The sequence below is a fragment of the Gorilla gorilla genome, chromosome 12, assembly GCF_029281585.2.
Source record: "Gorilla gorilla gorilla isolate KB3781 chromosome 12, NHGRI_mGorGor1-v2.1_pri, whole genome shotgun sequence".
Lineage (NCBI taxonomy): Eukaryota > Metazoa > Chordata > Mammalia > Primates > Hominidae > Gorilla > Gorilla gorilla.
Genome location: NC_073236.2, coordinates 68,068,804 through 68,317,199, shown reverse-complemented (window position 1 = coordinate 68,317,199; position 248,396 = coordinate 68,068,804). Strand labels below are relative to the sequence as shown.

At 49.2% G+C, this 248,396-nt stretch overlaps 1 protein-coding gene across 16 annotated transcripts; it reads left to right on the top strand.

Annotated features, from left to right (window-relative positions):
- The first annotated feature begins 12,836 nt into the window (after window positions 1-12,836).
- On the top strand, window positions 12,837-243,867 carry DYSF (dysferlin). 16 transcript variants are annotated; one of them, XM_055378076.2, is made up of 58 exons: window positions 12,837-13,434; window positions 40,944-40,999; window positions 41,935-42,026; window positions 63,238-63,343; window positions 71,828-71,942; window positions 73,335-73,427; window positions 73,811-74,016; window positions 75,714-75,842; window positions 76,271-76,333; window positions 77,050-77,100; window positions 80,242-80,272; window positions 80,853-80,968; window positions 86,275-86,401; window positions 88,343-88,446; window positions 95,067-95,135; window positions 95,314-95,357; window positions 99,199-99,281; window positions 107,759-107,800; window positions 109,449-109,564; window positions 110,015-110,128; window positions 111,411-111,588; window positions 112,207-112,331; window positions 114,366-114,472; window positions 120,184-120,376; window positions 122,489-122,644; window positions 126,382-126,513; window positions 126,603-126,769; window positions 128,238-128,352; window positions 128,647-128,752; window positions 129,018-129,160; window positions 132,236-132,409; window positions 147,620-147,713; window positions 148,239-148,316; window positions 156,583-156,764; window positions 158,721-158,861; window positions 159,518-159,547; window positions 160,797-160,826; window positions 166,593-166,634; window positions 169,269-169,370; window positions 169,489-169,650; window positions 170,665-170,830; window positions 171,372-171,448; window positions 178,348-178,410; window positions 201,203-201,301; window positions 213,651-213,779; window positions 216,368-216,523; window positions 218,050-218,141; window positions 221,838-222,008; window positions 222,732-222,874; window positions 224,951-225,090; window positions 226,329-226,417; window positions 226,691-226,786; window positions 227,184-227,325; window positions 231,763-231,862; window positions 236,152-236,330; window positions 238,101-238,210; window positions 239,629-239,776; window positions 243,558-243,861. In XM_055378076.2, the coding sequence occupies exons 1-58, from the start codon at window positions 13,347-13,349 to the stop codon at window positions 243,594-243,596; spliced, it is 6,441 nt and encodes a 2,146-aa protein (XP_055234051.2). In that variant the 5' UTR covers window positions 12,837-13,346; the 3' UTR covers window positions 243,597-243,861. The 16 variants fall into 16 exon arrangements, with proteins under 16 accessions (XP_055234051.2, XP_004029450.5, XP_004029445.5 ...); XM_055378077.2 differs by lacking the exons at window positions 12,837-13,434; window positions 166,593-166,634 and adding an exon at window positions 25,963-26,262 and having other exon boundaries at window positions 243,558-243,867; XM_004029401.5 differs by lacking the exons at window positions 73,335-73,427; window positions 166,593-166,634 and having other exon boundaries at window positions 243,558-243,867.
- The last annotated feature ends 4,529 nt before the right edge of the window (window positions 243,868-248,396 follow it).

Here is a 248,396-nt window from a genome sequence, read left to right as displayed (position 1 = left end):
AGCAGGTCCTTCAAAAACAATAAAATTGATAAATCTCCAACAAGATTGACTAAAAAAATACCCAGACCACTAATATGAATGAAATAGAAAATATCACAACAGATCCTGCAGCCATGAGAGCAATAGTAAAGGAGTACTGTGAACAACTCTACTCAAATATAACTAGGAAGAAATGGACAAATTCCTCAAAAATCAGAAGGTACTAAAACTTGGCCAAGATGAAATAGAGAACTTGAATAATTCTGAAACCATTAAAGATGCTGAACTTGTAATGAAAACATCCTTGAAAGAGATACCTCCAAGTCCTGATGGTTTCACTGGAGAATTTTGCTAAACATTCAAAAGAAGAATTGATTTTGTACAACCTCTTCCAAAGAAAATAGAAGAGGGAACACTTCTCAACTCTTTTTTTTTTTTTTTTTTGGAGACAGAGTCTCACTCTGTCACCTAGGCTGGAGTGCACGATCTCAGCTCACTGCAACCTCTGCCTCCTGGGTTCAAGCGATTCTCTTGCCTCAGCCTCCCGAGTAGCTGGGATTACATTTTATGAGGAACTTATTTCAGGCATGCAGGGCTGGTTCAATACTGGAAAGTCCATTTAATAAACTATCAATAGGCTAAAGAAGAAAAAACATGATTGTATCAATTCATTTAGAAAAGGCATTTGATATAAAAATCAACACATTCATCAATATTCTCAGTAGATCATAAAAAAGGAACTTCCTCAGTTTTATAAAAAGGATCTACAGAAAAAAAATCTGGCATCGTACTTAATGTTTAAAGTCTGTGTTCCCTCTAAAATTAGGAACAATGAAAGGATGTTCATTCCTGCCATCGTTAGGCAACAAACTTAGTACTGCAGTTTTCCAGCCACTGCAATTCTAGGCAAGAAAAAGAAAAGGCATATAGATGAGAAATTTAATGAAACTATCTCTATTTGCAGATACATGACTGTCTACCCAGAAAACTTCAAGGAATGTGTAATAAAACTTTTAGAATCAATGAGTAAGGTTGAAGGACACAAGATCAACAGACAACAGTCATTTATGTTTTCTGTGTACTGACAGCAAACAAGTAGAAACCAAAATAACAAATGAAGTACATTTACATTTACACCAAAGAAAATTATTTAGGTATAAATGTACCAAAACATTTGTAGGATCTATATGATGAAAATTATAAAAGACTGATGAAAGAAATTAAAGGAAACCTAAATAAGGTAATTTATCATGTTCATGGATTGGAAGACTCAACATAATATCGATGTTAGTTCTCCCTAAGTTGTTCTATTGGTTTAAGGCAATTTCTACCAAAATCCAATCAAAATTTTTTGTAGGAACAGACAATCTTATTCTAAAGTTTATATGGAAAAGGAAAGATTATGCAAATAGCTAAAACAGTTTTGAAAAAGAAGAATAAAACCGAAGGAATCCCTTTCTGATGCAAATGCTTACTACATAGGTCCTGTAATCAAGAGCGTGCTGTATTGGCAGAGAGAAGGAAACATACATTGATGGAATAGCATAGAAAACCTGGAAATAAATCTACACAAATCACCTAGTTATTTACACAGAAGCAAAAGCAATTCAGCAGATGAGGAGAGCCTTTTCAGTAAATTGTGCTGGAACGATTAGACATCCATCAGCCGAAAATGTACCTTGATCTAAACCTCACACCTTATATTAAAACTAAAAAACTCAAAATTATATATTTAAAATTATAAAAACTCAAGGGACCATAGGTTTAAAGGTAAAACATAACACTATAAAACTTACAGAAAAGAAGAGAAATTCTTCAGGGCCTAAGATTGGGCAAAGAGTACTTAGACTTGACATCAAAAGCACAATTTATAAGAGGAAAAACGGATAAATCTGATTTCATCAGAATTTTTGTTCTGTGAAAAATTATAGACTAATAGGAAATATTTGCAAATCACAAATCCAACAAAGGCTTTTACCTAGAATACATAAAGAAGTCTCAAAAATTAACGTTTAAAAATGATCCAATTAGAAAATCAGCAAAAGATATTTCACTAAAGAGGATATACAGATAAACAACACCTGAAAAAAATGTCCAATATCAGTAGCTGTTAGATGTAAATTAAAACCACAATGCGATAACACTACACATCTATAAGGATGGCTAACATGAAAAATAGTGATAACACCAAGTGCTGAAAAGGATGAAGTTGAAACTAGATCACTCATACAATGCTGATGAGATTGTAAAATGGTGCAGCCAGTCTGGCAAGTAACCATATGACCAAGCACTTACACACTTGAAGATTTATCCCATAGAAATAGAGACTTATTTTCACATAGGATGTATACAAGAATGTTTACATAAGTGTTCATAGCAGCTTTATTCATAGTAGTTTCAAACTGGAAACTATCCACATATCCTTTTCAATGTGTGAATGGTTAAGCAAACTGTGGGTACATCCATACCATGAAATACTATCTAACAGGTTTTGTTTGTTTGTTTGTTTTTAAGGAAAGCTATTGGCCAGTATTGATAACATGCAACAACTTGACCCTCAAATTATGTTGAGTGAAAAAAGCTCATATCAAAATGATAAATGCCACATGATTTCATTTATGTATCATTCATTAAATAACAAAGATGAAGAACAGATTACTTAATGCCAGGTATTTGGAATGAGAGGATCATAAAAGGGTACTAGTAGGGAATCTTGTGATAGTGAAGTATCTTGATGATGATGGTGATTATGCAAAGCTGCACATGACAAAATTACATAGAGCCATATACATGAAAATTAGTGCATGTGTAACTGGTGAAATCTAAAGAAGTTTTATGAATTGTACGAATGCTATCTGTTGATTTGGATATTGTACTATAGTTGTTTAAGATCTTAGTCTTGGGAGAGGATGGAGATAGGAAGCACAGGGCTTCCCTGTATACTTCTTTGCAACCTGCTATGAATCTATAATTATTTCAAAAGAAAAAGTTAAAATAATTAGATTCTGGGATTGGGTTGGTCATATATTCAAGGAGTGCATCGATAACCTCTTTGCCAGGGGTGAGTGGGACATAGTAATCTGTGATATGCAGTGTCATCACAGTTATTCAGATTATTGATCTGTGATATGCAGTGTCATCACAGTTATTCAGATTATTGCCAATGGCATCATGGAATGAAGTGCAGGTAGAGGACAAGGCATTGGGAGATGAAGTGTCTGAGGCACTTAAGTCAGTATGACAACAATAATGATGATTAAAACTGAGGCCACCTGTTTCTTATAGCCCTCTTGAGCATATTTTGGGAATAGGAGAAATAAAAGTTAAGAGCATACAGTTAAGACAGGCACGGAGAACCAGAAGGCCTCCATGGTAGCTTTGAAGGAGTCCCTTATCTCTTGGAATCACAGAGCAGGTAAGGGTGAGGAGCCTCTGGTAGACACATTCTTCTACCACCTACCGGTAACAGGTTGACTATATTCAGTCTCTTGTCATGGAGGGTACAATGCTTTGTCCTCACGGGATATATTATGGATATGGATTTGCCTTTCCTGAACTCAGGGCTTCTGATGGCACACTGTAGATTTTATGGATGGATTTCTCCATCACCATGGAATACCATCCAACTTCATTTTAACAAGGAGATGCATTTTTTTGGTAAATGGGCATGTAGGCAATGGGCCCATGCGTGCAGACTTGACAAATTTTACCATACGGTCCATCACCCAGAAGCAGCTGGCTTTTTAGGTGGAATGACCTGCTAAAGACTGGTTATGGCACAAGTTGGAGACAGCATTGTTGCGGGAAGTCAGGGACCCTGAACCGAGGAACCAGCTGGAGCCACAGCAGAGGAACATAAATTGTGAAGATTTCATGGACATTTATCAGTTCCCAAAATTAATACTTTTATAATTTCTTAAACCTGTCTTTACTACAGTCTCTGAACATAAATTGTGAAGATTTCATGGACATTTATCAGTTACCAAATAATAGTCTTATAATTTCCTATGCCTGTCTTTACTTTAATCTCCTAATCCTGTTACCTTCGTAAGCTGAGAATGTATGTCACCTCAGGACCACTATTGTACAAATTGACTGTAGAATGTGTGTTTGAGCAATATGAAATCTGATTGTAAAACATGGGTGTTTGAACAATATGAAATCAGTGCACCTTGAAAAGAAACAGAATAACAGCGATTTTAAGGAACAAGGGAAGACAACCATAAGGTCTGCTGACTGCCTGTGGGGTCGGGCAGAATAGAGCAGTATTTTTCTTCTTGCAGAGAGCCTATAAATGTGTGTGCAAGTAGGAGAGATATCGCTAAATTCTTCTCCTAGCAAGGAATACTAAATATCAAGACCCTAGGAAAAAAATTGCATTCTTGGGGGGGAGGTGTATAAATGGCCGCTCTGGAAGTGTCTGTCTTACGCAGTTGAGAAAAGGACTGAAATACGCCCTGGTCTCCTGCAGTACCCTCAGGCTTATTAGGGTGGGGAAAAAAATCCCGCCCTGGTGAATTTGAGGTCAGACCGGTTCTCTGCTCTCGAACCCTGTTTGCTGTTGTTTAAGATGTTTATCAAGACAATACATGCACAGCCCAACATAGACCCTCATCAGTAATTCTAATTTTGCCCTTGTCTTGTGATCTTTGCTTTGCCCTTTGCCTTGTGATCTTTATTGGCCTCAGAAGCACGTGAACTTTGGTCTCCTTTTTTGCCCTTTGAAGCATGTGATCTTTGTGACCTAATCCCTGTTCGTACACCCCTTCTCGTTTTGAAATCCCTAATAAAAACTTGCTGGTTTTGCGGCTCAGGGGGCATCATGGTCCTAGCGATATGTGATGTCACCCCCAGAGGCCCAGCTGTAAAATACCTCTCTTTGTACTCTTTCTCTTTATTTCTCAGCTGGTCAACACTTAGGGAAAATAGAACCTACGTTGAAATATTGGAGGCAGGTTCCCCCGATACAGCATCCTAAGAAATGTAGCTGTTATCCTATGGAAACTTTATGTGCCTTAAAACAGAGGCCAACATGTGGTGCTAGCTCTCCCATGGCTAGAACTTAAGGGTTTAGGAACCAAGAAGTAGAGGTGAGAGTGCCCCCTCTCCCTATTAGACCTACTGACCCACTTGTAGGATTTTAGTTCCCATCTCTGTGATCTTGGCCTCAGTGTTTTTGGAAGCCCAAGTGCCCAAGAGAGGAATTCATATACCAGGAAATAAGAACGTGACTCTAATGAACTGGGAGCTGAGACTGCCCTCTCACCTTTCGGAGTTCCTCATGCCAATAAACCAATAGGAAAAGGATCACTGTGCCTAATGGGAATGATCTGTTTACCAGGGGGAAATTGAATTGCTGCTACACAGTGGGGACAGAAGAACTGTTCAGAACCCAGGAAATTCATGGGAGCGCCCCTTAGGTCTCTCCTGCCCGATAGTCCTGGTCAATGGAAAACTGACAATCCAGTAAAGATAATCCCAACAAGGACTCCAGTCTGCCTAGCCTTCATGCTGGCAGAGGGTGAGAGAAACATAAGTGGAAAGATTTAACTCAGATTCCCAACATAGGCCTTGCCACCAGCTACAGAAGTGGAGACTACAGCAGCCTTGTGTGGTGATTGTTGTTTTTAATCTCGTTCCCCTCCATTTTATGCTGGATGACACAAACTCAGGATGCTCTGACAAGTACCCACCCTAAAACTACTGAGGAGGGTTGAATATGGGTAAAGATTGACCTCAGAGCCTAGGCTATAGGCTTGAAGGGGATCACACTGGAGGGGAAGGTATTCTTAAATGTCAGGGATGTCAGTAGGATCTGATTTCTGGATCAGACGACTGGGTAATGATTGGGCAAGGGAGCACGGCTACTGTGAAGGACTGGCTGAGTATGAAAGACTGTACCTGCTTTATCCGGTAGTCTCAGCAGGACCTTTATAAAGCTCAGTTCTGTTTTTCTCAAGCGGAATAATGAAGAACCTCAAGAAGTGTTCCTCAGCTGGCCCTATAAAAAGAAAGCTCTTAGGAAGGCCAGGGATTTGCTAATGTCAAGGAATTAAGTGGGTTCCCTGAGTTCTGGGGAGCCTGGTTAATAGGGCATGTTGTGGAAAGATAGAGCCCCACCAAAGTTGCAGGATTTGAGCCTTGAAAACTGTACATGGCTCTGGCAGCATTCATCCCAAAGATGATTATACCCAGGTTTCCTTCTGCATCTGCTTCTCCAACAAGTTCTTCCTTGTTGGTCAGGATTAGGTTCTAAGAGATCCCTTCTCTCAGTTCATCTTCTTAGAGATGGAATTGTCCCTAAAATAAGTCGACATTACCAGATGCATTTCTTTGAGCTAATGTAACTTCCCCAAATGTCCAGAGAGTGGAAGTGTCTCACCACCTCAGCTTGCCCATGCACCTCCATTGATCATACTCTTCAGATTATCTCTCCTTTCATCCTCAACTAGAGCCTATCTTGCATGAGTCTTGGTAAGGATTTCCATGCAGGCATATGTCTTCTTGATCTGCAGAACTGTCTTCTCCCTGATAGTAACTCTTCTTTGAACAAGAAGTATCTTTCACCATTTCAATACCTCTGTTGTTCAAACCTCAAATGATTCCAACATTTTATAGATATCAGAGATCATAAACATTATTTGTGGCTTCATTTCTAAAGTTTTAATCCTATGAAATACTAGTCACACATTCCAATAATAGTAATATTAGCTAATATTTAGCACCATAATGTATGTAAAGCATTTCTTTTATGAGGCAGGTATTTCTATAGTTCTCATATTACAGATAAAGAAACCAAGCCGTGAAGGTAAGATCACTTGCCCAAGGCCATACGGCTAGTAGGTAAAGAAAGCTAAGATGTGAATCCAGGTAGTCTGACTCTAGCGTCATCCTTTTACACTACTGTCATTGTTCTTGTCTTGTCCTACTGGTCTTACAGTTCTTAGCTGAATATTATCTTTCCCACTGTCTTCCCCCTGCCAGTTAAAGCCAGTTTCACTTAAAGCCAGTTTTCAGACAGTCTTCTCAATCATTGTGAAATGTACTCAATCCAAATTCAAGAGTGTATTCATCTGGCATTTTAGGTTATGATCCAAAGAGCCAAAGTCTGTTCTTTGACACAACCTAAGTCAGTGGTTCCTGGTTTTTGGTCTGCATAAAAATAAGAGAACTTTTAAAAGCCAGATTCCTGGGCCATTCCCAGAGATTTTGATTGAGTAGGTCTGGGAGTGGAGAGGGACCCAGATGTCTCCATTTTTTACAAGAAGAATCTGATGCAGGAGATGTTTAGATTGATAGTACTTTAAGAAACACTAGGCCAGTCACAGTGGCTCACATCTGTAATCCGAGCACTTGAGAGGCTGAGGCAGGATTGCTTGAGCCCAGGAGTTCAAGACCAGCCTGGGCAACATGGCAAAACACTGTCTATAAAAAACAACAACAAAACACATAAGTCAAATATTCACTTCTCTTGGTGCCCCTTTTCCAAAGTCCTGGCCATCAGCCAAGGGGGAAACAAAGTGAGACATTTGTTGCCCTCTTAACTCCTAAAGATGTTCTTTAGGCCTTTTCTGGTGATGTCTTCCCATGAATCAACAGGAGTCCTTTGGTGTATGAGCTTCAGAAAGCTTTCTGACCCCTCTCTGCCCTGAGACATGCAATAGGGACACCCAAACCTGCTCCTTTTGCCTGCATCAGCTCTGCCTGTGCCTTCATTTTGCACCCTAGCCAGGAACCAGCCATCAGCAGCACCTGACTCTTCTCACTGCTGGGGCCTATAACAGGTTTCCTCACATTTGCTAGGATTGCTGCATCCTGGGATGTTGTGGCCTCTTCCAGAAGATGAGATAACCCCACTTTGGAAAGAAGTTGAACTCCTGTTCTGTTCCTCACTCTTATCACCCTGGTTTGGATCTCCCTCACTTCTCAGAGGCCTTCTATGTGTGTATTACTCAGGGTTCTCCAGAGAAACAACCAATAGGAGGTGTGTGTGTAGAGAGAGAGTAAAATGGAGTAGAAACAGAGAGTAAATAAATATCTGTTACGAGATTTGACTCATGCTATTATGGAAGCCAAGAAGTCCTACAATATGCCATCTTCATGTTGGAGAATCAGAAAAGACCACACGTTGGGAATGGAGGTGGGGGGGGGGCGGGCCACCAGGAGCTCAGCTGTGATGTCCGAGAGCAGGAGATGAATGTCCAGCTCAAAAAGAAAGAGTGGCTCTTCTAACAATCGCTGTGTGTGGAGGCTTTCCTTCGTGCTGTCTAGAGACTCCTCACCCTCTGGACTAAATCCAAAAGGAGGACTGTGCACACAGACTGACCTGTTCACATTAGTCCCAGAGCTGCGCTCTTGCAGCTCAGCAGATAGGCTGCTCTTCACTCCCTGCTCAAGAGGAGTGAGGGCTTTCAGAAGCCCCTGCACCTTCATGCTGAGCTCACTCCTTCCCATTGTATCAGCAGCCATGCCTGAAGAAAAAATAGTTTCTATTTATTGAGTGTTTACTGTTTATTATGGTAGATTCTTGGGAAATTGAAACTCTCTGACACTATCATTAGTTTTTCTTCTTAGGGGAAGCAGATGAAATGACCAGGCTGTTACCAGGGTCTATGGTTCTTAGCAAGCTTTGCAAAGATCTGTGGTTTTTACAGAAGACAGAGAACATAGAAATAATGTAGTGTGTTCACATTACCTCTTTGGCGAAAAACCTGTTGTTGTTTTTTTTCTATTTTCTGTTGGAAAATAGTATCAAACTTGTCCCTTAGTTTCTCAGTGAAATTGGAGAGCCACCTCCCTCCCTTTCGTTTCTGTCCTGAAACAGTAAAGTAGTAAAAGTGGCCTGAAAACCAGCCCTCTTTAACAGTGGTTGGTTGTGTTGACAAAGCCTTGGTGTACTCGTTTCCTGTGGCTGCTCTAACCAATTGTCACAACCATGGTGGCTTAAAAACAACAAATTTATTCTCACAGTTTTGGAGACCAGAAATTCAAGATCAAAGTGTCATCAGGGCCACAAGAACTTGTTCTTTTATAGCAAGAAACAGAACTGTGCTTCATGCTCAGGAGTTGGATGTTGCAGTGAGCTATTTTGCCACCACACTCCAGCCTGGGTGACAGAGGGAGACTGTCTCTAAAAAAATTAAAAATAAAAAGAATTGCACTTCAAGTTAACCTAAGTAAAATGTGCAGCGACTCACTATAAAGACACTGGGCATGTTGGTCTGGATCCCTGGCTGCTAGCTACAGCAGCCAAGCCTGGATATCTGAAGCAAGAGAGGATTTCAGAAGAGCTTTGGGGGCTAACAGAATGGAGGGAGGTTGGAGAACTTGGCTTTGGTTATGGACAGGACTCGCACAGCAGGTGCCCTACCTGGTCATTTGCTGTCACACGGCAGCTGCCATGTCTGACTTCCTGAAGCTCAAGAACTTGTTTCAAGTCTTGGGAGAGAGCATCCAACTGTCTGAGCCTAGGCCACACTGCCCAGTGACACAGAGAGGGAGGCCCTATCTCTGAAGCTTCCAGAAAAAAGGCAGGCACTTCTGCCCACCAAGAGGGGTGGGAAAAGGATGTTTTAGGAAGAGGGAGATTAAAAGCTGGAAGCCAAAAATGGCAAATATCCACCACAAGGACTATCTCAGCACTCACAGGCAGGGAGACTTGAGGAATGAGAGCCAGAAACAACAACCAGAAGGGTCTCTTTCTGGATCTTGTTTTCCCCACCTCACCCGCTACACATGATCTCTTTTTCTCTGACTGCGAAACTTTCTCCACCTCATGTGCGGGGCCCCTTCTGAGCCTCCCATTTTATTCATCTCAGCTCCAGCCACACAGAAGCTAGCTTCTCTCAGTCCCAATTCCACGTTTTTGGGAGAGAGAATGTGATTGATTCAGGTTGGGTAGTCTCAGAGAAAGTGGTTCTTTTAAATAGAGAAGATACCCCAAACGTCCTACAATTTGGGGGCAGACATGCTCACTAGAGGTTTATTTCTGCACAGACTGGGCTGTGCAGAAAAAGTTTGAAGACAGCCTTCTGTATGAATAAAGTAGTGAAGTTGTGAGGAAGGTGTTTAACCTATACAGAAAACTGGCTCTTTTCTTTTTTTTTTTTTTTTTTTTTTCCTGAGACGGAGTCTTGCTCTGTCGCCCAGGCTGGAGTGCAGTGGCATGATCTCGGCTCACTGCAAGCTCCACCTCCCAGGTTCACACCATTCTCCTGGCTCAGCCTCCCGAGTAGCTGGGACTACAGGCGCCTGCCACCACAGGGTTTCACCATGTTAGCCAGGATGGTCTCGATCTCTTGACCTTGTGATCCACCCATCTCGGCCTCCCAAAGTGCTGGGATTACAGGCATGAGCCACTGCACCCAGCCAAACTGGCTCTTTTCAAATCACTGTAGCCACACCATATTTGCAAGCAGCTAGCCGCTTCTTAGGTCCAATTTTAGCTCTGCCACAGAGCAGGTTCATGTTACTTTATACATCTGAATAGAGCCAAACTGTACTTCTTTAAAAATAGACCATAATTTGGGCTTTCCCTACATCAACAGGGCCTCCTGCCCTTCTTCCCAAAGCAATTAAATTTTACTCCCTCCTTGCTGTCTTTCTGTAAAATTTGAATCTGAAAAATGCTTGCCACAGACAAGGTACCAATAAATGTTGGTAAATGAATGAATGAATGAGTCAATCAATCAGTTGCTACATCCAAGCCAAAACTGTTTTTTCCAGCAACACATAATGGCCAAGTTCTGTAGTGGGAAACTCGATTGCTTCACCTGCTCTTGCAGAATTTCCTTTCTTCCTCCTAGCTTTGCCTTACTTTGCGCCATCCCCCTTTTCACAACCTTGGTCCAAGTCACCATCAACTCTCACTCTGACCCTCTGCTGTAGCTTTTAACTCTTCACTTCCACTCTGATCCCTTGCACTGTATTCTCCAAAGGCAGCCCAAGGGAGCTTTTGAGAAGTAAATCAGATCCTGCCACTCCTCTGGACTTAGCAGGCCTCAGGCAGCTTCCCCCAGGCCCTGCATGGTGCCCTCCAGCCTGCCTGCCCCATCCCACAACCCCTTAATCTACACTCCTCTCCTCCCATGGCCTTGACAGAGTGCTTCCTTCTTTCTCTCTGGAATACTCTCTTCCTTGCCCCCACCTCAGTCCTGCCCAGTGAACTCCTAGCTGGCCTTCAGATCTCATCTCAAATAGCTCTTACTGTCCTGGGCACGCGATGAGGACTCCCTGCTCTCTGTTCTCACACTCCCACATTTTCTGTCTTTTATGGCACTTACATATTTGTAATGGTATGTGACTGACGTGATTATTCCATAAGTGTCAGTTTCCCTCACTGAAGTGGAAGCTCTTTGAGGTTAGGGACTCTACTTGTTTGCTAGGGCTGTCATAGCAAAATACTGCAGACTGGGGGGCTTAAATAACAAACATTTATTTCTCACACTTCTGGAGGCTGGAAGTCCAAGATCAAGGTGTAGTCAGCAGGCTTGGTTTCTTCTGAGGCCTCTCTTCTTGGCTTGCAGATGGCCGCCTTTTCCCTGTGTCCTTCACATGGCCTTTTCTCTGTGTGCATGCATCCCTGGTTTGTCTGTATCTAAATTTCCTCTTTTTATAAGGGCACTGGTCAGATTGGATGACCCTAATGACCTCACTTTAACTTGTTCACCTCTTTAAAGGTGCTATCTCTAAGTAGAATCACATTCCAAGGTACTGGAAGTTGCCTTTCACATAGAAATTGCGAGAGGACCTAATTCAGCCCATAACACAGACTGTGTCACTTGTGCCCACCACTGTGTCCCCCAGCCAGGACAGTGCCTGACTTATTTTAGGACTTGATACACTCCCATTAAATGAATGATTGCATTTCAGCTCCCCCCTTCCTCTTCCTCTTCCTCTCCCCGCCCCCCACCATACGTTGTGCTAAAGGCAAAGAAAAGAAGACATAGATCACTACAGAAGGACCCTAAGTGACCACAGGAAATGTTTGCTACCCTAATCTTGAAATCACAGACCTTTTTGGGGAGTGTTGCTCTCTTCTAGTATCTCCCTATGGGGAAAAAATCAGCCACCTGTCAGCGGCCAGCCCATCCTGCCCTGGGTGTGTCTACTGCCCCCAGGAGCTGCTGTGGGAGTTTTGCTGACAGCTGCACACCCATCCAACTGGCCCTCTTTAGAAGGTGAGTCAACAGGCTGCCGGGAGTGTGGATCTACATATCTGCAGGAAGGCAGTTTAGCAATAGGTACTAGAACCTAAAAAAAAGTCATATCCTGTGACCTTACAATCTAATCTGAAGAACTGGGTGGGGGGAGGGGGAGGGCTAAGATGAGTTTATATCTTTTTTATTAAAAAGAAACTCCCTTTCTCACTATTATAATAGAATCTGGGGAGAGCCTAAATGTGAAACGAGAAAGTTTGTGAATCTAGTACATTCATATGACAGACAATTATATAGCTATTGAAAATAGTGTTTATGAATAATTTTTTAATGATGTAAGATGTTACATGAAAACATGGGACACAGACTGCATTCTACACTCAGATATATAATAAATACTGCAATTTACATGTGTATATACATTCAGAGGAGAAAGCCTGGGCTGCCAAATACCCAAATGTTAATACACTATTTTTTCAGAACCAGAGATTTCTTTCTTTATGCTTTTTGTTTTAAAATGGCATGTGTTGCTTTTAAAGCCAGAAAAAGGGGGCAAAGTTTTTAAGGCAGCTGCCTTGCTTGTCAATGAAATTCTCAACTCCAGGCTTCTCTTAGGGAAAGAGCCTCCCCAGGATCCCCCGTCCTACCCCGGGCGGTCGGGTTGAGTTCTGGAGAGACTGCTCCAATCCCCGAGGCGGAAGGAGGCAACCGACTTGGCGCAGCACTCAGCCAGGGGGTAGAAGCTCAGGGGAGGAGCCGAGCCTTTCTCCTGTCCAAGAGCGAGATCTGGGCTACGCCGGGCGCCCGGAGCCCTAGTCCAGCCCCCGGCCATCGCGGCCACCGCCCAGCCAGGTGCAAAATGCCGTGTCATTGGGAGACTCCGCAGCCGGAGCATTAGATTACAGCTCGACGGAGCTCGGGAAGGGCGGCGGGGGTGGAAGATGAGCAGAAGCCCCTGTTCTCGGAACGCCGGCTGACAAGCGGGGTGAGCGCAGCCGGGGCGGGGACCCAGCCTAGCCCACTGGAGCAGCCGGGGGTGGCCCGTTCCCCTTTAAGAGCAACCGCTCTAAGCCAGGAGCCAGAGATCCGAGCCGGCCTCGCCCAGCCAGCCCTCTCCAGCGAGGGGACCCACAAGCGGCGCCTCGGCCCTCCCGACCTTTCCGAGCCCTCTTTGCGCCCTGGGCGCACGGGGCCCTACACGCGCCAGGCATGCTGAGGGTCTTCATCCTCTATGCCGAGAACGTCCACACACCCGACACCGACATCAGCGATGCCTACTGCTCCGCGGTGTTTGCAGGTAGGAGGGGCCGACCACCTTCGCCGGGGGTCGGGGTGGGGTAGAGGAGGGGACGCCGCGGCTCTCAACCCTGGAGAACACCTAGAGCTGAGAGACAGGAGACTTTCTGGCCCCGCCAGACTGACGTTGAGTGTTGCAACGACACAGGTCTGCAGAGGGCGACTCAGAGGGAAACTGAGGCTGGAAGGAGAGAGGTGTCTGAATGGCGCTTCTCCTGGAAGCTTCAGCCCAGGTTGGTACTGAGGTAGGCCAGGAAGGTGGGCATCTCTCCTCTCACCTTTTCGGGATCTCTGAAAAGAGGTCTTTCTGCGTTGCCGGCGGCGAAGCGCTGTACTGCAGGGCTCTCCTCCTTCTCCCCTGAAGGCCTGGTCCCAGGCCTATTTATAACCCAGCTCTCTTCCCGCCCCGATCTGCGCCTGGCTGCTTTCCTGGCCCTTTGCTCTCTCTCAGAGGCTGGCCTGGCAGGCTGGCAGCCACTGGAGGCGAAGGCACCCTACCCTTGCTTTGGGCACAGGATGGGGGAAATTTAGCAGCTGGGCACAGTTGTCACAGCACCAACCTTTACAGACTTTCTCTGCCCCCAACCCCTGCCCCCAACGGACCAGTGGGTGGAGGGACGGGGGTCGTATCTGCTTTCTATCATCAGAGTGAGGCCTCCTTGAGCAGGGAAGCCACTCCCCTATCAGATTGGGACCTCCCATAGGAGGGCCTTCATAGAGTTATGACTTGACTTTTCCTCCAGGAGCTGAGGGCTGGGCCCTGGCTGCTCTCCAGGAACCCTTCAGGACCAAGATCTACGCAGCTGGGTCTTTGGGCTTGGAACCATACTGGGGGAGAAGAACTAGGGGGAAAGAGTGTGAACCTCCCACCCAGCCTGTGGGTTTTCCTCTCAGCCTCCACTACCTGCCACTCCCCTTCTCCCCAGAGATCTGACTTCTAACTACATCCCAGACTTCCAGAAATCATAGCATTAGTTGGTTTCTGGCCATTCAGCACAGTTTCACAAGCTCCTGGATACACCTGTTCACAGACACCATCTGCACATATGATCCCAGGCACATGCACACCCTGGAGCGTGTGGGACACCTGTGATGTTCCAAGGAATAAAAGCTCCGAAAGCACAGGCCCGTGTCCAGCTCAGCATGAGCAAGGGATCATGTCATGAGTACCTTCTCTTGGGTGTGAGATTCAGGGCTTCTGGATTTGTTGGACCAGAGCAGAGCTTGAGGAGGAGTTGGTGAATGGTCCTGAGGCCTGGAAAGCAGTGTACACCAAGAGTGGGGACCAAGGGGGTGGCTGTGGCACACCAGCTGTGCTTTTTTTCCTAACGTGCTGCTTTGATCTGCTCTCAATCAGTTTCCCACGTGGCCTCCGGAAATGAGCTTTATCCAGGTGTTTCCAGCAGGGAGGACATGGGAGTCTTTCATGCTTCCTCTCTGCATCCTCAGCTCTGGGCAGGCCAGGTCAGTGGCCCTGTTCAGCAGCCTGGCTGAGGGCTCTGGGCTCCTGGTGCACAACTCCAGGGGGCACCATTCATACTGTAGCCCCTTGGCAGAGGGGAGGGAGGACAGGCACTCTGTGGGTGAAGCAGCCTCCTCCCACCCCAGCACCTCTTCCCCATTTATAGCCCCTGAACCTGGGGGCTGAGTAGGCTTTGTGAATGGTGCTCTCCCCAGGTGCACAAATGTACACTCAGCTGCAGCAGCCCCTGCTGTCAGGGGCTTTGTTTCTGGCTTCCACTCAGCCTGAACCAGATTTTCTTCCACCTTCCCTGACCACATGCCCCCTCTGCACCCCCATACACTCAATACACTAGGCTTCTACCTCATGGTCCCTCACCCAGGCTAGGCTCAGACCTCTGGTTGGAGAAAGGAAAGAATGAATAATAAATGGCAGGCACTTTCTAACCCCAGAAGTGCAGGAAGTGCTGCTGGTGTGGCTTTTCTTTAGTTATTTCAGCCCCAAGGGCCTGTGTGTGGAGCAGCTCCCCCCATCCTGCATCCTCCCATTTACACATCCCTGGCTGAATCCTCTCCCCACCCCCACCTGCTTTTTGCCTGCTGCCTGGCTCTTCGGGGTAGGCTCCCCCTTTCCAGGGCCCAGAGCACACAGCTCACCTTGGGGAAAGGAAGTACATTTTCTGTGCCAATCCGTCATGAGCCCCTGAGCCTAGGAAGAGACTGGCTGGAGCCCCCACCCCTGGTAATCACTGAAACCGCCAGGCAGTCCTGGGGAATGCAGTCCCTCCCCTCCCCCAGCCCCTGGCCACATTTCACCTCCTGCATTAGCCAAGCTCCTAACCCATGTCCAAATTTGGCCTCCCTGTGACATTCAGGCCTGCTCGCTCTCCTTCTCCCTGGCAGGGTCAGCTTGGTGAATGATTACACAGAAGACTTCAGTCTCAGGGATGCAGCTCAAAGCAAAACACCAGTCTGGGAAGCCTTCCCTCCCCAGCTGGGCTGGGTCTGCTCTTCCCAGACTCTATCTGTTGTCCCATAAAGCCCCTCCTTTCATTACATGATTATAATACCCTGTAGCCACACTTCACAGCCCCTTTGTCCATGTATACATTCATTGCAAGCTCACAGAAGCTTTGTGAGGTAGAGGGCAAAGATATTATCCCCCCTTAAAGACAAGGATATTGGCCCAGAGAAGTGAAGGAGCCTGGCCAAGGTCACATAGTGGCCACAGCGTCCCCACCCCCAACCCCTCATCAGTGCCCTCTGTTGTTCTCAGTATCCTTGGCGCATGAATAAGAAAGTGCTCTGGAGAGCATACCATGTGCTGCCCACACCCAGGGCACCAGGGCACTCGGACCTGAGCCAGCCAGGGAGGGTGGTGCCTGGGGTCCCCAGCAAGAAGCTGAGTCAGAGTAGGGGGAGTGCAGGGCTGCAGGAGCATGGTGTGAAACAATTGACCAAAAGATGGAGGATTCTGGGGTTTCAAATGCGTGTTCCTCACAAACAGAGGGAATGGACATTTGCTAAGCACAAAAGCATACCACTGTCAGATGGTGTTTCTTGAAAATCCCACCAACAGTCCTATGAAAGAGATCTATTTAACTGACACCATGCTTATTTTAAGGCAGATACTGTTCTAACTAGAACATTAATATAAGCTACATCAAGACCCAGTTATAATTTGTACCAGGTCCTTATATGTAGACATATACACCTCAATCCTCTTAGCAAGCATATGTGGTAGCAACTGTCATCACTCCCATTCTACAGATAAGGAAACTGAGGCATGAAGAGGTTAAGTAAGTTGTCTGAGGTTATACACTGGTAAGTAGTGGGGTTATGATTCGAGTCTAAGTATCTGGCTCCTGAGCCCCCACAATATCCCCAGCTTTAACCACTCTGCTATCTACCTCTGGCTTTAGCTTGGATTTACCAAAGACAAGCAAGAAAAGGTGGAGGGGCAGGACCTGAACCCAGGCCTGGCTGAGACCCTGATGCCCCCCTCGGTCTGCACCTTGACTCCTCTCATCACGTGCATGGTCCTTACTGCTGCTTGCTCACCCAAGCACAGACATCCTCAGCGCTTATGTTCTGGTCTTGCAGATGCTTTCTTATCTCAGGGGGTCCTTGCTCTCTGCCTCACCCTCTCTATATCTGATAGGACCAATCAGTCACCAGTTGATGCAGGACGCTCCCTCCAGGCAGTGCTCTCGTTCCAGGCAAGCTCACAGCTCTGACAGGACTATGGTGGCTGCCTAGGGTCTGATAAGCCAAGGCCAGGGCAATGGTCACATGGCACTGAGGTGGGCAACCTGTGGTGGGTATGGCAGGTGCTCCGGGACTTCCAGGGAGGGGGTCATGTAACTGTAGATCTCAAGCTTAGCCAGTCTAGGAGAAACTAAAAGTTGGGCGGGGGGCTCAGAAGAGCGGCTAGCTGGCAGCCTGAGTCACAGTCCAGTGGGATAACAGCATCGAACAAGAGGGAGAGAAGGACTGCCTGCATCTTGAACTCGGGATCCCAGGTCTGCCACTTTTCAAGCTATGTGGCTTTGGGCAAGTTACTTAACCACTCTGTGTCAGTCAGTATCCTTATCTGTAAAGTGTTGATAACAATAGCTTGTACCTGCTTTGGATGAATCATTCTGGAGAGTTTATGTGTTAGTCCATATAAAGCACTTCGAACAGCCAGGCAAGCAATAAATGTTAACTATAATAATTATTACATATAATTTTACATAAAATTATTATAATCATTACTATTAACATATATTGTACATGTACTAAGAAATAATTGTACACATCCACAAAGGCTTTCAATGTCTTTTTTGCTTGGTGAATTCTATCCTCAGCTTTGTTTCTCCATCCACTGTCCTGCCAGGCTGGACACAACAGGCCAAGTGGTGGTTGGCCGTCTGTCTGCCCCCAGGGACACTGGGCCTGTCTTCTCTGGCTGCCCCTCCTAGAGCAGTCCCTTCTGAGGCGAAGTCATTTGGCCACCTGCCTGATGGCTGGCAGTGGCCCTCACTGGGGTACTTTCTCTTTCTGGGAACAAGTATTCCTCTGGTGACTCCCTAGCAGCCCACAAACCTCTTCAGTCCCTCTCCCCAGGCCAAACTCACTTTCTTTCTCTACTTCCTGCATGCTAGTCTCTTTCCAGATTGGTCCACTAGCGTGGGATGTTAGCAGAGAGAGCGTTCACATCTACTGTGGATGTGCTGTGCCCCAAGCACTGTGCTGGAGTTGCTAGTGTTTTGTTTAATCCTCCCAACACCGCTGCAAACTGTCCTCATTCTTTTGATTTCACAGAAGTGGAAACAGACACTGAAAGGTCCAATCACATGCCTCAGGTCACACCACTAGGAAAGGGTGGCCTGGGACAGAAGCCCAGGACTGTCTGATTGTTTCCGCTATGGACGATTTCTCCCCTGACAGGCCCTAATCATGGCTGTAGTCAGAACCAGGACTGCATGTGGGTTCTACCCTCTTGCTGGATACACAGGTCCCCTGTCAATTCCACCTGGTGGACTGGGATATCCGCCGGACACATATTCTTAAATGAATGTGAAGGGAGAGGGAAGAAGGCCTCATCTATACTTCGGGAAGCCTTTGGACATTGGCAAATATGCCCTGAAGGAGTCCTGTCAACTCATGTAGAATGTTCCTCTAAAGGTCAGTGTCACTGAGCAGAGAGGCAAGGTTTGTTTGCCTCCTGGGCACCCCATGTTTAAGTCTTGGGAAACACAAAGGACCAGCTAACATTAGGAGGGCCAGAGGAGAACTGGCCCAACTCCAGCAGCAAGAGAGGATTAGAAGCATGCCTTCCTCGATGGTCAGGAAGGTAGGGCCACAAATAAGTAGTGACAGGTGTCACAAACTCATGCACTTCCAGAAACGTGGCAGGTGGACTAAGATCAAGCTGGAGGGGAAATCATATGTGCATACCGGGAGTGAGCTGAGGGGGGACACCTGGTCTACAGGTGCCAGACGGTCAGTGTTAGGTGGAAAATCTAGGCCCAGGTGCCACATTCTCTGATTTTTTTCAAGAGAAGCTGTAAATCCAGATTTATACGGAAAAATCTTCTAATGTTTAAGGTACAATTTTGTTATAAAACATTGTACTGATTAAAGACAACATGTCTGTGGGCTGGATGTGTCCCGGAGAACACCAGTGACCGCTTCTGAGACACAGTATTTCATTCAATCCTGGAGACCTTGGGCCTGGGCTCTTTGGAGGGCAGAGAGCCAGTGTCTCTCCCTTGGGCTCATCAGGCAGCACCTGTCATCGGTGACTACAGGATGGAGTGAGCGGGAGAGCTTTAGTCCCCTTCCCCCTTAGCTCTGTCAGCCCCGAAACACTGCCATAAGCATGAAACCCAGTTTCCAAACGGGCCCCTCAAGCCCTTCCTTCCAGGCTATGGCTCCTAAGCTGGCCCCATCACCTTTACAGTGGGGCTGGAGTAGCCTGGGGTCCCGAGGAGCTGCCCTCACCTGAAACCTCAGGTGGGATGCAGATCTAGCTATTTGTAAACAAGCCCTAACTAACATTGGTGTAAGCATGATGGTCTCTCCACTCACATGATAGTTGAATGTAGACAGTCCTGACTCGTAAGACTCTGACCCACAGGCTGTCCAGGACCCCAGCTCCTCCTGTTTTATTGCTCTGTTATCCCCAGAAGTTCCCTTTGACAACGTGGTCCGTGATGGCGCACGCCTCTGTCTGTATTCCAGCCAGAGGGGAAAGGGGGCCGGGGAGGTGTGCCGCTTCCCTTTAAGGACATATCCAGGCAGTTACATACAGCCCTTCTGCTCATATTCTGTTGGTCATCAATTAGTCTCCTGGCTACATTCAGCTATGAGGGAGGCTGGGAAATGTTTTTATTTGGGTGACCATGTACCCAAGTAAAGTGCTATGGAAAATTTCTGTGGATGAAGGAGAGAACATATACTGGGAGGTGGAGGTCAGGTCTCAGCCAGACTCTCCATTAGAACTTAATTCCTGATAATGTCCCCTCGGGAGGAAGCCCTATTGAGTTACTAGGCCTCAGTATGAAGTCTGCAAGGGAACAGTCAGTTATCTGATTAGGGAGAAGTCCAGGTCAGTGAACATCAGCCAGACTAGGAAGTTGGAGGATGGGATGAAAAGGAGGCCTCAGGAAGTGTCCAGGGGTCAGATCACCAGCAGTTGCTTTTCTGATTTGCAGAACAGATGTGGGGAGACCCTTTTCCTTGGACGCAAGCCAAGGGAAGGCAGAAGTCCCTTGGAATGTTCCTATGGAAATATTAGTTATGCCCACTACAGATTTCCATTTCCTGTGGTGACTCTGAAGGACTGGAGCTGGGGTAGGGTGGGGTATGATAGGGGCAAAAGCAAAGCCAGGAATCATTGTGATAGACAGAAAAAAAAAAAAAAAAAAAAAAGAAAAAGAAAAAGAAAAAAAAGCTTTGTAATATCCAAAAATCTCTCTAGGGGGCAGTACTATCCCCTTTGAGAACCACTGGCTGAACTCACCAGTGGGCAGAACCCACACCCGGGAGCCACGTGCAGTGTCCACTATACCAATGCCAGGCCAGTCCTGTACTACACGCTGGGAATACCTGGGTCACTAAGACAGACTTGATCTCTCCCCTCGTTGACCAACTCCACAGTCTAGCTAGACACGAAACGGGTGACTACGCTAATAGTTATTCCTGACCATTGTGATGCGTGCTAAGAAGGAAAAGCGCTGCTGTGCAGTCATTTGCCAGAGGGACCCGTCTAGACCCCGGGATATCAGGGACTGCTTTCCTGGAGAGGTGATCTTTAAGCTGAGGCCTGAAGTATGAATAGGTGGTTCTGCAAAGAAAGAGAAGAAGGCAGCTGGAGGCAGAGAGAACAGTGGACCTCAGAGCTGAGAGGGAGCTTGGCATATTCTAGAAACTGACGAGGCACCAGAGCTAGAGCTAGGAGAGCGAGAGGTGGAATGGCCTTGCCCTTTGGCCCAAGGAAATGAATCTGGGCTTTATCCCAAGAGCACAGGAGGCCTTTGGATAAACCTCCCAAGAGGTTTTTGCAGGAGATTGACCTGATCATATTTAAGATCACCTGGCTGCAGTGTGGATAATGGGCCAGGCATAGCCAGAGTGATGATGTGATGAGGCGACTGACCAGCTAGGAGGCACCTGCAGTGGCCTGGGCAGGAGAGGGTGGTGGTAAGACTTGGTGGAGTCACTTGGATGCTGTGGGCACACAGATGGTACCAAAGTCACAGGGGTCAGTAAGGATGAATTAGGGTGCAAGCAACTGAAATCCTGGCTCAAATAGACTTAAATGAGCAGAGAGGCAAGGTTTGTTTGCCTCCTGGGCACCCCATGTTTAAGCCTTGGGAAAATCAATTTATTAAATGATAAATAGTCTTAAGGGGATTAGCTCACTTAACTGGTGTCCAGAGACCCAGTGAGCTCTGGGCATATAGACTATACAACTCTGTCACAGGATCCTAAGGGTGTTGCTTTTTCCAGCTGGAAACCTTTGTGGCTGGTAGCACCTTTGCCTGAATTTTGCTTGGGCCCACTGGGCTCCTTCTGCCCACTCAGCCTGGCAGGCTGTGCTCAGTTCGCAGTACCAGCCCTGATCCCACGCCTGCCAAGGGTGAGCCAGGCACTGAACAGCAAGGGGTGTGTGAGCGAGTGCAGGGTCCAGCCACTGCGTACAGCCAGGCATGCCAGCTGTGGTGGGGCAGGCAGCTCCAGGTGCCAGTACAGGTGCTGGCTCTGTGCCAGGCTGCGGCTGGGCCAGGCATACTGGAAGGGGCTTCCACTGTGGCTACCGGGGAACGTGGTGGTGCCCAGAAGCTTAGAGGCACCAGGAACTGCAGAGCCCCAAAGAGGGTGTCACAGCCATGTCACCTCTAGGTCTGGGCTCCCCGAAGGGCTGAAGCTTTATCTCTTGTTCTCGTTGCCTGCAACATGGCGAGCAGGGTTGGGGTGGGGGTCGGGCTGTTTCAGCCTTGTTTGTGTTACAGCTCTTTCAGTCCTGCTGTTTGGTGGGTCCTGGGTCCTTGTCCTATGTCCAGGAAGAATAGGTACACAGACAACTGGATGGTGAGCAAGGTGGAGAGAGCTTCACTGAGTGACAGAACAGCTCTCAGGAAACCCGAAGTGGGTAGTTCCTTTCTGCAGGCAGGTCCTCCTGATAAGTGTCTAGCTCTCAGCAGAGAGGAGACCCACATAGGGTAGCTCGTCACTGCAGGCAGGTCTTCCCGACAAGTGAAGGAGACCTGACCTGGAGTGGGTAGTTCCTTCCTGTACCTGGTAGTCCCAACATCTGTCTGAGTCTAGCTGAGTCCTGGGATTTTATGGGCTCAGAAGGGAGGAAGTGTGTGCTGTTTGGTCCATGGGTGACCAGGAGCGGGCTGGGGGAAAAAGCACCATAAGTTCTCACTCTGGGCTGAGGACTCCACCTGGAACTGGCAGTCCAGCCCCCAGGCTTCAGGCCATCCCTGGCTTGTAGGTGGGGTTTCACTGAGGACCCACCCCTTTCTGCCCAGGAGCCTGTCTGCCTCCTGCTGCCATCAACATGTCATCTAGGGCACCTAGGCTGTTCATGCAGAGGGATGCTTGCAGTTCCAGGTGGAGCTACCCCTCAGCTTCCCTCCTGAGCTTGTCAGTGCTCAAAGTCTGGAGGGGGTTGAGGCAGCAGGGGGCTGGCATCTCAGTGCCACCACAAGTGTGCACACACCTGGCTGGGTTGCAACAGCATGTGGGCTTGGACACAACTTTGCTCCACCCTGGAGTGGGTGACTGGAGTGGGGAGAGGCCAGAGATAGGGAGAAGGCACTTCTGAGCCTGCAAGCTTCCTGGGCCCCAGAGAGTGCAGAGATGCCTGGATCTGGGGCTGCAGCCAAACGGCTGCAGCTGTGCCTGGGAGCTTGGGGCTCCCACCCCACCAACTTGGTAGGGGGTGGGGCTCCCACCTGTTCCCAGCCCCCACTGGCTCTGCAGAGTGCACAACACTGGCCAGACTCTCCACTGCAGCCCGCATCTTGGCAGTGGCCACTCCAGATGGGCCGCTGCTGCCAGCAACTCCGTAGTATCATCCTGTACCCAGGCAGGCTCCATGTTTCTCTCTGATCTGCAGTCCATGATGTCTGCTATGTCCTCAACTGGTCAGCAATTGGATCTGCAAGCTTCCTTATGCACACGAAGCAGGAGAGGGAGTTGGGCTTCTCTATTCATGGCATATAAATCTGTCTTTCCAGGGGAACAACTTAGGACACATACCTCTAGCTAGACCAATAGCCATTGCCAAGAAATATGCTCAGATAGAGTGGGATCCATCCTGGAGCTGGGGCTGCATAACTGAACAGTCAGGTTCTGCTAGAAGGGAATGGGGTCTGGATGGATGTTGAGGGAATCAAATGTCCGCCTCATCTTGAGGGGAGAAGAGAAGGGTAGAGCTGGGAGGAAGCAGCAAGGGTCCAAGCAGCTAGAGAAGGCGCCGTGATGAGAACAGGCTCACACTCTCCTCTCTTTCCTTTTCCCCACTCCCATGCTCATCCTAGCTCTGTCCTTTACCGACCTTCCACTTCTTGGGAGCTGTAGATGTGGTTGCCACCCTCTGTGGTCTCTACCCCTTGACTGGAAGCTCCCTGAGGGCAGGGATGTGACTTATTCCCAGCAAGTCAGAGGTGATGGGTGAATGTTTATTATTTCAGTCCATCATTTAGAAAGAATTTATGGAGACCATGCTTTGCACCAAGTGCTGTTTCAGGCACTGAGGAAACAGCAGTGGACAAAACAGACAAAAACCCCTTCCTCCTTGGAGCAGACATTCTGATGGGGAAGACAGAAAACAATTAAGACACATATGCTATACAGTGATTGGTGCTAGAGAAGAAGCCTGAAAGGGAGATGAAAGAGGGAAAGTTGTGGTTTTCAGTTGTGTGGCTGGGTTGGTCTCATTGTTGTGGTTTTCAGTTGTGTGGCTGGGTTGGTCTCATTGGAGTTGATATCTGAAGGAAGGGAAGACATGCCAGCCAGAGGGAACAGCTGACAGAGACCCTGGGGAGGCGCTGGTCTGGCCTGTCTGGGGAACAGCTGGAAGGCTAGCATGGGTCCTGGGGAGGTCAGCGAGGTCAGCCAGGGCTTTCAAGGTCACGTAAGGCCTTTGAGTTTTGCACTGAGTGAGATGGGAGCCAATGGAAAACTTTGAGTAGAACCAGGTCATGAGAATTGGATTGAGGATAGACCATGGGGACAAGGGCAGAGCCGGAGATGCGTTGGGAGTCCATGGATTCGATTAAATGACTCAGGCAAGGGATGACAGGCTTCCACTGGGGGCAGTTACAATGGAGATGGTGAGATATGGTGGGATTTTGGACATATTTTGAAGGAGAGTGGGAGGGGATTTGCAGTTTTGGTGACCTGCTGGGGTTGAAGGTGTCACTGGGTGGGTTCAAGAGAGAATGGAGGAGGGAGATTGGAGACAGAAAGTATGGAGAGCTCCTTCAAAGGGCATTGTTGTGAAAAGAGAGAAATGACCAGTAGCTGAAGGGGATGTGGGGTCAAGGGTGTGCTTTCTTGAGAGCAATAACATCATGCTTGTGTGCCGATGGGATGATCCGGTAAACAGGGGAACTTGGTAAGGCAAGAGAGCGAGAGAATCACTGCAGGCTCACCACTGAATGGGCGAGAGGGGATGGGGTCTATGCCCAAGTGTCCAGTTGTTCCCAGTGGGGAGTACGGGTGATTCATTTGTAGGAACAGGAGAGAACTCACAGGATTTGGGCACAGATGCCGAGGGCGGGCGTTAGAAGGAGACTGGGGACCTGAAGAAGTTCTCTGCTCCTTAAACAGGAAGCAAACTGAGAGTGAGGTTGGGCGATAGGGGCATCCGGGAGACAGGGAGACAAGACATATAGTATGATTGCCCCCAGCAGTGAGGGCTCGCTTGAGTTAAGGGTCATGACTACAAAAGGCACCACTCAGGCGGGCTGTGTTACTCTCCAACACATCACTGGTTGGGGGCAGGTGTGGAGGAGGCGGAGTTGGATTCGCCAGGGTTATGGCTTAGCCCTGTGAGAATGCTGTATCCCTCAAAATAAGAGAGGGGAAAGGGAGTTGAGATTTTGCGCAGCAGTGCATTTAGGCTGAGTGAGCAGGTTGGTTAGTGAGGACTTGGGCGGTGGGAAGACGGACAGTGCCCTGACCGGGGCTAGGTGCTGGAGTGCTGGGGGATAGAAGTGCGAAGCCAGGGCCCCTGTGTCAAGAAGTTCATACGCTGGAAAGGAACCAGACATAATAAGCGAAACGACTGTCACTGTTCACGGCTTACACCTTGAACAGCTTTCCCACTGTGGAGACTAGGGAGTGTAGAGATTGTTGGGGATGGGGGACTTGCAGGGGACAGAATGGGCCGCAGCTGGACCCTAGTTCTCCAGGGAACGCAGTATGATTTGAATACAGATCTCTGCCTCCAGAGATGAGTGACTCGACACCGCTGCGGAGAAGGCTCCGAGGAGGGTTGGTGGGGACTCGAGCCTCGGAGTCTCTCCCGACCCGGGGGTCCCAGCAAACCAGAACGGCCACCTAGACAGCCTGCGGAAGGGAGAGGACCGGCTCCCGGGCGCAGATCATGGGGCAGGTGGAGAGAGGCGAGAGGCAATGAGGCGGGGGGCTCGGGGTGCACGGCACGCTCTGCACACTCCCCCTTCAGCGCTCACTCAGACTTGGTTTCCCCGAAGACACACTCTCGTCCCCGCCGCTGATCGCCCACTCCTTCCGCCTGCACTCCTGCCTCCTTCTCACCCTTTCGTCGAGCGCACAGGGCGGCTGCCAAGTCGGCACCGGTGCGCACCGGGCCCGGGATCCCTGGCTGGTGTGGAGCCTTGGTCACCGGAGGCCCCCGCGGAGCAGGCCCCACGGCGCCTTGTGCGCTCTCGGAGGCCGAGCTGCGCGCCCGCGTCAGCGGCGCCTCGTTCCTGGCCGGGAGCTGGGACCCGCGGAGCTAGGGACCAGTACCCCCGCAGGCGCCCGTCTGACCCCTGTCCCTCCCCGCCCGCCGCGGGCAGGGCGGATCTGGGTAGGGGCCGGAGGGGGAGGGTCCGCCCAGCGGGTGTCCGGTGTCCTCCCTGCAGCCTCTCCCAGGCATTGGTCACTTCTCCGCGGAGGAGCAGCGAAGGCGACAGCTCTCTTGGCGCGGCTGCCTGGGAGCCGGGCGCTTGCTGGGTGGGTGCTCGGGCCCGGCGCTCCCTCTCCCGCCCTGACTGCGCGCCTGTGTGCCGCCGGGGCTGCCCAGCCATGCTGTGCTGCCTGCTGGTGAGGGCCAGCAACCTCCCCAGTGCGAAGAAGGACCGGCGCAGCGACCCTGTCGCAAGCCTGACTTTCCGAGGTGAGAGCCCCTTGGCTGCCGCGCCCATGCTCGGGTGCTACCCGACTCTCGGCGCTCACTGGCGGGTCTGAAGCCCCTGCTCCGGAGCTAACCCTAGTCCAGGCCACAGTTTCTCCCTTTGTCAGCAGGGACGGAAATCCCAGCCCCGACTTCTGCAGGGGGGCGATGAGGAATAAGCAGAGCACAATAAATGCCACAGGGCTTTGAAAAATTGGAAAAGCGAAAGTGCCGTAGGTCAGGGGTTATCACTTTTCTAAGACTGACACCCAGAGGAAATAAAGTCCGAGCTTTTACTGGGTAGTGAGGATAAGGGTAAGCTGGAAGATGGGTGCAGAAGGTAGAGAGGAATCAGGGCCTCTGAAAAACGGGGCGTGTAGATGATGTGCTTTGAAAGTTGTGTCTTTTTTCATTCATTCATTCATTCATTCATTCATTCACCCATCTTTATCCAACATTGGCTATATTGAATCTGCCCCGTCTTAATCAGTAGGAAAAGGAACAGAATAGGATGGCAATGGCCTTGACACAAGGAGTTTTGAGGAATGTCAAGGATATTTTCTCTAAATTCAAGAAGCTAAGTCCCTACATGTAGTGCTTAGAATACATATAGGTATTTCTGTGTGGGGCAGCAGAGAAATCACACACACACTCCTCTTCTCACCAGGCGTCCTGAACCCCCTCCCCCAGCCCCTCCAAGGCAGATTCCCACGGGAGCGGGTGTCTCAGGAGGGGAAAGGGAAGAGGAAGGATCTGTCAAAATTCAGAGAAGGAACAATAGCTGTGAGTCAGGACCCCAGTTCTGCAGAGAAAGATAAATCAGGAGAGGAAAGAGGGTTTCCACTTAGCCAGGAGCCATACCCTGTAGCTTTGTGGAATCGATAATAATAATAATAAAAATCTACGTATCACTAAAGATAGTCAAATGAAGAAGGAAGAGTAGCTGGTGTTTTCATGAGCCTCCTTCAGTGCAGGCACCAAGGGAACTCTTTTCAGTCTGACCCATGATCTGAATCATATCTCCAAGCACCCCCAAAATAATGATAGATGAAAGACATGATTTGGCAAAGGGAGATTTATGTGTAGCTTTTATTCTTTGCTGTGGGACAAGTTATATGTATTTCTCTTTTGAAAAATGTGATTTGAAATGTTTAAGAAAATTTCACTATTTTCATTGATCGGTGACATGCCTGGGAGTTCACTATGCAAGAGCAACTTCAAGACAAAGTCCTTCATTCTCCAGTGTCCATCAGATGCTGCCTAAGGCTTTGCTATGCAGAAATTGCGGTGTCACCATGGGCTGGAAAAGAAATTCCCTAAGGACACTGGGCAGGGCACACATTAGCATAGGGCTCTGGATGTTCTAACACTCGTTTGGGTCTGCTCACAGCTCTTTCCCTTGTCCTGTAACAGTTCTGTGGTGGCTACCAATGTCTCCATTCTGCAAATAAGGAAATTGAAACCCAGGGAAGTTAAATGTGTTCAGGTCAGAGGTCATGGCAGGGAGCTACCAGCACTTGGAATGGGCATTGCCCTTGAGTCGGGAAGATGACCAAATCTCTTGAGGCCCGTCTTTACTATTGCCCTGGCCCAAGTACCCCGAACACATGCAGCTGCTATCTCCCCCCAGATCTCTGTATTACTTCTTTGTAATGCCTTACTATTTATTTGCACTGATGATCTCCTTGGAAAACAGAAATACCATATAATAGAATGTAACATCTCCAACCGTTTCAAGTCTATTTGTATTTCAAAGCCCAGGGCGATGCCACCTTCTCCAGGAGGACACCCTGGATCCCCCTGGCTCTCAAGAGTCTCTCCTCTCTGGATGACAAGCAGCAGCACCTTGCTAGGGATGCTAGCACCCTCGCCCCCACTGGCCTGTGCTCAGCTCCATGCTTAGGTGCCTCGATAGCAGTGACCTGTCCTATTTGTTCATTGGTTTGTCCCAGTGCTGAGCACAAGTAGGTGCTCTCTAGTGTTTGTGCGCTTTCTGGCCCAGCCTCTAGCCATCCTCCAGGTGTGCCTGGGAGCTTCACTTAGTCTGGGACATGGTCTGCTCACTTGATTGTTCCTGAGAATCACTTGTAGAACGTGTTTGAGAAACAGATTCCAGAGTCCCCATCTGTAGAGGTTCCGATTCAGCAGGTCTGGAAGGTGACCTAAGACTCAGCACTTAACAAATACCCGATGCAGGTTATTTTGGAACCACATCTTGGGAAAAATGGGTCTGAGATGTGATGGCAGGTGAAATTAATGCGCTCCCCATTGCGGGAGCATTCACCATGGACTTTGGGGCTGAGTTGATGCCTAAGGAGGGAAACCATTAGAACCAGGTTCAGAACTTACAGAGCATGTAGGCTGGGGGGACTCAACTCTGGCTGCAGGTCAACATTGGGTGTGGGAGCTTCACCAAAGACCACTGCCAACCTCCCTGCCTGCCTTTTCTGAAGCCAGATCCCTTCCGGTGGGGCCCCAGGCATAGGTGTTGTTTCTGACAAATTTCCAGGTGTTTTGGATGTGCAGTCAGGGTTGAGAACCACTGAGCCCAGCTCCTCATGGCACAGATGGGACAGTGGCCTGCTTGCAGAGAAGCCAGCCTGCACTGTGTGTTTGGCTCCTACAGGCAGCCTGAAATGTATGGGGCTGGGCTGGCCCCACTTTCCTTGCAGTTGTTCCCTGTCTCGGATGTAATTTCAGGACCTGCCTCCCAAAATAGACTATGAGCTCTGGGAGGCTGGACTCTGAGGGCAATTTTTTGACTTCCCTGTCTAAGGACCTCTATTAATAGTAGAAGCTACTAATGAATACTTCTCATTCTTTTGTTTTTCTATTAATTAATTCATTAACTAAAACTACCATGAGTAACTGGGCCATAGTAGATATTTTTGACTGATTGTGTCAACGAGCAGCTTAATTTCCTATAGCATTTAATTGTCTGTACTTCTTTTCTGCTCTGCCCATTTTCCATTCCATAATGTGATTATTTATATCCCTCTATTCATGCAGTTAGTTCATTGAACAAATATTTACTGAGTACTTACTATGTGCCTGGTGCTGTTCTAGGTGCTTGGATTCATACAAGAACAAAACCAGATCCCTACTGCTTTAAAGCTGAAACATCTTATTTCCTTGAAGGCCAGATCTGCTGTGTCCCCACTTGGTGAATTTCTGCCCTGTGTCATCAGCCAGGAACCCAGAAGTCATTACTGACACTTCCCTCTCTCTCATCCTGTCAGGGCGTCTCCTCCTCCAGCCTCCCCCTCCCACCTCTTCTCTTCTTGATCTCCTGGGGGTCTCTAGATTTTGGGCAGGAGTCAGGGGATCTTATAGAACTAGTTGGAGGTGGATTCCTGTCCTCAGGGAACACTCTTAACTCACCTATGTAGGTAGGGAAAGTGGGCTGAAGGCCCCGGACTCTCTGAACCTAGCTGTTTACACATTACAAATGACTTAAAATATTGAAAACGGCGGCCAGGGGTGGTGGCTCAAGCCTGTAATCCCAGCAATTTGGGAGGCCAAGGCGGGTGGATCATGAGGTCAGGAGATCGAGACAATCCTGACTAACATGGTGAAACCCTGTCTCTACTAAAAATACAAAAAAAATTAGCCGGGTGTGGTGGCGGGTGCCTGTAGTCCCAGCTACTTGGGAGGCTGAGGCAGGAGAATGGCATGAACCCGGGAGACGGAGGTTGCAGTGAGCCGAGATTGAGCCACTGCACTCCAGCCTGGGTGACAGAGTGAGACTCCATCTCAAAAAAAAAAAAAAAAGAAAAGAGCTTTCTCTTCTCTTCCTTCTTTCCTTCTTTCCTTCCTTCCTTCCTTCCTTCCTTCCTTCCTTCCTTTCTTCCTTCCTTCCTTCATTTCTTCCTTTCTTCTTTTTTTTTTTGAAATGGACGTTCACTCTTATTACCCAGGCTGGAGTGCAATGGCACGATGTCGGTTCATTGCAACCGCCACCTCCCAGGTTTGAATGATTCTCCTGCCTCAGCCTCCCGAGTAGCTGGGATTACAGGCACCTGCAACCATGCCTGGCTAATTTATTTTTATTTTTATTTTTAGTAGAGATGGGGTTTCACCATGTTGCCCAGGCTGGTCTCGAACTCCTGACATCAGGCAATCCACCCACCTTGGCCTCCCAAAGGCTGACACCTTGGATTACAGGTGTCAGCCACCCCGCCTAGCCTGTTTTCTTTTTATAAACGTAATATGTACTTGCTGTTAAAAATGACAAACTACAGAAAGGCATGAGGCAAGAGTAAAAAATAGCCCCAAATCCTGCCACTTTGAATTAACTTGTTAACAATTTGACACGTTTCCTCCAAGATTTTTTTTCTTAAAAATTTTAGTTATAAAATTTAACATACAAGCAAAGTGCAGAAGATATAAATATATGATTTAATACAGTAATTCTCAACTGGGGGCAGTTTTTTCCTCAGATGACATTTGCCAATGTCTGGAGACATTTTGGGTTGTTGCCACAGGGGTTGGGGGCACAGGGTGTGTATCTACAGGGTAGAGGCTGAGGATGCTGCTAGACATTCCACAGTGCAAGGGGAGGTCCCCCACACCAACCACAGAGTGATTCAGCCCACAGAGTAATCATGCCATGGTTGAGAATAAATATGTGTGTGAAGAGAATACCTATGTAATATCACCCAGGTCAAACAGGTCAAGAAATAGAACCTGGCCAGCCCCATTTCTCCACCAGAAGTAATCCCATCATAGATTTTTTTTTTCCCCAAATGTTTGCACATTTGCTGAAAAATAAACCAGGGGGCCGGGTGTGGTGGCTCACGCCTGTAATCCCAGCACTTTGGGAGGCTGAGGTGGGCAGATTGCTTGAGGCCAGGAGTTCCAGGCCAGCCAACAGGGTGAAATCCTGTCTCTACTGAAAAATACAAAAATTAGCCAGGCATGGTGGTGTGTGCCTGTAATCCCAGCTACCTGGGGGGCAGAGGCACAAGAATCGCTTGAACCCAGGAGGTGGAGGCTGCAGTGAGCCGAGATCTCACCACTGCTCTCCAGCCTGGATGACAGAATGAGACTCAGTCTCAAAAACATCAATTAATTAATTAAAAAAAAATCCAGGGGCATTTTTTATGTCAGTAAGTATTCTTCTATAACACCTTTAAAAATATCTGCATAATATTTTATTATACGGATGCACCATCATTAATTTACTCAACCCCCTACTGATGAATATTTAGGTTATATAAGTGTTTATATTTATATCCAGTGCTTAAATTATACAGTCACTGTGAGGCATATTCTGGTGACTAAATCTTTGGCCACATATTTAATTATTTCCTTTGGGTAAATACCAGAAGATGAATTGCTATGGCAGAGGTTATAGACAGATTTAATGCGTTGCTGCATTTCCCAAATTGTTCTTGAAGTCTGTATCAACTTTATTCTCCTGTCAGCCAAGTATGAGGGCTTATTTTTCTAATAATCCTGCTAACACACAGCATTGTCCTGTGAATCTTTGACACTTTCTTTCTTTTTTTTCTTTTTGACAGAGTCTCATTCTGTCGCCCAGGCTGGAGTGCAGTGGCGCGATCTCAGCTCACTGCAAGCTCTGCCTCCTGGGTTCACGCCATTCTCCTGCCTCAGCCTCCCAAGTAGCTGGGACTACAGGCGCCCACCACCACGCCTGGCTAATTTTTTGTATTTTTAGTAGAGACGGGGTTTCACCGTGTTAGCCAGGATGGTCTTGATCTCCTGACTTCGTGATCCACCCGCCTTGGCCTCCCAAAGTGCTGGGATTACAGGCGTGAGCCACCGCGCCCAGCCAACACTTTCTTGAGGTTCAAATAGTATTTGTGATACTTCATTGTTATCACCTATTCGTATTTATTCTTACTGAATTACTTTTTCATTTGCCCATGGTGGAGCATGTTTGTCTTTTTCTTCATTAGTTGCAAGTGCTCTTTATGTATTGAGAATGTTACCATTTTTGTCATAGATGTTTCTAGTATCTTCCCCAGTTCTGTTTGTTTTTCTTTAATTGGCAAGTAAAAATTATATGTAAATATCTTCCCCAGGCCTTCTGAGTTTAAAGACTACTCTTCTTGAAGTGCATTTCACCCTGGCTCCCTCCCTTTTTGGCCATTTCTATGGTTCCAGCTAGGATTTAGGAAGGTGGGGTGGAGGGTGGTTGAGGGGGAGAGGAGCAGTGCTCTGCTGATGATAGGGGAGACAGCTGCCCAGTTCTTGGGGTGTCCAGGCCTGAGAACACCATGGCAGGGCAGGTGTCAGAACGACCATCTACCTCTGCTTTTTGTTTGGGGGTGTCTGTACCAAGAGGTAATACAGGCCTTCCTTCAGCCCATGCTAGGGCCATCTTTTCTCCTTTCACTTGCTGCTGCCTTTGGGTTTTCTGCTGATTCTTTGAATTTCTGTCACTTTCTTGGTCTTATGAGTATTCTAATGGGGCCATCAAGAAACGCCCTGCACAAAGTAAGCCCTCAATAAATACCTGGGGGATAAGCAAGAGTCTGCATCTAGGCTGCTGCAGGATCCAAAGCCCCCTGCAGCTTCTGAGAGTAACTCCTGTTGCCTGACTCATGGGCAGATGCAGCTGTCTCTCTGTCTCTCTCACTGGGAGTCTGAGACACCGCAACTCCTCTCCTTCTCTCTGTCTCCTCTCTAGGAGGGACATCCGAGCCTGGGAGACATCTTCTGCTCCTCGTGCTTCCCATTCCCCAAGCTGATACTGGCCGGTAGACCTCAGGCCCACCGTCTGTGTCCATTCCATTTCCCACCTGGACTTAAAAAAAACTGTGGTAAAATGCACATAACATGAAATGCACCATCTTAGCCATTTTTAAGTATACAGTTCTGTGGCATTAATCATTGTGCAGTTATCACCATCTCCAGAACTTGTCATCCTCCCCAGCTGAAACTCTATACCCATTGAACACTAACTCCCTATTCCCCTCCCTCACCGCCCCTGGTAATTGCAGTTCTACTTTCTGTATGATTTTTTTTTTTTTTTTGAGACAGAGCTTTTCTCTTGTTGCCCAGGCTGGAGTGCAATGGTGCGATCTTGGCTCACCACAACCTCTGCCTCCCGGGTTCGAGTGATTCTCTTCCCTCAGCCTCCCGAGTAGCTGGGATTACAGGCATGTGCCACCACACCCGGCTAATTTTGTATTTTTAGTAGAGACAGGGTTTCTCCATGTTGGTCAGGCTGGTCTGGAACTCCTGACCTCAGGTGATCCACCCGCATCCACCTCCCAAAGTGCTGGGATTACAGGCGTGAGCAACCATGCCTGGCCGATTTTGACTACCCTAGGTACCTCATATAAATGGAATCACACACTATTTGTCTTTTTGTAACTGGCTGAGTCACTCAGTCTAGAGGAACCCTCAGGGTTTCATCATGAATCTTACACCTGCTGCTGGTCCCCAGTTCCTCAGAGCAGTTTGGGAAGAGGGCATGGCCCCCTTTCCTCACCCAACATAAGCTGTGAGCTCTCCTGTATCTTCAACTTCTGTTAAATTACATGCATAAAGCCACATCTCTCAAGGCCTAAATTAATAATTAGGAACAGGGCAGGCCAAAATCCACGATGAGGAACTATTTTCTTAACAGTTTCCTAATTATCAATGTGCCTTCCCTTTTCTTGATGCCTGTAAATCACGTGATTGTGCTTAGTGAATGTTTCGTTTCTTTCTTTCTCCTCTTTGGGGCTGCAGCACCCATGAGTGACCCCCTCCTTCATGTTACCCAGAGGGTCCCAGAGTTGGCCCTTCTAACCAGGACTTAGTGAAATCTCATTGAGAGCTTTTGTTCTCCTCATCTACAGGGAAGGTAGGAAGTGGAAAATGATTAAAAGATATTTAGCACAGGGCTTGGCACACAGATATCGCTCAGTTAAGGAAGCCTGGAGCACCAGGAAATGAGTTTCCAAGTGTGCAACTCAAGAGAGGCTGCAGATGGAATTTTCCATGTTACTCCTGTAGGTCACAGGAAGCTGATCTGTGATAGGGGAGGGGAAGTGGACACGTAGCTTGCATCTCAGGCCCCCTCAGAACCCTGTGCAGCAGACACTTTTATTATGATCCACTGATTGCTGAGGAGCAAGGCCTAGGGGTTATGAGTCCTCCCTAAGGTCACATAGTAGTGGCTGTTAGTTGAGTGACTCCAAAGCGGTGTGTCTGACTCCTGCTGGAGCCACACCAATATGGGCCACACAGAATTCAAAGTGGTTCAGCCAGGACCCTTCCCCCACATGGCGCCTCCTTTCATCCTCCCTCCGCTGACAAACAGCCACACCATGAATGAAGTCTTGGGGCGTTCCCTGGAAACAGCGCTTCTATCCTCTTGTGAGGAAGTCAACTTGCAGTCAACGTGAAAAGAAAAGGACCCATTCATTCAGCACCCGATTACTGGCCACCTCGCTATAGACCAGGGTTACAGTTAGTAATGTGAGTAAGGAATGGTGTTTGCCTCCAGAAACTCCCAGCCCAGTTGGGGGTTCAGAGCTAGAAGCACACTGCTACACTGCTGTCCGGCACATGTGGTCACAGCTTGGTTAGGGAGCACCAAAGAGAGATCAGCTACCTCTTTTGGGAGAGTCAGGGGAGTCTTACCAGAGGAGAGACAACCGTGCTGGGTATTGAAGAGTCAGTAGGAGTTCACTAGATCCATCAGAGTGGGCACAGAGGGGAGGGCAGGGGAAGGAAACTCACATGTAATCAACATACTATGTGCCAGGCACCTCAACGTTCTATCCTGGTAATTTTCACAACAACCCCTTGTAAGGTAGATATTATAATGATGAAATTGAGGCAGAAATGTTAAATGAATTTCCTAAGAGATTATTTTATTTTTTAGAGACAGGGTCTTGCTCTGTTGCCCAGGCTGGAGTACAGTGGTACGACCACAGCTCACTGCAGCCTCAAACTCCTGGGCTCAAGCAACCCTCCCACCTCAGCATCTCGAGTAGCTGGGACCACAGGCACATGAACCACTACACCTGGCTAATTTTTTAAATTTTTTGTAGAGATGGAGCCCCACTATATTGCCCAGGTTAGTCTTGAACTCCTGGCCTCAGGCGATCCTCCTGCCTCAGCCTCCCAAACTTCTGGGATTACAAGCGTGAGGACCTCACCGGCCCCTAAGAAGTTCTTAAAGTGTTGTACATGGAACCTGGGGGGATCCTCAAGACTCTTTGAGCAGGTCAGAAGGTCAAAACTCCTTCACAACAACACTAAGAGGCTATCTGCCTTTTTCACTGTTTGGACATTTGTACTGATGGTACAACAGCAATGGCAGCTAACGCTACTGGCACCTTAACACTAATCAAGGCCTTGGCAGGCTGGGTGTGGTGGCTCACGCCTGTAATCCCAGCACTTTGGAAGGCCGAGGTGGGCAGACCACCTGAGGTCAGGAATTTGAGACCAGCCTGGCCAACATGGTGAAACCCCATCTCTACTAAAAATACAAAAATTAGCCAAGCTAGGTGGTGGGCACTTGTAGTCGCGGCTACTCGGGAGGCTGAGGCATGAGAATCGCTTGAACCTGGGAGGCAGGGGTTGCAGTGAGCCGAGATCACACCATCACACTCCAGCCTGGATGACTGGAGCGAGACTCCATCTCAAGAAAAAAAAAAAGGCCTTGGCACTAAATTGTGCTTCTTGTTGTGTTTTTTAGATTGCATGCACTCACAGTTAAAAATAAAAAGGCAGTTTCATTTAAGAGTGTCCTTGATGAAGAAGTAAAAGGATTAGTTTGAATCCTCCTGTACATGTGTTGAGAATGTTCTGTGTGATGAAATGGGAAGTATGCATAGCGCACCTCTGCTGCACATCACAAAATGATGATTGTCTCCAGGAAAAGCACTGGAGTCACTGCTTAAGTGACAAACTGAACTAGCTGCTTTTTTTTTTTTTCATGGAATACTGTTTTTACTTTAAAGAGTGACTGACAAACTATAGTTATTTCACCTGGGCATTGGGCAGATATTTTCTTAAAAATGAAAGAGTGAGCCTGCCATTTCAAGGAAAATGGCTTGAAATACCACTTGCTGCCAATCAAAAAATTTGAGCTTTTCAAGCAGAAATTGGAGTTTTCGAAAACTTTGAGAAATAACTTCCAGCTTCCCAGTACTGAAAGTGTTACTCCCCCAAAACTCTGGGATTTGTTCACATGGTGAATAACAAACGACGTTCCATGAGAATGCAGGTTTTGATCAATAGGAATTTTATTACTTGTCACAAGCAGGAGCACTGGGACAAAGCAGTGTCTCCCTGAGGGAAAGTGACAGGAGGGTTTTTTGTTGTTGTTGTTGTTGTTGTTTTTTTTTTTTTTAATTGATCATTCTTGGGTGTTTCTCGCAGAGGGGGATTTGGCAGGGTCATAGGACAATAGTGGAGGGAAGGTCAGCAGATAAACAAGTGAACAAAGGTCTCTGGTTTTCCTAGGCAGAGGACCCTGGGGCCTTCCGCAGTGTTTGTGTCCCTGGGTACTTGAGATTAGAGAGTGGTGATGACTCTTAACGAGCATGCTGCCTTCAAGCTTCTGTTTAACAAAGCACATCTTGCACCGCCCTTAATCCATTTAACCCTGAGTGGACACAGCACATGTTTCAGAGAGCACAGGGTTGGGGATAAGGTCATAGATCAACAGCATCCCAAGGCAGAAGAATTTTTCTTAGTACAGAACAAAATGGAGTCTCCCATGTCTACTTCTTTCTACACAGACACAGCAACCATCTGATTTCTCTATCTTTTCCCCACATTTCCCCCTTTTCTATTCGACAAAACCGCCGTTGTCATCATGGCCCGTTCTCAATGAGCTGTTGGGTACACCTCCCAGACGGGGTGGCGGCCGGGCAGAGGGGCTCCTCACTTCCCAGAAGGGGCGGCCCGGCAGAGGCACCCCCCACCTCCCGGACGGGGCGGCGGCCGGGCATGGGCTGCCCCCCACCTCCCTCCCTGCCGGGGCGGCTGGCCGGCCGGGGGCTGGCCCCCACCTCCCGACAGGAGGGTTTTATGGGGCAATGGAGAGGGGAGAGGGTGCATCATCGCATGTAGAGGAGGGTTCCCAGTGGCACAGATGCTGTGAGTCATGGTGCCAGCACATAGGTTGCATGTTATGGTAATGAAGCTACAGGTCTCCTGGGGTGCAGGCTTTAGCATGGTCATGAGGAAAGTTCACTGGGGTTCATCTGTAAGTTGCCGGGCTCTGCCAGGAGCTGGTTTTAGCCCACTAGATGACCGCCTACTACACAGAGCTTGAAAAAAACAGGCTGTAAGACAGAAAGCTGTAAAGCGGGCAGCTTGCTCAATCTCCCTACCTGCTTACAGAAGGCTGATGGTGACATTAATGCATGAGTGTAATTTTTTGGTAGGGCATTGTGAAATGTGTCAACATCTGGGAAGATCTACATAACTGATTGAACAAAAATTTTCCAAATGACCAATGCAGCTGTTACAGAATCATACGTGGGTGAAAGATTCATTCAAAGTGCAAGATAGAACAATGAATTTTAATGTAGCAGAGTACAAAATGTTCATTGATCTGGTTTCAGATTTCACATTGCAACTTACTGTTAAGAAGTTAAGAACTACTACTTGTTGAGTTTTGATGTAGTATCAAAGAAGGATATTCACAGTTATCTGAAAGTTTATTAAAATAGGCCTCCCTTTCCAACTACATATCTGGTTGGATTTTCTTCATAGACATCAATCAAAATGAGGAGTCTCAGCAGTTTGAATGCTGAGGTATTAATAGATATGAGAATCCAGCCAAGCATTAAAGAGATTTGCAAAAATCTAAAAGTGTCACTTTTCCTTTTTTGGGAAGTTATAGTTTGTTTTTTTTTTGTTTTTGTTTTTGCTATAGATGTGTCACTTATGTTAATATTTATTGGGCTTATTATTGTGATTTTAAAATTACTAAATAATTATTTTTAAATGCTTCAGTTATAATTTCTAATGTAAAAATTCATAGATGCAGGCCACCTAAATAAAAGCTCTTTGGCATCCTCGATAATTTTTTTTTTTTTTTGAGGCAGAGTCTCACTCTGTCGCCCAGGCTGGAGTGCAGTGGTGCCATCTCGGCTCACTGCAAGCCCCGCCTCCTGGGTTCACGCTATTCTCCTGCCACAGCCTCCCGAGCAGCTGGGACTACAGGTGCCCGCCACAATGCCCGGCTAATTTTTTGTATTTTTAGTAGAGATGGGGTTTCACCGTGTTAGCCAGGATGGTCTCAATCTCCTGGTCTCGTGATCCACTCACCTCAGCCTCCCAAAGTGCTGGGATTGCAGGTGTGAGCCACCGCGCCCGGCCCTGGCATCCTCAATAATTTTTAAGAGTGACATCCTGTGACCAAAAAGTTTGAACTGCTGCCCCAAAGAATCACAGGAAATAAGTGTTTTATAGTGGCCTGTGATTTCAAATTTCATGATTTTTTCCATGATCAGTGATTCACAGTGGGAGAGGGAGTTTGGGAGCTCCCCCTCTCCCTGGAGGGAGGTTTATCGGAATCTCTGCGGGACTCACTACAACGAGCAAATATTTACAAGTAAGGGAATTACGAGATAATTCCCTTAGAATCTCCCTGAGCCCCTCTCTGCCTCCCTCTCTCCCTCAGATGGTCTTTTGCTCCCTCTCACGTGCTCTCTCTCTCTTTTTTTCTCTCTCCTCTTCTTCAAATCCTCCCTCACCCGTTGCCTGCCTCCTTGATCCCTCTCTGCTTCCCTCCTCCTCTTCTCCAGGCTCTGAACCTGGCAGGGCGGGGCCGACCCCACAGGAGGCTGCACCTCTCCAGGCTGGATGGACTCTGATGTGCTTGGCTCTAAAGCCTACTGGGGCTCCTGGGAGATGTGGCCAGAGGCTCGAGGGACTTTCGTGGTCCAGGCAGGACTCTCTGAAAGCTGAGCCATCCAGGTGGAGACCAAAGACTTTCCACTGAGTCTTGCACAGGTTGGGCGGAATGAGGTGATCTTTAAGAGCCGACCCAAATAAAAGTTCTGTGTCAGGCTGAACCCTTTGAATTGTCTGTTGAGCGCCCCATCGTTTCTTTTCCTGATGCTTACTGGAAGTGCCCAGGGCACTGCAGAACAAAGCTTCATTAAATGCCTTCTCTTCTTCTTTGGGATCTTCAACACTCTTTTTCTGTGGATCAGTGTCTTCATGGAAGATGTGTCTCCAGACCTACTGGGCTTAGTGGGGGAACCCCTCACCCTGACCTGTCAGTCCACATGGTGGGCCACCAAGCAGAGAGGGCCAAAGCTCTGTCCAAACTCCTTGTTTTGTGGATCATCCAGAGAGAGAAATGCACTTGCCAGCCCAGTAAAGGACCAGGGGCTGCATCACCTGCCTGTTTCTCCCAGCCTATGGCTCTTCCATGGAAATGACCTTCCTGTCCACTGCTGTAGAACCTACCCTAGGAGGAGGGTCTCCTTGTGCGTCTCCTTCGCCACCTTTCTTTCAAGCCTCACCTGCCCACCTCACTGGGGACAGGCACTTGCCCCTTCATGCCCACTGCTCCAGAGGAAGGGCTTCTGCCGTGCATCATCTGGGGCACAGTGGGTCAGCTCTCAGCCATCAAAGTGTTAGTTCTTCTTGTCCACCTCAGAGCCATTCTGCATTCCCTCAGCCAGCCCTCCCAGCCACATAGAGCTTCCTTGGGACAGCTTGCCTCAGATGGACTCCTTCAAGGCCTTGGAGGGTGAAGTGGATTTTGTTTAAATGGAAGTAAAATTAACATATCATAAAATTCACCATTTGAACAATTTCCACATATATAATTTAATTGGTTTTAGGTTGCAATATTGTGCAACCATCATCATGATCTAATTCCAGAACATTTTTATCACCTCAAGAAGAAACCCTATACCCATTAATCAATCATGTCCCCATTTCTATCTTCCCTTTCCCTTCTCTTAGCCCCTGGAAACAACTAATCTGCTTTCTGTCTCTACAGATTTGCCTATTCTGGACATTTCTTATAGATGGAATCATATACTTTCTGGAGATGGATGTAGTTCAAAAGAGAAATGAAATACTTTCTAGGGAGATTGTTCATTGTTAGAATTAGAAGGCTGGATGTGGTGGCTCACATTTGTAATCCCAGCACTTTGGGAGGCCAAGGTGGGAGGATCGCTTGAGGCCAGGAGTTCGAGACCCGCCTGGGCAATATAGTGAGGCCCCCATCTACACACACACACACACACACACACACACACACCAGCTGGATCTAGTGGTGTGTGCCTGTGGTCCCAGCTACTCAAGAGGCTGAGGTGAGAGGATAGCTTGATCCCAGGAGTTTGAGGCTGCAGTGAGCTATGATCTCACCATCGCAATCCAGCCTGGGCAACAGAGTGAGATGCTGTCTCTAAAAAAAATAATACTACAATCAGAAAATTTATAATTAAAAAAAATTATTTAAAAAGTCAGAAATAACAATAACAAACTCATTAAGGAGAGTCAGCCTGGGTACTTTCTTTTGAAAGCATGTTTCTGATGTCCCAGAGCAGAGAGGGGGAAGTTGTGTGATTGGCATTGGGGATTCATTGCAGACTGGTGGGTTCTCAGGGAATCTGTTGATTTTGTAAGATTTCCCTTGGCGACAAAGCTGAAGCACAGGTCTCAGAAGCTGAGCCTAACTCAGCGGAAGGTGAAAGGCGGGATGTGTCTCTCCACTCTCCCTTTTGTGTCTCTTGTAGGGGTGAAGAAGAGAACCAAAGTCATCAAGAACAGCGTGAACCCTGTATGGAATGAGGTATGTGAGTTTTTCTCCTTCCTTTTCTCTCTCTCTGCTGCAGTTGTGTCTGCAGGGACAAGTTAGGGGGCTTGTGGAGGAGGTGCCTTCTCAGCAGTGTCCTTGAGGTGGGGAGGGGCTGGTGGTCCAGCCTGCCAAGGAAATCCTTCTGGCTCTAGGAACCTGGGAGGAGGGTTGGTAGCCTGGCCTACTAGGTAAATGGAGGGGAGCTAGATATTTTTTGTTTCTGTTTCCCCCCAGCTCTGGCCAGCCAGGTAAAGGGTGCTCAGGGACTCTCTTGCCTGCCTGTTTCTCTCACACAGGCTGTTCATTTTCCTTGCTCCAAGCTCACCTTCTCCCCACAGCCCTCCCTGATGAGGCAGGTCCTCCTCTGGCTCCTGCTAGCCCCTGCCCCCTCAACCAGCTCCCTGCATACATGGCGCCCGGGTGGTCCTTTGGAAGCCCTGCTGCCTTGCATGGATGGGGTCAGATGCACAGGGGAGCCTTTGCTCTGAGGAGGGTCATGGGGGCCTAGCCAACATGGCACTAACTCGTGCTGCCTACCAAGGCCTGGCGTCTGGATGAGCCCAATAATCTTGGTCCTTGAGGATGCTTCAGGGTCACCTGGCTTTTTCCCAGCCACACTCCTGGCTTGGCTTCCTGGGGATGGTTTGAAACTGAGTTGGGAGAGGGGCCTGTGAGAGCCCTCTCTCCTCTCTTCTGCTGTCTTCAGCTCATACTGTCACCTCTGAATTTCTGGAGCTGTGGTCTTCATCCATCCATCCATCCATCCATCCATCCATCCATGCTTCCATCCATCCATTGATCCATCTGCCTATCCACTAGAATCATTCATGAATGCCTACTCAGTGCCCTGGTGGCATGAAGGTGAACCAGACACAGTCTCTTCTCCTAGAGGGCCATAGGTTAAGATGCCTTTTCTCTTTTTCTTCCAGGGCTTTGAATGGGACCTCAAGGGCATCCCCCTGGACCAGAGCTCTGAGCTTCATGTGGTGGTCAAAGACCATGAGACCATGGGGAGGAACAGGTAAGGTGGCCAGAGCGGGGTGCTCCATGGCTTGAAGGTGCAGGTAGGATTGTGGAGTGTACAGACTGCAGAATCCCAGGCCCCAGGGAACTGGGGTTTCAATTAGCATTTATCCACCTCCTCCCATGGGACTGGCCCAGTGATAGATGTTGGGAGAATCTGGCTGTGGCTTCAGGAACTCAGCCATGGGTACAGCTGAGCTGCCAGGCTACAGGGGAGGGAAGATGGGCTGGCATCAGGTGTCCACGCATTTGCACAGACAGTGTGTGCCCCAGGGAGCAGGAAGACTCGCTGCCTGCTGCTCCAGCCCAGAGGCTCCCTGAGGTGGGCTCTCTTTCCCGGCCCAGCCCAGGCCAGTGAGGGCAGAGGCCCCCTGCAGGAGGCAGGCAGGCAGGCAAAGTGAAACTGTAGCTAGCAGGGAGCTTTCCAGGAATGCTTCATGGAAGGGGTAGGACTAGAGGTTAAGATTCGTGGTTTAGAAATCAGAACAGTAAAAATGGGTAGCCCGGCCTGGGCGCTTCCCTGTGTTGGGGTTTCTGCTGAGTTTTTCATGTACCTAGTGGTGGGTTTCTTGGTGGGGGGATCAAAGTTGTGGTGGCAAAAGCAGGCTCCCCCTAGGCAGGCGACGAATCCCTTCTCTTGCCATTGAGCCCCTGGGCCTTGTAAACGGAGGTGGTGGGGTGGACAAGTTCAACCCAACCTGCAGATGGGTGGGTCTTGGACCGGGGCTGTGGGTGGACTGGGAGACACAGCAGATGAAACTGCTCATGATGAGCCTTAAGCATCAGAGTGGGAGTCCGGTTGTCTCTGCTGGGCATGAGAGGAGGCAGCTGCGTTAGATGCCAGCAGGAGTGGGTTCATGCTTCAAGTGCCATTTATGGAGGTCTAGGCCCAAGCATCAGGGATGGGCTTGCTGTTTTGTGACCTGCTCACAGGGGAGCCTTTGTTTGGGAACTGGGTCAGTGGTGTCTGAGGCCTGAAAGCCTAGCTGTGTTGCCCTGGGGTTGGGCAGAAGGGGTTGGGGAGGAGGAGAATTCAGGAACCTAGGGAAGGGCAATCAGGGTCTCCGGCTGCAAAACACCTGGAAAATTTGAAATGTTAAAAACTCAGAAAAAAACCCAATTGCGACCTTCTGTCTGTGGCTGTGCTGGCCATGGGTGCATGGTGTGGGGATGGTGGGGCACTTTCACTGGACCCCCAAAAGTGTGGCTGCAAGGTGTGGGGCCCAGGCCTGTGGGCCAGGGCATCTTGGGCCCATCTTTTCCGGCTTTTGACCTCAGATATCTCCACCTGCACGGGGGACAGGGATTGGAATCATTTCAGCTAACTTCCAATGCAGACACTGTGGAAGGCAAGGCAGCCGCTAACAAGCATGAATGGTGGACCCGCATATCAGGGAGGGAGCAGCCCTGGACAGTGGGCAGTCCTCGAAGGCTTCCTGGAGGAGGGTCGCTCAGACTGACTTGAAGGCAGGGGTAGGCTTTGAAAAGGCCAGAAGGGGAGGGTATTCCAGCGTGTGGATGTGGTGGGCAGCCAGGCTCAGGCCTCACAGGTGGGACTCAGTCTCACGACACGTGTGGCCCTGTGAGAAGTGGGTGGTGGGGAAGAATTGAGAGGGGGGTCTCCAATGCCAGGCTGAGGAGAATAGCAGCAAAATCACACAACTGCCACACAGCTGAGTGTCTGGCCTCATGCTGTCTTATGTACAAGACCTTTTCCCATCAGTTAGGAACGACTATTGTAACTGTCACCGTTACAGATGGGGAAACTGAGGCTCAGAGGTTGGGCAACTTTCTTGAAGGCTAGTGATGGCAGAGCTGTGATTGGAAGGCAGGTTTTTGGGACATGCTCATAGTCACTGAGCCCCATGTGCCTCTCGGAGGCTCCTGGAAGCCCCAGGATGGTGTCGGTCTCTTCTGGAGAGTTCAGTTCCCCTGACAATGCCGGCGTTGACAGAGTTTAGAGGGGCAGAGGCAGGACAGTCTGGTTACTGCAGGTCATGCAGCAGAAGCACATGTTTCATTTTCATTATCTTATCCAGCATTTTTACAGGCTCTGTGGGGAGATTTCCCTTTTTTTTTTTTTTTTTTTTGAGACGAAGTCTTGCTCTGTGGCCCAGGCTGGAGTGCAGTGGTGTGATCTCTGCTCACTGCAACCTCCACCTCCCAGGTTCAAGCGATTCTCCTGCCTCAGCCTCCCTACTAGCTGGGATTACAGGTGCCCACCACCACACCTGGCTAATTTTTGTATTTTTAGTAGAGACAGGGTTCCTCCATGTTGGCCAGAGCAGTCTTGAACTCCTGACCTCAGGTGATCCTCCTGGCTCAGCCTCTCAAAGTGCTGAGATTACAGGCATGAGCCACCATGCCTGGCCAGAGATTTCCTTTAAAATTGTTAAAAATTATTATGGGTAGATAATAGTTGTATATATCTATGTGGTGCACGTGATGTTCTGACACAGGCGTCATGTATAACAATCAAGTCAGAGTAACTGGAGTATCCATCACCACAGACATTTATCATTTCTTGTGTTAGCAACATTCCAATTCTACTCTTTTAGTTGTTTTAAAATATACAATAGATTATTGTTGACTGTAGTCACCCTATTGTGCTAGGGAATACTAGATCTCATTCATTCCATCTAACTGTGTTTTTGTATCCATTAACCACCTTGTTTTAACCCCCTCTCCCTGCTACCCTTCCCTGCCTCTGGATTCTACTCTATCTCCAGAAGTTCAATTTTTTAAAAATTAGTTCTCTGTAGGGAGATTTCTAAGACCACAAAGGCAAAATGAGGGCTGTGAACATATCTTTGACCAATTCAAGGACCAGGCTAGCCCTCAGGGTAACAGTAAGTGAGGGCCACACGCAGGCTATTCTGGCTCTGTGGAGCAGAGGTCATACGGGGAACGGGAAGCTTCGAACCTTGGGGTCCTCCCATTGGCCCCTGTGGGTGCTCTCTAGCTCCTGGGGGCAGCTAGCTCCCTAAAAACCGGTGCCCCATGTGAGCAGTTCACTGCAGGGCTGTGTGCCAGAAATCAGGTCCTCAAAGATCAGTTTATAGGACAGCCAATTCACCAACCTCACCAATTTACCAGAAACACCTTTCTTATAACATTTAAATGTAATTTTAGATTTTTCCAAACATTTATCTCAGTTTCAGATTTCTAGCAATTAAAACTTGTCTTAATTAAACTAGATTGAAATGTGCACGTACATTCATAAATACTTCAGGACTCTCAGAATATGCCAAAGCAACACTGTCATGAGAGGAAATGATAGAATTTTGGCTCCATGGCTGGGCATTGTGGCTCATATCTGTAATCCCAGCAGTTTGGAAGGCCGAGGGCAGCAGATCACATGAGGTCAGGAGTTGGAGACCAGCCTGGCCAAGATGGTGAAACCCTGTCACTACTCAAAATACAAAAATTAGCTGGGCGTGGTGGCGGGCACCTGTAATCCCAGCTACTCAGGAGGCTGAGACAGGAGAATCGCTTGAACCCGGGAAGCAGAGGTTGCAGTGAGCCAAGATCACTGGCTTTGTGCCAGGAGAACATGGGATGTGTGGCCTCCTCAGCTGTTTTCAGGCAGGTGTGATGCCTCAGGGGAGGGAGCACAGGTACCTGCAAGGTAATTCTGTCACCCCACCCCATGACCAGATGGCAAAGTACTTCCACCCTACACATGGATGTGAGAAAACAACCAAAGACAAGCAGCAATACAAATTCCAAAAGCGTAAAAAGAAAACCATACCAGGGAGCAACAAGAATGAACACATGACATTTTAAATTTTGAAAGAAAAGGAAAAACCTTCAGGGAATCCAGTTCAATGAGCATTTTATTTATTTATTTTTGAGATGGAGTCTTGCCCTGCTGCCCAGGCTGGAGTGCAGTGGTACGATCTTGGCTCACTGCAACCTCTGCCTCCTGGGTTCAAGTGATTCTCCCATCTCGGCCTCCCAAAATGCTGGGATTACAAGCGTGAGCCACCGCGCCCAGCCCTTCAATGAGCATTTTAAATTGAAGACCTCCTCACTGCCCTCCAGTCCTGCCTGTTGGGTCAGGAAGCAAACAGGGACTCAAGGGTTAGGTGGCTGTGCCTTGCAACTGTCCTCAGGCCTCTCCAGTTGGTGGGTTCCAGTGAGGGTCCCCAGAGTCATCATGCAGCCACCCGTTTTGTTTGTGGGAATCCTGGGCGTGTCTTCTGTGAGCTCCCCTGCTGTCCAACCTCATCCTCTTCCAAGTGAGGGGATCACAGCCCTCTGCATCTGTTAACCCTCTCAGTCCCCCTCCACCTTGCCTCCCCTCCCTCTTCCCCACCTCCACCCTCTGGCTCTCTCTGCTTCTAGATTTCCCCTCAAGCCTCCCTCATTCTTTACAGCCTGTCACTCTGTCTCTGAGTCTCCTGCTTTGCTTCTTTTCCTTCCTGTGCCCCTCCTTTTATTCTTTCTCTCCTCCTTCTCTTGCCCCTCCTCGATCCTCACCATCCTCACCGCCACTGTCCTCTCTTTCCTATGGCTCCTGGGGCATTTGGCATTTCTGGGTTTTCCCTGATGATCACTGGCAGTTTAGGGTGACCTTGTTAAACCAGAGTGGTCTGCTGGCCCAGAGTGGGATCTGGGGAATCCTTCCATGCCTCGGGAAAGAAATCTCCATCTGGGAACTGTCTCTGGGCTGCTCAGCATGCCATTAACCCATGAGAGGGGCAGCCCTAAGCCCGAGGACCCTTGAGCCAACTTCAAGGATGGATCGACGTTATCTGGCTAAAATCAGGTTTCCAATGCACATAAAAGGAAGCTCCACTCCTTAGGGTGGAAGACACTCAGGCAAACCTAGCGGGTGGTCCTGGGATCCTGTTCCAGGCTGCACTGGACAATTTCCTGTTTACTCGGGGCTTCTCAGAGAGAAGCTGAAGGGGAGATGATCCAGGTCCCTGACCAGGTGTTTTGACCCCTGGGATGTTCAGCCCAGAGGTTCCCAGTTCAGGCCACACAATAGAATCACCTGGGCGGCTTTTACACACACTCATGCCTGGGCCTTCGCTGAGGTTCTGATTTCGTTGGTTTGGGGCAGGGTCTGTGCAGCATCACCTACTCTCCAGGTGCTGGTGTTTTCGTTGCGCAGCCTGGGCTGAGAGCCACTGATCTGGACTCTAGACCAGCGCTGCCCACTAGAACTTTCTGAGATGATGGAAATGTTGTCTTTGTGTTGACTAGTGTGCCTGAGAAATTGAATCTTAAATTGTATTTAATTTTAATGACTTAGATTTAATTAATTCCATGTGGCTAGTGGCTACTGTGTTGGACAGAGCAGCTTTAGATTTTTGGAACAGTGTTTCCACCCTGGCTGCATCTAGAAATGACCTGGGAGCTTAAAAAAAAATAAGTGTCTGAGCTCCGCACTAAACTGATTAAACAAGAACCTCTGGAGTGGGCTGCAGGAGTCAGCACTTTTGGAAACCACCCAGGATGGCAGGGGGGCAGTGTGCCCGCAGGGTAGAGAACTCACTGTGTTAGAGAGACGCTGGCATTTTGTTATTGTTGTTTAGGCAGAGTCTCGCTCTGTCGCCCAGGAAGGAATGCAGTGGCATGATCTCGGCTCACTGCAACCTCTGCCTCACAGGTTCAAGCGATTCTCCTGTCTCAGCCTCCCGAGTAGCTGGGATTACAGGTGCCCACCATCTCACCTGGCTAGTTTCAGTATTTTTAGTAGAGACAGGGTTTCACCCTGTTGGTCAGGCTGGTCTTGAACCCCTGACCTCAGGTGATCCACCTGCCTTGGCTTCCCAAAGTGCTGGGATTACAGGTGTGAGCCACTGTGCCTGGTCTGATGCTGGCAGTTCTGAAAGGAATTGCTCTCAATTTTTCCATGGATTAGCTAAGAAATAAATAGAAATGGTCATTCTTGTAATTGTTTATGTATGTGATTATTGGCAAAATAATCACCATCAAGTAATAATGGCTGAAACTGCACATGGTAAAATTGTTACAGAACTGAAAAACAGATGGAAGAATCCTGTTGGTAACTGCAAACACTGACCTGGGAAGTTGGACTTAGTGGAAATAATTCCACAAAAGAAAACTCAAAATGGCAAGGAGCAATATTTGATAAAACTTAATGTCAACCAAAAAAAAAAAAATTAAAAATCTGTGAGCCAAATCTGTGTTGGGAAATTTAAGCAGGGATTAATTGTCCCCAATGAAAACAATTTTGGTAAAATGAAAATAAAGATGGTAAAAGAGAAAAAGAAAACAGTTTAATTGCTCTGTATGCAAAACATATCAACACATTAAACTGGCTTCATTTAATTTGTTCTGGAAAAATGCCTTCTCAGTGGAAATTAATTACTGTAGGTGTTTTTTATATTTAAATGTTTGGTAAATATAAACATGGAAGCAAAAATCTCCATGGGGTCAAAACATCCACCTGGCAAAGCACCATGGTCAAAATGATGCTCACCTTGACTGCAGTGACTCACTAACCCCAGGCCTAACCGGGCCCCAAGACAGGGGGCCCAGATGCAACAAAGAAGCATACAGAACAACCTGTTAAATGAGGAGGTCTCAAATACCACAGGTGACACCTTATATTAAGGCATTAATCATCGTTTCTCTGAGATACAGACTTGACTGGGCTCCCTGTGTTTTTCCTGGTCACTCTACCCTCCAGCCTGACCATGCCCCCAGCCTCTCTGCTTTAATCAAGCGTTATAGGAGGAGGTCTAGTCAGGATGGCCTTTAAAGACGCTCTCTTAGGTGTTCACAGTGGCATTTTCTTTGGAATAGTGTGATCTACTCTGTATCTTTTAGTGACCTGGTGACTCTGTAAAGTGGGCACTGAGGGGCCTCTCACCTGCACTCAGATGCCTTTCTGCCTTCACCCTTCCCCATGGTCTGAGCATCAGTCATGGTGCCTGCAACTGGAGGGGACCCAGGAGACAACCTGAGAACTTTCCTGAGCCCCAATGCTCCTTCTCCTCCTTCCTCCTTCAGCTGCTCCTCCTCCCGCCCCCACATTGAGCTGGATGATCTGGCCCAGTGGAATAAGCGTGGACTTTGAGAAGAGCCAGGGTCTAGCTGCAACACTCTGTGGCCTTGGGCAGATCACTACACTCCCTGAACCTTGTTTTCTTCCATTCTTAGGGAGTATCAAATCAAGGGACCTGCCACAACGGGGGGCTCCCTAAATGTTAGTTCTGCACTGCTGCCTTGCTTTTGTCCCCCCGTGCTTCCTTCTGCTGCCCCCACCACTCAAAGTCCCACTGACCCAGCCCTCTCCCACCAAAGGCTGCTCTTAGCCAGCTGTGGGTTGAAAAAGCACCAAATCATATGAATGCATAGGTGGCAGCCTATGGCTTCATGTTTCACTCTATTTTAGGAATTGGGGGGATGCTGCTTTATAGCTCAGACTCTGCTTAGAAAAGAGAGAAGTGTTAATGGTAGGTGTCCAGCCACTGCAGTAGATTATGAGGAGATATTTTAGGAATGGGGTATCTTCTTCCTGACATAGGGCCATCTCTGAGCCTGGCCTTGGTGCCATCGGGGCGGAGGCGAGGGTGGTCTGATGCCTCCTATGACAATGAGTTTCATTTGTTGAGGGAATGTTGAGGTTTCCAGAAAGGGGCTGAACATGCTCTTAGTTCTTCAGGGTAGCCATGCATGGGAGACGACAGAGGCGCCTGGGGAGGGGGCCTGGACAGTTGAGGCCTGTCTCCCACACCTGGAGTGTGCTGGTGGGATTGAGGGACTCTGTACTGGGAGGGGCAGGTATTCTAATTCTCAGGCTGTCCATCAGAGCTTGCAGGGCAGGGGTGGTGGAATGAGAATGAGGGTCAGGGGCTTTGCTCAGGGACCCCACTGTCAGCAGAGTTCTATCCTGGCACTGTCTGTAACCTGGACCTCTCTGAAACTGTTTCCTCATCAGGACAATGGCAAAAGCAGTCCCTATGTTGCAAGGTTGCTGTGAAATTTAAATAATATAATGCATGTGTGTCAAATGCCTGCTCAGTGCTTGGAATACTGAAGGTGCAATATATGGGGGCTGTTGGGAGCAGCATCCATATCGATGCACTTACGTAAACCACACAAACATGTGGACACTATGTGCATGGCCCCTATGGACACCTGGCTATATCTGAGTGTGCACTAGCATTGCATAATATGTGCACACGCATTTTTTTAATTTAAAACAACCAAAAAATTTCACAGAAGTATAAAAAAACCTAAGTAATTTTTATAAGTATAAAAGTGCATTTCATTCTCAAAAAGTTATAAAGGAAAAAGTACAAGTTCTCCCATCTTCTACCCATGCATTTCTTCTCTTTTCTCCAGAGGTGCCCATTGTTAACGATTTGGTGCGTATCTTTCTTTCTTTTTTGAGACAGAGTTTCGCTCTCGTTGCCCAGGCTGGAGTGCAATGGCACGATCTCAGCTCACTGCAACCTCCGCCTCCCGGGTTCAAGTGATTCTCCTGCCTCAGCTTCCGGAGTAGCTGGGATTACAGGTGCCCGCCACCACGCCCAGCTGATTTTTGCATTTGTAGTCACCATGTTGGCCAGGATGGTCTTGGACTCCTGACCTCAGGTGATCCGCCTGCCTCGGCCTTCCAAAGTGTTGGGATTACAGGCGTGAGCCACCGCGCCCGGCCTGGTGCATATCTTTCTGGACTTTTCCTAAGTTATCTACAGGCATCTGTTTATACACATGCATACTCATTTACTTATACAAAAATGGAATTATGCTATATGTATTGGTCTGCACTTTGCTTTTATCACTTCATCATTGACTCTTTCCCAGGTCAGTCCATCACATTTTTAAATGGTTATGTGGTATTCCGCGGTATGTGTGCACCGTAATTTACCCCACTGTACTCTCATTGACTGATATTTAGTTTCTTTCCAATGTCTTGCTCTCGAATGATTATCCAGTAAACATCTTTATCCAAAATATTTTTATGTTCTTATGCTATTTTTTTCTTTAGGATAGGTCGTTAGAAGTGGGATTACTAGATCAAAGGGTATAAGCAAATAACATTTTTGTAGATTCTGCCAAATTACTTTTCAAAAATGTTGTCCCAATTAATGTCCACCAATAATGCAATAAAGTGCCTGCTAATTTATTTTTGCTAGTAGAACGGACCAAAAAAAGTTGTAATTTGTGTTTCCTTGGCCATTTGTAAAGTTGAGCATCTTTTGTGTGCTGATTGCCCATTTCTGTTTCTTCTTTTGTGATTGCCAATCATTGTATTTTGGGTTGCTCGTCTTTTCCTTTTAATTCATAATAATTACATATATTTGGAATATTATTAGGAATACTAACCCTCACTCTGTTCTATCTGTATAAAACTTTTTTCTCTCTGCTTCTCACCTGTCAGTTGCACTCACAGGGCAACAGGCATTTACCCAGAGGTGCACGTGTGCACACAGACCTTTATTTGTTTGTTTTAACTTTTTAAGTTCAGGGTACAGGTGCAGGTTTGTTACATAGGTAAACTTGTGTCATGGGAGTTTGTTGTACAGATTATTTCATCACCCAGGCATTAAGCCTAGGACCCATTGGTTATTTTTCCTGATCTTCTCCCTCCTCCCACCCTCCACCCTCTGAAAGGTCCCAGTGTGTGTCCTCCTCTATGTGCCCATGTGGTCTCATCATTTAGCTCCCACTTATAAGTGAGAACATTTGGGATTTGGTTGTCTGTTCCTGGGTTAGTTTGCTAAGGATTATGGCCTCCAGCTCCATCCATGTTCCTGCAAAGGACATGATCTCATTCTTTTTCATGGCTGCATAGTATTCCAGGGTGTATATGTATCACGTTTTCTTTATCCAGTCTATCATCGATGGGCATTTAGGTTGATTCTATGTCTTTACTATTGTGAATAGTGCTGCAATGAACATACATAGCACACAGACCTTTATAAAGGCAGAGTGGCGGTTTGCCATGTTAGAAGTTGGGAAAAGGCATAGGCTTGGCCTCTGGTTTTAGCAAGCTGGTTTGCCAGCCCCCGCTTCTGGCATGCTTGGGAGGCTGTTTTGGGCAGGGTTATTTACCCTTCACTGCCTCATTGTTTTCAGCGGGCCCGAAAGCATTGACCATATCCTTATTTTCAAGGATTTTTATGACTATATTTTGCCCTGGATTCTATCCAGGACATCCCTGGGTTTCAGAATCATTTTTCTTTTGTCTTTCTCTAGACTGAAGTGGAAAACTATTTAGAGTTACCCTTGGGCAGGCCCTGGGGAATCAGATACTGGCAGGAAGGCTGCCAGAGGCCAGGGGACTCAGGGGCTGTGGAATGTCCTGCTGTTCCCTGTTTCCTGCCCCTCACTGCCGGGCACGCATAGCGGAGAGCTGGAGGGGCTCAGAGGACAGGTGTTTCCTCCCCTGTATGGCATGTGTCTCCTTCCAGGACAGGGCTCTCTCACTTTCCTGTCACCTGGCTCATTGACGCTAACCAGGGGGAGATACAGTGAATCAGTGATGAGTTACTTGCAATACATATATAGTTTTAATTGGCATGCGCTTTTCTTCATTTCAAAGAAAGAATGAGAAATGGATACATGGTAACCCTTCTGGAACATTTTTTTTAACTCAAATTTAAAGTTGTAAAAATAGTACAAGAACATCCATATATTCTTTACTCAGATATACTTATTCACATTTTACTCCATTAGTTTTAGTATATATGTTTTATTATACTTATTATTATTATCTCCCTTCCTCCCCCTCTCTCTCTCTTTTCTTTCTCTCTTCTCTCCCTTCTTGTTTCTCCCTCTTTCTCTTACTCCTATTTGAAGGTAAGTCATATTCATCATGGTCTTTGACTCCTAAATATTTCAGTGTATATTTCTTAAGAGTAGGGACACAGTTATCAACTTCAGTAAATTTAACACGATGCCATACTTTTTTGTTTGTTTGTTTGTTTTTGAGACAGGGCCTCACTCTGTTGTCCAGGCTGGAGTGCAGTGCTTTGAACAAGGCTCACTGTAGCCTTGACTTCCTGGGCTCAATCCATCCTCCTACCTCAGCCTTCCGAGTAGCTGGGACCACAGGCACAAGCCACCTCATCTGGCTAATTTAATATATATATATATTTTTTGTAGAGACAGGGTCTCACTATGTTGTCCAGGCTGGTCTTCAACTCCTAGGATCAAGGGATCCTTCTGCCTCAGCCTCCTAAAGTGGTGGGATTACAGGAGGGAGCTACAGCACCTGGCTGATACCATACTTTTATCTAATATATTGTTTGTATTCCAGTCATGTTAATGGATGAAATAATGTTTTTCATTTCATAGCAATTTCCCTTTCCCTCTCCCCCAGTGCGGGATTCAGCCTGTGGTCCATATTGAATTTAGTCATGTTTCCATAGCCTCCTTTAATCTGGAACGTTTCCATAGTCTTTGTCTTTCATGACAATTTACAGTTTTGAATAATATAGTATCCCTTTTTTCTAATAGAATGTTCCTCATTTGGGATGTCAACCTAAATAACGAACAGAGAAAAAAGATATTTATGAGGGAATAGAGCCAGCCATGGGAATATGCATGCCATAGTAAACCATGCGAGTATTTAAGGAGGTAAAGAAACACAAAGGTTTTCAGCTGGGTGCACTGGCTCACGCCTGTAATACCAGCACTTTGGGAGGCCAAGGTGGGTGGATCATTTGAGGTCAGGAGTTCAAGACCAGCCTGGCCAACATGGTGCAACCCCGTCACTACTCAAAATACAAAAATTAGCCGGGCATGATGGCATGCGCCTGTAGTCCCAGCTACCCGGGAGGCTGAGGCAGGAGAATTGCTTGAACTCAGGAGGTGGAGGTTGCAGTGAGCTGAGATCGTGCCACTGCACTACAGCCTGGGTGATAGAGTGAGACTCTGTCTCAAAAAAAAAAAAAAAAAAAAAAAAAGAAAGAAACACAAAGGTTTTTTAGAGGAAAATAATGAGGATTACATAATTATTTTGAAATATTATCCTTGGCTATAAAAATCAATTACAAGGGTGATTCTGGTCCAAGGTTGGACTGGTAATTAGTGGGCAGATGTTCTTGCAGAAGTGTTTTTTGAGTAAGGCTGTTATAGCCTTTGTGCAAGACTGTGTTTTTGCAGTCTTTTGTGAGGGTTTTTGTTATCAGGCATACAAGCATGAGAACCCTCTCTTCATGGCCTTCCTTAGCTCTTTTTGTCGGGGTTTTCTTAACATTAGCGACTCCATTTTTATTCTGACAACTTTTGTGGCAGTTTGTTTGATGTTTTCTCATGCTTAGATTCAAGCTTGGATTAGGTTACTCATCCCTGGCCAGAACACTGTCTAAGTGATGCTGTGTCTATCTCCGGATCTGGAGGCATGTGATGTTCCTTACTGGGGAAAGTTAATTTCAATCACCTGGTCAAGGTGTTGTCTGATTTTTCCACTGCATATTTAAAGTTCTTTTCTCCCCCTTGAAGTTTGTTAAGATGTACTTGAAGATGGTGCAAATATCCTGCTTCTCAAGAAGATGTCCCCCTAAACTTAGCATCCATGGATGATCCTTGCCTGATCCAATCCTTACCATGATGGGTATGAGCTGATTTTCATCTCCAGCACTCCTTCCACATGTACCAGGCTAGGCTGTGTGAGGCTCTTGTGGTCACAGTGGTGCTGGCATAACCCCAGGGCCACCACGCATTGATCCCTACCTGTGCCTAGCACTGTGCCTTGGTGACTCATGCCTTGAGCCTCACCCCTCGGCTCAGAGCCATTCTCTCAGAGTTGAAAGACCTCTGGGTCATTAGGTTGGGTGTCTCATCTCTTCCATCCTTGGTAGACAGTGTTGGAGTGAGACAGACACCCATTCTGGGGCTGGATTATTCATTAGAAAGTCCTTCCTTCTATTGGCTACAGTTTTTCTCCCTGACATTTTGAGGATCTTATTTCTCTGCCCTCAGGAATGATCAAAAAGAAATCTAACCCTCTTGCATATGACAGCACTTCAAGTCATGGTCTAATGTGGTGCTGACAGTCACTGGGTGGGATGGGAATGTGCAGAGAAGCACAGGAACATGGTGAGTGGGGAGGGGAAGAAGGGAACTGACACCTACCAAGTTCTATCTAGATTCCAGGCACATGTGGGGGGCGATAGGTGCATTAACTGAAATTTTACCAGAACTCTCTGAAGAATGCATTATTTCCTCCAAGCTCCAACAGTGCAGGGGGGGTTGTCCATTTTATTCTCATCAGTATCCCCAGTACCTACAACCGTACCTGACCCATGAGTGGTGCTCACTACGTATTTGTTGAATGAATGAATGAATGACTTTTACAGATGAGGAAACAGTCTCAGAAAGTTTATGTCATGTGTGCCCAGCTATGCAGCTGGTCAGATTGCAGGGCTAGGTTTCTGGCATGGTAGGATGACTTGAGGGCTCTTACTGTTAAATCACTGAATGATTAATACTTTTGGAAGATAGTTGAGAGAAAGAACATTTTCAAAGTGTTGCTGTAGGTTGAAAGGTACAGTTTGAAAACACTGGGTTGGTGAGTGTGACATCATAGGGTCAACCACCTGGGCTGTTCCATGAACCCAATAGAACAGGAGCTATGTGGCCTGCCAGCCTTTCTGGATCACTTTCCTTTGGGGCATTTTGGAGAAGGTAGCTTGTCTCCTGTCCACTTCTTTTTCAGTCTGAGCCATACCCACTCCTCCCATCTTCCTGCTGCCAACATGGCTCTCAGCACCAGGGGCCGTGGTCCTCTAGGCTGCCCCAGCCCTGGTTCCTGCACACCCACATTCTTCAGCTTAAACCACCACTGACATAGGGGAAGGCCCGGAGTCACTGGGGCAGGTGCTCTGCTACCCTCTGCAGGCGTGGAGGCAGGGCCCTAAAAGAGGGAGGAGAGGTGGAAGAGAAGGGTTCACTGTGGGTGCGGAGGCATGGAGACCACTCTCATTGGTGGCTCTCTTCTGGGTCCTCAGGCGTCCCACCACAGGGTTGCCTCTCTCTGACCCACTTGTTTCTCTGGGGTCTCTGCCAGCTACCGTGATGAAGAGCTGCACCCTCAGTGTACCCTTCTCTTTCACCTCCCCTCCCTCTTTTAGGGCCCTGCCTTCAAGGCCACCTCCTGAAAACTCCAAACGCCATCCCTGCATAGTGTAGACTATTAGACCTCACAGCCTCCTCTTCGTATGATACTTTAACCCATCTGAAAAATAGAATTAATTAGCTTTTAAAAGCTTTTTAAAATGGCCACTCAAGGCTGGGCATGGTGGCTTATGCCTGTAATCCCAGCAGTTTGGGAGGCCAAGGTGGGTGGACCCCTTGAGCCCAGGAGTTTGAGACCAGTCTGGGCAGCAGAGTGGGAGGCCACGCTGTGCAGGGCCACACACGGAAGTGCTGGGGTCAGTGCCAGAATCAGTGCAGGGGTCAATCAGGAGGCAGAGAGAGCGAGGGGAACACGGGGACAAGCGCCTTTATTGTGGTTTCCAAGGGAAGGAATGGGCGAGGCAGGGTAAACAGGCCTGGGGACTGGCCAGTTTGAATAATTTCTGTGGGCTCTGGGCACACTTACACGTAGACATATAGCTGTCTATGTACAGACGTAGACAGTAGGGGCTGTTCTGAGTTGCTGGAACCTGGCCCTATGGTGCTTAGGACAGGGGAATGTGGGCCCTGAGTGTGACAGTCTGTGGAGGAGGTGTGGGGTATGGGCTCAGAGTGGCTGGTTTGCATATGAAAGGCCTGCTGGCAAGTGAGGAGTCCTTTACCATCTCCAGGAATTGTGGGAAGAGAGTGCCTCCAAGGTCAACAAGGCTCCAGATGTCAAAGCATCAGAAATACAAAAAATATAGCTTGGCATAAGATTAAAAAAATATGGGCCAGGTCAAATGTATAGACTGGGCTCCCCTTCCCACGGATTAAGCAAACCAACGACCTTTCTGTTTCTTTCATGATGCACTCATGGGCCTCTAAGATAGCACAGGAGGCTCACTGTAGAGTTCAAAGCAAAGCCTCAGGCTCTGTCAGCCTTGTTATTTGTGTGAAATCAGGCAAGTCAAACACCTTCCCAAGTCCCAGTTTCATTGTCTGTGAGGTGGACTGAACTAATAACAGTACCTACCCCACAGGACTAGTGTCCTAATATGTACCTAGTTGATGTAACTGCCCTACGAATTCATCGTGCTGGCTGCCAAGATAGAGCTGATTTATCAAGACAGGGGAATTGCAACAGAAAAAGAGTTTAATACTGAGCTGGCTAAATGAGAGACTGGAGTGTTATTCTTACTCAAATCAGCGTCCTCGAAAATTCAGAGGCTAGAGTTTTTTGAAGATTGTTTGGTGGTGATATGGTTTGGCTCTGTCCCCACCCAAATCTCATTTTGAGCTGTAGTTCTCATAATCCCCATGTGCTGTGGGAGGGACCCAGTGGTAGGTAATTGAATCATGGGGACAGTTATCTTTACCCGGTTCTCGTGATCTGAGGTTTTATAAAGTGGTTCCCCCACTTCACTCTGTACTTCTTGCTGCTGCCATGTAAAGAAGGACATGTTTGCTTCCCCTTCCCCCATGATTGTAAGTTTCCTGAGGCCTCCCCAACCCTGCTGAACTGTGAGTCAATTAAACCTCTTTCCTTTCTGAATTACCCAGTCTCAGGTATATCTTTATTAGCAGTGTGAGAACAGACTAATACAGGTGTGTTCCCAGACCAAACCGAGGGTCTGGCTGCTTATTCTCATGGCCCAATAATGAGATGAAGATGAACTGGGAAAGAAGAGAGTTTATTTCTGTAATCAGGTACAGGCAGAAGGCCTGGAAAATATCAGCAGATCAACTCAAAATTACAAAGTTTTCCAGAGCTTATATACCTTCTAAGCTATATCTCTACATGTAAGCGTGCATTCTTCTAAAGACATAAGTGTCTAACTTCTTTGAATCTATAACTAAAACTAAGGTCTGAGTTTTGAAGACCTTCCTCTGGAGCCTCAGTAAGTTTACTTAATCTAGGTGGGTCTAGGGGCCAGGGGTGATTATCCTTCGCTTGTCTCCTGCTAAATCATGGAGGTTTGGGGAGCTCCTTTAGACCCCCAATAAAACTTGATTGTTGAGGCCTGGGGAGTTTCTTCAGACCCCCAGTAAAAACTTGTTTAATCCTAAATGGGTCCTGTTAAGAATTCCTTTGTTATCTTGTCGTGCTTCAAGTCCCCGGAAAGGCCTGGGCAAAACTCTTGGTGGGCTTTTGTTACATTCCAGCCTTTGTGTGATGGCAATGGCTCTATCAGCTTTGAATGTTTAACTTCACCACTCAGTCAGTGCTGAAACAGCTGTTATGAAGACCTGCCTGTTCAGCTGTTAGTGAGATCTGGCCTGCCACAGGTGGGCAGGGGGCTAGGGAATAGGAGTGCTGATTTGTTGGGTCAGGGATGGAATCACCGGAAGTTGAGGCTGTCCTCTAGCCATGAGTCAATTCCTGGGTGGGGACCACATGACCAGATGAGCCAGTTTACCAGTCTAGGTAGTGCCAGCAGGAATGCAGTGTCTGAAAAATACCTCAAACACCAATCTTAGGTTCTACAATAGTGACGTTATCCATAGGAGCAACTGGGGAGGCTCGGAATCCCGTGGCCTCTGGCTGCATGACTCCTGAGTCATAATTCCTAAGCTTGTGGCTAATCTGAGTTTTACAAAGTTACTCTGGTCTCCAGGCAAGGGCGAGGTTTGTTTCTGGAAAGGGCTGTTTTCATCTTTGTTTCAAAGTTAAACTATAAACTAAAATTTTCTATGGCTAACTGGCCTATGCCCAGGAATGAATAAGGGCATTTTGGAGATTAAAGGCAAGATGGAGTCGGTTGGGTCAGATCTCTTTCGCTGTCATCATTCTCTCATTTTTATAATTTTTGCAAGGCCGGTTTCATTAATAGGAGGGTTGCTATTATTAGCATGCAAGTTCCATGAGGTCAGAGACTGTATTTTGTTGGACATACTAAATAAGTATTTGTTGAATGAATAAATTCTAAGATTTTCAAGGAGTTTTAATGTTTTGTTTTTAAATTTAATTTTTTACGTTGGTAAAAACTTTAAGAAGTTATAAAAACAGAAACTATATTTAAAAACGCAGTGAAAATTCTCCCTGGCCTCTTTGTCCCTGATCTGCCCATTTCTTGCTGTTCCCTAACAAGTAACCCCTCTTCTTAGTTTCTTATGGATCATTCCAGAGATCTTATATTATTGCTTAATCGCCCATATAGATTCTAACTTTCCTCTTTTTTATGCAGCAAGTAGCTTATTATACATGCTCTTTTGCACCTTGTTTTATCACTTAACAGTGTATCTTGAAGATTTTCCATGTAAGTGAATAATTCCCCATTATTGTTATAGCTGTCTAGTGTTCCACTGTATGAATGTACTGTACTTTATTTACCTGTTGTCTATGATGGACATGTGAATTGCCTCCTGTGTTTTGTTTTGTTCTTACAATGATGTAATAAGACCCACTGTTTTAAAATAAAATTGTTTTGATTTCTTTGTGCTTTATTAAAATAAATTGACTTGGCCACCATGATTCCCACCCTCCCACATGCTGCCTAAGGCTAAGGTTTGGGGGCCACCCATGCCTCCTTCCCTTCTGCCATACGGCAGTAGTAGCACCCCTGGATGGTGAGTTTGGGAACTAGTTCTTTTTCTACGGAGGAAAAGCATGTGCCCTGTCAGACCGCAAGCTGCCTTGGCGTCTCCTTCCCTTGCCCATGCCAGTTCCTGCCTTCTCTTTCTTTGGGATGGCAGCGGCTCTTTCGGTCCCCACACTTCTCCACCCCCCACATTCCAGTGGCTCCAGAGCACAGCTAGCCAAGAGGTCTGAGGAGGCTGGGAGCACCTGTGGTGTTTTCCTCCATGTGGGCTGCAGGGGGTGTGGCCAGGACCCACGGGTGTCATTTCCACCCATGTAGGCTCTGCTCTGCACACACTCATAGCTGGCCCTGTGCAGGACCCCTGGCCCCCTCCTTGCCTCATCTGACCCTCTGGAATCCTGTCTGCCACTTGCCAGGCCCCTGGTTGGTGCCGACTGAGAGTGCAGCATCCCTGATGAGCAGAGGGCACCTGGCCCTGGAGCCTGTGCCTCAGTCTGACTCCAGATGGGGCGGGTCTCAAGGGCCCCAGACCTAGAGGCCCCTGGATAAAGCCACATCTCCTCCATCCCTGTGAAATGAATGGATGAATGATGAGTGGCCTTCTGGGTTTTCTGTGACCAACCTCAGACCCCTCTAGCCTCCCAGGGGTCCCTCTTCTGCGCCCCCCACCTCTCCTCCCTGAGCAATGCTTCCTGGGAGGCTCTGAATTTCTGACTCTTGTGAACTTGACTACCACAGCCTGCTCCTTACACTGTGGGAGAGGCAGCCTGCCCTGCTATTTCCAGCCCTTCCTCCTACAGGAGTGGGGGCTGGTGAAGCCACCCTTCTTGGAGGGACTTGCCCCCAGGCCGATAGCAGGGTTTGGGGGTGCATTTCATGGCCCCAAAAAGCATTTCAGGGAGGAAATAACAAGCAGTCAACTCTGGCTGCTGTCTCTTGGGCATCCAAGAGGCACCCCAGGCTGGCAGGGGTGGGGGTGCTACTTCCTTCTGCATTTCCTGCCATTGTTCCCTGACCCACTTCCGGGAATTCTCCCTGGTCTGGGAGGGCTGGACAACCGCAAGGGAGGCAGAGGAGGTCTGGCTTTTCTCGGCACCCTATGAGCTGGCTGCTAACTCTTCTCTGCTCAGTCCTGAGGGCTCCTAAGCTGGAGCTCCAGCTGCCATGTACAGCTCTCTGGTCCATGAGGCCTCCTTGGGCCCTGCCTCCCAGTCCCCAAGGAGAGAGGCCTCAGTGCTCTGGGAGATTGACAGGGAACCTAGATACCCGGGTCCTGGGGCTGACTCAGCCATTCTCCTACTTGAACAAGTCACTCCCCTCTGCCACCCCAGTTTTCTCGTGATGGACAGGGTTACTCTGATCTCTGATGTCGCATGGACTCATGCATCCTCTATACCTACTGTCTGGTCTTTTTGACATTGTCTGGGTCCTGAGGACAATTCAGTCAACATACTGATGAGTGCCTTCTGGCACTAGCCCCTAGGATGGAGACACTCCAGGAGCCCCAGCTTATTAAGTGATGGTAAAAATCCTGCTCCATGCTGTGAAGGAATGGAACACAAATCAGTTCACATTCTAGAAAATATGGCTCCTAGCCCTGTGAGGGGCTTTCAAACCCTGGATTGAATATTAGTGAATATCTCTCCCCCTCTATCCCCTTCTTTCAGGAAGGGTTAGAAAACGGACCTTGAGCATATATTACATTTACTGCCTTGCTAGCAAGGGCACGAGCAAGGTGGCAGAGTCTGTTGCTTTCAAGAAGGATGGAAAAAGAGGGATTTCATTGTTGAGAAGCTTAAATAAGTGGCTAGTTTTTAATTTTAAGTTTTATTATGATAAATCGACATAAACGCTACCATTTTAACCATTTGTGAGCATACAGTTCAGTGGCGTTACATGCATTCACGATGTCATGCAGTCATTCCCACCGTCCACCTCCAGAATGTTCTCATCTTCTAAAACTGAAACTCTGTAACTGTTCAATAATAAATCCTCACTTCCGCCTCCCCCCAGCTTGTAGCAGCCACCATTCTACTTTCTATGAATTTGACTACTCTAGCTACCTCATACAATATTTGTCTTTTTGTGACTGGCTGATTTCACTTTGTAGAATGTCTCCAAGGTCCATCCATGTTGTAGCATGTGTCAGAATCTTCTTTTTTGAGACTGAATAATATTCCATTGTATGGATGGACCACATCTTGTTTATGCTTCTGTTGATGGAGACTTGGTTTGCTTACACCTCTTGGCTATTGTGAATAATACTGCTGTGAACACAGGTGTACAAATATCTAGGTCCCTGATTTCAATTTTTTTGGGGGTATATAACTAGAAGTGGAATTGCTAGATCATATGCTAATTCTAGGTTTAATTTTTTGAGTAACTGCTATGCTGTTTCCCACAGTGGCTGCACCGTTTACATCCCTACACACCATGCACAAGCATTCCAGTTTCTCCATATCCTGGCCAACACTTGTGATTTTTCTCTCCATGACTCTGTGTGTGTGTGTGTGTGTGTGTGTGTTTATAATAGCCATCCTAATGGATGTGAAGTAGTATGTCAGTGTGAGTAGTCAGTTTTAAAAATCACCTAGTTAGGTCGAGGTTGCAGTTTTATTTCATAGGGTCATAAAAATCTATATTCTAATCAATATTTGCAGAGACCAGAAAAGGGATGAGCCCAGATGACAGGTGTGCTGTTCATCCATCAGGAAAAAGCAGTTAATAAGTACACCTGTGGCTGTTCACCAGCCTAACATGGCCTTGTGCCCTGACAGTAATGTTCAGGGTAAGTCCATTTCTCAGGGAGGCAAGCAGAAGTCACACACAGACACCAGGCGACAGGTTCCTACAGTCACAGGCCACTCACTGCCCGTGGTTTCCTGCTGCCTCTACAGAGGGGCAGACTATATGGTGAGCCCACTTCATAGCTTCCTCTGCTCTCTTTGAAGGGAGCATGTGCCAACCATCGCGCTGCTGACCTACTCTTTCCTAATAGCCCATACATGTGCTCCACCCCTCCTGTCAGTCACAAATGCAGCCTCTGGTGTGTGTGGTGTGGACCGCCCAGGGCCTCTCAGGAGTGGGGCCTGTTACTCCTGCCCCAATATCCTTTTCTCCCTGTCCATGAAGGCAGGAAGGTTTCCTTGCTTTTCATGTACAATCAATCACTGCCGGCGGAGCCCTGGGATTCCAATACAGACGGCCTGTGTAGACATGGGTCATATGAGCTGCTGGGGCTCAGGGGCAGTGTGGGGGTGATGAGATACTGACCTGGTGGACTGTCAAGGGCTCATGGGAAGACAACCCTTCATCTCTGGGCAGGTGTGGCTGGGCCTCTGGGGAGGGGTAGGAAGGGGTCAAGGTGGACCTTGGAGAAGGAAAGGTATCTCTTATCCCTTCCCATGCCCAAGTATTTCCCGAAGGGCCAGGCCTTCCAGGGATGGTGCATGGTGGTGACTGGGTGTGGGGGTGCAGGGGAGCCCTCGTGGGGTGCTGGGTGACTGTGTGGTCTAGGCAGACCAACCTCGTCTGAGTGGTGGCAGTGAGGGGTCTGGCAGAAGAGCCAGGGTGCCTTAGGCTAGTTTTCTACATTTGACTTCTCTCTCCTCTCAGGTTCCTGGGGGAAGCCAAGGTCCCACTCCGAGAGGTCCTCGCCACCCCTAGTCTGTCCGCCAGCTTCAATGCCCCCCTGCTGGACACCAAGAAGCAGCCCACAGGGGTAAGTGCCCATCAGCCTCTGCAAGGTTAAGGTCCAAGGCATTGCCAGGTGGCTTCCCCTTTGGGCCTTGCCATTCTGACCCCAGACATGTGTCTGACTTCAGCTCCCTTGAAGCAGGCCTGGCCCTCCCTGACCAGAGTTTGCAGTGTCTGGAGGGGCACTGGACTAGGGGAGATGGGAAGGGCAGAGGGAGCCCTGACCCCACCTGCAGGGCTCAAGTCAGCCTTGGCTCGCAGCAGCTTGGCCTGCCCCTTTGTCTGGTGCTGCCGGTCTGGCCACCTCCTGTCCCCAGCTTCCTGGTCAGCCTTGGCTATAGCCCACCTAGTCTCCCTGGCAGACCTCCCCTCCTCCCTCACCATCCAGCCCGCTTCTCCAGATTCAGAATCTCTGAACCATCTGGGTCACAGAGCATGAGGGAGGGAGGGAAACAGCCCTCTCCCCTGCCCACCGGGACCCTCTTCCTTTTCCTCCGTTGTTTTTCCTGCCCCTCCCCGGCCTTCTCAGCGCTCCGCAAGTCCAATCAGACAATTCCCAGCCCTCCTCTCTGCCTGTTATTTTTAGTGAGCTAAATATACCCTGTAGGGTTCTCTCTTCCTGGTAGAATTCCTGACCTCTCCTGTGGGTTAGCCCCACCTTCCAGGATGTACCAGGAATCATGGATTGGAACTACTTCCGCCCTGTGAGGCCTGGGGGATTCAGGCCCTGACTTCTCTCAGACAGGGCAGCTGTACTGCCCCGTGGCGAGTGTGTGAGGCCAGGGCTCCTGGCTGGCTGGGTGAGTCAGGAAGTAGCTGGTCTGGGCAGATCCCTGAATGGAACGAGACTGGATGCTGAGACCTAGAGAAAAGGAACCACTGAAGTCACATAGTCAGTGGCTGTTCCCATGGGGGCCTGGACCAGGAGCTCATCCCCTAGACCCTCTGGTGGAATGGCCGTGGATGGACTCCTGGTTCACTGAACTCTCAGTCTGCTGCCCTCTCGGTGCTGGACTTTGCTCCCAAGGGGTCTTAGGCTGGGGATGGCTGGGCTGCTCCCTTGATGGAAGATGTCACTTCCCAGGGAAGTCCATCCCTTTCCCACACAGGGCTCACTGGCAGAACGTTCTGGTTTAGAGCAGTATTCACTGAGCCTGTCTCCATCACCCTGAGTCCCCTCTCATCCTCCGTTTGAGCCTCCAGTCTCTTAACACTCCTTGTGGTTAAGCAGGACCCCAAGGAGTTCTGGAACTACCCCTTCGGGGGTCCCAAGGAGGCTCAGACCCAACCCTCGAGGCACAGAACACAGATGGAGGGATGACAGGTATCAAGGCAGCTGGCAAGAGAGAGCCTTGGGGTCAGGCTTGGTTCTCACTTCCTTGCTGGGATACCAGCATCTCTCCACTCCAGCTCTGTGTGCATCCATGACTCTGGCGTTTCCTGCCCTTCAGTTCCTTCCAGCCTCAAAGGCCTGTCCAGTCCCAAGGCAGAGCTTTCCATAGCTGGTCCCTGTTCAAGGGGCCGTGCCAGGCTGGGGCCATCCCCTCCATGCCTCCCCTCACCTCCTCCTGTTCCTCGTTCCCACACTGTCTGGGCTTCATGCTTACCAGCGGGGAGCCTGCTGCCTTCTCTTCCCTAGCTGAGGATTCCTGGCTGTCTGCAGAGCTTTACAATCCTTCACCAACCATGTCTCCAAAAAGAGTGTGTGAGATCCAGGAGGTGGCGGATGGGAGAGAGTGCTGGACCCTGCTGGGTTGAGCCTCACTAGCTGAGCACGGGCTGGAAATGGAGTGGGGAAGCCTCCTCCCTGTTGCCCAGGAGGCAGTCCTCACCTGTGCAGAGGGTCTAGGACCAGATTCTAGTCCATGTGATGGCATTAAGGTCACAGTGCAGCCCCAGACAGGTCATATGACCCTTTGGGCTGGGGCTTCCTGCCTGGGACCTGGGCTGGCTGCACTGTAGTGCGAGGCAGGGATAACTGGGGGTGTGCTTGGCAGGGACAGACAGCCAACAACATTGAGGGTTCTCGCTGGCCGCTCACTGAAACCTCATTTCTGAGCTGAGCCCAATCAGCAGAGCATGCCAGGTGCCCCCATTTCATTGTAGCTCTCAGTTGCCTCTAAGGGCCAAAGAACCTGCTGATGGGGTGATACGAGTGAACACAGAGCCAGTGGGATCCTTAGGAAACTCTGGCAGACTGAGAGGCGTGGGGGAGGCCGGGAGTCCTGCCGCAGGCTGAGTGCAGACCCCGTTTGCCTTTTGCTCAGTGCTCTTACCCGAGTCCCTTCACATATAGCACGCTGGGCTGTGTGCCATGGAGGATCTGGCTATGTGCCAAATCTACCCTCTGACAGCTGCTAGGCTGATGGGCAAAACACTCCCCCAGTCCTGGAGGAAACTCCAGGCCGTGGGGATTTAGGACACACACGGAGGAAAAGAAGCAGCATCCTCTCAGATGTATTTTAAGAGGAGCTCACTCAGGAAGGTGTGGATACATGGAGAAAACTCCGTAGGCATCACCCGGGCCTTAAAGCCAGAATCGGATCACAAAGGAGGACAAGAGCCCACAAAGCCCAGTGGTGTGTGGGTCAGGGAGCTAGGAGGGCACTGTGTATTGGCAGCGGGGACCTGAGGTGGGCAGGACAGTGCTCAGTGAGTCCCTGAGCTTTCTTCAAAGGTTTGGAGCTTCTGCCCACCAACCCTGTATCAGCTCAGGGCCACAGCTACCCTCTGCCTGCTTCTGGAGGTTGTCTGAGGGAGAGGGTAGTGAGGGCCACCCACATATCAGGCCTGTCTTGTCCACACGGGACATATGTGTTAGGGGAGGAGAGAGTGGGCTGGTCTGGGTTTTGGTTTTGATGAGCTCAGTGTTGGAGAGCTGTGGTTGAGGAAGTAGGTGGCGCAAAATGGGCTGGGCATGGCAGGGTGGGTGAAGGACCCCAGAGCCTGACTACATAACCTGGAGGAGGGTCACAGCCAGGGAGGGTCTGAGAAGGTTATTCGCCTTCAGTTTCCTGAGCCCTCTTAGCCTGGGGCAAGACAGGAGTCTCAAGTTCTGCTGATCTCGTTGATTGTGGGCCCCAAGGCAGCAGACGAGGGCGACCGAGGTTACCCTGCTCCAGGGCAGCATGTTTGGTGGACACACGATTGACTGACAATGGCCTTGTGCGTGGAGAACCCTGGAGTGCCGCTGGGTTGGAGACCTGAGGACCTGGGCTGTCAGGCGCGGGACCCGTGATGTGGAGGACCTTGAGGAAGGTCCCACTGGGAGCTCTAGGCCCAGGTTGTGTAGTCCGGGAGAGCACAGGGCTCATATATACCCCCCAGGAAGAAAATCTCAGCTCTATTTGTCTAGAGAAGGAGACAGGGGCTGAGCTGTGATGTCATGGTGAGGGTACAAGGTCCTGGTCCTGGGTGGGGCCCACAGACATGCCCACTTTCCCCTAAGAAAAGAAGAGCCAAAGAACTTCAGTATTCACCATCAGATCCTGAAGCCATGGTCCCTGGGGCCCGCCTCCTAGTGCTGAGGTCTGTTCTAGACCCTGAGCTCCAGAGCCTCTGGAGCTGCAGGGATGTCCCTGCGGCTCTCTGATGGGCAGCTAGAAGACAGACCTGTGCTGGAAGTCTCATTCAAGGGCCCAGAGCAACCCGGATGGTGCCAGTTCTTCAGGAGGTTGGTGTGGAGCTGTCGGTGTAGAAACACCGGATGCTCAGGAAACCCCAGGAGGGGCTGCCTAAGTGATCTCTGGAGCCCTCTCTCTGGAGAGGGCTGCTCCTGTCTGCATCCCGGAGAGGGCTGCTCCCGAGCCCCAGTGCTGAGGAGCTGGCACGGGGCACGGTGTGGAGGAGTTACACTCCGGCGGCTCCACCTCTCACAGAGATGGTGTATAGAAGCCCCCAGGTGGTGTGCAGTGAGTGGATAGCAGGGTGAGCCCCTAGAAACAGGAAGGGGCGCTCTTCCAGGGGACCTGTTTCCAAGGTCAGAGGCCCAAGGGCAGCCCAGGTGTGGCCCCTTCAAGTTTTTGGTTAACTCTCCTCAGCTCACTGGGGTCCACTCAGACCGCTTGATTTAACACTGCAATCTGCAAAATGTCTCATTCCCCTGATCCTTCTTGCTCTGGTTTACTTTTTCTTTTCTTTCTAACATACTCTCTTCTTTATGTATTTATTTTGTTTATTATTTATTGTCTGTCTTCTCTGCCAAGACATCAGCTCCATGGGGGCAGGGACCTTTGCCTTATTTATGGAAGCGTCCCCAGAATCTTGAACAGTGTGTTTGGCCCTGGCAGGTGCCCAACACACAGGCACGTGTGCGCACACACACACACACGTAGAGGGAATGAATATGTGAGTTAATGAATGAATGGATCAGGCCAGACATGTCAGGCAGGGCCCTCAGTGTTCATCTTTCAGATGTGGGCCCAACTCAGGCCAAGTCAAACAAACACCCCCCACAGGCCTGGCCTCTGGGGCCACTGCACGGAGCCCTGCGCTCACAAGGGCCTCATGCTTGGCTTAATTCTCTACTGTTTCCATCTTGAAATTCTTAAAGCTCACTGCATCCTTGACCTCCTGGGCTCAAGTAGGCTCAAGTGATCCTCCCGCCTCAGCCTCCTGAGTAGCTGGGACTACAAGTGTGGCTACCGTGCCCAACTAGTTTTTGATTTTGGAATAAGGAGCTCTGCATTTTCATTTGTGCTGGGCTTGCACATTATGCAGCTGGTCCTGACCTCATGCTAATCTTGGAGGGCCGGAGTCAGCATGCATGGGCAGGGGGCTTTATTTGTCTCTGCCTAAGGAGATTCCTGTGGCTATTCCTAAAAAGAAGCAGATTTTCAAAACCTTTTATTTGGAAATATTTAAGATCTAGACAAAAGTTGCCAAGTATGGTACAAAGAGTATTTTGTCCTAAGCCATTTGACATGAGGGTGCCAGCCTCCTGGCCCATCATTCTGAACTTGAGTGTGTGTTCTCCAGTTAAGGACTTTCTCCTACATAACCACAACACAGCCTTCCAAAGGATGAAATTAACATGGACACAGCACTCTCATCTAATCCCCAGACCCCAGTCGTGGCTCATCCATTTTTCCCAGTGTCCTTCGTAGCAGAAGGATCCCACTAAGGCTCATGTGTTGCACCTAGTTGTTTTGTTTCTTCAGTTTCCTTCCATTTGGAATAATTCCTCAGTCTTTCTTTGACTTTTATAACCTTGTAGCTGGATATTTTTTTGAAATTCCAGCCAATTATTTGTAGAATGTCCCCCACATTGGTTTTGTCTGATGTTTCCTGTGTTTAGATTTAGGCTGTGTGTCTTGGGTGTGAGTGTAACACTGACGCTGCGTGGCTGCCTTTGTGCCCTATCAGGTGGGATGATTGTGATTCGTTTGGTTACCACATTGTTAACTGTGTTCATTTGATTACACTAGCATTTGCTGGGTGTCCCCGCTAATCGTTCATCTACTCCCCTTTCTCATGTCAGAATTTTGTGACTTTGTAATATCCTCTTTGTCATCTAACCTTTACCCATGAGTTCTATGAGCTGTTGTTTTGTATTTGTATTTTTATTTTTTTTGAGATGGTATGTCACTCTGCTGCCCAGGCTGGAGTGCAGTGGCACGATCCTGGCTCACTGCAGCCTCCGCCTCCCAGGTTCAACCAATCCTCCCACCTCAGCCTCCCGAGTAGCTGGGATTACAGGGGCATGCCACCACACCTGGCTATTTTTTTTTGTATTTTTATAGAGATGGGGGGTTTTACCATGTTGGCCAGGCTGGTCTTGAACTCCTGACCTCAGGTGATTCACCCACCTCGGCCTCCCAAAGTGCTGGGATTACAGGCGTGAGCCACTGTGCCCAGCCATCATGAAGTGTTTTTGTTTTTGTTTTGAGACTGGTCTCATTCTGTTGCCCAGCTGGAATGCAGTGGTGTGATCATGGCTCATTGCAGCCTTGACCTCCCAGGCTCAAATGATTCTCCCACCTCAGCCTCCTGAGTAGCTGGAACTACAAGCGTGGGCCACCACGCCTGGCTAATTTTTTGTTTTTTGTAAAGAAGAGGGTCTCACTATGTTGTCCAGGCTGGTTTTGAACTCTGGGCTCAAGAAATCCTCCTGTCTCAGCCTCCCAAAGTGCTGGGATTACAGTTGTGAGCCACTGTACCTGGCTGTACCCAGGAGTTTTAATATCACTGCTGTTTCTTGGTTGAATTCATTACTGCTTTGATGGTTGCTAAATAGTGATATTCTCAGTTATTTTTCCTGCATTAGTCAGTTGGCATTTCGTGGTCAGGAAAAGCTTTCTCCTCTCCTATTTATTTACTGCGGTATGGATTTGTGTATTTCTATTTTATTCAATTGTTTAATCTGTTACTGTTATTATGTATTTTCATGTTTCTATTGTCTCAGATTTGGCCTGTGGGAGCTCTTGAAAGTTGGCTTCTGTGTCCTTTTGACATGTTTTTACTTTTTATTATTTATTTATTATTTTATTTTATGTTTTTGAGGCGGAGTCTTGCTCTGTCACCCAGGCTGGAGTGCAGTGGTGTGATCGACTCATTGCGACCTCTGCCTCCAAGGTTCAAGTGATTCTCCTGCCTCAGCCTCCTGAGTAGCAGGGATTACAGGTGCACGCCACCACGCCTGGCTAATATTTTTGTATTTTTAGTAGAGATGGGGTTTCACCATGCTGGCCAGGCTGGTCTCAAACTCCTGACCTCAAGAGATCCGTCTGGCTCGGCCTCCCAAAGGGATTACAGGCATGAACCACCTCGCCCAGGCTCTTTTGGTGTGTTTTTAAGAATCATTCATTCATTGAGCATTTCCTTCCTTTCTGGTGCAAGAAGATGGTCCAGGCTCATCTTGTATCTTCCCTGCCCTAGCCCTGGAAGTAGTTATTTCTCCAAAGAGCCCAACTTACCTTTTGCTGAAGTGGAAGAAAGTCCCAGGACAGTTGCTAAAAGTGCAAATACCCAGGCCCACCCTAGACCTACTGAACTGGCATCTCTAGGAGTCAGGTGTGGCATCTGGGCGGAGGGGAGGATTTTCTTCTTTTCACCTCCACGGGTTGCAGGAGCTGAAGGGACTGGCTGCTCACGTAGCGACACCTGGTGGTGATTCAGGAACCCACAGGGCAGGTTATGTTCATTCCTTGGGTGAGGGAATTCAAGGGTCTCAGTTGCCTTTGTTGACCTCCTCCTGGGTCTCCTGGGATGCTGAGCTAGCTCTTGTCTCCTTCCTCAGTGTTCTGAGCCCTGCTTTCCACCAGTGCTGCTCTCCTTAGTGTGGCTGTCCCCAGGCCCCAGTCTGGAGAGTTCAAGCTCAAGAGCTGAGTATGTCGGGAGCCTTCAGGCCCTTCTCTCTAGGGACTGAGTTTTCTCCGTGAGTCCCTGGACGTCCCTAACATCATTCAGCAGAAAGGTCCAGTGAACTATGCCAGAGCCACTCAGAGGGACATTATGCCTCAGGAAAAATTGTGTTTATAAAGGGTTTGTCAAAACCTGGGGAGAGCTTATTGCCTGACATTCAGTAAAAGAAAATCATTTTGCATACAGCAGACCTGTCTACTATTTGTTTGAAAGATTGGAGAGAACTGGAATGTGGAGTCAGGGAATTATGGACAATTGGTTTTCTTTTGCCTTATTTTTCCTCTTTAAGCTTTCTGTGCTTCCCAGACTTTCTTAGAGTATCCGTTGCACTAATTTGAGAGATTGGCTGCCCCAGGAGGCTTGCTGGACCTGTGGAGCTGGGGCAGGGCTCAGGCAGGCCCGGGAGCAGCCAGGCTGCAGATCCTGCTGAGGTTGTGCCGTTCCCAGGTTCAGGGTGAGGGTTGGGGTGGGGTGGGCGCATGGGCAACCTGACCTCGCCTGTGAGGGATGTCACCAGTCCCTCTCCTCTCCGGCCGGTGCAAGCCGGGGCAGCTGAGGATGTGGTGGGGGGCAGGAAGGAAGAGGGCTCTGCAAGGCTGGCAGCACCCTGAGACCCTCTCAGTGCTAGCTGCAGCCTGAGCAAAACAGAGCAAAGCTGAGTTGTCCCTGGAGAAGTAGGGGCAAGCCATTGACTGAGCAGAGTGGCCAAAGGGACATTTTCCTGAAGACAGGCCAAGTGGATAGTGGGAAAAATCCTGCAGGTGAGGTTGGATCCCTGATTCATTTGCAGAAGTCCACTACGTGCTACATCAACTAATTTGCTCCACATTTGACCTGTGAGGAAGGTGCTATTGCTATAACTAACCCCAGTTTTATAGATGAGGAAACTGAGGCACAGGGTGGTCACAGATCTTGCCTAAGGTCACACAGCTCCTGAGTGGTGGAACCTGACCCCGGATTCTGTGCTTCAAACCACCTGACTATGCTGATAGGTCCCTGGGGGTGGCTTTGCCACAGCCTCCTGCAAACCTGGCTCTTGTCAGAGCCATATTCCTTGGTGGAGGGATGCCAGAAACAGGGAAGATACTGGAGGGCAGTGGTCTGAGGCCAGCGCACCAACCTGTCCCCCACGTCTCATCTCTTCCAGGCCTCGCTGGTCCTGCAGGTTTCCTACACACCGCTGCCTGGAGCTGTGCCCCTGTTCCCGCCCCCTACTCCTCTGGAGCCCTCCCCGACTCTGCCTGACCTGGATGTAGTGGCAGGTGGGTAGCCCACGTTGTCTTGGCTGGGCCCCAGCAAGAAGGCCGGCAGTGGCACTTGAGCCTGGGGGCTGGGAGCTGCAGCGAGGCTTCCCAGCCTTTGCTGCCCTCCCCAGGTTGGAGGCTGCCCAGGCCTGGAAAGAAGAGGGTGCAGTGGGTGGGAAGTCCTGAGGGCTGCCTTCCGCCGTGCAGAAAGAAGGGGCAGCAGGCACGTTCCCTTGGGCGGTGCAGGGAGTAATGTGAGGATGCCTCCAAGTCCCAGCTGCCTGGGGACGGGGCTGAGCCCAGGCTGGGTGTTCTGAGCTGTGCAGTTCCGAGAAGGGTGTGTGGGGATGGGGTCTGGCCCTGGTGATACCTGAGGCCCCACAAACTCCCCAGAACCGAATGTTTCCCTGCCTCGGCACCCAGCAGGCCTTTGGTGATGGTGTGTGACAAAAGAACTAGTTTTTTTCTTGAAAGAGCCCTGAATTGAACTTCAGGGTTCCAGTCCTGCCTTTGACACTGAGTCTCTGTGTGACTTTGGGCTGATTACTTTCCCTCTCTGGGCCCATAGATTATTTGTGAAGGGAGCAGACTAAGTTAGCTAAGTGCTGTGCCTGTCTCAGCTCTCTTCACTTGGTTCTGCCAGGCTGGTCAAGCGAGGACCCAGCCCGGGGTGGCTGGCTCTCCACTGGTGGGCCTGGGCGTGGGAGCCTCCATGTGGTCCAGCCTGCTGGGGTTGGGAGGAAGCTACATAGACGGGCTAGTGGGCACTTGCCCATGGGAAAGATTCTAGAGTTTTTCTCTTAGTGAAGGGAGCTAGAAGCAAGCACAGCATTAAAACTGGAGCAGCCCATGGGAAAGATTCTAGAGTTTTTCTCTTAGTGAAGGGAGCTAGAAGCAAGCACAGCATTAAAACCGGAGCAGACCATGTCTCAATTGAGTCTGCCCTGTGCCTGACCTGGGGCCAGCCCAGCACAGGGCTCTGTGGTGAGGTCGGCAGAGCAGAGCTGTCTCGTTGGGGCTCAGCACTGTCCGAGCTTAGAGATGGGAGATCAGTCTGGACCGGAGTAACCTGGTAATCCTGAGCTGTGCAGCTGGAGTGGGCTCAGGGGAGGAAGGAGAGGTGCCCGTGGTGGCAGAGGGTGGGGAGCGGGGAGGGTCCGAATACTCTGGGACCGTGTTGAGGTGGATCTGACAGAGTTAGGTGCAGGCCAATCAGTGGAGGCTTCCAGACACGCCTGGGAGGTGGTGAGAAGGAACAGGTGCCACTGGGCCCCACAGCTATTTCTGAGCTTTGCACCAGGCTGGGGTAGGCGGGGAAGGCAGGGTTGGGACTGGGGGTGCAGTAGGTTGGTTTCCTTCACCCCAACCTCCTCCCTCCCCTCCCGGGGTTATGCCCTGCCCACAAGACAGGCGGGGGACAGAGCCGGGCCGAGACTTGGTCCCTGCTCAGTGACAGCACCGTGGACACGAGATACTCTGGAAAGAAGTGGCCGGCCCCCACGGGTGAGACACGGGCCAGGACTGTCCTGATCCCAGACCCTCTCTGTAACTGTCTCACTAGCTGCCATGGTCAGCTTGCTGGAGTGGGGCCAGGTGGCAGAGGACTCCTCCTGCAGGACTTGGTGGGTGGGAGGGCTAGGGCCATTCTGTTTTCTTCCTGTTGACTAACTGGACTGACTGCCCTCAAGTTTCAGCTGCTGGAAGCTCCTCTTCTTTCTGCCTTATCCATCCTGGCTCACTGATGGGGAGGGAGGAGGGAGAGGAAGAGGGGATGAGTCTTAGTGCCCATGCCTTTTGGATCTTCTGCCCCCTGGGCTGGGTCCCAGGGGCAGGGGCAGGGGCAGGGCCAGAGGGATCCAGGCCTCATTAGGGCCCTCTCCTCTTAGACACAGGAGGAGAGGAAGACACAGAGGACCAGGGACTCACTGGAGATGAGGCGGAGCCATTCCTGGATCAAAGCGGAGGCCCGGGGGCTCCCACCACCCCAAGGAAACTACCTTCACGTCCTCCGCCCCACTACCCCGGGATCAAAAGAAAGCGAAGTGCGCCTACATCTAGAAAGCTGCTGTCAGACAAACCGCAGGATTTCCAGGTGATGAACGGGCTTTCTCTGACCCCAGGCTCCTCTTCAGCCATCAGCTGCGGGTGCCAGGCACCTGCCTGGTTTGTCCAGCTTCAGGGGAAGATGTGTGTGGGATCCTCAGGGCCCTCCTGTGGGGGGAATCTGTAGTTTCCCTGGGCCTGGGCAGATGCCGAACAGGGAGTTCACATCTTGGGTCCACAGAATAAGCTTCTGCCCAGCCCTGTGGTTTTGCGCTTAAAAAAAAAAAAAAAAAAAAAAAGTCACTGCAGAGATTCAGCATGTCTTTGCATCTCTGATCAGAGAAAAACCTGATTTTTCTAACCAGGGTATATCCAGCCAGCAAGCTCCTGGCTATTCAGGTGTGGTCTGTGTCCAGCACCTTCCGCATCACCTGTATACTTGTTAGACATGCAGAGTCTACTCAGACCTGCTCTACCAGAATCTGCATTTTAACAAGATCCTTACCTCAAAGAAGCTCTAACATCTTTTTTTCTCCCTATATCTATCCCCCTGCATATAGCCATGGATTTTTCTGAGAGTCATGTGGAATTTGAATTTGTTCAAGCTCATCACAGAATAAAAGCTATTAATATTAACACTTTGACACATTTTAATCCAAAAATCCATCCCATTTTATTTGCTTTTAACTTTGGTCCTTTGCCTATTTTTTTTTTCTTTTCAAAAGAATTTTCTATTTTGATGTAGTCACACAGTGATATTTAACTCTTTACAACTACTTTTAAGGTTAAAAGCAAGAATCTTAAATCTCTATTTATAATACTAAGTGCAACAAATTGCAAAAATATGTTTCTATTCTAAATCATGGTAATTTAAGCAGAAGTCCTAGCTCTAACCACTGTTTGCCCCAAAAGACAAAATTCTAGCTCCCATACTACTATTCCCCAAACATGTTCATATTGCCTTTGTTCTCTTTATGGAAATAACATATGTTTATTTTAGACAGTTTGGAAAATATGTTAAAATGAGCAGATGAAAAATCACCCATCCATCTTCCCATTGCTATTAAGAATATATCCTCTCATATTATGCAATTTACAAAAAAAAACAGTTGGTCAATAAATAACAGTTGATTCTAAAGTGGAGCCAGTAAATATCTTATTTTTTTCCATAGAATTGCCTTAATATTGTAAAATTTCATATTTTAAAATATCTTACCTAATATTTGGAAGCATAGACGTTCTTGAAGTCTTCATTTACTTACAGCTCGATGGCAAAAATTCCTAATTTATTTCTCAGAATGTAAGAAAGCATTGCATCTTATAAAGAATAAAGACTATTTCTGGGGTCACTTCACTGTGTAAGTTCGACCTCTGAGGGAATTGTCAATAAAGAATATTCGAGCCACTTAAAAATGCCAGTATCAATGGGGTCTCGGGTGGGGCTTGTGCCAATGGCTGAATGACATAAATGGGGGCTGCATCTGCCCACCCCTGGGGTTTAGTGTGGGTAGCCGACGAGGGGCAGCCTGGCAGCTCTTCTATGGAATTGTGGAATTTTATAGATGTAAGGGGCCTTGGTGGGAAAATATGATAGTTCATATAATGCTCTTCCTAATTCCTTTTTAATACTTTTCCCAAGAAGCCAGTGGTGAGATGGTTCCTGAGATTTCTGACTCTTGGGGTGGATGGTGGGTGGTCCTTAACTCTTCCCCCTTCCTCCTGCTCTTTCCTCCTTCTGGCTTTCAGATCAGGGTCCAGGTGATCGAGGGGCGCCAGCTGCCGGGGGTGAACATCAAGCCTGTGGTCAAGGTTACCGCTGCAGGGCAGACCAAGCGGACGCGGATCCACAAGGGAAACAGCCCACTCTTCAATGAGGTGGGAGACACGGGGCATGAGGGCCAGAACCTTGGTGGGCCTTCCGATCTGGAAGCCCAGTGCAGACACCTGGCAATTCATTCAAGAGTGTTTACGTATGGCGCTGACCTTGGGTGGTGAGATGTGCTGGCTCCCAAGGAGGTTATCTGTGGGACTGGAGAAAGGGCTCCTGCTCTTATTTCTCCTGCTGCTCCACATCCCTGTCACCCTATAGGGCCAGCCACCCACCCAACCCTGAAATGACCACGTCTGTGAGGCCAGGGGCAGATCACCCCAGAACTTGTCCAATCCCCAGAACGGTGCCCAATCCACATTTTCTGAGGGGACTAAACTGCTAGGCGTGGAGGCTTGGGGGTGGTGGTCCTCCCTCTCCCTGGCCTGAGGGGTCAGCAGGCACTGATATGTGTCTCTTTGCTCTGAACCAACAGACTCTTTTCTTCAACTTGTTTGACTCTCCTGGGGAGCTGTTTGATGAGCCCATCTTTATCACGGTACGTCCCAGAAGTCAAAGTGTTCTCCGTGGGCTGTATGTATGCACATAGGTGTCAGTGCACACGTGTGTGTGTTTGTGCACGTGTGTGCATGTGCACGTCAGTGTGCATGCGTGTGTGTGCCTGTCGGTGTGTATGTGAGTATGTGCGTGAGAGGGAGGCGTGTTAAAGCCTGACACGTGGATGATGTGGAATAACTCACAGAAATGCCTGCAACAGCTCAGCTGGGAGGCAGCAGCCGCGGGAGAGCCCACTGCTCAGCATCCCCCTGGGGCCTCAGGTCAGGGTCCTTAAATCACTTGTGGCAATGAACATTTAAGTTTCCATCTTATTTGGTTAATCTACGCGCCTGCTTCTGACCGAGATTCTCTTTCTCTGGGCCTTGGCTCTTCCCCCATCTCCTCTGAAGCGCACTGCAGCCTAGTGGCTGAAAGTGTAGGCTCCGGCACTAGAGTGGATTCCAGCTCTGTCTATGCCGTGTAGGGATTGTGTTTTCTGTACAAGTCTCTGTGCCCCTATTTCACCCGTGAAATGGGGATAATGACAGTATCTGCTGATGGGGTTCCTGTGAGGGCTAAACATTGCTTAGAACAGTCTCTGGAATTGAGTAAGTGTGAAGTGTTGGCAGTTATTGTTTGGGAGGGAAGAGCTATTGGGTTGGCCGTGTGGGCCACATGTTCCCTGTGAATGTGAGTTTCCTTGATCTTTCTCTGCAGGTGGTAGACTCTCGTTCTCTCAGGACAGATGCTCTCCTCGGGGAGTTCCGGGTAATTGCTTATTTTCTATGAAAGCAGTCAGTTCTCACTTCTCTGTGTTGGTGGAGCCTCTGTGGACCATGGGCAGGGGCTCCAGAGATCCTGTGTTTCTCTGCTTTGGGAAAATATAATTTCAAAGAACAACGCCAAGCCCTCTGCACAGCATCTCCTTTCACCCCAGAAAACCTCTCCGCAAAGGTAGAAGGGAAAGAAAGCACTTTTTATCATTGAAGAGGCCTTAAACCAGAGTGAGATGTACATCACAGGCAATGATCCACTAAGATGCTGCAAAGACAGAAAGAAATCTCACGCTAATTTAGCCAGCGGGTCCAACCCATTGCCCACCACATACGTTCTCAAGAGAAGCTATGCCCCACCCTCAGGTCAGGGGACTTTACATTTCAGACCTCCTGAGAATGACGTTTGTATACTAAAGCTGACAAATGGCTTATTTAGTTTCTTAACAAGATGTACAGCACCTTTGGTCACACCGAGTTCATCCCAAAGTCACCTGGTAATCGGGGTGACCATCTATGTTAGCTAATTTGTTGTGTCCAGAAGACCAAACAAAAATAAAACTCACATTTTTATGACAGGAAGTAGTTTTACAACTTGGAGCAAGGTGCGCACGGGAGTTAGGCTCCTATCTTCCCACAGAAGCTGGGACACAGGGGAGCCGTCTCCCTTGGTGTTTGTATTTCAGACGTCCTGAGAATGACATTTGTATACTAAAGCTGACAAAAGGCTTATTTAGTTTCTTAAAAAGATGCATTTCAAAGAGACAGGGAAAGTGTAATATATTTACAAGTTTTCTAAGGTAAGTGTTCTGACAAAAAGAGAGGGGAGGGAAGTACTTCTTCCCTTATTTCCAACAAGCAGAATCAAGACCCTTATTTGTAATGTGGATTTTCCCCCACCTCTGGGAAGGCAGTGTGAGATCTGAGTTTGGGCAGCCCTCCTCCTCATCCTGGCCATCTTGGGCCAGTGAGACCCAGCGCTCTCTGCCCTGCCATCACTCTCACTCTGGGATGGGAGTGGGGTTCAGATATGGATCCCTGGGGGAGGGAGAGGCCGTGGAGAGAGGGGAACCCTGCCCCAGCCTCCTCACTTGTCCCGGACAGTCCAGAAGTGAATAGTCCTCTTCTGAGAACCGAGGGCCAATGGATTTAACAGATTACGTAAAGTAAAGGTAATTAGTAATTGCACAGACTAAAGGAGACCTGTATGATTTTTTTTTTTTTTTTGAGATGGAGTCTTGCTCTGTCGCCCAGGCTGGAGTGCAGTGGTGTGATCTCAGCTCACTGCAACCTCTGCTTTCCGGATTCAAGTGATTCTCCTGCCTCAGCCTCCCAAGTAGCTGGGATTAGAGGCATGTGCTACCACGCCTGGCAATTTTTTCTTTTTTTTTTTTTTGGTATTTTTAGTACAGACGGGGTTTCACCATGTTGGTCAGTCTGGTCTTGAACTCCTGACCTTGTGATCTGGCTACCTTGGCCTCCCAAAGTGTTGGGATTACAGGCATGAGCCACCGTGCCTGGCCTGCATGGTGTTTTAATGTAATTTGATGTAATTGTTACCAATTTTCTCATTTTGAAATTTTCAAGGATTTCTCAAAAGGAAAGAAAGAGCACAAGCTTATTTTACCCTCTCCCCTCTATCCAAGTGTATCATGCCTTCCTTCTTTAAATTTGTATTTTAAATACGAATTTAAAATAAGGGGCTTGGTTCTGCCTGTTGTCAGAAGTTACCTTAGAATTATTTATTCTGCCCAATAAATAATTGCTGGGACCAGCCGCAGTGGCTCATGCCTGTGATCCCAGTGCTTTGGGAGGCCGATGTGGGCAGATCACTTGAGGTCAGTAGTTCAAGACCAGTCTGGCCAACATGGTAAAACCCCGCCTCTACTAAAAATACAAAAATTAGCTGGGCATGGTGGTATGCGCCTGTAATCACAGCTACTCAGGAGGCCGAGGCAGGAGAATCGCTTGAACCTGGGTGGCAGAGGTTGCAGTGAGCCAAGATCGCACCATTGCACTCCAGCCTGGATGACAGAGCGACACTCCATCTCAAAAAAAAAAAAAAAAAAAAAAAATTGCTGGGTTGGACCCGATGGCTAGATCAGTGGGTGAGATTTCTTTGTCTTTGCGCTGTCTTCTCAAATCATTGCCTGTGGGAAGAAGTCACAAGATAAAAAACTAAGTCTGTTTACCTGGAGAAGCATTTTTTAAAAGAATGAGCTTGAGCCCAAGTCATTCTGTAACAAATTAAATCTTAATTATGTTTTGAGTCTCTTTATATTCTTGTTCTGAGAACCCAAGGGTTAAGTCAAAAAATTATTTTACTTGTATCTAATTATAAAAGTAATCTATGATTTAAAAAAAGACGACTTTTTAAAATAGACTGTTTTAGGTTCACAGCAAAAATTAAGTGGAATGTACACTGTTCCCATATACTCCCTGCCCCCTGCCCCCTCTGCCCCCTGCAGCCTTCCCCACTATCATCATCCCAATCATCTGTGGATTTTTAATAGAAATTTGTAAAACACAGGAGGGAATAAAAAATGAAATAAAAATAATCCAAATCTACCATGCAGGGATAACATAGTCCTATTGTGTTGAATTTCCTTTCCTCTTTTTTTTTTGAGACGGATTTTTGCTCTTGTTGCCAAGACTGGAGTGCAATGGCATGATCTCGGCTCACTGCAACCTCCAACTCCTGGGTTCAAGTGATTCTCTTGCCTCAGCTTCCCAAGTAGCTGGAATTACAGGCATGTGCCACCACACCCGGCTAATTTTTTTTTTTTTTTTTTTGTATTTTTAATAGAGATGGAGTTTCACCATGTAGGTCAGGCTGGTCTTGAACTCCTGACTTCAAGTGATCCACCCGCCTTGGCCTCCCAAAGTGCTGGGATTACAGGCATGAGCCACCACGCCCAGCCTCCTTTCCTCTTTCTTTTCTGTACATAAGCATTCTTTATCAAACTGGGATCAAAATATATTTCACTTTCTTTTCATGTAGTATCAAATGTTGACTGCCTGTGTTTCCAAATGTTCTTCAAAAACATGGTTTTTAATGGAATCGTATAATGCACCACACTTTATTTAACGCTTTGGCAGCAAGAGTTTGATTTGTGTCTCCTCTCATTGATTGCAGATGGACGTGGGCACCATTTACAGAGAGCCCCGTGAGTTCTCACCACTTTGGCTGTATCCTTGCATTTTCGTTCTGGAGGCTGATTGGGGACACTCATTTGGGATCCTCACTGTCCCTCCTGGGGGTTTTAGAATCTAGAGGAAGGGTTTAATCTTGGGAGAGAAAGCAGGTCATTCATCCTCCATGTGAGACAGGCCCTCGGGAGGGTGTAACACTCACCTGTGTCTCTGTTGGCCCATTCAGGGAGGCTAGATCTGAAAGGCCCCATTACTGGAGACTGGGCTCATGGCAGACAGGGACAGGTCATTTGGGTGACAAGCCAGGATTTCTCCTCACCCCGGTTTCCATTCTGATCTGGTCACTTCCTGAAGGGGAGGAAAATGCCTTGGGTTTGGCTCTGCCAGCCTCTTACAGGGGTTTCTGTTAATATTTCTGACTCTGACCACATGAACACTCAAAGTGCCTTTTGATTCTAGAATCTGAGTCCTGAGCTCATGGCCCAGCAGATGAGTCCTTTACCTCCCCTGTGCAGTCCATCCTGGGCTCCTGGATGTGGCCACAGCCTGGGGTCTTCTGATTCTGGGATCACCAGAGGATGTTGTCTCTCTTAGGGCACGCCTATCTCAGGAAGTGGCTGCTGCTCTCAGACCCTGATGACTTCTCTGCTGGGGCCAGAGGCTACCTGAAAACAAGCCTTTGTGTGCTGGGGCCTGGGGACGAAGCGCCTGTGAGTACATTTCCCTGGGTCTTCCTTACGGTCCCCCACGCAGCACTTGGTTGCGGAGGCACCAAACCACAAACAAAAACTCTATTTTTTTTTTCTGATTTAAACTAATACGTGGTAATTAATGAGAAATGTGGAACATGTAGAAAGGTGTTAATAAAAAATGAATGCTCTGGGTGCAAGGTATTAATAAAAAATGAATCACTCATAATCCTACCACTCCGAGAGAGCTATTATTGTCTCATTGCACATCCCTCTGGAAGGATATACGCACATATTTTTCTTTTTGCAACAGTGAGATTATTCTATATATATGATATTGTGACTTGAATTTCATTGCCTAAGAATGTGTCATGCTCGTCTCCACATGTCAGTAAGTAAAGTTATAAGTTGGAGGTGGTAAGAATGAGAAAAATGTTGAGAGCAGGAGAGGTATCTGCATCTTTCTATGTTTGAGAAGAGGAGAAAAGGTTTGGAATCATCTTTGTGGGAGAGGAGTGAGGGGTTAGATTTAATGAAAGGATTTCTGTACAAACACCAGAGCACCCACTCTGGGTTGGACGCTTTGTTTGTAGTGGAGCCACTTGCCTCATGGTGCTCAGCAGCGCAGAAGCAGAAGAGAGGCAGGTGGGTGGTGGACGTGTTGGGTGAGGGCAAGCCAGGAGTGCTGAAGGTCAGGGGTGAGGTGAAGGTCAGGGGTGAGGTACCGGAATATGGCTGATGGCATTGTGCAGGGAGGGAGAGGAGGACAGGGCCCTTGGGGTCTCCTGCCATGCCTCGTGTCTCCCCCATCCTCACCACACACTGGCTCCTTGGCCACCTGGACATGCTGCTTGGATGAATGTGGGTTTCTACTTCTCCACTTAGCTGGGCCCCGGGTGCTGTCCGCCTCTTCCTTTACCTGGGTATAGTTTACTCCTTATCTAATTCTCCTCATCTCCTTACTCCTTATCTCTCCTGGCTGTTCCCAGACTTTCTTCCCTTTCCTAAGCTCCAACCTCAGCTTCCCTTGGAGAGGCAGAGTTGCACAGCGATGAGTGGTGAGAGCTCTGGGAGCTCCTGTGGTCCTCAACTTGCCCCCCATCTTCATTCACCTTCCCTCCCTTCCTCCGCCCCTCCCGCTGCATTATCCCACCACCTCTTTGGCCATGACTTCACATCCTCCACTGTCTTCTTTAGCCTCCTCTTTCTGGTCTCTCCTCACACTTGTCTCCTCTGCCTCCTTCTCCATGATCTGTACCAGGCTCAAGATTTCCCCATCCTAAAACACCCCTTCCTTGACCCATTTCTCCCCACCCCTCCTCTCCACTACTATTTTCTCTCTCTCCTACTGCTGGTCATCACCAACTTCTTGAAAGGGTGCACTGCATCCCCCTTTTTCCACTCCATTACCAGCTGCTCATTCCTTCTCCTGTTCAGTAGGAATCCCACCACCTCCCCTCCCTGAAGCCACTGGTATAAGGGTCACTCATTACCATAGCTTAGGAGCTCTCCTCTGTTGTTAGTCTGCACCACTGCTCCATAGCGTTCGATTCTGGAGCCCACGCCTTATTTGAAACTGTCTCCTCCCTTAGTATTCATGACTCTCCTTGCTCCTTTTCCAGTGGGTTCTTCAAATTCGATGTTGCAGTTCAGTCCCTGTTCCCTTGCTGTGTCCTGCCCTTCACTGTTGAGGAGTCCGTCTCTTTCAGACACCACCTGAGACTTGTAAATTGCTCTTCTCCAGCCTGGATCTTCTGAGCTCTGGACGCTCAGTTTCAGTTGCCTTGTCATCAGGCCACATTAACGTGTCCCTTAGGCCCCTCTAACTTATTACAGTAAATCTAACTTATTATAGCAAAGCCTGGTATCATTTGCTGCCCACTCCCCACACCTGTTCCCCATCCCGTATTAGGTGACATCTTAGGAAATTGCATGGTTATCCACTTAGTTCCCCAAACCAGGGGCCAGAGTTTCATTCTTTACCCCTCAATCCCCATGCAAGCAGTTGGCCAGTCTTGTTGGTGTGAAAACCTCAGTGTACACCTCTTCTTTTTCCCATCCCAAGACCCGAGTTTGAGGTCCGGCTCCCACTCTCTCTCACTTGGGTCTCTTTGTGAATTACAATATAGGTTCAGCTGGTGTAACAAAGATGCCCCAAATAATAGGCATTAAGGAGGACAGAGGTTTATTTCTCTCTCATGAATGCCACAGTCCAGAATTGGCACAGTGCTTCGGCAATGATCAGAGACCCAGGCTCCTGGTCTTTTCTCCACTGTGATCATCATGCAGCCTCCATCACATGGCCCTAGATGGTTGCTCCAATTCCCATCACCATGTCTGTATTCCAGCCAGGGAAATGGGAGTAAAGGACAATGGAGGCCACATCTCTTCCTTCAAAGGCATGATCCGGAAGTTGTACACATTTATGCTTAGGTCTCATTGACAAGAACTTAGTCACATGGCCACATCTAACTACGAGGGAGCCTGGGAAATAAAGTCCATCCTAATGCTGTCCAGCTAAAAATTGAGGGTTTGTTAGAGGAGGCAGAAAAGACTGGATTTGGGGGAACAACTAGCAGTCTCTGCCATCCATCCTAAGTGTCCTCTGAAGTCTCCTAACTTCTTACGTTATACTTCACCTATCCCCACCTTATCACCAGTCATCTTTTTTTTTTTTTTTTTTGAGAAAGAATCTTGCTCTGTCACCCAGGCTGGAGTGCCATGGTGCAATCTCGGCTCACTGCAACCTCCACCTCCCGAGTTCAAGTGATTCTCCTGCCTCAGCCTCCTGAGTAGCTGGGATTACAAGTGTGCGCCACCATATCCGGCTAATTTTTGTATTTTTAGTAGAGACGGGGTTTCACCATGTTGGTCAGGCTGGTCTCAAACTCCTGACCTTGTGATCCACTCGCCTTGGCCTCCCAAAGTGCTGAAATTACAGGCGTGAGCCACTGTGCCTGGCCGCCAGTCATCATTTTTAAACCCAGGTAGAATCACGCGCGTCTCCTCTTACAAAACGTCCAGTGACTTCCCACTGCTTTTAGGATAGAGTCCAAGATCCTTAGCATGACACTCAAGGCCCTTGACATTTGCCCTCAGCCTAGTTTCCCAATCCCACTTGCTGTTATGTATCTTCATGGGCCCCGTCTGTGGCCACACCAGATGATGCGACTCTTTCCAGAATGCTCTTCCATCCCTCTCTAGCCTTTTCCCCTGCTGGAATGCCTTCCCTCTCTTTGCCTACCAAGAGCCAATTTGTTCTTCCAGACCCAGTTTAGATGCTACTTCCTCCCTGAAGCTTGCCTTGTCTTCCAGGAAAATGTATTGGTCTTTCCTTTGGGCCACCACCCAGCCCTTTGGTAGTCTAATCAGTTTATGTGTCTGTCTTCATCACTGAGATTCAGTTTCTTGATGATGGGGACAATATAGCAAACGTGATATCTTTTATCTCCCCTCTTGCCTAGTACGGCAGGTCTTGTACACAGTAGGTGCTCAATCAGTGCTTATTGTCTAGGGGAATAGACATTTTTATGGATGCCTGAAAGATGATTGTTTTCTTCTGATATGAGCTGAGGAGAGTAAATGCAGAACACATCCCTTTGGGCATGCTGTGATATGGGCATTCTGGGTTTTGCAGCAAGGATCCTGAAGCAGGTTTCTAAGTGTCAAATGTGACTGAGTGAGAAATGGGGTGAGGCTAGTCCAGGCAACTGTCCAAGGAGTTGGCTGCTGGGCACAGCCTGACCTTGCTATTCTCCTGTCCCTTCGCTGCTCGCTAGCCCAAGAGCAGCCACCAGATCTTTTTTCTGTTCCTCCAGCTGCCAACTTCCCCATGTGCAAGGGCCTCTGCATGAGTTGCCTCCTCGTCTGGATGCCTCCACCTGTTGCTCATCATCCAGGTCTCAAGCTGGGAAGCATTTCTGACCCCACCCCAGTATAGTTACAAGCCCCCTTGCTCTGTGCTCTCCAAGCACGTGGGTTCTGCTTCCAGCCTGTGTTACACCTCAGCTTTCTTATCTGTAAAGTGGGGGCATTCTAGGCCCTTACACCCAGAGCACCATCTGTGGGCAAGCAGCGTGGGCATCACTTGGACACTTTTTGAAATGCAGAATCTTGGGCCCCACCCCACACCTGCTGAACTAGAACCTGCATTTTAATTGGAAGGCACAGCAGTGGTCTAGAAGACACTGATTCTCAGCCTCTGTTGCTAGTTGGAATCATCTGGGAAGCTTTACAAGCCACTGCTGCATGGGTACTCTCTCCCACAAATTCTGTTTTAATTGGTCTAGGGTGTGACCTGGGCTTCCCAGGTGAGTCTTTTCTTTTCCTTTTTTGTTTTTGAGATGGGGCGGGGGGGCGGTCTCACTTTGCTGCCCAGGCTGGAGTGCAGTGGTGCAATCTTGGCTCACTGCAACCTCTGCTTCCCAGGTTCAAGCAATTCTCCCATCTCAGCCTCTGAGTAGCTGGGACTACAGGTGCATGCCACCATGCCTGGCTAATTTTTGTATTATTTGGTAGAGACAGGGTTTCCCCATGTTAGCGAGCTGGTCTTGAACTCCTGACCTCAGGTGATCCGCCTGCCTCGGCCTCCCAGAGTGCTAGGATTACAGGTGTGAGCCACGGCGCCCAGCCTTCCCCAGGTGTTTCTAATGTGCAGCCAAGTTTGAGACCCATTCAAGGGGGGGGTGCTACGAGGATTAAATGAGAGAGTGCATACACATCAATGCATGTGGGATGGGTTTTTGTTATTACTGTTCCAACCACAAGACACAGTACATGTTATTGGATTCGTTTGCTGAAAGTGTTTTCCCTGCATGATAGTCAGCTCCATGGGAACAGGGTGCTTATTCATGTCATCCCCTTATTCACTGCCATATCCCCTGCCCTTCAGCACCATACAGACACCTAGTACTCACTCAGTAGCTAATGGCTGGGTGAATGAACACCTGCATGTTATTAAAGACAGAGTGGCCAGCTTAGACCTCAGTTACTGCTGTACTATGTTTTAACCGGGAGGTGGGGGAGAGCGGGAAGGAGACTGAGGTTGGTGGAATGCTTGCTGTGTGCCACATGCATTTACATCATTATTGGAGATGTTCCTCGCACAGTCCTGGAAGGTCAGTATCATGGTCTCTGCTATACTCAAGAGGAAGCTGAGGCTCAGGTGAAGAACCTTGCCAGAGACCATGCGGTAGTAAGTGTCGGAGCGCAGTCTGCCTTACTGCAGAATGCAGCATTTATGTGGCAGAGCTGGAACTCTTAGAAAAGGAAAGTAAAATCCTGTGCTCAGGAGCACATGAAGGAATCGTATTTGGTTTTCTTTGTAGCTGGAGAGAAAAGACCCCTCTGAAGACAAGGAGGACATTGAAAGCAACCTGCTCCGGCCCACAGGCGTAGCCCTGCGAGGAGCCCACTTCTGCCTGAAGGTCTTCCGGGCTGAGGACTTGCCGCAGAGTGCGTTGGGCGCGCCCTTGGGTGGGAGGTCTGCAGGAGGCTGGAGGCGCAGGGCTTGTGGGGGTGGGCGATGGCGGGCGGGGTCAGCTCCCTGGGGGAAGGAGAGGCGTCTAGGAAAACAATCAGAATTTAACGAAAAGTAATCAGTGCTGGTGGAGTTACAAAGATTCAAGAACTCTTGAGAGTAATAGCTGCCTCTCAGCTCCATTCCAGTGTCCTCTGGGCCTGGTCTGGCAATATTTGGCCACTCTGTGGACCCATTTTCTTCTCATTGAGAAGTCAGCACCATCTGGACTCTATTCTGGCCTTAGGGCTGGCTCTCACTGATTTTCCCTCCCTCTATGAGGAAGCCCATCCTGCTAGTGGCAGAGCTGGGCTGGGGAGCAGTTGCTCTAATGTTGGAAGGGTTTGCATGAAGGACTCCTGGGGCCCACTGTCTTCACAGATGAAGGACACAGATCCACAAGGTGACCCACCATCCTAGCTTGCCTGAGACTGTCCTGGTTTTAGCACTGAAAGTGCCTGTTCCAGGAAACCCTGCAGTCTCCAGCAAACTGGGACAGTGGGCACCCGACTTGCAACCATCTCTTCCTCCCAGGAAGGCCAGTGTGGCCACTGCCTGGTTTCTCACAGTGGTTGGCCCGATACTAGACCCATCTGTGTGTTTAGTAAATGCTGGGGAGTTATACCGAATATTCTAGAGCTCTGGTTATCAACCTGGGCTGATAGTAGAATTCCCTGGGAAGATTCAAAACGGTCCAAATGCTGGGGCCCCACCTCCAGCATTTTAGATTGACTCGAGTTAGGGCAGGGCTCAGCATTGGTAGGGTTTAAAGGCTCCCCAAGTTGTTCTGTGGTGAGGCCCCACTGTGAGCCACTATTTTAGAGCATGCATTAACACAACCAAGCCACTGTTCACAGCAGAGTCAGTGAGAAGGTTTGCAACTTGGGTCCCTGGTTACAACTTTTCCATAGAGGTAACTGTTTGAGAGTTTCTGCTTCTGCTGCTGACGTCAGGAAATGAAATGTACAAGCTTACTTAGACCAAATCCTGAAGAAAGCCTGTAAATAAGTAATGAGTATTAATTCAGTACTAAAACACATGCTAAAAAATATTCTGCACTTATTGATTGCAACTGGAAGTGAGGCTGGTGAACTTCAAGAGGGGCATGGGGAAATAGAAATGTTTGCTTTTCTTAAGGTGAAAGAGCTTTGTGTTGAATTCCCTGCAACGTTGTTTGAAAAAAAACAAAATAGATGGGCAAACAGATCATAAATGTTTGCTAATTGTTGTTGCCTTTTGTATTCATGTAGTTATCAGCTAGTGTATAATCTTTATCCCCCTCCACTTACCCACTCATGTGTCTGTAAACATAACATGCTTTATACACATATGTATGTGTATACACATAAACATATCTATCGGTATCTACATATATAAATAATCTGGCTGATTCAAAAAATAATGGTTTGGGGCAGCATAGATTAAAAACTCTTAAAAAAAAAAACCAACAGAATTGACTTCTTGGTTAACCTCAGGTAAATCGCTGCGCTAATAGATTTAAAGGAAAATGTCAACCAGGCACCAATAATGGGATATTGTTATAACAACTGCCAGTCCTTTTCTGAGTACTTACTGCCCTTAGTGATGTAGATTTCTAATTAGTCAGGCAGGTAGATTTGATCTGAAAGGCTTTGAACGCAGGGCGGGGACAGTGAACGAGCTGTTTGGGACTGGTGACAAAGTGGCCCGGAGCTCTCAGGAGTTGCTGCTCTGAGACAGTCCTCCCTCTGGGGAGCACCTGGGCTGAGTCCCTGTGTGAAGGGGCCAAAGCTTCTTGCTCAGGTAGTCCCAGGACTGCCTGGAGACAGATGGGGGACAGTCAGGGTTTTGGAGGAGAGACAGCAGGCAGGCAGTGACTGGTGTGTGCCTCTTCCCAGTGGACGATGCCGTGATGGACAACGTGAAACAGATCTTTGGCTTTGAGAGTAACAAGAAGAACTTGGTGGACCCCTTTGTGGAGGTCAGCTTTGCGGGGAAAATGGTAAGGAGCAAGGGAGCAGGAGGGTTCTCTCGGGAGGGGACTTTCTGGTGCCCTGTGGACTGTGCCGGTTGAGAGCAAGACAGAGTGAGATGCCCCCACCAGAGGTGTGTGCACAAGGAGTGGCTGATCCTGGTGCGTGGTGAGACACCCACATAGGCCCAGCTCTCAGGGACTGCCCCGCACACATATGTGGACAGGTCTGCCTGGGGGTGTCCCAGACAGACACATAGATGTGGATGGCCCAGGAGAGGACGTCGGACGGTGGATAGTAGAGGAACATTTGGGGGAAAATGGAGCAATAGCATGGAAACCAGACATGAAGGCATAAAGATAGAGAAACTATATTTTAAAGATGTGGGATAAAAACATAATGGTTATTTAAAAAATGTTGTGGGGGTAGTTGGGCAGAGAAAGGCCCCTCTGGTGGGCACCCTAGACTCTTCCTTGCAGCCCACCTTCCTGCCCTGAGGCGGGGCTGTGGCTCCAGTCCCTGCTGACTTCTGTCCCAGCCCTTCTCTCCACACAGGCTGCCCACCCCCTCAGTGTCTGTGCACCCCCCACAGGCTTTCCTGGCAGCCCCAGCCCTCCCAGACTTCAGCCATCACCTCTCTGCAGAGAACTCCGTAGCTCTCCGACCGCTCCCTTCAACCCCAGGCCTCTCTGTGCCTCTAAACAGCTCTGCCTGCTGCCCCTCTGAGCCCTGGAGGGAGTCATTTTCTCTGCACAAACTGCCCCATATCCAAAAGCCTCTGTCTTAACCAGGTACAACCATCAAAGGCAGAAAATGTGGACCTTCCTTGATTCTTCCCTCTTTTTTCTCTCTCCACATCCCACATGCTATCTCTAGCTTTTGACTTTAAACTTGTCCCCAGGGCCCATCCCTACCTCGCGCCCCCACAGCCACTGCTAGCTCTTTCCAGGAGCATTCCCTTGTCTCTCAACTCATGGCATTGAATTTTTGAACAGCCCAGGCCAGTTGTCCAAGTACTGGATTTGTTGGATTGTTTCCTTCTGTTGTTTAACTTGTTTCTCTGGCTTCTCTCTTTCCTGTAAACTGGAAGTTAGGTCTAGAGACTCCATTAGATTCAGATGAAGTATTCGGCAAGAACTCAGCATAGTTGATGTTCTGCATGTCATATGGCATCACAACAGAGAGCCATAATGTCAGGTTGTCCCATCATTAGGGATGATCGCCTGATCACAGAGTTAAAATGGTGCCTCCAGACAGCTCCCTTATAAAAGTAAATCTTCCCACTTCGTAATTAGCAAGTAAACTGTGGGCGATATCTTGGCACTGTACGGATGTCCTACTTCTCAGCTACCTCTTACCTAATGGTCTAAGCATCCATTGACCTTCCTGTCTGAAGAAGTCATTTAGTTGGGACTGCAAAGTGGTGATTTTCTCATTATCATTCTTTTTCTCTTGATTAGCCAACATTTTTTTCTGTAAAGAAGAGCTTTCTCCCTCCGCTTCGTTGAGTATTAGTATGGACCTCAATACTTTTTATTTCTAATGTTAAATCAGTCATCATTGTGTTGACGTATGAATTATACTGAAGGTGGCCATCAGGAGCCCCTTTGAGCTGGGCTCTCTCTCCTCAGAGACTAGCACAGGGTCCCAGTGAAAATGTACACGTGGATGTAATGCAGATTTTAAACTCATTCATGTGGAGGTGTAAATGCTTACTGCAGATCCTCACCTGAGTGCAGGTTTTGGTGTAGACTCAGGGTCCAGGTCTTACGCCCTGCACCTGGCATCAGGAGGAATGGGGACAGCTGCTTGAAGGTAGGAAGGAAACAGGAAGCTGCGGCTGTACGTTTTTGTGGGACACTAGCTCCAAGGACTAGGATTAATTCTTCCACTTGACACTTGGGGGAATTCATGTCCTGAGATTGTTCTTATTTCGCATTCCCAACATGGAAGGTATTTCGATGGTGGCTAGAACCAAGACTGACATTCCTTCACATTCATTGGAACTAAGCCTCAGGGTTCTGGGGCTCCTGGCTGCTCCTGGGTCCCTGCCAGCATCTTTGATCTCTCTGGGTCTTCTGTTCTGAGATGCCCTTGGCTGGCCCTGGGGATTTCTTTAGGAAGGTACCAGTGTCTAGGGGGAGGCGAAAGGACAAAGGCAGCCAAGGCAAGGCACTGTATACAGTGGATTGGCATCTGGGCTCATGCAAGAAGCTGTGCCTCCCATTTTTTCCTCTAGAAGGAGGTGGAGGGAGTTGAAGAATGACCTTATGGTGAAGGAGGCAGCTGGAATGCTCCGTCTTGAAAGTTTCAACCTGGCCAGCCTCCTTGGTGGGCCCCAGGCCTTTGCGTCCTCTCTGCCCTGAGCCACCTCCTTGTGGCGTCCCCGCTTCTGCTGCTCTTATGGCGTGTCTCATTCTGCCTGTCCCTCTCTTTTAGCCTGCTTGCATGTCCCTTTTCTCTCTTTACACCCTAAGCTGAAGAGCCCTGAGGTTACATTCTGTGTACCCACCCACCCCAGCTGGCCTTCTTTGCATTTCCCCTTATGGACACCTGGTGGCAGTATTATCCAAGATGTGAACCATACTTGATTTGGCCAAGTTCCTAAGAAGATAGGAGTGTGGGAGAGTGTGTGCGACTGTGCACATCATGGTATGGAAGAAAGAAAAGGTCCTGCCCTACTTGTAGGGCAGGACAGGAAGTTTTAAAACAACTTTTTTTTTTCTGAATTCAAGAATAAAACCCATTAATTGCAAAAAATTGAAAAAAATCAGAGACAAGGAAAACAACAAAAACTCCCACTGCACCATATTCTGCACCCTGCACCACCCTGGAGAGAATTACTGATAACATTGGTTTGTATTACCTACCCTGTTACCTCCCCTCTTCCCACTTGCTGGGGAAAAATCATGAAAATATTGATTTTCCTTATTCAAGGATTCTGTATTTGCCAATTTGCCTACTCACTAAAATGTATTTGCAAGCCTAAAATCAACACTCATGGCACTTTAGTGATGATTTGTGGACACTTTCAGGGCTTTGAAAAATTTGAGTCTCCCAGCGTGTATGTTGGTTGCTGAGGTTGAACAAGGTGAGTCTCTGCCTCCCCGCTCCAACTCTCATGCAGTAAATACGACATGTCCATGATCAAAGGACACGTATTTACTCCACGAGAGTTGAAACAGGGAGGCAGAGAGTCTCAAAACATGGTACTGCACAGGACACATATCAAAGGACACAGACAAAATGTGTGTCCTTTGATATGTGTCCTGTGTAGTCTCATGTTTTTCACATTTTTGTGCCTTTTCTTGGCGACTTCGCTGTTTAAAATGGCCCCAAATGTCGTGCTGAAGTGCTGTCTGGCGTTCCTCAGCTCAGAAAGGCTGTGATGTGCTTTACGGAGGAAGTGCGTGTGATAGGTAAGCTTCCTGCAGGCTTGAGTCACAGTGCCGTTGGCTGTGAGTTCAATGCTGATGACTCAGCAATGTATATTAAAAAGTAAGGTGTCCTTCAACAGAAGCACACATAAACCAAGGTTATGTATTGATCAGTTGACAAAAACGTTGTGACAGAGGCTGCCAGGAATTTAACCCTGCTTCTTCTCTGAGGTAATGAGTCAGCATTCACTAATTCAGGGTTCATGGTGACCTTATAGATCGTAACTACCGTGAATAATGAGAATCAACTATATACATGCAGTTTGGTAAACTGCTTGTGTTGTCTCATCTTTTCTCAGGTTATTAAAGAGTCATTGAAATGATTTTTTTGATGGCTGCATAATATTCTGTCAGATGAGTATACCATAACATTTGACCTATTTTTTGGATATATATAATTCAAATTTTCGTCTTTATAAACAACATTGTGACAAACATCAGCATACGGGAATCTTTGTCCACACTCTGATTGCTTTTCTGTAGGGAAGTTTCTAGAATTGGGGCTGTTAAGCCAGGGGGCTTATTTTTAAGTATTTGATACAGATGGACAAATAGCCTTCCAGAGAGAGTGTACTAATAATACTCCATTGGGTAGTGAAGGAAGGTAAAGAAAAAAGGTAAAGCAAGAAAAAAAGAGAAGCAGAGGAAGAGGAAGAAGCAGCATGGTGCGGCCCTGGCTGAGTGCCTGTGGGTGGAACAGGATGGGGGAAGGCTGGCAGGGATCTCTGGGGCCACAGGCAGTGCTGGCTGGGGTGTGGCAGATGGACCAGCTGCTGTTCAAGCCCCCAGACCCACATCCTGGTGAAGGCAGCCAGGTTGAAGTGTTTGCGATGGAGGAGGGCCAGATGCCTGGGGCAGGGGCTGAAGTAGCCCGTGTGCATCCTATGTGTGTGTTGGGGCAGCCTGTGCCTTATTCCAGGGACCTGGGGCACAGAGTTGGCAGGGCCGCTCAGCTGGGTGTTGTTAAAGTATCTTATTTTAAAATTTTGTTTATCTAATTTTTGAATTAGGTAGTACATTTATTCTATCTATCTATCTATCTATCTATCTATCTATCTATCTATCTATCTATCATGAAAAATCTCCCTCTTGCTCTGTACCCCATTCAACAATCAATCCATTTCTTCCTTTTCAAAGAAAACCACTGCAATTAGTTTCTTTTATGTTATTCTGGTTTTGTGATGCACGTGTAAGCAAATATGACTACAGATTCTTTCTTTATTTTTTTTTGAGATGGAGTCTCACTCAGTAGCCCAGGCTGGAGTGCAGTGGTGTAATCTCAGCTCATTGCAGCCTCTGCCTCCTGGATTCAGGCAATTCTGATGCCTTGGTCTCCCGAGTAGCTGGTACTATAGGCATGTGACACCACTTCCAGCTAACTTTTGTATTTTTAGTAGAGACAGGGCTTTGCCACATTATCCCTGGCTGGTCTTGAACTCCTGACCTGAAGTGATCCACCTGCCTTGGGCTCCCAAAGTGCTGGGATTAAGGCATGAGCCACCGTGCCCAGCCGACTATAGATTTTTGTCTTTTACCTTTTAGCACAAATGGCTGCACATCACACCACTCTGCGCCTTGCTTTTTTCACTTAATCATATATCTTGGAGATGGTTTCACGTCACTACCTAGAGGCATCCTCATTCTGTTTGAGAGCTGCCTAGTACTCCATTGTACGGACGGACCATACTTCATTTAACCTGCTCTCCATTGGTGGACACATGGGTTGTTCCAAATCCTTGCTAGTTCAAGCCATGCTGCAGTGAATAGCCTCACACATATGTCATTCCTCACATGTGCAAGTATTTCTGTAGGATGGGTGTCTAGAGGTAGGATTCATAGGGCAGTGGGAACATGCATTTGAAACTACAATAGATAGTGGCCAATTGTCCTCTGGAGGGGTCAAACTATTTTGTTTTCCCACCAGCAAAACATGAGCATGCAGTTTTCCCATAGCCTCGCCAACAGTGGTCTATCAGACTTCAGAGATTTTTATGAATCTGATGGGTGAGGAATGGTATTTTGTTGGTTTTCTTTATGTTTCTTTCTGAGTGGGATGAAGCATCTTTTTATATGTCTCAAGGCCTTGCGTCATCATTCTGTGAACTGTCTCTTCCACTCTTTGCTCTTTCTTCCACTGGATTGGATTGTTGGTCTCTCTTCTTTCCTTACTCCTCTCTGCTAACTAACAAAAGGGCCAAATCCTGGCACTCAGCCCCACACCCGGCCCTGTGTGGCCTTTGTCTGGGGCTCTTTTTACAGGGAGGAGGCAGAAGGTGGGGGCAGGGGCCAGCACTGGGTGGACCAGGAATGGAGACATCATCCTCACCCCTGGGGACCTGAAGTCTCTGATTTAAGTCAGATGCTCATTAAATGAGATAATGCACATGAAATGCTTAGCACAATGCAGGGCTTATCATAGTAAATGCTCTGAAAAGGCTGCTCATTATTTTCATGTGTAGAACATGGAAATCTACCAGGATCTGTGTATCTGAAACTGAGTCTTTACCTGCTGCCTCCGTGTGTGGGTATAGGATCCCTGGGGCTGGCTAAGGGGCCTGGTGTTCCTTATAGACTCCAAGGCCAGGGCTGGCCTGTGAGCTGCTGGTTTGGATCTGGTTTCCACTCCTGTGAGGTTTCTTGTTTGGGAAAAGCCTGGTCTTTAGGGCAGGGCTGGTTGGAGGCAGACTATGGCTTATAGGGTTTGTATCTTCACTGAATTTTCTTTCACTTTCTGACCTCTGTGCATGGCTCCCCTCTCCCATCTCTGATCTCCTAGGGGTCACAGTCTTCCTACATGGTGGATGATCTGGGGTAATGGGCAAAAGAGCCTTCTGGGCCATAAGGGCCTCTGGGAAAGCCCGTCTGGACTGGACTCAGGGCGCCCACATTTAGGGTCATGGCCATAATGGGAGGTATGGAGGGGGATTTTCAGCCAGAGGTGTGAGTTAAGGGTAGAAGGCCTGTGGCATTCAGACAACCCACCCCACCCTTACCCACTCCCCAGCTCTGGGTCTGACCTTCCATTGAGCTTTGTCTCTGCAAAGATTCCCTGTGTATGAGCCCCCTGCACTAGGCCCCAACCCCAGGGTCTTACACCCAGCCCTAAGGGCAGCCAGCATGGCAGAGAATGGCCACTGGCTGGCATGTGGCCCCGGGGGAGCCCAGAGTCCCCATGGAGCTCGATCAACTTGTCCCCTCCCTGTGTCTTCTAGCTGTCCAGCAAGATCTTGGAGAAGACGGCCAACCCTCAGTGGAACCAGAACATCACACTGCCTGCCATGGTGAGCCTCCTGCCCCCAGCAAACCCAAGGAGGCCCCTGGGGCTCTGGGCTTCGGGAGGTCCAGGGCTCCTGCCTCCCCAGCATCCTGCCAGTATCCCAGACTTCAGCTCGGGGTGGGGAGGGGCTGTTCTATCTTCAAAAGGACTCTTCTCCCAACACGCCTCTATTCCCTCCTCAGTTTCCCTCCATGTGCGAAAAAATGAGGATTCGTGTCATAGACTGGTGAGTTCTGAGTCTTGGAGTCTTTAGGGCGGGCTGTCCTGAGGGGGCGCTGGGTCCCTCAGTTTCATTCGGCTCAGTGACTGGTAGTAAGAGTGTGAGGGAGGAGTTTCAGGTGAGGTAATGTCCCCTTGGGGTAGCCGGGGATGGAGAGGGTGTGGGCAGTTCTTGGGAAGCTTACTCACACCTGCTTGTTGGGAAGTAGGCAGATAAGGAGGAATCATCTCTGAGGGCAGAAGGAGCTGGGAAGGCTTCCTGGAGGAGGTGGGGCAGGTGATGGCCTGGCAGGAGGGGTGGGGTTTTGCTAAGCTCACCATGAGGACATTCCAGTGAGGAGAGGCTCACAAACTAAGGGAAGGGGCTGAAAAGAGCAGAGCTTCAGAGAGGATGGGCTGCGGTGCTGCCCTGGGTTGGTGGGATGAAAAAGTAGGGTCCCCAGGCTGGAGGAGCGGACCAGATTGCCTGAGCAGGGGACACCACGGCAGCTGTGCAGCAGGTGAGGACAGCAGCTCACGGGTGTCTTAGAAAGATCACAGCATCTAATACTTGTTGAGCACCTACTATACACCAAACCTTGTTCCCAGCAAGCACTTGACACGAGTCATCTCATCTGACCATCAACTCACCGACATCAGTTCACAGATGAGAAGGCAGGTTGGGAAAGACTGAGTGACCTGCCCGAGCTGACAGCTAGCTGGAAAGTAGCTGAGGCCAGGCTTGAACCCAAGCCTGCTGTTTCCAAAGCCTGTGTTCGTAACCATTAGTCCATGCCACCTCCTGCTAGTTGAGGGGAGCTGTCTCTTACACTTGAGGGGAATATTCGGGGTCCACACGTGTGATCTCAGGGCATTGGGCTTCCCAAAAAGAGAGAGTTGTCCTTTCTTTGCCCCCAAGAAGTCTTGGCTTTGTGGTTCCCCAGCGTGTTCTCCTTTGGTCTCATGCCCATGACACCCCCAACCAGGAGGATAATGAGAGACTAGGGAAAAACCCCCAGGCCACAGAGCCATTAAGCTGTGTGCCAGTTCCCCAGGCCTAAAGAAAACAGCTTGTGAGAATTAGAGGAGAGGAAAGAGAGCCGCCAGGAGGGCCTGTGAGGGAGAGGCCGCAAGGGCAGCGACCACGGGTATGTACTGTGGGGAAGCGGTTTGGAGGAAAGATGTGCTTTACATCCCAGAATGATCTCTTCATCTCCGCTCTCCATGTGTGCCGCTCTGACTGCGGGCGATGAGCTGTGCGTGTCTCTGCGTGTTTGCGCATGTGGATGTGAGTGGGTGCGGTTGTCTCCTGTGTTGTGGATGTGTCTGGCCCGAGTCCGGGTGAGCTGTGTCAAAGGCATCGGCGTACTGTACAATCCAAACACATTACAGAATCTGGTGGTTGCATCTCTGGTTTGGGTTGAAGTGGCATTTTTATTGTGAGTCTATTTTCAGACTTGCTGTATTTTCCAAAAGCAACCCCAAGCCCCAAAACCCAGCTCTTGGCCAGAAAGCATTCTGCTGCTTCAAGTTCCTATCCAGAAGAGTGCTTTCTTCCCAGAAAATGCAGATAAGCTCTTGTTATTACCTGAATCCTGGAAATAGGATATAGTCCGTATGGCCTTTTCTCTGTAACTTAATCTTCCATTTAATTCTTCAGAAATTCCTTTTTCATTAAAAAAACCAAACCAAACAACAACAACAAAAAAACCCCAAACCACCCCCTACCTCCATAAAACAAAACCTCTCTCCTCCCACTCTCCTTCCCTCCTCTCCCAATTCAGAGAAGACTGGAGGTCAGAAATCCAATTCCTTTTCAAGTGCTGACCTTTTCTAGGGTTTGGTCATGAAGACTGGGTACAAATGCCATTAACTGTCACTCATCTGGTGCTGAGAATATCACTGTAAAATGTTCCAGGAAATTTTTACTTTCTAGTTTTTTTTTTTTTTTTTTTTTTGCAGGGGGCGCGGTGGGAGGATGGAGTTTCGCTCTTGTCACCCAGGCTGGAGTCCAATGGCGTGATCTTGGCTCATGCAACCTCTGCCTCCCAGGTTCAAGCGATTCTCCTGCCTCAGCCTCCCGAGTAGCAGGGATTACAGGCACACACCACCACCCCTGGCTAATTTTTGTATTTTTAGTAGAAATGGGGCTTCATCATGTTGGCCAGGCTGGTCTTGAACTCCTGATCTCAGGTGATCCATCTGCCTTGGCCTCCCAAAGTGCTGGGATTACAGGCGTGAGCCACCGCACCCTGCTTTTCAGTTCTTATTAATATCATTTACTTGGAAAAATGATACAGATCTGTCTGTGCTGACAATTCATTCTTCCTAATGTAGCGCCGGCGATGGAAAACTTTAAAAATCAAGGCTTAATCACCTCCCTGGGAAATACAAAGAGGAAGAAAGGAGCACAGAAATTGCGCAGAGATTAGGGTACCTTGTAGGGTTAGGATTTCAAAGAAAAATCGAAGCACCATGCCAGGGTGTGCCTTTCACAATGGGGCTGGGATGTGTCATCTGAAGCTGCCCATGACTAAGGCACTCACAACAGGGAGATGGGGTCTAAGGGGCACCAAGAAGAAGGGGAAATTACCCAGGAGGAACTTCCTGAAGGAGATGGGTCCTGCCCAGCCCAGTGTTTCTCAGCCTCTGCATCATTGGCATTTGGGGCTGGAATATTCTTTGCTGTGGGGGTTCTCAACCTAGTGGTTTTGACCCCAGGTCTAGCCTACCCGGGAAGCAGCAGGTGGCTGCAATCAAAGCTGTGGTCTCCATGTCAGCATATCTGGCCTCAAATCCCAGCTTCGCCATCTTGGCAAATTATTTAACCTTCTCAACCTTGGCTTTCTCATCTGAACTTGGGGCTAATTGTAGTACCTACCTGGTAGTGCTGATGTGAGAATGAGTGAGTTAAGTCACCTGATGGTTTTAGCACAGTGCTTGGCTCTTAGTATGTGCTCAATAAATGTTAGCTGTTACTGTTTATTATTATCAAAGGAGGCAGGAGTGGGGTTCAGAGGGAGGGTCTGCATAGGATGTGGTTGGCTAATAGGTGAATCAAGCAGTTAACCTCCTTGAGCTCCTGGCCACAGTCCCCTACCCTGGTTGGGGAGCCAAGAAGTGTCCCCCTGGAAGCAGGCCCTATGCCATGCAGGAGCAGTGTTCCAGGAGTCAGGACGCCAGGGCTTCCGGCCTGGGCTTGCTCTTCCTCTCCTGATGACCTTGGGCAAGTACCTACATGGCTTTAAGCCTCAGTTTCCTCATGGGTGCATCAGAGATAATAATAAAAGTGCTTGTTTCTCAAGGCTGTGTGAGCCTCCTGGGTGATAAAGGCTAAAAGTGCCCCATTACATACAAAGTTAGATACAAAAAGGAATCGTGTATTACCATTGGCTACTTCAAGACTGTGTCCTTGGAGATAGTTTCTTCCTGGTCACCTAGTTTTCTCCTTGATCTGGACATTTCTTTAGCTCCTGGAGCCTCTCAGTTCTTCCTGGGTCCGGGAATCTGGCTCCTGAACAGGCCAGTCCCTGGCCCTGCCTCCTTGCCTCTGGCCTCCTCCCTGTCAGCCTGCAGATGTGTCTGTAGAGATCCAGGCTGGCAGCCTGGGTTTGGTTGCCTGATGGGATGCTGGTGGTTGGCGAGATGAACTAGTTCCCTCTCAGAGAGTCCTGGGCAAACCTCCTGTGCAGTGTCTTCATCTCTGGGATTACCAGGCCTCAGTAACATACCAAAGTGAAGACCAGAAGCGCTCTCTGCCCGCCCCCCGCCCCCCTGTGATGTGTAACCGAGGCCGCATACTTCCTGGGTGGGTAGTTGGCCTGCAGTTCCTTTCCTGTGTTCAGGCCCTCTCTGCTCCCTTGCTCTAGGGACCGCCTGACTCACAATGACATCGTGGCTACCACCTACCTGAGTATGTCGAAAATCTCTGCCCCTGGAGGAGAAATAGAAGGTATGTACCCTCTTTGTTCTGCCCTTTGACCCCCTGTGCTCTCCCCCATCCCCCCTCTATCCAGCTTACACTTCTAGTTTTCAGAGTTTGCAGAAAAGGGGAGATTATGAGGCCTCTGTTGCCCATTTTCCACTGAGAAGAGCTCTGGCAATGAAAGAGATGTCTTATAGACATTTAGGGTTCTCCACACTTGGATTGTGGGATATGCCACTGAAGGGCACAAAGAGGAATATTCACTCCTGCAGAGAATATTGGCTGGCTGTGGCCATGCCATCCATCAGGTCCTGCATTGGCTGACTGTGCTCTAGCGGTTTCAAAAGCTATTGAAATAGCTCTTATTGTTCTATTAAAAAAGCAACTCATGATCATTTTGTAAAATTTTAAGTAAAGAAATAATCTGAAAGAATATAAAATTTACCTGAAATTACCCATAAGCCCACCCCTCTGGACAAGAACTATTAGCACTCTGAGACCTTTCTGTAGGTATGTATATATGTATGTATGTATGTATATGTCTGTACATGCATGGAAGATGTGTGTATTTAATACATGGGTATGTGTATATATACATTAGAACAAATTGTTTTGAAAATTGCTTTTCGATACTTGACAATACAACATAGATATCTTTTCGTGTTATTAAAAGTTCTTCTATAATACAATTTTAAGTGAATACACATATTCCATTATGTGAATGTATCATGATCCATGTTAACTAGTTAATGATGAACATGTAGGTGTTTTCAAATTTTTCCACATTATAAGCAACTAAATTGGCAAGGAATATTTCTGTAGCTGAATCTTTATATAATTCATGAGTTTCCTTTTGGATAAATACCTAAAATTGGAATTGCTGTGTGAAAAGATTTCAACTTTTTTTTTTTCTTTTTTTTTTTGAGATGGAGTCTCGCCCTGTTGCCAGGCTGCAGTGTAGTGGCCCAAACTCAGCTCACTGCAACCTCTGCCTCCCCAGTTCAAGCAATTCTCCTGCCTCAGCCTCCCGAGTAGCTGGGACTACAGGCACACGCCACCAGGCCCAGCTAATTTTTGTATTTTTAGTAGAGACAGGGTTTTACCATGTTGGCCAGGCTGGTCTCGAACTCTTGGCCTCATGATCCGCCCACCTCGGCCTCCCAAAGTGCTGGGATTACAGGCATGAGTCACCGCACCCAGCCTAGGATTTCAACATTTTTAAGACTTTTGATATTTATCAAAATTGCCCTTCAAAAAGGCTGGACTACTTTATACTCTCATCATGCCCCTAGGCTTATTTTGCTATACCCTCCCCAACACAGGGTAAAATAATAATATTAAAAAGGAACTTTGTTAATTTTATAGGTGAAAATAGTATTTCATTGTTGCCTTAATTTTCATTTTATTGATAGCTGGTGAAGTTGACCGATTTCAATTTGAATATATTTAAATAATTATTTTATATTTATATATAACATGTTTATATAATTTATATTCATTCTATTATAAATGTCTTATTTATGTTCTCGGTCCATATGAGGAAATGTTTATCTTTTTCTCATACCTTTGTAAGAGTTCTGTATATATATGGATATTAACTTTTCCCCTGTCATATATGTAGTAAATAATTCTTGTTGGCTTTATTTTACCAATTAATAGTTTTTGACCTATAGAAATTTAAAATTTTATGTAGCCAAATCTGTTAGTCTTTTCCTTAGGGAATACGGCAGGGATATAGCATTACTTTTTGCAAAATTGTTCTTTGGTGATACAAACACTGTATTTTGAGTAATCTTTTCCCTATATTTCGAAATGCTGCCTTTATCACCTACTAAATTCCTAAATGTGTTCTTGGGCCTGTTTCTCTATGATCTTCAATTGGTATGTCTGCTTATTATTTCTTTGGTTTTGATATCTGGGTTATGCTGGCTTTGTAAAATTAATTGTAAAGATTTAAAGTCTTCTCTAACATCTGGAACAGTTTCTATAACATAAGAATACAGTCTTTTGAGGGTTTGAAATAATTCACCCATAAAACCATATGGGTTGGGTGCCCTTTTTGAGTGGGTATAGTAATAGCTCTTTAAAAACTTTTCAATTTCTCCTGTGACGATTGTTATTTTTAGTTTGTCGCTTTTACTCTAGTCAATTTTGATAATTTATATTTTCCTAGAAAAGCATCCATTACATTGAGGTATAATTTATTTACATAGTGTTGTACAGAGCAAATTTTTATAATTTGAATAATTCTCTCTACCTGTGGTGTTTTACTTTTTCTTGTTTCTAATGCTATGTATTTGAGTTTTTTTTTCTTGATTAGCTGGTTAGAAGTTTATTTTAAAACTTTATTGGACTTTTAATCTTTGCATTCTTTAACTCTCTTTAGACTGATTTTATTGTTTCCTTCTTTAACTTTCTAGCTTCTTGTCTTTATTTTTAAAATTTCTTATTTAAATAATGAAAGTATGGTTTCTGCCTTCTGTGTCATCATGCTCAAACCCTAAGGTTCAGCAGACCCTGAGGTTATATTTAACTCTATTAATTTTTTTTTAACATTTAAACATTTGATCTATTTTGAATTTATTTTTGTGTGTTTTCTGACAGCAGTCTGATTTGATTCTTTCATAGTTAGTCTATTTTTTTTTCCTGACTAGATGCTGCTCATAGGAATTTATCTTTTTTCTTATAGTTTAGAAAATTATTTTAATCTATCTTGGTACAGGACACTTTCCATTGAATTTTGTCTGAGACATGATGAATTCTTAAATCCGAGTTGAGGATTGTTTTTTAAAAATTCTGACATTATGCCATGGACAGCTGAAGGCGGAGTGGGGGAGTGGGGAGAGCTCTAGCTCTCCAGCCCACCAACTTGGGTTCAAATGCTCTTGGCTCTGCTTCTTTGTAACTGAGTTGCTCCAGTCTCCGTAAAATGGGGCTCTTACAAGTCCCAACCCTCATGAGGCGGTTGTAAAAATCATGAGGTTATAAAAGTAAGGTTCTTATAATGTCTAGTACACAATAACCTTAAAGTAACATTTGCTGTTTATCATCATTAAGATGGGCTTTCTATGTTGCTAATCTGATTTTTTTCTGTACCAATTCTGCCTTTTACTGCTTCGTACATGGTTTAAAATGGGCTGTTGCATTTGTAGTTTCTTGTCAAGCCTTCTTTTTCCCCTGTCACTCCTTTTATATTTTCCTTTACTTCTTTGCTCCTTGTCTGTTCTCTCCCGGCAGTTCTGCTTTGTTCCACAAAAACTACATCTTCTTGTACTCTACTGAGGATTCCAAATCATTTTCTGTAATATGCAGGTGAATGCTTTCCTGAATCTTATGGATGCGGTTTCCATATCCTGATTGGCTCTCTGCCCTCTCCCTGCTTTATTCACTCTCCCGCAAGATCTGTTCAGTGTTGGTATCTCTCACAGATAGGGTGTGTGGGTCTTTCTCTGTCCATCCATCTCCTCAGATCTTTAGCTGGAGGACAGGTTAACGTGCCCAGTTTCTGGCCGACTCTACCCAGTGCTCTTGAAGCTGGAGATCGTCTCCAGATTCTAGATCTGTAGGAGACCTCTAGGAGTTCTTCTCCTAGAAGAGGAGACTGGAGGAGATACCATTTTTAAAAATGTTCTTTTTTTTTTTTTTTTTTTTTTGAGATGGAGTCTTGCTCTTTTCGCCAAGCCTGTAGTTCAGTGTGATCTTGGCTCACTGCAACCTCTGCCTCCTGGGTTCAAGCGATTCTCCTGCCTCAGCCTCCCAAGGAGCCAGGATTACAGTTGCCTGCCACCATACATGGCTAATATTTTTTATTTTTAGTAGAGACGGGGTTTCACCATGTGGGCCAGGCTGGTCTCGAACTCCTGACCTGAGGTGATCCACCTGCCTTGGCCTCCCAAATGTTAACATCGTTTTTAAGCAAGACATTGTTAACTTAGACTTCTAGCTGCTTGATGTCCTCAGATCCTTCTGTAAATGTAGGCAGCTATCAGAGGCATATACCTGACATTGTTTTTCATTCACTTCATTCTTTTAGGAGATGCTTATTGAACATATGCCTTCTGTCAGGGGCTGGGCATAGAGGGTTGAACAAAATATTCTTGGTCTCACCCTCAGGGAACTTAGAGTCCTGGCAGGCGACACACAAATAAAAATATGGGTATAAGTTGTCTTAAGTGCCCTCGAAGAAAAGGACATACATGGTGAAAGAGAATAACAGAGTAGGGGAGAGCTGCTTCTGCCTGACGGAATCAAGGAAGGCTTCTAGGAGGAGGTGTCTTAGGCTGCCAGAGGGGAAGCCACCGGCATGTGAGGAGTAGGAAAGAGTTCCAGGCAGAGGTGATGACATATTCCAAGGCCATGTGGCAAGAAAGAAATGAAAAGACTGGTTTGGCTGAGTTCTCTGAAACATTTAAAGGGCAACTTTTAATTATAGAAAATTTCAAGTACACGCAAAAGTAGAGAATTGTACAGCAAACTCCCAGATACCCTCCCTGAGCTTCCACATCTAGCTGCTCTCTGCCTTCTGATTTCCTTGTTGGAACTTTGGACTAGTCCCAGAAACGACCTTCCTGAAGGCACTGCGAACTTCTTCTTCCTGCCCCAGCCCCTCCCTTCCTCGCTGGGGGAACAATCTGTTCCGGGATGTGGCCCCTTCACTAATTGCTGTTCAGATAGTTTCTGAGGAGGGCTGTCTCCTGCACAGGTAGAGAGATTTGGGGGTGGTAATGCAGACAGAGGGTCACCTCACAGGTCAGTACTCTTGGTGTGGAAGGAACCTCGTCTTCAGTTTTCTGACTGGCACTGTCTCTCGTCTCTCAATCCAGGGGCAGACAGTGGTGGAGGCACACTGTGGCATTTCTGACTGTTTTCCGACAGTTGTGTTTCATGACGCTGCAGCCGTGCCTACCACCAGCTCCCTGATGGAGAGTTAACATCCCCCGACCTGTCTTCATTTCTATGCTGTGTGGGCCCTCACCTTTCTCTGTGTCGGCATGAGTGTGTTGGTGGGAAGGTAAGAAAGATGTTTATGTGGTCACTAGATGGCGCTCAGGTCACGGGCAACCCAGCATGCTGTGGAAGGCATTCAAAGTCGGGACCACCCTCCATCACAGATGGTTCTGGAAAGAAATGAGAATCTTCTTGCAACCAGCTAACCGGTTTTGAACATGCAGTTAAATAGCTTGATTTAAGTGGCAGTAAAAGAGTTAAACTTGTGCATCCAACTGGAGCTGTCCTTGATGACTCTCGGACTCTGCCGACCCGTTCCTGCAGAGGTGGGTCCCTTTCTGGGGCCAGGGCCTCTCTCCGGCCTTGAGGTCGGGCCCTTGCCTTGCTCGGGCCAAGCCTCCCCGACTTGCCTGCAGCCCCCTCAGAACGTGTCGCTCCAACTTTCCTTTCAGCCCTTTTTTATGTTGTTTCTCCACGTTGTGGGCTTGTAGCCCATTGGGGCGATAGACAAGACTTCTATTTCCTCACTGCTCTCAAAGACCAAATGAAACTGAACTGTAAAAACAAGTTCTTTCTCTGTATTTCCCCGCCTCAGGGTTCACCAGATGATTAGGTTCAACTAGGAGTTTTTGTTTTTCTGTTTTTGTTTTTGTTTCCAGTGAGGACAAGACCTGACACTAACCTTTTAAACACCTCTGCCCACAAATTTGCCTGGGCACACTAGAGTGTTCCTTGGACCCTGTGCTCTGAAGTATTAAGTAAGAATTTTGTTTTTTAAAAAAGAGTGCTTTCCTTAGAAGCTGCAGGTCTTTTGAGAGGTAACAGGCACGTGAGCTCTGTGAAACATACACAGATTCTTTGATAACTTTATACATAGGAAACTCATGCTCCATAAATAGCACTTGTATCCTAGTGTTTTCCATAGTTAAGAAATCCAAAGTTAGTCTCCTTTTGTCTCTGGAATGTACATGATGCTAATTTCCCAGCAGTTTTCAGTTTCTCCTCTTGCCTGGCGCAAGCGAGAGTCAGGCAGCCAGCCGTCATGGGCTTGGGGGTGTGCCGAGAGGCAGACGGAGCTGGCGGGGCAGACCGCAGGTGACGGCCTCAGCTTCTTCATGCACGTTCTGGGGACTGTGTGCAGGGCTGGGACTTGTGGCTCACTGGGCTGGGAGGTCCTGCTGTCTATCTCCTTCAGCTTCCCCCAGGTGAGGCAGCTGGGCTTCGTTGCTCGGGCCACAGAACTGGGAGCATTCATCTGTGTTTTGGGCTTCCACAGCCCCAGCTTCCTGGGCTGAGGGAAAACACAATAAAACACTTGTGTTTTGGCAGAACGGTGATGTGGACTAAATAGAGGCTGTCTTAGGTGGCTTCACTGGTCACTGTGCTCTTGAACTGTCTGCAGACACAGGGGCGAGAGCCCGGGATGGACCTTCACACCCAGAGACCGCGATCCGCCCCCAAGTCAGGAGTCATTGACCTAAGACATCAATAGGGCCGTGTCTTATTACACATTCCCAGGCCTCCTCCTGCACCTGGTTAGGTTTGCTGAATGAACAAATGAATGAAAGAATGGGTGAATTAGGTTGGGTGCTGTGGCTCACACCTGTAATCCCAGCACTTTGGGAGGCTGAGGTGGGTGGATCACCTGAGTTCAGGAGTTTGAGACCAGCCTGGCTAACATGGTGAAACCCCATCTCTACTAAAAATACAAGAAATAGGTGGTGGTGGGCACCTGGAATCATAGCTACTTGGGAGGCTGAGGCAGAATTGCTGGAACCTGGGAGGCAGAGGTTGCAGTGTGCCGAGATTGTGCCACTGTGCTCCAGTGTAGAGCAAGACACTGTCTCAATAAGTAAATAAATAAATAGAAAGAAAGAATGGGTGAATTAATGAAAAGGTGTGGTTGGGAGGCAGGCTGCTCCGTAGCTACCCACTTGATCCTCTGAGCCACCAGAGCCATGTGTTGGTCAGATGGCCGATGGGATTAGGGGCACATCTGCATCTGGGCTGGGCACCAGTCTGCAGCCAGAATTCAAAATCAGTCTGGGTGGGAAGCCGACTTTGCCTCTGTAAGAAGCACATGGGGGTTGGAACTGTGACCTTGGCCTCATTAGCTCGAGATAACGGGCCAGGCCTGTTAGTAATCATTTAGAAGGAGCTTAAAATGTGATCTGTTTCCTTCCGGTGGTCCCTGGCCACTGCTCTCCTCGGGCCTGCAGCTGTGCCTGTGTTGGCCCTCTCGCTGTTGCAGAAAACTCCCCATGAGCAGAGCCCTGGCTCGCCCACAGAAGGAAACCTCTTGCCTTGGAGATGAAGGTGACCATGAACTGTGATTTCTGCAGCCCTGGTGTCTGCTGGCTGGCATTCATAGCTGAGGCCTCGCTGAGGAGGGCTGAGGGGCTGGGCCGGGTCCTCCTTGCTGCCTTTGCCCTGTCCTCACTCTGGATGGCCACGCTCCCTTCTCTCTTCTCCACTCTTTCTGTGTCTTTGTGCATTCTTCCTTCACAAAGTTTTCCTCAACCCTTGACTTCTGACTGCAGTCACAGAGCTAGGGGCAAAACAAGTGTTTTCTGGAGGACAGCAACAGGTAAAGGTGAACAAGGAAGGGAAGTAATCAGCAAGTTCACCAACCATGTCCCGGGTGTGCACGTGACCTCAGACTGCGTTACACTTTACTGTTGGAGAAGGAGAATGGGAAGATCAGATTTGGGAAGAGGCAGAAATCAGAGAGGACAGTGGAGGAAGACTGAGGGCTGTCCGTTTCCTTGGCGCATCGCATACCTGCCTAGAAGTGAGGGACAGATTCAGAGTCCATACATGTGCCAGAGCATTTCCTTCCGTGCTTTTCTTATTTCTAGACATTCCTTACCAACATTCAGGGGCACACCCAAGTGTGTAGTGTGTTCAGCTTGTGGACAGTGTCTGGCTCTGTGCTTCCCTGGAAGCGGCCTGTGTCAGAAGCCAGATGCCAGTGCCTGCTGTTGTGAAAATGCAACGTGGAGCCTTCAGGGGGGTGATCCTGGACACGGCCACTAGGTGGAGATGTTGTGCCTTGAAATGTCCCTGCTCAGCACGCCTGGTCCCAAGCACGACCTGCCTGCGGGCTTGGAGTGTGGGGTGTGCCTCGCTGCCTAGCTCTGGCCCTTTTGTGTCTCCCCACCCTTCCGTTGTGTCTGTACTTTGTTCCCCTCACTTATCTGGCTATCATATGGAAAAGCACATTTTCTTTTCTGAATTATTCCTTGAGTGTATTGAATCAAGTTTCGGGTCCGGTTTTCAACTGGCAAACGGAACACACAGAGTGATGGGCAGGCCAGGTGGGACCCCCAGGGCTCATGGGGTGTTGGGGGCTGCGTCTGGAGGGGCCGTGATGATTTAGTTTATGATAAATTCACAGCTGGGCAGAGGGTGGGGCCTCGGGCCACATCTGTTTCACACCCGGGAGCTGTCTTTCCATCTGTCTGCCTGCCAGCTCTCCATCCACAGCCTGTTCATGTAACCCGTCCTTCTCCCAGCCATGCCCACCCTAACCCCTTTTCCATTTCTTTACGCTTCAGAGGAGCCTGCAGGTGCTGTCAAGCCTTCGAAAGCCTCAGACTGTACGTTGCTGTCACCTTGGGGACAACCAGGGGAGTGGGGCCTTGGGTTTTGGCTAGAGGGGCGAGGGTGCTGGAGGCATGGGGTTTTTGATTTGCCTGAGATGGGATTGAGATTCCCCCACAAAGGTAAGTCCCTGGACTTACCTTTGCTGTCACCTCTTGGCCTCTGTGGAGCATGTAAATCGTCTGGAATGCTTTAAGGGGCGATTTTCTCCCGCTTCCCCCAACCCTTCCTAAATGGGATAGGCTTGGGCTGATGCTCAAGTTAGACCACTCTGTCTGGTAGTGAGGGGTAGGGGCAGGCATGGGGGTCTGGAGTGGGGCAGGGGGAGTGTGAGGTGTTTCAGGGGCTAGGAGGAGGCCAAGAGGAGTTAAAAACTCTTGGAGTTGAAATCCCCAAGGTAAATCATAATTGAGATGATTAACGCAAATAATTAGTAATGCTCCTGTTAGGCCACCTACCTGGGCCTCCCACCTCTCCTGAAGGCCAGTGCCCTGTCTGTGTTGGGGTCTAGGAGAGAGAAGGTGTTGAAGGAGGTGGGGAGGCCCCTGGCTGAGAGGGGAGGTGAGGCTCCAGCCTTCTGGTCCCTCCCTGTCCTGGCCCCTTCCTCATCCCTAGGGCCTCGGCAGGGGCTTGACTCACAGTGCATGACTTTAGGTCTAGCTCAAACGCTTCTTTGCTGAGGCCATTTGTTTTGTGCCTACTTTGGCCCATCCTTGTGTGGACTGATTGGGTCGTTCCAGAGGGTTCCTGTCTCTGGCCCTGCTTTCTACCTTTGGCATTTTGGAAACAACCTCTTCCCCATTCCTCTGAAAGGGACACTGTGGCATTTTAGGGTTTTCAGAGCATGGCCAGTAAAGTCCCATCTGGGAAACTCAGCTGTGAGCTGGAAAATGATGTTAGTAAAAGAGAGCCTCCAGAAAAGGAAGAAAGAATGTGGAGAGATTTCCCCTCTTCAGGAGTGTAATTCTCGAACTCTCCTCTGACCTGCTCTGTTAAAAAATGGTTCTTTGTACAATGTGTGTGTGGGGAGGAGATTCTGGGATGAGGCAAGGCTGTTAGGGCAGAGGGTATGTGCCTGGGGGCTACCCTAGGGAGGAGGAACGTCTAGCTGGGCTCCATCCCTGGCCTCCTGGGAGATGGTTTCTCTGGTTACCGGGCTCTGGGACCTCTTAGCCCCTCCCCATTGGCCGCAGGGCCTACAGTGCCTATAGAAGCTAAGATGGAGAGCACATGCAGGACTTGCTGGGGGTGGGGCTGGGGAGGGGCACGAGCAGTGGAGGGCCTCAAACCACAACTTTGTGTGCTGGCTGAGTGCATGGGCTTTGAGGTGACACCATTCTGGACCCTGCCATCTTGTAGTCTTGTGTTTCTTTGCATCTCCAAGCCTCGGTTTCCTCATCTGTAAAATGAGACTAATAAAAATATGATTGCATCTCAGCATGATGGTGAGGAGTAAAGAGACTTAGGGGAGGGCGTGAGAGCTATCGCTCGTGGCGTTCTTCTTTATACACTGACAGGAGCTGCATCTGGTGCATGTTGGGGGGGAACTGAGGGCCAGGGTGGGCTCAGGTTGGAAGGTGGCTGGGTGGAGCATTGGGAAGCCCCACTGGGCCGACCCCTCTGATTGCCACTTGTGTCTCCCAGTGGATGACTACCTGGGCTTCCTCCCCACTTTTGGGCCCTGCTACATCAACCTCTATGGCAGTCCCAGAGAGTTCACGGGCTTCCCAGACCCCTACGCAGAGCTCAACACAGGCAAGGTAAGCCGGCTGGAGCCCTGGCAAGGGCAGGATGCCAGATGCCCAGGTCCCTCAGGAGCCCAGGCCTGCATGCAGGGTCTTCCAGCCCCTCCTGGGGGCCCACGACCTGGCAGCCAACCCCTCAGGGAGTTCTCCTTCTGCCCCTTGACGCTGCCTCTGCCTGAGTGCCAGTCTGATCCTTCCATGTTCCTCGCCTTGAAGTACCCAGGCCCCGTCTCTCTGTCTTTGTCTTTTGGGCTGAGTTGGCATCTGGCACTGTCCATCTGGGTGGCTTGTCATATCCCCCGAACTCTCTGGGCCATGCTTTCCTCACCTGCAGGGGGGATGAGGTTGGCTGAGGGACCTCCTGGGTGCCTGAGAGATGAGCTACCTCAGGGCCAGAGGGTGCCCCTTTCCTTCCCCTCCTCCCCTCTGTCTCCCCTGCTCCTTGTGACCTGACCTCCCTGGCAGGGGGAAGGTGTGGCTTATCGTGGCCGGCTTCTGCTCTCCCTGGAGACCAAGCTGGTGGAGCACAGTGAACAGAAGGTGGAGGACCTTCCTGCGGATGACATCCTCCGGGTGGAGGTGAGGGGTGTGGCTCTGGGTGGGAGCTGGGTGTCGGGGCAGGGAAGGGATGGCCAGGCCGGGACTGGCCTTGAGGTGTCATGGCGGAGGGAGGACTCAGCTCTGCCCACATGCATTGTGCCTTTACCTCCCTGGGCCTCAGGTCTCAGCTGTAAAGTGGGAATAAATCAACACTTGCCCTACTTCCCTGGAGGGATGATCAGAGGCTCAGAGAAGATAAATGAAAATATTCAAAAAGTCTAGAGCTTGATGCAAAATGAGATGCGATTTTATAATAACATAAGGATAGCTAACTGTTAAGTCAAATAAGCACTGAACATGTATCAGGCACTGTGCTGCTGACACCTCTGCCGTTACTGACTCCTCCCAGCACCATGAGGTGGCTGCTGTTATTATTATTATCCCCATTTCACAGATGAGGAAACAGGCTCAGATATATCAGAGCAACAAATGGTAGAGCTGGGCCTTGTGTCCAGGAGGCAGCTGTGTGGAGTCTGTGTGGTGCTTTAAGCTCTTAGACACAGTGGTCAGATGGCTCTGGTTTGAATCCTGGCTCTAGCACTTACCGGCTGCATCAGTTTCCCTATCTGGAAAGTGGGGGTAATGATTATACTTATAAGACAGTTGTGGGAATTAAGGAAATTAATACACATATGCAGTAAGCACTTACTAAGTGCTAGCTGTTGCTACTATTTACATTCACCTAACACCCAATTGTCTGACCCCTCTTCTCTCAGTCATAGGATTGAGTTCCTGCCCTGTCCCCACCCCGTGCTCAGAGCCTGGAGGGGACAATGAGACCCTTTCGTCCCAGGCACACGACAGTGGCAGCCCGTGTATCCTGAAGAGCTGGCTGCTGAGGGAGAGACCCTGAGTGGCATGGGGCAGGAGCTCTGGGCAGGCGCCTGGTGGCTTAAAAGCCTTCAGCCCCTCTGAATGGCAGATAAGGCCTGGGTTGCCCCTGCGGGCCCAGTGGGAGCCCCCACTCAGCTGACGTGGTGGTACCATGGCTGCTGGTTTGGATTAGGGGCAGCTTGACCTTGGAGGAGTAGCTCTTATTAGGGAAGCGTGGCCAGACACACGCAGACCTGGAATGAGCTTGTTCAGTTAGCAATGAAATCTGGATGCTGTTTCTTTCTTGGGCTACTTGCCACCCATCAGTCCAGCCAGGAGCTATTGGGTGCCAGTTATGGCCGGGGCCTGCCAGACGTATGTCCCCTCCCCAGCCCGGGTGCCTTTCTTTGCTCCTCCTGTGACCCTCTGGTCTACTCTCTGCTCTCAGAAGTACCTTAGGAGGCGCAAGTACTCCCTGTTTGCGGCCTTCTACTCAGCCACCATGCTGCAGGATGTGGATGACGCCATCCAGTTTGAGGTCAGCATCGGGAACTATGGGAACAAGTTCGACATGACCTGCCTGCCGCTGGCCTCCACCACTCAGTACAGCCGTGCAGTCTTTGACGGTGAGGCAGTGCTCCTGGCTGGGACCCCGATCACAGGATCATAGAGCAGGGGGCCACACCTTAAATCCCGCCTCCCATGGAAAGCTGCCAGAGTCTACTCAAAGGCCCTGGTCCTGGCCCTGGCAAACCTGTTCCAGCCGTCCCCTTGCTCTCCTCCAGGCGAGGGGCCCTACTACTAGTGCCCACAGATGCGGCTCCTGGGACCAGCTGTGGTCAGCATTGACCCTGACCCATCCTGATCATTTCAAGGAGTCAGCCGGCCTTGGTTTGGACATTTTAGGGAGTGTGGCCTTGGGTTTCCCAGGGCGGCTCTAACATCTCCTCAGTTTTGCCATGCCCAGGAGCCCTAATGAGAGCTGCAGCTATCTGCTCAACTCACGAAGGGAGCTCAGGCACCTCTTCAGACACTGGGGAACACGGGTACGGGCCACTCCACATGTCCAAGGGGGTTCTTAGATGGGAAGGGTGAGCAGGTGCCTGTCTCTGTCCCACGTGTGGTCCCCTTCCCAGCTCTGCCAGTCCTAGCCCTGGAGTGCCCAGGAGGCTGGCACTCTAAGCACCCCATCCCACCCGCCCTCCACTCCTGGCACAGCGCTCAGGCCTGTCTCTCCATTCCAGGGTGCCACTACTACTACCTACCCTGGGGTAACGTGAAACCTGTGGTGGTGCTGTCATCCTACTGGGAGGACATCAGCCATAGAATCGAGACTCAGAACCAGCTGCTTGGGATTGCTGACCGGCTGGTGAGTGAAAACTTGCCCAAAGCTGCACATGCCTGTGCATGCACCTGCTACCCCCGCTGCATGGGGTGTCTCAGACCACCACCCACTGGTGCACACACTGACACATGGCTGTGCCTACTGCCATTGTGGTTGGTGTCCTCCGTGTCTTGGCAATACCAGGCTTGTGGTCCTGTCCTGCATGCTTGGAAGAGAAAAGAGGGGATGTGAGCAATCTGAAGCAGCCCCAGTGTGCAGTGGGACACAGAGCAAGGGAGCAGAAGGAAAACCTATGCCACGCAGCAGGGCACGGCCTGGCTCTCGCTCGCTTACTCACTCATTACAGGCCTTTGGACTCGTAATGCACACAAGGGCTTGTGCTAGAAACTTCTAGCCAGAAGCTAGAGGCTAGAGGTGAGCAAGGAGTTGGCTCTGTCTTCAGGGAGTCAGTTTATTAAAGGAGGGCATAGGCTCACTTGTGCCTCTCATACAGGGCTTTCCAAACTTAGGTACAGGTGACATTCCAGGGACAAAGAGATGTGGGGCTCAGAGTAGGGCGGGTGGCCAAGGAGCATCAGGAAGGCATCATAGGCCAGCGAGGGGGCTGTGTCCAGTGCAAGGAGATGGGGGGTGGGAACCCCAGCTAGGCCACCATTGCAGAGACCTGGGGGAGGGTGACCAAGCCCTGGGAAGGAGATGGCCTTGGGGGGAAATTGCAGGACTTGAGCTACAAGGCCTTGGTGGCCGACTGGATTTGGGGCTGAGGAAGGGCTATAAGGAGGAACTCAAGTGGCTGGGGAATTGGGAAGCTGGGGAGAAGAGCAGAGCATATGAGGTCAGGTTCTGTTTTGGAGGTGAGGAGGAGCCTTCTGGGAAACCCCCTGCAGATGCTGGATGCTGCAGTCCTGGCACTTGGCCAGAATGGAGGAGAATCACAGGTGGCCAGAGGTGTAGAGGCTAAGGGAGGTGAGGAGGCTGGGCGGGAAGCTGATGGTCCTGGCAGTGGCTGTAGGGGTTTCTGTGGCATGGATGGGGACAGCTGGTGAGAAAGTGGAAGAGACATGTGCAGGCCCTACTGCAGGAGCATGCTCAGATCAGCAGGTGGAGGGAAGGGGGACTGGAGAGGCCTGGGCATGTCTGTGGGTGGGGAGGTGAGCATGGCTTGAAGGAAAGGTAGACAGAGAAGGGAAAGAGGCCATGGTGGCCCCACCTTCCCAGAGACTGGCAGCTCTAGGGGAAAGAGGAGACCAGCGAATGCTGAGATGGGGAGAACGTGGAGTTGATGCTATACAGCTCCAGTATCTGCCTTCTGGGCCCATCACTGGCTCACAGCAAGACTCCAGACTCCAAGAGGGCAGGGACCGTGTTCTTTCCAGTTCTACGAGATTGGTAGTCCAAGTCCTGAGCACGTGTCCTTGCTCAGGAAGGCTGGTGGGTGGGGAGGGGTGTGTCGGGGGCTGAGGGACAGTCCTTGGCCTCTCAGCTCAGGGCTGAGGCCCCATGGAGAGGGCTGGAGAAGAGCTCGGTAAGGACCTGTTTCCCTGGGAGGCAGCACAGGGAGTGAGCAGGCCACGGGAGTTTGAGGAAAGAGCTGTCTGTGATTACAGGTGGCAGGACCAATCCTGGAGGAGGGCGCTCTTAGTCTGAGCCTCATTGGGTGGTAGAATCTGGAAAGGAGAGAGGGTTCCAGGTGGGGAACCAGAGCAGGCTCAGAGAGGGCCACTTACCTGTGGGAAGCCAGGCCTGGTTTGAGGGTAGCAGGGAGGAGTCAGAAGCCATCAAGTTCTGCCCAAGTCTGCAGACACCCCCTGAGCTCCTCGTGACTACATGTGAGGCTGGAGTTACAGGCGTGAGACTGGATGTATTTGGGCGTGGGGAGCCTCGGAAGGTTCTTGAGCCAGGATAGACCCTGGTTTGTTGGGCCTGGACTCTGCCTTCTTTGCTCTAACTGTTCACTCCTTTTTGGTTCAGTAGCAGTGACAAGGCCTAGGGGTTGGGTCCAGCATGCACCCTCTGCCCTGTGGTGACACACCTGACCCTTGCCTGCCCGTTCCACAGGAAGCTGGCCTGGAGCAGGTCCACCTGGCCCTGAAGGCGCAGTGCTCCACGGAGGATGTGGACTCGCTGGTGGCTCAGCTGATGGATGAGCTCATCGCAGGCTGCAGGTAGGGGGGACCTGGCGCCCCTGGTGCCCACCTCTCCTGGCTCAACTGGGCCTGTTTCGCTGGGAGTGCTCGTGTGTGGCAGTGAGCAATGGCACGTCTCCCAGCCACGCTTGGCCAGCAGTCCAGCCCGTGCTGAGTCCAAAGGTGGTGGAGCCAGCACAGGAGTTGAAAAGGTGACATTGAGAGCAGGTCATAAATCTCCCTGCAGCAGCGGCAGCTGCGGGCCCGGCGGCTGGCTCACCTGAATGGGGAGCATTGTGTCTCTGATCCCCGACCTCTTATTTCCCTGATGGAATCTCCAGGAGGAGCTGGCTGGGGGGTGGGGTGACGGCGCCCCTCATTCCCTCAAGGCCATGTCGGGGATCATGGTTTCTGTTTAGCTTTCTATTGACATGGCTGATTGTTGACTTCAGGAAAAGAGGGCCCGGGGTGTGGAGGCCCAGCAGAGGGGTGCATCTCACATCTCCTCCGCTGCCATGTGGTTTTGGGGAGCCACCCATGGGTTTTGACCCTTGGTTTTCTCAACTTCAACCTGGCATGAAGAATAACTACTTTATAATATCTTCTAAACAAAGTGCCTGGCCCTTGGGAAGGATTTAATAAATGGTAGCTATAATTATTGCTCAGAAGAAGAAATGTCAGGAGACTTAGCTCCTGGTCTCTTTATCTGACTTGGTGACTTTGGGAAGCTTCTCTTCTCTGGACTTTAGTTTTCTCAGCTGTTAAATGGACTTAAATAGTTGCCCCTCTGCTCTCCACGGGGTTAATATATGCAAATGTGTGAATATATGCAAATGTATTCTAGGCTCCCATACGCCTCATCACCCCTCCCTCAGCCTGGCTGTACAGTCCTGCTGAACGCATCTGAGAAACTGATAACCATGGTCACTGATCCAGCATCCCTTCTATTGTTTGTGGCTCAGTTAGGAAGTGTATCTTTATCAAAATATTACCCCAGAGAAATGCTCCTGGCCCAGTAGTGGAATTCCAGACAGGCCATTCACCCATTTCCCCCAACCTTCCTGAAGCCTGGCAGGCTCAGTTCCAGATGCCCAGAGCATACTGACAAAGGTACAACTTCAGCCCTCCAGGGATGGTTGGATGCAAAAAATGGGCAGAGGAGGTAAAGTGCGTTAGGAAGTTAGAGGTGAGCACTGTAGGAGCTCCAAGCAGGTGCATCTCATTCCCACAAATTGAATTCAGGGAAGCTTCCTGGAGAAGGGGACGCCCGAGGTGGACTTTGAGGGAGGAGCAGGAGTTAGCCTTTGGAGAGGGGACTGCCAGGGCAAAGGCACAGAAGCCTGAAATGCCTGCTGCCTCCTGGGTGGGGGAGGTGGCAGGAGAGGCTGTTGCCCAATTGGGCGGCCCCGAGGGTCTCTGCTAAGGAGAGCTCAGCCCTGGGAGCAAGGCTGAGGGAAAGGTGATCCCAGCGTCTAAATGCTGCAATGTGAGGAATGGACTGGTGGTGGCGGCGAATGGCAGGTGCTGGGACCAGGGGAGGGGAGACTGGACATAAGGCAGGTGAGCTGTGATGATGGTGTAACTAAGGCAGTGATAGTGGGAGGGGTGGGGGCTAGGGCAGCATGGACTATTTAGGAGGGATTATGATGACAAGCAGCCTTCTGTGCCAGGCATTGTCCTAAGAATTTTACATGTATTAACCAACCACGAAATCTTATGAAGTAGAAAGTAGGCTGGGTGTGGAGGCTCACAGCTGTAATCCTAGCACTTTGGGAGACTGAGGCAGACAGATCACTTGAGGTCAGGAGTTCAAGACCAGCCTGGCCCCATCTGTACTAAAAATACAAAAATTAGCCATGTGTGGTGGCGGGTGCCTGTAATCCCAGCTACTTGGGAGGCTGAGACAGCAGAATTGCTTGAACCCAGGAGGTGGATGTTGCAGTGAGCTGAGATTGTGCCCCTACACTCCAGACTGGGTGACAGAGCAAGACTCTGTCTCAAAAAAAAAAAAAAAAGTAAATGACCCTCGTTTTACAGATAGGAAACTGAGGCACAGAGAGGTTAACTTGCCCAGATTCACACACCTAGTGAGTGGCAGAACCCCCTTGCTGTGCTGCTCTGTAATGGACAGAACCTGATGATGGGGTGTATAGGGGAGCCACAGGAGGGTTCAGAATGATCCCCTGATCCTGGCCAGGGGGGCTAGGTGGGCATGGGGGCTGTGCTCTGAGAGGGTCAGCAGGAGGAGGAGCCAGTTGAGGGGGAGGTGAGGCATTCAGGACAGGCTGTGTTGAGGTATCTGTAAGGAAGCTGGCCTGTGGTCTGGAGGTGGGAGGACAGAGTTAGGTTGGAGGGGCACATACGGGCACGGTCAGCCTGTGGTGGCTGCAGCCACTGGGTGAGCTCCCCAGGGCATCCCTGGGGCCCCAGACCCCACCTGCAAGGTGACTCATCGTGCCATGTTGGCACCACCTTGGGTGAGGTGGGTGGGCCAGGACTCTGGGTTCTACCCGTGGCCCTGCACATGACCCCCATGTTGTTTGTAGCTTGGCAGGTCTGAGGGGCCTGGGACATCTGAGACCTGTGGGCCCTGAGTCCTTGGCTGCCCTCAGTGACCTCCACAGGGCTCTGCTCTTGGAGGATCTGCCTACAAACAGTTCTGGCCCCTTTGAGTCACTCTCCTGGGGTTGGAAGAGTGGCTGGGCCTCCCAGCAGGGAGGCTGGTTCCGGCTCAGGAGCTTGGGAGGGGAACTGGGTTCCTGTCCTCTTGAGAATGCATAATGGCTCTCTAGGGGGGGAAGTCCAGGCAGCAGGAGCAATTCGCTCAGCTCCACCTGAGGCCACTGAGTGGCCCAGCACTTCAGCTAGAGGGCTTCCTCCACCTCTCACTCCAGTGCTGAGCACCATCACAGCTGATAGGCAGAGCAGCCGGGCATGGGGGCCCTGAATGAACTCAGGCCCATAGCTGAACACAGCAGCTCACCCTTTCTCCAGCCAGCCTGGCCCACTTCTCCAGCATCGGTGTTCCTCATTCCATCTCAGCCCTTTTCCCGGCTCATCCTCCGGGAGCCTCCCCCTTCCCCAGGGCTGGTGGTGTCCACTCTGTTCCTCCAGCCCAGCCCTCTTCTCTGATCTCTAGACCTATGAACCCAAGGTGCTGGACATGTCCACGTGGATGTCCCACCAGCACCTCCGTGCTGCGTCTGGGGCTACACATGTTGCAGACAGGTTTCATCACCTCCCAGCACTGTCTTTTCCTGGGTCCCCAGAATCCACGCTGGAAACCGGAGCCAGCTCTGACTGCCCTCCTCCTTTTTTCTCTGCCCCAGCCCTGGTGGCTCTGCCTCACCCATGTCCTTCCTCCTTCCTTCCTCTCCCACCCCTCCTTTAGTATCCCCATCGTCTTCAAGCTGTGTCATGCCTGCCTCCATGTCAGCCCTGCAGTGGCTGCTGCTGCATCCAGGAAAAGCCCCTGCTCTCATCCTGGTGGACAGGCCTTTCTGTCCCCACCACCTGCCTCACGGAGCCCTAACGCTTCTGAAGCTCTGTGCTAGTTTGTCCGGCCCTCAGCGCCCCCACCCCTACAGGCTCCCCCTTGCCTCTGTGTCTTTGCACTTGTGCACATGCTGCTCCATCAGCCAGGACGCCCTTCCCACTCTTTGGGCCTTACTAACTCCTGCTGGCCCTGCCAGGTGCAGCTCAAGGCCACTTCCTCCAGGAAGGGCTCCTGACTCTGAGGCTGCTCAGGTGGGGATCTGTTTGCGTCTCTGTTCTGCGGACTTCCTGAGAGCAGGGCCAGGTCTCATCTCTGGAGGCAGCATCCAGTCCAAGCCCAGGGCAGAGCTGTTGCTCACTAGGAGTGAAATGAATGCCCCGAGGCCAGTTCATCTTTCAGGCTGGACACTGCCCAGGGTACAGGTACCCACCTGGCCCCGCAGAGGCAGGCAGGGACCTTGGGAGCAGCCCAGCCCACTCTGCTCTCAGCCTGCTGAGCCCTGCGCTGGGCCTACCTGCAATTTCCAAGCCAGCCGGCATTGGCGGGGCCCCTGGCTTTGCTTAGGGCTGGGTGGAGCGCCATCAGCCTCCTCTTCCCGGTCTCCCCTTCTTTCCGTACCCCCTGCCTTGGGCTTTCCTGAGGAGGGAAAGAGCCGAGACAGCACGGAGACAGCTTGTTAGTGGCACTCACAGGTCCTAAATGTTTCTTGGGGAGTCTTGGCTGGGCTGTGGCCTCCATGAAAATCTCCCTTTGGTGGTCTGTACTGCAGCCCCTCCCGGCTCCCGACCCAGGCTGGGCGCATAAATCACCCTGGTTGGCTTGGCTCTCCCTATCCCTCTCCAGACCCGCCTGCCCCCGCTCTCAGGCCCACTCAGGCCTGGTTCCCAGGCAGGCCCCAGCCCAGGGCTCCGGCCCAGGCCCCCCCGCCCCGCTACCCACCGAACATGCCCCTCCACCACCGAGGAGCGGCCTGGGGCAGCCCATCCGCGGCACCCTCGGGGCAGTAAATATTATATTACTACAGGGTGTGCAGTACGTGACCTGAGACAGGCCCCGGGGCTTAAGTTTCCCGAGATGGAGTTTGCGTACTGCTCCCCCCATCCTAAAAATTCAATTAAAAAAAATAACAGGAAAAATGTAGTGCGCCGAGGGCCTGCCAGAGTGGTGTATCTGGCGGCGGCGGTGCCGCTGCGCTCTGGCGGTAATTGGTTCTGCATAGCTCGGGGAAATTGGCAGAAAAATAAATCAGCCGGGAGCCGGGAGTCAGACGCTGCAGGGAGGGGAGGTGGGGGGGCTGCAAGTGGTGGGAGCAGACCTGGTGGAGCGGGTTTGACTAATGTCCTGTTTGGGAGTCAAGGGGGTGAGGTGGGGGCAGGGCAGCCCCCATACCCTCAGTGGAGAATGGAAAATGGAGAGGAGTCCCGCTTGGTTAGGGAGTGCACAGACTGCCCCGCCGCATTTCTGCATGGCCCTTGTGTGGGTACCGACCCCTGGGCTTGGAATGGCGAGGAGTAGCCATATGAAGGACTTTCAGGGCGCCTCCGTGGGATGGGGGAGGTCAGAGTTCTTTGCCTCTAAACAGGATTGAGCTTAAACCTGACCTCCTATCTCTCAGGGCTCAGGGCTGTGTTTCTGGCATTGCATGTACCCCCCACCTCCTCTCCAAAGGCTTCCCAAAGCAGAGGGTTCTGGGAAGGGTTCTGTTGTGGCTCCCCACCCCACCTCAGGTGGATACATCTGAGCTGCTGGCCTCCCTGCAGTGCCTGCAGTAGCTCTTCAGGGGTTCCTAAATTTCTTCCTTGAAGAATGTGGACATAGCACAGAGCAGACTTGTTTCAGTGCAGGGCACTCAGTGCTGGAGCCTCTACTCTAGGAGGATCCAGGAGGCAGGAGCAGGACCCCCTGGGCCCTCCGAGAGCCTGTAGTCAGTGGGGCAGAGGGGAACACACATGCAAAAGAACTCACTGGACTGGAGTTGAGGACAGATTCCAAACTGGCAGTCCTGGAATCGAGGGCTGGGGGCTCCAGATCAGGAGGCGCGTAGGCTGACATGGGTGAGGAAGGCTTCCTGGAGGAGGTGAGGATGGAGCACATCACATAGAGATGGCTGTGCGTGTGGAGCGGGCTGGAGAAGGCACCCAGCAGGCAGGCGGAGGGGATGGGGCCTGCTGTGAGAACCCTGGCACATGTGCATGCCTGGACCTGGGAGAGCCCTGGGCTCATCAGGCACATTCCATCTGTCCGTCCCTCACAGCCAGCCTCTGGGTGATATCCATGAGACGCCCTCTGCCACCCACCTGGACCAGTACCTGTACCAGCTGCGCACCTGTCACCTGAGCCAAATCACTGAGGCTGCCCTGGCCCTGAAGCTCGGCCACAGTGAGCTCCCTGCAGCTCTGGAGCAGGCTGAGGACTGGCTCCTGCGTCTGCGTGCCCTGGCAGAGGAGGTAATTAAGCCTGGGGGTGCCTTTCTTCTTCTGCTCTCCTGCTGCCTGGAACATCAGAACTGGCAGGGACAAGGGGAATGTCTGGATTATTACCCACCCTGGTTCCATTGCTGGGTGACCTTGGGCAGGTGACTTAACCTCTCTGAACCTCAATGGACCAATTTGCAGAAGGAAGAGAGAGGGTACGATGGAATACTGGGTGTTATGGGGCCCAGCACAGAGCCTGGCACACAATAGGTAACTAATAAATGCCCTCTGTTTGCCAAAGTATGTCAGAGACAGAGCTGGGACCAGAATCCAAGGTACCTGGTTCTAGGTTCAGTGACAGGGCCAGCTTCCCCAGGTTCCCGACTCCTTCTTCCTGCTAGCCAGTGCCTGTCTGCACCTGGCCAACAACCTGCCCTGCTTGGACCCTCTGTTTCCTGTTGTCCTGGATGCCTCTGAACCCCAGGCCCAAGGAGGCTTCATTTTCGGTAACTCTGAGTTTTGCTGTATCTGATCAGAGAGAACCGGCTCTGGTTTGTCTTTGGGGAACTATTTCCCCACCTGCAGACCCTCCCCCTGAGGTCTCTGTGGCCAGATGCACCCACCCGGTTCTGTGGCAAATAGGCAGGTCAGGTATTTGTCTGGAATGAGAAGGGTCTGCTCATAAGTGGTGGGCAGACACAGCTGCTGCCTGCTCTGACCAGGGCCATGTGGGACTCCCAGGGAGGAGGTAGGGGCTCTCCCCAGGAGTGTGAGAAGGGCAGGGCCAGGAGAGCGGTTGCTGGAGGAAGCTGTGGAAGGGGAGAGGGAGGCTGCTCAGGAAGGGATGTGGGTCCCTGGAGTCAGCAGGGCCTATAGGCACAGGCTGGTTCCCTGGTGGACACTGTGTTGCTCAGCTGTGGACCAACTCCTCACAGTGGCAGCAGACCAACCCCTCAGGCTGGTCACGGGCTTCCCGCTGTAATCTCAGCCCAGACTGACCCGTGAACTGTAAGCACAAATTGTGATATGGCTGGAAGGGGTTAAGGTCGAACGGTGCTGTCACTGTAAGGGCCCCGTGGAGAGAGCCCTTCTCAAACTTGCATGTGCATCAGAATCCCTTGGAGGGCTTGTGAAAAGCAGGTTAGGGCCCACCCCTCGAGTTCCTGCCCCCCGGAACTGGGGCGAGCCTGAAAATATGCATTTCTAACAAGTTCGCGGAAGCTGCTGCTGCTGTGGGCGCCACACTTTGAGAACCCCTGGTATAGTGGTTAGGAACACATATTTGGAGTCAGAAAAACCTGCGTTGGCTCCTAAGCTCTCGAAGCCTGAATTTCCTCACCTGTCAAATGGGGCTGCCTGTCCTGCCTCCTGGGCTCGCTGCTGGGGTTCAGTGAAGCGATGCATGGGCATGCTTCACCTGTGCTGCAGGAGCATCAGCTCAGCAGGACCCTGGGTGGAGACCCGGGGCTCACTTGGGCTCACTTTGCTCATCATCCTTGGAAGCAAATGGACCCTTACCCAATCAGCCTGCTCTCCAGAGTGTGCAGCTGGGAGCAGTTGTCAATCATGCTGGAGGGGCTTAGGGGCCTCACAGTTTTGTTCTGGACTAGTCACCATTTTCAGAGTCCAGTGTCTTCAGGCCATGGGAGTCCTGCTGCTACGGGAGGAGGGTGTGTGTCCTCTGGGAAGGGCATACCTTCTGTGGATCTGTTCCCGCTCTTGGGGCTGAGGAAGGCGGGTGGTGTCCTAGGCGTAATGTTACCTCCCTGGTCAAATCTAGTTCTCTGATGTTTGCCCCCTGGGAATGTCTACCTGGTAGCGAGGACCTAAGAATGTAAGATTTGAGGTCCAGGCAGGAGTGTCTCTTCCCAGAAGGATGTACTCAGCTCAGTAACCTTGGCGGGCTTCTCATGTGAGCTGGGGGCAGCCTTATGCTCTGTTCTCTGGGGGCTCACCGCCACTCAAGCCAGACACTGGCCAGCCCTGGGAGGTCTGGGGGAAGGCCAGGGTGGACAGCGTGTGGGATGGAAGCTGGGAGAGGAGAGGCCTCTGTGGCCTCTGAGTCAGAGGTCAGCTCACGGTGTGGCTGTGGGGCGTGGGCCTGGTGTGTCACCATCCCCACCCCGACCACCACCCTCTCTTCAGCCCCAGAACAGCCTGCCGGACATCGTCATCTGGATGCTGCAGGGAGACAAGCGTGTGGCATACCAGCGGGTGCCCGCCCACCAAGTCCTCTTCTCCCGGCGGGGTGCCAACTACTGTGGCAAGAATTGTGGGAAGCTGCAGACAATCTTTCTGAAAGTGAGTTTTCTTTTTTCCCAAGTCATGATCGTATTTTTCCCAGCATAAGGCCTTTCTCCCACCTCTTCTGTTTCCCCCTCCTGTTCTTGACCTATCTTAGTTCTTAGGCTGTGGTCTTGGAAGGAGAAGAGGTCTTTGGGTAAAACAATTTCCCTTTTCCTCGGTTCCCCCCAAAGTCCCCAGGCCCCTGCACCTAGTCTAGGAAGTTAGTATGTTTGAGCCGGAATCATTGGCACTGGGAGTGAATGAGGTGGAGTCTGTGGCCCAGGCCATCTGGGAGGGCTGACCCCTGGGGCTGTGTTTGTCCTTCCAGGCAGGTCCCTTATAGGGAGGCCTCATCCTCAGCTCCCAGGCACTAGCAGGCCTTGCATGACCTGGCTTCCACACCAACCCGAGTGCCCTGGACTGGAGCTGGAGCCACTCTGAGGCTCAGGTCCTCCCTGCTGGGAAGGCTGGTATCTGGGGCTTGGGACAGGCACACCACAATCTGGACCCACTGGAGAGCTGGGAGCATGTAATTCTGTCCCTTGGTCTCACCAGCCCCCACCTCTCCTGCCCTTTCTCCTCTTCTAACACCCATCCCTGCTCCCTCTTCCTCCTTACCAGGAGAGTCACCAGCTTTGGGGACGGGTGACAGGGAGGTGAGTGGGTGCTTGGGGAGAGCCCATCTGTGCTCCTCTCTAGGCTCATGGGTGGACAGAGAGCCAAAGCTGCTGTGGTCATGGTGTGGCCTGGCGTGCAGGACACAATGTGGGAGATCCCTTCCTGCACGATGGCTGCCCAGGCCCAAGGGAGGGCCCTCCTTGAAGAGCTGTCAGCAAGGCTGCCCCTGCTTGGGGAGGAGTGGCCCTGAGAAGCAGGCCTGCTCCTTACCTCTCTTTTTTTTTTGAGATGGAATCTCACTCTATTGCCCAGGCTGGAGTGTAGTGGTGTGATCTCCACTCACTGCAGCCTCCGCCTCACAAGTTCAAGGGATTCTCCTCCCTCAGCCTCCCAAGTAGCTGGGATTATAGGCGTTTGCCATCCCACCCAGCTCTTTTTTTTTTTTTTTTTTTTTTTAGTAGAGATGGGGTTTCACCATGTTGGCCAGGCTGGTCTCGAAATCCTGACCTCAGGTGATCCGCCTGCCTTGGCCTCCCAAAGTGCTGGGATTACAGGCGTGAGCCACTGCGCCAGCCCTCCTTACCTCTTTTCATTTGCCCTGAATAGCTCTACTAGCATTCAAGGACTCCTCAGCCTAAGGCACCAGACTTTCATCCAGCCTAGTCCACCTCCCCAAAGCCCCTCCACGCTGGACCTTCCCCTTCCCTACATCTCTCCTCCCTCCTCCCCTCTTCCAGGAAGTCGTTGTTGACTTACTTTAGCGTGGAACCCTGAAGCAGAGCCCCCTGAGTGATGCTGATGCATTTGTATATTGGCCAGTCCTCTTGTTGTCCCCTGGGGGGTGTGGAGAGGGCAGGTTTCAGTAGCACAGAGGATGCCAGGGCTGGTTGGAGCTCTATGTGGCCTTGGGCAGGTTGCTTAACCTCTCTGAATTGCCTGTTGTCTTATCATCTGTAAAATGAGGGTGGGTGGGGCTGCCCACTTCACAGGTTTTGAGGGTTGAGTTAGGTGACACAGGTGATGGGTCTTGCTGGAACTAAGTGATCAATGGATGTTAGTTTCTCTCCCCACCTCTCCCCTTTTCCTTTTGGGGAGCTCCCCTGCTCTATGCGTGCCATGACTGGAGGCCACCTCAAGGCCAGGGATAGTAGATGTCTGCACACAGTTGTGTGAGTGTGTCTGTGTGTGTGTGTTGGGCAGCAGGCTGCCCCCATCCACCTGCTCACATGCCACCTGGGGCATGTTTCCCATTAGATTCTAACCTCCTGTGCTTGTCAGAGCCTAACCTCTGAGAGTCTACCTCCTAAGCCAGTTCCTGGCCTGGTAGGGCAGAAAGGAAAGGAAGTCAAGGAGTGGCCATATCTGAATGGGGCTGACCGGGGAAGGCTGTCTGCGAGAGTGGCGCGGGCAGGGCGGGGGGTGCTGCTGAATTGTGCCTGGTGGACTTGCTGGGAGGGGATGAGCTCCAGGTTCTGACCTCTTGGCCATGTAGCCTCAGGGAAATGCAAACTGAAAATTTTCCCTGGTTTCAAGCAAAAAAAAAAAAAAAAAAAAAAAAAAAAGATATAGAATTGTTTCTCGAAGTCTTCCCCACTGAGTTTATGAGCCCCGCCAGTAGCTCCTGAGCAAGCTCTACAAAAATGTTGGCAGCAAGCAGAGACCAAGAAAACATTGGTGTTTCTTAACTTAAACCAAAGTTGGAAAAAATGAGCACCAGCAGAGAGAGAGAGGAGCCCCAAACTAGACATTTCTTTATTTGCTGTTGCTATTTTGGGTCCGGCAGGCTGGCCCCGTCTGGGGGAGGACAGGGGAGAGAGCCGGGGGTGGATGGGGGAAGTGGGGGTCAGGCATTCCTGCCATCTCCCTGGGGCTGGTGGTTTGGAGGGTAAAGGCAGTTAACCACCCGGGGGAGAGGACAGCCGAAGCGAACAGCCATGGAGAGGTTTCCCCGGGGCATGACACGTGGACTCAGGGGCTCCTACAGGCTTCATTGAAGATGAACCAAAAGAAGGGGGGCTGTGTCTGCAGGAGGGAAGCGTGAGGTGGCCCTAGCCTTGGCATGTCCTCTGCCCCTTCCTGAGCCTCCTACCTGCCCTGGGCTCTCCCTCCAGGGATCCAGGCCTCCCTGACCAGCGTGGGACCCCTTACCTCAGCTGCCCTTTCATCTTCTGAACCCACCCCTTTTCTCACTTGGCTATACTGCTCTGAGCTCATGACACTAGGCCTGGGTACTTAATATGTTGCCTCCTCTAGGGGACAATGTGAATTTTAAGAGCAGGAGCTTCTGCTCCTCAGGCCATGTCTGACCTTTGATTTCAATCAAATGGTGAAGTAATTGTGGAGAATAATTTTTGTTTCATGTTGGGTTGTTGTGGTTGTTCCATTTGGCAGAGCTTCTGAAAGTTTCAGGATAAAAAGCAGTTGAAGACCAGTGAATAGTGGTTGACATGCTGATAATCACTTGAAAGGGTAGGGATATTAGATGATACACTAACCAAAGAAATAAAATACTAAACATGGAGGGGGAGGCTTTAATTTCTTCTCTTTCCAGATCTGTATCATTGTATCTCCTTTAGAGACAAGTTTTAGAACTGTGCTGTCCAATATGGTAGCCACAGATGGCTATTTAAATTTACATTAATTAAAAGTAAATGAAATGAAACTTTATCTCCCCAGTCATACTGGTCACATTTCAAGTGCTCAGTAGCTACATAGACCTAGTTGACTACCATATTGGATGGTGAAGATATAAACCATTTTCATCACAGCAGAAAGTTCCATTGGCAAGCACTGTTCCAGAAGAAAATGGAAGCGAGGATGTGGTGGGAGAAGGGGAGAGGAGAGGTCCTGGGCTAGACATGGTTCTTCTCTGCAGAGCGCTCCTAGGAGGGAATGATGTAGCCTTTGCCTTTGATGGGGAGGAATCTTGGTGAGGGGTAGGGGGTGGGGTGGACGTTTCTTAATTGTACACTCCCCTTCCATGCAATTCTGGTAAGCGCTCCCACAGGGGACACTCCCAGTGAGGGTGTCAGCCTGGTCTACCCAGGCCTGGAGGACTCCTCCTCCCCAGCCTCTCATTGGGACATCCGGATCCTGAAGGGGACTGTGGGTTTCTGTCCTTCTCTGGTACCCAGTATCCGATGGAGAAGGTGCCTGGGGCCCGGATGCCAGTGCAGATACGAGTCAAGCTGTGGTTTGGGCTCTCTGTGGATGAGAAGGAGTTCAACCAGTTTGCTGAGGGGAAGCTGTCTGTCTTTGCTGAAACCGTGAGTACCTGCCAGCCCCCACCTCTGCCTCCCACTCCCTGGAGCTGCCTTGGCCCCCTGCTCACGTCTCATTCTTCCTGGCCCTCCAGTATGAGAACGAGACCAAGTTGGCCCTGGTTGGGAACTGGGGCACAACGGGCCTCACCTACCCCAAGTTTTCTGATGTCACGGGCAAGATCAAGCTACCTAAGGACAGCTTCCGCCCCTCGGCCGGCTGGACCTGGGCTGGAGATTGGTTCGTGTGTCCAGAGAAGACGTGAGTCGTGGGCAGGGAGGGCTGGGGAGAGCCAGGCCAGGCTTCCCACCACGGACTGCACCCTCCTTTTGGAGGCAGGCTGGGGTCTGTTGATCCCTCTGCTTGCTCCTGCGCTGGTCATAGGAACTTCCCAGGACTCTCCCAGGACTGAGGCTCGCCAGGCAGCAATCCTTTCCAGAAGGGCTTGGATGGTCAGACAGTCCTTTATTCTTTTCATTAAAAAAAATTTTTTTTTTTTGAGACAGAGTCTCACTCTGTCTGGAGGCTGGAGTGCAGTAGCATGATCGCAGCTCATTGCAGCCTCAACCTCCTGGCCTCAGGTGACCCTCCTGCTCCTGCCTTCTGAGTAGCTGGGACCACAGGCGTGCGCCATCATGCCTGGCTAATTTTTAATTTTTTTGTAGAGACAGGGTCTCACTATGTTGCCCAGGCTGGTCTTGAACTCCTGGGCTCAAGTGATTCTCCCTCCTTGAATTCCCAAAGTGCTGGGGTTACAGGCTTGAGTCACCACGCCCTGCCAGGCCTTTATTCTCTCTTGTTTTTTTTTTTGAGACGGAGTCTCGCTCGGTCGCCCAGGCTGGAGTGCAGTGGCGCGATCTCGGCTCACTGCAACCTCCATCTCCTGGGTTCACGCCATTCTCCTGCCTCAGCCTCCTGAGTAGCTGGGACTACAGCTGCCTGCCACTATGCCCAGCTAATTTTTTTTGTATTTTTAGTAGAGACGAGGTTTCACCGTGTTAGCCAGGATGGTCTCGATCTCCTGACCTGGTGATCCACCCGCCTCGGCCTCCCAAAGTGCTGGGATTATAGGCTTGAGCCACTGCGCCCGGCCCAGGCCTTTATTCTTAAGCCTTCGTTCTGTGTGGTGCCCATTGGGTGTGGCCCCATCCTCAAAGACACCCAGGACAAGCCCATCACCTCCTCTGCACATGAACCCTTCTTGTGTCTGGGCTGCTCACACATCCCCTGAGTGGTCCTTTCTCTGTCAGTCCCTCTCAGATCCACGTGGTCCTTCTCCATGTCTATTGCCGCCTTTGCCTCTCTCTCCTCTCCTTTTCCTGTTTGGTTGGCATTCAACTCTGTGGTGTTTAATTTTTTTTTACTTAAAAAAATTGAAGTATAACATATTATACAGTCAAGCACTCAAATCTTATGAGTACAACTTGATAAAACTTTATATTTTTACAACTATCCATCAAGCCTTGACTGCCCATCCTCCTTTTGCTGTCTTCAGTTGGCCTCCTTTTCTCTTTATCTTGGGTGATGTGCTCTTTTGTCCCCGATTATCTCGGAGTGTCCCTAGGTCTCCTTTTCACTGTCTGCCTTGGTCTCTTGCACCCTTCCCTCCCCACCCCCCATGTCTCTCATTGTTGGTTGGGGTGAGGCTGACATAGGCAGGGGTGCTCTCCAGGAGGTGGTAGATGGATGGGGGCCTCTCCAGCAGAGACTGACCAGCCCTCCTCCACAGTCTGCTCCATGACATGGACGCCGGTCACCTGAGCTTCGTGGAAGAGGTGTTTGAGAACCAGACCCGGCTTCCTGGAGGCCAGTGGATCTACATGAGTGACAACTACACCGATGTGGTAAAGCAGGCACTCAGGGGCAGGTGGGGTCTAGACATTTGGTCTCTGGAGGCACCTGGTGCTCAGGAACAAGTGGGGCATGTTTCTCTTTGCCCCCTCTTACCTCCGGAGCCTTCATGCTTTGGTTTCCAAAGGGAAAGTGTGGGGTGCAGTGGTGGCAGGACACTGACTCTGGGGCTCTGCCCTTCTGTCTGGGACTTGGAGGACGTATGTTGTCAAGTTGCATCTTTTCTGCCTCCCTGCTCACATCTGTCTGTCTCCTCTCATTGCTTGCCTGTTCGGTTTTGTCCTTAGAACGGGGAGAAGGTGCTTCCCAAGGATGACATTGAGTGCCCACTGGGCTGGAAGTGGGAAGATGAGGAATGGTCCACAGACCTCAACCGGGCTGTCGATGAGCAAGGTGGGCAGCATGTGGAACCTGGCGAGTTCCATCCCCGGCAAGCTCTCAAGCCATGCTGGTGGGGACGACTGAATGCCAGGGCCCTTCACTGGGCTATTTCACCCAGGGACGCTTCTTGAAGGCACCCCCCCACTCCAAGCTGCAAATTAGGACCGAGAGTCAGTGGCCGCTCAAGAGTCTGTGACCATGCCCCAAATTCAGAGATGGTCCCAGGAGAGATGGGGGGAACTGCCAAGCAATGAGTGACCAGTTCCCCCTCCCCCAGGCTGGGAGTATAGCATCACCATACCCCCGGAGCGGAAGCCGAAGCACTGGGTCCCTGCTGAGAAGATGTACTACACACACCGACGGCGGCGCTGGGTGCGCCTGCGCAGGAGGGATCTCAGCCAAATGGAAGCACTGAAAAGGGTGAGCCAGCAGGTGGTGGGTGGGAGTGAGGCCTCTGGTCACAGGTGGCCAGTAGGCACAGATGCAGACCTGCATGCACACAGACACATGCATGTGTGCACACAGCATGCACAGACACCTGGGACTCACTGGAGGTGCTCACAGATCACACCCAGTGTACCCAAAAATCACACCCAGCATACACACAGATCACACCCAGCACACAGATCACACTGGGAACACCCACAGATCACACTCAGCACATAAACAGATCACACCCAGCACACAGATTACACCCAGCACACACACAGATCACACCCAGCACGTGCACAGATCACACCCAGCACACCCAAAGATCACACCCAGCACACACACAGATCACACCCAACACACCCACAGTTCACACTCAGCACACACAGATCACACCCAACACACCCACAGTTCACATGCAGCACACCCACAGTTCACACTCAGCACACACAGATTACACCTAGCACACCCAGCACACGCAGAGCTCACACCCAGCACACCCACAGATCACACCCAGCACATGCACAGATCAGTCAGCACACACAGATCACACCCAGCACACACACAGATCACACCCAGCACACACAGCTCACACCCAGCACACACACAGATCACACCCAGCACATGCACAGATCACACCCACCACACACAGCTCACACCCAGCACACACACAGATCACACCCAGCACACACACAGATCACACCCAGCACATGCACAGATCACACCCACCACACATAGATCACACCCAGCACACAGCTCACACCCAGCACACACAGATCACACCCAGCACATGCACAGATCATACCGAGCATGGATCACATCCAGCACACCCAGCACAGATCACACTCAGCACACACACATTACACCTAGCACACCCACAGATCACACCCAGCACACACACAGATCACACCCAGCATACCCACAGATCATACCCAGCACACCCACAGATCATACCCAGCACAGATCACACCCAGCACACCCATAGATCACACCCAGCACGGATCACACCCAGCACACCCAGCACAGATTACATCCAGCACACCCAGCACAGATGACACCCAGCACACACACACATCACACCCAGCACACACAGATCACACCCAGCACGGATCACACCCAGCACATGCACAGATCACAACCAGCATAGATCACACCCAGCACACCCACAGATCACACCCAGCACACAGAAATCACACCCAGCACAGATCACACCCAGCACACCCACAGATTGCACCCAGCACACACACAGATGCTTATAGACAGACACACTCAGATGCCCATGATTACAGGAGGTCACATGCAAAGTTCACACACCAACCTGGAAGATGGAAAGACACCCAGGGACTGTGTCTTAGGCTGGGTTTCCTGGAGGCAGAAGCAAGACGTGGATTTGGCTGCACATTATTGGGGCAGTGCCCTCGGGAGTGTGAGGAGCAAGGATGCAGCTTCAGGCAGGTCAGCTGTGGCCTGAGCTGTGGCCTGGGGAAGTGCACAACTCGGAACACCACAGAATCCTCACCTGGAGGCAGGGCTGGGCTTTGTATCCTCTCAGCCATCTGTCTAGGCTTGGGGTTGCTGGGGTGAGCTGGGGCACATACCTGTCTCTTCAGTGAGGGGGTTTCCTTTAGCATGGGGGTTCCCTGGAGCAGGTGGCTTCTGGGAGCTGGGAGCTGTCGATGCTGATGGCAGCTGGGGATGGGTGCGCCACACATGTACATTGGCTGGTGAGGGGGCTGGGGTGGGCACCGTTGGCATTCATGCAATGCAAGCACACATGCCCACAGTTGAGCACAGATGCCACGGGATACTGTCAGGCCCATCGTGCACATGGATGAGCACACGCAAGCACATGCACTTGCTCCGGGGTCACACAGGGGCCCGTGCGCTGCACAGCCTCTGTGCCTGCCTGTCCTGGACCTTCTTGGTCTATGATCTTCCTTCCTAAACACACATTTGAATTTTGGCTCAAGAACCAGACCTCCCTTAGTCCAGGAGTAGCCTGTGGCATGACCTAGGTTCCTTCCTTTCTCCTTGGGGGCAGAGAACCTAGAGAGGACTCTTGCTGGGTCCAGGGAGGGGCAAGGCTTTTGGACAACCAGCTGTTCCTGGTGCTGTGAACCAGACAGATTCAACTTTCTCCCTGAAGGGGCACCCAGCAGACAGAGGCAAAGCCTGCCCAGGCTCATGTGCCTTGCCCACCACCCCACAGCCAGCATCCTTCCTGGAGAGTGGCACAGCTGGCCTCCAGGACTGGCCCTTGTCACTGTGCTCCTGGCCCAGACCTGAGGTGGTGTCTGACAACAGTGCCAGGTCACCCTCTCCCAGGAGCTGAATGGCAAGGGGGCTCCCGGGACTCCCTTCAGGCCCAGGAAAGGGACCCCATGAACGAGGTACAGGGGTGCCTCCATAGCTGAGTTGGGTCTAGCTCCCAGGGGTGAAATTGGCTGTGGTTGGGAAATAGGATCTTCCTTTTACCTCTGAGCTGCAGACCTACTACAGGATGTGAAGATGAAAAAGGAAATGACAAGAAAACTTTGGATTCATGAAATCCACCCAGAATTCAAACAAATAAGCAAGTTAAAAGCCCAGTGTTTTCGTCACTGCGTCAGCCTACCTTCCTTTTCTGGTGGTTTGGTTCTTCCTGCAGCCCATGGAGCCTCCTCTCCCCTCCTGATTTTTCTTTTTCTTTTTCTTTTTTTCTTTTCCTTTTGAGATGGAGTCTCATTCTGTCACCCAGGCTTGAGTGCAGTGGCGCAATCTCGGCTCACTGCAACCTCCACCTCCCAGGTTCAAGCAATTCTCCTGCTTCAGCCTCCCTGGTAGCTGGGATTACAGACATGAGCCACCATGCCTGGCCTCCCCTCCCAATTTTCTGACCTGGGGTTCCTGTGGCTGCAGAAAGCCCCTCTCCTCTAGGTGGCCCTCCCAGGTTTTCCCACCTGGAAGGCGCTAGTGTGGGAGCTGGCGGGGAGTTGTCATGGAAGACAGGAAGGCAAAGGTGGAGCCAAGCACAGAACTCCCCCAGCCTTCCCACCGGCCTCTGAGTCTGCCCCTTCTCTTGTGCAGCACAGGCAGGCGGAGGCAGAGGGCGAGGGCTGGGAGTACGCCTCTCTTTTTGGCTGGAAGTTCCACCTCGAGTACCGCAAGACAGATGCCTTCCGCCGCCGCCGCTGGCGCCGTCGCATGGAGCCACTGGAGAAGACGGGGCCTGCAGCTGTGTTTGCCCTTGAGGGGGCCCTGGTATGTGGGGCTGCACTTGTCCTGGCTTGGGTAGTGTATATCTTGGTTTCCCAGGGCTGTTCGGGCTGATGTGGGAGAGGCACAGGGACCCCAGGTTAGGACTTTTGGATGAAACACTGGCTGGTCATCCTGGCGTCAGTACCTGTGGGGTGGCATGTGGGGAAAGCAGCCCCAGTCTGGGTGTTCTTCTAAAATGAAAAAGCTCCTTCCTTGGCACTGAAACACTTGCTGCTCCTACTTTGAGGTGTCAAGATGAAAGCAAAGGGGAAGATGGCCTTGGCCGTCTGGCTGGCCTGTGCCTGGCTGGCTGGTGTGAAGATGGGCGAGGAGGCCCATGGGAGGAGTGAGAGAGGTCTTGTGGCCCCAGAGTGTCCTTGGTTGCATGTGCATCCTCTTGAGGCAGAGACCATCTCATGGGCATCCCCAGCAATTTTGGGGAAGAGGTGTGCCTTAGAAGCTGAGCCCCAGGATGACTTTCCTGCCCAGGGTGCGCTTTCTGTAGCCAGTGGAACTGGGGTAGGCTCAAGGTTCTCCAGGGCCGGGGTGACGGGCTCCCCAAAAGAGAGGAGCAGGTGTCTCGGGGACAGTCTAAGCGAGCACTCGGTACTGGCACACAGCCAGTCCCCACTCTGCTGCTCTGGGGAAGGAGCTGCTCCCTCTGAAATCCAGCCAGGATTGGCACCTCCCTAGGGGTTTGGGCTGGGGCCCTCGGGAGCAAGCCCCATGGCACGTGAGGGTGTCCATGTGAAGCCAGCTGTGTGGTTGGGGTCAGGCTGGGCACCTATCTGTAGGACAGCCTGGCTTTGAAGGCTGGAGGAGTGCCGTGGGGTGGCTCAGGATCTGTCGGGCTGGCCACTGGCAGGGAGGTGAAGCCAGCAGTGGCCCTGAGAGGGAGTGGGTGGGCTGGGGAGGCTCTGTCAGTCTCAGGCCTCGAAGGTGGGCAAGGCCCAGCAGTGGCAGTATAGGAGAGGAAGCTCTCTGGGGGCCTGAGGACATCAGAGGAGCCTGCCATAGGCTTCGGAGAGAGCCCCTCCCTTGTCCTGGGGCCAGGTCAAGGGGAGGCTGAGGGGAGATAGCAGAGCTCCCGGCTCTCTGGGCTATGGACTGGTCTTCCCGCCAGGGTGGGGCAGGATAGGATGGAATTGCTGCTCAGGTCAGAGCAGCTGGGGAGCCTTCTGGGGTGGGGCTGATGTTCTGTGGCCCCCTCTGCTTTGAGTCAGAAAGGGCCTGGCCTGGGCACTGGGCAGGGGCTGGTGATGGTCCTGCGGCTCTAGCTGAGGGGTGGGGTATAAAGACCTTGGCAGGCCTCAGAGTCAGGGCCAGGTCTGAGAAGGCCAGGAAAGCACCCTGTGTAATCAGGATCTGTTTTCATCAGCCAGAGCTCCACTCAAAGGGGCTGAGAAGAAAAGTGGTTTGTGGGCTCACAGAGCTGGGAAGAACCCGAGAGGTGAAGCAGGCGTTAGGCCTGGCAGGAAACAGGTTCACACAGTGTCCCCAGGACTCGCACCCCTGTCTTGGCCTTGTCTCACACGGGCTCTCTCTGTGTGGTAGCAAAGATGCTGCTGGTGACGAAAGGCCAACATCATCCCTCCAGCCAGCAAAGTCCTGCTAGATAAAGTAGCCCAGCCCACAGCGCCACACTCTGTTTTCCATGCAGCTGGAGACCCCTGAGTGCTGCTTTCTCAGTAATGTCAGTGAAGTCTTCGGCATGACTGACCGGCTCAGCCTGGTGGTGCCCAGCCAGCTCCTGCACCTGGGTGAGGGATGGAGCGTTCTGATTGGCCAGCATGGGCCATGCCCCTTCTCTGTGATTGACAGTGCCACCAGATTGGGGACAGCTTCTGAAAACAAAAACAAAAAACAAAAACCAAAGCAATGTTGGGCAAAGAGCTCCAGATGGTCCAGACGGTGACCAGAGCAGTAGGGAGCCAGTATGAGTTGTTGACAAGAAGAGTGCTCTGGTCAGAGCTAGGCTTTAGGACCATCAGTCAAGCAGCCATGGAGGATGCTTGGGAGGCAGAGCCTCTCATCAGGAAACCCCAGGAGTCTTGCGTAGAGATCCAGGAGAGGTGACCACCTGGCGTGAGGCCGTGGGGCTGAGGTGGAGGGAGGTGGGACTGCAGGGTTTGGGGAGGGAAGGGTCAGAGGTGGACAGTGGGGACCCTGTGGTTGCCAGGCCGCAGGGTGGGGTGGGGCGGGCTGTGATGAGTTCACGGTTGGCCCTGGCAAGGCTGACACACACGGTGAAGTGCTGTGTGAGGGAGACAGAGCTGACGGCTGCCTGCCAGGCGGCCCAGGGCAGGAAGGCTGGAGCGGGGAGCCGAGGGGGCCGGGAGTGGGGAAGAGGTGACTGGAGACACGTGGACAAAGCGTGGATGGGCCCTGGGGCTGGCTAGGGCCTGGAGGAAGAAAGTGACAAGGCTGGGGGACCCAGGCCAAGCTTTCATGGCTCAGCGCCTGGGAGAATGAGGGGGGCACTTCCCAGAAGCAGAGAGACCGATCTGCGTATTATTCTTGTGGAAGAGACTGTCCTGAGGGATCACTGAAACTAGGCGTGAAGTCAGCAGCCATGGGCGGGTGATGGATTGTAATTCACCTGTGACTTGCCTATGATACATGGAAGAGACCAAAGTGGCAAAGCCCCGAGTCCTGGGACAGCTTGGCTGGCAGAGAGAACCAGAAAGGGAGGCGATGGCTTCAGAGGGCGGATCCCACAGACCTGCAGCTGGAGGACCAGAGAGTTTTGGAAGGTTTAGGTGTGTCTGGCATTTGGACAGGGCCACAGGCCCACTTGACTGTCTGGAAGACTCTATACCTGAGTGACACACACTCACACACTGTCTTACACACCAGCACACACATCAACACACACTCATACACACCAACACACACACTCTTTCCACTCATACACAACACACTCTGTTACACGAACACACACACCAACACACTCTCTCTCCACACATTCATACACACCAATAAGCACACTAACACACACATACACACTCATACAACACCCCCACACACTAACACCCATACACACTAACACCTACACACACTCTCACACATACCCTCACACACACCAACACACTCTACAGACTCCCATATATACCAACACACACACACACACCCACTCTCATGCAGCCCCCACTCTCTCACACTAACACGTACACAATCACACACATACCCTCACACACACCAACACACTCTACACACTCATACACACCAACACATAGACACACACACATTCTGACATACACTCTCTTACACTCACACATACACAATCATATGCACACCCCCCCCACACACACTCTTTCACACTCACACTCCCCCTCCACAGTCACGTTTCCGTCTTCCTGCTGGGACCCAGAATGGTTTGGGCTCCCGCTGCCGAGCTGCTGTCTTTGTCCCGGGATGTCCTGATGCCCCAGCACAGCAATGGGGCTAAGGTCCTCCCTGCCTCCTGGGGAAGGTGGTTGGATTTTCTGGACCCGGCTAGGACCCGGCTTCTGTCCTGAGAGCTGGTCTTTGCCCACGGGTCCCTGATGCCTGGTGATTCATTGGTGGGATGGGTGAGGCCTCTGTGGCTTGAATTCTGCTTTCCCTGCTTACTAGCTGTGGACGGGTCACTCATGCCATTAGCAACTCTGTTACCTCACTCGTGCAAGTAACTGAATCCCAGGGCCATTTTAAGGATGAATGACGATGCATGTAGCGAAGCACTTCTCAGACTTAGCAAAAGCAGGCACCGTCTGGGGATACTGTTAAAATGCAGACTCTGATTCGGGGTCTGGTGGGCCCCGAGAATCTCTGTGTCTAACAAGCCTCCACATGCTGCTGATGCCGCTGGTCCAGGGGCCATCTCGGAGTGGCACAGATGTGAAGTACAAAGTGCCTCATCAAGATGGGGCTCCCATTGGCCCCCTACTTGGGTGCCCTTCTGAGAGAGGCAGAGCATGTGCATTCCTGCTGGGAGGTGTGTGGCCAGGGTCCTGGAGAGGGAGGTATGGCAAGATGACATGTTCTCCTTGCTGCTTGGTGGGGGAAACGTGGTCTTTACTTCTAATGATCCCCTGATCTGATGGTGGAGGCCTGGCTCATGGGGAACTCCTGTCTGATCAAGAAGAGAGATGTTCACATGTGAGTGCAACTAAACCCCTAGAATCTGCGTCTTTGAAGTGTTGGAGGTAGAATAAGAGTCATTCCAGAGTGGCAGTGTCTAATGAGGGGAGGCTTCTTGAAGAAGGATGTTGGGAGGCAGGCCTTGCAGGGGCTGGGGAAAGACCGTGGGTGGAAGCCAGGTAGACTTGCTGGTAATCTGACAGTTCTGGACCAGGTCTGTGGTGCCCCCTTGCCTCCTGCCACCTTTTCCCTGACCCACACGTCCACCAGCGAGCTGGGCCTTGCCTGCCAGCTCCCCTCTGGAAGACGTCTTGTTGGAAGGCAGGCCCTGTCTGCTCATTAGCACAGGCAGCCTTTCCCTGAAACCTTCTGCAGGGGCCAAGCCTGGCTCCTTCCACGGAGCGGGAGGCCCTGGCTCCGTCTGCTAATCGTCTGCTGTCTCCATCCCGAGCATTATTTTATTTTCGTATTATTCTTTTTCCAGCTAATATCCTGGCATTTCCAAAGACACCGGGTTTCATAATCTTCCTGGCGTTCCCAGGGAGCTGGGAAGCAGAGCACAAAGCCGCTATTATAGCGCGTTCCATCCAGCCTCCCTCTCCACCCCACACCCCTTGTGGCCACAGCAGCCACCACCGCCGCCTCCCACCCAGTCACCCCCTCCTGACGCCACCGGCCTCTCTGGGAACTCTGGTGACGGCTGCCGGGATGAGCTCACAGAATCCATCCTGTTGCCCTTGCCCTGGGCCTGCCCTCCATGATCGAGGATTTTTCCAAGCCCTGCCTCTGTGCTTGGCTTGAGTGTTGGGAAAGGTTCTCTGAGATGCCTGGGCCTGGCAGGGAGGGGAGGGACAGAAACGTCGGCAACGTGCGCTCAGAGTCTTGGAGATTTTTGCTGCTGGAAGAAACTTTCGTTTTCTAAAGGCGTGCCTGACCTGCCTTGGGAGCTGTAGGAGCATCTTGATATTGGATGCAAAGTTGTGCATGTGTACGCACGCATGTATGATCTGGTGTAACGGCCATGGTTTTATCCAATGCTCCAGGGGATCCAGGACCCCATAGAGGATAAGAATTATTAATATTCATTTTACCACGTGTTAAAAACCAGGCTTTATATGCGTCATCTCATAGTGACCCCAGAAGGCTGGATTCTATTATTAGCCCCATTTTATAGTTGGGGAGACTGAGGCGCTAGAACTGCACTCTCCCACACAGTAGCCACTAGCCGTGGGTGGCTACTTAAGTTTACAGTTAAAGTAATCAGAATAAGAAAATTTGATTCCCCAGTCAGACAGGCCACATTTCCAGTGCTCAGTAGCCACACCTGCCGAGTGGCCAGCTACCACATTGGGCAGTGAAGCCGTTGACGGTTTGATCATTGCAGGAAGGTCTGCTGGACAGTGCTGCTCTGGAATGACTCTGAGCCCTAATGTCACCTTGGAAGAGGCCTGAGTGGGTATGTCCAGCAGCACAGCATGAGTCAGTGCTAAACCAAGGTCCAGGCAGTGGCTCTTCTGCCCCTCTCTCCAGGTGTCCCCTGACCAGCAGCCAAACCCCATCTGGCACTTTCATTCCCCCACTTCTATGAGGGCATCATGTCCCTCCTGCTCCATGGAGTCCCTTTGTGGTGGGGTCCCAGGGTGGGAGGATTGGATGCTGCTGGCTAGAGGCCTCTGCCCTGGGCGGGCTTCTCCTCACCTGATAGCCAGGCAGCTTGGCAGTCCTGGGGCAGTCGGGCAGCTAGAGAGGAGCTGGCCCCCCGGCCCCAACCCTGGGAAACCTCCAGAGGGTTGGTGGAGGCCAGCATCCCGACTGCAGTAGAGAGGACCCTCAGAGACAGGCGGCTCAAGCCTGGGCCAGCGAGGCAAGGCCAGTTGGGAGTCAGAAGTGCAGGGATGTGGGTCAGGGAAAGGCTGGTTCCAGAGAGGAGTAATTTGGGTCTTGAGCTGGCTGAAAAGGAGGTCAGATGTGGATGGGGAGGGAGGGGCGGCTCTGCGCCTGAAGGAAGCCATGCTGTGGGCAGGGGACCCAGGCTTGGTTCCCAGAGCTGGCACTGTGAGCAAGGGCAGGCCCTGGGAGGTGCGAGGGGTTTACCTCATTAGGAAACAAGGCCTAATGCTGGGGCTGGGGCTGGGGTGTTGAAAAGCAGCTCTGTGGATCTCTGGACTCTGTTTCTTGAATATTCACGTTGAGCACCTGTTCTATACCTGGCATTGTGCTAGCATGGGCGGCTTGAGGGCTGGATCTCCTCTCAAGCAGAGGCCTCGCTGCTCTTCCTACTGCCCCTCAGTAGGGGACAATTTGGGTAACTCTAAATGCGTGGACCCTGCATCTGTCTCGCTCAAGATTTGAACCCCAAGGTCTGGAGGATTCGATTGCGTGTCCATGTGCCTCAGGCAAAATGCCAGCGCCCAGATTCATGGCTGCAGAGGAGTGTGTTACAGTTGGGCACATGTGTTGATTATCACCCATGTGGGTCATTGTACATGCATGAGGGTCTTCATCTGTCATTGCTAGAGTTACCATATAATTTACTGTCCAGTCTGGAACACTATTAATAATCACACTGGAAAAGCAGGCGTAAGTAGGACCATTCCAGGCAAACTGGGCCATAGAGTTGTCCTAATTACCAAGGCACCCTGGCGTGGGATGAAACCTGCTCCAGTGTTCTCTGCAACATCCACATGTGGAGACATGGAAACCCTAGAGGGACAAACACACACGCATACATGCTCGCGCCAGCCCACACGTGGCATCGTGGATTCTCCAGGTTTCCTGATTCCACCCTCAGCTCCCCAGGGGCCAGCCAGTAGTTTTGCAAGGAGTTTAGCAGCTGCTTCCAAGCCCTGGCTCCAGCTGTAAATTAAATGGGGTTGCACTCTCGCCTGCTATTCCACTTAAGGTTGCAATCAGCCCTGATTAGAAAGGGAGTCTGTGTGTTCCTGTGTTCCATTGTGTCTTTTAAAGGGTTCCCCTCCTTTGGCCTGGACTCCTGGCCTGTGTGGGGTTTCCCTGCAAGCTGAGGCTGGAGCAGCCAGGGAAATGAAGTGGGCCCTGGGTTCCCCACAGCCCTGACTTGGCATTCAACCATCTGTAGCTCCACAACTTTGCTCAGGTGCTTTGAGCTCTGATGGGGTAGTAGGAGCCTGGGAAGAGCCTTGAGAGTGGGCAGGAGAACCCCAGGTTCTGCCAGCTAATTTGCTGTATAGCCCCAGGGAAGACCTTAACCTCTCTGGGCCCCAGTTTTCTTGCTTATCAGGTGGGAATGCTAAAAACACAACAAAAATAATAACCTCCTCTTATGGAGCAGGGGTCAGCAAACTATGCCCCACAGGCCAAATCTGGCCCTCTGCCTGCTTTTGTAAATAAGGCTTTATTGGCCGGTGGCTCACACCTGTAATCCCAGCACTTTGGGAGGCCAAGGCAGGCAGATCACCTGAGGTCAGGAGTTTGAGATCAGCCTGGCCAATATGGTGAAACCCCATCTCTGCTAAAAATACAAAAATTATTCAGGAGGCTGAGGCAGAATTGCTTGAACCTGGGAGGCAGAGGTTGCAGTGAACTGTGATCGTGTCATTGCACTCCAGCTTGGGAGACAGAGGGAGACTCCGTCTCAAAAAAAAAAAAAAAAGGCTTTATTGGCACACAGCTGGTACTCATTCACCTATGTAGTGCCTGTGGCTGCTTTTTTGTTACAACAGCAGCTGAACAGTTGCAGCAGAGACCCTATGGCCCACAAAGTCAAAAGTAGTTAGCACTTGGCCCTTTATGGACAAGGTCTGTCCACCTCTGTTCTAGGGCATGTACCATGGGCCAGCCATTGCCTTCTGCCCTGTCCACATAGTATCTCATTTAACCCTTCCAGCAGTTCTAGGAGATAGGATCTGTCAGCACTCCCATTCCATTTTACACTTAAGCAAACTGAGGTAACCGAGAAGCCAAGTAGTAATTGTTTAGCTGTGTTTCCTGCCGTGAATATTGTGAAAAATTTTATGGATAACAGTTGGGTTGTGCAGGGTTTGTAGTAGTGTACACTACATCATCGTGTTGGCATTTGGATGTCCCAGCAAAGCCCATAGTGAAGAGAGTGAAGATGGTGAAGACCTGGAAGGTCACCCTAGAACTGTGCTGCTCAATGTTTAACAACCAGGTCTCCAGAACAAAACAAAACAAAACAATCCCCAGCCCTGGTCTGTAGCATTTGCTGATTTCCATGGTGTAGCTGTTCCCGCCATGACCAATTTCAAGCTAGCAATGTGGCACCACTGAACACAGAGCTGGGAGGAGATGGGCAGTAGCACACTGATACATAATATTTCCATCGCAGACACATGAGATGGAAGCAGCCTCAGGAGCAGAGATAACGGGAAAAGGTAGTACAAGAATTAGAATGGGCCAGGCGTGGTGGCTCATGCCTGTAATCTCAGCACTTTGGGAGGCTGAGGTGGGAGGATTGCTTGAACCCAGGGAGGTTAAGGCTGCAGTGAGCTGTGATAGCGCCACTGCACTCCAGCTTGGGTGACAGAGCAAGACTCCATCTCAAAAAAAAAAAAAAAAAAAAAAAAGAAATTACAATGATTTCAAGTATTTACCACCTTGAGTTTTTAAATACAGTTTCTTTAGTGGTAAATGTATATGATTTAATTTTTACTAATGGCTGTGTTTAACAACTGGCTTGCAGAATTCCTGAAAATATAATCTGCTCTCGTGAACCACATGCGTTCACTCCAGCACCTGCTGCTCTCAGGGGCCCCCTGACCCCTTTTACATAAGAGATGGGGGATGGCCCCCAACAATAGTGCCCCTTCCAACAGCCCTGCCACAGGTGCTCTTCAGGCCCATCCTGTGTAGGAGTTGAGTCCTCCCCATAAAGTGAAGGAGGGTAGCCAGCCTCCAGCTGGTCCACACCCATCTGCTTGACTCTGCTGGAGCAGGGAAGGTCTCTGTGGCCTCCCTGGTGGCCCCTGAGATGTTTCCTTTCTGGCCACTGTGGGGCTTTCCCCTGCCTGCTCAGCCCCAGGAAGCCTCACTGCTTAGCCTGTGACTTGTTGCTGTGTCCAACCCTGCTCTGGCCCTTCTGTCACCTTACTGTCTCCACTTTATAGATCCTGAGCCAGAACTCTAGGCCCTGTTTAGAGCAAGGCACCATTGCAAACAGAGGGTCTGCAGACAGAGGGCACAGACACCCCGTGGTGCAGAAGGAATCTCAGACATGCTGGTGGGCTCGATCTTGGTACTGATCTGATTTAGGTGGGTTGAGGAGTCCCCTTTGTAGGCTGTGTTTCCCCAGAACCTGACTATCTCCTCCTGGCTGTGGTCCTTGGATATTAGTCCTTGGCAGACTCAGGTGAGTTTGGCCATTGGCTCTGGGGACCCCTCGGGGAGCCCTGTGGCTCTGGGAGGCAGAGAGTTCCTCATATTCCTATGCTCGGGCTCCTCCAGGGAGCTGTGGCTTCCAGCCGGGCAGCAGCGGGTTGGAGGCCACCCAGTTCCCTGGACAAGCAGCAAGATCCCTTACACAGCTAGCCCAAGATGGAGTGCGTGGCCACAGACCGTGTGGCTGCCAGCCCCAGCCTGGGAGTTGCGGTGGCATGAGCTATCAAGGCAGGAATGTGACTGTGGGAAACCCAATGCCCTGGGCCTGGCCGTGGGGCTGGGCAAGAGTGTATGTGTGTGTGAATGGGGGTGAAGGGTGGGTGGGCAGAAACCAGGGCATCAGCCTCTCCTGCAGCTTGGCTCTGCACGGGGCTCAGAGTGGGAGCAGAGGCAAAGCGGCCCTCCCTGTCCTGGCCTTGTCCACCTGGCCAAGCCTTTCCTCTAAGCTCCAGTGTGCTGCTGCTGCTCTCCCAGTTCCAGCACCCTCCTTCCCCTCCTCCAGGAAGCCTTCCTGAAGGGGCTTCCAAAGGCCTACCCCATTCCATCCCACCCCACAGATGGCCTCATGCTGGGGTGTAAGTGAGTCCTCATTAATCCCTTTTTCCATAGTAACATCAGACCCGACTCTGAGCTTCCTGAAGGTAGGAGGTGCCGTCTGATGCACCTTGCCTGTCCTTTGCCCTGGGACCTTAGGCCTGGGTGCTGCACATGTGGCTTAGGGCGAGGGAATTCTGGTGATTGACTGCATGTGATAAATCTTCATTGGATGCCCACTACATGCTCGATGTTGGACTGGGTGCAGGGGATAAAGGAGTGTGTATGTCTTGCCTGCATACATGGAGGGTAGATGCAGGGGAGAAGCTAGGAGAGGCTGGGTAGGGGCTGCTGCTGAAGACTGGGCAGCCAAGGAGGTGCCTATACCTCAGAGATGATGCAGCTAAGGAAGAGCCTGAGTTAGCTCATTTGAGAAGACATTCCAAATGGAGAGGACGACATCCCTGCATAAAGGCCCTGTGGCAGAGGAAAGATTATGAACTCAAGAAATTTACAGAAGGCCAGAGGGGAGGAGTATTATTTAACAAGAGCCTAGAGAGATGAAAGAGTTAAACCAGGTACCTGCCAAGGACTGTGGGGTATCATTTCATTCAGTTTTCACTACTAGTTCTCTACAGGGCACAGTTTCCCCGAACCTGGCCACAGGCGACATTGGGCAATGTCTGGAGACATTTCTAGTGATCATAACTCAGTGGAGATGCTACTGGTATCTAACAGGTAGAGGCCAGGGATGCTGCTAAACATCCTACAATGCACAGGACAGCCTCATAGCAAAGAATATTCCAGGCCCAATTGTCAATAGTGCCAAGGTTGAAGAGCCGTGCATTTTCCACAGTAGCCCTGTGTGGGTGCTTGTGAGGCTATGCGTATTAGAATGCAGTTTTCAACAGGTTGGGCAGGGATGGCCTCTCTGGGCAGGTGCCACTGGCCACGTGAGCGGCAATAGCCATTTCACAACTTGAATGGGCAATGCCTGGCACAGAGTAGGTGTTTCGTAAATGGGCAGCACATCAGAGGAGAGACTGACAGGAGGGAGATGCTTCCCCAAAGTTCCCAGATTGGGTTTTCAAGAGGCCTTGTTACTTGCTTTGAGAGAAATTCCCCAAGCTTGAGCCACGCTGATGTCCACACCTGAAAACCAGAATGTACTTCAAAATCAAGAAGGCATGACATTGGTGGATCCCCACCGGGCCGGCCTGTGTCATCTGCCCTCCTCAAGGCCGACACAGTTGTCTTTCCCTGAGGCAGGTGCCCATTGTTCGTGAGTTCACTCACTTGTTCACCAATGATGTGTTGAGCACCTGCTGCCTGTGAGGTGCTCTGCTGGTTGATGGGTGCACGCTGGGCACCTGGCTGGGCTCTCGGTGGGACAAGCAGATGGGTGCTCGCAATGTAAAGTGGTGAGTGCAGTGGCTGGGGAAATTCAGGGCGAAGTGGGAGTGCCCAGGAGGGGTACCTAATACATCCTTGCAGGGTGACCTTGATGATAAGACTGCACGGAAACGTCAGGGGACACATGGGGCAAGGGCCTGGGGGCAAGAAAGGAGACCTCAGAGTGTCACAGCTGGTGTGAGCAGGTAGGGGGTGTAGGGGTTTGGGGGTCTGTGGGTTTGGTAGTGTCCTGACTGCCAGAGACTCAATTTAGAGGCCACAGCAGGCCAGGAGGGAGGGGTGGCCTTCCCTCTGCTCCCAGGGTCTAATGGGGATGTATGGAAGGCCCAGGCTCCCCTGGGAGGGCCAGTGGACCAGAGGATATAAGGATGTTGGCCAGGCGTGTGGGTGGAAGTTTGCCCGGATTGTGAATCAGGGTGGTACAAAGAGGGACTGAGCTTAGTGGCTTCCCTCAGCCTGGCTCTGGGGGGTGTGTCTCCCCTGGTGCCCCAGTAATACTTCTTCCTAAAAATCCCCATCTGTCTCCCTGAGGTAGAGGGAGAAGGTCAGCACTTGGGTGGCAGATGGGGTGAGGGTGGGCAGCAGGCCCCTGGACCAGGTGTGGTGTGGCTGGGCCCCTCCTCTGGAGCCAAGTCAGGTTTTGGAACCCAGGCAGTATGAGGGGCATTCTCAGTGGGAGCGTTGGTTCCTCCCCCTGCAGGACAGTCACTTGCAGGGCCAGGGACTCAGTGAGGTCCACATGGAAATCCCAAGGAGGGAGATGCTGCTTCTGATTGCAGGCAGGAGGCCCTGCCCTTGGACAGAGACCCAGAACGTGCTGCCAGAACCTCAGACAGAAGCCTTGGGAGTGGTGCTGACAGGGGCCCGGTGAGGGGGGCCATCTAGAGGAGGTGCGAGGTGAGTGGGGATGTGCACTGGCAGCCATCTGCGAGCAGGGAGGTCCCTGCAGGCGCTGGGAGGGAGAGAGGAAGGATGGGGCCCTGGAGCCGGAGGCGCCTCCCTCCCTATGCTCACCCTAGCCCCCTACCTGTGGGTGGGGCACATGTGTGTGGCCGGACTGAGGTAGACGGACCACAGAGTCCATCCCACCTGCCTGCAGCTGAGTCCACCCCCTATCCTCCCTACTCCCACTGCTCCCACCCCTTACCAGTGCCCCAGCAGCTAGAGGTGCTGAGATGCAGGCATCACGCATTGTTGCACCTGGGGGCTGGCCAAGCCCTATTTCCAGCGTCCTAACCAGCTTTCCTTAGTGTCCCTGCCTCCCAAGTCTAAGAGGCCTGCTGGGCCCCCAGGTTTGCTTTGCGTTTGGTGTTGCACACCCTGCAGCCAGGGGGGTGTTCTGTGGTCATTCGCTGCTGGGCTCGGTGCTCCCTCCAGTGGGTTGCCAGCGCTGCAGGGCCAGGCCAAACGCCTCTCCTGGCAAGGGCCCAGGGCTTCCATACCTGTTCACGAGGGAGGATTTCAGGCCTTTGGGTCCGTGAGAGAGAGCGAGAGAGGGAGAAAGAAACTCCATGTACAAACCACCACTGCATGGAGGCACTGGGAGAGGCTCTTGCTGGTTTGCTTGATTCTTACTGAAATGTCCACTTTTACACCTTGGAATCATCTTCAACAAATATGAGTGATGTGAACACCACTCCCAGCACATGACAAACTTTATAGTTTATGACAGGCTCCCTCCCCAAGCCCTGTGCCTTCCCTCATAAGGTCATTGATAGCTAACATTTCTTGAGCATTTACTGTGAACCAGGAAGTGTGCTAAGAACTACATGTTTTCTATCTTCTTTAATAATCAAAGCAACTCTCTAAAATAGATACTGTATAATTATCCCAAATTTATAAAGTGATTGATTCAGAGAAGTTAAGCCACTTGCCCAAAGTCACACAGCCAGTAGTAAACAGCAGGGCCAGAACTGGAGCCCGAGGAATCTGGTTTCAGAGCCCATGTTGAAGTTGTGGCCAAAGGAAGAGGAGAGTCCAGGCATCTCCCTGTCAGAAATGAGGATGTCCTGTGGTGGAAGTCAGAGCCCACCCAGGGATAGCAGGACCTTGGAGAGTCCCCTGGGAGAACAGAGGGACTCAGCCTTTCCCAAGTGTGTGTTTTGCAGGCCCTTTGCAGCAAGGGAGCAGAGGAAGACCCAGCCTACCTTAGGATGCAATTCTTTTTTGACCCAGAGTGACCAGGGCAGGCTTTGCTTAGGTGTCCTAAGATGATCTGAAGACGGAGAGGCCTGAGATGGTTGACGGCACCTCTGGCTGTGGAACAGCATAAGCTTGCTATGGGAGTGAGTGTGTCTGGGACAGCTTTAAGGAGCGTGGTTTGCCTGAAGCCAAGGGCCGGGTTTGGGGGAAGAAAGCCTTGGTGTTGGATGGGGAAAGATAGGACGGGTCACTGGGGGTCTGAATGGGAGAAGGCTGGACTGGACCTTTCAGGCCACCGAAGGATTCAGGCCGAGGAGCTGCATAGTGACCGAGGGTGATGAAGCTGGTTTTGGCTTGGGGATGGCTGGCCAGAGGTGGGAGAACAGGTGTCCAGGGAGGCTTCTTGGACAAGGGGCTCTGGGACTGAGCCTTGAGGGTGGGCATGGTTTGGAGAGCAGGGGCACAGTAGTGGCAGTGGTGTCTTGTGTTGGAGGCACTGGGGGGCTTTGTAGCTTCAGAGCCTTGGGAGAGGTTGAAATTCTTGGGAAATGGTTCCAGGGTGAAGGTCAGGATGGCCCAGCAGAAGAATCCTGGGAACTGGCCACTCTGGGTGGGATGAACGGGCCGTCTGAGGAAGAGGCCAGGGTTTTCTTTCAAGGGTGTGTACACATTTGTGAGATGTGGGACTGAACAAGGAAGTGGAGTAGAGACCGTTTTATTACTTAACCCCACCCCTCTGAAATGGAGCAGGCGACAGTTTGGGTAGTGGGCAGGAGGGAGAGGAGAGAGGCACATGGAGAAATCTGAGTGAGTGCAGAGGGAGCAGACAGCACGGGGTGTCTAGTAACGGCCCCCGACTCTCCCCAGTCCCTCTGTAGGCTGTGGCTTGGGCTTCTGGCCCTGGGCTGAGAAAGTGCATTGGAGAGCTGGGTGTCTGGCCCAGGGAAGTGGTCTGGTCTTGGTGCTCCCCAAAGTGGTTTGTGGCTCAGTGGTTGGAGCCCAGTGCTAATGAGGGCGAGGTGGCAGGGCTGACCATCTAGCTTTATACACAGTAAACAGACAGCTTGGCTTCCGAGCCTGACTGTCCACCCACTCCTGTCCCTACTTCTGTCCTCAGCCTGAGCCTTGCTCACCCTCAGCAGAGTGGGAACTGGTGAGAGATGGTGGGTGAGTGGTGCAGCTTCCTCCAGAGCTTGGGACCCAGCTCGATGTTAGCAGGGGGTGGCAGAGATGGGGACCCAGAGATGCTAGCCTGGAACCTCCACATTTCGATTCCACTGGACTTGTCCCTAGTGGGCAGATCCCCATTTGATTCTCCCCTGGAGAGCCCCTTCGGGTCATTCCTTCTAATCTCTTTGCCTGGAACAACTAAAAATTCCGTTCTGGCTCATCTGGTCTTCACTAGAGAGGGAGAAGAATTTCCTACAGTCCTTTGGTGCTTTGACATTGGAGTCTGGTGATTTTTTAGGAGAGGTTGAGCTCCCCAGAATGAAATTAGAGGCTGACAGTTCAGCTTTCAGCAGCGGAGAGATCTCCTGGCCCTGGGGATCTAACTCTCTGGGCTAGTCTCCCTGCCACCCCCAGGCCTGGGGGCAGAATCTGCCATAACCAGCTTCATGTCTCCAGGGCGGCGTGATGGATGACAAGAGTGAAGATTCCATGTCCGTCTCCACCTTGAGCTTTGGTGTGAACAGACCCACGATTTCCTGCATATTCGACTGTAAGTGAGGCTTCGAGGCCTCTATGGGGTGATAGGGGTGTGTCACCTTATGCTTCTGTTTGGATGGAGTTATACGATCAGATGTGTATGTGGGGCTCTGGGGAGCTGAGTCTGTGTGCTTTTTGGTGGGTCAGTGCTGTGTGTATGTGTGTGTGTGTGTGCGCGTGCATGCACGTGTCCGTGCCTGTCTGTGTGGTGTGTCCACCCACTCAAATCTGAGATCAGGCATTTAAGGCCCTGTGCTCTGTGGCTGCTCCCATTGTCTATTTGGCCTCCCCTCCTCCCCTCTTCCTCTACCTCTTCTCCCCAGCCCTAGGCTGGCCCAAGGACATGTTAGTTAGTCAGGTGTCCGCTTTCAAGCTGTGGTCTGTTCTCCTGACCTCGCATAGTGGCCTGTGTGGTTTCCCTCATTCAGCCCCTCTGTCTGCTGCCCTTTCTAGGGAAAGACTCCACCTCCCCCCAAGCCCCAGCTCTTAACCACTCCAGCCACTCACTCTGGCACCTCTGTTTTTTCCCTTGGTGAAGATGGGAACCGCTACCATCTACGCTGCTACATGTACCAGGCCCGGGACCTGGCTGCGATGGACAAGGACTCTTTTTCTGGTAGGTGGGAGACAGGCAGGAGAGTCAGAGACTGTGGGCTGAGAGCTGGGAATGGAGACATCTGGCTTTCGGGCAACAAGGGGTGCTGTTTGCTGGGTGCATGGAGATGGGTGCTGTCACCAGGGTCCTGTGGCTTCTTGGTCGTCAGGTGCAGCAAACTCTTGTCCATGGCCTGCTGGTCTTCTTGGTAGGATCAGGCTTCGCTGACTGTCCCCTCTTTCCTGAAAGCCCCTTGGCCTTGGCTCTAGCCGCCAGTCTCTGGAGGGTCCTTGCAGCCTCCTCCCTGACCTGCTCCTCCTTGATGCTTCATTGCCCTATAAGCCTGATGCTCCAAGAAGTCTTGTCTGTGTCGTCTCTCTGGGCACCAGGGTCCCCCAACTTCTCCACCTTCACTCACCTCAGTTCATCCTGTGCAAACCTCCATGTGACCTTGCTCCCCAGCTCCCCCCACCCAGATCCAGGCTGCCTCTGCATTTCCTGCCATGGCCCTGGGGTTGGCAGCCATCTGTTACCCAGGCTGGAAATTCTCAGTCACCCAGTCCTGAGGATTCTACCTCCTGAATCCCTCTCAGATCTGTCCCCTCCTCTTTAATGTCACACTGCCATCTGACACTGGCCTTGCCCCTTTGTATCTAGGTCATTCTGGTTATCTCCTGATCTCCCCGGCACCTTCCACACTGCCCCAGACACACCTGGTCACATCCCTCCCCTGATTTCAAGTATAGACACTGACAGATAACCTCCAACTCAGCACAGCAGACAAGTCCCTTGTGATGTAACCCTGTGGTCCTCACCTGGTTCACCTTTTGCTCATTGCCCTCTATCCAGTAGCTCCAGCCCCACCAACTCTGTCCACGTTGCCCACGCCTGGCCTTTGCACTCAGTGCTCTCTCTGTCTAGAACACATTTGCTCCCTATTTCTAACCAGCAAACTCCTAGTTATCCTTCAAGACCCAGCCCAGATGCCCTCTGACTTCCCCAAGCCAAGCTGTTTGCTCCTTCCCTCAGCACTTGGCCGGTGCCTTACCAGCACCTCCCTCAGAGGCCTTCCCCTCTGCACAGATCAACAGTGGTCTATCTCTGCCATCTCCTTCCTGCTCTGACCATGAGCTCCCCCAGGAAAGGGTCTCGTCTTACTTTGAACCTGCAGTACTTGATGGCTAAAGAACAAACACTTGCTGAGTGCTCACTGTGTGCCCAGGCGTTTTGCTGACATTATTTCATGTAACCCTTAAAATTGCCCTGTGAAGTAGGTGGTCAACATCCCCATTTTATAGGTGAAGAGACAGATACTTGGATAGGTTAACTAAATGCTTGCATTAAAATAGCTACCAAGTGGCAGAGCTTGGAAGGGAGCCCAAGGCTATCACTGTCTGAGTGCCTGCTGTTTGGTTGAGTGGAACTGAGTTCCATGGGAGTGACTTCCTGGTCACAGCATGGCTCTGCAGCTGATGGCCATCTGCCGGCTTCCTTGCTGGTCCACTCTCCTCCGCGATGTGGGGTCCAGTCTGTGTCCTCCTCTCCAGCAGCTGTGGCCCTCAGTGGCCCATCCTCCAGCTCTGTGCAGCCAGGTGCGGGGTGGATGAGGAAGTTCTACCCCATTTTGCTTTGGGGCCAGGATCCTGAGAGCTCCCTCTGCAAGTGTATGTAGCAGCAACCCGCCAGAATTGACAGGCCCAGGCTAGATAGGCATCTGCAGTGGCTAACTTGTCCTGGGAAACTTGTCCAGGAGTCTGACGATTAGAACTTGCTCTGAGAAAAAGGACATGGACGAGTTTATAGCCTTGCTTCCTCTCCCTTCCCGGAAGGGCGTGAGAGGTGAGGGTGCCGGGAGCGTTTGTGAGAGGGGGATGGCCAGGTGGGGCCCAGGCAGAAGCTCCCTTGTCCTCTGTGGGCCCTGCGGGCCGAGGACCCTGCAGAGAGGGGAGGGAACTCCTCCAAGGGCCCAGCACTGGGAGCCTATGCTCCCCTCTGGAGACGGCATTGGTAGGGCAGTGACATTGGTCTGCGGAGACGTCACACTTTCCATCCTGGCCCCACCCCCTCCCCCAAATAAACATCCCTTGAGCTTTGAGGGCACTGCCCAGGGCTTCCTCTGAGGCCACTGGCTTCTGAATGAAAGGCCCGATTGAGCAGCTGCTGGAAAGGAAAACAGCAGCCAACATGGGTGAACCTATAAAACCCAGAGTGTTTATTTTCACTCCCAAACCCTAAACCAAAGCAATTTCTCCCCTGGAACTGACCCTGGGGCGGCTGGCGGCCGGAGGCTGTGCACGGCCACCGGCTGGCATTTCTCTGAGGAAACTCATGTGTGAATCTGGAATGTCTGGGGCCAGGGGAGGGCCTGGCACAGTGTCTGTCACTGGTGCAGCTTCCAGCTGCCTGCCGGGTGTCTGGGGCAGAGAGGGCCCTCCTCGAGCCACTCTCCCAGTGCCTCTGACCTGTGGCTCTCTGGGCCTTTCCCCGGGGGCTCCTACAGCCCTCTGCTGTGCTCTTTGCTTCTCTCTATATGGTGGGTCTCGGGGCTGCCCGGACATTGGGGCCATGGCCGCTCCTTCTCCCTGGTCGAATATTTGAGGAGATAGGCAGGGGTTGCCCAGAAAACACTTGTTGAATAATATTGAACTTGGGAGAGGGAGGCTCTCCTAGAGATATTGCCATCCAGACGGCCTGAGGGTTGCACCTTGGGTGGGGTTTGAGTGTATGGCTGGGATATCAATTCTCTGGACCAGTGGAAAGGCATGTGTGGTACGTGCTTGTGTGTTTATTAATGTGTGTGCCCTGTGCAGCAATTAGTCATAAAAAACATAAAGTGATGCTTAATTCAGTGACTTCTTTTTTTTTTTTTTTTTTGAGACAGAGTTTCACTCTTGTTGCCTAGGCTGGAGTGCAATGGCGCTATCTTGGCTCACTGCAACCTCCGCCTCCCAGGTTCAAGCGATTCTCCTGCCTCAGCCTCCCAAGTAGCTGGGATTACAGGCACGCGCCACCATGCCTGGCTAATTTTTTGTATTAGTAGAGATGGGATTTCCCCTTGTTGGCCAGGCTGGTCTTGAACTCCTGACCTCAGGCGATTCACCCACCTTGGCTTCCCGGAGTGCTGGGATTACAGGCGTGAGCCACTGTGCCTGGCCAGTTCAATGACTTCTTTTTGTTGTTGGGGTGGGGTTGCCACTGCTTTGTGAACATCTGTTGTATGTACTGGGTTTGCTTTGAAATGAAAAGCTATGACTTGAGAGGATTTAGAACATGTCACCAACACCACACCTAGCTCCATCCTGCCCACCCCTTTGGTGTGGAGTGGGTAGCATTGCTTCCCTGAACGGTAGCCTGAGCTGAGTTACTCTTCATTGTAGATTGGTGTTTCTCACAGGGAACCAGGGAAGAAGGTGTCAGTTTGGCCCCCTCTGCCAGCTAAGAACTGCTGTTGTGGTTGGAGGGATCATAAGCTCTGCTTGTAGAGCTGCCCGCCCAGATGGAGGACCCTCAGGCAGCTCTATCATGAGGTCACCACGTTCCATTCCAAGGATGACCCTCAGCTTAGGAGGGGCCCAGAAATCCCTCTTTGAGGCCCTCCCAGGTCACTGGGCTCAGGGGGTCCAACTTGGCTAACAGAGCCAATGAGAGATGGCTGATAGACCAGATGCCACATCATTTATTAATTTACAGGGGTGAGTACCTCTCAAGAAAGTAGAAGGTCCTGTGCCCTCTTTGCTAGCCTTACAGCTCCAGGTAAGGTCACAGCGGTGGGCCAGGTAGGTGATCCTATGGGATGGTCCTGCCAGACCAGGCCACAGTGAGGTTTGATGAGCCAGAGCTGCCCACAGCTGGGGCCACGTCTTGATGACCGGTGCCTTAGTTTCCCTCAGATTCAGACTCAGTCCTGGGTGGTGCTGGGGATTTCTTGCTTTTGGGTTTCCCAAGTCTGAAGTCCAGTCTTCCTTCCCAACCCCTTTTTAAGCACAGCTTTTTGTTAAGGTTGGCTCTGGCGGGGCAATCCACCAGACGAGCTTAAGGAGGTGTTTTCCAAAGTGCATTGGAGGCTTGTGAAATGCTCCACTTAAAAAGGGTTCCTGAGTAAGAGAGACTGGGAAACACTGCACGCTTCGAGATTTACAATGCACAGTGGCATATGAGAGGCTCTGAGGCGGCTGCAGGGAAGGAGCCTGTTTAATCTGTTTAAGCACTCATTAGCTCCCCAGAGAACCCGCCACTCGAAGAACACATTTTGGGAAACACTGATCTACAGGATTCCATCCAAATTGCTCAGCAGGAATCCAGGACCATTTGTGATCTGCCCCTCCTCCCCTCCTGCCTCCACTGTCCCCACTGCCCTGGTGCTCCCTTCATCCCCTCAGCCAGACCAATGGCTTGCTGATCCCCAAGTGCCTAAAGTCTTTGGTGTGTTTACCCATGCCATGCTTGCGCCTGGAATGCCCCCTTTTCCTTGGTCTGCACGGCCTACCTCCTCATCCTTGAGACCTGCTTTGGGAAGCCTGACTTGGTGCCAGCAGGCGACATCAGGCGCTCCTCACCCCTGCCCCTGTATACTCCACTATTAAGTAGCGCATCATCTTGTATTATACCCGTTTAGGTTACAATTTCCAACCAGTAGTCACACTCTTAAGAGCCTGGATTATGCCTCATTCACCTTCCTATTCCTAGCACTGTGCTAACCTCCCACAGGATAGCCAATCAATAATTGTATAGTGAATGATGCATACAAATAACGCAAGAGTGAACATCTTTGTACATACTAGCTTTTTGGTGAATCTGGATGACTCCCAGGAATATGGGAAAAGGGTATAAATGGTTTTATGTTTTTCAGGGCATAGTGCCCAATTGCTTTTCTGAAGGGTTGCTGAATTGCTTCCAGCAATAAAGGAGAGTACCTATTTCATCAACTCTTTGCCCATACTGGCTTTTTATAATTTTGAACAATTTTTCTTAATTTTATAGGAAAAATATTGCTGGAGTCTAGTTTTAATTTGTGTTGCCTTGATTATTGGCAGGCGATCCCACCCTCTCTGAAGGGCCCTTTCCTATGAGGTGGCATGGTGGAAGGAGCACTGGACTAGGAGTCAGGGGGTCTAGTACATACGATCATGGCCGAGCGACTTGGTCTTCCTGGGGAAAGCTCCCTTTTCGGAAAACTGGGGTGATACTTCCCACTCTGTCCCCGACCCTGGTGGTCTGAGTGGTTGGTGGGAAGGCCGAGGAGGAAAGCTTAGTGTATTGTGAATGCAGAAGGTCCTCCCCGGAGCTCCAGGAAGGTTGGAGCAGCAGGGCTCAGCCCGAACAGCCTGGTGCAGGGCTCTGGATCCAGCTAAGGAATCGTCAGCCTGGGGCCTGGTGATAGGTCCCTGACTCCCTTGTGGTGATGCAGTGAGGTAGAATCCTTGTGTGCTCATGGCTGGATCCTCCCTGGGGCAGCCGTGGTCCTCAGAGCTGCAATCCAAAGTGCTTGCCTCAGCTAGGGCACGCTGCGCGCTGCATATGGCTTGTGGGTGTGGCCCTGGGGAGAGCCCTATGCTGTGATGCACATGCAAAACCCAGCCCCTCACCTTCCCCTCCACTGCTTTTTGGGAATCTGCCTCTCCCTCCTCTTAGCTTTCCTGGAAGAGGGATTTGTCTGTGAGTGTGTCTGGCTGTCCTTCATCTGACCACCTTGCTCTAGCAACACCCCTACTCCCCTTTTTCCTTTTTTTTTTTTTTTTTTTTTGAGGAGTGGGGTCTCGTGCAGGGAGAGGCCAGGCCCCTGCACACAGTAGCCCAGTGTCTGAGGCCCCAGGCCTCCAGGCCTGCTCTTTACAATGCCTTTGTTGTGTGTTTTTTTCCTCCCATGGGCGGGTGGGGCACGTGTGTAGGTCTGGGTGATTTTTGTTTGAAAGCCACCCCCTCCCCGTTCTCCCCCCAGCGCTGAGCTCATTGCCTGGGCTGATGGGGCTGTTGGAAGGAGTCAGCCTGCTCGGGGGCCAGTGTGGGGGGTGCTGCCAACACCAATACAGCGTGCACAGCCGCTACAATGTGCAATTGTGATCTTTGTGTAAACGCGGTCGGTCTGGGGCCCGCATGCTTATAAAAATAAAGCGTAGGGAAGCACGGGGTGGGGCGGGAACAAAAGGGGCTTTTTCGCTGGCTCTCTAATATGGTTTTATTTATCGGAATGCGCCCTCCTTTCCTTACTGGAACCTGGAGAGGTTCTCTGCCGAGCCTGGAGCTGATGGTATCACAGCCAGACAGTTTCATTAAATGCACAGATGCCTCTGGGCCCTGCCAGGGGCAGGACGGAAAGGGCTCAGGGCCGGCCCTGCCAGGTCCAGTGCATGGAAAGGGGAGCCCCCTGCCAGGGAGGCTCCCACCAGGTGGGGGTGGGCAGTTCTCTCTGGCTCCTTCCCCTGCCAAGGGCCTCCCATTGCCCTCTTCTGTTCCACAGAATCAGGCTCAAAACCATTTTCCTGCAGGAAGTCCTCCATGATTTGTGCCTGATGGCTGTCAGGCTGATCCCAGGCTGGTGGCTGCCTTCTATTAACCAGACCCAGCATTGCTCAGCCAGTGGGTGGCCATGGCTGAGTCCGCCCCTTAACTTACATACCTCCTGCTCTTAAAATCAGCTCTTTGGGCAACAGGTACAACCTTGGACCCTGCTCTCTCCGTCCCTTGATGGGTTTCCTGCCATTGCCCACCCCAACCTTCCCACCTCTTTCCTGGTCACTCCTTGCCAGCCCCTTTCTCTGCCACCTGTGCAGTGGCCATGGTGTCCCATTTGGTCTTCTTGTGGCCAGGGAGCCTGTCTTGCTCTTCTCCCCTTTGTGCGGAAGCCCTGTCTCCCCATCCCAGCCCCTGGGTTGTGTTTGAACCTGCATCCTTCTGAGGCCAGTGACACAGAGGCCATTACCTCTGAGGCCACTGAGGCCCTCTTGAGGTCACAAGGGGAGTGAATGGCAGTGCTAGGGCTGGACTGTGGGGCTCAGAGGGCACAGGCCATTGCAGGATGGAGTAGGGTGCCAAGGGTATTGAGTGCATGGTTAGGCACTGGGTTCAGCCCTCAAGGTGACATCCCATTAGGAGAAGCTGAAGGGAGTCCCCTCCTCCAAGCCCTGTGTTCCTCTCCCAAGTTATATGCACTCAGACCCTCTCCTGCATTGGTTTCCAAAATGTGGTCCCAGAAGGCAGCATGAGCATCACTTTTAGGAACTTGTTAGAAATGCATATTCTCCGGCCCACCCCAGCCCTGCTGAATCCGAGTCTCTGGGGGCAGCACCCAGCAGCCTGAATGAACCTTCCAGATGATTCTGCAGCATGCTCACATTTGAGAACCACTGCCCTAGAGTCTGCTCTAGTGACACCAACTTGCTTTTGGGACAAGGTAGAGGGAATGAGTTGTGGCTGGGTCCCAGGGTGGCGTGGCCAAGGCTGGCAGGCTGGAAAGGAGTTTGGGGGTAGCAGGGAGCTGCAGGGGCCTTCAGGTTTCTCGCACACCCCTACTGCTAAATAGCTGCTGAGTCTGTGCTCTTCCCTTTAGCACCCCACACCCATCTAAGCCACCATTGTTCCTCCCTGGACCACTGCAGTGACCTCAGAACTGGTCTCCCTAGACCTCATGCTCCCTCCAGTCTGTTCTCCATGTGGCAGCCAGAGTGAGCTTGCTGAAACGCAGACCTAGCCACGTCAGTCTGGTGGCATCCCAGAGCTCACAGACACCAGCAGCTCTGCTCTGCTTCCCCTTCCTCAAGGAAGCCAGATCCCTCCCTAACACATTTCACTGCATTTTATGTCTATTCTTCAAGGCTCTGACCCAAATTGTAATTTTACATTAGCTTGTGTGGATATTTTATATTTAGTTCAAATTGTATTCTCAGCCCCTAGCACCTAGCCCCTAGCCTGGCATAAAGAAGGCACTCAATAAATGCTTGCTGGATGAATGAATGAATAGATGAATATACCATACAGGCACTCACTTCCCCCAGCTGGACCCTGCTTCCAGCAGCCACAGCTCAGGAAGCGGCACAAAAGGGGATGCTCTCTGGATCTTGTGCCCATTTGCCAGGACCCAGGCTCCATGTCCCTGCCGTGGCCTCCAGCTGGCCTCATGGTGGGGCTAGGAGAGCCCCATAGGGAAGATGCATTCCAGCATGAATGTTGTTGCTCCAGAGTGGCAGCCACAACCCTGCTCCAGCTTTGTGGCCCCACATGGCTCTGGAGAAGACATCTCTCAGGGTCCCTGCTGTGTCCTGTCTCCCCTCCCCCTCTCTGGCCCATGCAGATCCCTATGCCATCGTCTCCTTCCTGCACCAGAGCCAGAAGACGGTGGTGGTGAAGAACACCCTTAACCCCACCTGGGACCAGACGCTCATCTTCTACGAGATCGAGATCTTTGGCGAGCCGGCCACAGTTGCTGAGCAACCGCCCAGCATTGTGGTGGAGCTGTATGACCATGACACTTATGTGAGTCTGCCCAGCTCCTGCCTCATCCCCTCACAGGGAGGGACCGTGTGCAAAGGTGGGGTCTCCAGGGACTCGTGGCTGCCCAGCCAGATGGGTGCTCTCCTAACTCCACGGGCCCTAGAACAATTAAAACTAGTTTAGAGTCATTAAAAATGGATTGCTAGCACAGATGCCGTTCCCACAGCAGACATTGCTCATCAGTGGAAGGGAACACATCCGGAAAAGGCGCTTGGTTGTGGGTCAGGGGCTTGGGTTTTCTCTGCCTCTGCCTTGCCTGTGTGATCCCAGGCCAGTCCCTTCTTCTCATCGAGGAGCTGCGTGGAGTCCTTAAATGTACATCAAACACTTACGTTACTGGCTGAGTGGCCCTTCACTTGGGGTTCCTTGTTTAGGTGGGAGCCCAGACACCCACACAGTGGAGAATCCTCCATGTGAGAGCACGGGTCCCCGAGTGCCTCTCAGCTCTGTGCCACAGGCAGGGCCTCTTACCACAACTGTCCCGCAGGACCTCCTGTGGTGACAGGCGAGCTCTAGGGCTGTGCTGTCCAAAAAGGGAGCCTCTAGCTGCATGAGGCTGCCCAGCACTGGAAATGGGACTGGTGCAGCTGAGAAATGAAATTGTAAATTTTATTTCATTTTAACGAAGTAAAATTAAAATTTAAATAGCTGCAGGTGGCTGGTGCTCCTGTATTGGACAGAGCAGCTCTAGGAGGCTCCCAGGAGGGAGAGAGTGCTATGGGCTGGAATGTGAGGAAAGCCTTTGGGAAAGACCCAGGCCCTGGAGGAAATGTGGGGTTGGGGTGTCAGTGCGAGGCAGAGGCCTGGAAGGAGGAGAAGGGAGTATGAGGCCAGGGGAGCAGGAGAGTGATGACGTCAGGGCAGCATTTTCCGAAGAGGAGGCTGGATGCTGCTGGAAGAGATCCACTGGGTGCAAGGCAAAGAGGCCCTGCCTGCGCTGGAGGTGGCGGTGGGATGAAAGGGGAGGGGCTGGGTTTGGAAGACATTGTCAGTAAGAGTTGCCCTGACCAGGCGTCAGGTTCCCTGGCTGGGTGTGGTGAACAGGGGTGGGGGAAGGTGCTGCTGTCTATATGCCTCACCAGATGGCGGGGGCAGCTGGCCATGGGTAAGCTGGCCTGGGCTGGGGATCCAACGTAGGGGTGCTTGGAAGGAAAAGCTGGTACCATGGGCAGGAATGAGCAACTGGAGGAAGAGTCCATGTGGGACTGTTTGGAGAAGGGCACAGGCCCTGGCACCTTCGGAGCAGGAGGGAGGCAGGTGGCAGGGCTGGCACTTCTCAGGGGGACTCGGCAGGACTGAGTGCAAGTGCAGAACAGGGTGGGAGGGCAGCGGTATGAGCTGTAGGCTGCCAGAGCCCTGAGGGGGCTTGGCCCTGCATCCAGTGTGACGGATCTGTCTTCTGGGCAGCAGGGAGTTAAGGAAAGTGCCTGAAGAAAAGGCACCTTCCTTGATGAAAACATCATTTTGTCCAGGCTCATTTAATTTGATGAACGTGATCACAGTTTCCCCATTTGCAAAGTGGGGGGGAATTTAAGGGTGAAATGAGCAGGAGATACAGAAGTCCCTGGAACTGCAAAAACCTGTACTGCTGAGCGCATTAGAGAAATGCCAGGAGGCTGTCTCTCTGGTCTCCAATAGTCTTAGCGCTGATTAAATTATAGCAGGGCAAACACTAGTTGGACAGTGTTTAACTGTCCAGAGGGACTTCCCGACCGTGATGGGAATTCAAACCTAGTGACAGTCACCACAGGCTGCTCACAGCTTGTTTTGTCCTTGAGTCCTGCTAAGGAGAGCAGAATTCACCATTCTGTGGGAGGGGGTGCCCTTACTACTGAGGCCCTTTCTAGTTCAGAAGGCGCATGTAGACCTGATCTCTCTGAGGCTCCCTAGAGACCTGGGTAAGGGATGCTGATTCTTGTCTCTCTACGCTTGCTCTAGGGTGCAGATGAGTTTATGGGTCGCTGCATCTGTCAACCGAGTCTGGAACGGATGCCCCGGCTGGCCTGGTTCCCACTGACGAGGGGCAGCCAGCCGTCGGGGGAGCTGCTGGCCTCTTTTGAGCTCATCCAGAGAGAGAAGGTGAGGCTGGTCTGTATCCAGATCCAGGAGGCCCAGGCAGGAGTGGGGTGGGGGCCAGCCCTCTGTGGGAGCCTGGAACACCTCCTCTGAAGCCAGGCCTCCTGCTGAGACCCATTTTCTGAACCCTAAGTCAGGACACCATCTAACATCGGAATAGAATTTGGGGATCAGGAATGTCTGAGTCCTCTGGTCACTGGATTTAATCTTCCTTGGGTCATCTCCTGACGTGGTTTCTGGGAGGAGGACCTCTGTGGTCTGATTAAGGGAGCCTTAATTGCCACAATGTGAGGGACACCAGGGACAGGCAAGGGCAGGATCCCCGTTGCATTGCTGGCTTCACCATGACCTAGCCTCATGGCCCTGGGCCAGCCACTCCCCTGCTGTAAAATGAGAGGTTTGGGTTGGAACTGTACCTTCAGACTTCCTCTTAGTATGATGTGAACCCCAATATGTAGACTGAATAGGAGTAGGGCTGCTCTGGGTGAAGTGTCTGGAGGAATGGGCACAGTGCCAACCTAGCATCCCTTCTACCCTCAAGGAATAGAGGCTGCAAACCATGGACTGTCTGATCACTGACATAGTCCATGAGTGTCATGAGGGTGATGGGGGCCTTAGGTGACAAGCACATGACCAGAGCTCTCTTTTCTTCACTCCAGCCGGCCATCCACCATATTCCTGGTTTTGAGGTAAGTCTTGCTCTGATCTTTCCTTCTTCAAACTGATTGCCAGTCTCCCTGTGTTTGGCATCTCTCTGGGTTAGGAAGGGTGGTCAGGCATTACCACGATCCTGCCTCAAGCCCCCAAGGAAGCTCTTTCAAGCAGAGGAGGGCCTGGGCTGGAGGGAGCTCAAAGTCTCTCTGCCCAGCTCAGGCCTTTACTGCCCTTCTCTGAGAAGTCCAAGAACCACAGAATCCCAGATGGAAGGATCCTCATAATTGTCCAGCCCAGTGGCTTTCAGCTGGCTGAGCATTAGAATCTCCGGGACAGCACTGCCCAGGGAATCTTAATGCACATCCAGGACTGAGAATCACTGACTTAGCCCCAGGGTTCTGAAAGTGTGGCCCATTCTTGAGTCCTACTTCAAGCCCACTGAAGCAATTCTGAGGGCAGCCCAGCAACCTCTGTATCAACTTGCCCTCCAGGGCCTTCTCACACACGCACGAGTTTCAGAAGCTCTGATTCAGACCACATTTCCCACTGAATTGTTCTTACCAAGACCTCATTTTCTTTCCTCTTCCTGGACGGGGGCTTCATTCCCTTACGGCTGCTCTTCTTCCTTCTTCTGGAGGTCTTGGTAGAAAATGTTGAGCTTTGACTGGTACCCAGGTGCACTGGATGCATTACCTGATTCCATGCCAAGTTCAGCTGCATCTATGAGAAGTAGTCATCTGGGCTGTGTTCGGACACCTCCATTGTCCTTCACAAGGCAGCCCACACAATTTTTAGAGAGTTCTTGGGAGGCCCTCCCTTCATGCAGGCCCTCCTTCGCCAGCCCTGCCCCTCCAGCTCTCCCTCCCTGTCCTAAGCTCCTGCTCTCAGTGCTGCCTGCTCCTGGGGGTTCTAGGTTGGTTCTCCTCGGCTTGCCAAGGCCACAGGCTCCCAAGCCCTTCCCATCACCTGCTGTTCTTCTCTTTCCTTTTGTTGCTTCCAGAGATTCCTGGCGTCCAGGCTTATGCTTTAGCCTTTCCCAGCGTCCCTCTGCACTGACATCCGTCACACCTTCTTTCCCAGGGACCACTTTGGGGGCGTGGCTGGGAAGTGCATCATTCTTACCCTTGGTGGGAGGTGGTTTCTGTTGGCTCCTCTTAGTGCTGGCATCTGGCATGCTGACCTCTGGCCCTGCCTAGTGCTCCTTGATACTAATAGAGAACTTTTTCCCCTCCCAACCCCTCTCACCATCTCCTGGATGTGCCACATCCCATGGCTGTGGGCCAGGTGCAGGAGACATCAAGGATCCTGGATGAGGTGAGCTGGGCATGGTGGTTGGGGTGGGTGGGCCGAGGTAGAGGGAAGGTGAAGCCAGCCTTCAAGCATACACCTGGAGCCTTCCAGGTTCCTGGTGCCCAGCAGGCACCTGTCACATGGAGACCTGTCTGGATTTTATTCCCCATGCTGTGTGTGGATTCAGGGCTGCCCAGAGTGTGTCCTGGGGGTGATCCTGGTCTAAGAAAGCTTGCTTTCCTGCTGGGAGGCCAGATTTCACCCAGACAACATGAATAGCAATACAGATGCTTAAATGATTAAGTACCAGGTGGCACATTTTGAAGAATAAATTGTTTGGAAGGGGCCAGAGTAGTCAAGGAAGCCTTTCTGGTGGAGGTGGCATTAGTCAAATGTCTTTATGCCCATCAGCACTTAGGAAGAAAGTGAGAAACATGGCTTTGGCTCAAAAGGCCAAGGACCAGTTTGGGTCCTGGCTGGTTTGGGGGATGGGGCGAGCTGGGGACCTCCTAGGGACTGGAAGACGTTTAGAGTTTGCGTTTAGATAAAGCAAGGCTGCATCCTTTGCCATGGGAGGAGAGATGCACCTTCCCTATGGCCTCCTGTGCATCTGTGGGTGGATTGTCGTGAGCCAGGCCGGAGGGTGGATGGCAGAGACCTGGGTGGAGAGACAGGAAGGAGAGCCCTGGTCAGACGAGGCGTTGGGAAAAGGGCAGCCACTTCCTGCCATTAGGGAATCCCCAGACTGACAGCGGACACTATTTGACATTTTCAGTGCAATTTGGACTTGAAGTGCAGAGTCAGGATGTGGGATCCACAGGCCCCGCACCCCTTACCTCACTTCCTTTTGCTCCCAGACCGAGGTGGGGTCCGCCAAGTGAGCTCGCTGTAATTGCGCCTGACAGGCGGCCTCCTGCTTCTGGCTGCAGTTGCAAAAGACTGCCGATTTGGAAAGGGAGGTGGAGTCCTGTCCAGGGAAGCAGCACGGAGCCCTCTCTGTTGATTGAGTGCACTTTGTGGCCAAAACCCACAGCCTGCTCTGAAGAAGACCCAGCCCAGGGATGAGTTATTAAAAAAAAGTTAAAATCCTTAATAACTGGATTCGTAATATATAACAGTGAAGGCTCAGATTCCGAGGGCCGGGATCTGGCTGCAGTCTCGTCAGAAAGCAAATCAAAACTGCAGCTCGTGGGCCAGAGCCCGAAGAGCACCGAGTGCCCCCTGCAGGGCCAAGCAGGCTGCAGGCTGAGGGTGGGTGTGGGTCAGCAGGGCCAGGGGAGAGCAAGTCCTAGGAGTGTGCTAGGCACAGGGCTGGGCCAGGCCAGCAGGTTCAAAGGGTCCAAGGAGGACCTATCCCAGTGGGATGAATGATCTGCTGGTCCAGGGACCAGCCCCAGAAGATGACCTTGTGACCTCCCTCAGTCCCAGGGGACAGCCCTGGGACCCCTAGCTCAGCCCATGTCCTTCTCACTTGAAGGCTAAGCCTGATGCCAAGATGCTGAGTCCTCTTCGCTTTAAGAAGCCCCAGGGCTGGGTGGTCCTTCTGTTGCCACTGGTCCTGCTGGAAGCAGGACCGCAGCAGGGTTTTTCTGTCTTCTTTGCTGTGACCAAGCTCCTGCCTTGTATCTCCCATCTGGCTGCTCCCAGGCTCCTGGCCCAATCCCTGTGAAGAGTGCTGAAGCCTTCCTGGAGGGCTGGGAGCCTCCTCCTGAGCCCCTGGCCATGGGAGCCCATGAGAGTCAGGGGGCAGTGAGGGAAGATGGGTGTGTTGGGGAGCTGTCTGGCTGCAGGAGGTGTGGGTTTGAGAGACTAGCTAGGAGGCTCTTGAGCCAGTTGAGATAGGGGCCTGGACTGGAGACAGGCCAGTAGGAACGGATGGGGCAAGTGACTCTGAAGGATGGTTTAAGGATATCCTCTCTTGTGGGAAGTGCCTTTCAGCTAGCGCAGCCAGGTGCGGAGATTTCCAAGCCACAGTGCCTGTGAATGAGATGAAGTACTGTCTGCCCTTGTCGAAGGCTCCCAGAGCAGGACAGTGAGGGTAACTTCCCGGAAGAGGTGCCACTGAGCTAGCTTTTGAAGTTGGGATTGGTAGAAAATGTGGGGAGGTGGCCCAGGCAGCAGTGTCTTGGGCTGGGGGCATGTCACCTCCTGGATGTGGCCTGTTGGACAACAAACTTCCCCTCTCCCAGGCTTTATGCCCATCTGGGACACCTCTCTCTGTGGCTCTTGGTCAGGAAGTGAGGCTGTTGCATGGTGTGTCTGAGGCTTTGATGATGTCCGGGAGATCTGGGTCCTCGCAGACAGAACAGATGTAGGGAAGGGTTTCCTTTTCGCTCTCCGGTCTGCATTTTCTTTGTCTTTCCCTCTCTTCCTGAATCTCTTCCCACTCTCCTTTCGTGTTTCACTCTTCCTGTTTGCTCCTTGGCCCCAGCTTCCTCCTTCTCCCCGCCTCTTCTGAGCCCTCTGTCTCGTTTCTTTTCCTTTTTGTATGGAGAACAAAGGCAGTCCTTGCTGCCAAGGGGAATGAGTTCAAAGAAACTGCAATTTTAGATTTCCTGAGAACTGGAGAATGTGTGCATGCACGTGTGAGCGTGTGCGAGTGTGTACACTCTCGAGGGCACACACATGCACGCACACACAGCAGCAGAGGTGATGGTAGGTCCCTGAATGCCCAGGGCCCCCTAGGATACAGAACATGTGTAGAAGAAGACCCATGGGGCTTGTGATCCTGACCATTTCGGGGAGGTGGGGAGGGGAGGGGGTGTGGTTTAGAGTATTACCCTTGCTTCTGCTGCTTCTCTCCTGCTGGGGTAGGGGATGCCCTGGTGGGAGGGATCATATGCTTTGTGGCTGATTTTACTGCCAGTTCAGGGGTGGGGGCCACCGGATACCACTCCATCCACCCATCCAGGCTGCAGGGTATATGGCTTTTACTCTAAGATGTACCCGGGGTACTCTCCTGTACCCCCAAATCCACTGGAAGGAAAAATTTGGTGTTTTGCAATCAGGAAAATAAAGCCAGTGGTCCCCCATCCCCCATTCCTCCCCCAAGGCCTTAATTTAAAACACTGTTTTTCCTGGGAAGTGTAATTAGAGCAACATGTTGTTCCTAACGAGCTGGGTGGGGCAGGCAGACAATGGAGCCCTCCCAGCCTGCCTGGCTGCCCCCTGCCTGGAGCTCCCCGAGGAACCAGGATGTGACTGCAGAGTCTTCTGTCCCCTGCTGGGTGAGGTGAGGGTCCATAGGCTACTGGTCACCGGGCTGATGCAGGAGGCTTGCCAACACTTCCCTTGCCCTGGGAGTGACTCCTGTCTAACATGGTGGCCCCTAGACTGGGCTTGGGGAGCCCCTTTCATGGCTCAGGGCCTTGGTTCTTCGTGGTAAACTGGCCAGCGGGACTGATAGACTGAAGTGGGCTTGAGGATGGCTTCAGCTCTGGTAGGGGAGAGAGCTTCACTTGTTCTTGGGGTCTTCTTGGTCTGGGCTGGCTTAATCAACACTGCACACCTGTAGAACCCATCTCTGCAGCCGCCCCTGGTCTGCCCTGCGTTTGAGGGGAGCAAGACGGGAGCTGGTCAAATGTGGCTTCCTCTGATTAGGCTTATCAGAGTCCCCCATCACCCACAGGACAGTGAATCAGGATGTTCTGGTGGCACTTTCAGTCTACACCCCATCTGCCCAGCAGTGCTGAGAGGCTTCCCAGTTGCAGTGAGGGTCGCAGCACCCTCACTGAGAATTACTGTCCTGGGGGGGTGGTGCTGTACCCCTCAAGTGGGCTGGACCAGAAAAAAAGTTGAAAACCAAGCTCAAGAGCTGGCAGAGACCTCAGGACTCCTGCCTGGGAGATGATCAGAGATTCCTTAGGACCATAGGAATGGGGTATGTGGGGAAAGGGTCATGTAGACGGGGTTAAGAGAGTCAGAGTCAGGTTATAAGACGTTTCTGGAGCGTTTTGGGGAGATTTTCTAGAGACCTTGAATTAGGCCCTAAAAATGGGTTAGATTCAGTTGGCAGTAAAGAAAGCCCATTGAACCAGAGGGAGTAATGAGCAGGCCTGGGAAGGACCCAGGGTCAGGCTGGAGCAGGCACGGGTGCTAGGAAGGAAGACAGTGTGTGTTGGATTCATTCCTTTACCCTCCCATCCACCCACTCTTCTGTCTTCACCCTCCCTCTTCCACTTCGGTTATCCATTCATAATCATTTATTTATTGGATGGGGGAATTCAGCTGTGGTCCCTGTGTACAGAATTGCTGGTTTAACCAAGGACACAATCAAATGAACACGTGGAGATAGCACAGGTGATGGATTGATGTGTCTTTCTATGGGAATAAGTGTAAGTTGCTATGGGAACTATGGGGGTACTTAAGCTTGGGGCACCAGGAAAGATTTAAATGGACACCTGCTGTCTGTATAGGAAGTACAGAAGGAGTAGGGGTAGAAGTGTGTTTCAGACAGAGGGACCACTGAGCTCCAAGCCTCCAAGCTAAAAGAGCATGGTGCCTCCTGCAACCTGCTAGCATTCAGAAGGGCAGGGGTTGCGTGTGTCCCAGGAGGTGGTTCATCACTACTTGGGGTCATCAAGGGGAAATTTATCTCATGAGAGACATGCCCAGAGAAGGCAGCAGGAGCTGGAAGATGAGAGGTCTTGTGGAGGCTACTTTGAAGAGTCTGCACTTCATCCTGAGCAGATGGGAAGACATTGGAGGACTTGAAACAAAGAGTGACATTATTAGAAAGCCCGCCTTGGCTGCAGATTGTAGCACGCGTGGGCTGTTGGGAGAGGGTGTCAAAACCAAGTGAAAGGGGGATGGTGGTGAATCCAGGCAAGAGAGGGTGGTGGCTTGCACTGAGCGAAGGAGATGGGTGGGCGGGCGTGAGAGATGTTCAGGAGACAGGATTACCAGTGTTTGGTGATCAGTCAGGCAGGGCGATGAGGGGCAGGAGGAGCCAAGGGTGGCGTGGGAGCTTTTGGCTTGGTTGTCTAGATGGTGGGATCAGACTTGAAGAGAGCAGGTTCTGAGGGGGAAGATGAAGAATCCAGTTTTGGACAAGTTCAGTGGGAGAGGCCAGTAGGACACATTAATGAACTAAGCAGTAAGATATTGGGGCTTAGCAGAGATGTTTGGGAGCAGAAAGTCTAGGAGAGGGCAAAGGAGCAGATCAGGGCTTGTGGAGGAAGATGGGAAGGCTGCAGAGGAGGCTCAGCAAGCAGGGTGGGGGCCAGCAGTGTGGATCCAGACAGACTGTTTGGGAAGGAGATGAGGTTAGCTGGCCAGATGCTGCTGAGGGGGTGAGAGAGAGAAGAGCCCACGAGTGTCCTTCGGGTAGGGGACTCTGGAGACAAATTTCCAGGGAGGGGTGCTGAGGGCAGAAGCAGGGTGCGCTGGGCAGCGGGTGGTGTGGACATGAGGGAGGAGAGGTAGTGGATGGAGACAGGATTAGAGAGAGGAGAGGAGGGAGCCTGCAGAGAGGAGGGCGCGGGTGGATTTGGGAGATGGGGATGTCTTTAAATTGGGAAGGAGCAGATCCAGGAGATAGTGTGAAAAATTGGGGAGGAGCATTTGGACGCATGGTCATAGGGGGAGCCACAGAGGCAGGCAACCCTGGGAGGTGGCAGGAAATGGCAGGGAAGAAGCATGTCCTGGGACCCCTGGGGACAGCACGGTGGACAGAGATGGCCTTGGGATGCATGCTGTGGCCTCATGCTGAGGAAGCTGCCTGGACACACCTCTAACCACTGTCTCTGCCTGTCTCTTCCTTCTGCCTCCGCTGGGCCTGACGCTCCGCAGCTGTGTGCTCCTGCCTTCTTCCTCCAGGGCCTTCTCCAAACGGTACTGGAGCTTAACCTTCTCCAGGTTCTTGTTCCCCTGTCCTCAGCAAGCAGGCTCCTGAAGATGCGGTGCCTGGTCCCCAGCCTTTAGAGAGGAATGTCATCACCACGGAGCTCGAGGGAGCCCCGAGGGAGAGACAGACCGAGGAAACGAGGGATAAAGTGGATACTGCCCAGCGTTTGGGGGCCTGGAGAGGAAATATTCTGGGAGGAATGTATTCATGAGTTTTCCTTAGTGATTTTAAGAGAACAAGTGTATGAGAAAGATTGGTCTTTCTGCCACTCCACTCAGGGTATCCTGGGGCTGTTCCCTCCCTGATGGTTTTTTTTTTGGCCCCTCTTTGTCTTGGGTTTTTGGCTCTGGGTCCATATTGGGTTGGGCACTAGCCATAAGGGGCCATGAACAGACCACAAGCAGGCATTCAAGTGCAACCCTGTCTTTAAAGAGGACACCCTGCTGTGCTGCCACCTACAGCTGGTGGCCTTGGAGTGCCCAGGGAGGACATCAAACTGGGGGTCCCCATGGCAGCCAGGTCACTGCAGAAGCTGTGTAGGCCCTGCCTCTATCCTCCAAGGGCACCTTTCATGTGGACTGTGACATGCATAGCAGCCCCTGGAGCTGTGCACTGCAGCAGCCCTGTCCATCACCCCTGCTTATCAGACAGTCAGGAATGCAGGTGCTTCCTGCATCATGTCACCTGCATTGTGGGTCTGGAGGAAAATGATAAGTTTTTTTGCTTTATGCCCTGGTGACTTAGAGATAGTAATAAAGCCAGTGTTGCCCTGAAAGATGCTTCTAATGGCTCAGCTCTCTTGAAGTCACCCTGGGGAGATCAACACCGACACCAATGGCAAAAACAATGGTACTAACAACAATTCTAGTAATAGTTACAGTCACAGCCGTTTACTAAGCGCCTCCTGTGTGCCAGGCGCTCTTCAGATTTGTTCTCTCATTTAATTCTCAGAGCAGCTTATCTCAGATCTTCATCTGAGAATACTGAGTCACTGAAGTTGAGTAATCTGCCCAAGGTCTAATGGCGAGGAGGTGGCAGAGCTGGAACTAGAGTTGAGGTCTGATTCTAGGACTAAGCTTCCAACTGCTGTAGGTTGGGGGAAACATGGTGTCATCAGGGTGTCGCTGCACAGGAGCGTGGCTTCGGTAGGCTGTGAAGTGACTCATGGAGGTGGGGGGAAGCTGATATCTTTCTCTGCTTTGACTGCTCCCACCATCTATGGCAGAGCGTCTGTATGGATGTACCATCCTCGCAGAAGGAACCCAACAGAAGTCACTTGGAGAATGAATCCAATGATTTCATTGTTTAATAAATGAGATTACATGAGGCAAGCTCTGTAAAGTGTCTATCACAGTCCTTTTAATTATAGTTAACATTTCCTGAGTGTCAGGCCCTCCACGTATGGATGTGCAGGTTGGGCACTGCACAAGGACACTGTGTCTAAGGGGCTGCATTTCTAGCACAGACACCATATACTTGTATTTATTATAACAATTTCCCAATAGGTGGCAGTAAAGTGTCTTGTTCTAATAAACTCAGAAAATATGATAACTTTCGGACATGGAAGTAAAGAGTCTTAAGCACATCTTTCTCTAATCGTCACAAAGACACCACATGGGCTAATAGTCCTGTTGAAGGTTTACATGAAGCTCTAAATGTTATACAGGTATTAACTTCCTCAACCCTCACCCTAACCTTTAGAAGTTGACAACTTTTGCTAACCATTTTATAGATGAAAACATTCAGCTATAGGAGGTGAAATAATTTATTTAACATCATACATAGTGGAGTTAGGACTCACACCTGTGTTCCTAACTGCTGTTATTGGTGGTTAACTATCTAAGGCAGTATCTGCCTCCCTTGCCCCACCTTGCTTCCTCATGTAGTTCTTTGTGATCATTGAGGATTCCTGCCCAACTCTTTCTGGCAAACTCTTAGTAGGCCAGAACTGACACACACTTGCTCGTCTCTGTAGTGGAGAGAGACCCTCCCCAGCAGTGTGCTTTGGTGCTCTGGGGAGCCCCTTCTCCCATTGGTCAGTTGTTCTCCTCTTTCTGGCTCACAATGCAAGTATTCTGTCCTCACAGGGGACAGGTGTGAGAGGTGGGGGTTTGGGGCTGGAAGGTGTCTAGGGGTGGGGAAGAAATACCAGGACAGATGATAACCCGGAAGGGTCTGAGCCAGGAGGCAGGAGAACCAGGCTGGCAGGCAGGCACATGGTCCTCTCTGGGACTGAGAGGGGCTGAAGTGGATCTGCCAGGATGGAATAGGCAGTGTGTGCACGCATATGCTGTGTGTGTATCAGGGAGGGGCAGACCCGGAGCAGCTCAGGGGGCATCAGAGCCTGCATTATGGGAGGAGGGGTGACGGGATTCAGTTGAAACAAGGTGACCTGAACCCTGGATGAAGGTGCTGGAATTGTGATCCTGGAGAAGATGATGCCTGGCCGAAACTGACTTAGCTTTTTCGTTTCTGCCTCCCTGTTTGTCCACTTCTGTCTTTCCTTCTCTGTTTCTCCCTGCACTTGGCATTTCTTTCTGTCCTATCTGTCCTTCTCTCTTGTCTTTTTGCCTTGGTCTTCCTTCCACCTTTGTCTCCATTCTACCTGCGGTCCACTGCAGTCTGAGGACACAGACCTGCCCTACCCACCACCCCAGAGGGAGGCCAACATCTACATGGTTCCTCAGAACATCAAGCCAGCGCTCCAGCGTACCGCCATCGAGGTGAGCCGTCCAGGCCTGGGCGTGGGGGCTGGGAGCAGCCTGCCCTTCCCCTTCCTGGCCCCAGCCTTTCCTGGGGCCCGGGGCCTTCTGAGCCACTCTCCGCATTCTGTGCGCTTAGATCCTGGCATGGGGCCTGCGGAACATGAAGAGTTACCAGCTGGCCAACATCTCCTCCCCCAGCCTCGTGGTAGAGTGTGGGGGCCAGACAGTGCAGTCCTGTGTCATCAGGAACCTCCGGAAGAACCCCAACTTTGACATCTGCACCCTCTTCATGGAAGTGGTGAGCCCCACCTCCCTACTGTCCCCTTCCAGAGTCCTGGGGCTAGAAGTTCTACATGTCCCCGAGCAGCCTGGGGCTTGTGCTTCAATTCCCTGCGGGATCCAGGGTAGGACCCCTCACTTTCCTGTGAACATGGGGAGAAATGCTCATACCCTCCTCACTGGAAGGGTTCAGGCCTCTGAGTAGGACAAACGGGGCCAACCTGCTCCTCCTATACCCAGATCCTAGATCAGCGAAAGTCCCAAGGAGACATCCCCTGGCTGTTGTCCCTCTGGGACAGGTTTCAGTCCCCTGGAGCGCCTTTGGGGACCTGCTAGGGCTTGGCTTTCCAGGATTCCTCCAAACCTTTTCTGACCGTGTCCTCCCCCAGCCTGGGCCCCCTCAAAGGAGCTCACCCCCACAGCCCTCAGGCCCTCCAGGCCTCTCCAGCTCCCTGGGATGCCTAGACCTAGTGGCCAGAGTAAGGCAGGTCTGAGGAAAAGAAAATGGTTTGCAAGATGAAAGCGCTGTAGAAATTCCAGGCCCAGTGGCTGTCAACAGAAGCCTCCTCTTGGCCGAGCCAAAGCCGCCCCTGAAGGAGAGCGTATAAATTATTTCAAGTTGTGTTCAAAGTGCTTTTGGGGTGTGTAGGGGGAAGAATCTGGGTCTGTAAGCCAACTCTTGAGTATCCACTTGGGGGGACTGTCTGTAAGAAATGTTGAGTCCCGGGCCAGCTCCCCTCGCCCACTCCCCAGCCAGTGAGGGAGCGCAGCCTTGTTTTCACTTCAGGCTGAACGGGATGCATTTGGAAGGTAAAGCTGTGGGGGGAAAGCCAGCCTCTGCATGCAGCATTCAAGAGGCCGACAGAAAAGGTGTGTGGCTTCGCTCGACTGCCCAGCTCTGGGCCAGCCACCATTTTGGATTTCTGGCTGTGGGGATTATCTGCGGTTTATAGTCGTTTTCTGCTCTTTGGGCTTGACCTGGAGACTTCCCAGAGAGGGATTCAGGCCAGTGCGTTCTTCCTCCTCCACCCAGATGCTGCCCAGGGAGGAACTCTACTGCCCCCCCATCACTGTCAAGGTCATCGATAACCGCCAGTTTGGCCGCCGGCCTGTGGTGGGCCAGTGTACCATCCGCTCCCTGGAGAGCTTCCTGTGTGACCCCTACTCGGCAGAGAGTCCATCCCCACAGGGTGGCCCAGGTAGGGGAAGGGAAGATGATGGGCAGGTCAGGGAAGGGGGAGCCTCAGGGCCAAGCTACCCTTCCTAGTTGAGATGCATCCTGAAACCCTTCTCTTATGGAGACCTGAATGAGAAGTGGTTTCTGCTCTGTTAGACCACAGGGTGGAGACCTTGCTTAGGGCAGAGCCTAGCTCTGGGTGGGGGGCACCAGGAGCAGGTGACTGATACCCGTTGGAGCTGAGGGGTAAGGGCTCAAAGTGGGCCCAGGGGGAGGGAGAGAGAGGGCAGGGAGACAATGATGCGGGGAGGGAGGAAAGAAATGTGAGGAGAGGAAGACAGAAGTGGGAGACAGAGCATGTGAAGGAGGATGGGAGAGATGGAGATGAGAGAGGGACTTATTGGGAAGTAGGAAGAGAGAGATACCAACAGAGAGATACCGACTGAGAGATGTGGAGAGACTGCAGGGTCTTGTCTTGGTCCCTTGGTTGAGCCCTGGGGCTGGTGAGGGGTGAGCCTTTTGAGAGAGCCCCTCTCAGGCCTGGATGTCTCCCTCCCCTGCAGATGATGTGAGCCTACTCAGTCCTGGGGAAGACGTGCTCATCGACATTGATGACAAGGAGCCCCTCATCCCCATCCAGGTAGGATGGGCATCCTCCAGGGAGGCCTGGGTCACCTTTCCCCTCCATTCCTCATCAATTCCCACCCCTTCTCCCCTACCCTTCATTATCACACAGCCTCTGTACACATCCCCTTCTGGGCTCCAGCGGCTGGACACTGTCCAGTAGAGAGACCCAGATGGGAGCTTTCAGTCTGGCTGAGGCGGGTGGGGTGTGCTCATCTGGGCAAGACTCAATCCCTTTTCTTGGATGCATATGTGAAAAATAGCCCATCTACCCTGGGGGCCATGGTGAGGGCTTTCTCCTGGAGATCACCAGAAAATCATGGTGAGGAGCAAATGAGAGAAGTACGACAGGGGAGGGAGTGAGTGGGCCATCTCTGGGGTCCTCCAGCCCCATCTCCTTATCTGGGACAGGCCCCTTCTTAGGGGGAAGGTTGTTCTGTGGGCTTGTGCTTGGTGGCTCTTTGGAGACAGCTTAGAAAGAGGAGGCTGTGTCCAAGCCAAGAGTCCATCTCGCCCCATTCCTCCATCTGCAGGGAAAAGGAGGAAGGAGGCAGGGAGGGGCCTTATTCTAAGGTCTCCAGCCCTGGGGGAGGTAGGAGTCTTCCTTTTGCTGCATACTCAGCAACTGAGGGCCAGCCTGTGATGCAGATGCCAATGCCACAGAGCATGGCAGGAGGTCTGTGGCATCTTGTGCTGAGGGGCAGCGCTCCCCCCACTGTGGGCCATGGAGTGGCTCTGGATTCTGTAGGGTTGAGCCCATCTGGTCCTTCCCACAGTAGACATGGAGAAAGGTCTCACTGTGAGCACCAGCCTTGAACTCACCATCTGTTCCAGGTTGTCACCCTCCTCTCTGGGCTTTGCAAGATACTGGTCATACCCCTGGCACCCTGGGTGGGGCTCCCAGAACTTCTGGGCCACCCAGAGGCAGAGCCTCCAGGCCTGTGTAGACAGCACCTGTGTCCTCGGGCCTTGCTGCATCTGTAGTTTCACTGATGCTAAAAGTCCTCAGAAGCCCTGCGTTCCATCTCTCCAGCCTCTGTGGCTCTCCAGGGTTCTGCCCTGCCAGCTCTTCTGCTGGGAAGACCTCCTGCCCCCTGTCCCTTGGCCAACTCTTGATCATTCTTTAAGACTTAACTTAGGCATGGTCGCTTCTTTGGGGGAGTCTTTCCTGGCTCCTCTTCTCCTATGAGACTTGCCTATCTTTGGGTCACTGTGCTGCTGTAGGGCCTGCTGTCTCTGTCAATGTTAGCATATTCCCCAGGCTAAGCTCAGGGGAGCAACTGCGGCTCCTTCCTCTTTGTATTCTCAATGCTCAGCACAAGGCCTCGCTTAGCGGAGGTGTTAATGAAAGTCTGTCTGTCTTGGCAAGTGGGTAGATGGGTGCATGGGTTGATGGATGGATGGACGAATTTTCTGGCTACTGTCTGTATGGATCTGAGGAGGAATCTCTCTCTTGGCTGGGGAAACCCAAATGGAAATTTCAGATGTCCCTATGTGAAATTTAGCTAAACTCAGTGCTAGTGCCTCTGGGCTGCTTGGGTGTTTATAGCTGAATTAGGCAGATAATTTGCCCCAAACTCTGGCTGCCTGCTCCTGGCTCCTGTTTCCCGGCTGCTCCATGGGCCTGTCTGAGATTGTGCAGGGAAGTGCAGGGCCTGCCCAGCAGGATTTCCGTTCTGTGTGTGCTGCCCTCAAAATGTCTGCACACTCAGATGGGGAGGGACTATTTTAGGTCCTGCTGGCCACAAGCACAGCCAGAGGCAGACGATGAGGAGGCCCAGCCTGGCCATCCTCCCGGCGTTGACATGAGGGAACTGGGGCTGGGGTCTGAGCCAGAGCTGGGCCTGTGCTGTTTGTGGGAGCACACGGCCACTCTGGCTAGAGCTGCCGGCCAGACCAGCAGCACTGGTGGGAGCTGGGATGGGGCTCCTGGAGGTGTACCCACCTGGGGAGGGGCTGGGCCTCCCCTGGCCTGGGACAGGGGAGGAGGAGGAAATGACACTGACTTGCTCTGATGGGGGAGGCTTGGACCTTACCCTCATGGAGCTCCCTGTCTGATGAAAGAGACAAAACTCTGTTCTCAAAAGCCTCAAACCCAGCAGGGAGACCAGTTCTGTTCTGCAGGGAGCCCTGGCCCTCTGGGGAAGCCCCTTTTCTGGTATCTGACTTTGTTCCATGTTTTTCTCTGAGATCTATTGCTCTGATTTGGCTGATCCAGGAAATCTTTCACTCACTCGCCTCTCCCCCATGTCCCTGGCACTCTGGAGGACAGGCGCTCCAAGGCCAACCCAGGAGGCAGCTGACCCTGGGTGCAGTTCCAATGGTTTGCTAGATAACTATGGCTGGTCTCTCTTCCTCTCCCTCCTTCCCCAATGCAGATAGCATGAAGGGCCCTGGCTTCTGGGGACAGGAGGGACGAGAGGTCTGGCAGAATTTGGATTTTGGCTGGCTTCTGTCTGCGCCACCGGTGTGTCTCGGCAGCCTGTTCCATCCTCACAGTTGATGCAGCCCTGGCTGATGCTGGATGTGTTCACTGTGTCCTGGCTGTGGTCCTAGGACCCCTCCTAGCTCAAACCTGCTCTTGCCAGAGTTACCCTTCCATCTTGGTCCCTTCCTGTCTCTCCTCAGTGACACCTTCTCTCTGCTCCCAAAGCCTTCTTACCAGCATCTGCCTAGGTCCTGGGATGAGCTGGCCACACATTTAGAACATGTCACCAGAGACCCTTGCCTGATGTTCAGGCCATGGGCTGGCACTCACCACGGAGCATTTCTCAGGTTTCTAGAAATGTTTTGGTTTGTGTCGAGAGTGGCCAGTTCTGGAGGTGACTCAAAACGTGTATAAGGCAGGTCTGTGCTCAGCATCCGAGGGCTCGTAGATCAGTGTCTGTCTCTAGGGGCAAGGGTGGGGGGCCCTGTTTAGGGGGTGCCTGGCCTCTTTAAACTGTTCTCCATGGTGATGAGGATTGGGATGAGAAATACTCACACGGATTAACTCCACCACTTGTTCTTGGTCTGTGCAGCCATCCTATGTGTAGACTTTAGAGTGGCAGACTAGGGGTGGGGGTGGTGTGTGCACATGAGTGAGCATGAGAGGTGGGGGGGGGGGGGTAGGAGCAGGTGTGTGCACAAGCTTTCATGGGTGCTGGCCAGAGGTGTGTCTAGGCTTTGTGGTGGCATTGCAGGAATTGTGGCCTTGACTTTGAACTTTCTGAGGGCAGGCCTGGGTGTGTCCTCACACAGGGAGAGCAGAAGTATCCTATTCCATCTAGTTCTCTGCTTTAGAAAACGATATATTCATTTTTTTTTCAGATAATAAAATGATACGTGTTCATTATTTAAAATTTGGAAAATATAGAAAAATAATGAAAAAATAGGCTTTACCTCCAACCAAACACACAATTTGAATGCACTGCTCCCAACATTTCATTCTCATTCTTTCCTCTTCTTTCTAGGTTTCTCTTTCTGTCTCTGATTCTGTCTCTGACTTCATTTCTACCTTTAAAATAAAATTAAGGCCTTTGTTCACTAGTAGTTGTTTTTTTTTTATTAAGGCAGTTCTTGGTGTTATGATTATGATTAGGGGAAGAAAAACAGTGTTCAGGAACACACAGCCTGCCACCCCCTGTCCATTTCCTATAGAGGGTCTTGAAGCTCCAAATAGAGGCTGTGTCCCCAGAAATCGCACCTTTGAGGCACTGAGATGCCCCCAGAGCCAGCTGGGTATGGCAAGGGCGGCTCTTGCTTAGCATTCCGAGAGAGCACTCTTAGGTAGAGGGGCTCCTCTTCAAGTCCTCAGAGAAGGAGAATTTCTGGAGGTGGGAATATGTGAGTGTTGAAGAATTAGAGAAATAAGTTTTAGGAAGTTCCGACTCTGGTCACAAAGAGACAAGGGATGAGGGGGTGTCCAGAAGATCTCAAATGAGTGATGTCAAAGTGAGGAGATGTTTCATTAACAAGGAGACCAAACTCTTGGAGTCTCCTGGCCCTGCAAGTTCACCATAGGCTAAGCAACCAGGGAAGCTTCTCCGGGGAGGCGGCCTCTGAGGCGGGTGGGTGAACAGGGGAGGACAGGGAGGCTTTCCTGGCAGGCAAAAGGGCTCGGGCAAAGGCTTGGAAGTGGGACTCTGTGTGTATGTTTTATGTGGCAAAGGGGTACGTGTGTGTATGTATGAGTGTATGTGGTAGAGGTGGTGTGTGTGTGTGTGTGTGTGGTAGAGGTGGTGTGTGTGTATGTGGGGTAGAGGTGATGTGTGTGGCAGAGGTGGGGTGTGTGTGTGTGGTAGAGGTGGTGTGTGTGTGTGGTAGAGGTGGGGTGTGTGTGTGTGGTAGAGGTGGGGTGTGTGTGTGGTAGAGGTGGTGTGTGTGTGTGGTAGAGGTGGGGTGTGTGTGTGGTAGAGGTGGGGTGTGTGTGTGGTAGAGGTGGTGTGTGTGTGTGGTAGAGGTGGGGTGTGTGTGTGGTAGAGGTGGGGTGTGTGTGTGGTAGAGGTGGGGTGTGTGTGTGGTAGAGGTGGTGTGTGTGTATGTGGGGTAGAGGTGATGTGTGTGGTAGAGGTGGGGTGTGTGTGTGTGGTAGAGGAAGCGTGTGCATGTGTTAGAGATGGTGTGTGTGTGTGTGTGAGGTACAGGTGGTATGTGTGTGTATGGTAGAGGAGGGGTGTGTGTGTGTGATAGAGGTGGGGTGTGTGTGTGGTGGAGATGGTGTGTGTGTGGTAGAGGTGTGTGTGTGGTAGAGGAGTATATGTGTGTGGTAGAGATGGGTGTGTGTGTGTGTGGTAGAGGTGGTATGTGTGTTTGGTAGAGGTGTGTGTGTGGTAGAGGTGGAGTGTGTGTGTTTGTGTGGGGTAGAGTTGTGTGTGTGTGGTAGAGGTGGTGTGTGTGTGTGTGTGTGTGTGGTAGAGGTGGTGTGTGTGTGTGTGTGGTAGAGGTGGAGTGTGTGTGTGTGGAGTAGAGGTGTGTGTGTGTGGTAGAGGTGGTGGGTGTTTGTGGTAGAGGTGGTGTGTGTGTTACAGGAGGTGGTGTGTGTGGCAGAGGAGGTGTGTGTGTGTGGTAGAGGTGGGATGTGAGTGTGTGTGTGTGGTAGAGATGGTGTGTGTGGCAGAGGTGGGTGTGTATGTGGAGTAGAGGTGGTGGGTGTGTGTCCGTGTGAGTGTGTGTTTTGCGTGTGTGGTGAGCGTGGGGTGCCAGCAGGAGACAGGCCTGGCCTGCTAGTGTGCAGGAGGCCTCGGGAGACTGTTTCCTCACTCTGTGGGGTGGGTGCTGGGGCTGGCCGGCTCTGGGACTCCCAGGCTCCCAGGCGCTGGGGCTGGGGCTAATTTTGAGCCTGCTGCTCCAGTTATAGTCTCTGGGATGCCGTGAAGGTGGGAACGTGCTCCCAGAACCGGAGTGGCAAATTATGCCCGAGTCCCAAAGGGGAACGTGTAATTTCTGAAGCTGGACCAGATCTTTGGAGCACTATGTTTAGCTTTATTTTGCTCTGGTGAACTGCCGGTTTCCCTCTCACCTTTCTAAAAAAGAACTGCATTAAAAATAACAGTAAGGCTTCTGTGGGGTTCAGGATGCAAATGGGAGGGGCAGAGCTGCTGCCTGGCGAGGCCCGTCTCTGGCCAGCTAGGGGTGGCACGTGGAGTTCACCCAGTCTATTCCAGGGGTTACACGACATGTGGCCAGCACCCCAGGGCCATCCAGCAGCCCTGGCTGGGTGCCCAAGGCTGATTCTGCCCTCCTGCGTATGCTTCTGGCTCTGAACAGCCCTGAGGGGCCCCTCAGTGATGTGTCTTTTCACAGAGCAGGGAGGGATCCGAGTCCCCAAACGCCCCTCCTGGGCCCAGCAGGGCTTCACCTTCCGTGGGTTTCTTTGGGCATCGGGGGAGTGTCTCCCAGGATCTTCCTGTTGAGGAAGGCAGGGCAGCCTGGGGTTTCGCCCCTTGGAGTCCTCCCAGAGCCCCCTGCTCAAGGCTTAGAGGTTGAGGGGCCAGCCCCGGCAGCTCTGGGTCCTAGCTGGCTGCTTCCCAGCACCTACCCTCCTGACCCCTTTGCTCTTTCTCGAACGGGCTGTGCTTCTTTCTTCCCCTCTACCTTTGCGCTTGCGATTCCCTCTGCCTAGCATGCGTCTTCTCACCTTGCCCACCTGCTAGCCTGGTACTCATTCACCCAGAGCCCCATCCCCTTCTCCTAGAGTATCGTAGTGGTCTCTGAACAAGTCTTCCTGCCTTCAGCCCTGAGCCCTAAGGCCCTCCTCAGGCTGCAGCCCAAGGATTCACAGTACAGGGAGATTGATTCACAGTACTGGGAGATTGCAGGCAAGGAGCTGATGCTCAGAAAAGGATGCAGAAAGTGATTTGTAGCATGGAGTGGAGGTTGGACTATAAGACTCCTAAAGTCCCCACTGATGTCAGGTTTTGGGGAAGACATATGATGCCCTGGTTCTTGTCCTGGAGGAGGGAAGACTGAGTAACCTGCTGTAGCTTTGGGAACCATGCCCTGCAGTGTTGGTGTGGCTCAGAGGTTAGGATGCTGGGGTTGGAGTGTCCCTGAAATAGGCAGATTTTGGAGAGGGAGGGAGGACATATGAGAGAGTGGGCAAGAGTCAGGCATTGGCTGAGCCCCTTCCACGTGCCTTGCCTTGTGCTGGGCGTGCACAGCCTTCATCTCATTCATACTGACTGTCGCCCTGTGAGGTGGGCTTTGGGCCCATTCTCCAGATAGGACGCTGACCCAGAGAGGTCAAGGGGCTTGCTCAAAGTCACACATCTGGTGAGGTGTTGGAGCCAGGCTTGTCCAACTCCAAAGCACATGTTCTCCCTGGAGGAAGAGCAGAGGGTGCCTGGTCAGAGAGCGCTACCTCTTGGGGACTGTCCAGCCTTCCCTAAAGTGGGTTCTCTAATCCTGTTGCTAACCAGCATGTTTCATTTGTAGCTTGCAGACGGTCCGTCGAGCTTGGCCCCCACTAACACGGCTTCTCCTCCATCCAGTCCTCATGTATGTACTGTTTACTTATTTGTGGGCTCCTTGTATTCCCTTGTGGGGCTGGGGGTAGGGGGGTTAGGAGGGAAACGGGAGGGGAGAGTAGGAGGGAAGAAAGGAGGTATTTCCTGAGCCCTAGCAGGGAAGTCACCTATCTTTGCCTCACTGAAAAGGAGGGGTGAGAGAAAGCTATGGAGTAGATGCTCAGAAATGGACACCCCTAGGTTACTTCCTGGGATTTACCTTATTTACCTGTGTGAGGGCTGGGGGCTTAGGTGGGGCTGCATGGGCCAGTGGAAGCGGGGAAATCTCTCAGTTAGACTCTGACTTCTGGAGTGTGGGACCCCAGAAGCCTCTTCTGGGCGTGGGACCTCAGACGGCAGGCTGACTTTCTGTGCTCCTCCCTGATGCGTGAAGGGTGTGTGTGACTGAGGAACCCTGGCTGGCCCCTCGGGTGCTAAGAGGTCTGCTTGGGCCAACAGTCTGCTCCTGCAGTTTCCAGCAGGGCTCCTTTCTGCTTGCCTGAGTGGATTCCTTAGGTGTCATCTTTCTGGGCTGTGGGTCCCTCTAGGAAGATGACTTTGATGTCTGGCCTTCAGCGTGCGCTCCTGAAGTCCCATGCTGAGGGCCAGTGGGAGCCCCTGACCTGTGGAGGGTGGCGTAAGAGACAGAACTTGCTAAAGGCAGTGAGTTACATTCTACTTATGGTGTCAGGAGGAGGCACTGCTGTACTGGGGGTCTCATGAGCTTCTAGAAGGAGGCTATCGATATATATATGTTTTTTCTGATTTATCTATTTTAAATAAAATATGGAAAACACAAAAAGTGTCAAGTAGGAAGTTAAAACCACTTTTATTCCTACCAGTTTATGATAGGCACTGTTAGGGTTTTGATGTGCCTAGATTTTTTAGATATCTTTTAAACTCACATGAATACTTTTTAAAAACAAAATTGGAATCATACTTTTTTATAATTTGGATTTTTTAAATTTAAAAGTATATATGAATATTTTTCCATATTTGTATGTGTGTATATATAATATATGTATAATATGTATGTTATGTATATTATATATATATTTTTTTGAGATGGAGTCTCGCTTTGTCGCCCAGGCTAGAGTGCAGTGGCATGATCTTGGCTCACTGCAACCTCCATCTGCTGGGTTCAAGCAATTCTCCTGCCTCAGCCTCCTGAGTAGCTGGGACTACAGGTGCGCAACACCACACGTGGCTAATTTTTTGTATTTTTAGTAGAGACGGGGTTTCACCATGTTGGCCAGTCTGGTCTCGGACTCCTGACCTCATGATCTGCCTGCCTCGGCCTCCCAAAGTGCTGGGATTACAGGCGTGAGCCACCACACCCAGCCTATTCTTATATTCTTTAAAGATATGACTGCATGTCACATGAACATTCGTAAACTTTTAACTACTCCCCATCATTTGCCATTTAATTTGTTTATTTCTCCTATTGTCTTCTTTTGTCCCTTAAAGGACTTATTTTAGTTCACTTTATATATGTCCATCCAGACGATTTCTTTCTGGTTTTTTTTGTTTGTTTGTTACGCCCAGGTACACCTGTTCAGGCCATTTCTTGTTAAAGTGTATTCCTAGGTGTTTTATGGTCTTTGGTGCTGTTCTAAATGGAATATATGTTTTCCTCATGACTTTGTCGAACTATCGCTAGAATATAGGAAAACAATATTTTTGTATATTTACTTTGGAACTGACTCTTTATTAAGCCCCATTTATTAGTTCTGACTATTGTTAATTGATTCTGTTTGGTTTTCCAAGTAGGTAAGATTGTTTTCTTCAAATAATGATAAACGTGTTAGTTTCTTTCTAATAGTAATGCCTCATTCCTTTTTCCAAATACCATTTGATATTTGAGACGCTGCTGAGCAGACTTATTTAGTCATTCATTCTAATGAGACTGCCTCTACCAGATTTCCATTGACTGGGATGATGATTGATGGTTTCAGACAGATATTTGATTTTGGCAAGGTTGTGTCCTTTATTGTTTGTTTGTTTGTTTTTTATTGTTTTTGAGATGGAGCCTTGCTCCGTTGCCCAGGCTGGAGTGCAGTGGTGTTGTCTTGGCTCACTGCAACCTCTGCCTCCTGGGTTCAAGCAATTCTCTTGCCTCAGCCTCCTGAGTAGCTGGGATTACAGGTGCCCACCACCGTACTCTGTTAATTTTTGTATTTTTGTAAAGACAGGGTTTCACCATCTTGGCCAGGCTGATCTTGAACTCCTGACCTCAAATGATCCACCCTCCTTGGCTTCTCAAAGTGTTGGGATTACAGGTGTGAGCCACCGCACCTAGCTGATTGTTAGTTTATTAATAGCTTAAAAATTAGTCATGGAAGTTTAATTCTATCAAATGTCATTTGGCATTTATTAAGATGATAATTTTATTTTCCATTGTCTGTTAATATAGTGTATAATTGTGCTATATTCCTGGGGTAAACCCAAATTGGTCAATTGGTCATGGTATTATAGTTTACTACAGTTGCAGCCTTCTTATCCAATGCAATCAAGACAGGTAGTTGATTGGCTAATTGACAAAGTTGATTAAATAGGGACTTATTAAAAGTCCTACAAATGTACCACAAACATTTTGTTTTTAACCATGTCCATGTAACTTTATTTGCCAATCATTTGACATGTGCCACACCCTCTTTTTGAATTTGGATGTGCTGACTTGTGTGTCATGTCATCCTTTTGGTATAAATCATATCCAAAATGCATTATCCAGGATTTTTAGTTTTAGGTTTATTAAAATTTGATGAGAACTTAACGATACTTGCAAAAAAAAATCTGAGTGTAGAGTCCTCTTAAAGTTTAAGATGCCCTTCCACCTTTTATGTTATCTCACTTGTACTTGATATTCATCACTTAAAAAAAAATCAAAAGCAAGCCAGGTGTGGTGGCTCTTGCCTGTAATCCAGCACTTTGGGAGGTCGAGGTAGGCAAATTGCTTGAGCACAGGAGTTGAGATCAGCCTGGGCAGCATAGTGAAACCCTGTCTCTACAGAAAATACAAAAATTAGCCAGGTGTGGTGGCACATGCCTGTAGTCCCAGCTATTCAGGAGGCTGAGGTGGGAAGATTGCTTGAGCCCCAGAGGACGAGGTTGCGGTGAGCTGTGATAGCATCACTGCACTCTATCCTGGGTGACAAAGTGAGACCTTGTTGCAACAAACAACCTCACCAAAACACAAAAGCCTTAAATTAGTTTTCATAGATACAATGCCCTTCCTTTTTATATTCAAATTCTATGTGTTTTTAAATATATACTTTGTTTATCCAATTACCATATTAGTACAACCCAGCTCATCTTCTGGAGCTGCAGTGGGCATCCTAGAACAGCTGTGGACAGTCAGTGGTTCTGGACCTCAGGCAGATTGTTGGCAGACAGGACAGACAGCATTTGTTAATCCTGGCTAAGAAGTTTTAAGGAGAGCTTCTATTATATATTATTGAGTTAGATTTGCTACTACTTAGGATTTTTACGTCTCTATTAATAAGTATGACTTTCGAGTTGTCTTTGTTACACTTTGATATCGGGGTTATAACTAGTCCCTTAAAATGCTTTTCAGGTGTACTTCTACTTTCTGTGCTCTTAAACAGGCTCTGTGGCATGATAATTATTGTTGCTGAAAGGCCCTAAAATACACCAGAGCCACTGCTTATGAACTTAAATTATGCAATTTGGAAATTATATGATGCAAATATTTCAATAGTTTGGCTTTATGTACAAAATGTGTAATAGTAGGAAACCTAAATTTAAAAAAAATGACCGACAATCATGTAATTTAAAAGGTGGTGAAATTGTATCTATGGTTTCCTAACACAGGATAGCCATCATTTTTCCTCCAAAATGGTGTTATATGTTTTGAATTATAGAAGATTTTCAGGAACGCATATCTTACATAATTGTATAAGATGCAACTGTCTTGTATGCATTCGTAAAACTGGGCTCAACACATTTTCTGGGAGGGGATTCTTTGATCATTTTGTACTTCTTCAATCAATTTGGTAGCTGAGATGTCATCAGATACTGCCTGTTAACACTGGTATAAATTTGTACGTATTACTATAATGAAAGCTTTGTATCTATTCTGTTTTCATCTTCATTCTTAATTTTATGTATTTATGTTATTTTCCTTTTTTATTAGGCTTCATATCGTTTCATCTATTTTATAGTTGTTTTCCATCCAAAGATCCAGCTCTTTAAAAATTCTGCTGATATTATAATAGATTAGTTTCTTTAATTTCTATATTCAAGTCATTTTTAAGCTCTCTCAATCTGAAATTCCTATTATATGTATTCTAGATATCTTGGGTTATCACTTTATCTCTTTCTCTCTCTCTTGTTTAGAAAAGACTGTTAAAGGGAGCTATTTGTCTATATTTTCTTCTAAAAATTCTGAAGTTTTGCTTTTCACACTTCAGTATTTATTTCACCTGGAATTGATTTTGCGTGCATGTTAACTGTGAGGTAGTTTTTTTCTCACGTAACTAACCAATGAATTAATATCATCATAGAATGACCTGTGCTTTCTCATTGATCCACAGTGACAGCTGTGTCATTTGTTGGGTTTCCATATAAGTGTGGGCTATTTGTGGGCTCTCTATTCTGTTCCATTGGTCTGTTTGTCTTTCCCTGGGCTATTTTACTATCTTATTTACTATAGCTTTCTAATAGGTCTTGATCTCTGATAAGGAAGTACTTTGTCCATTTTCAGAAGTATCATTGCTATTCTAGTTCTTTGCTTTTCCATTTCAGTTTTAGAATCAGCTTGTCAACTTAAAAAAAGTTGAGATTTGTGACAGAGTTATAGTGAATTGCTGGATCAGTTTGGGGAAAGCAGACATTTTTATTATATTGCCTTTTAACCATGAACATAATATATCTTTCCATTTATTTAGGCCTTCTTTAATGGTAATTTAATGCATTTTTATAATTTTATCCAAAAAAGTCTAGTACAACTTTTATTATATTTAGTTCTAGCAATTTTATGCATTATTGTTCTCTTTACTTGAATTTTTAAAGGTACGTTTTCTGACTGGTTTTTGCTTGTATATAAATGAAATCGATTCTCATATACAGATTTTATATCCAGAAACTTTACTAAACTCTCTTATGAATTCTACTGGCTTGAGAATTCTCCTGGATTTTCTATAGAGTCAATCATATAATTTGTGATTAATTACAATTTTAATTCTTCTGTCTATATTTCTTTTACTTTTTTATTTTATTTTCTTGTCTTATTGCCATTGACTAGAACCTTCAGCTGATGTTCTGTGTACTTGGTTATAGAGAGTATTCTTTTCTGCTCCTAATTTTAAAATGAATGTTTTTATGTTTTACCACTGATCATCAAATTTATCAGGTGAACCTAGTTACCTGTTAGAACCTTACTAGTTAGCTGTTTTTTTCATGAATGTTGTTAAATTTTATTGAATGTTTTTAAAGTATCCATCGAAGTGATCATATAATTTTGCTCCTTTAACCTGTTAATGTAGTGAATTACATTAATATATAATACATAATTATATAATATATTTACATATATGTTAATTAGATAACCCAAGTTATCTAAAATATATATAACAGGAATTTCAGATTTAGAGAGCTTAATATACAGTAATAAATGTATCTATATTAGTACTTAAACAACTTTGCATTTCTGAAACAATCTAAGCTGATCATGATATATTATCTTTTTTCTGCATTGCTGGGCTCAGTTTGCAAACAGTAAGTTTAGGACTCTTTTTGCATCATTTTTTTGGAATGATATTGGCTTAAAGTGTTTCTTTTTCATACTATTATTTTCAGGTTTATAAAATGACTTCTGTTGTGTAAGCCATAAGATTGGCATTATCCGTTGCCTAAATGTTTGGTAGATTCACTCATAAAACTGTCTAGACTTAGTATTCTTTTTGGGAATATTTTAAATTGCTGATGCAACTTTAAAAAATGTTTATAGGACCTTTGAGATTTTCTGTTTCTAAGTGAGTGACTTTTGGTGATTTAAATTTTCTAGGAATTATCTATTTCTTCCTAAAAATATTGGTGTAATATTTTTTATGATCTCTTAATTTTTCAAAAAGAATTTCTTCTCCATCTAGTTATGCCTCCTTTCATTCTCAAGATTATATTTTGTTATTCTTGCCAGAATTTATCAGATTTTTTCCAGTCTATTCAAAGAATTTTTAGTTGATCTTCTCTATTATTTCCTTATTTTATAATTTATTAACTTCTTTTCTTCTATTTTATTCCTTCCATTTTATTTCTTTTCTTCCTTCTATTTTGGGGGAGTTTATTATATTTTAACCTCTATGTAAGCATTTAAGGCTCTAAAATTCCCTCTCACTACTGCTTTATGCATCCTGTAGGTTCTGACAAGTAATATTTTTGTTATTTCCCATTCTGAGTATTTTCGGATTTTTATTATTTCTTTTTGACACCTAAATTGTCTAAAAATATGGTTTTTGGAAGTTACTAACTTATATTTTAAGTTATCTTTTGTTATTGATTTCTAGGTTAACTGGAATGGTCTCTATGGTCCAGAGAGTGTAGTCTGTGTGTAACGATATAATACTTAGAAATGGCCTGACACTTGCTTTATGGTCTAGTTTAAATCTGTAACTGTCCTGCGTGTGCTTGAAAAGAATGTGTATTGTCCAGATGTCTTAAATAGTCAATGTGCATTTGGAACAGGCTTGTTAATTGTCATTAAAATCTGTACTCCTGATTTTTGTGTGTGTGTGGTTTATCAATTTCTGAGCGAGACATGAAAATATTCTGCTTTGATGTGACATTTGTCAATTTCTCCTTATAATTCCACCTACTTTTATATATTTGATGCTCTCTATATTTTTTCTCTCTCTATAGAGAATTCTTATATCTTCCTGGAGAACTGAATCTTTTAACAATATGTAGCAAGCCTCTGCCCATTTCTGTCTTTTAAAATCTCTGCTAATGAGTTTTTCTTAAAGCCTGTTTTGTTCATGTTAATATAGCTACCCCAGCTTTCTTCTGGTTAGTATTTTCCTTGTATAGCTTTTTCCATCTTGTTACTTTCAACTTTTCTGTCTTTAAGTTTTAGCTATCTCTCCTGTGAACAGCAAATAGATAGATTCTATTTGTGTTTAATGCATTCTGACAATCTTTACTAATATATTTGAATTTGTTTCTGCCATCTTATTTTGTATCTCTATCAGCCTTTTTTCTATTAAAATATTCCCCTCTTTTTTTCCATCCCTTCTCTTCTTTTTAGTTTCAAAACTATATATGTTTCTATTTCTTTAGTGATTAGTATAGAAATTTTAACATGGCATATTTAACTTAGCAAAGTCTAAATTTAATTGATATTTATATCTTCCTCCAGAATATTACAAGGAACTTAGACTGCTTTAACTCCAATCACCTATCAATTTGCAAACTTTTGTACAATATTTTAGTTTTATCTTTTTTACCTACCTTTTTAAAGCATTATTTTATTTTAAGTAATCATTTTTTTCTTTTAGCTATATTCACATTTACTTTTTTTTTTAATATCAGTCATCTTTTTCCTGAAGTAGGGCCTATTGAAATTCCTATAATTGAGGTCAGTTCATTATAAACTTTCTCACTTTTTAACTGTTTGAAAATATTTTTTTCACCCTTATCTTGGAAATATAGTTTCACTAACAGTTATTTTCTCTCAGCACTCTTTTCTGGCTTCCATTGTGCTATTGTTTTCACAAATCTGAGGACTTAAAAAAATTTTATTTTAAAGTTAAGTTTAGTTTTGGCTGGGTGCAGTGGCTCATGCCTGTAATCCCAGCACTTTGGGAGGCTGGGGCAGGCAGATCATTGAGCTCAGGAGTTCGAGACCAACCTGGGCAATGGTAGCAAAACCCCGTCTCTACAAAAAATACAAAAAATTAGCTAGGTGTGGTGGTGCATACCTGTAGTCCCAGCTACTCGAGAAACTGAGGTGGGAGGATCACTTGAGCCCAGGAGGTTAAGGCTGCAGTGAGCCATGATTGTGCCACTGCACTCTAGCCTGGCCCACAGAGTGAGACCCTGTCTCAAAAAAAAAAAAAAAAAAAATTTAAAAAGTAAAATTAGTTTAATTTAATTTTTAAAAGATGTTATTTTTATTCATTCTGAGCAATTCTCAACCATTATCTCTTCAAATGTTACAGATTCCATTCTCTCATCATTTCTGGAACTCTGGATATACGATGGACCTCTTCTATTCTTCATGTCTGTCAAATTTTCTTTCATATTATTTATTTCTTTGGATTGCACTCTGGCTAATTTCTGAAGATGTATCTTCTTGTTCACTTGATCTTTAGCAGTTTCTAATCTGCTATTTTACCCTATCTATTGAGTTTTCAGTCTTAAGTACTATATTTTTATTTCTAAAAGTTTTATTCCCCCAATCTGCTTGTTTGTTTTTGAAGGTCTCCTGTCCCTTTGGCATATTTTTAATGCCTTTTATTTATTTAAACAGTTTTTCCTTAAAGCCCTATTTCTGACTACTCTGACTTCTGTTGTCTGATTCTGCAATTGGTTGGCTCTAGCTGGCTCTTGCTCATGGTGCCTAGTTCCTTATGTGTTTGATTGTGAACTCATGTTCCTTGGAACTTTATCTGAGAATTCTTTGGGGCCTGGGTGGAAGTTACATTCTTTTAGAGAGGATATGTGTTTACTTTTACCAGATGTCTGGAGACACTATAAACCCAGATTAACTTAAAACTAAATGTTCAGTGTGTGGCTTTTTGGGTCCACTAGTTAGTATGCATTTTGGCTCCTTATTTCTCTGGATTTTTCCTTTCTCATTTGCCCTTAAGGATTTTCTTTACATTCCCATCAGCTCAGCCATGCATTTAAAATGGATTTTAGAAGTATCTTTTCTGTTAATTTAGGTGTTCTTACTTGGAGGGTTTCTCTGGTTGTCTAATTTGTCATTTTGCTGGAAATCAATGTCTTTATTAGAGGTTTTAATTTGAAGTCATGGTTTTCATCATGCAGGTTTATCTCCTTCAGGGTTGTGTACTCTAATTTCTTGTTTGCAGTTTCCTCTTAAGACTTCCTATGAATATACATGAGCCATTTGTTTTCTTCTGCTTTTTACTCTTTAAGAGCATTGGGAGACATTTGTCTTTGTCTTCAGATGGCTCTTCTTTTTTTGCCCTTAATATCTTCTTTTTTTTTCCTTGGGTTTATCCTTACAGAGGGAAGTCCTTGCTTGTCAAATACCGGGAGCTCAGATTCTTTCCATAAATTCATGGGCCCTTCTAATCTCAAACTCAGACAAAAGGAAGAAGGAAATAGTTTAGATTTGCAGTAGTTTCACTTTGCTGGTTAGAAATCCAGCAGGGTGGGAGAAGTAAGAAGGAAACTAGGATCAGAGGCAGCTATGTGGGGCTATGCTTCTGGGCTGAAGAGTTTATTTCCTATGTTTGTTATGGTAGTCAGGGGTTAGCTAGGGTAGGCCAGAGGGCCAGAGCTGCTGCGCCTACCAATGAACTCCTATGTAGGAATTTCTTAAGTAAGGTAGAGTTGACCCTCTCCCACTAGGCCCACCAGGCAGGGTGTTGCTTTAGGGAAGTTTCTACAGTTTTGGCTGAGTGAATCCTTAACCTTGTGGGTTCAGACACCTGTTGGGTCAATTTTCTCACGGCTAGATATGTAAACTTACATGAGAAATATAGCTCCCTGGGGCATGTGACCTTGGTGGCTGGTCCAGCCCATAGTCTCCTATAGGCTCAGTGAGTGGGAAGCCAAATTGTGATTAAGAGTGAGAAATCAGAATGAGGAGAGAGAGTTCTGTAATTTGAACTTTAGTGCCAGCTGACCTGGCACTGACACATCCATCTCCAAAGGTAGGGGCAGCTTTAGTCCCTAAGCCTAGGTCTGCTCTCCCCTGATGGTGCTGGTGTGGACACCTGTCAGTGTTTACTCCTTACTCCTGTTTGCCTGTTCTTCAGGCCTGATTAGTACCTTTCTTCATGGATATGCTCTTTCTCTGGATTAATACATTCTTCCTAATTATGGTTAAGTCTTAGTGTAGGAGGCATTCTTCCCTGTTGAGGTGACTTTGCCTCTCCTTGCTCTCACTGACTATGAAGTTATTTCATGGTCTAATTCTCCAAGGGCAGCCCTATTTCCCTTGATTCCAGGTTGGGGGGATGTGGGATGCCTTATTGCAGCTCATGAGTACTGACAACAATTTATTCCAAGACTTTGAAGCAGAGGTTTTCTGAGCAAAGGAATCAATTACAGGGTGTGGCTCCCAAGTGAGGAAGCATTTTCAGAAGGCATCCAAGGCAGTTTGTCTCTGAACTTCATGGTCGCACCTCTGAACTTGAGACTTAGAGGGGGAGTATTTTAACTTTAATAACATTCATGGTCTTACCTGTACTCTTGTACATATCAGATGTGCTAATTAGGAAGTCACTTATCTTTTCCTTAAAGTAGGTTTCCTAAGGACATGTATTTGGCAATATTGGTTTAGCAAGAATTACTGTATGTGCTTGAAAGTAACTGTACTTCTTTAAAAATATCACCCGTTCAGAAGTGTTGCCAGTGAAGCCTGGCCTCCCCCCACTCCTATTAGTTCTGATTAGGGAGGTTTGATGCCCGTCACTGGTGTAATCTGGACCTTCCTTTGTGACTCATTCTTTCTCTCATTTTCTCAGAGCAAATACAAATCGCCCATCAAATGACAAGTGAAAGCACAGGGGGAGGCGAGGGGAGGGAATCAGAGCCGAAATCTGTTAGCTATTTGGAGTAATTGGTTATTTGCTGTGTTTGCTGGTTGGGAAGCAGAGCACATACTTCACGGTCTCTCCTGTTACGGGGGCTGGAGTCACCCTCCGATATTGGATCCTCGTTGCCGAAGCCCTTGGCTCGGGGCACCTTTTCCCTGCTTGGCATTCCTGTGGTCTCCTCGGGAGTGCACCCCTCCTCCCTCGCTGCACACTGCAGGGGGGACAGCCTGGGGTGAAACTTGTCTGGCAAACTTCAGGGCTCCATCAGGGAGGAGGAGGCCCTGGCTCCCACCATCCGGCGCTCCTTGCCTCCACCTCATCCTGACATAACCCCTCCACCACCCCCTGCCCCAAGAGGTCTTTCCCCTGGTCTGAGAGGGATCTGTTTTCCCGTCTAGAGAAAAAACACTCATCTCTTCCTAGAGGGGTATTCTTGGCTTCCCTTGGAAATCTACAGCATAGGCAACTCTCTCTGAGGTCTAACTTGATGTCTTCCTATCTCTGTTGGTCCTACGCACTGGCTACTCCCTAGCCTGGGTCAAAATAGTGCTTGGAAGTTGGTACAGCACTCGCTGCTGAGCACAAGACCTCTCTGAGTGTGCTTGGTGAAGCTTATTAACCCACCTTTTGTCTTTAACTCTTCTCTACATTAACCAAGGCACAGGCAAATCAGAGCAAATCAGCAACAAGTTCAAAATATAAAATATTTGAAAAGTAATGTGATTTTGTGTATGAAAATGCATACAGTAACTAGAAAGTAGGTTGACTTTGGCACATAGTAGGTTCCCCCCAAATCCTCCTAAAATTGAATTTAGGAGAGCTAATATTAGTGTCTGTAGCTTGATGAATGCTTCTGCAGTCTTGGGAAGGCCTTCAAAAATAGTTTTTCTCTTAAGTAGTTGGAACTCTTGTTAAGCAAAATTGTCTACATAAGCAGAAGGAAGGTAAGGTATGCTGCCCAGGCCCTATTGGAATTGTCACAGATTCTGAATTAGTCATGTTTTGTTGCTTTCTTCATATGTTTGAAGAGTCTGATGGAAGCTTCTTTCATTCACCTACTGGCTAGGTTCCACTCCTCTAGGCTTTCTGCATAGTTGTGTGGGATCATGGTGCCCTCAGAGAATCCAGTCATGGGCCCCCAAGGATCTATCTTAGGCTCCTGAATTGAGAAAGCACCAGCAACCTCGGGTTCCCCACAGCTCCCCGACACTCTGTGAGTCCCCCATCTGGAGCAGGCCAGTAGTCAAGTGATCAGGTCCCCTTGCCATCTGTTTGACTTTACTGGATGTCAGGCCCATGTAGTCTCTGGGCCTTTGGAAGCAATTCAGCATTTTGGTTAAAGGTCTTTACTTCTTTCCCACCTCGGCTGATCCAGAAATCAGAGTAGGTGGAGTAATGATCCCCTCCACAGATGAGGAGGCTGGACTGCAGGGAGTGTCAACAAGAGGTTGAAAGCCCAGTGTTCCACTTGTAGAAATAATTAAGTGACTTTTGTTATGAGTGTGTGGAGTTCTGCTGAATCAACGTGGTGGCTGGCTGTGGGCATATGTCTTTGTGGCTTTTGGGGGGCATAAGTGATTTGGTATACACAGGGTGGAGTAGTTTTGAAGTCAGGTATTTGCATGTCTGGGGGTTTGTCTGGTCTACATGTAGGCATGAGTAATTTTATGTTACTTATGTGTTTATTCATGTGTGCATGAGTAAATAGTCCATTTCCTAAATCTCAGGACATGAAAGAATTAGAGGAACTTTTGTACCGTGATTCCAGTAATACAGATGTAGAGCTATGGGGTAGCAGTACTGGAGATCAAACTGATGACACTGGCAATATCAAAAAGAACATTAATCATGGTAAACTTTACAGGTTACAGCATATCTTTGTAGATATCTACTCTGAGCCTTACAGTAACCTCAGTGTTGGGTTGTTATGTTACTATCTTGATGATGATGATTTGTACTAAGAGGGAAATTACTTTCAGCACAGTCTAGGATGTCTATCTCTGGGTTGACATAGGCATGAAGGGCTACTTAAAATTATAAACAATAATAGGCCACATTTTTTTTTAAGAGTTGGGCATATAGTTCTGCATAGTGACCCAAGGTTTAACGTTATAACCTTGGTGACAAATGGATTTGACCAGAAATTTTTCTCTTTGATCCAACTGGTCATCCTGGGGAGAGAAAACAAGTTCTGTACCTGCCCCCTGTCTCCTGCTTCCTGACTTCACAGAAAGGAATTATTATTGCCAGTTTTTCTACCCATATTCATGAAATGTGTTAGGTCTACTGAATGATGATGGGAGATTAAATATTTGGAATGTATCATACTGATTTGGGTCTTCAGGGGGATTAAGATGCTCATTAGACTGGATGAAGCCTGGAGAAATAGATCTTCGCTATTTTGCTCTGGCTGTCCAGGAACTGCATATTGGCTATTAGCTGAAACTGGAGAGGCTTCCAGTCCATGCCTCGGTCGGACTTACTGGGTTGGCTGACTGCACAATGAGGGGCCTTGAACCTTGAGCATGGGGGAGTGGTGTTTTAATGGCCAGACTTCTTGTTAAAGCCTAAGGTGACACCTCAAATATCAAACCTTTTGTGTTTCTTTTTCCTCCTTGCCATGTTCCAAAACTGGATGCTTAGCTATTGCAAAATGAGGTAAAAAACACATTTGGAATGAGAAAACATACCACCATTTCCCTTTTGGAGCTTTGGAATATGGGATTCCATTAACATCAGAGGGTTAGTTGGCTTTGGCACCTCTGAGTTCAGACATGGAATAGCTGTCCTGTTTTTTGTGGGGCTCTTTCTTATGGGTGTGCTAACTTATTCCTGGACTTCCTGGGGAAGAGAAGGGAGAAGTGGGCTTGAAATAACTCCATCAGAAGCCAGATGAGTGAAATAGCAGAAATGATATTTTCAAGTCACATCTGTGAGTGTGTTAAAAATATAACTTTATTTTTCTCTAAATCAACTTAATCTCTCCTGTGAGCCCACATTTTTCCTGATGGCAGAAAAACCCCGGTAATCGTCAACACTTTAGGTTTAAACTTAGGCAGTCTGGGCTTTCTATCTTCCTCCTTAACCCTGGGAGGCAGCTCATTTCTGGGTTGGGCTTCCATAATGTCATGACCTCCACAGGGAGGAAGTCCTGGTCACCAGTATGTGTCTACTCTGACATTTAGAGACCCACTGATTTCTGGGCACACAGGCCATATTGCATCTTCTCATTTCAGCCCCCAGATCCTTCTAGTTTTCCTGGCTCTTTCTCTCTCCACTAACTTTCAAGCCCTACAGGGAGTGGGGCACCATTAAGCAGCTCTCCCGTGACACTCTGGGGTCTGTGGGAAATTCCAAGGGCTTAGGCTCTGTCTCCCATGACACCCACGCAGCCATCTCCAGTCAACTGCCCCACATCCAATTCCTCTGGCAACTTCTGGGTGGCTGCTGCTGCCTGGACCCCCAAAGTTATAGAGGGGTCTGTTCCGTGTACACTTTGGAGCTGACCTGGAGGCAGGGTGTGCGGTGCCTTATCAGAAACCATCACAAGTCTCTAGTTCTTGCGTCCTTTCTCCTTCTACGCTTTCATTTCTTTCGCCTATGATGGGGAAAAACTGGCTGGACAAAACATTCTTTTAAACCTATTATTTTAATGGCACATGATCAGCCTCTGTAAACTTAAAAGCCAAGGATCACCCCCTCTTTCCCCACATTCTGCTGTTTAGGCATTCCTGTATCCATCAGATATTGACAGAACTGCAATTATGTCTTTCAGGCAATGTTCTAAGCATTGAGGTTATGAGTGTTACAAAAGATAAAGGGGGCTGGGTGCGGTGGCTCACGCCTGTAATGCCAGCACTTTGGGAGGCAGAGGCAGGTGGATCATGTGAAGCCAGGAGTTTGAGACCAGCCTGGCTAACATGGTGAAACCCCATCTCTACTAAAAATAACAAAAATTAGCTGGGTGTGGTGGCACACACCTGTAATCCCAGCTACTTGGGAGGCTGAGGCAGGAGAATTGCTTGAACCTGGGAGGCAGAGCTTGCAGTGAGCCAAGATAGTGCCACTGCACTCCAGCCTGGGCGACAGAGCAAGACTCTGTCTCAAAAAAAAAAAAAAAAAAAAAAAGAAAGAAAAAAGAAAAAGAAAAAAGATGAAGGGCTCTGCCTTCATGGAGAAGGATATACAATAAACAATATTAATACCCACGTAAACTCTATGGGATATCAGATGGAGATAATCACTGTGGAGAAAAAGCAACAAAGAGGGAATAGGAATTCTTGAGATGGGATTGTGATTTACAATACGGGAAATAACGAGGGTGAGACTGAGGCTGCACTGGAATCAAGACAAGAAGGAAATGAGGAAGTGGCTTAGGGATCTATCAGGGGGAATAGTGTTCCTGCCAGGGGAAGGACATGAGGGTGCTGGAAGTGTTCAGGACCAGGAAGGCTTGTTGGCTGCAGCGGCATGAGTGAGGAAGAAAGTTGAAGGACGTGAGGTCAGGGAGGTGTGAGGGCTCGATCACAAGAGACTTTAGAAGTTATTACAAGGGCTTTAGTTTTATTCTGAGTGAGCTGACAAATCACTGGAGGGATTTGCACAGAGGGTGACAAGATCCGCTGTTGGGTTGAGCACGGATTCAGGGAGCAGGACGGCAAAGGTAAAGGTGGGGAGGCCAGTTAGGAAACTGCTGCAGTCATCCCACATGGGATGATGGGGCTGGACTGGGGCGGTAGTGACAGAGTGGTCTGGTTCTGAGTATACACTGGAGGTAGTGCCAGCAGGAGTGACTGATGGATTGAGTGCAGGTCGTGAGGAACAGGAGTCAAAGGTGAGTGCAGGGATTTCAGCTTGAGCATCTGGAAGGAGAGAGTTGCCATTTGTTCATATGAGGAAGGATGTGGGAGGAGCAGACTGGGCAGGGATGTTCAGAGATAGGAATCTGGACTTACCTTTGAGAAGCCTATCAGATGTCCAGTGGGAGATGTCACATGGGCAGCTGGAGTCCAGGGAAGGCACCCAGGCTGGACAGAGCTCAAGGTGGGACTCATCAATGTATGTGCTATTTAAAGAGCTAAGACCCAGGGAGAACCCAAGGGAGTGAGAGTGCATAGAGAGGACGGGCTCAAGCACTGAGCCCTGAGGCACTCAGATGGCCAAAGCGTGGGTGACAAGAAGGAGGCAGCAAAGAAGACTGAGCAGGTGTGGCCGCTGAGGTGGGAGGACAACACTGTGCTGCTCCGGACAGTGGAGCTCTGCAAGGCGAGGGGAGATGCTTCAGGGACAGAGGAGTGACCACTTCTGCCAAATACTGCTCCTGGATTGATTATTGAGGCCTGAGTCATTGGTGACCTTGACAAGAATGTTTTGAGGGAGGACAGAGAATGGAAAGATAAAAATTAGAGACAATAAGTGTGGACAACTCTTTCTAGAAGTTTTTCTGTAAAGGGGCAAAGGTAATGAGGTGGAAGCCAAAAGGGAACGTGTGGGCAGAGAGAGAGACGTATTCTGTGAATAGTGGGGCACTGGTGCCTATGTGTGAAGGCTAACTGGAATGACCCAGAGGAGAGGGATGTTGGTGACACAGGAGAGGGTGGGGAGAGTCACGGAGTGATGGCCTTGAATGGACCAGAGGGGATGAGCCCCAGGCATGAAGGCAGAGGTTGGCCTTGGGCTGGGGTGCAAGCCGAGCACCCACAGGAGCAGAAGTGAAGGTAGCACGTGGCATGGGTGCTGGTGGGGGCTTGGGGAAGTCTCTTCTGGTTGCTTCTGCTTTTAGGAGAAAGGAAGCAGGGACATGGGCTGAGCATGAGGCCAGGGAGGAGGTGCTAGAGGGCTGGGGAGAGGGCCAGTGTGGCAGGTGGTATCAGGAGAAGGGGCGAGTAAAGGGCCAGGGAAGTGAGATGAGGTGCCGGGCGGCACTGGGGCTCCTTGAAGCTATGCCAGGAACTTGGTGTGAGACCCAGCAGCTGGTTTCATGGTTTCCTTCAGCCACATTTGGTTGTGGGGGGCTGATGTGAAGTGGAGAAGAGCTGGATTTAACCCCAGGTGGCATTGACCAGAAGTACAATGGAACAAGAGAGGTGGAAGGAGTTTAGGAGAAGGAAAGGGCGAGGGGGTAAACAAAGCATTGTAGGACCAAGAAAATATTAGTTAATATGTAAATCATGATTCTGCCACATGCCTAATTGCTGTTAAAGGTGCGGGCCATTGATTAGAAGAGGGTTTACCTGTGGGATGCAGGACGAAAATGGGGGCAAAAGTCACTGAGCAGCCGGCCAGCTGGTGTGGCCGGGAGGAAGGTCATAGGCCATTCATCTCAGCAGCTGTGAGTCTGCTGGGGAACAGCAGCTGCCAGACATCACCTGGAACTTTGAAGGAAGAGGGAATTGCAGCCAAGAGGGGAACTTGGGGAAAACAGAGTGTGGTAAGATTTAGGTCCTGTTGGTGGTAAATAGCTTGTTCTATTTAAAAAAAAAAAATTGAACTCTTATTTCCTTAGAAAGAAACACTTGAGATTCCTGCTTTTATTCTTTTGTTTGATGTTGTACGGTCGTATTTGATCATTTGTTCTTTTTAATTTTAGCAACTTTATTGAGATAATCCATGTGAATACAGGTTCTTATTTAAAGTGTACAGTTTAATGGTTTGTAGTATATTAACAGAGTTGTGCAACCATGACTGGAATCCATTTTAGAATATCCTCATCACTGCAAAAAAAAAAAAAAAAAAAAAAAAAAAAGTACTGAAGAACATTTATTCCTCACAATAACTGTCAAATTTATACTATTATTTTTCCATTACAGATTAGATAAATGGAGTCCTAAAGAGGTTAAGTAGTGAGCAGTCTCTCCCAACCACTCCCAGCCCCTGGCAACCACTAAATATTTTTTGTTTCTATATATTTGCCTATTCTGGAGCTTCATATAAATGAAATCCTACAATATGTGGTCTTTTGTGATTAAATTCTTTCACTTAGCATAAGGTTTTCTAGGTTCATCTATGTCATAACATATATCAGTTCTTCATTCCCTTTTTATTACCAAATAATGTGCCAGTGTAAGGATATATCACATTTTCTTTATCCACGCATCAGTTGATTCATATTTGAGTCTTTCCACCCTTTAGCTGTTGTGAATAATGCTGCTTTGAACATTCATGTACAAGTTTTTGTGTAGACATAAGTTTTCATTTCTCTTGGATATATACCTAGGAATGGAATTGCTAGGCCATATGGCAACTCTAACGTTTAATGTTTTGAGGAACTGCCAAACTGTTTTTCAAAGTGCTGCAACATTTTACATCCTCACCAGCAGTGTACAAGGGTTCCAATTTCTCTATGTCTTCACCAACACTTATTATCTGACTTTATGATGATAGCCATTCTAGCAGGTGTGAAGTGGTTTCTCATTGAGGTATTGATTTGCATTTCTGTGATGTCTAATGATGTGGAGCATCTTTCCATGTGCTATTGGCCATTTGTATATCTTCTCTGGAGAATGTCAACTTAAATACACTGCCCATTTTAAAATTGGATGATTTGTCTTTTTATTATTGAGTTATGAGTTCTCTATATATTCTGGATACAAATCCCTTATCAAATATATGATTTGCAAATATGTTCTCCCATTCTGTGAGTTGTCTTTTCACTTTATTGGTAGTGTATTTTGAAGCATCTTGCTGTTGTTCTTTATTTAAAAATTTTTAATTTTTAAAGTTATGCAAGGAATACTTGCATACAATGAAAAATTAGAAATTTTTGAGTTATACACAAAAAGGAATAAAACATGTACAATTTTACCATTCAGAGTGCCACTATGAACTTCTGGGGTTTAGTCCTTTTGTTAAAATGAGATCACATTATTTTTTAACCCTTTATAAATCTCATCAGTTGTGAGTAACTTTTCATGTCAGTAAATATATTTTTCCAGCATCACTTTTTAGGTTGTGTAATGTTTAATCATATGGTGGTACCGTTCAGTTCCAAGCAGTTCAGGTCCAAACAGTTCCTTATTGTTGGACACTTAAGTTGCTTCCAATTTTTCACTTTTAAATGAAGTAAAATCTTTATGCATATCCATGATTGCTTTCTTTGGATAGAATTCTGGAATAAGATTGCTGTGTCAAAGTGCATGTTCTTTTAGGCTATGGAAACGTGCAGCCAGTTTGCCTTCTGGAATGATTGTGGCCATCCGTGCTCCACCAGCAGTTTGTAGGAGATTAGCTCTTGGCCAAGAAGCTAACCAGGTCCATGCAACAACAGCAATATTACTATTATCAGTAAGAGCAATAAACACTTACGTTGCATTTATGTGTAGGCACAGTTCTGAGCACTCTCTCTATATTGACTCATTGATTCCTCACAATAACTGTCAAACTGATACTATTATTTTTCCATTACAGATAATTGAGTCCAAGAGAGGTTAAGTAGTGACCCAATGTCACACCACTGAGCGTGGCAGGATTTGAACACTGGCAGTCTAGCTTCTGGGTCCTGGCTCTCACCCACCCTGCTTTACTGCTTCTTTATGTCTATATCACATGAAAATTATTGGCAGAGGCACCTATATGTGCAAGAGCCCAGAAGGGAGAAAGCCTGATACTGTCAAACACAATGCTGACTATTGCTTTAAAATATTCTTTATAATGCTAAGAAAGCTTCCTTTTATTTTTAATTTACTGAGAGGTTCATTTGAGAATAAATGAAAAATTCTAACCTCTTAAACATCCATTTTTTGTTTTTGTTTTGCATATTATAAACTAGGGGCTGGCAAAATTTTTTTAAAGGGTCAGATAGTAAGTATTTTAGGCTTGGGGGACGTAAGGTCTTTGTTGCAAAGACTCAACTCTGCAATTGTAGCTGAAAGCTGCTACAAAATATATTGATATTTAAATTACAAAACTAGGTGGCTGGCCAGTAGGCCATAGTTTTCAAATCTCTGCTGTAGATGATCCTGTGGGTTTCCTCTCCTGACTCACTGATGCTGAGCCACTCTTGTATTCTGGAATAACCCAGCTTGACCACGCCAGATTGACTGCTGCCATCTGTTCGTTAGTGTTTTATTTAGGATCTTTATGTCTCTCTTCAGGAATGAGATTAATCCGTGTGTGTGTGTGTGTGTTGCTTTGTCAAGCTTTGCTTCATAAAACGAATGTAAAAACTTTTGTCTTTTTCTATGCTGTGGAACAAAGAATGATTTATTCTTTGAAACACTCATAGAATTTTCCCCCAAAGAAATGATCTTGGCCTCCTGTCTTTTTTTGGAAGTAGTTCATTGAGATCTTTTTCACTTTCTTTCAGGGTTATTGATCTCTTCATGTTTTCTACTACTTTTGAATCAATTTTGGCAATTTTTATTTTCCTAGAAAATCATTCACTTCGTCTACATTTTCTAAGATTCTGTCATTGGTTTCAGCCTCATAAACCTATTGATATTTTCATTGTCTGCTATAATATCTTTTTATTTGGTTTTTCTCATTCCTAATAGTATATCTACTTTTAAAAATTAGATTTGATAAATGTTTATCTATTTTAATGGTCTTTTGAAATCTTGCTCTGGGGTTTAATGATCAATTATAATATTCTCCTTTCTAATATATTCATTTCTATTTACAATTTTCTTTGGTCTTTCTGCCCTTTCTAATTTCTTGAATTATCAGGTAATTTATTTTCATTCCTTTTGTATAAAAGTGAAAACACTTATGATAAATTTTTTTTTTTGAAGACAGGCTTAGCTACAACTCGTACGTTTTGGGACATATATCTCCTATTGTTGGTATTTCCTAAGTATCCGAGGTTTTAGTTTTGGTTTTCTCTTTGACCCAGGAGGGCTTTAAGCATATGCCTTTAAATTTCCAAAAGGTTAGTATTTTATTTAAAATTTCTCATTTTTCTAGTTTTATTGCAGTATGGTCAGAAAATGTGACCGATAGTGGTTTTATTTCTGGGACTTTACTGAGATTTGCTCTGTGGCTTTTTTATTTTTTTCTAAGTGCTCCAAAGATGCTGGAAAAGAAGGTATATCTTCTGTTTTTAGTGTAAATAATGTTTGTCTATTTAGTTGTCACTGTTAATTGTATTATTCAGACTATCTGTCTCTAATTCCTTTGGAAATTTACTTGGTTATTCAGGATTGAGGGAAGTGTGATACCTTCCCCACAATTCTTGTTCCTGTCTTTTCTTTGTACAGAACTCACTGGTTGGTTGTCTGTCTGTGCCTGACTCTGAGCCTGAGTTATAAACTCAAACCTTTAAGTATTTGGGCTGGGAAAGAAAAATAAAGATTTAGGGGAACTCAACAGCTAAATTGGATTCCATTCTAACGATTTCTACCTAAGTGTCCATGATTGCCTGTGTGCCAGTATGTGCAGTTGTGTGTTTCTGTGGGGGCATATGTGTGTTTTAGCATACACATCTCCTTTGGACGTGACTGTGTAAGTCTGTTCTTCTGCGTGTGGGTCATCCTGTGAGTCTGATATGTATGTCTGTGTATGTGTGTCACCCATAGCATCTTTTTCTTTAAATTGAACTTTAAACATCAAGGCTTGGGTCCGCCTTGCTCTAAGCTGGCTTTTTCTAGAGTGGTTACAAGTCAGAAAGCTCTGCCATGCTGTACGCTACCCCACCTGACCTTGTTTCCTCTCTCCTGGCTGCAGAAGACCCTCCGGGTAAGTGGGTCTGGTAGGGCCTGGCTGCAGATTCAGCCTCACTCTGGTACACGTTCCCTGTGTGGTGTGTCTGGAGACCACCTGGCCACACAAGGTGTGTTAGGACCACACTTCCAGGACGGGTGGAGACTCGAGAACCTCATCCTACCGTCTCCCCAGGATGCCTGTTCAGGAACCCTTGGCTGGGCACCAGCTTGTTTTTGCCTTTAGTAAGCTGGAGCTCAGAGCACTTGGCTTTAGTTTGAAGGGGCCACCAGCATTTTCAGAAACTCTGTGATAGATGTTCAGTTCCTGGTGGCGAATTAGAGCAGGCTCCTGGGAGATCTTCTAGCCTACCTTCTCATACAGAGGAGGAAAGCAAGTTCCAGAATGAGCTCCTGACGCCGTGTCCTTGGCCCTTCCCACTAAACCAGATGAGCTCTAATGGTACAGATGGGCTCAGACTGAGTGATGGGACCTTGGTGGGCTTTTGGGGTGAACTGACCATCCCAGCTTCAGGGAGCTTGGTGACCCTCTAGGTGATAGGACACCCCCACCCGCCGAGACAGGACACAGCTGAAGGAATATTCTAGACACCAGAGCTAAGAGGGCCTGCAGACACACCATGTACAGGAGGAGTTAAATGGTGGGGAGGTCAGGATTTGCCACAACAGGCCTGTCCATCTTTTCCTGCAAATAGGAGTGACTGGAGGAAGGATGCGGATGTCACACAGAAAATTTGTGTTGTCACATACTTCCTTTCTTCTCACCTAATACCTCACATTTAGCAGTGTCTTTGGAATAAAGGGTACTTAGTATTAGTTGATTTTCAGGGACTCTGCCTTGATTTGACCTTGGGGAGGTTAAGTGCTGATTTCCAATGCTTCCTTTATTGCCTGGGTAGGGAGGCGGATGGACAGAATAGATAAAACTCTTTTGGGTCTGCATTTTCCTGGATCTACTGCATTTTGTTCATAAATAGTACATTATTGACATTTTCCCCTAAGAGCTACCCTATGTACCCTCTGATTTTGGTCTCAGTGTGTTGTGTTCCTGGGATGCAGGAACTACGAAGATGCTTATGCCCACTTCACAGAAAGGAAAAGGGAGGCCGGGGAGTTTGACAGAAACACACATGCTTGGGGGGCACAGCCAGGGCTAGAGCCTCCGCCTCTCAACACCAACCAAATGCTGAAACCTCTTCCTCAGTCTGCAGTCTTTGCCCCAGGAGAGGCAGAGGTTTCCTCTCTCTGCTCCCCCAAATCACCCTTAGGAAAGCCTTGTGGTCCAGAGCGGCCCAGCAGCGGAGGGAGGGTTTCCAACTCTGAAGGATGCTGCTTGGCGAGTCCTGTTTCTGAAATGGTCTCTTTCTTTCCACCCACTCAGGAGGAAGAGTTCATCGATTGGTGGAGCAAATTCTTTGCCTCCATAGGGGAGAGGGAAAAGTGCGGCTCCTACTTGGAGAAGGATTTTGACACCCTGAAGGTAAGGCCTCTCTTCAGTCTGACAGTCGCTGTGTGTGTGCGTGCTGGGCAGTGGGAGACACAACAGAAAGAGAGCTCATGCAGTAGATGTATTTGCATTTGTCTCCTCATTCGGTGTCTGAGGGTGATGAATGCTGCTAGACCAGCTGGGTGAGAAAGCCACCCACCGATTTACAGCCCGAAGCAAGTGTGGGCTGGGATAACCAAGACAGTATTCCCGGGAGAATGCTGAAGAATACGGGAGTGTTTAGAGGTGAAATGATCTGTGTTAACGTGCCCCAGCCCCCTACCCCTTCCCAAGATCAGGGTGGCCCCCTCACCGATTTTCAAAATAGTCAACATTATTAATATTGCATGACATTGAAAACGGTTAAAGCTTGGAGATGGGTACGCAGGGATTTGTTGTCCTATTCCATGTTTTTCAGTGTTATTTGAACTTTTCTATAATAGAAACTTTGTGTTAAAATAAAAAGAGAGTCGGTTTGAGAATGTACTCCTGACCCCTAACTCCTACAATTGGGCCAGAAAATTACCTACAAATCTGAAAATATGGGAAACCCTGTTTCTGTGGAAAAAAACAGAAATGAGTCAGCCAAATTGTGGTATTTTGAGGAAATTATACAAATATAATTATGCTTTGAAAAAGTAGACTACTTTTAAAGAAGATAATCAGAGGTGACTCAGAAATTACTCCTTAAGGGAGTTGCATGGTCTCCTGGCTAGGGTTGCCAGTTAAAATTCAGGATGCCCAGTCACATTTGAATTTCAGATTAACAATGAATAGTTTTTTAATATCAGCATGCTTCAAATATTGCACGGGGCATATTTCTTTAAAAATTATTGGTTATGAAACAGGAAAAGTTCCCTTATCCCCCTCGCAGGGTGTGCAATGGGGGTGTGGCTGGCTTCTTCAGTGCCCTGCTGCTTACACCTCTAGAGGAACATGCAGATGGGCAGGTTGTGGGGCTCCAACCCCACAGCAGTGTCCAGAGGTGAATGTTTACAGCTGAAGCCCCAGTGGATGTGTGTTACAGAGGGCTATTTCAGCTTAGCCATCCGTAGGCGGCTTGTGTTAGCTCAATTAGACCCCTGCCTTATCACAAGCACAGAGGGCTTTCTGTATCCCGGGGTTTCTTGCCTTGGTGTACTGAAAGAATTGGATCGCACGTGGGCTTGGAGATTGAGTGCAAGGTTTTACTGGGTGGAAGTAGCTCTCAGCAGACTGGGGAGCCAGAAGGGAGATGGAATGGGAAGGTGGTTTTCCCCTGGAGTCGTGCTGCTCAATGGCCTGGACTCTCCTCTCATCACCAGGACCAAACTCCACATTGTTCCGCTGGTCAATGGCCTGCTGGCCTGCTGAGGCCTGTTGGTGTGCTCCTACACCAGTGGGTCCTTCTCGACATCCCGCTGCTTGTGTGTTCCTCTCGATGTCCAGCAACTTGTGTTTCTGCCCGCTGGGATCTTGGGGGTTTTTATAGGCACAGAATGGGGGTGTGGCAGGCCAGGACGGTCTTGGGAAATGCAGCATTTGGGCAAGAAAACAGAAATGCCTGTCCTCCCTAGGCCTGTGGGCACATGCCCGGGGGGTGAAGCCCTCGCCAGGGACCCCGTCCTCCTCTACCCAGCACTTCCCTGACCCCGTTCTGTATCAGTTATTTATTTGAAATTCAGATTTAACTGGGAATTGTGTATTTTCACTTACTAAATCTGGCAACACTGCTTCTGGATTATAAATGGGGGAGACTCTGTACCCCGCAATTACCTCCCAGGCTTGGAGAGGAGAAAATGAGAGATGGGCACAGGCTGTTAGACACATAGGAAAGGCCCCAAGAGCCCTCTGAAGGGGACTGGATGAGAGAGAGTTGAAGCTTGTCAGGGTAGCAGGTGGCCTGGGCTTTCAGGTGATTCTTTTGGCACAGAGTCTCTGCTAGGCACTCTGGAGGGCAGTTTCACCAGTCAGCAAAAGTTGTCTCTGCTCTATGGGCCTGCCTGGTGAATAGTGCCTGGAGACCTGGCTGCTCAGAGATGAGGCACAGGCAGCAGCAGCTGCGATCCTCAGGCAGCAAGTTCCTCCTCGACTTGGTAGTTGGGTGTGTGAGGTTGGGCAAAGAGACAGAACTATTTGTGTACCAGGAAGAAGGTCTGACACATTAGGTCTGGCATGTGGTCCTGTGGCCTTGCCAAAAAGTCAGACAACCCAAGCAAGAATGAGGACTCCTGCCAGGGTGGCCCATGGCCCTGGCCCCTCGCTGCTCCCTCAGGTGCGGATGCTGAATTGGCACCCAGCCCTCCCGCTTGACCTCTGGAGGAGGTCTCTGACAGCATCCAAGTGAAAATAGGCTGTCCAAAGCAAAATGCATTCAAACTATTTCTGGGGGAAAACTAGACCTGGAAGGAACGCTGGTTCTTTAAAGATAAGTAAATGGAAGAAAACCACCATCACCAACATGGGTCTTTGAAAAATAGCCTGCCACATTATGGAGAGAGTGGAGCACACAGTGGGTACAGGAAAACAGATTTTAGAAATCACTAGCATAGGGGGACGAAACAACTCCTAATCTAAATAGAAAAATAAAGGAACAAAAGACACAACAAGAAAGCATTAAAAACAGAAACCACAGAAAATGCATAGTAAAAAAAAGAACAAAACATCTTAATGTTCCTAATTAATAAAAACAGACTAAACTTCCCCATTAAGTGACAAGGACTCTTAGACTATATCAAAAGTCAAAATTCATTGTACTGTCTTTAAAAGACACATCTAAAACAATACAACTTAGAATGGCTAAAAAATAAAGATTTTGGAAAACAATATTTTAGCAAACAAGGTAAGTGTAAACCAAAGGAAAACAGAATTTAAAGTGAAGAGCAAAGGAAACAAAATAGAGAGTTTTATATAAATAAAAGATGTATATTTCAATGAAAAGACTCTCAAATATTTATGCATAGAATAGTAAAGCTTAGAAATAGTTAAAGCAAAAATGGATAAGAATGTATAAACTAATATCTCACACTGATAAAAGCACAAAATGACAGAAATTAAAGTTGCAGTGGGGATTTCATTACACCATTCTCCTTAACTATCAAGCAGACAACAAATACATAAGAAGATAAAAGATCTGAATAACAAGGTAAATGTTTCTTAAGCTACATGAAATTAAAGTTATAGCTTTAAAATAGAGAATAAAAATAATAAAAAATGGAGAATACATTTTTTCCTGATGCTCAGCGAATACTTACAAAATTTGATCACATATCAGTTTTGTAGTAAGTTACCAAAAGCAGAAATCATACAAGACAGATTATAATGCAATAAAATGAGAAATTAATAACAAAAGTTTAAACAAAAAGTTCAACCGCTTAGAAATTTAAAAAATATTTTATTGGGACTTCCAGTATGAACATGGCTGCATAAGTCAGCATTTTTCCCCTTTTCTGTTGGAAATCATTCAAACCCACAAAATCCATTTTCAGAAAAGTTGGAAACAAATAGAAGCCACAGACTTCAAAATATATGTAAGGGCTGCTCAAAGACAACTGAAATTGGTTAGAGGCCACTCAGCAGTAAGTGAAGAGAAGATACATGCAGAATGTTGAAAGATCAGAGTGGTAGCAGATCTCAGAAAGCCTAGCAAAAATATACTTTCTAATGGAAGAATGTTGATAATTATTTAGGACAGATAATGGTTACATGGGGGTTTATTATCTATTCTCTTTACTTTTGTGTGTGTTTGAAAATTTTCATAATAGTTTCAAAATACAGTTCCTGAAAGTGAGGTTTCACCATGAAATATAAATGTTACATCCTTTGTTTACAACCATGGATATGGAAACTTTGGAGACAGGTTGAAGCTGATGACAGAAGCCTCTTAGACCTGATTTGATTCAGAGAAGCAGAGGTGGAGCTACACAAGAATTACACAAATGAGCCATATTTGCAGGAAGCAGTCTGCCTCTGTGGTGGGAACAAAATTCAGCTCACTTAGTGAGAAATAATTTTTTAAAATGGTGTAGCCTGAATTCAAAAATCCTGCAAAAAAGAAAAGAAAATCAAAATGAAAACTTATCAATAGAAGAGGACATATACCTACTTGAAAAAATTTGCCAAGGAGCAGATGAGATGAAATGCTTTGCTATGAACTTTTTAGAAATGGGGCAGTCAGAATGCAAAGCAAAAATGAAAGTAGTCAAGGGCTGATCAAATGAGTGATAAACTATGGGCCGGCAGGACTCAGGAAAGAAAGATGAAAACGTGAAGTTGGAAGGAGCACAGGGCAGAAGGGCCACATGGAAAACACAACCAAGGGCACGGAGGACAGAAACTATAAAAGTAAGCAAACGAAAATGGAAATAATGAAAAAGTTATAAAGGAACAAAGAGAAAATGACAGATATAGACGTCAGGGAAAGGAAACCTAACATTTGCATAATTGGAGTCTCCAAGGAAGACAACCAAAATAGTAAAAAAATTACAAAAAAAAACCCCATAATGGTTTAATAAAACCTTACTGAAATGAAAGAATAGTTGAACATACATATTGAAAAAGTTCATGGTGTGTCAGGAAAAACTGACAAAGATTGGTCCATCTGAGACATATTCTAATATAATTACTGTACTTTAGAGATAAAGAAATAATTCTTTGGGTAGTCACACCTCCTCCCCACCTCTTGAAAAGAAAAAAGCAATATTAAATCATTTAAAATAGGAACTAAATCAAGGTGGCTTCCATTTTTTTGTAACAGCATTCCATATCCAAAGACAATAACACACTGATATAAGATCATCAAAGAAAGACAGGGTGACCTGAGGATTATATGTTCAGCCAAGCTCCCCTCCAAGCATAAAGGCTACAGATAACCATTTATACATATTCAGGAACTGGAGTAATGTGATTCCAATGAGCCTGTCTTGAAGGAACTCCTAGGGGATTAACTTCAGCTAACCTGGGAAGTTATCTGGAGAAACCACAACAGAAGGACTGGTTGTAGTTCGAGGCTGTAGTCAGCTATGATTGCACCACTGCACTCTAGCCTGGATAATAGAGCAAGACTTTGTCTCCAAAAAAAAAAAAAAAAAAGTGAATATGGTCATATTTTACCTTAGAATCAAAATGAAAACAAATGGAAGGGTTAAGGTAATAGGTAAGAATGTAAATATCATATATACTGAAATGTAGAGATGGTAAAACTGACAAAAATTAGGTGGAGAAGGACAAAAGAGTATGGAATATACAGTAAGGACAATGATTGACATATGATAAATACAGTGGACAGATATTATTTGAAATTGGCAAGTCACATAATAAGCATAGAAGCAAGATACAAGCAAACAGTACAAAGGTAAATGTTAAGGAAGATATTGTTGTCTAAAACTGGGTGATAGGGAGAAGGAGGGAGATAAAATTGGATTATTTTATTATTGCTACAGTAGGGACCCCATAAATACTATGCCTAAAGACATAGAGGGCTAAGTATTATCAGAATATATAAATGTATATAAATACTAGAACAGAAGCTGAGATCATTCCAGCTATCAGAACTGTCACATGCACCACTCCCATCCGCCCCACACACAGCAAGTGGACCGTGCAAAGATTAAAAAAAAAGAACCTATGAAATGAGGAAATGTGATATAAATACATTACATGACTATATAATTAAACAAGTAAAACCAAGACCAAACGTATCTGTCTTGTCAATACATGTTACATCAGTCACTTACTAATTACAAAATTTAAATCAGATCTCAGAGCAAAATCTAACTCTCAAATGAAAATATTGATAAAGTTTGAAAATAAGATTAAGAAAATGTGTGCCAGGCAAATGCAAATCAAATGACAGCAGAAGTCATAATCTTAATATTAGATGAGAGGGTATTCAGGTTCCTAAAATTAAATGAGACAAAGGATGACACTTTATAATGCTAAATGGTACAAGTCCAAGATATGACACTTATGAGAATATCTATGTGCTAAATACTACAACATCAATACTTACAAAACACAACTTACAGGAGATATGAGAAGCAATAGAAACACACTGGTTGGTAGGGGGAGATTTAATTCCCTTCTCTCAGTTCATGTCAGATCAAGGAGACAAAAATGTCAGAGGAGGCCAAGTGTGGTGGCTCAAGCCTGTAATCTCAGCACTTTAGGAGGCCAAAGCAGGCAGATCACTTGAAGTCAGGAGTTCAAGACCAGCCTGGTCAACACAGCGAAATTCTGTCTCTACAAAAAATACATAAATTAGTCAGGCGTGGTGGCGTGCACCTGAAATTCTAGCTATTCAGGAGGCTGAGACAGGAGAATCGCTTGAACCTGGGAGGTGGAGGTTGCAGTGAGCCAAGATGGTGCCACTGCACTCCAGCCTGGGTAACAGAGCAAGATTCCATCTCAAAAATAAAAAAATAAGGCCGGGCGCGGTGGCTCACGCCTGTAATCCCAGCACTTTGGGAGGCCGAGGTGGGCGGATCACGAGGTCAGGAGATCGAGACCACGGTGAAACCCCATCTCTACTAAAAATACAAAAAATTAGCCAGGCACAGTGGCGGGCGCCTGTAGTCCCAGCTACTTGGGAGGCTGAGGCAGGAGAATGGCGTGAACCCGGGAGGCGGAGCTTGCAGTGAGCCGAGATTGCACCACTGCACTCCAGCCTGGGCGACAGAGCGAGACTCCGTCTCAAAAAAAAAAAAATAAAAAAATAAAAAAATAAAATAAAAAATAAAAGGTCAGAGGATGTAGAAGGCTTGGCATGATTAGTAACCTGATTTAACCCAGTAGCCTGAAAATAAAGACTACACGTGTGGCACTTTTACTACAATTGACCATGTAACAGGCCATGAAGAAAACTTTAATAAATTTCAGAAAGTGACAATACCAAGAAAACATTTTCTGATTGTAATGCAATAAAATTAGAAATTTGTAACAAGATCAAAAGCCCAAAAGGCCTCTTCTACCTGGAAAATTAAAAAACCCTCTATTTTAACAATTCTTGGGTGAAGGAGAAAATACTAACAGAAATCACAGAACATCTAGGAAACAGTGCTAAAACACTACATATTAGAACTTACTGGTTATAGTTAAAGCAGCGTTCGGAGGAAATTTGTGGCCTTAAGAAATTATGTTAATTACAAAAAAGAAAACTAATTAAGTAACTCTGGGATCAAATAATAAAGATAAAACTGTAATTACAGAATGCCAGGAAAATGAAAATGAAAACATGTATCAAAACAAATGAGGCAATGCCAAGACAGTGAGCAGAGACACTTTCATATGAGTAACTATTTTCATTATCTGGAAAAAGGGAGTAAGTAAAGCTTCAATTCAAGAAGCTAGAATAATGATAATGAAAAGCCCTTAAAACAGCAGGACAAAAAAGAGAAAAGAAAAAGGAAAAGCAGAAAAAATTAGAAAAGGGAAAATTATAGAATTGAATTGAAAAAAATCAAATAATTGGCACTTTGATTGGAATGAATCAACTAAAATAGATAACTCTTCAGCTAGTCTACTTTAGAGAAGTAGAGAAAACCAAGCCAAAATCTGCAATGAAAACAGGGACATAACAGCAGAGTTAATTGGGAGTTAGGAATTTTAGAAAAATTCTAAATATATTTCTATGTTAATAGATTTGAAAATGTCCTTAAAATGAGCTAATGTGAAGGAAAAGAGAAACAGAACTGTCTCAAGAAGCAGCAAAAAATATGAAAGAAACGGGCAAAATTATCAAAGAATTACCTTCAAAGAGAGAGCTGGAGCCAGGGAATTATAAAGTGAATTTCCTAAATTTTCAAAGAATAAATAATTCCTGTGCTATATGTAGTATTTCACAGCAGAGAAAATATTAAAATGTAGAAAACCTTGATTTTTATAGAACTAAAATTACCTTGCCATCAAAATCTGATAAAGTTCAGCCATATGTATAAATATCATCTATGACATGAATATATATGAAAAATCTTAGAGAAATAATAGCAAATGAAACCTAACTAATATTAAAATAATGTCATGATAACCGAATTTGCTTCATTTCAGGAATATAAAAAGTTCAACATTAGGAAATCATGAACAGTATTCATCATATCAGTAGGTAACGTTAACAAAGATTATTTCAGTTGGTGCTGAAAAGCATTCAATAAAGTTTAATATCTATTGATGATTTATAAGATCAAGTAACATATTGGAAATAGGAGTTTCCTTAATGTTAAAAAGAACATCTCTCAAGCCAACAGCCAACATCCAACTTCATGACTTCAGAAGGTTTCTTTACTGTAGAAATTGAACTTGTATTTCTCAAGAATGTTCCTAAGTGCGTTTGTCTGGGGAGAGAGTCCATGGCTTATTGACTGTAGGTTACTGAAGCACTCTGTGACTCGATATAGGTTAAGGAACTGAGTGAAACACTAGGGCAGTCCTTTCACCAAGACAAGACAAGACTCACTGTGATCACGTTCATGTTATCACTAACATTGGTCCGTATCTTCTAACCATTTCAATGTCAACGAAAAGAAACGGGTCGTTCATTTTAGAAAGGAGAAGACAAAATTATCCCTGTGTCTGACTGACTTGCTTACCACCTGAAGAGAACCAACTGAAAAATTAGTAGAACCGTCAGGAGAACCCAGTAAGATGGCAGCAACTATTTAGAAAATCTAGTGGAAGAAAGATTCACATTCATAGTACCAACAAAAGAAGCTTCATGAGGAATAAACTCAACAATAAACACGTAGGCTCTGTATGAAGAGGCCTATAAATAGTAAAAGTCTTGTGTAAGTTAAGAATCAGATCATGTTCCTGTATTAAAATGTTAATACTATAAAGATATCAATTCCCCTGTTGAAAATTAGTTTTAAGTTTAATGCAAGCCTAACAAAAATTCCAAAGAAACATTTTGTTGAGGATGGAACTTAATGTTTTAAAATTTCATCTGGAAGAACATCAGGTAACGAAACAGGTTATGAAGCCACAGTGATTAAAACATGGTATTGGTGAAAAAACGCACAGATCAATAGAGCAGAGAAGAGATCACAAACAAACAAAAGGAGGCATGAGCATTTGGCGTATGACACAAGTCATGGGAAAGGGAGAAGAAATTTAAACAAATATGATGTTTAGATAATTGCCTAACCATTTAGCAAAAAATAAATTCTTGCCTCACGCTGGGTACTAAATTGAATTGAGTGTTGAATAATCTTGCTATGAAGACATTGTAAGTATAATTTGAGAGGCAGACACTATAAAGAAAAAGATCTTTAGATGAGATGATCTAGAAATTTCTGGTGTGGCTAAAATGCAAATCAAAATCACAATGAGATACCATCTCACACCAGTTAGAATGGCGATCATTAAAAAGTCAGGAAACAACAGGTGCTGGAGAGGATGTGGAGAAATAGGAACACTTTTACACTCTTGGTGGGACTGTAAACTAGATCAACCATTGTGGAAGTCAGTGTGGTGATTCCTCAGGGATCTAGAACTAGAAATACCATTTGACCCAGCCATCCTATTACTGGGTATATACCCAAAGGATTATAAAACATGCTGCTATAAAGACACATGCACACGTATGTTTATTGCGGCACTATTCACAATAGTAAAGACTTGGAACCAACCCAAATGTCCAACAATGATAGACTGGATTAAGAAAATGTGGCACATATACACCATGGAATACTATGCAGCCGTAAAAAATGATGAGTTCATGTCCTTTGTAGGGACATGGATGAAGCTGGAAACCATCATTCTCAGCAAACTATCGCAAGGACAAAAAACCAAACACCGCATATTCTCACTCATAGGTGGGAATTGAACAATGAGAACACATGGACACAGGAAGGGGAACATCATACACCGGGGCCTGTTGTGGGGTGGGGGGAGGGGGGAGGGATAGCATTAGGAGATATACCTAATGCTAAATGACGAGTTAATGGGTGCAGCACACCAACATGGCACATGTATACATATGTAACAGACCTGCACATTGTGCACATGTACCCTAAAACTTAAAGTATAATAAAAAAAAATTAAAAAATAATAATAAAAATTTCTGATATGGCTAAAAATTGTAAATATAAACATAAGGTAATCAAATGTAACCAGAAATATAACATAAACACAAACATAAACATACCATAAATAAAAATATCATAAATATAACATAAACATAACTGAAAGGCAAGTGACAGACTGGGACAAACATTTGATAGACCAAAGTTTAATATCCTTTATATACCAAGAAGTCTCTCAAATCACCACAGAACAGAAAACAAACACCAACAGATGGAAAATGTACAAATGACAAGGATGAGCAGAAGAAATACAAATGGCTGATAAACCCGTGCAAGTTTCTCTATTATTATTATCTCTATTAAATAAATGCAATTTAAAATTCAGCATACCATCTTCCATCTATCAAATTAACAAAGTTAAAAAAGGGTGAAAGTGTACAGCGATGGTGAAAGGCTGGGAGTGTGGGCACACTTGAACACTGTAGATAGGAGTATATAAATCCATACAATTTTTCCAGAGAGCAATTTGTGCGCATCAGAGGTCTTAAAATGTGCATACTCCTTGTCCAGGAATTCTTTTTCTGGGAGCTTATAATAAAGATGAATTTAAACAAGTGCACAAAACACTTGGATAGGAGATTTTAAAACTCCTACACCGTATAAGTGGTTTAAAAAAATAATGTTGATGGCTGGGTCTGGTGGCTCACGCCAGTAATCCCTGCACTTTGGGAGGCGGAGGTGGGAGGATTGCTTGAGGCCAGGAGTTGGAGACCAGCCTAGGCAACATAGTGAGACTCCGTCTCTACAGAAAATAAAAATAATAATATTGAAAAACCGCAAAACTAAATGTTCATCATATCTTGTGATACATTTATAAAATTGAATATCATATTGCCATTAGGAAGGAAGAGTTTTATAGAAGTATATTTTTTGACCTTGCAAAGATTTTCATGGTACATCATTAGGTTAAAAAACAAGTTACAGGCCAGGCACAGTGGCTCACACCTGTAATCCCAGCACTTTGGGAGGATGAAGTGGGAGGATTGCTTGAGTCCAGGAGTTTGAGACCAACCTGGGCAACATGGCCAGAACTCATCTCTACAAAAATAAAATAAAATAAAAAATAGAAAAATTAGCTCAGTGTGGTGGCATGCCTGTACTCCCAGCTACAGGAGGCTAAGGTGGGGGGATCATTTGAGCCCAGGAGGTCAAGGCTGCAGTGAGCCATGATTGCGCCACTGCACTCCACCCTGGGTGACAGAGTGAGACTTCTCCCCTCACTTGCACCCCCCATCCACAAAACAAGTTACAAGTTTGTATCTTTTGAGTCCATAATTTTGGTTAAAAAATTATATATATAAAGAAAATATTCAAAAGGACATATACCAAATGCTGATCAAATAACTAGTTATTTTTGAGAATTAGAATTTAAGACAATATTAATTTTTAAAAATATTTGCTTATATTTTTCTAAATTTTAATAATGAACCTGTGTCACTTGCATAATTAAATATTTATTAGAAAAGATAGAACTTGACCTTCAAGGAAGAGACAGAATTTGAGCTGGGCCTAAATGAGAAATAATATTTAGAAAGATGATTTCAGATATGACGAATTTAGCATGTATGTTAACCTGTTTAATGTTACTGTTTATTAGGTACATTTTATCAGCATAATAAAAAACAGCTTGCTGCTTTATTAAATCCTAAGCAATTCTAAAGCACTGCTTTAACAAATAATAATCATTGGCTGTTTGAGAAGAGACAAGTAAATCAATTGAGCTAACAAGTTTAAAGTGATGCTCCAAAGATACACTTGGATTGATATTTGATACCATTGTCATTGGATATCCTGTATGTGAACATTTTTACTGGAAATGCTGACCTGTTAATTTTCCAGACATCTATCACAGTCTTCAAATAAAATGTCGGTCCACCCTTTGCTCATTCATAATCTTGTTCTTTTAAAAAATGTACTGCCCAAGTCTCTGATGACTCTCAGGTACTTAAAATATTTGATTGACCAGAAAACCCTATTCCCTAATGGAGCTGAACAAATATCTTTCCTTTTGCTCCCTTCCCCTGGAATTTTCTGTCCATCTCCTCCTCTGTTCCTTTCTGGCTCCCTCTGTGACCTCTCCATCTCTCCAACCCTGCCCTCTTCTTTGCCTTCATTCCTTTATTTTGTTTTTGGTCACCTTCCCTCCTTTTCTTCTTCTCTCTTCCTTCTCTCTCTTTATTCACTCTCACACTGTCATGTTTCCCCTCCTTCTCTTGTTTCCTTTCCTTTGCTGTTGTTCTACTTTCTTTCTGTCTCTTGTCCCCTCCTCTAATCCCCATGTGTGGCAGGTCTATGACACACAGCTGGAGAATGTGGAGGCCTTTGAGGGCCTGTCTGACTTTTGTAACACCTTCAAGCTGTACCGGGGCAAGACGCAGGAGGAGACGGAAGATCCATCTGTCATTGGTGAATTTAAGGTAAATCCTCGAAGACATGTCCCTAACCCAGGTGGGCCTAAGACTATGGTGCTGGAGCCATAAGTGAAGGGGAGGGGTCGTACCTACACTGGTGACCCTGGTGCTGATGTTGGTGACCACGTGGGTAATGGAGGTGGTGATGGTGATGCCACTGATGCAGAATCTGACTGGTGATGGGATGGTGTTGGGATTGGTGATCTCAGTGGTGGTGACTCTGGTGGAGATGAGAGTGGTGGTCATGATGGTGATTGTGTCGGTGACAGTTGTATTTGTTTTTAGTCTGTTTTCATGCTGCTGATAAAGACACATTCAAGACTGGGAAGAAAAAGAGGTTTAATTGAACTTAGAGTTCCACGTGGCTGGCAAGGCCTCAGAATCATGGCGGGAGGTGAAAGGCAGTTCTTATGTGGTGGCAGCAAGAGAAAATGAGGAAGAAGCAAAAGCAGAATCCCCTGATAAACCCATCAGATCTTGTGAGACTTATTCACCACCACGAGAATAGCACGAGAAAGACTGGCCCCCATGATTCAGTTACCTCTTCCTGGGTCCCTCCCCCAACATGTGGGAATTCTGGGAGATACAATTCGAGTTGAGATTTGAGTGGGAATGCAGCTAAACCATATCATTCTGACCCTGGCCCCTCCAAATCTCATGTTCTCACATTTCAAAACCAATTATACCTTCCTTAGAGTCCCCCAAAGTTAACTCATTTCAGCATTAACCCAAAAGTCCACAGTCCAAAGTCTCATCTGAGACAAGGCATAGTCCCTTCTACCTATGAGCCTGTAATATCAAAAGTAAGGTAGTTACTTCCTAGATACAATGGGGGTGCAGGTATTGGGTAAATACAGCCATTCCAAATGGGAGAAATTGGCCAAAACCAAAAGTTACAGGGCTCATGCAAGTCTGAAATCCAGTGGGACAGTCATATTTTAAAGCTCCAAAATGATCTCTTTTGACTCCAGGTCTCACATCTAGGTCATGCTGATGCAAAAGGTAGGTTCCCATGGTCTTGGGCAGCTCCACCTCTGTGGCTTTGCAGGGTACAGCCTCCCTCCTGGCTGCTTTCACAGGCTGGCGTTGAGTGTCTGAGGCTTTTCCAGGTTCACGGTACAAGCTGTTGGTGGATCTACCATTCTAGGGTCTGGAGGAAGGTGGCCCTCTTCTCACAGCTCTACTAGCAGTGCCCCAGATGTGGGGCATCAGAGCCCCCACATTTCCCTTCTGCATTGCCCTAGCAGAGGTTCTCCATAAGGGCCCCACCCCTGCAGCAAACTTTTGCCTGGGCATCCAGATGTTTCCATACATCTTCTAAAATCTGGGTGGAGGTTCCCAAACCTCAGTTCTTGACTTCCGTGCACCCACAGGCTCAATACCACGTGGAAGCTGCCAAGGCTTGGGGATTCCACCCTCTGAAGCCACAGCCCAAGCTGTACATTGGCCCCTTTCAGCCACGGTTGGAGCAGCTGGGACACAGAGCACCAAGTCCCTGGGCTGCACATAGCACAGGGACCCTGGGCCCAGCCCACAAAACCACTTTTTCCTTCTGGGCTTCTGGGCCTGTGATGGGAGGGGCTGCTGTGAAGATCTCTGATATGGCCTGGAGACATTTTCCCCATGGTCTTGGGGATTAACATTAGGCTCCTTGCTACTTATGCAAATTTCTGCAGCTGGCTTGAATTTCTTCTCAAAAAATGGGTTTTTCTTTTCTTCTGCATCATCAGGCTGCACATTTTCTGAACTTTTATGCTCTGTTTCCCTTTTAAAACAGAATGCTTTTAACAGCACCCAAGTCAACTTTTGAATGCTTTGCTGCTTAGAAATTTCTTCTGCCAGATACCCTAAATCATCCCTCTCCAGTTCAAAGCTCCACAAATTTCTAGGGCAGAGGCAAGATGCCACCAGTCTCTTTGCTAAAACATAACAAGAGTCACCTTTGCTCCAGTTCCCAACAAGTTCCCCATCTCTATCTGAGACCACCTCAGCCTGGATTTTATTGTCCATATTGCTATCAGCATTTTGGGGAAAGCCATTAAACAAATCTCTAGGAAGTTCCATAGTTTTCCACATTTTCCCATCTTATTCTGAGCCCTCCAAACTGTTCCAACCTCTGCCTGTTAGCCAGTTCCAAAGTCGCTTCCACATTTTTGGGTATCTTTTCAGCAACACCCCACTCCTGGTACCAATTTACTGTATTAGTCTGTTTTCACACTGCTGATGAAGACATACCCAAGACTGGGAAGAAAAAGAGGTTTAATTGAACTTACAGTTCCACTTGGCTGGCAAGGCCTCAGAATCATGGCAGGAGGTGAAAGGCAGTTCTTACATGGTGGTGGCAAGAGAAAATGAGGAGGAAGCAAAAGCAGAAACACCTGGTAAACCCATCAGATCTCATGATACTTATTTACTATCACGAGAATAGCATGGGAAAGACTGGCCCCCATGATTCAATTATCTCCTCCTGGGTCCCTCCCACAACATGTGGGAATTCTGGGAGATACAATTCAAGTTGAGATTTGGGTGGGGACACAGCCAACCCATATCAACAATGATGATAAAAATGAAAATTAACCCTTCCTTCTTTTCAGGGCCTCTTCAAAATTTATCCCCTCCCAGAAGACCCAGCCATCCCCATGCCCCCAAGACAGTTCCACCAGCTGGCCGCCCAGGGACCCCAGGAGTGCTTGGTCCGTATCTACATTGTCCGAGCATTTGGCCTGCAGCCCAAGGACCCCAATGGGAAGGTAACTTTCCTAGAGCCCTCACCTCCCCCAGAGTAGCAGGCTCAGGTACAAGTGGCCTATAGAACCTGGACACAAACTCTGCCTCAGGGAGTTCATAGTAGGTTGGGAAACAGACAAACACACAAAACCGAGAGGTGCCTGGATGGAGTTGTGTTAAGGACCAAGTGCTCTAGAAGGTCAGGGAAGGCCAATGTCAGTACAGGACTTTGGGAAAATGGGGAAGGCTTCCTGGAAGGAATAGGACTCTTAGGATAGATGAGATTTTGATAGGCTGGGAGGGAGAAGAAAATAGTGTTTTAAGAGGGGCCAAAAGCATAGGCAAAGGTTTGAAAGAAAATTGCTTAATGTGTGTCTAGAACAAGAATAAAGCAGAAAGATAAGTAGGGCTGAGGGTATAGGTTGGGACTCTCAATGGTGAATGGGGAGGAGTGATGGGGGAGAGGAGCAGCATTAGTGACTGCTATGCCTAGTCATGGCAGAGTCCCAGGTAAAAGGGAATGCTGGTAACACTCACCCGGTCTTTATTTAAAATTTTGATATTTTGTTCATCATGGACTATTGACACTGATTTTAATTTTTAAAATATTTCATTAAAATACTGTTTATCTTAATAACTATTTTGGCCCTTCCTTACGTTTTGTGCCCAAGATAAGTGCCTGAGCTGTCTCCCTCTAGTCATTGCCTGAGATGGAGAGGGGAGATTTGAAGGAGGAAAGGAGTCTGGAGTTATGGGCAGATGACAGAGGTGGGAGGCAGAGTAATGTTGGGAAGAGAAAGGAAGAGGAAAGAAGAGAGGCAGGGGTGGGGCCTGATTTGCCTTTACAGGCATGAGGCTAGGGTCCCCTCTTGTCTCCTGAGGCAGGTTTAGGCCCAGCATGTGTCCTTCAGGTGGTGGGTGGAGGCCTGGTATCCCACCCTGTAGCCTCACCTTTCAAGGGACAGAATGGAGCAGTTCTCAGCCTAGGCACCACTGACGGCCTCCAAGGTGTGGTCATGGCCGGTGGGTTGGTTTATATGCTTGAAGCCTTCCTGATGCTAGACTAACCCTGGGCACTCTGCAGCCCCAGCTGCTGGGTCGCTGGCTGAGGGGTGCTGCTGCTTCCAGGAAGCATGGAGGGAGACCTCCCTGGGCTAGCCTAGGCTGACATAGGCTGACCGCCCCTCTCCCTTTCCATATGCTTAAGCAGAGGTCACAGAGAGGACCCCAGCCTGGTCTCGTCATGTGTGTAATGCAGACTGTTGTGTTTCTGATAAGGGCCTGGCCTCTCCCAATGGAGCAGTAGATTGGGAGTGTGAAGGACTCAGGTGCCCCATTCCCACGGCTGGAGCCAAGACCAGAAGCCCATGTCAGGGGCCAAGTAGAGTGGTGTGGTGTGTGGGAGGGGGCCCTGTCCTGGCAGGACACAGCCCACGTCTCAACTTCCTGTTGGCTGCTCCCTCATCCCATCCAGAGGCAAGGCACTCATGAAGCCTCAAAGACAGGTTGGGAAAGTGTTTTCACAGAAGTGTTTTGTCTCCTCCTCCAGTGTGATCCTTACATCAAGATCTCCATAGGGAAGAAATCAGTGAGTGACCAGGATAACTACATCCCCTGCACGCTGGAGCCCGTATTTGGAAAGTAAATTGGGGCATCTTGGGTCTTGGGGTGGAGGAGCCAGACAGGATAACCCACAGTCTAGTGGGGGAGATGTGACTGGCACTGTGAAGTCCGTATCTCTTGGAGCAAAACTATATTCCTTAAATCTTGCATGTCTATGGGGGCATAGCATCAGTTAGCCCTTCTTTAGCTGCTAAAGACTTGATCCCAACAGAAGCTCCTAGTTAAACACTAAACAATTACGTCTAAGATCAGAAATCTACATGGCTTGAGCTCAGGAGTTTGAGACCAGTCTGGGCAACATAGCAAGACCCCATCTCTACAAAAAATAAAAAACTTAGCCAGGCATGGTAGTGCATGCCTGTGGTTCCAGATACTTGGGAGGCTGAGGTGGGAGGATCCCTTGAGCCTAGGAGTTTGAGCTTACAGTGATCTGTGATCAAACTACTGCACTCCAGCCTGGGTGACAGAGCAAAACCCTGTCTCAAAAAAAAAAAAAAAAAAAAAAAAAAGAAAGAAAAAGTAGAAATCTGTGTGTAAGCTCAGAAGATGCATTTGCTAATTCTTTTTTTTTTAAAGATAAACTTTTACTTTGGAATAATTTTAGATTTACTAAACAGTTACAGAGACAGTGCATAATTTCCACTTACTCAATTTCCCCCACTGGTAACCCCTTACTCAATTTCCCCCACTGGTATCATCTTACCTAACCATGGGACATTTGTCAAAATGAAGAAATCATCATTGGTGCATTACGATTAACCAAACTAGACTTTTTTTTTTTTTAAAGGATTTCATGTTTTCCCACTAATGTCCTCTTACTAATGTCTCAGGATCCAATCTGTTATACGACATTGCATTTAGTAATTAATTCTCTGTAAGTGTCCCACATGTGTCTGTAGCAAGAGCTAGAGGAAGAATGTAGACCCAAGATAGTAAAATGATTCCTGAAATCTGAGAACAAGGAAAGGAAGAATCAATGCCCATTGCATGGGAGTAATTCCTAGGCATCCTGAATTGCTGTTTGGACGTGAGCTTGTTTAGGCCAGAGAGGGGAGGATGCAGAGGGAGGGTGGCAGCTATTTCTCTCGCACCTGCAGAAGACACCTACTGTTCTGATGTCATCAAGTCACATATTGCACTTATAAACCGGGGTCTGTTGAGTTAGTTGTGGTCACTCACCCTGCAGTGAGGACCCAGTCTCCTTGGGGAAATGCAGCTTTTGAAGGTGAACCAGCCCTGGCCAGTGATGAGCCCCCACCAAGCAAGGATTGGAGGGAAGTGGTAGGTGGGAAAGAGGAACTCTGTATGAGTTGCAGGGGCTGGCGAGCTCCAGGGGCTGGCGCAGGGCCTCAGGCTAATGCTGATGGGGCAGTGGGCAGGACCTGTTCCACAGTGGGTGGGGGTGTGTCAGGACTCAGGGGAGATAGGGGAGTCAGTGCAGGAACACACGCCTCCCATGCCTGTTTCCCCATCTCCCCCAATCCTGGGCAAGCTGGTCTGCCTGGTGCTTTAAGCCTCCTTCAGATCACAACAGAAACCCTTCCATTCTATAACCCATGTGTCAGACGAACACAACGCATGAGGTGGTTTTTGTCAGCATGTATTCCATGGCGTTACCTTCTCCTTTCCCCTGAGGAAACTGACAGGCAGGTGACTTTTCTGCTGACATTGAGCTCAGCCACTTTAACTCACGAACCCAGACTCAGGCCATAACCCACTGCCCATTTGTATGGAATCCCGAGCTCCCTGATGGCTCTAGGGGAGTGTGTCCCCTCTTTGGATGCAGCTGTGTGTGCGTATGTGTGTATATGTGCACATATGTGCATGTGTGTGTATGTATTTGTGTGTGTGTGTGTGTATGTGTATGTGTGTCTGTGTTCGTGTGTCTGTGTGTGTGGTGTGTGTATATATGTGTGCATGTGTATTTGTGTGTATATATGTGTGTAGGTGTATGTGTCTGTGTGTGTCTGTGTGTCTATGTGTGTCTATGTGTGTGGCATGAGTGTATTTTGTGTGTGTGTATGTGTCTCTGTGTCCATGTGTCTGTGTGGTGTGTGTATATGTATGTGTGTTGTATATATGTGTGTGTATGTGTATTTGTATATGTGTGCGTGTATGTGCATGTGTATTTGTATGTGTGTGTATGTGTGTTTGTGTCTGTGTGTCTGTGTGGTGTGTGTATATGTGCATTTGTGTGTATGTGTGTGTAGGTGTGTGTATGTGTGTGTGTCTGTGTCCATGTATGTGTGTGTGTACATGAGTACATTTGTGTGCCTGTGTGTGTATATGTGTGCACGTATGTGCATGTGTGTGTCTGTGTGCATATTTGTGTGTGTGTGTGTATGTCTGTGTCCATGTATCTGCATATGTGTGTGGTGTGTGTGTATGTGTGTATGTTTACGTGTGTTTGTGTGTGTGTGCGCGCGCGCACGTGCGCGCGTGGTGTAGGGAAGGAGGGGCCCTGCCTTCCTCCCTTCCTGGTCCAGTGTTTCTCCCTTCCTGCTCTGGCTGACCTCTGAGGTTCTGACTCCTGCAGTGTCTGGGCTGGGGAGAGGGCCCGTCTCATGTGCCCACCACCGCTGTCATCCGGGTACTCTCTGGACCACGGATGTTGAAAGCCGACTTATTTTCCTGTGGGTGCTTTCCAGAGGTTCCTCAGAGAGCCCCCCGTGAGCCCTCCCACTGCACTTTCTGGGATATGGCAGATGCTGCGTCCCTTTAGCTGCTGTCCCCAGCCTCTGGTTCTCAGATGGTCAACTCCACAATCTCTCGCTGCTGCAACCCTCTGGGGGTCTCACAGGGCAGGATTCAGAGCAGTTCCAGTCTGGCCTCAGAGTGGTCTCTTCTCCTCCCAGGAAGTCCTTGTGTTCCTTGCCCAGGCATGGGCCAGAGCGCAGCTCCTCCCAAATGTGGCCCCTGCCCTCCTTCTCCATGCCACAAGTTGCTTAAGTTTCCCTGAGCATGTACCAGGTGCCAGGCTTGTGTCTCCCACCTGCAGGGAGCTCATTTTAGGGGGAGAAGGGAGAATACCTCTCCCTTTGATGCCCATGGTAGATGGAGTTCTCAGATACAGCAAGAGCTCTCGCCAAAGAAATCTTTTCACAAATTCTCCCTCCATCCCATCCCAGAAGTGGATGTGAAGAGTCCAGAAAGCAGGTCCCAGGCCTGGAGTTTCCAGTCATCGGTAAATTCCAAAGCTCTGGCCCCTTGCTCTGGAGTACCAGTCGTCAGTAAATTGGAGTCCTCCAATTTACCAGGAGTCCTCCCTGGACTGGAGGTACCAGTCGTCGGTAAATTGGATTCCTCCAATTTACCAGGAGTCCTCCCTGGACTGGAGGTACCAGTTGTCGGTAAATTCCGAAGCTCTGGCCCCTGGCTCTGGAGTTTCACATCTCTTGCATCTGTTGTCTCCTGGTGTCGTGGTCAAAGCTTCAGTTTTAATGTGCATTTCCAATTCATTCTTTCGGTCTGTGGTCCATCAGGCAGGCACTTGCCTTATGCCCAGTACAGTTTATTTGGGAAAGTCCTGTCCCCCCTCCCCCTACACACACACTCAGGCCCAGTACAGCAGTGCTGTGGGTGGTTGGGCCTGTAAGATCTGTAGGGGGCCCAAGGAAAGAAGACTCCCTGGGGTAGTTTCGAGCTCTTATCCTGCCCTGCCTGTCCCTTGGGTGCCCCGTGTTGGCTGACATCGGGAATCTGCCCCTCCTGCAGGATGTTCGAGCTGACCTGCACTCTGCCTCTGGAGAAGGACCTAAAGATCACTCTCTATGACTATGACCTCCTCTCCAAGGACGAAAAGATCGGTGAGACGGTCATCGACCTGGAAAACAGGCTGCTGTCCAAGTTTGGGGCTCGCTGTGGACTCCCACAGACCTACTGTGTGTACGTGGATGGGGGCTGGCTGGCTGCTTCTCTGACAACACACCACCCCTGTCTTCTCTGACAACACACCACCACTGAGCACTTACTGTGTGCCAGCCCTGGGCTTAGCACTTCCTAGGCATTCTCTCATTGAGTCCAATGGGAGTCCTATCCCCACTCCACAGATGAAGAAACTGAGGCCCAGAGTTGTTATTGCTTGTAAGTGGTGGAATTAGGATTTGAACCAAGAACCTGGCTCATCACATTGTTATAATCCAGTTATCTGTAATGCACATAGAAGGCCTAGAGAGGGCTAGGTACCTGGAAAGGGAGAGAGGGAAGGAAGGCAGGAAAGAAGCAGGGGAAACAGATGAGAGGACATGTGTGCTGCAACTGGGCCCGGAGGGGAATTTTGTGATGGTTTATGTCAGGGGAATGCATGTGAGGACTGCACCCCTCTTCCCACCATCTCGAGTCTTCTCTGGGTCTGATTATCTAACTCGGGAAATTGAAAACATTTAAGTTGCAATTCCATACTTAAATGAGTCCTTTTCTCTCTGAGCCTCCATTTCTCCATCTGTAAAATGGGGATGCCCAGTCATGGTGAGCAATCAGATGGGACACCCACTGTAAAAGCAAGGAGTGGGCAATGCTGTGCATGAGGGTACACCAGTCCCTGCATGCCCCTCTACCCTCATGAGTGTCCTTGAAGCATCTCATCTATGTCTTGTGCTTGCTCCTCAGCTCTGGACTGAACCAGTGGCGGGACCAGCTCCGCCCCTCCCAGCTCCTCCACCTCTTCTGCCAGCAGCATAGAGTCAAGGCACCTGTGTACCGGACAGACCGTGTAATGTTTCAGGATAAAGAATACTCCATTGAAGAGATAGGTGAGCTGCCACATGACCCCAAACCATGGTGGGCTCTCGCTGTATCCCTCCCTCTCTCATCAGACCCTCTGCTACCATAAAAGATCCAAGCGGACATAACCCACATCAGCAGGCTGTGGGCATGGGTCTCTCCAGGGCAGCACAGATGGGCTCCACTTGCACTTGGTACTTTGAGGACCAGTACTGACCTGTGATGCCACTGTGAAAATTAGAGGTCAGGGCACAGCCAGGGTCAGAGTGCAGTCCAAGGCCAGGTTGGGGCCCATCCGAGGGCAAGATCAGAGGTGAGTCTGAAGCCAGTGTCAGGGTCAGAGTTAGGCTCAGTCTCTTTCTGGCATTGGCTGGTCTGACCCTGGTTGGAGTTTGGGGTACAGTCCACTTCTCAGAAACAGTTTTCTGCTTGAATTGCACCAGCCTGGCAGCTTGACCCTGATGGTGTCTTCCAAGCTCCCCACTCACAACCCATGTATCTAAAGGATCCCAAGGCAGGCAGGCCTTGTAGTGCCCCCAGTCCTGCCCAGGGTCCTGCCCAGCTCTCCTGGCTGAGAATCCCGCCACATGCTCTCCGTGTGTCTGAGATGCCCGCAGGCCTGCATCACCCACTCAGAGCAGCTCAGACTCCCCAGAGGTGTTTACAGGCCCAGCTGGCCCCTTGCCTCCTGGTTGCTTCAGAGATGTTTGATGTCAGAGCTGGTGCCAAGGTTATAAAAGGGAAATGATGGCTTTGATGCCCCATCCCCCACCCCCTCCTCCTTCTCATTCTGTTTTCCTGACTCTCCCAGGTCATGGCTGAGCCAGGCTCAGCCATAAGGCGCCCCCCACCCTGCCCCCCTTCATTCCCTTTTCCCATAGAATGTGCATCTGTTTTCGGGGGAGTCTCATTTCCTTCTACTAGTCTGTGAGCAACTTTAGCACAGGGCCATGGCTCATGGTCATAAAGTCATAGGAAACAAAAGCCAGAAAGCTAGAGATGGTGAGGTCCAACATCTGCCTGCTCTTACAGATGAGGCTGGTAAGACCAAGAGTGGTGAACGACCTGCCCAGCGTCACCCAACCAGCTAGGGGCAGAGCCAGGTTCCTGGCCCTGTGTGTCTTCTGAGGTGCATGCCTCTTCCTTTGAGGCCCCTACTGAAATGGGCAGGGCAGGTCTGATGGGTGAACACATGTGTGTGTACATATAGGTGTGCATGAGCACACCTGGGTACATGTACAGATGTATGTGTCCACCATCAGCTCCCCAAGCCAAGGCCTTTGACATAGTGGGCTCCAAGTTCATGTTGTTGGATGGTTGGCCAGGCTTCTCTGGGTCAGGAATACCCCATGTCTTCTCCCCACCTGTAGCACCAGTTTTTGACCCATCCCCTAGCAGGGAGGAGCTGTACCTGGGACGCACCTGGGGACAGGCACCTAGGTTCATGCCTAGTCACGCACCTTTCCTAAGTGAGCATGTGATCTCAGCTGCTCTGCTGCTAGTTGTGTGGCTTCTCTGTGCCTCAGATTTCTCTTCTATAAAATGGGGATAATAACAGCACTCAGCTTCTAGGATCCTCATGAAGATTAAATATGTTAATAGCTTGAAGAATAGTGTGTGGCACGTGGTTCCTGCTCTGGAAGTGTTTGCTGTTATTGCTATTATTTTAGCTACTGCTACTAGTAGAACAACTTACATGAACGAGAGCATAATACTAACAGCACTAAGATGCCAAATCTAGGAGTAAAGGTTGCTGAGGCTTAGAGTTGGGAGCAGTCAGGGAGAGCTTCCTGGAAGAAGTGGGCTTTGGAGACAGGAGGATTTGTATGGTGGAAAATAGGAATAAAAACTATAGAACAGGCTTGGTAGAAATGATGGCAATGGGGAATCTGGATTTTAAGCCTGGAGCTAGTGGACAGCAAGATTTCCCCTATCAAAAGTGAGACATGAGGACCAGAAAAAGTGCATCTGTGCTGGGGGTGAGGCTGCGGGGGTTAGGGCTTCTTATGACTCTTAGGCAGCCCTGCTGAGCCTGTTCACTGGGCAGCCCCATTATCTCTCGCTTCCCCAGCTCCTGCAACTTTTTTGTCTTCTCTCTGGGGCAGAGGCTGGCAGGATCCCAAACCCACACCTGGGCCCAGTGGAGGAGCGTCTGGCTTTGCATGTGCTTCAGCAGCAGGGCCTGGTCCCGGAGCACGTGGAGTCACGGCCCCTCTACAGCCCCCTGCAGCCAGACATCGAGCAGGTAGGACCTTGACCCTTGGGCCACAGAGTCCTCGAACTCCAGAAAGCCCCAACCCCAGGGACAACGTGGATATCCCAGAGGAGCCAGTGGGTCCCTTGAGATTTGGTCAATCCCTCCTTGACCCATTTCTTCACAGTCTGAGTGCGGCCATGGTTGGCCTGGGAGGGGATCTTTAGGTCCTGGCTTCCTCTGGCTGCCTCCATCCCTCAGGGCCTGCGAAACGAGGCTGAGCTTCTCCCCTCACCCCTGTAGGCCTGGCCTCCGACCTCTCCTTGTCATCCTGAAGCCTCTCTGTTTCAGCCTGACTTCAGGTTGGATTCCCCCATCCAACCACTATCTGTCAGTGACTCAGTCTCAGATGCCCGGCCCTGTGCTGGGCTGCTGTAGGGTATGCAGCCAGGGTGGCCCTGGCATCCTATGACCAAATGACAAAGCCACCCACAGAGAGCAGTCCTCAGTGGGAGGGGAATCCTCCCACGCTGAAGGGTGGGGACCACAGAGACAGCAGCCTTGGGATGGTGACAGGGAGGGCTTCCTGGAAGAGGTGAGCTCAGAGCTGGGTTTTGGAAGAGGAGAAGGGGAGACAAGGTTATAGGCAAAGAGAAAGGCCAAAGTGAGCCATGAGGATGCCTTTGTGAATGCCAGAGGACATTACCTCTGTTGTTTGGAACTGAGCTCTCTCTCCACCTAGGTAGTTTGGCTACCGGCCTCCCCAAAGTGGCACAACTGGTGTGGAAACTTCAGCTCTTTCATCTTTTAGTTCTGTGACCCTGCAGAAGTGACTTAATCGAATTACTTCAATCCCTGCTCCTTCTGCTCTAAGATGAGACAAATTCACACCTCGCTTGCAGAGAGGGAGGAGGATAAGGGGTGGGCAGGGAGAGCGATGTCCTGCCATGGAAGCCTTCTGAGCCCTCCATAACTGAACGGTGCTCTTTGACACGCCATGACTGTGCACATGCCATTCCCCTGGCTGCCAAGACTCAGCTCAGCCACCAACGTCTCTGAGAAGCCCACCCTGACCCTTGACCCCCAGGCACAGGCCCAAGTCAGAGGCCTGTGGGGCAGTGGTCACCTCTGCGGTTGACCCTGTAGTCCCCTGTTTAGGGCAGTGAGGCTTTCTCTGGAAGGGCCTGGGTTTCTCTGTTCTGTGCCCTCGGCATCTGGCCCAGAGCAGGTGCTTGGTAACAGCTGGTTAAATGAGAAGGGTGGGGAGAGAACGGACCCTGTCTCCGCAGGGGAAGCTGCAGATGTGGGTCGACCTATTTCCGAAGGCCCTGGGGCGGCCTGGACCTCCCTTCAACATCACCCCACGGAGAGCCAGAAGGTGACTTGCCCAGCCACAGGCTCTGAGCTGGGCTGAGGGGTGGGGGCGTTGCAGCCTGCTGTGGGTGGGACTAGGCGGTTGCTCTTTTCTGCCGGGCTTCAGGCTATTTGGGCCATGGACTACAGTTCTCATTTGGGCCTGGGCCAGTGTCCAGCCAGGCAGGCATCGAGTCCTCTTGGACCAGTCTGCTTCTTGGCTTCTTGGCTTCTTGGCCAAGGCCTTCCCATCCTTTGGTAGGAAATCTAGGTGGATTAGAGTCATACCTTTCCTCAGGTTTTTCCTGCGTTGTATTATCTGGAATACCAGAGATGTGATCCTGGATGACCTGAGCCTCATGGGGGAGAAGATGAGCGACATTTATGTGAAAGGGTAGGGAGCCAGCGTCCTCTTGCCTGTCCAGCTTGCCGCAGCTCCCGTGCTCCCTCTGGGTTGTGCACGGCACGGGGGGCTCTGGCTCAGGGAAGGGGAGAACAAACAAACTTCCAACGAGGGCTCCTGGGGGTGGTCCCTGCCTTTGGGGAAATCGCTCTCCCACCAGATTTCTTTTTCTGCACTGAACTTTGGGTTGAACTTACAAGTTTAGTGGCTGGGGAGTTAGAATGTTTTCAAATTTATGGCACATTTTGTACATCGTGCCGATTTCCTGGGAATTCTTTTTGCGATAAGCTCATTTACCTTCTTAACTCCTTGTCTGCCTAAGTTGACGATGTATATACTGTGTTGGAAATCTTAATGAGAACCATTCTCTAAAAACATGTATGTCTAGTTGGATGACTGGCTTTGAAGAACACAAGCAAAAGACAGACGTGCATTATCGTTCCCTGGGAGGTGAAGGCAACTTCAACTGGAGGTTCATTTTCCCTTTCGACTACCTGCCGGCTGAGCAAGTCTGTACCATTGCCAAGAAGGTCAGTGTCCTTCCCATTCCCTGTAGTGCCAGCACCAGGGCTTCTAAAGTTAGCCTGACCTGACCACCAAGTCCCTGCCTGGCAACTGTCACAATCTCACTGCTGCCCCACCATGTTGGAGCTACCACTGCCATCTCCACATGGCCACCACCTCCACTGTCTCAGCACTGCCAGTGTCACCACCACTGCTGTCTCAGCATTGTGTGATGGCCTCTGTCCCATCACAGCCAATGTCACCGTGGCTGCTGTTCCATCATTACTGGTGTTATCACAACTGTTGCCTCCTCACTGCCAAATGTCACCACCACTGTTCTGTCATTCATGGCACTACCGTGGTCCCACCCCTGCTCTCATTACCCCCAAAGCCACCTCCACCATCTCTGCATCCACCCCTTTTCCACTCTCTTCCACCATCTTTCACATCCCCAGCCCTGCCGCCACCCCATGGCCACCTCATGATCACATAGTGCCATATCCATCATTTGCAGCTAAATCCAGATCCCAAAGTCACTGCCTCCCTCCCTACCTCAGACAAGTTAAGCAGCAGGAAGGACCATGGGGTCTGAGTGGGTAGAGTAGGGACACCCAGCATGGCCTTCAAAAGGGCAGTGGGGCAGACCCCATGGGGGAGCTTCCCAAGAAGGCCAGTCTGGCCTATAGATCATGGTGTCCACAGGATTGGGAGTTGCTTGGCTAAGTCTTTCTCATATCCCATTTTCCACATCTGTGCCTATGGTCACCGTCCAAGCTAGGTCACAGTCCAAGTGTGCCTGCAAGGCCCACAGCCATCACCCTCCTCTCTCCACTCCCACCTCTCACTACAGGCCAAAGGCACCTAGGGAGACCTGGCTTGCATCAGCCAGAGGGGAGGCTGGATTTGGGGACCTCGGTCTCTGTGTCTCAGCATCGGCTAGTTTAGGTCGCATCTGGGGCATCAACTTTTTACCCCTGAACTAGGCAGAACTCGAGGGCAGCCAGCCTCTTCCTGGTAGGACCAGGCCTGCCCTCAGAGAGCAGCCCCCAGAGCACAGAATGGGTGCTGAGGGCAGTGGAGACTTCAGGGCTATGCTGGTTGGAGGCAGAGGGGTCTCTGCTGTAGCTTCTGGCCATCCTTGTCCCACCTGGCATTAAATTCCACCCTGAGGTGCTCTCCAACTCAAGGGGGTAAGTGCCTCTCTGGCATCTACATTCTGCTGGCCCGATTTCCTTCCAGAGGTGGCTCAAGGCTTTAAGCCTCAAAGCTCCTATGACTCCTTGTCTCCTGAAAGGAAGGGGATATATGACGCGTTCCAGTGCATGGATTTTCTTGATTCTCTTCATTACATCCCCTCTGCATGGCCCTTCCCAGCCTAACATGCAGGATCATCTGCACGTTAGAGAAAGCAAAATGTTCCGTGGAATATTCTGAAGCCATGAAACAAAAGAAAACATGGATTCAACAGGGTTAAGTGGATCCCTTTACCGAGCCATTGCTGTGGAGTGACTGGCAGAAAGCAGAATTGAGCAACAGGGTTCTGGGAGGTCCAGGAAAGCATGGGCCATTTGCAGGTTGAGCCTTGTTTGCTGCTGTTCAGTGTGCTTCCCTGTCGTGAGCCTGTTTCCATCAGAAAGCCAAGGTTGCATCTGCCCCAAGACACAGCACTGCCCCAGCCAGCTCTGCTGTGGACAGAGGGAGAGGGGGCCTGGGAGTGGAGAGGGAGGGCTGCGCCCCCCGTGGCACCCCCAGGGCTCACCTACAAGGGCTGGAGACTGAGACCGAGAGGAATGGGAGGTGGGACAGCCCCTTCCTCATGACAGGTGGAGATGTGGATAAGGAGTGGCTGTTTTGTCTCTGAAGTAAGAGGAGAGATGATCTGGTACTGGGGCAGGTGACTTGTGACCAGTGGAAAAGGCTGGAAAGAGCTGCTATGAGTGACAGTGAGGGAGGGACACAGAGAGATGGGGAGGGAATGTGACTGGCAGCACAGAGAGGGTTACCCGGCAGTTCTGGGGACCCAGTTGTGGTTGCTGATTAAGAATTTGGGGTGGCTCCATTCTGGCAATGTTGTGGTTTTGTCTCTGCATCATAGGGCCTGGTCAGGAGGAAGGAAGAAGGGGAGAGTGGGGCCAACCCGTGGGCGAGTTCCAGAGGAAGACAGGGGTTGAGGATACGGAAGGGACTGCCTGATGGCCAAGAGGGTCTCGGTCAGACTTGGGAGAATGAGAAGCCCACGGGGGAGCAGGGGTGGAGAGGAGGAAGAGAGGTCAGGGAGTGGGAGGAGAGGCTCACTGGGAGGGAAGGCCAGAGGGGAAGGGACGTTCTCCATGATGCCAGACTCTGGGGAGAAGGTGGCTGGAAGGAGGGGCGGAGAAGGTCAGAAGAGGAGGCTGAGAGACAGAAACAGAGGCCACATGGCTCTGAAGTCAACCAGAAGTGGGAGACAGAAACTGGCTTGGCCAAAGGCAGAGCCAGAGGGTCCCTCTTGGAGTGAAGGGACCCTGGGAGGCAGGCAGAGCAGTGGCCACAGTGGGGCACCAGTTAGCTGGGTTGGGCTGAAGGATCGAGTCTGGATGGGTTCGTGCAGAGGCACTGCACAGCCTCTGGGCTCCCTGGGCCTGCCACGGAGCCAGCCCTCTGCTGTGGGGTTCAGGGCTTCTGGCAGGCAGGCCCTCCAGGGACCCCATTAACCAGACGAGACTGTCATAAAGTACAAGGTCTCCTTTCATCCGGCGGCTTTGAACCACCACTGGTTGCCCCGGCCCGGCTCCCCACCTGGAGCCCAGCACACCCACTGGGGCCTGCCTGCGCGTCAGGCACCCACCCTGCAAATAAACAGCTAGTAAAAGCGCCCAGGCCAGGAGCATAATGAGCGCCTGGGACCTGGGGGGGGGTTCATTCCCCAGGCTGGAGCCCCAGCCCAGCTGCTCCCACCAGGGGCCGTTTGAACCTCTGGCTCATTACCGAGCCCATAAACCAAGCTGGCCAGAGGAATGGAGGCTGCTGGCGGGCCATGCAGGCGGGCCTGCGGAGCTGGCCATAAAAGCTCGCCAGAGGAGGGAGGCACCTGCAGAAGGGCTGGGGCCCGGAAAAGGGGGGAGGCACTAGACAGAGGGCTGGAGGTGAGGGGCCAGCTGGAGACCTGAGCCCCTTCCCCAACCCAGGCAGCAGTCCAGGCCGTGGCTGGGTGCTTTGCACGGGGACTAGTCCTCACGGGGCAGGGGTCATGGTCTTCGGTTTGGGAGCTCACTGGGATTTCCGTGGCCAACCTCTGAGGCTGGGGTGGCCACACAGCAGGCCCTGGCTGGACAGCAAGGGTGGGTTTACCAGGCATTTGGTGGAGCTTTTACCCTGCAGAGTTGGGTCCAGGCCCCTGCTCTGACCCAGCACTCAGGACTTGGCACCCACCATCTGCAGGGTGGTCACACTGTTTCCTGTCCTTGCCACTCACCCAGGGGAGAGTTATAGTGAGAAAACAGAGAACAAGACTGCGCTGGAAAGCCCTAGTGACAGTGCTGTGGGTTGAGTGTGGCTGGACTGAGGGGTGCTCCCCGGCCTCCGCATGTGCAGTCCCACACCGCTCAGTTGTTCCATGAAGCCTCAGTGGGAGGAAGCCCAAGATGACCTTGTTCCAGGCGAGCTGGTCTGAGGGAGGTGGGGTGGGGAGAGAAGGGCCCCTCCTCTCCTTTCAGCAGGAGGCGGAACTTCCCAGCACTTCAGGCTTTGGCTTTGCCCCGGGTCAAGCTCTTGGAGTGAAGTTGGGTGGGGTGGAGAGGGAGGAGCTGGGGTCTAGATTCCAGTGCCAGCTCCTTACAGCAGCGTGCTGGGAGATCCTTCTATGACAGCCAGGGTAGGGTGGGGTCCCTCAGGGTCTCAGTTACCCCACCCTGACCCTGAGATGCCAGGTACAGAGCAAGGTTTAAGGTAGAGAGCAGGACTCTGGAACCCAGCTGCCAGGGTTTGAGTCCAGCTTGCCACTTCCTAGCTATGTGGTCTTGGACAAATTACTTGCTTTGGTCTCCTCCACTGTAAAGATAGTATCTCCTTTATAGGTGGTTGGAAGGATAAATGAGTTCATAGCAGTAGAGGGCCAACGCATAGGAAGCACAATAGTAATGTTATTATTATTAGTGGTCAGACCTCAGGCACATTCCTTTAACTTCTCCAAGCCTCACCTTCATCATCTGTAAAATGGGAGTGATAACCTTGACTTACAGAGTTGGGAGGATTAATGGAGCCATCTTATGTGAACTGAGCCTGCACGGTGCCCTTTTGGGCCCTTGAACACTGCCTTCTGGGATCTGCCCTTCCCAATCTTCCCACAGGACCTGGCTCTGGCAGGTCCCTTGGGGACATCCTACTCCTCTGCCTCCTCCAGGCAGCCTTCCAGGCTGGAAGGGAACACTGCCTCTCTCTAACCTTGCTTCCTTGCATACTTCTCTGTTCCTCTTCTGGGTCAGGATGCCTTCTGGAGGCTGGACAAGACTGAGAGCAAAATCCCAGCACGAGTGGTGTTCCAGATCTGGGACAATGACAAGTTCTCCTTTGATGATTTTCTGGGTAAGCACTATTGCTAGAATCCCATTCTGCACACGGGGGCTGCCCCAGAACCCACACTGTGTGTTTATGCCACTGTTGGACCCTTGGGGAAGCCTAGCAGGAGGAGTGGTCCCACTTTCTGCTTTCAGGGAGCTCAGGGTCATGTGTCCCCAGTGTTAAGTGAGGTGTATGACACACAGCAGTGTCAGAGTGATTGGTGGCCACTGAGGGTGGGCCTGTCAGTAGAGGTGGCACTGAACACTGGGCCATGTTGGATGATGGGACTCAGATATGTAAGTATGCGAGGGACGCAAGTGTGTGCTGCCTGTCGCCAGCTGTCTGGCCTCACATTTGACACAGACTGAGCCCTGTGAGTGAGGGTCTCAAGTCAGTCTTCATCCTTGTGCCTGTGTGACCGACTGGGTGAACAAACCCAGGCTCCATCCGCATTACCCCTAGATAGGGTTCTAGTGGGAAGGGCTGTGATGAAATCTGGGACTGGGGAGCAGGGAGGCTGGGTTGAATGGAAGGTGGTGATGGTGGCCTTGTAGGGTTAGGATATGGGGACAAGGAGGAAGACGTTGTATGGGGCCTGCACGCTCATCTGTGAGAGCAGTGAGTTCAAGATAGCCCTGTCATGGCTATAAAGGTTAACTCTGGAAAATGTGGTCTATCCATACAATGGGATAGTATTCAGCCATGAAAGCAATGAAATACTGATACATACTACACTGTAGGTGAACCTGAAAACATGCCAGGTGAAAGAAGCCAGACACAAAAGGTCAAATATTATATGGCTTCATGTATATGAAATGTCCATAATAGGCAAATCCATAGAGACGGAAAATAGGTTAGTGGTTGCTAGGGATTGGGGGAAGGGGGGGATGGGGAGTGACTGTGATGGGTAAGAGGTTTCTTTTTGCGGTGATGGAAAGGTTCTGGAATTAGATGGTGGTGAAGGTTGCACAACTCTGTGAATATACTCAAAGCCACTGATTTGTACACTTAAAGTGGTTAAAGTGGTGCATTTATGTGAGGTGGATTTTACCTTGATTAAAAAATAAAGCGAGCTTGTGAAAACAGCAGCCCAGGAAGTCAGGATCCCTGGTTTCTAGATCCATTCTGCCACTTGGGAGCAGGGTGGCCTGGAGCCCTCTTGGGGTAGCCCTTGATTGGAGAAGGTGAGTCGTTCTTAGCTGAGCCCTGGGGCCCCTGCAGGGGATATTCTGAGGCACGGCTTCCGGCAGTGGGGAGAAGGCTGCCTGTTCACTTGACTGTTCCCCCCCCCCCCCTCCAACTGCGAACCTGGCCTGGCCAAATGCACAGAGAACTTTGTTATAAAAGCATCAGGTGCAAAAAGGGTGGCACCAAGTTTGACTTCTATTATTTTACTTATTATTTTGTACGTAATTCCTGTAGAGGAATTAGAAAATGCAGGTAAGCAATGCCTCCTCCCCACCTTAATCTCACCACCCAATTTCCACTAACATTTTGGCATGTATTATTGTATTATATATTATTTGAGACTTAAACAAACATAAGTATTTTATATATGTATTTATATATACACATGTACATGCATACATATATAATATATACATATATTCATATGTATATGAATGGATTTCTATTACACAGACTGTTTTATATCCTGATTTTTGAAAAACTTAATATTCCAAGAACATCCTTTCTGGTCAGTAGGTATCGATCTGCATTTATATCTCCATCATCATACTTAATGCCTGCCTATGTTTTGTCATAGACATGGGCCCTGTTTTGATTAATCCTCTCCTGGTGGGTATTCAGGTCATCTCCAGGTTTCCCAATATGAGTAACACCCTCGGCATATGCGCATCCTTCGATCCTTTGTGCATATCTTTCCTTAACTCTGAGAAGTAGATATGTCTTTGTACATTTTAATGGCTTTTGAAACATTTTGTTCAGTTGCCCTCTAGAAAGGTTTTACTTGTTTATACTCCCACCTGTGCCCTGTTTGTACAGGGTGCCATTTTCCCTAAACTTTTGCTACCACTGTATATTAAAAAAAAATTGCCAATAAGATATTTCCTTTTTATTTGCATTTTTTTATTGCATTTACGGTAGAACTTTAAAATATATTTATTGTCTGTATTGTGGAATTTTCTTCATGGTTTTGCAATGTTCATCTTTTATTATTGATTTTCAGAGCCTTTTATGTATTAAGAATACATTGCAAATAATTTCTCCCAATTTTTCTTATGCTTTAAAATTTTTATGGAGACTTTTTTTCTTACAGACTTTATGAATTTATGGCATCAATCTTTCCTTTATGAAGTGAGGCTTTAGAAAATTAGTTTTTAAAAGAAAAACAAAAAAAAAAACCCTGTATTTTTTACTGACTGAGTAAATCATGTTCAAAGTAAAGTTAAACAGACTCATCCTTTGTTTTAAAAAATAAAACCATTAACGAATACTAGCTTTTATATCCATGAATTTTTTCTTTTCCACCTTCATAATTTGTTTTCTAATGACATAACTTGTGTCTTTTGAATATTTATTACTTTTTAATTTTAAAGGTAATGGTTAAGCACCTATAAGCTCACCATCCAGATAGCCTGTGTTTCCTTACAGGCTTTTACGTAGATCATGCTGAGATAATGTGTGTGTATGTGTGTGTGTGTGTGGTTTAATATTCTGACATTTGCTTAATATATTGGCACCATATTTCAAATAGAAAATAAACATTCATTCATCTGCACTGGAGGGATGGAGAAATATATGGGTGGGTGGAGCATAGATGAATGCTGATATACAGTTGAATAAGTGGACAGACAGGTGGAATAATAACCTGATTAATGGATAGATATCGTGCTTAACAAATGGTAGCTATAGAGGAATGTGGATAGTTAGGTCAAAGCAGACGCACAGATGGAAGGACGGATTGATAAATGGATGAGTGGAAAGAAAGAAAACTAGAAAAAGAGTTATATTTAATGTTCGGTTATAGTAACTATGCATTCTACACTGAAAAAAATTGAAACACCTTTGCATGGTGTTTGAGAATTTCTTTAATTTGGCTTCAGAAAATAATTTTTCTGTTGATCTCTCTTAATCCCTTTGGCAACCTATGCTCCAATCCCATTGACTTTATCAGATTATGATTAGATTAGGTGAAACCTAATCATAATATGAAGTTAAAAGATGGGAACAACTCAAGTGTCCATCAACAGATGAATGAATGAACAAAGTGTGGTACAGGTTAAATATAACTTATCTGAAATGCTTGGAACAGAAGTGTTTCAGATTTCTGATGCTTTTTGGATTTTGGAATAATTGCATATACTTAATAAGATATCTTTGGGATAGGACCCAAATCTAAATACAAAATTTTTTTCATATATACTTTGTAAGCATAGCCTGAAGGGAATTTTATAGAATATTTAAGATCATTTTATGCATGAAACAAAGTTTAAGTACATATGTGTGGAGTTTTCCACTTGTAGCCTTATGCTGGCAATCAGAACCTTTCAGACTTTGGAGCATTTCAAATTTCAGATTTTCAGATTATGGATGTTCAACCCGTATATGCCTAGAATGGAATCTTACTCAACCATAAAAAAAATACAGATTAAAAAAACACTACTGATATATACAACAAGGATGAACCCTGAAAACATTATGGAAATCAAAATAAGCCAGACACAAAAGAACAAATATTGTATGATTCCACTTATATGAAATATCTAGAATAGACAAATTCATAGAGACAGAAAGTAGACTAGAGGTTACTGGGGCGAAGGGGAGGGAGGAATGGGGAGTTATTGCTTAATGGGTGCAGAGTTTTTGTTTGGGGGATGAAAAAGTTTTGGAAATAGTAGTGATGGTTGTACAGCATTGTGGCTGTAATTAAAGGCACTGAATTGTACACTTAACATGGTTAAAATAACAAATTTCATGTTATATGTATTTTACCATGATAAAAACAATTTTAAAAAAATTGATGTATGGCTGTTTATAGACGGTGTATGAATGGATTTGTACATAGACGAGTAATTGAAGAGGTGGGTGGCTTTGTTAAGGGTGAGTAAATAGGAGTGGATGAACATGCGTATGAATGCATGAGTAGATGAATGGGAAGCTGTATAGATGGAATGGGAGACAATGGGTAGGGAGGTGGAGAGTTCGTGAGATTTTACCTGTGGCTCGGCCATGGATAGAAGCTGGTGACAGAGGAGGTGACTGAGTTTTTCCTGAACCTGCCCTGCCTAAGGGTGGCTACAGGCTGGCAGTGATCGAGAAACCCTTGGCCAAAAACCACCTCTCTGTTGCAGGCTCCCTGCAGCTCGATCTCAACTGCATGCCCAAGCCAGCCAAGACAGCCGAGAAGTGCTCCTTGGACCAGCTGGATGATACTTTCCACCCAGAATGGTTTGTGTCCCTTTTTGAGCAGAAAACAGTGAAGGGCTGGTGGCCCTGTGTAGCAGAAGAGGGTGAGAAGAAAATACTGGCGGTAAGTCTACTTCCTCCAGCCCCAGTGGAGGGCATGGGGGCAGCTTCTTCCATAGAAATTGTCAGAAAATACGTCATCAGAAAATACATGCTTACTGTTCCTCCTCCTTTCTCCCCCTCTCCTGCCCCCATCCCCCTCTCTCTCTATTTTCCAAGGCATTCTCCCTCTTTCCTCCCAATTCCCAGCCGCCTTCTCCTTTGTGGCTCACATCCCAGGGGAAGCCTATTTAAACCAAAAGATTACTCTGTTTAGACTCTACTCATTGGCTTTAATAGTGACCTGTGTCCTGGGTTCCCTCTGATCTGGACTTCCTGGGTGAATGGGCGGGGGTCATGCCTCTCCCATTTGAGCAGGACCCTCCAAGGGACCATCCTTATTCTGCTCTCTGAGAGGTCTGCTTAGAGGGGTGACTGGAGGGCCCGAGAGAACCGTCCTTCCCCTGAGTCCACAGCAGCCATGGAGAGGAAGTTAATCCCTGAAAGTTTACTTAGAAATTTCAGGCAGCCAGCCAACCCTGAAAGTGGTCCTTGAAATTGAATATACTTGTTATATAAAGAGTGGTAACAATAAGAAATACTAGTACCCCAAAGGAAAAATGAGAAAACGACATGCATAGATAATTCACAAAATAATTACCAATGTCTGCAAAGCATTTTTAAAAAGGTTTAGTCTCTCTAGTAATTAAATAAAGGGATACAGTAGTCCCCCCCTTATCTGGAGGAGATATGTTCCAAGACCCCCAGGGGATGTCTGAAACTGCAGATAGTACTAAACCCGTATTATGTACTGTGTTTATTCCCATCTATACATATCTATGAGAAAGTTTAATTTCTAAATGAGGCACAGTAAGAGATTAACAACAATAACTAATAATAAAATAGAACAATTATAACAATATATTGTTATAAAAGTTAGGTGAATGTGGTCTTTCTCTCTGTGTGTCAAAATATCTTACTATACTGGCCCACGGGTAGCTGAAACCCTAGAAATCAAACCCAAAGATAAGGGAGGACTACTGTATTTTTAAATGTGTTTTTTTTGTCTGTTAAATTACATATATTTTTAAAACAGGAATGCTCATTGCTGCTGAGCATGCAGAGAGAAGACAGGCCCCCCTTTTACTTCTGCTGGGAGCGCTAATGGTTTTACTGTGTGGGGGAAGAAATTTGATAACATATAGTAACAGATTTAACAATATTTATGCCCTTGGACTCTGTCATCTGACTTCTAAAATCCTTCTAAATAAATAACCCAATAAATTTTGAAAGTCTAGGTTCTGGGATATTTGTTGCAGCATTATTTATCCTATCAAAGAGCTGGAAACAACCTAAATGAACCAAAATAAGTAGTTTACTAAATAATTATGGTCAACCATCCCATAGAATGTTTGGCAATCATTAAAAACCAAACTTTAAAGAATAGACAACTACATAGTGAAATATATTCTGAAGTGAAAAAAGCCATCTATGGAACTGTATACGCACAGTGTGACATTTCATACGCTTGCGGAGAAACTCAGCTATGATGCATGCAGATGTTAACAGTGCTTGTCTCCATGTAGTGGAAGTATGGGTGGCAGTCTCCCTTCTTTATACATTTCTGAAGTTTCCAAATGTTTTACAAAGAGCAAGTGCTGCTTTTATGTTCAGAAACCCTACATCTTTTTTTTTAAATAATGAAGTGGCCCTTATGTTTTTTCTGGCCTGGTTACTCTCCAGGCCACTGAGCAGAGCCTTTGTGCCCCTAACCAGGTGCTCTCTGTCCCCTCAGGGCAAGCTGGAAATGACCTTGGAGATTGTAGCAGAGAGTGAGCATGAGGAGCGGCCTGCTGGCCAGGGCCGGGATGAGCCCAACATGAACCCTAAGCTTGAGGACCCAAGGTCAGTGCCCAGCCCCTGAGCCCCAATGCCCACAGGTCTGGGGGTATAGGCCACAGTCCAGGAGGCATCCCATTGCATGGCCATGTAGAAGTCACAAAGCCCACGTGGCTCAGAGAGGGGCGCGACTCATCCAAGGCCACACAGTAAGTTAGGGGGAAGGTGATGGGCATCTGTCCAGAGAACACTGGGCTCAGCGAATTCAAGACGCAGGTGCTATTGGGTACCTGTTGGTTGTGTGCCAAGCATGCTATCCTATGCATGTGTACATTGTGCTATGGAACCTTCCCTGCAGGGTAGTTGTTATTATCCCCATTTTACAGATGAGGAACAATCTCAGCAAAGTTAAATAAGGGCATTCCAGCTAGCACAGTGGTGAAGCAGAAATGCTCTCACCTGGTCTGATTGGCTCCAGAGCCCGATCAAGGTCTTGACCCTACCAAGCTGCCTTCGGTGGCTCTCCTATGGTGCCAGTGTGACTTTCAAATGGTTTTTCAGCCTTCATTTTCCCATCTGTGAAATGGGGAGCCCAATCCCTGTCTTCCCTACATCACAGAACTCTTAGGGAGATAGGCCAAGCCAATGGATGTAGATGCTGTGAAGGCAGTTACAGGAGCAGAGTCACTGAAAGATGGCTGTGGGGGCTCAGGAATGTGTTTGCTGGATCCTGCCCCACCAGCCTACTTGGCTCAAGTTGGATTTAGCATAGATGGCTCAGTTAGTCACCATGCTGTGATTAGCACCGTGTGCCTGAGTGCCATGGGGCTGGCAGAGCAGTGAGAGGCACCCTTGCCTAAGGATGCTGGGATCTGCACAGGAAGAAAAGAGAGACCCGTGAGACACCAGTGTGCAATCTGATGTTGACGGGGCCATGATGGAGACCCAGAATCCTCCACGTATTTTGAGTTGTGGAGCTGGCCTAGGGAAAGGTTTTGAGATTCTTGGTTGTGAGAGAACCAGCTTCCTATGTTCTCTTCCCACCGTTGTTCCCTGAGCATGGACTAGCCATGTGCATCTGGGCAGGTGTTTTGGCTTATCTGGGGCTCGGTGGGCTGGAGAGCACTTTGAAGCACTTCCCAGCTCCTAAATCTGTAGTTTGTGATTAAGTCCTGGGTCAGGAATGGGCGAGGGCACCAAGGAAGGTGTCCTGGAGAGGATGGCAGAGAACTGGGCCACTGAGGATGCTTACGGCTTGGCAGCACCCAGAAGAGGAGGGCAGCACAGGTGGGGATGACACTGTAGCAAGGGCTTGGGGGAGAGGGAATGCAAGGTGCAAAGGGCTAGTTTAGGGACAGGGCCTGGGCAGGCGCTGGGGGTGGACTGTGGAGGGCCAGGCCGTTGGACCTGCTGTTGAGAGAAGAGTTTGGAGAAAGCAGCCCTAGTAAAGGATGCCCAGTTGACCTCCAGGATCTCGCTTCCAGGCGCCCCGACACCTCCTTCCTGTGGTTTACCTCCCCATACAAGACCATGAAGTTCATCCTGTGGCGGCGTTTCCGGTGGGCCATCATCCTCTTCATCATCCTCTTCGTCCTGCTGCTGTTCCTGGCCATCTTCATCTACGCCTTCCCGGTGAGCAGGCCTGACGACACTGTGGTGGGGGAACTCTGGGTCTAATGGGGGAGTTCATCACTGTCCTCAAAGAGCTCTCCCAGTCTAATGGAGAGAAGTAACCTCTGTCCTTGGAGAGCTCCTGGTCTGATGAGGATACAGAGCCCAGCTCTGGGGAGTCTCCAATCTGGTAGGTGTACAAAGTTCTACCCTTGGAGGCTCTTAGTCCAGTGAGAGAAACTGAGTTCTTGCCCTTCATGGTGAGACAAAGCTGTCCTCAGCAAGCCCCTAGAATTTGTAATCAAGGGGTTAGGAGAAGATGAGGCCCTTTGGGTTGCGGTGGGCAGGGGGACTTTCTGGAAGGGAGGTGTGGAACTGGGTCTGAAAGGAAGGTGAGATGTTGATGGCAGAGCAGAGAAGGTCCCTTTGTCTTGACAGCAGTTGCAAATCCAGAGGAAGGGAGGAGCTGGGGCTGGGAGAGCATCTCAGGGTTCACCTGAGGCACTCAATAGAGTGTGTCCTGCCTCCTACAGCAGGTGGGCATAGGGAAGCTGTCGGGGAGCGGGAGGCTGGCCCAGGAGCCCTTACTTGGCTCGGTGCCCATTTGGGTTTCCTTTCACTTGGTAAGAAGCCAATTGATGAGCTTGTGGGGCCATACCAGAGGTGGCTGTCATGCCGTTGCTCTGTGGAGCCCTGCTTGGGGGAGGAAGGTCCCTGCCTGTGCTTCCCCAGCCCGCACAGCTCATCAGAGAACCCGGATCACCAGGGAGCCTCCCCCAGTGTCTCTGATACTTTAGACCTTGGAGGGGTTGCAGCATTCTCAGGCTGACACCTGATTTCTAATGCTCTTTAAAATTTAAAAGAAATCTTTTTAATATGAAAACTCCAACCCTATATAAAAGTGGAGAGAATGGTATAATCCACCCCTTGAGGACCTTATGTTGGTGGCAAAGACGCAAACACCCAGAGAAGGAAAGGGCCTGGCCGTAGGCTGCACAGTACTCCATGCACACTCCCAATCCAGGGCTCACTGTGATTCCCACTTCAGGCCTCAGTCCTGGTCAGCACCAGGCCACTGGCCCAGAGCATTGATCCCATGGCAGACAGGCTGCTTGGGGAACTGCCCCCAGGTGAGCTCTTTGCTCTGTGAGTCCTCCAGGAGGAGGAAAGGGCAAGAGCCCCCCCTCCCCACTGTAGCTGGCTATGCCTGTGTCTGCAGAATGCATCTCAGAGAGGAAGAGAGTTATAACCACACACCTTTCCATGCAGTTCCTAACAGCTGAACTGAGAGGAGCTGGGGAAAGGATGTCTGGTTTGGATATCCAGACCAGCTACCATCTGGGCCATAGTGACTAAGGAGAGTCTAGAACCAGGGTGGTGAAGGGTCTGCCTACAGGCCAGGCCTGCTAAGCTGGCTGTGGTCACCTGAGGCGCAATAGAGAAGTGTTTCTGAGGTTCTGAGGTTTGTCCATCAGCAAAATCTGACTGTGGTCCAGGGTAGATCTAGGTTGCAGGGACTCGAGGTGTATACGATGTGGGAGGCCTCTTTAAGCCAAGGGAGACGAGATTACAAATATAAGCTGAGATACAGGACTATGGAAGAGTGTGTGCACGTGTGGTGTCCTGCAGCATGAGCTGTTGCTGTGATCTGAGATCCGGGGTCAGGCTCCAGGACTTCTGCCTGGTGTCTCCTGCCCAGGGGGCACCCTTCCCAGCCTGCCTCAAGCTCCTCCTCCCATTCGGAGCCCAGCTGGCCAGTGTTCAGTTAGCCACAGAGACTCTAAGCGCGTGTGTGCGTCTGGGAGGTAAGGGCGTGTTTTGGGGATGAGGGAGAAGAGGATGAGGCCTCATGCCACTGGGGAGTGCTCACTTCCCTGGGGAGACATTGAAACCAGAGAGTAAGGAAAAGTACTGTGGATGATCAAATGCTCTTTTGGGAGGCTCAGGCCGTGGGAGTTTAGGAAGAGAAGAGCTGCTGCAGACCCTTGCCCTCAGTGTGGTCGGAGGACTAGCAGCAGTAGCACCAGGGAACTCACTAGAAACTCAGAGTCCCCGGCCGGCCCCGGCCTGCTGAGGGGGAATCTGCATGTAGGCACATGATGGTCGGAGAAACCCTGTTGGATGTGACAGAGCTCTGTCGCTGGAGTCAGGATTACGGACTCTTCCTGTGACCTTGGCAAATCCCTCCTGCTCACATGAGGAAGGGGCTGCACTAGGTTAGCTCTGGCCTTCTGTGGCTGGGACTGTGCTTAGGGGAGCACTGTCATCTTCCCTGGCTGCTGTATATTAAGCCAAGCCTCCTTCTGAAAAGCCAAGGGGAGGGGAAAGGCAGGTCCAAAGTGGCATCGCCACCACCCATGACATGCCTAAGCCCAGCCCCTGCCAGCTGCACCCTGCACTGCTAGGCTACTGGGCAGCAGATCTAGGCCTCCAGGGGCCTGGGGAAGGAGGCCCTGCTGCCTGGCTGGGAGAGGAAGGAAAGACTTCCAGTCACTTCCAGCCTGTGGTCCTTCCTCATCGCTGTGGGCAGAAGCAGAGTGGTACTGTGAGGGGCCTGGTCAGAGCTCCTCCCTGTCTCCTGTCGCCCCAGCAGCAGGCCACTCTCCTTTGAGTTCTTCTGGAAGTTGTCCTCTTTAAAATATGGACCCTGCTTCCCCTCTCCCAGGGCTGGTGTGGGGGTCTAGGGATGAAGATCCTAGGTAAGGGGTCTAGGGATGAAGGGGGCGGCCTGGGCCTGAGGCTGCAGACTGGCTTTGCTCACAGGTCTTTGCTGCAAGCTGAGCACATCCTGCCTCCTTCCACCCAAGTCACTCATTCATTTGGCCAGTACCAGATGATGAGGGCCGGGCCCTGGTGACCCTCACCTGGCTTTCAGGCCATGGGACAGAGGCTGCCTGCCCCAAGCCAGGGCCTAGTGAAGAGGGGCCCAAGGACAGGGCAGCTTCCTCCAGCTGGCCTAATCCCCTACCCTCTTGGAAATTCCCTTGGGAGGGGTATGAGGGGGCAGCCTGTCTGATTCCTCTCAGCTTCCCCCTCAGAGCCAGCCGGGAGCAGGGCCAGCGTGGGGAGGCAGGAGGCGTTTGGCGGGGAAGGAGGGCCGGCTCTGTTTCCAGAGTTGGCTTTCCCCAGCCGGCGCTGGGGAACATACTGTCCCAATTAGGAGCCCTGTGTTGTGTTGTATGTGTTTTCATGGTTTTTGGGGGGAGAAGTGGGGAGGGGAGGATACTGTCAATCCTGCAGCAGGCAGGGCTCAATCAAGGGTGCCCTGTCTCTAGTGCTGAGCTGTGCCGTGGGTCATCCACGACAGCCCATCCCCAACTCTCTCTGCTTTCTGGACAGGGGTGTGATGACCCGTAAGCCCTGGGCTGCCATGTGGGGGAGGACCCTGGGCCCCGCCTTCAGCACCTGTCTGATGGAAGAGGCCAGGTCCAGGGTGCTCAGAGTCCTCTGGGCAGTCAGCTGGAACCTGGAAATGGGCCTGGCTTGATGGGGGAGAAGACAGAGCAATTTGGGCAGCTTTGGCCCCAGGTGGGAGGGTGCGGGTGGAGTTTCGGAGGGTATGGGTTTGTCTGATGGGCTGGAGCACTAGGCAGGGCCGAGTGTTGAGCCCCACATGGTATGGATGGCAAGTGGTGAGGGCGAGGCGTGGGCAGGTGGTTGAAGAGCCACGAGCGTCCTCTCCTAGCCTCTTGCCTGTTGGCAGCTTAGCCCCATCCTCTGAGCCCCAGGTCTGGGACAGCTGCTCTGGCTGTGCCTGCCCCAGTGGGATCACCATGGGTCCCTGTCTCCTCCCTCCCTCCAGAACTATGCTGCCATGAAGCTGGTGAAGCCCTTCAGCTGAGGACTCTCCTGCCCTGTAGAAGGGGGCGTGGGGTCCCCTCCAGCATGGGACTGGCCTGCCTCCTCCGCCCAGCTCGGCGAGCTCCTCCAGACCTCCCAGGCCTGATTGTCCTGCCAGGGTGGGCAGACAGACAGATGGACCGGCCCACACTCCCAGAGTTGCTAACATGGAGCTCTGAGATCACCCCACTTCCATCATTTCCTTCTCCCCCAACCCAACGCTTTTTTGGATCAGCTCGGATATATTTCAGTATAAAACAGTTTGAACCACACAGCAGTGTCAGTGTGTGTATCTCTACAGTACCTGAACAGGGTGTGACTGTGAAGGGGGATATGCCTGGGTGGGCGGGGAGGTTGGACGGGGTGTGGGTGCTGCTTCCAGCCCAGCCTTCTGGAGGGAGAGGCAGCTGAGAAGCAGTGGGTGGGGCCCGTGGAACTGCTTCTTCTTTTACAAGACTGGTTGGGGGTGGGGTGGGCTTGGGGCTTGGTGTCTGGTTTGCCTTAGCCCCGGCCTTCTCTGCCTCCTCTCCAATCCAGGACTTTCCCCTTTCCCCCTGCCTTCTCCTTACTCGGGCACCCCCCTGTCTCCCAGGCTGCCCTTTGCCTAGGAGGGCAGCTACCTGTATCCTCTGGTTTCTTTGACCATGCTAGGGAAGAGGTTCCATTTTATAGAAAGGGAACTCCAGTGGGGAGGGTTCGGCCAGAAATCCCCTAGGCAGGGAGGCCACTGTACCCCTGGCTTTGGCCTATTCCCATAGAATCCTGGGATTTCTTGCGATTCTCTCTCTGTGCTTCCTCTCTCTGCTTTAAGAATCTGATCTGGACAAAGACACCTTTTTCTTGTGGTCTAAAGCTTAGTTGTAGCCATTGGTTTGACATTTCCTGCAGGAATCAGGCTTACTCTACAGAAGCAGCAGGAACATACTTGGAGAGAAAGCCAAGAGCTTGAAAACATCACGTTTCCAAGAGTCTCCTGCGTCTCTCGCCTGAGGGGCTGAACTCTGTGAGCACAGAGCTGGCAGTCTCCACTCCCGTTACCCAGCGGGTGTCCCCTGTTTTCCACGGTGACCCTGCATCCTGGCCCAGTCCTCCTTGGCTCTTCACTGATTGGCAGGACTGGGGGTGGTTGGGACAGGGTTGATGTCTGGAACCTGCCTGGGTGAGGGAGCTACACCTTGAAAGCAGGGTGCTTCTTACTTCAGGAGAGCTTCAGGCTAGAGGTGGCTATGAGTCCTGAGACCCTGACACCTGAACCCTAGAGCCAGGGGCCACACCGCACGTAGGACACAGCAGGGACTGGGGTCAGAGCTTTTCTGGGAAGGTCAGTCTGGTGCTGAGCCTTCACTGAGCACACTAAGCATGCCTGTGGGGAGGCAGTGAGAGGAGGCTGGCCTTTAGGGAGGGCTAGAGGGAGAGGAAGGAAGGGGTGGGGCCACCACTTCAGGAGGCCCCGAGAGAGTTTTTTAGGAGAGGGAAAACCTGAGAATATTTGAAGGGAGGAAGGAGGAAGCCACTGGTTAGGGAAAGATCAAAGACACAAGAAAGAGTATGAGGTAATTCATGGAATCAGTTTCTGGAGAAGGAGAGGAGGGGGTTTGCTTTGGAAAGAAGGTCTGTTTTGTCTTCCAGGCTCAGAAAGGCAAGAGGAAATGAATGAATACCATGCAACTATCAGCTGGATTAAAAGAGCTTTAGGGGTCATTGTGCTCATTTTTTCATTTCTTCCTTCACTTTATTCTTGATTCTCTGGGTTGCAGGTAATGGAAAACCCCACTCAAGCTAGGAAAGGGAATTCAATGGCTTTACAGAAATGAAACACCCAGATGATTGGCTTCAGGTAAAGGCTGATCCAGCTCCTCAATGAGATCATTGAGAGTTTGTGTTCTCAAGGTTGGCTTCAGTTTAAAGCTGGCTCCATTCATCGTGCTGGTCTTGAAGCTGCTCTCTGAGACCACATAGACCACTAAGAAAAACTCAGAGGGGGATGAGGAATGGATGACAAGGGGACACCATGTCCAGCAAACGTGCCTTGAGATGCTCTATGTGGCAGGCCTAGAGCAAGGTCTGAGGATGAGTTGCATGTGACTCTGCCTTCCATAGCTCCCAGCATGGTGGGGAAATTGTTCCCTTTTGGGAATATCAAAGAAGGAGTGCCCACTGCCCTGGGGAAGGAAGGGGCAGGAGACTCTCTCAAGAAGGGATACCATTTGAGTGGAGCATTGGACTGGCCTGGTGGCTAAGAGAGGAAAGGTGTTCTCAGTGGCAAAAGTGGAGGCTGAGTGGTGGAGCTGTCAAAGAACTCAGCTGGTTCAGGGCATGTCTGGGGAGAGTGAGCCTGGAGGGAAGTGGCCCAACAGAGAAGGAAGAGAGGCCAGGTGGCAAGGCCAGGTGGGGAGGGCCTTGCGTGTGCAGCTGAGGAGTTTGAACTTCATTATGGAGACTTGAGGAAGACCAGAAGGACTCGAAGCTGAACAGACCTTGATCGGAATCATGTTTTTCTGAAAAACCATTCTAGCTTTGTTCTTGGGAGACAGGAGTCCCCTGGGGGTACATGGGTGAGCTTCAGGTATGTAAACATTATGTCAAACTGCCTTTGATGGGGTGAGGGCCCAGTGATCCCACTCGATTCTTAAAATGGTCCATGGTCACAAATGGCAAAGGACAATTTCTCAGGCCGCTGTGCGGCTGATTGCAGAGGGCCATTCTAGAAGAGTGGTTCGCTAATCCAGGAGCCAAATGGGAAAGGTCTGAAAGGCAGGGCTCAGGGTGATTCATCCATTTATCCATCCATTCATTCGCTCATTAAAGAAATATATATATATCATATATGCATTGGGGGGGCTATCTGTGTACCAGGCAGCGTGGTAGGCTCTAGAGATACAATCTTGAGTAAGATAAACATGGTTCCCACCCTCCTAGAGCTCACAGTTGAGTAGAAGAGGCAGATAAGTAGATGGGCAATTATAATACACTGGTGGATGATGAGCAGGAGCTGTGGAGTCAAGAGCAGGGATGGAAAAAGACAATAGAGGGAGCAGTAGTTCAAAACCAGAAGCTGGTTCAGAGATCTCTAGGAGTTTCTACATGGGCATGGGGCCATGGTTTCCAGCCAGGGGCACTTTTGTCCTCCAGGGCACATATGGCAATGTCTGGAGATATTTTTGACTTCACAACTAGTGGGGGCAGGGGGTGGTGATTATGAGAGGGACTGAGGCACCTTTAGAAAGGTTTTCTCCCCAGTAAAAAGGGGCACAAGAGGAGACACATCCTCATCTTCTGCCTCTTAATATTATGGAAAAATGTAATGACTGGGGCTGTGGCTGCCATCTTGTGATCCTGAGGCGATCAGCCTGAGGAAGAAAGCCAGCACACAGAGGACAGCAGAGGAAGTGGGGAGGACCTGGTTCTTGGTGAAGCTATTGAGGAAGAACCAACCCTGAAGTCGCCCTACCACCAGAGGAGACAGCTTGTGACTCAGGGCCACCCATTCCTTGTAGCGTAAGCCATCTTTGGTTGGGTCCTGTGTTACCCGCAGCTCCAAGCCTCCTTGCCGGCGAATTTCATTCTGCTCCTCTGAAACCGGTTTTTGCTGCCATCTGCAATAACCACGGCTGCCGTGCACAGGCACCACATCTAAGACATCATACGTTTATTATTTATTATAGCAATTTTCCCACAGATGGCAGTAAAGTGTTTTGTTCTAATAAAATCAGTGTGTTACAGTAGTTTTCTGATAGAAGTAAATTACCTTGAGGAAGGGGCACCTTTTTCTAATTCACACAAGGGCACAATCTAGCCTTGGTGGTTAAATCTGTGGGCGCTCACCCTTCACGACTCAGCTGTGGCTGACAGCACGGACGTTCTCTGCTTCTTGATCAACCTTCTGTCTGTACCCAGCTTCTGTGATACCACAGTCGCCTGGTGGTCCTCCTCTCCCTGTGGCTTGGCGTCCCTCTCTGTTCGTCTGTGATGTTCCCCAGGTCTCTTTCCCTGGCGCTGTTCTCGTATTGTATGGCTCCTAGGCACCCTCACCTGCCCCACTTTCTCTGCCTTCTACAGGTGAATGAACCCGGAATCCCTCACTGTAGCCCAGTTTCTCCCCTCCGCTGCAGGCGCCTTAGTGTACTGCTTACGCACTGGCACTATGAACTCAAACCCTCCCAAAGTCTCCATCCTCCACCCCATTATAAAACTCCTGCTCTGTTGTTCCCTCCACCCATCTAGTCCCTGGAGCTGCACTTGTGGGAGGCATCCTTGAGGCCTATCGCCTCTTACTCATATCCAAGACATCACCAAATCCCACAAATTCTGCTTCTTGAATCTGAGTCAAGCTACTTCTTTTCCCATTACCACCATCTCCACTTATGATCAGGCCCCTAGCAGGCCAACGTCATTGAAACCCAAATGCTGCTGCCTTTGGCCATTCCTCTCTCTCTCAGATCTTCCCTGCGTGGTTCTCCACTGCCCTCAGGAGGGATGCCAGCCCTGCTCGCTCTCCCTGCTCACCTCTTGCCTCTCCTTCTGCCGTGCCCATCTCTTGGGTCTCAGCTTGGCCCTTTCCTCCGGGTGTTCCCCCTGTCCTGCCCTGGTGCCTGTCTGCCACACTCAGTCAATGCGGTCCCTCTTCGGTTACAGGGCTTGTTAACACTCCATTGAAACCGGCAGACTTGACTGTCCCACCCCCACCCCTGGAGTCTGCGCCTCCAGGGCTGAAATCACATCTCAATTCTTAATGAGATGTCTGCTTCCTTCACTGAAGGGACTTTACTAAGTGTTTCATTGCAAGTTTTCTTTAAATAGC

Coding starts and splice junctions, on each gene's coding strand:
- DYSF (XM_055378076.2), top strand. CDS start 13,347: ATGCTGAGGGTCTTCATCCTCTATGCCGAGAACGTCCACACACCCGAC. Junction 86,402..88,342: donor GGCTGAGGACTTGCCGCAGA/GTGCGTTGGGCG, acceptor GCCTCTTCCCAG/TGGACGATGCCGTGATGGAC. Junction 178,411..201,202: donor CTCCTCCATCCAGTCCTCAT/GTATGTACTGTT, acceptor CCACCCACTCAG/GAGGAAGAGTTCATCGATTG.